The following is a 288,358-nucleotide window of genomic DNA, read 5'->3' as shown; positions in this document are numbered from 1 at the left end:
ATTGCAGTTCTGATCCACATATTAAATGCATATTTTGTCTCCATTTTCTATAAAGTTAATGATGAGGACATTAGTGGAAAAAGGAGCAAAAATGAAGGTAGTGCATAAGAAATTATGACACCTGAGGGAGAAATAAATGTTAACATACTTAATACCTCATAAAGCAAAAATAAGGCAGGCTGGATAGTTCAGGGTGGAATATAGAAATATGAAACTGTCACATGAAATTGACACTCTAATTGCTAGAATTTTTGGGGGTAGTATCTTATGACTGGAAAACTGTAAAGGCAGAACTAAATTCAAAAGAACATGAACAAAGACAACTTCTGGAACCACTAGACTTAATAAACTGATTTACAAAAAAAAAAAAATAAAACAGAACACCATTTGAAGGAAGAGTTAAAGGCAGAGAGAAATTTTTAACAAGTATAAATTATAATGTGACTTTATCAAGGGTATATCATCTCAAACCAATCCAATATCTCTTTTCAAAAGTTATCTGCTTTATTTGATAGGAGAATATTATTTATCAGATATTTAAATAAGGCATTTGATTCATTCTCCCTGCAGAGAAAGTTAGCTAAAGGTGGAGAAGGCAGGTGCTAATACTCAATTTCTAAAGCTGCTAAGGATGATTGTTTCTAAAGCAGCTAGAGGGATCAACAACAACTTATACTGACTACGTAGACAAGGAATGAGGATAGTTTACTAGGTGTCTTATCAGTCCTTTGTAATAAGTTACTACAAGATCTTCAGGAAAAGAACTGATGAAATCAGCAGACAATATAAAGGTGTACTGAATTATCATTATTACAAAGACCAGAACATCTTATAAAAGCATTAAAATACTTATGATTTAACTGATAGTATGAAATATAAATTAATAGTAGGAAAAGCAAGTTCATGCCACTGGAAGATGACTATGAATAGTAATTACTGTAGTTACGAATAAACTAATGAGCTCACAAATGTATGGGGAAAGACATTTGTTGTGAAAGGAAGCAAAAGGCTTAATCAGAAATATTGTGTATAGTTCTGGACAACTAGTTTCAGTGAAGTTTAATTGGAATAGCTGCTAAAATGACTAAAATTATTGGAGAGCTAAATGGGGCAATGTCAGCACAAGATTAAATGACAGTAAGTTAGCTATAAATGCATCTTTACAACAAATTCAGGAAAAGGCTTCCAAATAGAGTAATGACAGCAACAAGAAAATTATATTATTTCAAGACAAAGATTTATGAATTTATATAGAATATTGCATGAGTAGATTGAAGAGTTCCTTATGATAAGAACTCTTGATCTTCTTACAAGCTTTCCTAGACAGCTACAGATGTCTGAGTTACATACACACATGGAATTTATCCAAATCAAGTATCCAGGAGGTCTGGTAATCATCACCAGAGTATATAGAAGGGAACTCTCTCCTTATGATGGGTCTGCAGCATTCAGTGTTTGACTTTTGGTTTGTTTTTTCATGTTTGCCACCATGCATCCAGCATACACTAAACTCAGATGGGGGGTTTATTTCTCTAATAGAATGTTAGTGCAGTGGACAGGACATAAATGAGCATTCACACTGAGACTTGTTACATTTCTGCCTTTGCCCTTGTACTACAAACCTTAATTTTATATGTCAACGGGAAACATTTCAATACAAGTCGAACACAGTAGCATATTAGCAGACATTTTCATATCTCACTGAACTGGCTGTCTGCATCACTGCATACAGCTGTTCCAGATTGGACAAATCACTAAATGTGGCCTTCCTGTGTAATGGTGGAGTGTGAGATAGAGCACCATCCAACTTACCAACATCAGACAGATGATCAAAAGGAATGAGTACTCAGATCATATTGAATTTCAAACTTGGATACACAACTGAAGTAGCCCATATATATATAAACACATATACATATATATGTGTGTGTATATGTGTAAATGTGTATAGATATATTCCACATCAAATTTCAGCAAAACAGGGGAAGTGGCAAAAGAAAAAAATTGTCAGGAAATTGAAAAGAAAATTGGAATTAAACATTGAATTAACTGAAAATTCACCATTCCCATTACTGTCTTTGTGAATGACAACTGAGAAAAAAATACTGAATCATACAAATTAATTTTTTTGCCATTTTAAGTTGCCATTTACTGTTATTTCTGATGCCCTTCCCATACATTTCTCACTGTATTTTAAAAAAATATAGTGCATGAAGAAACAGTCCTCATTTCATTTGTTTGTCTGACATGTAAACAAACACAGGCTCCACTGTGACTGACAAATTTTCAAGGGGGATAGAGAAGAATCCTTGGTGAAAGAAACTAAATACTTGCAACAAGTATGTCTAAGTGATGATGATAGAATCATGTTGAGACTAAATGGCTCCTTGGACCCAGGAGTTTTCTTAAATTTAGGACCCAAGGCAATAAACTCTCCCATCCTATCACCAGACAAGTAGCTTGTTGGGCTGGAGGGTTGGATGCTATGGAGCAAGGTGAACCCTCCATAATCCCCATTGTCCCTAAGTGAACTCTCTAGAGCTGTCACAAAAGTTGTGTGCACACAATCATGCACAAATGAGGACCCCATGATGTCCTACTACCTGCTACAGTAGATTTCACAATGTTAAAACCACTGATTAGAGGATCCATGACAATGTTTAAATCTTAGCTAGCTGCAAAATAGGATGAGATAGAAAGAGACAGCAAACATAATAAATCAACTCCCTAAATGTGTGGAATTAATGTGAGACATTGCTAAATCCAGCTATGAAATGGGCTGGGACAATGCACCAGCTAAATAACAAAGCCTCAAAGGGAAGAGATTACACAGAGACCAATGAAAAAGGGAAGAAAAACTAGACAAAAAAAAAAAGGTAAGAACCCTTGAACAGAATCTCAAGAACCAAGAAATTAATTATGGTTAGATTACCAGAGCATTCCTGAGCATTCCTATAGCCTCAACTCAAGGTCAGCCTACTATCATTACATTGAGTCTAAATGAAGCATTCCAGAAAAAACATAATAGTGAAAGGAAGATGTACATTTCAACTTCCTAAAAGAGGAGGCAACCCCTTCCTCCCACTTAGGGAATAACCACAGGCCATTAAGTGAGAAAATGAGTAATTGGGCCTGATTGTCCAGGATGCGGAGGCTGATCAGTGGATAAGGCGATGATGGCCCATGCATTTTAACTCCAGTTAGTTAGGGGGAAATTGGTGATATTTTTAATAAATACAGGACCATAAATTTTAATGGTAATGCAAGATGCCAAGAAGCAGAGCATGAGATCCATATGGCAAACAGCTGAGGCAAGAAGTGTGAACTGCACAAATATTGTGTGTTAAATTACCAAGGGCAGTTTATGGCTCCCTAATGAAAGGCACAGGACAATTTCTCACTTCACAATTAAAGGCCATTGTGAAAATATTTTAGGTTTTGATGTTTTAAATGGACACACCTGGCACATAGTGACAGGCAGTGCATGTTCCTTTGGCTCAGACAGAAAGAAGGAATCTGCTCTATGGCTACTGTGTACAGCCCTTGCACCACCTGACACAAAAATTACTGAGATATTGCAGAATCCAATCTCTGTTGTGGCATGAAATAGAATTTCTGAAATCACAGCTGGTGTGGAGAAAAGACAATCATCTTCAGAACCACTTCCAATTATCTCACCTGTCTGGTCATTTTGGTCATCAAGGTGACTGAGCAATTGACAATACAGCCCCACTAACAGCTGCTGTACCAAACATTGAAAACCTAACATCTATCTTGCAAGCAGCTGCACACACCCGGATAGGAAGGGCTCACTACAAAAATTATATTCTTTATGGATCCATTGCATAGGTAGGATAAAGAAAAGTTTGCTTGGCAAGGAATACAATATGCCTTAACAGATTCTCATAAAACCCACCGCCACTCACACTGCACTTGCTGAACTTCTAGAGACAGCCTCATTTCCCCCAAGATAGGAAACTCTACCAATTATCAGGGATAGCTGGATTGGTGAAACTTCCCTGGAGAAGGTGGGGAAAGAAGAAGGAGTAGCATGGCAAGTACTCAATACAGCAGAAATTGATATTCCACCCAGAAAATGTCACAGATCAAATAAAGTAATATTTTTAGGTACCTGGTGGATAGCAGGCAGTGCAGTGACTCCTTCAGATACCTTATGAAAAATCAGAGCTATAAGTGCCCCAATCAAGAAAGGAGTTACAATAATTAATGGGAATTTTAGAATATTGGAGGGTGTTTTATCATTTCCCATCCATTATACTCGTTCTTTGGTTCCTCCAACACGTTCACATTTTGTCTGTAATAGTTTATGTGATCTTGAAAGATTTTCAGTTTCAAACATAAGTGGGAGCAGTAGAGCTCCTTTGAATATGACATGAAGGTTACTTGGTAATCGCACACCAGTCTTCCAAAGCTCTAATCAGAAAGTGATGCACAAAAGGCCAACATTTGATGTTTTTTATTGACCTGATGAAACATTTTTAAAAAGGGTGTACTCCTTGTGATGTTAAGAGGGCATCAGCTCAAAATAACTCAGTGCTTAAGGACTCTGATTCATCAGACCTTCCAGTATTTCATTTGCAAACCAAATTGCAGAGTGTACCTCTGCTCTACTGTTAGTCTACTTGCATTAGAAAAATTGCTATGGAAATCTTGAAGTGATTAAATGTCAGTGTAATGAATTTCATCTACTGAAAGGTAAAAACGCCGAAGTGTCTAAGTTTTAATAAGTGCTCCATAACAGAAGTGAAGAAATCTGAAAACAAAATTTATGCTGCAACCAATTAATTAAAAAGAAAATTCTACTAGAACAGCTTGGATAGGCAAACACTTTTGATTCTATGATAACAGGAAACATAAAGCAAACCAAGATTGACATATTTCTTGTGGTAATGGGCATTTGAATCCCATGGGCAGCTGGAAGGGAAAAGGGTACAAAGTCTCTGCATGTGTCTTGCTCAAGTATATTCCCTATCTACAGCATGAATTGCTTCATCCAGACTTTGAGTTAACTTACTTTTCCATAGGAATGAACAGTGGCTTGCAGGGCTATATTGAATGCCTAGAATAAATACAAATTTTTGCTGCTTGTTCACTTCATTATGAAACAGGGTTTTAGCTACAGTCAATGACATAAAAAAAACATGAGTCACCAGCACTTTTCAACAGTGTCTGCTGTCTGAGCCATTACCCAAATATAGTTACTACCTCCGTAGTTTTGCTATTCTAGGTGATGGAGAGCTAACAACAAAAGAACAAATGTGTCTTAACGGGAGCTTTTCTTTCCTTTGCTGTCATAGACATGCAAGTCATGATCAGAAAAATGATAGAGTGCTGTTCTTGATCAGCTATATTATTTTTCTATTATTTTATACTTTCTCAATTATAAAAACATTGTATATATATGAGAATTTCACAGCTCATTCAAAATCAGGGATAAATTTTACCACCAACTTTATCAGTGTGAGATCATCCCAACCACAAATGAATCATTTAACAGAAGTTTTACATCAATATAATTTAACTGAGCACATACTGCAATTACTCCTCCTTATATTTTGAGAGAATTAAAGAGAGAATCAGCCTTTGCTCATAACCAAATATGAATAAATCCAAACTAGAGCAAAACCCAGCATATCAGTAAATAAAATCACTATGGCCCATGACCCCTTCTCTGCTTAAAGATAAATGTAGAATCTCTCAAATAACTTGCCTCTTTCTTTCTTTGTTTTTTTTTTCTTTTAATCTCTGTTATATTTAAGTTCTTTTACAAAGTCACTAGAAGGGTTGTCTTTACAAGTCTTCTTCTTTGTTTTCACTGACAAAGCTGTAGAGATAACAGAATAGACTGGGTGCAATGAAAGTCCCAAGTTCTCTAAGTGTTTATTTGCTGTATGACTGAATCTGCTCAATATTTCATTAAACTAAAAAAGGGAATGATGAATAACACTATCAGCTGTTCAGTGTATTAAGGATATAACACAATAATGGCTGCTTTTAACTATTCTGTTTTCCCCTTCTTTATTCAATCAGGGCTATGATTATCTGACAGCTGGTTAATACCTTCCACAAAATAGGCACCTCTGTGACTGAAGGCAGGCAAAGGAACAAGGCACTGAGCAATGTGCAGAAATACTAGAGTGCAAGCTCTATACTCCTGCTATCTGTTTGCATGCCTTAAGCAGAGTTTCTCATGATTATAGGAGACATTGAAATTGTTATACTGCAAAGCATGCCTAACATCACAACCATTTTTATTGCTGTAAATTCTCTGTTGATCTCTATGTAGCTGCATTTTTTATTATTTTTTTTTTTAATGCAGGCCTTTTTGGAGAAATTTGGACATTCGTCAATAAAAGTCATATATAGTGACCATGCCCATGATGGCAGAAAACACATATATCTGAATCTGATCAGAGTATCACTGTCAACATTCCAACAAATCAAGTCTTCCCAAAGACATCCTTGGTCTGTTTTTTCACAAAATCCATCTGGTAAATATCCTAGCAACCTAGTTGATATTTTCAACTATTGTAAATTTGCTGTAGTAATATGTATTACAAATTATTAACATCATACCGATAGTTACAGCATTTAAGAATAGAGAACCTAGTTTTTCATTTTGAAAAATAAGCAATATTCAACCTTAAAGCACCTGAAATACAGCAGTTACAACCAAAATAAGCAGACTGAAATCAAAGCTCCTATCAGCATCTTCATGCATTTGGATTTTCCATATTTCATCTGTGAGTATGCAGCCACATTAGAATCCTCTTCTACAGGTCTTATATTAAGAAAATATCTCAATAATATAGATTGCAAATGCCTTTCCTTACATTTCCGTCCCTATTTTTTTTAATCAACAAACAAGGAAGTAAAAGACCCATTACAATTCACTGGATTGACTTAATCTATGTTGAAAGACTAGGAGGAACAGGACTGGGAAACCACTAATAACTGAGATGCATGCTTTTTACTTCAAGGACTTCAGTACTTGGTTCAAACTTAATATTTTCTGTGAGCATTCTGGAAAAAGATCTAAAAAAGCAAAAATGAGAGTCACATCATGAACCTGAGAGTGTTGTCCAAATGCTTCTTGAACTCAGGCTTGGTGCTGTGACCAGTTCCCTGTAGAAGTTTAATATTAGTTTATTATCAATTCTAAGATTAAATAATTTATTTATAATAAATACAACCCACAACTTGTAAAGAGTTCTTGAAACAGAAACATAGTGTTCTTTTTTTGGTTCTGTTTCTTGATTTTTGTTAACTCCTGTGTTAGGGCACTGCCAAGTAGAAAAAGTCAATAACTTTGTAGTCAGTGACCAAAGTAAAAAGCTGAAGTGAGGAAGTTTATCAGACAGCCTTTGTTAATCATCATTTGGTACCAAAAAGAGAGTAACTCTTTTTCATAGCCAGACTGACATGTTTAAGAGAAAAAGGACAGTTTTCACACGCACAGTCATTAGACAAGGAGATTATTAAGGAGTTTTGATGTCTGAGAGCGCTTTGCTATGTAGGAAAGTGTAAAATGGCAAAGATCTCATTCAGAAATAGGCACTGTGCAAGAGTAAAACACTGCAGGATGGAAAAATAAATCATGGAAAAAAACCAGCCTGATGCAACCCATTATTATATAGGAGATAAACTTGAATAAACTGATGTTTAAATACACTGTCAAAAGCATCTGTTTTAATATCAGTGTGTCCTTGATCTGGAGTGTGAGCATGCTCAGTATGACCCCAGATTTAAGATCTTAACAGTTTAAATACTATCTGAATATGAATTTAATGTGACATAGATATAACATATATTACAAATAGAAAGTTGGGCCTTAAAACTCCATCTACCAAAATTTGTCTTATCAGTTTCAACGTTCCTGTCTCTTGTTATAACAATCATCCTCCATTCAGCTCCAAAGGTACCCTAGAGATTTATCTTTCATAAGAGCTAGGATGAGTAATCTTTGTTGACCATAGAGCACATTCTTGAACTAAAAGGGCAAAGGATGTTGCACAGTCGACATGCCCTAGTAAACATACCCACCTCTCTAGCCCAAAGTATAAAGCACTTCTTCTCTTTTATTGTGTTTAGGGGAGTGTGGTTCTCCCCACATTATGGTTTTCTTTACATCAAGTTATCTCTGTGCCTTTTTTTACTATTTGTTGGCCTTCCTTCTGCATCAGACTTTAGCTGCCAGTGTTAAAAGTTATGATCTGCTGCTGTACTTCTCACATCTCTTCCATCAGATGACACTGACAGCTCTCAGAATTTTTAATTAAATTTTCCTTCTTACCATCTAAGGCCACAGCCACAACCTGACACAAGTTATCAAACATCAACTATTTAAAAGATGTATACAAGCACAGCTCATTTTAGTTGAAACAAGTACCATACTAACCATTCAACCAGAAGCACAGAAAAATCTCTGAAAGACCATCCCATTCATCAAAGTATTGTCTATAACAAAAAGCAAAAAAAAACTCTTGCAGCACTGTTAGAATAGTAAAGTTAAAAAGCAGACCTTTATTTGGAAGCTTCCAGGTGTCCTGGTAGTGATGGGGAACACCCAGCAGCTGATTTCCACAATTTTGTAAGATTAACTAATTAGGGTATGTAACAGGTGCATCCAATAGGAGATTGCTTTGCCCCACTTTTTGTTATGAATTCTCAGATTCCAGTTGGGAAACAAAATGTTGTTCTTGTAGGTCCTCTTCCTGACAATAAGACTTTTCAATACTTCAGGAATATGGTTAGGAAGTCAGTTATTGTTCTGAAATCTAAGAGAAAGGGTAGGAAAAGTACTAGAGTTAATTAAGAAGATATGTAACTATATAATGGCAGCTAGGACTATAAGAAAAATCTATAAAATCAGAAGTCTTTTGGGCCTCAAAAGTAATTCCTTTTCTTAGCACAACTGACATAGTTACTCATTTGTCCCAGAAAGCAAGGTAATTCCTCTAGTAGATCACAATACAAAACCGAGCAGATAATGAGAGATACACACATTTCTAATAAACATGTAATCATTATTTATTTCTTCTGAAGTAGTATGATTTTCTGCATTCTGACCAGCCACATCCCAAGGTCAACAATTCAGGACTCGTGCAGCAGCCCTGAGAAAGGAATCCATCTATTTAGTCTCTGTTCCACAATTCTTACCCACTGTTAACATTTTTTCATTTTTGCAAGGTCTGTTTACAGAGAGAGAGGTTATAAATGCTCAGTGAAAGGTAGAAACTAGCCTTCCTGTTAGTTTTACAGAATACTGTATTCAATATTGTCAGTTCAGCTGGAAAACCAAACAAATACAAGACATTACTGAATAAATTATCGTGTATTTATATATGATTGAGACAGACATGATTGCTTACATATGAAAAGAAGGAAGGGAGAAGACCAGGTGAAGCCTGAGATAGGTTTGAAATAGTCAAATCTTGGACCCGCTCCTTTCAAGTTTGCCAGTATTGAAAAATGCCCTGGGACTTTCAGCAGAACAAAAAGGAGGTTCTTTGCAACAGCTACATACCAGCAATGTTTGGTTCCAGACAAGGAAGTAAATGTTAAATTCATAAAGGCACCTTGAGACTCCAGTCATCATTTCCTGCACAGAAGGGGAAGAGGAAAGGTGTAAGGATTGTGTGGCTAAGGCAAAATCTTTCAGCTGGCTGAGAGGGGACTGGCCACACAGCAATAAAGCCCAGGCGAGCTGCCCTTCTGATGTCAGTTGTGTGTGATACAACCACAACCTGACATGATCATCAGTCTCCTAGAGGCATTGGAATGGGTTATCAGAGACCAACCATACAGAAATCTGTTAAGGGCTGTGGAGTGCTGTTTACTGCTGTTGCAGTTTCAGGCAAATGGATTCAGTGCTTGCATACATAACTGTGCTGATCAAAGGGTTTAAACATTCATGTGTTGAACTTAACTGGTCTTACCTGCTCCTGTATTTTCACTAACTGTACATTCCATGATGGATCAGTAGGAGTTCCCTGACCACTGTTTTTTCCAGAAAGCATATTTTCTGTGTCTGAAATTCCAAGAAAAACCCATTCCCGCTGAAGAAATCAAGTGCCTAAAAACCAATAAAACTGCCTTTTCCTTCATTGTCACATCTAAGCCACTTAGAAGGTGTTGTCACCAGCACAGTTAAATGTTAAAGCAGCTTGGTGACACTTGCATACTTTTTGACATGCTTCTCCATCCCACATGGTCCTTGAAGACTGCATTCTTTAGGATGTTAACATTAGCAAAAGATGTTTCATGTCAAAGAATTTCCCGCAGGACAAGTTATAGCTTGTTAACTCCTCCAACTTGTTCCTACTATATTGACATTGACAAATATAAATCCCTAGCAGACTATCAGATTAATTAATTTTCTTCCTGAATGTCTTTTATAATTACAGACAAATAATTTTCAAGGCTAAATCAATGCGTAAACTAGATGCATTTTCCTCCAGAGAACTGGAATAAATAGTTATTTACACTTCAGCTCTCAAATGGTCTTTTTAAAGAATGAGTACTTACTTTAATGTTGAGTTGAAAAAAAGAACAAAACAGCTTTGTGGTTTAGACAGCAGGTTTTTTCCAAGCCAACTTGGATCACTAATTTCTTCTGGAATTGGAAAAAATCAACATACTGTAAAAAATTCTGCTGGAGTATCACTTATTTCAATTCAGTTTAATTAAGCAAAACCAAATTATCACTTTATTCTAAGACTGCATATCATATTTCAGTTTTAAGGAAGCAAATAAGTGAACATGAACTGATTTAACAACCTTTTTTGTTAATATATAGTCTGCTAGCTTACCTCACTCTAACAGTGCACTCATACACATCAATAACAAATTCATTCATCCCAGTTGTTGAGTATTTTTATCACTAATATTTAATCTTATCCCTTTCCTTACCAAAAAAAAAATAAAAAGGGATTATAAAAAAATAGAAAGCAAATTTTAAGGCTCCAAGTAAGAACAATTCCCAGACATTTGAATTGCCTGAAAATTGAGGTTTCTTGTAGTGCTTGGAGGGTTAATTCACTTGCTCGCCCTTCTGCTATGGCTAAATTGAAAACTATAATCATTCTTATTCTAAACTTGTGTTTTATGCCATCACTTCTGCTTTAATCGTATGCTGCAAATAAGCATTGACCAAATCTGGCTCCACTTAACTTCACTGTTTTCATCACAGCCAAACATCCATGCATACAATCATCTGCCTTCTGGATTGGGTATATAACCAAACATGCAAGGAGTTACTATGTTTGAAAAGCTAATGTTGGATAACACTTAAATTTCCTCAGTTGTTCCTTATTGCTCATATAAAAAATAATGCAAAATTCTCAAATACCTCTGTAAAATATCATCTGACAGTTACCTGAAGGAAATTTGCTGAACACTCAGGGAAAAAAAAAAAAGCTTGCTGCAAAATTTTAGCTATATGAAACTCCATCAGAGAGCCATAACATTAAGTGAGATGAAAAGGGACATGAAAGGGACAGATAATTCCCATTTCCAGTGAAAGCTATAGCTGCTGCAACCAAAAGAAGGTATCACACTTCCACAATAAGAGCTGAAATTCATATGTGGCTGATAGAAAAAGCCTGATGGAGCGTGGGTAAGGAAGTTTTCTGTGGTCAAAAGGAGGAAACAGTATGAGAGAAAGATGTATAGTTCACAGAAATATATTGCTATTCCTCTGTATTGTAATAGATACCATGCAATCATTTAAAAAATCCTTTAAATCCCCTACAGATTCCATTGACCTAGCAAAGCTATATCCTTACTCTAAGCTCCAAGAAAAACCAAAGATTTTTATGGAGTTTTCAGACCCACTTTCACATCCAAGATTTTTCTTATTGTATGGATCATCCACAGTGGAGGTAACAGGTGTTTCTAAAATTGGATTGCTTACCAGAAGAGCATTCAAACAGACTTCACATAATTTTAGAATGAATTTATTCACTTGCAGTCCTGGTAAGTATGTATGAGCTTGAAAATGCTACTTTTGTTTGGCCAAGCTGACTCAGGCTGCATGCACACGGTTACATAGAAATGATGCTTTATACTACTCTTCCCATTTCCAGAGACAGATTTCACTTATTTTGCTCCCACTGGAAAGATTCCAAAGTAAATACCCATTCTTTCTGCAATTCTTATTGAAAATGTGATGACTGTTGCTTTGCAAACTATCCCACTGGAACCCTGTAGGACATCTGGCATTCAGGTGATTTTGTGTGGATACTCATTATTGCAATCTAAATTTAAAATCATCTGGCATTACCACTTTGCTACAAATTTCCCACTTCAGCTGTATCATATAGTTAAGAAATAATTTCAGCTGTTAGGGATCTTTGGAGGTCATGTAATCCAACCTACAAATATACACACACAATCAAGAAGAGAGACATTGTTTCAGGACAACCTGTTTCACGGCTTTACAAAAGGGTTGAGCTTCACAAAAAGCTAAGTTGTGGGTGTTACACCAACTAGTATTACACATTTGGAGATAGGTAATACATAAGAAGTCTGATAATAAGAAGTCATAATACTTAAACTTAGCTTCTTTTTTTTTTTTTAATAACCTATTGAATTTCTTCATGTCTGAACCAGTCTGTAATTCACCATGAAAGGAAAAAATGTATAGTGTTGGTAAATATTGATACCCCTCAAAAAGGATACAGTGAATTTTCACCTGTGTACATATATACAGAATCATGAAATACATTGAATTGGAAAAAATCCATCAAGATCATAAAGTTCAGCTCCTGGTCCTGCACAGGATACCCCAAGATTTAGTCCATGTGTCTGAGAGCATTATCCAAACACTTCTTGAACTCAGAAAGGCTTGATGTTATGACCACTTCCCTGGAGAGCCTGTTTCAGTGCCCAACACCCTCTGTGTGAAAAACTTTTTCCTGGTATCCAACTTAAATGTCCCCCAACTCAGCTTCATGCCATTTCCTGAAGACCTGTCTCTGGTCACAAGAGTGATAAGATTGGTACTTGCCCCTCTGTATCCCCTCATGAGAATGTTGACAAAAATGAGGTTCTCCAGATTGAACAGACCAAGTGACCTCAGCCATTCATATGGCATCTCCTCCAGACCCTTCACTATCTGTTGCCCTCCTCTGAACACCCCCTAATAATTTAATATTTTTCTTATATTGTGTCATCCAAAACTGCTCCCAGCACTCAAGATGAGGCTGCCTCAGGGCAAAGCAGAGTGGAACAATCCCCTCCCTTGCCCAGCTGGCCATGCTGTGCCTGATGCCCCCCAGGACACACTTTGCCCTCCTGGCTGCCAGGGCACAATGACTCACATTCAACTTGCCACTGACCAGGACCCCCAGGTCCCTTTCCACAGCACTGCTCTCCAGCCTCTCATTCCTCAGTCTATACTCACAGCCAGAGCTACTCTGACTTTAATTGTCAAGCATATGAGTTTGAAATTCACTTTTTGCAAACTATCATGCCAATAAATCTGAATTACATTAATGTAGATTGAAAGTGAACAAAAAGGAAAAACACAAAAATTTCTGTAATTTAAAAATATGAATGACCATTCAAGTCTATTGCTATGAGAAAAAAATCAGCCATCTGTATCCTCTTCAAAGTCATGACCTTAAGGGGAAACAGAAATTTCCAGTCAGCTATTCATTGCTCCCAAAAATGGTGCTGTATCATATGCATTTTAAAATATATACATTAATGCATTATAACTCCATCAGGTGCAAGGCTCTTAACATCATTCTTCTAATGCATAAGGCACAGTATACTTCTTCTTCCTTACAATTTTCATTGGTAGTTTATATTCCTCAAGCACTTTTTAAACTTGATATCACACTACACCTCTGAAAATCCGTAATAAACTTTACTGTGTCATTGAAATTGATATGCAGGCATACTGCATATAGCCAGCAGTAAATTTTTGCATCTAAGAATTTTCTCAGGCAATCTGTATATTTGTCAACAGACATATTTAGAACCCAATTTTTTCATATTCAAGGGTATAGGCTCTAGAGTATAGTATACACAATTTTATACCTATTTGGTAGTAGAAACATGAAATGCAGATTTATGGATATAGACAGAGTGTTTCACTCTAGCTATTCATGAATGTAATGCACACACATCCAGAAATTAATATGCAAATCCTGGCTCCTCTAATGCTGTTGGCAGAATTCTTACTGATGCCCACAAGGCCTAGTTTTCACCTGTGATTACTGACCAGTAGACAATATTTCTGTTAGTTCAAATTACAAAAAGACTGAGGAGACACCTAATTCTTTAATAGCTTAGTATTTTGAGGAGTCTGTGTTTTCTTTCTGACTGCAAATTTGAAAAGTTCCCTTTTTATAGCTCAGTTGAAAGTCTCTGGAGCCTAGGTGTATTTGCAACTCAGCATTCCTTTGGTTCCTAGTAAATAAAAATGTACCCATTTAGATGCTCATCAATATTCAGAATAACTCAAAAAGGTAGCCAACTTCTAATATGGCCCAAAGAGCAAGTAGTTCCCCAGACAGTCATTTCTGAGTCCTAATGTTACACATGTGTTATTCCACTGGTAGTAGAGTAAGTAATGTATGCATAAACCATACCACATTTGCACCAGATTATTCCTGTAGAGATGTACTCTGCTTCTTTGATCACTAAGCATGCAGCCACACACATACAAAAAAACATCCTCAGAAAACTTTAAAGCCTGGGTTGAATATATATTATAGTTCTGACTTTTTGTTCTTTCATTTTCATAGAATAATGTGAGTTTAAACCAGTGATATCAGCTCCATGTTACAAACTTCTTACACTTTGGGGTTATTCAAGAGACACGGACTTCTTTCTAACAATGAATAATATTGCTCTTGGAGCACTATATGTTTTCCTGTCCCTGAAATATTAGTTCTTGTGTCCTACATTACTTCCAGCTGGGATGCCCCTGGTTTAGTACTCTTTATAGCACCAATCTTGATATAAAATTGACAGTTGACTGAAGTCAAATTTAAATTACAACATACCTTGTTCACATTCAGAGAGAATTTTTTTGCTGGATGTTCCACTTGTATTAGAGTATTACTTCAGTTCTTCATTTTCTATAACTCTTCACTGATCCTTGACCCAAAGAACTCTTACAGAGATGATAATTTTCACTTCCCACTTTTGCAAATACTCCTGAGACTGTGCAAACATTTAAACATTTTAACTGAATCTTTATCTAATCTAATTACATTTTCAGACAGGTGAGGGTTAAGCTGATTCTGTGCTGGATTTTTTGTTTGGTTGGTTTTGCTTTTGAAAGAATGTGCAACTCATTCCTCCACAAATGCTCTACTAAAACTATAAGCTACAAATAAGCCAAGAGACCATGTAACAGACAGAACTATATCTCCACTTAGTATTATAGACATCTGCAAATAATGTCATGGAGCCTGCAAACATCCAGGTAAATGTTAGGCCTCACTTTCTGTCTCTCTATTATTTGAATTAACATCAAACATAAAGATGATATTATCTATGTTAATATGAAGAAGGAGCTGCATAAACACAAAACAAACAACAAACACACCAAACATGGAAGCAAACAAACAAACCCTGACTTAGCAGTCATATTTTCAATTCTCATGTCATTGAATATGACAATCAAATAGCAACACTATTCAGTCATCAAGTAAAACTTGCCTCCCTTACTTTCATTCCTCTGCATATCAGTGTGATAATGCAAAACCCAATGTTGAATCAAATTAGACCCTGGCTTTAATGGTCCACTGATCCTAAAAGTATTTGTTGCTTTTTGCACAGATGAAGATATTACTTTAGCTTCAGCTGAAGTGACATTCCACAGAGTTTGGTCAATATCTTCTTTCCTTTACTGTTCCAGTTCTCCTTCCTTTTTCATTACCAGACTTCATCAAGATGTAAGCCTGTGCCTCAAAATCCCTTTGGAATTATGCACATTTATGTTAGAAAATGTTAGTAAAAGCAGCAGATTTAGCAATTCCCCTGTGCCAGCAAATCCAGCAGATTCCCAAAGACCCAGGATCCACTGTTTCATTCTAGTCCTGTACACATTAAAGAATTGCTTTGTTACTTTTTCTCCCTCTTTGTGAAGAGCCTGCAAGTTGCATACAACATTTAATCAGAAGGAAATGTTTCTGAGAATTGGTTGTTATAGTGAATCTTTTACTTTGTTGGGGTTTTTTTGATCTTCATGCAGTTCTTGTAAATAGTCAGTAAATCCTCTTTTAGAGCATTTCTCTGGGAGAGATACCACGACTCCACCTTGCTTTCACTTCCATCTATTTCTGCTAAATGAATTTTCCACTTTGAGATATTTCCATGTTCCTTGTGTCATTACAAGACAATTGTACATATGATGACAGATGCAATTTCTCTAATTTTGACAAAGGAGTTTTGATCAGAATTCCAAATACATATAACTGTTGGATATACAGAACTCCAAATTTTATTTAACAGCATAGAACAATAATCTCACACAGGGCCAATCTATTAAAAATCTGCTTTCCTTGAACCTACATTGGCATTTCATTAAGCACTGGAAAAGAGCCTTTTCTGCTATTTCCTTTGTGCATTTAATATTAACATAAAAGAAACTGCTGAGCAGAGAGGTGTACTTAAGGAGTACTCGACATTTATTTTTATTCTTTTGAGGGTTTTAATTCTGCCTCTGTCATGGATTTTTACCAAGGGATCATGAAAGATGACTTAACCAGGAAAAGAATCTAGTTGAAAAGATTTCTTATCAGCATGTCTAAATTTAAGAGGCTAAACATAAATTCTAATTAACATATCTAAAGTCATTGTGGCCATTTTTGAATGTTCAGATTAATTTCCCAGTGGGGTAAATGTCCAGTACTACAGACATTCAGGAAAGTTTTCCAAGCTCAGGGAGACATTCTGGCCACTTCAGTGAAGATGTACTGTCTTAAAAGAATAGAAACAAATGAATTAAATTTTCAATTTCAGAGCTATATCCAGTTATAAATGTAAAAAAATTTGAGATTTTGAACAAAGCAGCTACATCCTGGGCCTTAATGACCTTCAAATGACTTTGGCAACACTCAAACTCTTGAATTAGGCCAGGCTGCAAAGAGGAGCACTTGCCCCTGCTAAACACAAAAGGAGAAGTACTTCAGCCTGTACATGTGTTAAATAACTTCCCCATTCGCATATCCACCTTAGCAAAGTAAAAAGAATGGGACCCTTTTTTGCTAGCTGTTTAAATTTAGGTTTTTATTATTTAGTCATCTAATTACACCCCCTTTTCCAGCCTTGTCTGTGAACTTACAATCTTTCTCCATTTCTCTGTCCACATATGGTGCATTCCCCCTGCCTTACTGGGGTACTGTACTGGGGTACTGTACTGGGGTTCCCTTGAGAGCAAGGCCTCCAGGCACTGGTACAATGCAAAAAACCCAGCAGAATACCGGTAGGCTGTCTTCATTAACCTTTGCTGATCAAACTGTGCTCTTGTATTTGCTCTATTTTACTCTGAATATTTGTGATGTCTCATAAAGATTCGTAACAGGAATCTTAATGGCAAAAGAGCCTGTATACTAAATTGCTTATGCACCAAAAAAGTAGAGTGGCTGCAAGATTTTTTTTTATTTTTCTCTCGTCAAAGCAGTGGCAGCACTTGAAAGAGCAAACTGAATATAGGAAGGGATCAATAGAGGAATGGCACAGATGATAATTAATGCTGGGAAATGGCTATTTAGGCACAGTAACAAAAGCTGCATTCACCAGGTATACAAAATAAAAAACAACTTGTTCAAAGACAGAGTCATCAGATGGCGTCAGGATTAGCTTGTGAGGTACAGAGTCCAGAGTGATATATGCCTTTCTCAAAACATTGTTGTCATCCCGCATAATACACCATGCAAGCAAGTGAGAAGATTGAGTTGCTACCAACAAAGGTAACTTTTGAGGTTAAATACCTTGCCTTTAAGATACTTGTGTATTAAACTCCATATCAGATTTTTCAACTTATAAAACTTACGCACTCATAAAAGTTGACTTGATGAAATTCAAAGTAATTTTTAAGCCATAAAGAAGGATGATCAAGGCAACTTAGAATTTTATATATTTCATGTATAAAAACAATAAAATCTCCTGACTTTCTTAAGCAAATATCCCATACAAATTAGTCTCTTAGTTTCTCACCTTCTCAGTGTGATAATGAAAAGCCTGTAGGTTACAATGTAAATTAATTAATAGTATTTGATTAGTGTGATACAAAGGGAAGAAAAACAAGAGCTTTAATACAGTTCAAAGATGTGGTAAGACAGTTACAGCTGAATGAACATAAAAGCAAATTTAAGATATGTCAATAAAAACAAGGAAGACATTTTCAGAGCCATCTAAGATATGTTCTGTAGGTCAAACCTGATGAGTTATTAGCATTAGCTTATATTAAAAAAAAAAAAAAGAAAGAACAAATTTTGATATTTTATTAGACATTGGGTAACTTTCTAGCTCACATTTCAAGAAATTCAACAGCTACTCTTAGCTGGAAGCAGCACTCTTGCCTTAGACCATGATGAAAATTAAACCACAGCTCTCTTTTAGTTTAATCAAGGTCTGCAGAAGCCTAATTGCAATGTGTAACCCGGAGAGAAAAAGTATAAGCACATCAAGTCTGCAAAACCTAGGAGATGGTGACAGAATTCAAGCTTCAATAAGTATTTACTATCTCTGCTTTGTTGAAACAAAGCAATCCAAAACATTAGCAATTCACATCATGTTCCTGCACTGATAGCCACACTTTCTGAAAGGTACTTAGTATACTACTACTTTTAAGTACTCTTCTTCTAAGCAAGGGAAAAGATTCATAGCTCATCAATGAACATGAAAGAGCAGCTTTACAGAAATTCAGCCACAGCATGTTCAATAATTACAGTGAAAACAAGCAAATCTTCACATTACCCTTTAAGAATTAACTGAAATAAGAGAAAAACCTCTCAAAGGGTCAAACGTTTTAAAGGCTTTTCTTTACACCATGGTGTGGAACATAAAAATATTTTAAAATTGTGGTCTTTTCATGGCTGTTTCTATAATTTTTGTACATTATACAAATAGTTAGTAGATATTATTTTCATTAAAACTGTACTATTGAGGAGGAAAGACCATACTTTCTGCTAATCGCAGTTTTTCATAGATGAAAAAGATTACAATCATTTGTAACCAGTGATCTGGAATGTTGTTTCTCTTTCATTTCAGAACTCAGACAGGAATATTTAAGATCTAAATTACCTCTTGGGTGATACTTTGGGCTTATTAACACCACCTCACACCCTCCCACACCTCCCTCAATGCTGTTAAAATTGATTCATTAATTTTTAATCTAAAAACAATTAATGTAGGATGTGAAAGGTTAAGCTTGAGATAAGGTGTGATACAAAGGGGATGGCAGGCACCCTGATGAGAAGCAGACTGGTTCTGATCTTTTGCAAGCCAAGTGGAGATGTTGTTGTTCTGCTATGGATGAAGGGGCTCATTATCCCAAAGATAATTGCCCAGATGCCACATCAGTGAGGTCACATGAAACATGGCTGTGATTGCTGAACCAGTATTGGAACTAATTAACAGTTAAGGCTGCAGACAGACATTTTGTACAGACCTCCACTTAGATGCATAGCCTTCCCATCCCAGCATTGTTAAGCATTAGGTCACACTCTTTTTGCTGCTGAGTGAAAACACCATCCCACCCATCAGAAGAATAAACACTTTGGTGTTACTTTTACAGCATTGAAATTCACCCTTTCAGTCATCTTGTACATACTGAAGGACATCAATCATTTTTATCCCCATATCAATTAATGAACTGGCATCTCTTTTGTTTGACACAGAAAAAATCTGTATCACAACTTCAGGATTCATTCAGGCTCTGCTATAGCTTCAGTCTTGAGATCCCCTGTCTCACTAAAATTATTCTGTATGTTTGAGCTTTAGTGGTTCTGGACATTTTAACTTGGAATAGATAAAAGACAGGAGAGCAAACTCAAGGACTGACATAGGGAACACTATACTGACTTCAGATTTTTAAATGCTGATTCAGTGCTTGCCAGTCCAATTTACAAAATAATTTCTAGCAAGAATCTAATCTATTCATATACTGCTCCAGAGTGCACAATGTCTGGTTCATAAAGGTGCAAATCTGTTGAAAAGTCTGCTTTTTAAAAAGTTACTTGATTTTTTTTATGACAGGACCCAAATGTTTTAATCATTGAAGCAGACTTCTGAAAAGAAATCAAGTTTGGGTTTAAAGATACAAGCATATTGGCTATGCAAAGCTCTAGGTTTTACCTGTTGTCATGTTATTATGTATAACATTATACCACTATAATCTAATATTCTGTTATGGTGTCACAAAACAGCAAAAAAGAGCAAACTGATTACAGATCAGCAGGAACACAGGAGCTGAAAACACTTTACAGCATATATGCATACATAATGCAGATTGAAAAACCGAAAATACTGGAGTCCTGGATTTGCTTGAAAATGAGAGCAAACATTTTATAGATCTATCAGTTCAATGTATAAAGAACTTCCAAAGCAAACCAGAATAGGAAGGAAAAGGAGAGATTTCCAAGTTTTAATGTCAATGCAGCTCTAGTGACAGCTAGTTAAGGTGGACCTCCAGAGCAACAGGATAGAACACAACGTAAAGACTTTTAAGGGGAAATTTGGAGTGATTCACCTTTTTATCAGTAACAGGAATGAAAGTCACAGTGCTGTGATGCTGGGAGATTAAACACTAGCATCTTACTTGATCAAGCATGTGCACACCTTGGTAGAACCACTGGAGAGTAACAAAGATGGGGAACAGAAGCTCTATTAAAAGAAAAAAGACAACATTGCCCTGGAGCAACTGAGCGTGAGCTTGACATTCTCTGCTTCCAGTCACAGTTTTGCCTACAGTGAAGAGAGATGCTCATATTCTTGACAATTTGCCTTTTAGCACTGTGATGACAGAGGTTTGCCACTTCTGCAGATGGCAAAGTTGGCATCTTTGAAATCATTTAACTTATAATCATTAATAATTTAATGAATAATAAAAATTAATATATATTCATTAAATTAAATAAACGTTAAAATTTAATATTTGTAATAAAAATTAATACCTACTAGGTCTCATAAACCAAGTCCACAAATATAAAACACACAACTGTAATCTGTCCCATCAGAAGGTGAATGAGGCTATATAAATTACATCTTTCATTCTCCTCACACTGCAAAGAGATGCCTGTTTTGAAGACCTATTGTAAAGCTGGCTCAGTAATAAGTAAGTGAGGAAGTGTTCTGCTGCTTCCCAGCATTATGATTATTCATGTGGTGTTTCTGTCCACTATACGTATTTTACATTTATTCTCTGTAGGGCCAAAATGTGATCCAATATATGGTTCCCTGGCTGAAGTACCTTAATGATACTTTAAGTGAATGCTAAAGACAATATTGAAACACATGCTCATCTGTCTGCAGCACAAGAGTCTGTCCTGCCACAGTGCTTGGATTACAATTTACATAAGCATCAGTGGAGACAGTATTACAGTTGGCAGAACATTCGCTGCACAAAAAGAGCACTTTGAATCAGAATACTCAAGAAATTATACTGAATTATATTGAAAACAAACTCCAAGGGACTATCAGTATAGCAGAGCCACAGAAATGAAAGTCCATTTGTATTCCTGCTTGGCTAGTTTTGGACAACCTGAACAACTGTATGTTTATACTTATAGACAAAATATACTGTTCAACAGCAGTGGTTCATGGTAGCACATAGAATCCACTAATGAGGATATATACATTACAGCATTCATTTTACTACTTCATTGCATGCTGCTTTAAATTTTGCTTCTGTTTACTAAAGATGTACAAAATCACAAGATGTTAGGAATCTATTTTGAACCTAGTAAAACAGGCTGTACAGATGATAAAGCAAATTATCATGGGAATGTTGCAGTTAATTTTTTTTTAAAAGAAAGGAAAAAAAATTTAAAGTTCCACAACTTATAATAACAGGCATTCTGGGTCCAACGCCTAAGGCAGCAATAAGTGCATACCACAAGCTATCCCTAAATTGTAGAATTGAGTCGTGTGGATGCTCTATGATGGCAAGCAAGCATATCTGGACTATGGCTCTGATTTATTAATTTTTTCCTGTTTTCTTTCTAGGCTGAATATACCATATAGTCTCTCTGATATTCACCATCCCTCTTTGTCCTCTCCAATTCATGCAGCAAGCAACCAACTATCAACCTTCTACCCCACCTTTGTCATATGTTGGGGCCTGCCTCTCCCACTCTGCTCACAGAGTGAGCAAGATTTGCTGACTACTTTATAGACTCAATTTACACTATTTATTCTTTAAAAATAGCAATATCTTTGACTCAAGACAGCAGTGTCTCTGAATGTAACAGAACATCATGCCTTTGAAGGCTTCTTATGCAGTACAGAGAATAGACCAAACTGTAACTACTACAGAGGCGCGCTTTTTGGCAACATCACTAAATTGAGCCATTTTCTAAGCTTTCTTTGACATTGTTAATGTTGGTGGCATGGAGGGAAAGGGGAAGCCAGAAATTGCTCCTCTGTCTCAAATCTAATTCTATGACATCCTGAAATAACTGTGCCTATTTCATTCCTAGGATACTTGCTTCCCAGTGAAAAATTGATATGTTTCTATCCCAACCTGTTTAACAGATATATGCACTTGAATAGGTTAAAAGTGTTGGAGGGAGAAGGGAAGGGGAAGGGGAAGGAATGGGAGATGGGAAAGAAAAAAAAAAGCCCTCTCAGTTTTCCTGGACAGTGATAAAAGCAATGAGATCAACAGTGGGGTTTCTGAGAAACAATCTGGCATTTCAGAGTATTCCCTCCCTTGTTCTCCACAGGACATTGTCTTTCTTGCAACAGCAGAATTAGAAGGATATACCTTTTTTGGGGATGAGAAGCTTCCAGGTTTTTCCAGAACCACAGCCTGCTACATTTCTATATAGAAGTCATTGTGGCAACTGAACCCCAACTAGTTTCTTTAACAGTGCTTCAAGGAAAAGAAATGAACATAACACCAGTCCCTGTATTATCACTGATATAACTCAAATCACATTCCCTTCACTGGTGCTCGGTTCTCCCATTACCCATAACACTCACTATAATCTTTCAACCACGCTGTGCAAATCCAGGCTCCATGCTTAGCTCACCAGTGATAATGCAATCTGCTCCAAAGCAGTCCAGCCTCAGACAGCCCTCCTTTGCTCTTCTCTGAACCCTTTCCTCTTTTCTGCCCATGCTCAGTTCAGGAAGCATGGCACACCTCCAGTCTCACTGGCCACTACAGGAGGAGGTTTGGAATGGCTGTACATGACACATCCATTAACTGGTATATGCACAGCCTGGCTGGAAAGAGGAAGAGAAAAGCAGTGCTCAAGAAAATTAACTCAGTCTGCCCAGCTATGCAAGTGCCTGTTGCCCAGGCTATGGTCCTCTACATGAATCACTTACATTCTTTTTTCTGCTAGCACTGATTAAAATTCCTTTCCAACTCTTTTTCACCCTTCTTTTGAATCAAAGTCATCTCATAATAACCCCAGCAAATGCTACCACCACACTGCAGCTATTTTTTCTTCAGACAAAGCTATTTGCCCATTTCATTCCAAGTAGCTTCACAGTAATGGAAACGCCATTCAGAGATGAATAACTTAATCCTTCCTCTTAACAGCCTTCCCTATCTCTTCCATTTGATTTGGTGTCTTTGCCAGCCTCGTATATGCTTAACAGATATTTCTTGGTGTAAAGACCTTATTTTCTAAAATATTTGTATAATGGTAAGGCAGAATTATGCTTTTTTAACTGCTTTCATTTCAAGGATAGTGCTAGGGACAAGAGGATAATTTAAGTCATTAAAGCCTTTCAACCAAGATCTGTTCACTTTGACTTTTCAGGTAATTACACTTTTCTAATATTTATAATGTAAATTATATAGAGAAACAAATGGGATTAACAGCATAGAGCAATTGCTGATTTTCTAAGCTCTAAAACAATGAGTATAGAGAACAAGATCGTTTATTTGAAGAAAGACTATCCAATATAATTGTTTCAAATATAAATATATTGCCATTTACTGGACAGTCTCATCTAATTCACATTAGGCTTTTATACAAAGGCATTACTATTTTGGAATTTAGTCTTCCTGATAAAGGACAGACTGGTATGATACCTCCATCAGACACACATGTGCCTGTCTTGTGCACACTGTAGAATTTAGAAATCTAAGTCAAGGAGAGATCTGCTCCATTTCTAAAACAGCTCTGTTCAGCACAAGCGCAAGCACAACAATCAGCAGCTTGCTCCAGAAACTCCTAGGGGAACAGTTGGCTTTGTCTTACCTTCCCATGCAAATGTAACAAGGAATAACTACCAGAATATGCCAAGTATTTATCTGAATGCCAGAAATATACATATATATGTATGTTAGCTTAAAAGGAATGTTAAAGTGTCTTTATGGAAAATTTCATTCTTGTGATCTCCCTGTCATAAGGGCATCACAGTTGGCATAATGGCATCATAAGGGCATGCCAAGGTAACTAATTCCACAAATTAACACTGCTCTGTCTGTTGCCTATTCCTTGGTCAGGTCAGCTAATTCATATCCCCTGTCTGTTTGTCCTTCTGGAACCAACAGAAACTGTTACTTTTGAACATGGGACTGTCTGGAATGACAACCTCACTCCATCCAATGGCCACATCTTGAAACACTCCTGTGGTTCATAGCCTTTCTGTTCATAGCTTTTCTATTGCAGGTACTTCTAGCCTCTTTTTAATAGATCAAGTGTAGTGACCAGGATTCCAAAAAATACCAAGGTTTGGTTTGATTTGCCTTCATTGCCTCAATCTATATCTGCAATTCCCTGCTCACTCAGACATTTGTTGTTTGTTTTGCTTTTTTTAATTATGGAGCCATTTTTTGTTTACAATTTCTATTTGAACAAATGTCACAGATAATAAATCACACTTCACTGTCCCCATCCTGTAATTTAGCGGAGTTAAGAAGCGATCACAGTTTGAACCTACATACTCCTTAAGTAGGAAGTCAAGTATTTTTATGTCCCTTTCCACCAAATTATTATGTATAAACTCATACACTTTACATGCTACACCAATGTTTCGCTGCAACCTCATAGGCTCCTGACTGATGCACTCTCTGATACTACTACAGCTCTTTCCCATGAGTGGCCCAATTATTTGGAAACAACTTGGCAAATTTTAAAAGCTCCCATAATGTCATTCTTTAGTTGTAGAAAGAACATAGCATCTAAGATAATTTGGTCATATTGTTTTCAGTCTTAGGGGTCCTTCCTGCATTCTTTTTAACCTCAACATCATCAGATTTAGCAGTCATAAATCCGTTTTCATATAAACACACTTTTTGCTTTTTTCCTCACTTCTTTTAAATATTTTTGTAATGTGTTTCTTTTTATCATAGAGAAGCAGCTTCCACTAACACACTTGTACAGGTAGCAGTGCCAAAGTACATGAAGTGCTCCAAAACTAGTCACATACAAGACTAATACCAAACAATCTTGTTGTAATACAATGCTTGCAGATATGATAGAAAACAAAACACTACTTAAACTGTGTCCTGACTATTTTCCAGAGAGCTTCAACTCTGAATGTATCTCTTCTTGCTCTCATTCTTCTTCTCAGATTATTTTTTTACTTTTTTTAATCCCTTTATGGTGTACAGGCCAATAACCACTTAGTCACAGATTGGCAGGAGTCCTTTACATCTAGTGTCTGTGTTTTAACCTCTCAGCTTTTCACCATCAGAGCCTCTATGTGTCAAAAGTTTATCCAGGTGGCTTACAGCAGGATGGCTATGAGGCAACTCCTTAATCACCTTAAGATGCTTCTCTAGCACCTGTCCCCTGACATCACAGGTATTAGTGCACTGCTGCACCCAGTAGAAGCAGAGAATTAGCACTACTTCTGGTTACTTTTGGATCAATTTAATCAGACTAACTGTATGGGTCATTTCAGCTCTCTTCTCAAACCTGCAATAATTACTGCTTTTGAATCAGACATTTCCAGCCAGCTGCACAGGAGTTCTCTGACAGACTCCTAATTAATTCTCTTTAAAATAATTGTCATTTCTGAGCAAATAACAATCAGGATCAGATAGATGAAAAGAATTTTCCCTTCCACCCCCAATTACCAGCATAAAAAAATATGCTGGATGTATCCTTGGCATGTCTTCCTCAGAACAAAAAGTTGGAACACATGTTACCATCTGTAACAAATGCCACTTGTTTATACAGAGAAAAGCTTTCTCAACCCAGAACTCTCTTTCTTGAAGAAAAGCTACCTCCAGCACATCAATTAGTACAGGGTAATTTAAGTTCAGCCAAGTTAACATAAGGTTTTCTTACAAAGAGGAGGAGAGCCAGACTGAAAGGCACTTTGAAGGTAACACACTTGTTAACATGCAAAGGTTGCATATCTACAAGCAGATACGGAGACATCTTTGGTTTACATCTTGCAGAATTTTCAATATTAAATGAAATTATTTCATAAAATTTTTAAAAAAATACTATACACAAAATCCAGGAATACTCACCAGCCTCTAATGTAGTAGGTTCAAGTACTTGCTGTAAGTTTTATATTAAATAACACACAATACACAATAATACATAATACACAATATTATTTATATTTGTCCACAAGCCTCTACCTGCTGGTTCCCAACGCCCTGATGTGTGGCACAGGGAGGCTGGGGCTGGGTGGGGTGGCTTGGCAGCACCCTGGCTCCAGAGACACCCACACCCATAACGTGACTTGTGTGTTAACTTAAGGCAGAGCGGGGATTTGGGTTCTGCTCCACTCACCACATCAGTTAGGTATATAAGAAAACAGGGTTTCACAGAATCATAGGAAGGTTTGGGTTGGAAAGGACCTTAGAGATCATCCACTTCCAATCCCCCTGCCATGGGCAGGGACACCCTTTACTAGAGCAGGCAGTTCAGAGCCCCAGCCTGAACACCTCCGGGGATGGGGCATGCACAGCTTCCCTGGGCAACCTCTTCCAGTGCCTCACCAGCCTCACAGCAGAGAACTTCCTCCTAATAATCTGTTCTAAACCTCCTGTCATTTAATGCGAGCAGTTAAAAAAATTATATAACAGTACGTGTTTTTATACGAATAGAAAGTATAAGTATACGAAAAGAAAGCTTTTCGTATGGTTTGAGGCAGAAGCGGCCCAGCAGCACCTCAGGACCAGCGGGGCCGTCACGCCGGAGGGCGGCGGGGGAGGCTGTGCTGAGGCGCCGTTCCTGGGCGCACATCGCCACCTGGCAGCGGCCCCGCAGCCTGCAGCGCCCAGCGGAGCCGCCAAGCGGGCTGCAATCAGCGCTCCGAACTCAGCCCTGCTGCCGTGCTGCGGGCGGCAGCGCAGGCGGAGGCGGGAGGAAGGGCGGCTGGCAGCGGGCCCTGCCCCGTGCCCGGCCGGGGCCTGCCGGGGTCCCCGCAGCGGGCGGGTCCTGGCGGCGCCCTTGGCCCTCGGGTGTTTGCGCAGCACTTGGCACACCCAGCTCCTCGCTGCCCCTCCGCCCTCCTCGGGGACCGATGTGTGCCCGGGTGAATTTGTTCCTACACGTCAGTGCCCTGGACCTATCTCACGTGGGTGAGATGGTGGCATCAGCCTCCCTTTTTCACCACAACCCAGTGAACAGGCCCGGCTGTAAGTCGATTTGTGGGCAGCCACTCTCCTGGAAAAATTCCAGTAATTAAAAGTTCCTTGGGTTACTTTCTTGGTTTGTTCATTTTGCAGCTCAGTGTTACATCCCGCATCGGGTCTGGCTGTCACCGCCTCTCCCAACACCAGCCAGTCACTCCCTACAGCAAGACGGAGTCAGGATGCGGCTGTGGAGCAACACCCATCTCACTCCCATCTGCAGGGTGGAAGAAGGGTTTTGGTGTTTGCACCCTGAGTGTCTCCAATAGATAGACACAGCTAGGGTGGTGTAAAACCACACACCCGTTGAGAAAGAGGGCTGAAGAAATGAGTAGGAACTCAGCAGGTGGAGAATAATTTAAAATATTATGTCAAGACTAAATAATTATTAAACTCTTTTAACCATCCTTTGTGATCATCTTTGCATATGAGCGTATAAGCAAGACAGAAACACATTCAAGGATATTTTTAAAAATACCTTTGAGGTGGGATTAGGAATAATTTCTTCATGTATTTCCCAGGCAAAAAGAATGGATTGAATTTGCTATTCAAGTTTCTTCTCTTTTCCTTATATCTTGCAAGGTTTAGGGTTTTTCCCCACATTTCACACTACCACTTTTTAAGAAGTGAGGAATTTTGGGGACATCAGTACCAAATTTGGTATGCCCAAGGTAACTTGAGTTTAACTTTGTACTGTTAAAAAGTGCTAGAAGTTTTCAGTACCAAACAATTATTTTCATCAGCAATAGTGTGATTTTTCCATTAAAATTCCACAAAATATTAGATAAAGGAACAAGATGTACTATGTGGAACCAACTGTATTTCTTCATAAACCAGACTGAAATTATTTGAGGGTTTTTGGTGAGGACACCAGCTCAGTCATTTATTTACCCCTACAATGCTTGACAGGAAGAAAGAAAAAAAAAAAAAAAAAAGCATGCAGCTATTTTAATAACATTCCCTATTAGCAAGTCTCCTACAGGTCCTAGAATAAAGAAATGAGAATGCATTCACCAGGAGGCTAACATGTCTCACAGCCGACTGCTGAGACTGAAGTGAACAAAGCCTTTTGTGAACCTGAGCAAACTTGAAGTCAAAGGCACCCCTCATTGATTTAGTGTGCAGTACTGTACGTTGACACTAGCTATTGTTTGCTCTATAAACCACCTTCAATAGCACACAAGCATGTTCTGTTACAGAACCCTTACACAACTGAATATTTTGTTGAGCAGCACAGTGGTGTTTGGAATTACCAAGCTGCATTGCAAGTATTTATTTCAGTGTCTTCTCCAAAAATGCACTGTAAAAAGAACATCTCTTTGAAATTGTACAGTGGCTCCATTGAACTTTCTCCAATACATTTCTGAAAAGTGTGACACTCAGCTAAGAATAAAATATCTTCAAATTACACATTACCTATGCCTCTGCCCCAAAACTGTACGTACAGAAAGTCATCTCTTCCAACTGCAGAGAAAGTTATTTCATACCAGACACAGATCTATTGCAGGCAACATTTGGGGGTTTCTCTTCATGCTCTCACATTTCAGTACCACTACACATTCCTTTAAAAATATGCCCTGGAAAGGTAGAGTCAAATATATGAATAAGGTTGAGATAACTGCATGTCCACATACAGAAGAATTGACAAATGGATGGATATATGCAGCTATTCCAAGACAGCATTAGAAGAACAATAAATGATTGTAAGGCTAAATACATCTGGAAATCTACAAGGTAGCAGTGCTGACAGATGTCACTGGTCCAAAATTATATCATAGCTATAGTATTGTTTGAGGCCGCAGAAATGATCCTTCATTCCACAATCCTTACACATGAGTTCTAGAATTATCTAAGAGAGATGAGTGCTTTTTACATATCCCTTCAAAAAACAAATGTACAGTAGGCTTGGCTGTCACAGCAGGGAGAGCTCCCTGAGACCTTGGCTGCAGCATTCTGTGGTTCAGTAATGGAACTGGCTCTAATCTGTCTCTGTCAATACTGCCCAGACAAAGGTGGTGCCCTTTTGGGCAAAATGCCCAAGTCTGATCCACTTTGTTCCCAGCTATCTCAAGTTCAATAAGCTTTGCTTATTTCTACAAAACATGTAGCTATTTTGGATGTCAAAGTCATAGGACCTAGAAGGTTATTTGTTGTGGCAGCTCTGGCCTTTCATTCCCAGCAGTTATACATGGGACGTGTCTATGCTGCACAAAAGCTAGCAGTGCATGCATCCCTGAACTACACTCGGCACCAAAAGCAATGCAGTTACATCCTCACAGCACTCTGCCAGACTAAGTAATGCAGGTAATGTGGGAATAATGCTTCCAGAAATCAAACAAATATCTTTGTGGTGTCAGGTAGACATCAGTTTACTTAGAGTAGGTATAAGTCATTCCACATCCAGTCTGGCTGTAGAGAAGGCAAGGGTGTAGAGAGCCTCTGCAGTAACTGCTCCTTTCTCAGATAAATAGAAGACTCATAACCTTTTATTCTTAATCTCTTTCTGTGAGGGTCAGTAAATGCACTGCATGTTTCTAGCAGATGAAAACTTTCATCATTATAGGAAGTTGTTTCTCTACAACTGTCCTGGTAATTGCACAGTGCTTCATTGCACAGTATAGATTCATTCCTATCATTATTTTCATGAAATAGGGAGAACTCCCTGAACACTAAATCAAGACAAGCTTTGTTAGGTAGGGGTGTTTGGGGATGATTTCCTTATCTAAGCCTTCATATGCCTCCATGTCCCAACAGACATCTTTCTAAGTAGCAACCAAATTATTAGCACATAATTTATGCTTCATTAACATTACTCTGCAATTTACCAATATTAAATGTGGATCAGAGTGATTTTCTTGGTTTTTCTAGCTAGCATGACCTTAATTATTCTGATATCGTTTCCCAATAGCCTGTGTCATGGTTTTAATCCCAGCTGGAGGTGAAACGCCACACAGCCACTCACTCAACCCCTCCTCCCTTCCCCCCTGCTTATCCCAGTGGAATCAGGAGAATAGAAGTAAAACTTTTTATGTGGAGATAAAACCAGACTAATAATTGAAAATAAGGAAAAATAAAATAATAATGCTAAGAAAAAATAACAATGATAATACAAAGAGTAAAAAAACACCAACTGATGCACAATACAGTTGTCCAGCACTTGTTGACCAATGCCAGACCTCCCTTCCTGAACACAAATCCTGGTCTCCCCTTTCAGGTAACTCCCTCCTGTTTATAAACCAGGCATGACATTCTGTGATGTGGAATATTCCTTTGGTCAGTTCAAGTTCCAGATATGCTCCCTCCCAGTTTTTTTTTGCATTCAGAGCATGAGACGAGGATAAAAAGTCCTTGACTTACAATAAACTTGACTTAGCCAAAAAACAAAACACCAGTGTGTTATCAAAACCATTCTCATTCCAAATCCAAAACACAGCACTCTAACAGCTACTGAGAAGAAATAAGCTCTACCCTAGCTGGAACCAGGACACCCTGTTATACTGGAGATGATTGCCTACTGCAACTTCATGTCTAAGCCTTCACTTTTCCACCAATTTACTGCATTCATTTTCAGTAAACTCTGTCCTATTGTCAAAGATTGCAGCATCTGAAAAATAGGTAATATATAGCAAAAAAAATTTACTAAGCATGATCACTAATTTAGTTCTAAGAGTATCTGGTGAGTTTATCACAAGGAAATGAACAGAATATCAAAACAAGTAAGTTATTTGTGGTCTTTTTTTTTTTCTTCAGTGCAAAAAAAAATTCTCTGTATACCTTACTGATGGTAACATTTTTATTTTTTCCTTTAACAGCAAACATGAGGTATTTTGTTCAATTTAACCTGCATTTTTGGCTTGAGTGAAAGTCTTTAGAGTTTTTGCAATGTTATAATTGTCTAGACTCTAATATAACACTGTTCTCTCAATTAGATTTTCCACTGCCAAGTTTTCTTGTCAGATTTGTAGGTACCTAATGTAGCTCTGAACTTTCCAGTGGCCTTTTGTTAACTTGCAATCACCTATTTTCTCTAGGGCATATGTTCCCCTTAAAAGTCATGTCCTGTAACAGGAAAAAAAACTGCCAGCAACTATTTAGAGCTCATCCTTCGGGTCCCCCACCAGATTTTAATGAATTTCAACAACAGCACAAGTTCTTGTTGACACATTTTCCCATCGTTAGAGTTTGCTTGTTTATTCCCTTCATGTTCCAGTGTCACTTAGTGCTCAGTCAGTGAGATCAGCTTTCTCTGGTGAGGCTAGAGAAACAACCTTTCCATGGAGGGGAGGGAGCTGCTGGAAATAAAGAGGAAAAAGAAAATATCTACATGAAAATACAAAAGTAGTTAGTAGGTATCTGAAATAAATAACTTGAATGCAGCATTGTCAGCACAGAAAGTTGTCCATGTTACCTAAATGAAACACTTAATTTAGCTAATCTACAGACTTTCTAGAGTCAAGAGAAAGAAGGTCTTTCCTTGTGCAATTCAGGAGACACCATAATCACCCACAAAAACAGCCTTTTTCTGCTCAGTGAAGGCAGAGACCAATGTTGATAGCTGGTGAATTTAGATCTCAACAACTGGTAGTGGGGAAACTCCCTTCACTTCAGCTCTAAGGGTACTGAAGAGGAGGGGAATCGTGGAACTTACTGGTGGAACAAGAATCACAGATGAAGGAGGCTTGAGGTGATGCTAGTGGATACTTAAAATAATTCCTTCTGGACCTGTCTGTAAAGCACAGACTGCTCCACGCTCCAGCCTTATTGGTGACACACAGTCCTGTCCCTGTGATTACTGTATTTTCATATGCAGTGGGAGAACCCAAATGTGCATGGCTGCTCTCCCCTGATTTAGCAAGCACTGAAAGTCTGAGAATGACTCTGTGTGTGTTCCAGGTAGGTCCAGAGACCACAGAGTAGCAGCAACATTAGGGTACAGTGAAGAATCATTCACTTGCCTACCCACATACCAACAAAGTATTGCTGCTCCATCATCTCTAAGGTCTGACAGCTAGATTTCATAGCAAATACAGATATCTAAAACCTGATCTCATTTTCACTATTATAACAGAATCCAGCAGCAACCACTCTTCTAAATTTTAATTTCTGCTTTTCTAGAATTGCAGAATGTTGATTGTCCATTTTAGGCATCTGTAGAAATATGATGCACTACACTGAAACAGTGTTGAAAACTTTATCACACTGTAGAGATAAGTGCCTTTAATATTGTTATTTTAAGTCATTAAAGACCATTAACCAAGAAGAAACAAAAAAGAAGTCATCTTCCTCTCAGGAAGTGTCTCACGAGCAAAAAATATACAATGCAAGATGATGAAGGCTCCTGTAATATTAGTTATTTTTTATAAAAGAGTAAACTTTAATGAGTGTAACATCTCTCAGATGTTCATTTTTTCATGTGATAACTAAACTCTGGTAGATGTATGCCTTCAGTCCTAACTACAATATCTTATTACACTAACAACATCATTGCTATTAACACAGAAGATGCTATTAGTACATTGTTATTGTGTCACAGATCATCATCATTCATGTGCAAATCAATTTGCTTGAATCAAGTAAAAAAATATTTAGGATTTAAACATCATTAATTTAATGAGGAACATATACACAAGATCTTTCCCCCAAAAATCAATGTCTAGTTTGTGGAAAGAGCAGAGGGTGATTAACTGCAGACATATTCTTGGAAATAAATTGCTCTAGTTCAGGATAAAGACTTTTTTTTTTTTTCTTGTAGGCTCTATTTTAATTATTTTTAAGTTTCTTTTATCTGACATGAGTTCCCAAGGGAAAAGTTCTGTCCACTTGTATACACTACTTTGAATCCATGCCAGTGCTTTCATTTGGGACAGGGAGGCTTAGGTGAATTAGAAAAGAGTATTTGAAAGGCATCCCCTGCCCCACTCACTATATCTCCCTGTTTCTTCACTCCAAGTTTCAGACTACTTACCCCAAACTAGTTTCAGGTAAGTTCACATGTTGCCAAGCACTGCTATAATTCTCTATCAGCCAGGACAACCTGTTTTGAAGTCACAGCTTACCAATGGAGCATGACAGCATTTGTGGAAAAATAGGAGGAAACCTACTTGATCCTGTGGACCTGCCATCCATACCAGACATGGTTAGGGTTTGTCTGTTTATTCATTTTGGGCTTTTCCTCAAGAACAGAACACCCATCTGTGTCTGGAGAACATTAAACCGTTCCTGGAGCACTTCTGCCAGTGTTTCACGCAAGAGGAATCCATTTCACTCTGAGACTGCTCCAGGGTGCAAAGCAAAATACAGTAAGTGGGAATAGTCAGAAGATTAATCTAAAAAGAACTCACCAATATGCAGTGGCACACTGACACCAGCTCAGCCCTTCAACACCAAACTCCCTCCTACTCAGATGCAATCATGCTTCTGACCAGTATCTTTTGTTTAAATCCAGACCTTAATATAAGATTATTTTTCAGCCAGGCATTGTCTTTTTATGTGTATATTTTTATAACCATTTAAGTTACAAAGGAATCCATTCTGAGTTGGATCTTCTGAGTTCTGCCACACAATAAATACTAGGTAAAAAACATGTAGCTGTTTCCCACCAGAGACTCTTTTTCAAAAGGGAAATTTAAGTTAAACCACTTGCACTCAATGCTGATTCATGGCAGTGTAAGGATACTTACATCATTTTCATTGTAAATACATTTTCTAACAGAATGTTATGTTTGTATAACTCAGGGTAATATATCCCTATACTGATATTCTACATATGCAATCAACTCAGTCTCTGTCTGCAGAAACACAGGATCCTTGCAGTCATTCCTTCCAACACAGCAAAGCCTGGGCTGTTCTGATCAGTTATGCAGCTCAGTTATCAGAAGTCTCTAGGTCACTTTGGACACATTTAAGCAGTAAAGCTTGTGGGAACAATGGAACTTGTAGTGTGGCAAAATCATAGCAACAAAGCTCAGCTACTGTAGCATTCAGTATTTTGGTATTCTAAAATCAAAACTTGATTTAGAATATCAGACATAACAAAGAATCAGTCAGCAAATGTTTCTTGGCTGGTATGAAGGCTTTAAGAAATGACTAGAAAAAGAAAGAAACAGATTCATGTTGCAGAACAGTTGGTATTTGCACTAGCTATTTTGGGTGGAAAAAATTTTAGGCCTCAATTTAGTTGCCCCTAACTCATGTCCAAGGATAGTATACACATGCTTACTGCAATGCCAGAAACATTTTATAGATCCACAGCCTTTCAGAGACCAGATGGGATTCCCTGTGGCACCTCCAATAAATACTGATGCAGGCACAATTGAAATTAGCTCCAAGAGTGAGAGCCCTTCCAGAGATCCTGAAAGTAGGTATCTATAAATCACCTAACCTTACATCAAAGAAAAGAGGGATTTGAATCAACAGTCTGAATGGAGAGCAGACACAGATAATTACTTGATAAACAATAATGTTAACCCTAACCTATTCAGCTAATCTCTCTGGCTCTCTAGTTGGAGTTGAGCTGTATCAGTATTTTGCACTAAAACTGCACAGGACATAGAAAGCATCTCTGTGTAGGAGGCAAGCGTGTGAGCCTGCAATACTTTATCACCCAATTAGATAATAGAGACGACAAATAGTTCAAAATTATATGAGGTTTGGTTTGGTTTGGGGATTTGGGAGTTTTTTGTTTGTTTTGGTTTGTTATGGTTTGGTTTTGTTTGTGGGGTTTTTTTTATTATTTATTAGGGAAGGTACTAACCAATGTACCATATGCTCTGTGTTATGTGGAGCAGTTGATGGCTGTAAGCCTTTTAATACGTAACTTACCTACAGATTGGACATTTGAAGGCTTACAGAAAGCGGCGGTGTTTAGATTGCGGAAGCGGTTATCTGCAGAACAGCTTCAACAATATCCTTGAACTCTCCTTGGACTGCAGCAGCCTCCGCAGGTGGATTTCCCTCGTGTGCCCCGACCCTCTGCAGTTCCCGCGAGTCACCGCTGCGAGGCGCTCGCTCCCCGCGGCACGGGAACGAACCGCAGGAGCGGCCACAGGGAGGAAAACTCCCAAAGTCTTGGAGAAACCGAAACAAAAGTAAACCGGCTCTCTGAATCGGCATCATATTCCTACAACCTGTGCTTCAAATCTGAAGTCATCCTCTCCCCCTCTCTCCCCCGCCTTGCGATAATCAAAACAAATAGAAAACAATGGGCCAGGACTGTTTCCAAATAAAATTAATTTCAGACTTGAATTCTAGCTCTATGTTTATTCTACAAACACTAATAAGCTTCATTTTCCAAGAGGAATTGTTAACATAATTAACTGGTCTTAAAGGTTACCTTGTGTGTTGCGGTTCATCTGTGTTGCAGTAAAAAATCTAAAAGGGTTCGTTCTGCCTAGAATATATATTCTATACATAAGAGTGAAATCCCAAGCATCTTCGGGCTGAATGGAATTACCTGCAGCATTAGAAGAGATGTGTTAATTAAGATCAAACCCAGAACTCATACACCCATATGTACATACATACACATGTACATACACAGAGACCAAAAAAAATTGTTACTTGACTTCTGAAAGCTGAAAGGTCCTAGAGAAGGACAATAAATTTCAACTGTACACAAGCCCAGCTCGAAAGTGTTAAATGCTTCTTCATCTCTCCTAGTTCAGCTACTATGCTAAGTCTCATCATCATCTACCTCTCTCTAGCATGACTGCAACAATATCGTTCAGCTGAATATTTTTAGGTCCAGCAAAAGAAAATACAGATCCTCAGCCTGGGACTTGCAAGTGCACAGGTGGCTGCTGTTGCTGGAGTTCTCTGTAGGAGGTTAGATGGGCACCAAGAACTATTTCAGTGGTATTCAACCTGCTGACACAGTCAATAATACCTTCTACAACACACATAAACACAAAAAGGCATCATTCAGGAGGAGCGCACTGCTTTTTAAATTATCCCAAGAAATATTCCCTTTCAGCCAGGCACTACAAGGACCCTGTCAACCCAGTTGCCAGGTACCAGCACAACATTACTCGTTAACTCTGCCCCAGAACACACCTTCTAAGTTATGGTCAAAATCAAGTGTCACAGCTGCAGACCCCAGGTGGACCCTCTCCATAAACTATTCTGTAAGATAAATAGCACTGACATATTAGGTTAATGTGCCCAGTTTGGCAATAAATGTAATTTCACCTGAGTTAACTTCTTGCAGTATCAAGAAGTTTACAAAGTCTGTCCTAGAGTGGTGAATGAGTTTGAATGGCAGTGTCCTCTTTCACATTTGAGGGTTTTCTCAAAGATAGTCTCCATTCCATTTCCTTGGAATATATATCCTTGTGTTTCTTCATAACACTTTACTGACAAAGCCTTGGGGTTTTGATGTGATATTAAATATTATGATTGCCTGCATTCCTCTATCTCCTTGGATACCAGAGTTTAGCTCTTCTGAGAAAGTAAACCAAAGTTAACCAATTTGAAACCAGCTACCTGAAGCTGAGAAATGAATTTTTTGTTTGTGTTTTGTTTGTTTGTTTGGTATTTTAACTGGGGGCTTTTTTCGTGGTGGTGGGTTTGGCTATTTTCTTGGGAGTGGGTTAAGGGAGTTTAATAAATTTAGTATTCTGTTCATTACATAGTTTTTGTTGGAATTGTATCTTATTTTAATGACTTGAGAGTCACTTTTCTGAATCATTTGCTCACCCCCTTCGGGTTCTTATGTAAGCATAATCAGTCGCTCCTCTGCTGAAAGCAAGATGAGCCTTTTGCCTTTGCATTAACAACATAACTTCAGTTTATGCCTAGAAAACACACCATAGATGGAATCAAAAATTCATACAGAGAGTACAAATACGTTGTCATATGTAGACACAGGCAGCTTAAGTAAAACACAAGAAAGAGCACAGATGAAATACAAGGAAAGTTGTTAGACAATATTAGCATATATCACCTGCATTTGCATCTAATGTATAAATGGAGAAAGTAAATGTGTTTAATCCAGCACCAGTTTATTCTCTCCCTCCTCACTCTTTGAAGATCTACTTGCAGTGTCACATCATGTCCAGAAAAAGCTATTGTACCAAGCAGCTTGGCTGCAGAGTGAGTATGGCATCATCTAAGCCAGCATTCTATAAGACTGGGAAGGAAGCAGACTCTGCAACACAGGCAGAGCCCTACACTCCTCTGCACACCTGGCTGTATTGCCTGCCTGGGCCTGGGGACAGAGCAGAAAGCCACACAAGGTGGCAGGACCAGTCAAGTGCTGTGCCAGGTATTTCCAGAGATCACTGAGTCAGCCAGTCACCATTCAAAGATAACAGAGCCTGGAGAGATAAGGAATTATAGGATGAGTGAAGGCTGCAATTGTCAAAATGGGATCATTTTGTTCTGCACCACGCCCTCCCTGGCCACATCCTGCTTTTTCTTCTGCTGTGTTACCCCTCACTCTGGGAAACTGATCCAGGTACACTTCTTTTCCCCCTGATGTTGCTTCTAGTCTTATCAGTTTCTGTGTCTGGCATATCAAATGTCTGTGCTAACTAAAAGTGAGAACAGCTTGCCCAAGACAGGGCTTGGATTGGTTTAAGTAACCCTGGGAAGCTGCACATTGAGGGGTTGGAAGGGACACACAGAAAGGAAAAGCACAAAAAAGCTAATTTTGCTAATAAAAAGAAATTCAAACTCAAATATTTTTCATTAAAATGTCTAATAATTCTGCAGAAAGGATGCACTGCTTTATGTCCTAATTTGGATGTGTGAAACTTGTCATCTGAGAAGTCATTTCTTCTTAAAATAGACCAATTTCTATTCATTTATACTGTCATATTTTAGGATAGAGAATTTATTATTAGACTATCCAAGATTAGGATGATGACTGTAAGAAGTACATTGTTTGAAGGCAGAAGCTTTTTGTCAGGCTTGTGAATGAATCTGCTAAGAAATATTACTTTGAAACATAACTACAGCATTTTTAAAGTTACATGTGGCAGTTTTGCAGCTGCAAACATTCTCAGCTTCCATGTATACATCTCAAGCTGTGCACACACAGACATATAATGCACTGAAGGCACTTGAAATTTGGCTGATGTTATTTATCAAAGGGGAAAAAAAAAAAAAATAATAAAATTCCTGAATAACTCCTAGAAATACCAATGAGGAAAAAAAAAAAAAAAACCAAAAACTAAATAACTCACCTAATTTTCTCAGAACATCTTTTTTTTTTTCTTTTTAATCTTTCCACTAAAATAGACTGTATTTTTTCTATACCTAAAATAGGCTATAGTCAACTGATACAAGTACATGGAGTTGCCTATTACAAAATGAATCTGTTGAGATAATAAGTACCAGCTGGATCTATCCCCAACAGCAATAACAGTATCTAGAGCATGATTATAATGTAACAGATTGTGAAAGAGAAGAGATGGTTTCACTTAGTAAAAGGCCGTTAATACAGCAACAGAAGGGAGTTCTGCTAGTATGCAATGCTTCTAGCAAGGCCTTTATAGTAATATAGTAAATTATTTCAAAGGTGAATGAAATTATTTCAAAGGTGAATTCTCAAAAAATATTGCCCATGAACATTTTTAGGAGCTTTATTACACATGCACTTATGTGCAAATATGGGCCCACTGCTGAATGAAGCAGAATCCCTGGTGACAGAGGACATTGGAAAAGGCTGACCTACCAAACACTGTCTTCACCTCTGCCTGTTCTAACAAGCCTGCCCTTCAGGAGCCCCAGTTGCCAGAGATCACAGGGAAAAGAAAGTAAGGAAGTTGTATCCTTGGTAGGAGATGATGAAGTCAAGAAATACTTGGACAGCCTGGATTTACACAAGTCTTTGGGCCCTGATGTCCTACAAATCCATGATGACCTACAAGTGCTGAGAGAGCTCGGTCATTACAAGGCCAATTTTGATAATCTTTGATCATGACAATTGGGAGAAGTACTCAAAGACTGAAGAAAAGAAAATATCCCTCCTGTGTCCAAGAATGAGGACTCCAGGAATTGCAGTCCAGTCAGCCTCACCTCAGACCCAAGCAATGTGATGGAGTAACAATTCTCAGAAACCATTTCCAGGCATATCAAAGACAAGAGTGTTAAAGGGGTCGTCAACATCACTCAGGGGAAATCATGCTTGGCACCAAAACTAAACGAAAAAGATAAACTTCTACAATAAAATGACTGGTCTGATAGATGGAAGAAGAGCAGAAGTGAATATTATTTACCTGGACAACAGTAAGGTTTTTGACATTGTCTCACATAAAAACCTCATAGAGAAGCTGAAAAAGAAATGAGATGGACTGAAAACTGGCTGAACATCCTGGGCCTGGGGATGGAAACTGATGGAAATCTAGCTGAAGAGCAGTAATAAACAGTGTATCCTTCGGGTCAACACTCCTGTATAACATTTTCACTAATGTTTGGGATGAGGGGGCGGAGTGTACCCTCAGCAGGTTTGCTGGTGACACTGAACTGGGAGGAGTGGATGATATGGTGGAGGGTAGCGCTGCCATCCAGAGGGACTGTCACAGGCTGGAGAATGAAGAACCTCATGAAGTTCAATAAGGGCAAATGCAAAATCCTGTGTCTGGGGAGGAACAGCTCTATGCACTCTATGTATGTTGATGGCTACTCAGGGGGAAAGCGGCTTTGAGGAAAAGGAGCTGGGGGGTCCCTGTGGACATCAAGTTGAACATAAACCAGCAACATGCACTTGCAGTAAAGAAGGATAGTGGATTTCTGAACTTCATTAGGAGTGTTGACAGCAGGTGGAGGGAGTTGGTTCTTCTCTTCTCAGCACTTGTGAGGTAATGCCTGGAGTTCTGGCATCCCCAGTGCAAGAGAGACATGGACATATTAGAGGAATTTCAGGGATGGATCTTTAAGATAATTAAGAGAATGAGATGCTTACCCTATCAGGAAGGGCTGAGAGTGTCTGTTTTTGCTATGATTCTGTTTGGCCTGGAGAAGTTTCAAGGTGGATCACACATATGTGTACATATATCTGGAGGGAGAGTGTAAAGGTGACAGAGCCAGGCTCTTTTCAGTGAAGCCCAGTGAGAGGACCAGAGACATGGGGCACAAACTAGAACAAAAGAGAGTCTCTGAGCACAGGGAAATGCTTTTTTACTGTGAGAGTGACTGAGCACCAGCAGAGGTTGCCCAGAGAGGCAAAGTCTTCCTCCTTGGAGACATTCAAAAGCCATCTGGGCATGGCCCTGGGCAACTGGCTGTAGGTGATCATGCTTCAGCAGGTGAGTTTAACCAGATGACCTCCAGAAGTCCCTTCCAACCTCAGCCATTCTGTGATTCTGTGAAAACTTGCACATGCTGTGCCTTGCCAATGTTACATGCTTTTAGCAGGCAAGAACATGTACACAGGGAAATCTAAACATCATGCATGAGGAGTTGGCAAGCAGAGACACAGAAAACTATTCCAAATGTCAAGTAGCTTAAAGGCAGATCTGTGTTCAGCAATGAGTAAAAATGCAAACAGTTTAAATTACTTGACAAGGAAAATTTTTGTTTAAATCTCTCATGAACTGAGTTTGTTTCTTCTTTAGGCTTTCCAAAAACCATTCTGCTGAGCAGCATTTACCCTTGATTTTGAGATCTTTAGAGCTATTCTATTTTTTTGACAGATTATGTGTTTAGCCATAGCTCTTGTTACCTTCCAGAGCAAAGATTTTTTTTTTTTGTCTTGCTATTGGCAACTCCTATTACATCACTGTTTCTATGTATCTCCCACTACTAAAATACATTTGCAAATTTAGTTTTTTCATCTAAAGGCAATGACCAAGTAGTCAAGTGGAATATCAGCTTGGAAGCAAAGCTAGTGGAAATAACTAGCCTGTTTGCCAAGTGTCTGCATACCAGTTCCCATCCAAGATGGCCTGCTAGCCACCAAGAAAATTCAGTCACACACTTGTTGCTGATAGTTCAAGCTGAAAAGAGTCACCTGCTGTCAGCTTGCACGACATTTTTCTAAACAAGGCTCGCAGCATTTGGTGCATGTTTTTCCAAAAAACTCCAGTGCCAGATTTTTCTTCCCAGTACTGGTGTTACAATAAAGCAGCTTGAAACAGGCTTCTTAATAGCATGTTTTGCAGAAGGTAACTGCTCCCTCCCAAGGATTTAATAATTTCTGAAGAAAATCCATAAATTTTGATAATTTTAATGATGTGTTTAAGATATGAATGCCTGTGCTGGTTTTGCCCTAAACCAGAACAATGTCCATTCCTGAATAAACAAAATTTTCTATACTATATTGTACTCATATAAAACTCTCATCTCTTTGAAATATGACAGTACACCTGGGATGTATAGTCAGTATTCTGTTGATGTATAGAAGGTTTCACAGAAAAGCTCATTGGGCTTGAAATATCAGAAAATCCCTACAGAAAACAAGAATTTAAAAAACATTTTTAAATCAAGTATTTTCTTTCTCACTCTGCAGTTGCTGTCTTTTGGTACTGGTGCAGTAACACCTGACATAGACACCTACTGTAAACAAAAAGTTCTAACATTCAAACAATCCGAAGTGGCACATCCATGAACTTATAATGGAAAGTTAATATAATTGAAAGAAGTTTGCAGAGACAAGTATTTAATTCCAGAAAAGAGACCTCAGTTCTAGACATTGCTTATTGGCTAGTGACAATGTTTTCCTGTGATAAAAGTCCATTTTTGATGCAGTAAAGTTTGGACACATACACAGAGGTTCCTGTAAGTCCTGAAAAGAATAATTTCATTAACTCACCTCACATTACAGGTTTCATCTTTGAAGTTACAACCTCCAAACCTAAACAGGATACACGCGCTCCCAGTACTTGGGCTTGAAGGCAGACTACTCAAAATGGAATAATAAAGACATTGAAGTTATATTATTTGTAATAATTTAAGTAGGATTAGACAGGTTAGAACATCACATTCTAAACTCTTCCATTCTCCTTGGACGTGCTAACCATGGCCAGGAACTCAGGGCTGCCTCACGATCAAAGAGGCCAAAAAACGAGAAGAGAGACAAAAACCTCTCTTGCAATTTCAGCATATCTGAAATTTACTCTCTAGTAAACATATCTCTTTAATACACAAGTAGTTACCGTGTGTGAATACCATGCCATTTTTTAAAATTCAGCTACTTTTTTTAGTCTTGTTCCTACCTTGAGGAGAAGATTCTCTTTTTAATTTTCTTCACAAAACTATTACCTCAAAATTGAAGGGTTTTGCAGCAGTATCTTCAGGCAAAATACCTCCTCCACAACTAAGTAATCATCTCAGAATTTGTAGGCAGAGACATGCAGCACTGTAGCTAAAGGAGAAACCCAAACAAGCTTTTCAGGCCTTCCCAGAAGCAGCGCAGTTCTGCAGAGCCAGCACAGGAGGTCTCCAGCACACGCTGACACTCATCCCTCAGCCTTTCCTCATACATAAGGAGGAATAATATGTAATGCATATATTCAGAATGCTCATAAAGCATTTCTAGCTTACCTCTCCCTGAAACAGCCTGGCCCACATATGCAAGGTGTCAAGCACTCAAGTTGCAAATCTTGCAGAAAAGACAAAACAGACGTGGGAAGCATTGCTGCCCCTCCAGCTGCAGGCACACAAGCACATCCTCAGAGCAGTCCAGTTCTCATTGCTGGAGTTCCAGCAATTACAGTCCTTCAGCTGCCTTCCTCTTCATCCTGCCTTTCCCTTCCCTAATTTGTACTCTGACTATATGCAATTATACGATCTATCTGTAATATTCACATGCTCCTGTTGGAAGAAATTGCAATACTTGGGCACTAACTGTATCAGGAATATTATGTATACAGCCTTGATTTCCCCATTTCTCTCTGTCACTTTTTAAAACACAATATCCCAATGCCTTGTTATCCCATCCATATTATTCTCCAGACATTTTCTAGGTGTCTTAAAAAGGTAGCAGATATTTTATGTACAGGTAAGAACCTGATATTTTGTCAGCATGTAGATTAGCATAGGTCAGTTTGCATTCAAAGGGACCTCTAAAGGTTTTCTAGTCCAACACCCCTGCAGTGAGCAGGGATATCTTCAGCCAGATCAGCTCAGAGCTTTGTTCAACCTGACCTTCAACATTTCCACAGATGGGCCATCTACCATCTCTCTGGGCAGGTCTTAGATGTTCCAGTGTTCCACCACCCTCACTGTAAGACATTTGCTCCTTTCTAGTTCCATTCTAGTCTGAATCTATAATGTTTTAGTTTAAAATCATTACTCCTTCATTCCTGTCACTACAAGTCCTGTTAAAAATTTCAGCGCTGAAATGCCACAGTTAGGTCCCCCTAGAACCTTCTCCAGGTTGAACAACCCCAACTCCCTCAGTCTTCCATCACAGCAGAGGTGTTCCATCCTTATTATTATCTTTGTGGCCCTTTTCTGGACCTGCTCCAATATGTCTATGTATTTCCTGTGCTGAGGGCTCCAAAACTGGAACCAGGACTGCACTAGAGTGGAGTAGAGGAACAGAACCATTTGACTTGGCCATTAGGAGGGCCAGGCAGGAGTTGTCCTTGGTGAAGCCATGGTGGCTGTCCCAAATTGCCTCCCTGTCCTCTATGTGCCTCAGCATAGCTTGTAGGAGCATCTGTTCCATGATCCTGAGTAAATCACCCTTGTTACTAATTTTCCAGCTTTGCTCATCGTGGGGAGGACACTTTCTTTGCTCTTCCTTTTCTGGCTGACTGCCTGTATATGGCTCATCTCTGTAAAGCCTCAAGTGCTCCAGTGCAGCCAGCAGATCTCAGAGCAACAGGCTGAGGGCTCTCAGTAGCACCCTGTCCCTCTAACCTCGGCATGTCATCCTACAGCTTGTCACATGCCGTCCCGCTATTATCCCCCTCCCCCTTCAAGTCTAGCTTAAAGCTCTGTCACTGAGCCCCACTGGCTCATGAGGAAAGAACTCTCTTCCCCCTTTGAGAAATGTGGATCCCATCTGACACCAGGATGTCTGGTGCTGTGTAGGCCATCCCATTATGGAAAAATCCAAAACTATTAGTAGCACCAGTCATGGAGCTGTTTTAATGGAATGGTCTTGTTTCATCCCATGTAGCTGCCTGAAATTGGAGAGGAAAGAATCACCTGTACTCCAGATTCCATTACCAACCATGACAAGGCCCTGAAGTCTCTTTTGATTGCGCTTGGACTATACATTGCATCTCCATCACTACCCACATGGAACAGCAGTAATAGGTAGCAGTCCAAGGTTGGGAAGTTTCCTGGTGATGTCCTTAACCTGTATCCCGGGGAACAGGCCTTGGCAACACCTGCACTGTACATTAAAGTCAAAGGAGACCACAAACATGCCAAACATATTGTGCTTGCCCCAAGCCTTGTTTGCCCCAGCCCCCTACTTGTCTGTAAGCATGTGTAGATGGCTTATTACTTACCACATCTTAGATGAAAGGGAGACCCAAAATCAGCTCAAAGTAGTGATCAACAGGCAGAATCAGCCTGTCAATTTAAAAATGGAAGTTATCTTTATGAATATAGGTAATCTGATTTTAAAGAACAAGATTCCAGAACTGTTTTCTTCAGGTATTAATTCTTATGACTTAATTTTAAGAAGTAATTTTCTCATATTATTTTTATGTCTTATTTTCAGAATTGTATTTTGTTCTTTGTATTGGTTTGAATTAAATTTATCACTCATTTATGACAAGAAATGAGACATGTAAACTAAAATAATTATCTTACCTGACTGATGTTTCTAGCACTAATGGTTAGGGAAAGAATTGCTGTCACCCTGTCTTGCAAAACCAAGTGCTTTCAAAACTTTATTTGTGTGTATTATACATGTTCTGCATGCTTGTTGTTTGGGCAGAATGTGAGTATACCCAAAGATTACTGAGTGAAGGTCAGATTAGCATGATGCCTGTTCCGTAGTTTTGACCAATGCTCTTCTTTGTACACTCTTCTCCTTGGAATGAAATATGCCATTTCGTAACAAAAAGCTGCTAGTGCTAAGGTAATTTTTTTTTTTGTGGGGGGAAAAAGCTGAGGATTGAATTAAGCATTTAATTTGTTCAGATTCTCCAGACCATTATACCAATATCAGTCTTAGTCAATTTATCACTATTTTTCTTTCTTAAGTATGTATGAAGTGGTCAATAACTTTAGCTGAACTCTCATCTTTGAAAAATCCAATTTATTCTAATAAGAATAAATGCTATGTCATCAACATGGAGTATTCTGTAAGTACATATTTTTAGCAGTTTTGTGAAAGGTATTGATTGGGTACATCTGGCCAATTCCATGTTTGTAAAATCCCAGCACATTTCATTTATAAAATAATATTTCAGAAAAAGGTGACCTTCACAGAGCAAGCAGTGTTTTTTAAACTATTTAAGTGTGCATCTATAATTTAAGAAATCTGCAGAGAATTGGACCTTTTTCTTTTCTATTTTTTTTTGTAACATTGGCAATGCAGAGCATGCTTTAAGAAAGAAAAAAGCCAAGAGTTATCCATTGATATTATTACATAAATGCATACTGCCTTTCTCGCAGGGTCTCCAGTCTAAATTAAGCATACAAATTGGATGTAGTAAATGAAGGTAAACACTGAGGAGGGACTGAAATGAAGGACAGATTTTTGTGCTGGCACAGTGCAGTTAAAGATTATATGTGAAACAAATATTGGTATAGGCTAAATTGACAAAGACTGCAAGATATATAACTAAAGACAGAAGAAAAGCAGTAAACTAATGCATAAAACATTAACCTACAACCCTGAAACTCCAAACAGCAGCAACAGCAATTTACTTGACTATCCTAGGTGAATAATCAAAACACCACCACTGATCAGTAGCTAAGTCAGCTTTATGCCCTTGTCCCCACAAGGACACAAGGCAGGCAGGGATCCAACAAGGCACTGGAAGTGGGACAGCCCACAGGAGAGCCTTCAGCCCATCATTCCACAGGAGCTTGAACTACTGTCAAGCAGCTCATTTGGATGAAGGGGAGACATGACCACTTTCAGCAGGTCAGCAATTTGCATTCTTCCAATTTATGTATGTCTGCCCTTTACTTATGCACACTTTCAGAGCATCATAAATATGAAGAAGCTCCTGCTTTAACCACAATGCCTTTTTGGAGAGACCCACACCAAACAGCACCTTTCATAAATGCCCATCTGATCTGAGGGCAGGATCCTCTCAGCTCAGAGCGCCAGGCACACCCAAATGAACTGAACTGTGAGTTCTGCTGCAATGAAATTATGTAGCAAATCATGAAACCATTGGGATGGCTCTCTAGGTCTACATCATAATCAAACAGTGTTAGAACTAAAACACTGGATAATATAGTTCCAATATCAGCAAGCAGACACAGGGAAGTAAAGGTAGATTATCCTAATAAAAATGAGTATAACTTTTGCTTTTAGAAATCTTGCTTAAAAAACACAGCATTATTGGTTTTCTGCTGTTTAGAAATAAGCAAGTTTATTCACTTCACAATATTCAGCCTCACAATGTTGAGAATGCCAACTACATACCTAGATAATTACACACTTCTTACCTTGTCTTTGCAAATTGGACTAAGGAAGGCCTCTAATGTATCTGCAGCAGAAACTGCTGCAAATCTGGGCTACTCCAAATCCCAACCACAAAAATTACTCCTTTAGGAACATCTTATCAGGACAACCAGAACACAGAACAGTGTGAAAGATTGTTTTAAGAAAATAATCAGCAAGTTAACACTGCAGTACGGGTTGCCATGAGAAAGCTCCTCAGGCACCTGTGAATTGCCTGAGGATTAAGAATTCTACCAGTACAAGCTAGGGCAGGATCAACATTTTCTTTCACAGCCATCTGTCTGATACTGAGATGCATTCTCAAGAGGAAATGTCTCCTTGTTGTCCAAAGACACCAACTGCTGCAAATGAAACTATGCCCAAGAAAAGTCCATCTTAAGTGTCAAGGGCAGCTTGTGCACTTCAACACAAGGAAAGAAATTGTTTGTGACACTCAGACTAGCAGGAGATGTTAAGAAGAATAGCATCAGCACATCAGGAGGCAGCAAATACATTCAGCTGCAAAGATTTCTTTAGCAGTATAGAGAAGTTGAAATCGAAATTTCAGCCAAAGCTATTAAAATTATGAGGACACAATCATCAGGACAAGCTTTCAAGTATGAAAGGAATAAAGGCTGACACTGCCAATGCTACATAAACATCACTGAATTCCTGATTTCAGTTAAAACGCAAATCCAGAAACCTCAATGACCCTAAACCTGAAATGGAAAATTCAAACAATACTTAGGTGAATAAAAACAAACCTAAAAAGTACTAAGAGCAAACGATGCAGTGTGACATCCCAGCAGCTTAGCAGTGAGCAAAGATTTTTTAAAAAAAGTAGAGTGTGCCACATCTACTTCAGGGAGAACTCATTGCACTCAAATTAAAAACAAATCCTGCAGAACAAAGGCTGAAATGAGAAAAATCAAAGACTAGTAGTTGCAAAGACACCAGAAGAATGTCTGCATCAGATCCAGGTGATTTAAACACGTAGTCACCTCATACTCTTAGTGATAGTTACAGACAGTATCATTTGACTGAATAGAGTAACTTGCTCTCTGCAAGTGGACAGACATTTTGAAATTAATACTTGCGCACAGTGACTCCACCAGATATTCAAACAGGCCCTTAAGGGAGCTTTGCCCACAAGCAACAACATTTTATGTCCCTAGTGCAAAAGATAACATGAAGGAAGGTCCAACCTCAAATACCTGCCAGAAATATATGGGAAAGTGTAATTTACCTACAGGACACATTCTGACCTCTGCAAGCCTTAGTCCAATCCCTTACTGGAAAAGTGTGATACTCACTGCCTAAAGACATTACTCCAGCTACTCAGAACCTGTAAGAATTTGCAAACTGCTACATTCTAGCTGAAATGGCAATGTGACATCCCACTTACATGCCACATGAAAAGAAACAGGATGTATCCAACTGACTCCTTAACCAAGACAGCTTTACAGTATCAGCAACCAAGAACTGGACAGCATCTTCAGTGAATTACAGAAGACCCACAAGATTTCAAAGACATTAAATGTGTGACATGCCTGTTTTCATAAGAGTATTAGAGGAGCAAAACACAAAGGTACACCAAAAAAGAATGCCTATGCACACCACTCTGGAAAGCCAACTGCTTGAAGAGCAAGTGCCAGAATGGAGACATCCCAAACAAACAAATATTGTAATCGTGGAATATTCTGAGCTGGAATGGAACCACTATGGTTATCAAAGTACCTTGACCCTGCACAGGACAGCCCTCAGAGTCACACCACGTGCCTGGGAGCATTACCCAAACACTTCTTGAAGTCTGGTGGGCTTGGTGCTGTGCCCACTTCCCTGGGGAGCCTGCAATACACAACATAGAGGTAGTTTGGTCCTGTACAGGTCTTCAACAGTATTTTGTAAAGAAGCATGTTTTTATAGAGAATGATACTGGTTAAACATGAAAAGCAGCAAAAATGTGATTTACAAAAAAATAATAGACTAAACAGACTCATTCAATTACACAACAGACCTCTCTGCTGAGTAAGATTACTGTTTGCATTTGAGAAGTCCTGCATTTGAGCCACAGCTGCTCCCTCAGTTCCTCTCCTCCCCAACTCCCTTCATTGTTCCTCAGCCACACTCCATTTCTATCTGACAAAGACTTCAGCACATAAAAAACCAAAAACTTTGCATTAATCAGATCATAACAAAGTAAGAGTTAAGCTATGAATATATTATGGGCACTACACAGAAACATGAACAATCCAGCTTTCAGGCAGCAATTGAGAAAAGGGCTATATACATGCAGACAAAGAACTGGAATCTGAATTTGTCCTGTCTGGGGACACTCCTTTCAAGCTTTCTGAGCACTGAAGTGCTGCCTCCTTCCATTGTTTCTGAGGAATACACACAAAACATAGTTTGGGAGGAAGGAAATGGGTGGTGCTGTGCTCTACAAAAGAGCAAAGAGAAGCTGTGTGAGAAAGCTACTAATATAAGCAACAGGAAGAGGTTAACAGGGAGGGAGAATTATGCATCTAAAGAACAACAAGGGAGGCATGAGAAAGAGGAAAAGCATGTAAGTGCTGGGAAGAGGAGAAGCAGCAAAGTGCACCCCTCTGTAGTCAACAAAGCACTTAGAACATGAATGAGTTGTTGAATCATATTCAAAAGCAGTACATACACAAACCATATGAACATGAATTTTGGTAAAGGCTCTGTTACGAGCTTTTCATAAATACAATGACTGACTTGCCAAATGAACTCCACATGGACCAAGGCACAGCAAGCAAAATCTCAGGAAGCTCAGTGATTTTGCCAACATTAGTTGAACATAGAACAAAATTCAACATTCTTTAGAAATTTTTATGTTCAGCCTTAATGACAGAAAGACTTCTATCAGTTTCAGGGCTGTTCAGCTACTACCTCCTCTCAGGGAGCTACAAGAAACAGGACCCCAGGTTTCCTTGGAAGCTGCATTTCACAGGTTTCCTTTTTCTCCTCTACTACTAAGAAGACACAGACTTTGTCAAAGCACAGTACCAGAATCTGAATAAAATTCTTCAGTCAAGTTCTCCGCTAATGTCACCTAGAGTGAAATATTCACTTACTCCAAAGGTTACCCAAGACACAAACACGGTCCAGAATGTGTCATCAGCAAGGGTAAAAAGTAAAACAAAACAAGACAAAATTTTTTGAGTAACCAGGAAAATCTGGACTCTATCCTTTAACCCAAACCAAAATAAGCAAAGGAAACAAAGATTGATGAATAAGTATATTGGAGGATAGAGAAGAAAAATCAAAATGGACAGACATCAATCTGAATTAGACTTTTTCATCGACACAAAAAGCCAAAGATTCTTCAACTGAATAAATACCTCAAAACCAAAATGAGTCTGCAGTGCCACTATATGGCCAAGAAAGAACAGAGCTCAGGAATAATCCATCTCTAGTTATGTACTATAGCTCTTAGTTTTGAAAGAGCTAGTATTTGATACCACAGACTGAATAACAAGACCTGGTGAAGCTGTCACATGAGGAGCTACACCAGGGGACTGAAGCATTACAAACATAGGTGAAATGTGGTGGGGACAAACAAGTCATCAGTCCGATCTAATAAAACCTTGAGAACACATCTCAAAATAGAAAACTGTTTATAGATCCTGAATACAGAAAAGAATAAAATGCAAGGTAGAGGCAATATCGAGTAAAATACACCACCTACCTATATGGGAGGGAATAAACTATGTCCTGTAAGACATGGAATTATCAGTTTGGAGAGGGACTACTACTGGATTTCTTGATGATCAGACTGTAACAATGAACAATAATCATCTAGCATAAATGGTTGAGAGTACAGTGTTGGAAGAGACTGACAACAGATCAGAATATTCTAAGAGGAGAATGTGATGATGTGATTGATAATCAGAGTGACAAAAGTAGAATAAAAATCAGATCAAGATGCAGATCATGCTTCATTTTAAGCAGCGTTTTTAGACATCTACATTAAAAGAAAAATCCCAAAAAACAGAAACAGTCAAACACAACAAAAACCTCCAAACAAACTGCACAAGATGCAGAGTGCATACAGAGGTTTCCATTCTAACTGTCCCACTTAAGTTTGACTTATTCTGACAGGCCAGACAGGAAGAACATATGGCCACTGTAAGGTATAAGTACAAGAAAGGAGAAGGGAAGAGCCAGCCCAAATAAGGCAAAAATCACACACACATATAAACCAGCATATGGAGGCTCATTATCTTTTGAAACCAGAGGAATTCATCGGTCTCCCAAGTAAGAAATGCAGCAACAGCACTATCTCTTCTTAAGAGCAAAATGTGTCTCAAGGCCATATGAGGGTTCCCTGGATGTCAAACCAGAACAAATCAAGTTCTATGCTGATGTTGGGAGTCGGGCCTCAGTGTGGAAGGCTGGTTTTTATCAGTGTCATTTCCTGTGTTTTACTTGGACTCTGACCAAAGACACCAAGGCAGAAAAGCCATCCTGGGCCTCAAGCCTACCTTCTCTTACGAAAGGCACAGTTCAGAGCATCTTGCTTGTTACAGAAAACTTCATAAAACTAGTTTAAAGCTACTCATATTGCTCTAGTTATGAGAAAAGCTTCAAAACATATTGAACGCAGCACCTAGGCAATTTATCTCTGCCACACCTACTGACCCTGGTGCAAGCGGCAAAATTTTCATGGAACCCTATCAGAAGATACCAACTGCATGGCAAAACAGTTGTGTGGTTACTGAGAAAGCATTTTAAACATGACTACTCCAGTGTAAGTTTCAGTGAAATAAAATTACTTTAATGCTGCACTGGCTTCTTTTCCAGTGCAGACATCCTAGCTAAAAAAGTGGATGCTGCACTAGTATGCAATGGGGTTTTTCCTACACATACACACATACAAAATGGGTTTTTATATGTGTAATATTTTTATATACATACACAAAGGATTTCATTGCCAGCAAGGGCAACAGTGCTGCAAAGAAAACAATTTTCATCTCAAACATTAAACTACTTAGGCCAAAACTACGCCTTTAAGGATCAACTGAATAAAGAAAGAAAATCCAAAATAATTCTCCAAACTAAAAGAGAAAACCGAGCATGCCAAGCCATCGAGTAAAAAGCTGAGGGAGGTACGAGTCTACACTCAAGGAGAAGCCAGCACTTCTACTTAACACAAACTTGAGTTTTGACACAGAAAACCAAGACTCATTTCACTACAGAGAATGCTGTCTGTGTGTAGGTGTGTAGAGTATCACTGTAAAAATTTAATCCCAAGAAAATCAAATGACAATTGTTTAAGATTATGCTGTTGATGGTTGCTACTAATTCCTACATACCACATATAAACAAAAGAGAAGTTTAAAGGTTTTCATATTCTAGTAAAAACTCTAAATTTTCATTTATCACAATTTCAGTTGAAAACAGAAAGTAATGGATTCCACCTTATGTCACCAAAAAACGTACTTTCACTCCAAGCCTTCTCTCAAAGCATGACATTTTTAGAGACAGGACTGTAAATCTTACTTAAAACACAATCTAGAGATAGGAGACCAAAATTATATTAACTATGTCACATGCTGCTGTCTCCTGAGGGGGTCAATTTTCAGTGTAATTTTACCAATGTTCCTATTTTCTACAATGTATCTGTACATTTTATGTTAGAGAGGTTGTTGCAGCTACATAGGCTTTATTCACAGAAGTATTTTTAATGTTTCATTCTATGTCAAGGAATACATAAATATTAATACTTGCAATTAAATCATTACTTGAATTCTCTAGAGTTGATTTGGTTTTAAGTATGCAACAATCTATATGAGACAGCCTGGAAATTTATTGCATTTCCTACCAGTCTTTAAGAAAATAGAAAGCTTTTGGTTTTGTTTTTTATTTTAAAACAAAACCTGTTCCTCACCTTAGGTTGACCAAGTATTTGAGTCTCAGATTTACAGATGTAAAACATGCTTCTCCAAATGACTAAGATGAATCCATTAAAGCAGTACCCTCAATACTTCATCTTTTACAGACTTGTGCTGACTCCAGTGTGCAATATAATGCATAAAGGAGTAGCCTCTGCCTCAGTAAGTTTGAGTAAAAAAACCAAAAACATAGAAGCAAACTGATAATTGAATGACATTTCCTCAAACACACACACAAAAAATCCTTAGATGTCAGTGTTTCTTTCCATTTTGGTGAATGCAACACTAAATCCCAGCAATTGGTATTTACTTGTCTGCATCTTGCTGCATCCACTCACTGAGTACAAAATTCATATTACACATACTACAACTACCAAACCTCTTTCAGATGTCACACCAAGGCCTTCAGTTCTATTGAATCAATTGCTGTTTGATGTGTTATTTATCACCCAGTCTATAATGAATTAAGCTATCTGTACTAGATGCTATGTCGAGGATGTCTCTACATAATGTGTTCTCAAAATACTAATTACAGTAAGGAGGCATAAACAGGATAGGGAGTGCTGCCTAATTCAATAATGTATCAAGCGTAGAGGAAAAATTGACAAGTGTGCAAACACCTACAAGTTGGTAAGATGAATTATTTCCCTATCACTGCACCTTTAGAACAACTGGAGGACAATCTTGCAGGTAAAACATGTAAAAATGTGTGTTTATTCTACTAATGCAAAACCAAATTTTAATCTTTAGCTTGTTGAAATGTACCCAACAAGTATTAGCCACAGATTCACAGAGAGCAGTTCCACTCACACCACACAAATCTAAATCTCCACAATTTCTTTCCTTATAGTGCTAGAGATTACAGCAATAAAAACACAATGTTTACAAGTCCTATATTTTCAGTGATTTTTAGCTTTCTTAATAATTCTAAGTGTGGATCATTTCTAGAGCTGTGTTAGGAAGACTTAAATCCAGACAGCATTTTGTTGCTTCTCTTTGCATTGAACTAATTTTGGATTTGGAAATGCCACCTGTCAGGCATTTCAAAGCTAAATAGGATACGCTGTTTATGGGTTTAGCAGTACCATTTTAAACCAGCCTTCTGCATACCACTGGAAATAAAGAATCTAGCCTCTAGGGAAAAAATAAAATCTACAGATTTAACATTGAATTAAAATCAGCTTTTATTACTGGGTATGCTATTGGATGATATTTATTATTTTAAATACTTTGTTCAGAAATAACTCAAATGGATCACCTTCCATACTTCTCCCTACCCAAATGTTAAAACTTATATTCCTTACTTTTACACTATTCAGAATATAAAATCAACACAATCTTACCTTTAAAACTGTTTGCATTCTACATACACCTAAGCCCACACCATTTTTGGCACCTCAAATGTTTCTGCTAAGGATGCTCACAGTATCAGTCATTCTCATTCAGCAGGACACGCACCAAAATTTTCAAAAATTATCAGCAGCACAACTGTATATTAAGAAAAACTCCACACCAGTGGTTTGCCCACATCACTTGGCAATGTCCCTTTAATATTAATACACAGAGAAGTAAAATTTTTTCATAAATTTGTTCAAGTATGTGGAACATGTAAAATGCATAAGAATCAATATGGACTTCATTAATGTTATATTTATTTATTTTCCAGCTTCGTACAAACTGGATGTAGAAGCATAAACATAGTACATTTCTACCATTTTCAACAAAAATATAACCAATATGTACAATTATTGTATTAAAAATACAAAAGGATACAGACTCCACCAATGTCTTTCTAAAAGACATACAGGTACAAGTAGTATCAAAAGTATGAGGAAATCACCAGTTAATTGTACATTCTGCACTTGACATCACAGAGCGAACTGAGATTAGCAGTCCTATGGTCTACAATTACTTAATGCTTATATAACATTTGTGCAACTTGTGATAGAGCTAGGATTTTGTATTTCTATATGCACATGAGGTCTATAGCCTTGAGAATAAAACTGGCAAATAATGCATATTACATGTAAAATTACAAATGCATAATTGACAATGTGATATATAAGCAAATAGACAAAAGCCATGATTACTGGAGAGAGAATTAAATAAAGCACTGACATTTGTTTGATACAGTGAAAAAACACTGCAATTTGATCTTTAAAAGTTGAAGCTATTTACGTTTATCTACTGATCAATATGATCAGCTGAATTTAATGGAAAAAAAAAAAAAATCCAAGACCAGCAGTTCCTCACATTTGAGTACTACTCGGATTGGCAGCCTTCACTTCTCTGGAGTCTGTGCAAAAACAACACAAAAATAGAGGGGAGGGTCATTTTAGTCATTATAGGGTTAATAGCAGCTGTGAGCAGGTGGTTGCTACACACTGGCCTTCTCTACACATGCAGTGTTCCATGAAGCCATTAACAGTTGTGACTATTTCTGCATTGCAAAGGCTGGCAAATCTGTGTTATTTATTTATTTTTATGTTTTTTTACTTAAAGGCTCAATTATCCCCTAATGTCAAAGTCAATAGATGGAGATTATTAGATCAGTGTTAACAGCTGACATGACCTGTGACATCCCAACTTGCCTTCACTGCAGTGTTATCCAGTTAATTTTTATTTTAATATAACTACTATATAGTTTATTTTTAAAAAAGTATATAACTTAATGGTGGGGTTGCCATCTGTCTTTTTACGATGCGACACTTTTTTTAGCATGCCATCCTGTGTTCCACAAGGCACAGGTATGAGACACACTGTGTCCTTTTCCATCACTGACCAGCTGCGAGCACTGTGTTTCTGCATTTACACCAGACCCGGATAAGGATGCCATTAACACTAACATTTACAAACTTGTGAAGATTCCAGGGTGGGGCACATTAAGAGCAAAGCCAGGTAGTCAAGGAAAGGCTGAATCCTGCAACCTCTGCCTTCCCTTCTGCCCTGCTCAGCCATGTGATATTATTCCAGGAGCTCAGGCTGGCAACCCTACTTACAGGTGTGAAATAATACTGTAATTACTATTCAGATGCACTATTTGATCTCCCAAACCCAAACATACAAAATTGTAACAAAGGCATTGTAAACAAGCAAATAAGCACTGCCTCCTCAAAGGATCTCAGAGCAATTTTCTCTTTGTAGGTTAAAGGCCAAATGTAATTTGACAACTAACTTATCTCATTATCCCAATGAGACCAAGTGCTAGGATTGTGATTAAAATCTAAAAGGAAGATTTAAAAAAACCCTTCCAGGCATTGGGAAGTGCAGCCAGAGTTAATCATCCTGATGTGATGATCTTGGAATTTGGAATGATACTGTGTGATGTGGCAGACAGCGACAGTGGTAGCTTGGAGATTGCTGCACTGTGCATTTCAAGCAACACAGTTTGAAAAGTGCCAGGGCGATTTCTTCACAGTATTTCACATGCAAGGGGAGAGGGGACAGAAAGGGGAGGGGCAGAGGAAGAAGCCCCATGCTGCTTTAAGGCAGGGAAGGAGGCAAATAGGTCCACCATCCATTAATCATAGTTCCAAGGCTCCTGTTCTAGGGACGTCTTCTTGTGCTCTCCTTTAAGGTGGCTCACTCTGGATCCAGAAAAGCCCAAGTCTTAGACAGCAGAGACTTGTTCATCTTCTGCAAACGTAATAGGATAAGGGAAAATAGAATTTAGCTCATAAAGAACAAGACTGCTATTGAATGAAACAAGCTGTGCATACAATAACAACTGTGTATAGTGCTCATGTGTTCTCCATTTCATTGTGTAAGTATATGTACTTTAAAACAATCTAAATTTCAGAACATTTCAGGTCTCATTAGACATATTCCTTTGGAATTTTGATCTTGAAGAAAGTAAGACAATCACTTTAACTAAACTAGATGCACTTATTTACCCCAAGGAGAACAACAAATACTCCTAGATATCTAATAGATTCAAAAAGGCAACTGATATTTTCCCCTAAATATATATTCAATTTAGTCATCATTAGTAGAAACAATTAAAATTCTCTGTCATGGTAATTCTCAAAGTTTGAGGCAATTCAGTTAAGGTAGGCTTCATTTTTTCCCATCATGTTCAACTGCAAGTTCATCCTGCACCTAAAACCTTAGTAACTAAGCAGTTAGAGGGAGAAGGAGAATGTTAATCTATCGTTAAGCAAAACAAAGCATTCAAGTGAGTGATTTTAGCACCACCCTGCCTAAATTTTGAGGACTTAATGCTGCAATCCAGCTACACTTGGTCTCCATGTAAAAACATCACAGTTAAGCTAAAGCATAAAGTTGTAGACACATTTAGACCAGCAAGGTAGAGAGACAGCAGTGGGCTCATCACGTTCAACAGCTGGAGTAGAAGACTCAGTGTCCCACAGTGTAAAGAGTTTCAGGTAGAATGTGGGCGACTATCCAAATAAACCTGAGCAATGGTGCTCTACAGGGTGGATGGGAAAGCATCCTGTAGACCAGGATACTTTTTTGATCATTAAATACATGGTTAATGGGGAAAACCATGGCAGGCAGGGCTGTACAACGTGAACATAGGAAACTTCAGGGAAGCTGCCTAAGCCCAACTGCTTGGCAGTTCAAGATTCAGGTGGACCTATGTTCCAAGTTTTAAATTATATTTAGAAGGAACTAAATGCTTTGCATTCCAAAAAATTAACAAATAGCAAGTTTTGAAATGGAATAGAGTTCAAATTACGGCAAGATTTGTGCAATTTGCTCTGTGTATGTGAAAGCACTGACCCGCTTTGCATGCAGCCCACTCAAAATCTAACAACTAGAAATTTACCATCCTCCTCTGTGGAAAAACCTTGAGATGGATAGTGAGCAAGTCGTGGATCTGACTCATTTGGTTTATGCCACTGAGGTTTGTTCACGGGCCTGCCAGTTGAGTGGCCGTGCGACTGCTGCTGTGGAGTTGCTGTCCCATGAGTCTCACATGTCCGTGCCACCATTCTGGACCTCTGAAGTGCTATGTTGTAGTCTGGAGGCTTCCTGGTTGGATGGGAGCCACCTTCTGCAAACTCAGCAATAGGTATTCCTACATAACCAGGAGGGGTTGGAGGTGGTTCTCGATATCGACCCTCTTTTCTTGCTGCAGGGAAAACAAAAGATGATTGTTAGAGGATGAGGAACACTGCTCAAAGGAAAATAGAAAATAGTTAAAAGCTACATAATTATCAACCGACTCAAAAGCCTAGGAAGATAAAATTGGAATGACAAAGATTAACTATCATATGCTAGACAAAGAGCTTGTGAAAAATAAATTGATCATGAAAGTACAGAATGTACAACATACACACGATGTAGCCATTCTCCCAGCAGTGAAGCATTAGTCTAACAAAGTCCACCAAATTTCATGGGGAATTTGTTCAAACTTCATAACTGAAGTTGCTCCATCAATTGCACAAAGTAAAATGTACAGCGATCAAAGTAACATGGAAGACTCAAAAGTCCACAGAAGTAGTAAATGGTGGCATCTCCTCAAATGCATGATTGTCTTAATTCTGAAGATGGGCTTTGCATCCAAAAGCTCATCTCTTTGTTTTTAGCATCTTTGCGGGGAAAAAAATAAATGCATCTGATACACTATTTTCATCCTACAAATCTTACTACTTAATGAGGCATAAGCTACAACTCCAAGAGGTCAGGAAGAGAAGTGGGCTTCATCATTATAATATTTGCATGCACTACTGCCTGCAGCCCCTACGGTCATATTCTCTGCAAAATCGAAATTGAAAGCCTTCCTGCAAGAAAAATGACTGAATATGATTTTATATAGGAGATGGAAAGACCACCACCTGGCTTGTGGATTTCACTGAGATGTAACTGTTTACCAGAACAAGGCTTAACCCAGGGCATACTGAGAAGGTCTCTCGGAGAGAACTTCAAGGGACAAAAAAAAACCAGTTAAGAATCCTAAGCATTTGCATGGACACAACAGAGAGGCAAGAGTCTCTGTTTCAGGGTTAAGTACTTAAAGAAGTCAGCTGGGACTTTGATACTGAACACATATTCTGGACCCAGCCCTTTACCACATGACCACTTTAATGACACACCTTACACAAATACAGCAGGAAAAAACCACCAACACAGACAATTTACTTTTCATAGCTTGTCATACACTGTATATTCTTGCATAAGTGGTGATGACAACACCACCCTGCATTAGGCAGCATGATTTGACTGAAAGGTAGTACAAGCTTAAAATGGATTGGTGCTTATTTGGATGCAAGCATTTATAGACTAAAAATAAATCCTTGGTATTACAACAAAACCATATTTTCCAAGAGAGTCTAAGTACTTTTCTGGGACAAACTGTTTTAACTGATCAAAGCAGCATGAAGAAGTTTCTGAGAAACTTTATTCAAGGATTTCTGAAAATCAGATTGAGTTCTATAGAAAAATTCTATTGTAGAAAAATTCTACTGAAGTACTGCAAGAAATCAATGTCTATTAAGCTCAAAAGAACTATGTAAACCAGAAGGTTCTGTTGGATAGTGACACACGGAGTTACATTTGCAGGACAGTTAGTTAATAGTAATGAAGGGCATGGAATTGTGTTGGTTTGACTTTTCAGGTCTCTTTCATGTTCTTTCAAGTCTCTAAAAATGTAGCGGCAAGCACTGCCTTGAGAGACAAGTTTGGAAGCACACCTGTTACACATTCTGGAGGAAACCAAGGGTATCAAAGAGTAAAATTAGAGATTGGCATGAATCTGTACACCTTCATCCTCTTAATAGTCCAGGGATTTAGACCCACAACCAAGCTTTGAGGCAAAATGCCACTGCTAAGCAATATACTCGGGCAGAAAATGGAAAAGCAGTTTATCACAGTGGTCTCAGCATGACCTCAATCTGGCAGACATTCAGCTGTGTCAGCAAAAAATGGCTTTTAGATAGCTCTTCATGTTGACCTGACAAAAGGCAAAGTAGGGGGAATGAAAGGAAGAAAAGAGACAAAAATGCAGAGGCATTGGATGGCCCATGGATTGGGATGCATAGAAGGAACAATATGATACAAATGTTAAGCTCTGACAAAGACACCTTCATACTAATTTATATCTGATCTTTCCATTACTGAATGCATAGAAATGTATTTCAACTCTAACTTCTTTGAAACCTCTTCAGTTTCAGCAGTCCAAAGAAACATTTCAGTTGGTATTTAAGCACAAAGGGATCCCATTTTCAGAAGTAAGGAACATTCACAGTTATCAGACAACTCATACAAAGGTATAAAGTAAAACACTTCTATGAAAACCAGGCCACATTTACTAAGATTTCTAAATATAGCCTATGGAGCCTTACTGTGATGAGAAATTCAAATTTCAGAACAGACATCTAAATACATCAACCTCTCAAAATACTGTCCAGCAGCTGAGCTAGTTTTTTGATGTATGGCAGGCTCTCTTGAAACACAAAGGCACTGCCAGAACTGAGAATCAACAATAAATTACAGTATAAATTATACTTTATACAGTATAAATTATATATATATATTATATATATATTATTTATATACAGTATAAATTATACTAAAGTATAAATTATACTTTCCCTATCAATAAAAGCACAGTTACAGGGAAAAATTTAAGAGCGACTACAAAATGCTCAGTTTTGCTTTAAAAATTAAAAAATAAAAAAATTAAAAAGTCAAACCAGACAAAAGAAATGCAGAACAGTATGAGAAAACTTAAGCAAATTAATTAATTTACTTCATGGTAAACAGAAGTTAACTTACCAACAAGCCCCTTTGTAGTACTTGATGCTGCTGCTGCTGCTGTGTGAGCGGGGACAGGAGCTGGCTTTGTCTCCTCTGCTGGTACAGATGTTACGTTACTGGTTTCAGCTTCAACCGAAACATCCTTCCCACCCCTCCGCTTTATGGTACCTGTATCACCCTCGGAGTCCTCTCCCCAGTATCCTGTGGAAGATGCCCAGCTTGCTCTGGACTGTGCTTGATCAAGGCCCTCCCTACCTTGACTTTGCCTGCCATACTTTGTGCCGTGGTCAGGGAACATCAGCTGGTCCATATGGCCGCCTGAGGCCCACAGTCCTGCCCCATCGCCTGAACTATCAAAATGAGCATGTCCAAAAGGCAGAGTCTCCCAGCTCCTCTGGTGCTGTATTGTCTGGATGTTATCATGAGAACCACTCGAACAAGAAGTCCAGCTACCACGGCCACTGTCAGCTGCGTCGAGCGAAGCTCTGTCCCCCTGGTCCTGTGACAGCTCTTCTGTACTAGGAGAAGAAAGTACAGTTGCTCCAGCATACAGGCCTCTGGTCTCTGACAGCGGTGCATATGAGCTGGATACACATTGATGAGGGGGACAAAAAATCCAGCGTTGGAATCGGAAATCATGAACAAGACGCACAAAGAAACAACCGAAGAAAAACAAAACACACAATGGGTTGGACTAGGTAACCTTGATGACATTTTAAAGGTCCCTTTCCACCCAAACCATTCTATGCCTGAAGATTTTGATGCACTCTATAGTACTAATTGTTCGCATGAATGGCTAATTTAGTTTTGAGAATATAACTCTTTTCTTTCAAGTATATCCTCAATAAAACAAAAACAAACACAACTGGATACATAACTTGCTGAAGCCTTACACTTCAGCAGTGTAATTCTAAAAGGTAAAATCTTAGCTTTACAACAGCCCTTTAAGAGAGGCAAACCACAGAGACACACATAGAGGGAAACAGACAGGGTTATTCTACTGCTTTTCCAGCCCTGATGAGCAAATGGTACAAAAGCTAGAAACAGAATTTAGCAGGAGCTGGCTGATACTCAGGTTTAGATTTCAGATTTCTTTTTCTGCTTAGGAAACCATGAAAGCTACCTTTTCAACATTTCCTTCAAATAGAAATGTATTTTAATCTTATTTTTAGAAGCACCCGCTACTTTGTAGAGCAAGTATGTTTTCTGTAGCCTTGCAATGATTAAGTGAGCCAGACACGATCCCTTACACAGCAGCAGAGGAAACTGACAAAATGTCGCTTTTACTTAGTAGATATCCAGGCTCCTGGGACTTGTTATTCCAGGGCACCTTCCTATACAGACTGGAAACCTCTTCTTCCAAATATTTAAGACACCTGATTAAAAAGTTTGCATAGCCCGAGATTCCCAAAGCTGAATTACAGCAGTTTTGGAACAGGTCTGCCATTCACAGACCCTGCAGGATTAAAACCCCAGAAACCATTCAGAGGACTGAAGCATCCAAATAACAGCTAAAAAAATAATAAAATAAAAAAAGTAAGTGGAGACTAAACAGGAGCCAAAGCTCCAATTATTTGCACACCAAGGCTCACTGCTGGAGATTTAGGGAACTCCTCACAGCACTAGCTTCCCCACCATTACAGAAGTTAATTACCTAGAAAATTACGAGACAACCAGCAGCGTAATGTGAATTTTAGCTTGCAATTATTGTTGACTAGAAGAGATATTTGGAGTAAAATATTTTGGATTTAGACAAATATGCACTTTTCCATGAAGCAGACTGGAAAATTGCTAGCTATTTCTGTTCTCAGTTTGATCACTGAATAATTGTATGAATATCTCATCTACTTCAGTTTATTTCCCATGGAGAAAGCAGGCTAGGGTACTAGTCTGCCACAAAGTGGATAATCTATGGCACCACTGAAATGCTCAGATGGTAACTTCTACTGAGGTAAAGTCTTGCTGCTGTAGACCTCATCATTCACTCAAGAGTGCAAAACCTTTTCTTGGCAGGAATGGGGCATTATCACAAAATGCAGCAGGGAAGCAGAAGAGCAGAGGAGAAAAAATACTTGAGACATACAGGGGAAGTTACATGGACAAATACACATGCCACATACACACTATATGAAAGTATAATACAAGTAAGCACAAATAAAATTCTTACCCTAAACTGTACTGATCTGGTTCAATCATGATTCTTCTATCAATCCTTCCCACACCAAGATTTGTCTCCACGATGCTGACAGAATGCCTCTGTCTCCTCTCATCATGCAGGGAGACTGGCATAGAGTCAAAAGAGGAATTGCTGACAATACTAGATCTAGAAGAAATTTCACTGTGACCAGAATCGGAGAAGTTATCCACAGTGCTGCTTGGAGCCAAAGTGTAGCCTGCAAGGGAATATCGCGTTAATCAGACGCTCCAAGACATCTCCAAGATGCCTGCTCAGTTCTTGTCAGGCCACTGGCAATACTGCAATAAAACTGGCAATAAAACAAAGCTACCATTACATTTACACAGCCCTGCAAAAGTGTGTGACACTGTCTTTGGGATCTTAATCAGAGACTGAGGACTGTGGGAACATGTACTATTCATTTACAAACCAACTGCTCTCCTTCTCTCTTCTCTGCTCTCCTCTCCTAAATCCTCTGCAAATTCATCATCATACTTGTATCCTCACATTATGAAATATTACTTCTCAAAATCTGCCTGTCCATAAACACTGTCTTCAAGACTGGAAGGAAAGAGATGCTCTGGTTGAGATTACTGCTTAAAGTAAGCCCAGAGACTCTCTTATACAGTCTTTTAATTCTGCGACGCTACACCTCAGAGATGAACAGATATATGAAGCCCAGATGTCTGGGCTGACTGCTTATTACATATCTTACCTGAGAGACAAGCAGGTTTTCAAGTTTCTTTGTGATACATGGCTGACTAATTAATTCCAAATTTTGTATTACTGGAATTATGGTGAAATTTGGATCTAGGTAGCACTGACACAGTCCAAGATAAAATCTGCAAACCATGTCATAGGAGCAAATTCAGCAAATTCAGCTTTTCTTTCAGTATTAAATAAATTGTGCTGAATGTTCTTGCCAGCTAAGTTAAAGATCGTTAAATACATCCACAAGACACTGTAGTTTTCATTTTTTGCTTTCACTCTACTCCTAAGTCCCAAAATACTTCAATGGATCTATCCCAGTTCACTTGCTGAGAACTAATGCTGGGAATTAATGCTGTCATTTTTTATCTGAAAGAACATGTAATTAACTTCACGTAACCATCAAACCAAGGAAGTTTTTTTAATCATGTTTATGATTTGCTCTTTGCAAAAATAAAGTCCTATTCACACTGTGAGTCAAATACAGAATTCCAATTCCTTTTTCAAAAAATGCACAGGCCTGACCATATTTATATAAGTTCACTCTTTGTTAATGTTGTATAGAGAAATAATGATGACAGCTTAGAAGGACTTAAGATGATGTATCCTCTACATATTATCCTGTTCCATCTGACCTTAGTAAATAACACTTCAATACAAGTCACTCCAGCCCCAATGTATATTTTACCATAATGCTCTATTATGTAACTGTTAAAACTGAACTTTTATGCTATTCTGAAAAAAGAGTAACTTAGAAGTCACATGCAATACATCTAGGCTATCACATTTCCAAAGTTGGTTTTTTTTTGTTTAAACTACAGGACAATGACTCCATACTCTGTCTTGTCAATTCATAGCCAGAACTACAATGAAAGCAAACAAACAGGTTTGAAAAAAAATCCCTTTAAAAAATAACTGTGAAATTACTTAAAAATATCTTTTTTTTAAAAAAAAAATATGTTTTAAAAATTTTTTATAAAAAGCTACAATGTATAATACCATTCCTCAAAAACTCATACACACAGTTTAAAAATTCAGACTTATATTAAAATATTCTGTAGTATAAAATATAAATTACAATATTAAATATTCTGAATTCCAAATACATTAAGACTTTCTGTCATACATAGGTTACATCCCATTCAGATGTGTGACACAGCAAATAATTTCTCTAATAGACCAGCATGGTCAAAGCTGCACAAAGATTTTAAGTTTCAACCCTCACATCCTTTCACTGAAAGCAGGAAACAGTGATCATAGGAATATTTTTGTCAGAAGCAGCTGCAGCCAGAGTGACCTACTGCATCAAATCCTATATCACACCAGGCTATCTTTTCTGGCTTTTGATCAGCAGAGGGCTTTCAAGGACCCTTGAAATCAGGTTCACAGCTACCTTTCATGTATCCCACTCTGCACTACATTTTCTGCCCTCTTGCTGACCATATGTGACAGAAATAGGAGCAGCAGTATTGAGTGCCCAAACTCTCTCTCAGAAGCTTCCAAAGTCCATGAGCTTCAAGAAACAGGGTAAGAAATATTGAACACATCTACTACCTTTCCTTGGAGAGCTCTGTGGTGAAGTAGGAGGAGAAGACAACTGTGAAGATGCACTTGAGACAGCGTCTTCAGATTGCTTCTTGTGACGATCCAAACTTCCTTCTTCTGATAATGAAAGGATTTTCTTTAAAGCTTGTGGGGAGTTAATGCCTTTAGGTAAGAATTAAAGTAGGCAGATGTAAAGAACAGTATAAATACATCCTTATGTTGAACAATGCATTTGTAGAGCAGACACCCTATCCTACAGGAAGAAAAAGCTACATTTTTTCCCTGTATTTTTCTGAGTTCTTGACACCAGCTTAAATGAAGCAAAATGTTAAAACTTATTCCCATTTAAAAATATATTCTTTATTTCTGCATATTAGTGCAGATGGTCTTTCATTCTGACCACTTAAGATAAATACTTTGCCATGGAAAATATGAAGATTTGATGTTGCAAAATACTGCCTATACAACATATAATTGAGCATATGCATAGGAATGGTTACTGGGAAGCTTGAACTAAAATTAGCTTAAATACAGACACACCCATCTCACTGGTTAGTGGAGATTTATATAGTAAGAATTCAAACTACTCTCCTGTTTCTTTTCTATTCAGAGTAGCCTAGAAGGTCAAAGGAAGCCAGAAAGAAAACTAATAAGGATTAGGCTTACGAAACAAGGCCATCCTGCAGCTGCCTTTCTCTCATTTTTAAGAACTATCTCTGCACCAGCTTATTTTGGGAAACTACAGAGTAAAAACATCCTGAAGATGATATATGATGTAAAGATCTAGGGCATCAGGAATTGCTTTTCCCAGACTACATTTATCCATCTCTCTTCTCCTCCCCTCAAAAATCCACCCTGGGACAGCCTTACAAGTGAAGACAGAGTTTATCTTACATTTTTGCCAATGTTTGTGGTAGAGGTTAGTCCAAGCATTTTATCTTTGATCTGTTGATCACAATCCTGCTATCAATAATTCATAGCTGCCTGATCAGCATAACCTAGTCAGTTTTCAGAAACTTTGCCACTATGAGCAAAAAACTGCAGTCTATGGAGCTTCAAAGTCTTTTTAAGATTAAAATTTAATGGTAAAATCAACAAGAACTGGATGAACATTGAATTGTTTCTTGCTCATTTTGCTGCTTCTAATGCCTTATTGCAGCCCAAACAGTGCATGAAGAAAACCAATAAAGTGAAATCAGAATTAAGTTCTTGTGCAATAACTATCATGAAAAAGGAAGGGCCAGCTATACAGAGTTAGTAGGGATATTACCATGCTTGTGATTAAAGGAGTTTGTTAATGGAGCATACATGTTTTTTGTACACATGTACAGATTTGGAAATCAGGGTAGAATTTGTTCCTATAGTCTGGTACCTTTCTGTAGAATATGGAGGAAGCAACAACTGCATAACAACAGTAAAAAAGCAGAAGTGAGTAGAAACCAAAGGGACAACTGTCAATGTGAAAGTTTAGACCCACATTTCTGAGATTGACAGTTTGAGCAGGCCTGAATTTCACCTTAAAAATTTAACTTGTGAAGAGACACCAAAAGTTCTGAGGCATCTCAAAACCTCCAGGTCCCTAATTCCTCTAGAAAAGTTAATGCAAGATCCCAGGGCAAACAGTGAGAAACACTTATTCTTTCCAGCAGCTAGTAACAGGTAAATACTTACACTGATTAAATTGACAGGATGCTTTCCCTAAATTTGTTTCTTTCCATTTCTAGAGAAGAGAACTATGCCTAGACACTGCATGAACAGGTATAACCTGCATATCATACTACCAGAAATGGAAGTCTGAACTGTACTTGATTAAAAATGTCTTCCCAACATAGGCAAACAAACTTCAGAAAATTAAACCAAATTCTTCCTTGTTCCACCTACCAAATGGTGGGAGGTCTTTGACTGGCACTTTCTTGCGAGAGGGATAAAGAGACACGGCTGGGACCTGCAGTGCTTGGTTTACTTTATGCTGCTGCTGCTGCTGCTGCTGCACTTTCTGCTGGATGCCTGCCCGGGGAGCCACTGGTGACGTTTCAGATTTCCCAGATCGCTTGTCTCCTGTGTTCTTTGGCACTTGGCAAGAAAGGGGACAAAACACTGAATGACTACTAGCTAAGAACACAGTGGTGTTTTAGTCTGAGGACTGCAAAGCCCTCTGATTAACAATTACAAGGCGCTCAAATACTGGTACAATTAATGCAGCGTGGTATCTTGAGGCAGGAAATATGAAGAGGAAAAGAGGGGGAGATGTAACTCCATTTAAAAGCTGTACATTATCAATGAAAGTTTTCTTTCTCAAAATAAAGTGCTGATAAATGACCACTGTTACAAAAAACATGATCAGAAGTTATACTGGGCAATCATAATGACTACAACTGATTCAGAACAGACATATAATTACTAGTTTTTGCTACCCTGCAGAAAGGGAAGGGCACAAAATGTAGTATTTCCTAAAATCGAAACAAAATTGATATCCAGGATAAGGTTCCCCCCTGCTGACCCAGGTACAGCTTTCCAGGTATCTCTGAAACACCTGGATGTAAGAAAATTCCCTACTCCCTCAAAATAACCATATCACTGTTCACACTAATAACCTCAGTATATCAGAAATATAAAAGAACTTTTGACTCCTCCATACCCTTTGCAAAGAAAAATCTAAAAAGCCATTGTACACTTCATTGTGACATCATTTTAAAGCCTCATCACCTGTGTCCCTATCCTATTAATCCACGAGATTATTTCCTTAGGATTCATAGACGTTCAGTACTTAAAATTGACTAGACAAATCATTTTCTACTTCACTGTCTAGTTACTGTTCCCAGTTGATTCATTGGACTAGAAACAGTTACATTGACCAGTTTTCTTGAAATCCACAACAAATGACAATGCTCACGTGTGTTTGTGGCTGGCTCACACTGCAGAGAGAGAGTCTGGAGGCTCTCTTCATCCATTTCCAGATCCAAGTTTGAGAGATACTGCTTTACTTTCCGTGCCATCTGAGCATCCTCGTAGAGCTTTTTAGCATTAAGAAAGGAGCTGCGACGGACCCGCTTTTTATGCCCCCCAGCTTGTGCAACATCCAGCACTGCTGCATTGGCACTGCCCTGGCTGAGAGACCTGGAGTGAGGGGGAAGAAAGAGAGCAAAGGTATGACTTAGTCCAACATGGTATTGCCCTATAAACGTGAAACGTGCAAGAGAGTGCATGAATGTCAGTCTATGGTCAAAGCTTACATGCCTCATTCCAGTAAGTCAAACAGCTATAACAGATAGAAAGATGAGGGCCAGGAAATCTTTTTTTCTTGGTTACAGGCGCTATTTTAATGGCACAGATATTTTAACCTATTTTGCTCACACTAGGCAGTAACACTTCACACATCTAGAAAAGCATTCAAGGTAGTTCTCTCAAGCCATCTACTGAGAGGATTGGAGCATTAGGAAAAGCTCATGCAGTAAGGCAGTGCTGACACAAGACTATATTCAAGGTTCAAATTCAAATGCATATAAAGTAGGCATTTTGAAAGCCCTCTGTGTTTTAAATCAGATTGTATACAAAATGTACAGCTTAGTTTTACAGAATAGAACTTCTTCATAACTTGCAAGACTGAAAATAATTTTGTTAAATAAAATTATCAGCTAGTTATGTCATACACATTTCAGTGTATGCATACCTATATGAAAGCTAAGCATTGACCCTTAATTGTTAAGGTAAAAATGATGGCTAATTGAAATATGAAAGTAAGTTAGTCAAGCAGATACTCTAAGTTTTAACTTTTGAATTTGATTGTGTTAATTCTTTAATAGGTATAAGGAAATTAACACCTTTGAAATTTTAACACTGAAATTTTCAGCTGTTGCAAATTTGTCATTTTGTAATTTCTCTTTGACCGAAAGTCACTTCTTTCAGCAATTTAAACTGAAGGTGGGAAAGAACATTTGACTTCTACCTATGACCACTTAAAAATAATTTACAACTTCTCTTTTAATCTCAAATCAAAAGCACTCCTAGATTAAAATGTATTGTCAGTAAAAAAGGGTTAACAAAAGGAAAAAAATGTCAAAGCACCAGAAAATTAAAGACAGAAAGCAGGAAAAAATGCAAATGGTAAAGGAAGAATGAATGTCTGTGTGTGTTGTCTCCAACCACTTACCCCAAACTCCTCCATTTCTTCTTCCTGCAAGTGAGAGCCACGAAGAATAAAGCATGGGTTTAAGAAGAGACAGAGAAAGATCACAAGCTCAGAAAGAAAAAGACCAGACCTCAGGACAAGCAGTTCTGGAAGCCCACAAACACTAAAAAGAGCCTTGACTTGGGCATACAGTCAGATATTACAAACTCTTATAGCTCAAATTAAGAAAAAAGAGTATGCAATAAGCTTGTCAAAGGTGAAGTCAAAGAGCATTCACTCCACATTTTCTAACACGAGTAGCTGACACTGACTCAGATACTACTTCTACTAAATCAAAGTTATAAGGCTGACACCCATAAATGTTTTAAATAGGCTAATAGATCTATTTTCAAGACAGTTTCTCTCCCTCCCACTGATAGAATCTCATTTCTATGAAGTAACTGTCAACTATGGAATAGTAAGACACATTTTAGACTGTATCAGTTACCACAAAATGCAATAGTTTCTCCAGTTTTAGACCACCACATCATGCTGGTCAATTGCTAACACAAAAACTTCACACTGCTCCAATAGAAGGGGCACATAAAAGTGCCTCTTGCTGACACCTAGCCTTGTCCCAGCTGGGGAAAGCTCTGCCTGGTACAACACACTTACCTTGTTCTAAACATGAGAGCAGGATCCATGTTGACGGACGCCATGCGACCGACATGGCGTATCTCCTTCGCAATCATCCGCAGCTTCTCAAAATTCACCAGGCCCTCCACTTTAGAATCATTTCCTACAATCAACAACATCAGTGATTAGGCAGGAAAGTTACTTTTCCTTAGCTAGTGAAATATATTCTACTTCTGCCTTTACCTTCATGAAGGAATGTAAGGTCCTTTTTGATGACAGGAAAGAGGGGGATAATAGGGGGCTGGAGGTTTTGGCTGTTAAGGACATTACGATATTTTGCCATATTCCTGGATGGATCAAACAAGTCCTGCAGATCTTGAAACAGTTTTTCATACTTGCTTGGAAGCTTTTCCCAAGTAGTTCGGAGCCTTGCAACTGGTGCCAAATTCAGGCCACTTGAAACAAAAGAAGTGCAAAAAAGTTGAAGAACAAGAGGAAGAAACAAAAAAATTCCTAGAAATGACCATATTGAATTTTGTATGGTAAAAATACCGTATAGCCAAAATACCTGAGCACAAAAGTGTCAATAAAGTAACAGAAATTTAGAAACTTCTTTTTGCCAGCATGTATTAAAGAATAATGAAGATCATTTTTATGAAAGCCATAAAAACTGGATGTATCTGCATGATGTAACCATAAACAGATAAAAGTTACACTTGGATGAGTAATTAAACCTTACAGAGAGTATGTATTTGTTGATTTAGAACAGTGTCTGAGTTTGATAAGACTATCATAATCTAAGTACCTCAGGATCACCACTTCCAGATTAACAAATTGGCTGAAAGACCATCTTTCACCTCCATGATAATGTTCAAGTGGTGACAGCACACTGACCCACCTTATTTCTGTAATAATCTGACTTTGTTCTTTCTAGATGAAATTTCGTAACACTCTCCATATCTAAGGTTATTCTCAAGCTGTAGCTGGTACAAAGCCCCTTCTTCCCCTGCAATGACACTGACTGTCTTGCTGTTAATTTCTACCTGTTGCAAAGTCTGATACCTAGAATCTTTCCTTCACTCAAATTTTTCCTACCAGACAGGCTCCTTTTATTTCTCATTGAGATTGGCTGAAATAGCTGAACAAAATCTCAATATTTTGACGTCTCAGAGATGCTGACTGATCATCAGCATGGATCCTTGACTTTGGAACTTGCCCCATTTGCTGAAAAGTATTCAAACCTACTCATCTTCAGGGAAAGTATCACATTCAATCTGCTGACTGAATGTCAAGACAATGATGACAAGAGCTTGTGTTGAAGACAGCGATTGCACTTTCAGTTTGAGGCAACTTACTTGAGCTTTTTCATGAGAGACCATATAGGGGGATTGTTTTTGTTTGTGTTTTAAAAAATGTGTATAAACATAGACACTAGAATTTTCTCTCTTCCTTCTCATTCCAAAATAAAGAAGGGTTTTCTGAGATTTTCAGTGCATTTTAAAACTCTTATTAAAAGATCTTTATTTACAGACTGTTATGGTATCACAGTGTGTTAGTGATTATTATCAGAGTTCTATGGAAGGAACTGCTCATAGAAAGAAAACCAAAGGCAACATATCATGGCTGAATGAATTTAAGATACTGAGGAGTATGGATAAAAATCAGCTGCTTTGTGGAAATTAACCCATTCATTTGAAACAATTATGTAGTTTTCATGTATATACCCGTTTTTTCATTTGGTCTTTGTCTTTAAATAAATGCACTAGTTTCTCTAGTGCCATGTTCACCTTGCCACACTATCTTGAGCAATAACTACATAACAGTAGCATTTCAAATAATATTTCAGCAAACATTTCAGATTACAGAAAACACTGTCCTTAGTAGACTGCCAGGTAGTTGATGTTAGCAATATAAACTGGTTTACTCTATTAAGTACATTTTATTTTTGAGACTCATGTAAGTTGCTTTTTACTTAGAAGTAAAATTATTAGTGGGCAATACCTAATGATGGCAAACATCGAGTTGAAGTTCTTGCACTCTCTGCAGTGTAGCGCTATCTTAATAAAATGCTTAATGATCTTCATCCTTTTCAGCTGGTTGGTTTCTCTTAGAATCTCAGAAGCCACCCAGAATGTCTCTTGATTTATCACCTCTTCAAACCTTTTTAGATTAGTGCAACCTGTTTTTGATTTGAGTTTAAACAAGTCATCTATGTATTCCGTGGGTTCGATATTACGGAACAGCTCGAAGTTTCTCATGGAGAGTTGGGTAGCCACCTCAACAGTACTGAGCTGTAGTAGGGAAATCTGGCTTTCCCTTAGTAACTCTTGAGCATCTTCATCTGAACAAAGAGTTTCTGTTTCCATGTTGTTCTTCAGGTAATACCTGCAAAAACAAAATTCAGAAAAATATACTAGATACAATATACCTGATTAGTGCTAAGAGTTACAGTAATGATTCTGTTAGAATCTGAGAATAAAATGAACTTCACCAGCCTAGGTATTAATGAGAAGTTGCATAAAAGCAGTGATGTGTTGCAAAGAAATAGAACATTAAATAATTAACACTCCTTTAACAAGATTTTTGACTTAATAAATTGGCATCATCAGTTTCAGCTCAGTCTCCATCTTACCTGCCACTCAGCTGTATCCTGTCAGCAAGCTTGGACAGCTGATCAGGAAGCCTCCTTTGCTTGATGACACCCTCAGGTGTGACAGAGACTTCACACAGTGAATAGGCATCAGGGGTTGCAGTGAGAGCAAATTCCCTGATGGCCTGGATGACCACTTCCTTGGCTGTTGTGTCCTTGCTGATCATTATGTAGCGACTTTGCTGGTCTGCCTTGAAAACCCGCAGGACTTGGTCTGGTAATTCTGGGGAAAAAATTACAAGCAAGTTATGCAATTTAGTAAAAAAAAGAAAAATAAAAACTTAATGGTACAAGAATGAGCAAGTCACATTGAATTTAATTATTAACGTTATCAGTTTTTACTTCTGTAAAAGTCTAATGAAAAGCTAGGTTCTTACTGACAAATATCTTCAGCAAAAGCTAGTTCTACTACCATCCAGAAAAAGAAGCTAGTTAGGCTATAAACGAAGCAAGCCACAAAAATGTTAATATTTTCAAAGTTGGGACAAACTAATGAGCATGAATCTATTGAAATCCAGACCCACTGATCAAATGAATACTGCTAGTTATCACTGTATTATTAGGAAAAAAAAAAAAAAAAGATAAATTAAATTATATAGGTATCCATAACTGGGGTTTGTAACCTCAGGTATTTTTAACTGACAAGTATTTCAATTAATTTAATTTCTTCCCTTTCTTTGAAATAAACTTTTCTAGTTTTGTGAGGCATGACATCTACTCATTTTTCTTTAATATGTTTCTTCTTAAAAATAATTAATTTTTTAAATCAATGAGGTCATACAGCAACAAAATATATAATAATAGAAAGCCTTCTAAATGAAGGCTTCTGAAATGACTACCATAAAAAAACACTGAAAAAACAGCTGTCAAATGAAAATAATAACTTTGGTACAACTAGAGGGGCTTGTTTTGTGAGACCTGAATGTGCATAACATGTACAAGTTACTACAGAAAGATCTGTTCAACAGCAGAAATCTTGTGACAAAAGAACAAAACTTAACACCTCCCCACTGATCTTGCATGTTTCCAAAATAATAATTTCGAAAGCATTAAGATAAATCTCTCTGATAAGAGTTCATTTACATGCCACAAAGGCTTTTTAGGCTTAAATATATTATTTTACAAATTTCATACAACTAAGTCTGTAACTTTAAAGCTCACGGTAGTTTTTCGTAGCTTGAGAAGTACTAATACCAGAACACAGCAGAACTGATTACATCATAAGTCACACATAAAGGATGTCAGTTTTTAGCCCTTCCTAAGCATTTGAGTTAAATATACAAATACTTCATAACAAGCAAGCCAATTTTACCTTTTATCACCAACTCTACACTGACCCATCTTCCTTCAGTAATTAGTTGAAGAGGGATACAGAGCAGAATATTTTCTGAAATACTTTCTACATTTCTTGACACCTGGAGGAAGGCAGATGCCGAAGACACAGCCTTTTGGAGATGTCATTAAAAACCAGACCCTTCTCTAGATCTTGCTGCCTTTTGCTGTTACAGAAATATTTGCCAAAGAAATGCTGTAAAGTTGAGAAGCTACTGTAAACAGGATCAAGGTGAGAAACTGTTTAAGGGTCCCTAAAAGAAAAATGTTTTGTGCAACAAGGAAATAACCTGCTCTGCTGGGTAACTGAAGTCAATAAGAAGAAATGCAGGGGACAGCAAATAGAGGAGTCCCATCTTTGCACTGCATTTTACCACCCAATTTCTCAGGCTGCCTACCTATCAGAGCTGGGAGCAAAAGCTCTACACAGAATACATAGATGTATTCAGCAAGTGAAATGACTGCAGCCATAGCAATGGTAACAAGTAATTCAGCCCAATAATTTTTAAATAAAACACTTGAAGAGAATCGTAATCACCCCCCTTCACTGGTTTTCAAAAAGGGAAACTGGAGTGGCAGGCTGAAGAATGCAATGCTGTATGATAGGAATCTATTCCCTTAGAAAGATTGTGAGGGGAAAGAAAAAATACCAGTGACTGGCAGTTCATCATTACTCTATTATTTTGACTTCCAATCAAATAGCAAAGGCAGCACAAGAAAAGAGAAATCAAAGTGCTATTGAACATTTAAAAATAAACCTTTAAAAGTATATTTGAGACAGGCCGAGCCAATCAGAAGAAAAACTAAAATGACTCCTTGCAGATTTCAAGCTGTTCACACTTTCTCCTCAAAGACTACTCTTCTAAAAGGAGAAAGTTGTTTTATTTTCTATCCTGAGGGATATTTCTCAAAGCCTCAAAGGACAGCTGCTCTACCAATTTCTCTTTCTCCTCCAGTGCATTCAATTTCTTGCAAGCTGCCTCCATTTCCATCTTTAATTTAGACCAAGGTAGTAAAAGGAATTAAAACTGCAGGCTTTAATTTTTTCAAGTCTTGAAATACATAGAAATATAATTCAACTCTTCTATATACAATGCAATCATCTCTAAAGCCCTTAAGGTATATGTTTGTCATTTCAAGTCCCCTTTTCCTACTTTCCACAAAGGAAAAAAAATTTGCCTGAGAATTACTTTAAAAATATTCCATGTGTGGACATTCAAGAAAATTTAAAAATACAAAAACAAAACAAACTTTTTTTTTTTTTTAATGAAGAAGAAATATATTTCCTACAAAGACATGGAAAAACTGTTAAAACATGGGAGCAATGGCATCACATCATATTGATATCCCTTCCTCAATGCAAAATGCAAACAGTTGAACCTTGTTCATTTATTAAGCTTCTCTAATTTCCATCTGTAATTTAAAGGGCTCTAGGCTTGAAATGGCTTTCCTTCTCATGGAAGTTTGTCCAAGCTCATGAGACAGGAATGCCCACAGCTTTGGGAGTTGGCCACTTGCTGCACTGGGCATTAGAGGCACTCTAATTACCTAAAACTGTCTGGTCTAGGTAAGTGGTAAGCTAGAGAATGGAATTTTCACCCATTTATAGAAAAAGTCCTGATGAAAAGCTAGGTTCTTACTGATAAAGAATAACTTCAGGGTGCTGGAACTAGCCATTAGGTAAAATACAAAAAAATATACACCTTCCCAGTCCCTCAGAATCAATCTTAGGCACTGGGGCAAAAATCACAAGCGACCTCTTCGCAATCTCTTCTAGCCCTAAAACACCTGAGAAGAAGTAATGCTCAATACCCCAGGTTCAAGCACAATGACTGCACCAACTCAGCCAGTGTGTAGGCTGATAGTTAAGCACCATCCCTTCAGCTAATCCTTTAGGTAATGTTTGAAATCCCTCAGCCTTAGGAGGGCACAGTATTTTCAGTTTTACTTTTGAATAATTCTCTAAAGATTAGGCTAAAATAACCAAGTGTCTGGAGAGCTACCATCACCATATCCTGCTCCAGAAGCTGTATTTTAATAGCAAAGATTTGGATACTTAACTCAGGAAAGGTTTCCCACTAAGAACCTTCCTGCAGCCAGATAAGAGCACAAATCCCAGCCCTACCAGGAGCTCCAGCTAAACCGTTCTTATAAGATAAGGCTCTCAAGTTTCTCATATTCTCCCCCTATTTCTCCCTCACCCCTGTGCTTTGATCCTCTCTAAATGTGTTCATTTTTTATCTATTTCAGAAAGGGATTTTATATTCAAAGAATTTGGCATACAGCTGTAGGGCAGGGTGACTAACAAGAAACTTTGAAACTCTGTCCCTTACAAATGTTGTAGAAATTATGTAAGTCTGTTCAGAAAAAGACTGAAATACATGCCTGGTGTCCCAGTCCAATGTCCTTTCCCTTTACTATAAGCTAATGATCTGCTATGCTATTTGAAAATATTGCAGTCTTGTAAACTACGATCCATAAAGGCAAATTATAAAATACCGAGCAAAACAGGTTTTTACTAGCCAAGAATACTCAATCAGTAAGAAGCACTCTATATACAGCATACATGAAAAACAGACATCTATTGTATGTGGGTAAAGTATATTGTAGCAGATGTAATAAATCCTAACACATGAATATGTGACTAATTTGTGTGTGACAGCAAACAGTTAATAAAAACTCACATGTCTCTTCAGACTCTGCAAATCCAAACAAGAAACCTGAACTATGAAAGGAAATTAAAAGGTCAAGAACAGGAATAAAAAAAGGATTCTTACCTGGAGTAGTATTAAAGTCTAAGATGCGGTGATGAGACTGCAGCAGGTCGGGATTACTGGATGACAAGGTTCCACTGACAGGTAAAGCCGGAGGAATGTGCTTTGTTTGCCTCAGTCCCACAATGCTGTCATCCTGAGACTGGCCAATTCCAATGTCACTGCAACCAGAAAGAAACAAAATCAGGACTGACAGGCATTCAGAGCTTGGCTGCACTAGAGGGATTCAGTGATGTCTCTATTGCTACATTTTCATACTTTCAATTGTTACTACAGCAATTGCTATTTAGAAGTAAAGGTTCTTCAGACAACGGGACTTGCTTTGGCAAGTCCACTCACAGTGGACAGACTCAATTTGCCTGCTCATGCTGCCATAAGATCCTCATCATTAAGCTCTGAGCTGCTAGGCTCATTTTTTAATTATTTTGGCCAATTTGTTAGTTCAAAAGGTGGTACACACCTCATCATCCTTGCACCACCCCATCACCCAAACTTTGAGTGGTACTGCTGTCACATCAGTGCTGTTTTCAAGCCTGAACTTCATAGATTATTTTACCCCATCACAGGTAGGGTTTGCAACTATATTTGTGATATATTGTAGCCACATTATGCAAGATCTTTCACCAGACAGGTGAGAAAGGATCATTTGAGATCATTTGGTTTTCCCACCCTGTATCACATCTCCAAGTTTCTCTTCACTCAGTGTGACTGAAGTGATGCCAGGTAAGGCTAAGCTAAACAGCCACACTCGGGTGCTACCAGTAACCTCTCCAAAGTACCTGACAGCTGTAAATAAAATATTCTGTGACAAAGGTGAAGGCTTTTGTCCATTAAATTTTGTAAGGAAGGGTCCCACAGGAGGTCAGTAGTGCTAGATGGATCAGAGACAGAGCTATCATCATATTATAGTAGGCACTGATTTGCTTATTGTTTTTGAGTTCATAATTAAGTGAAGCCGAACATCCAGCACAGGATGTAGAGCTGGAGACAGCCACTGAACTTTTCTCTAAATATATAGATCAAAATCCTTAATAAAATACTCAGAGGGTATAAAATGTTGAATAGCAGTAAGTATAGTAAGTGGAAAGCATAAAAAATATAGCAAGTATAGGCAAGGCCTTACTAAAAGCCAAGCACGTCGAAATCTGTATCTACACATTTAAGTAAAGCATAAACTAGAATTTAGACTTCATTGCAAACATTACAACTAAGTCAGCCAAGTAAATTAAATGATGCAACACAAATGACCACTTGTACTCTAATGTTGGGCACTTAAGCCTTTGTCTTAGTGCTCTATCCATCCTCAGAAAACCTAAACAGAAGTAATAAAAGGCTAGATGATTACCCTGATAGCTGTTACAGCACCAATATCCTTTTGTGCTTACCAATGAATAACTCTAAACAGCACAATCTTGTACCACCTCTTTAAGTGCTATGAATTGAACAGTAGTCTGGAACAGTGTCTGAGTACTAAAGACACATTTTTAATGATATGGACACAACTGCTTTTGAGAAGGTGATGCATGGTACCTCTCTTTATTGTGTTTGTGTTTTCTCATTGTTTTGCTTTTAAAAAACAAGGTAACTCTGTATTACCAGAACACTTTTATGAAATGCAAACCTCAAGCTGTGAGAGTGACGGAAACACTCAAGGCCACTGAAAAAAGTTACAGGATTCTCTCGTAATCAGAAGTTAAGGTGAATCTGAACACCTGTATTTTTGTACTTCCACATCAAGCACAAAACACTGTTACAAGCAGCGATGACTACTCAGCACACCGCACCTTCATGCTAAGCCACAAGCAAGTAAGTCTTTCACAACAACCAAAAGAATTGCCACAATCAATAAAATGTCTTTCAAGTAGGAACCACTCCACATTATAAAAAAAAAAAGTAAACAAAAAAACCCTACAGCCCTTGTACCTCAAAATACTTTCTGGTGGTTCTAAACTAATATATACCAGATTTCGTAAGACTGCCAACAACAGTATTTTACCTAAATAGTTTCACTTGCATTATGCATTCCTTTTGCAGTTTGCCAGCTTTATACAATATTATACCTATCCTGTGCATCATGACTGAAGCAGCCTCGATAAAGTGGATCAACTCTGAAAATGTTGGGTTAAAAAGCAAAAAAAGTGTCTAAAATTGGGCTCTACTTTAAGTATTCATATAAGAAATTGGAAATAATTTACTTTGCACTCAGTCTATCCTATTTTTAGAACTTAAATTAGAATCTGAGTGAGTTCTAACTTATGCAAACAAGTCATGAACCCTAGACATACCAGATAAAAAGAGCAACACTAAAAAAAATCCAGGTCCCATGAAGATCTATTGTTAGGTGAAATATTTTATTACACAAATGAAAGGAGACTGTGGTTTTAAGAAAACAGCATTTCTTTTGCTTTCTGTATGCATCTGTCTGTCATGCAGGGAGATAGCACATGAACTAAGAAATAACTTTCCTGCTGAATGACAAAAAGGGTAGTGGGATAATGAAATGACAGAAGTATCTGAATGCTTCTTCCCTCAAAACACAAAATCCTCTGTATCCCACTGCAGGGCTGCAGAGGGGAGACACAGGGACTGCTGCTTTGTCTGGGATGCTGCACTATGGACCAGGCAGAACTTTATTACAGACAGAGGTGGAGGTTGTATTTAATCCTTTTTTGGAACAATTGAGCCTACAGACCACAAAACCACCCTACATCAGAAAAGTAAAGAAAGAGTTCCAGTGGAGGTTGTACCCAGAACCCCTCAAGACACATCTTACAGACAGTAAAGAGAGATTTCCCCATAGGTGCAGAGGAAATGGTGCTGTTTGCTCAGTTTGAGAAGCTATTTAACCTTATTGGACTAAACAGCAAAACTGAAGGAAGGCATTATCTCCTGCTCAAACTGATTCATCTTTGATACTGATTTAATGTCTCATGAAGCAGACAAGCTCCCTCTAAGAGTGACCTCATTCTAGTTTAAAGATTGGTTTTGTCTGGCTACATCCTCGAGGCACTGGAGCCTTCTGCAGTCTTCACACTCAAAAAACAGTGTACAGTTTTAAGCCAGCTGAGTCATGAAGTTTTTGAATGTCTACTTTAACTAAAGATTAAATCAGTTTTTTCACCCCTCTTGATTTTCTTATATGCAAAAACATGAGATTAGGTGAAGACCCTTAATATATGCAACACCAGTAATTAAAAGGAAGAATAAGATTGATGCTTCTACACAATAGGGGAAAGAAAAGCACAAACACTAAAGTCTATAGCTACAGATCTCTATGCAGAAACTGTGCAGACAAAAACAACTGAATGTCAACAGGCTTTGCAGACGAACTGCTATATATAACACATGAAGTAGAGCTAGCAAAAAGAAAATAAATAGGTCAAATTTTTCTGAATCTTACCCAAAGAGGTCCCTACACAGAAAAAGTTTCAAAATGAAAGAAAGAAAAAAAATGAAAAAAAAAATGAAAATTTAATGCAAATGCTATGAACTGTAGTGACCAATACAGAAAAACAGACCTAACTATGCACAGCTCAAACACAGAAACAAACATGCTAGACCAGTTATATAAAGGAAAACATGTTAAAGACAAACAACATAAAAAAAAGGATTTACAGATTCTCCTCTATTGAAAGGTACTGCCATCAATTTAAGAAACATCCATTACTTGCATATAATAAATTTATATTAATTTAATCATTATATTATTAACCTTCTATATATGTTCCTAATGTTTCAGAATAGTTTTCATTTAGCAGGTGATAGCTAGCAAACTTTAGTTAAGCAAACTATTTTTAAGTAATGGCAGGAAAAAAATCCTGCATTTTTGTGTCTATTATTTACATTGAATTTATTTATATTTACATGGAATAGTTTCTTCCTTAGTGGGACACAGGAAGGAAAAATGCAAGAGAAAACACTGATCACACAACTACCCTCTACAATTAGTTTTCCCATGAATACCATTTGCCTTGGACAAGAACCAGGTTCCCATAATATCATATAAAATTCACTCTTCTATTGTTACCAGAAATTTTTAGAACTCTATTTCTAAAATGTGATCATAGAATAAAAGCTATCAGATAGCATATTTAGCTTTCATTAAAAAAATTAAAACAAACCCACAATTCTATCAAAGGAGCCAAGTTAAAATTTTAACCTCAGTCTCCCTTACAGCAGTACACAGAAACTCTTATAGACCACTGGAATGTGGATATATTGAAATAACAGCTCATACCAACCCTTTGCAAGTAACCTGCTTACAGAATTATTCCAAAATAATTTCAGTTAACAGTCCTCTTAAAAGAAAACAGGAAATCACATAAAGAAGTATTTGTGTCATTACTTTATCTATAAGAAACAAAACAAGTCCAAACTGATGTCAGGAGCTGCACTGTTAGCAGTTTATAGTTGTTCAATTATTCAGAATTTTTTTTTCTGATTTTTTTCAGACATAAACGTGATTCATATTAATAAATAGAAAAGTATAATCACAAGCTGTAATTTCATTAGAAATTCTTATCATTTAATGCAGAGGAAATATTTAGGAGGAAATAAACTCACTTGTATGGTTTCTGAGGCAGAATACTGATTCGAGTCTTGTCAAGTATCTTCTTTAACTTATTTCTTCCCCCAACTGTGTTGGCTTTACTTTTCTTATTTACTTTTTCTAATCCTATTACCTGCTCCACATCAACAGCAAGGTCAGGGATGGAATAACGACTCGCCTTTTTGATATCACCGATTTTAGGCAGGTGGGGAGCACCATTTCTTTTTTCCTCTGACAGCCGTGTTAAGAGTTCTTTAAAAACTGCACAAGATGGGAAAAGGGAGGGAAGAAAAAGGACAAGAATGTAAAAGAAAGCTCTGTGCACCAGACCAGTTTAATATTATCATTAAAAAAAAAAATAAATAGGATATTCTGTCAATTCCAGCATTAGATTAATTTAGGTATAAGAGTTTAAAACCATTTTTGCTTTTAAAAATGACATTCATTTTCTGTAGTATGAATCAGAAAAACAGTTAATTGGCCCAGCCTAGAAGAGAAATACAAAGGTGCCCACATGGTTACATGGATGGTATCAACAGAAGAAATGTGACTTCTCAGCCTAAGGACACAGACTTCTGCAGAATAGCAGCACATATAAAAAGAGCACATGAGACAAAAGTGAGATAGAAAAATACAAATGAGAAGGGAGGTTTAAACAGAGAGGCAGCTACAAAAGCTTTCAGATGGACAAGAAATTATTAGCAACAGGATCCAAAAAATCAGAAGGGAAACAGCAACAAAGTCATAAGAAACAAAGCAAGAGACTAGTGAGACACCTTGGTATATTCAACAGGACTGTTGCATCCATCTGCCAGAAATACCAAAAAATCACTCATTTTCCCTCAGCTCCCTAGCCAAGAGTCATCTCTGAGGCAGAAATATCTGATAAATTCGTAAATTAGTTCTTCTACTGCAACTTTGAGCCTCAAAAAAAAAAAAAGCTGACATATTTAAATAAATCAAACAAAACTGAACTGGAGAGCAAGTCATGCATTCTGAGTGTTAGAGGAACTCTTCATACAAAAATGGAAAAATCCTCTGATGAGCTGATTTTTAATAATAAATGAAAAGTGATAATTAAAACTAAGGAATTGCAGGAAAACACAGGAACAAGGACAACTAAGGATGAGTATTGGCGCTATGTTTTACTGTTACTTATTAATTTTATCCTTAATATTTTCTAATATCCAGAGGTATAACAAATTACCAAGAGATTTCAAAAACTTGAAGTAAGACACACTCAAGTGGAAGAGAGTAAACCCAGCCAATAACTGGGTTTAATAACTAATATACTGTTGAATAGGACTTAGAGGCTGGAGAGAGAAATTAGGTACAGATAACAAGATGCTGTTGAAAAATATAAACTCTCCTTTTGGGATTTGTGGAAAAGGAATTCTGCATAAATACTGCTAAGACTGCATGTAACTGTTCTGGGACTGTACTGAAATCTGATTTCAGTATTTGCATTGAAGCCACAAGACAGAAGAAATTTGAAAAACACTTCTGAAGAAAGGAAGAAATCAGATTTAATCTTTAACATAGTAAAGCAACACATAAGACTCAAACACCCAGTGTGAGAAGGATAGTTACAGAACTTACACACAGAGAAAAAAAGAACATCCAGCTCAAAAAGCATATCCAGATATATAAGGAAATGTCTTCATTATTTAACAAAAAAAAAAAAAAGTTCCCAGGATTTGACCAATGACTTTTGGAGATAACCTAGGCAAACTAAATCTTCAGTTAGCACATGCTAACTTGTTAGTACATGCTGTGGTAATATTCTTCCCTACTTACTTCTGATGAAGCACCTGATCCTGAAAGAGATGCTCAAGGAACACATCACTAAATTGTCTAAGTAATCCAAGTATCCAGTGGTAAAAAGTCAAACCAAACCCTCAGTATATGAATTACTTATGATGGTATTACTTATGAGGTCCTGAGCTGCTTGAAGACTCTTCCATGTGTACTTTAGAGGGAAAAATGTAGAGAACAAATACAGAGGGTAGCAATAATCTTTTCACCTAGCTGACAGGAAAGGTTGTAATAGCCTTGAGCTTGTTACACTCAAGAGTGGGCTGAAAAAATATGAGTAAATTCAGCAGACAGAATAAGACCACTGATCAGCTGAAATGCCTGAAGAGGCTTCCTTCTTGAGAGAGAACTAAACATTATATATATAAACATGTTTTTTAAGTTTGAGCTTCTTGGTCACAACACTTCCTCTTAATCCAGAAACATACCCTTGTGAGAGGGAAGTCACTTCATGTAAATCTCTACTCAAATTTTTCTTTACAATTATGAACCAAGATATTTTAGGACCTTCATGTTTCCTTTTTCTATTCTCTCCAGTACGAAAGAGTTTCAAACAAAACTATTTCAAACTATTATAAATATAATTTAGGTCTCTATCAAAACTAGAATGAACAATGCAGACAAACTTACCAAATAAATTGGTTTTCACAGTGATAGACAGATGAGTGTTGTTTCTAAGGATTTCCATGGCTTTTGTCAGCTGAATATTTTCAAAATTTTGACCATTTACTTCCAATATCTAAAATTCAAACACATTTGAAAGATTTTCACGTAGTGAAGAGAAAGGAAACAAAAAAAATAGGGGAGGGGTAATGGAGGGACACATTTTAAAATTACATACCTGGTCTCCACGTTTCAAGCCTGCTTCTGTAGCTTTGCTACCAAAATCTACACTGTCAACAAAGATTCCAAATCCCTTTTCTGACCCTCCCAGCAAGATAAAAGGCAAAGGGGCTTCTCGAGATGGCTTTGTTAAGGTTATCAATCTTCGTTTAGCTTTAGCAGCGCAAGCAATATTTAACAGCCTCAAATGTCCACCCATTTTCTACAAGAGAAAAGCATAGTAAGTTATATGTAACAACAGCCTGGCTATTCCCTGTTATCCCAAGTTGTCAGAAAAAACCACGACTCTTACCTCCCTCTCCAAATTGTTCTCAAATTCTTCCAGAAATCGAGTCATAGCAGGATCTCCTTCAAAATCATTGAAGTGATTGTTCACCCACAACAATACTACCCGTGTAACCTGAAAATTCATCAACATTATGAATATTTTGCTGGAATACTCAGAAAACACTACTGCCAAGTCCTTTAAAAATACTGGTCATTAAAGGCCCTGTAAATTTCCATTGGAATCTTACATAATATATATGCATATATACATACATCCAAATCAAACTTCACTAATATGCAATTATTTATCAGGAGAATAGGAAAAAATAAGTACTAAAGTTGTTTTCACTTGTATGAATGCAATTATATGCTGTATTTCATAATGAATACTATGAGTCAGAAAACACTGACTGTATCAAATTTGATTAAGTAGGGAATAGTGCACACAGGTAGAAGGCAACAAGGTAGATCCATTTCTGCCTTATAACAATTTCCTGTTCATGTACATTTCCAAATCTGCTTAGTTCTCCAAGCACATGATCACAAAGCTTATGATACGGCTTAATCTCTTGAATCTCTTCAGTCTTTAGATGTGCCCACCATTAACTTCATCTGGCATTTACCTCCATGAAAGAGCTACTGTATGTTTAGAGAGGTAGGAAAAACAAGATATTGCAAGCAGGAAAGATGTTTTAACAGCAAAAACAGCAATTCCTCTCCTTAGAGTCAATCTTTCCATTAACTCCTCCCTTTTTCCCTCTACCAGCTACTCCCTCCAAGCAATTACGATGATCAAGCTGAGAAGAATCTTAGCTGGTGTTTTACAGGTTCTTAGGAAAAAATCTAAAGGAATACAATTAATTAATACTAATGAAGGTTAAACCACAAAATAAGACCTGCAGTTTTTAAAACTACATGCTTTTAGTATAATATTCTCTTTTTCAGTATGTGATTTGACCTGGAACATCAGCAGCACTTGTTCTGACAAAACAGAAGTGTTTTGGTGTCTTGAATTAATATTGATTCATGCTATTTTTAAAAAGTTGCTGAATCCAAGAGCTCTACCACTCAATGCTACCGCTAAAAATACAGCTGCACTTCTTCTTTTATGCTGGGAAAGTAAATCAGTAGAGATAAATCTCTATATATTGCAACACATAGAGCTTAAGAACAAATCTGATACAAATTTTAATCAGCTAGTGCTAACCCCTGTTTATTCCTTGTGTCTATAGAAAGTCCAAACCTCTGCAGCCTCACGTGCTAAAGGTCTGACACCAGGCATGCAAAACCAATCCACCTTCAAAGTTTCTAAGTAGTTTTCCTTTTGCCCTGGAAAGGAAATTAATTCAGAAGAACTGCTGAAATTAATGACCAAACTAATCAAGCACTTCAGAACTCCAAGTTCAGATTCTAACTGAAGGCAGCTACCCAGCTCTACGTGCTGCAGCTCCCAGCCACAGGAAAATATTTGATATTTCTGCGCCTTTGAAATTGAAGATGAACTTCATTCCTCTTAAACAGCTTTGATACTTTTCATTACTGTGGATGACATTGGAAGATCCAGACAATGTCTGGTTAAATTTAGGGTAATTGCAGATTATTAAAATTGTCTGGGAAGTTGCAAGCTGTACCACGCAATGTATTTTAAACTACTGCAGTGACAGCTTCACTGTCAATGCTGCTTTTAAATTTGGGACTTACTCATCTACACCCAAAGGACACTGAGCTGGGGGGAGTTGAATGCTGACTTCCAGGGGAATGCCATTACTTGTGTCACAAATCAGGAACACCATTAAAAGAGGATTAATGCTGTAAAATCAAATAACCTGCTGCAGGGCAAAATCATCACTAAGGCTGGACATCCACTGTCCCACTGTGAATAATTCTGAGTACTGATCATCCCCAGCAAGTTTTACTCACTCCCTTTGCTCTCCTTATTGCCTATCAGCACCCAGTACAAACAGCCAAAATCTTCCAGATTCCTTATTCCCTACTTGCTTATCTCCACTTCTCCCAAGCTGTTATCTGCCTCTTGCCTTTCTGCCAGTGCTACTGGAGGTCAGAAAAGGTTGGTTATTGAGGCAGCAGACCAAAGAGCTGTTCTGTGTTCAGATACAAGAAACTGTGCTAGCTCATGCTTTTAGAGGCTGAGGGGACTGTCCATTGGAGGACAAGCAACATAACTTAAGAGATTAACTCAAATATTACAGCTCTGAACAGTATTGGCTGCAAAGCCTACCTTCTGTAAAATATAAGATCCTTCCTTCAAGGCACAGCTGTACTAACATTTCTGGAAGAAATACCCAGATTTAAATAAAAGCTGAAAACCAGATTTCTCTTTCATGTACTAATATCATTCCCATGGTTTAAAACTTATAAAAAGAAAATGGCATCTGGAAATTTTTAGAGTATTTTTACATGAAGAAAAAGTTTCATACAAGAGAAAATAAAGTGATACAGTTTGAAGCATGATAAAGCCTCAATGGCCAGTGCACCAAAACTGGATGTGCATTATTCTTCCATCACGGAAATTTTCTTTAGGGAAGAAGATATTTGCTTGCTTCCTTGTGTTTGAGTTGGGCTTGGTGGCATTTTCTAATGTTACATGAAGTGCAACAAATTCCTAACACTGCATGAATTTTCTATTTTCTTTTTAAAAAATCACATATGCCATGTTGAACTAACTAGCACTATTTACAGAAAACACAGAACTCAGTTATATGCTCAAACTTGGAGGCACAATAAAATTCTACTGAATTACATTAAATAAAAATACACACTTTTGGAAAAAAGCTTCCTCTATACCTGCAAGCAACTAAGTTGTAAAAACACAGCAAGGTAAAACACGGGCAATTTACCTTGCATGAACACTGTCATATTTAAATAAAATAAGGAAAAACATGTTCTTAGTTTTAGCCATATATTCTGCCATTAAAATATGTCACCAGTTATTTGTGTCTTATTCAATTTGGTCATTTTCTCTAAAGCATATTTTATTCTTATTAGATTATATTTCAATGCAAATGGTAACAATACATAATTCAGGAGATTTTCACCTTATCCCTGAGGCTGGGGTCATTGAACCACTCCAACAACTTCTTGCCCACTTCCATTGGGCTGGAAAGAAAGGTCCTATACGTCAACAAGAAGTCTTCTATAAATGTTGGGTCTACCACAGAGTGCTCTTCCACCAAATGCATTGTTAACCTTTCAGCTGTTCCCTATCGAAAACAAAAAATTGAAAAAAAATCACAGTCATTAACACATCTTCAACACATGCAAATTGGTTTTCTTGTAGCATACTGAAGACTTATCACACTAGAAAGAATGCTGCCATCCACTAACTGATGAGCTAAGTAAACATAACAGCTTGACCACTGAGATAAGAAATGTAAAAAAATTATGTAATTAATCTCTATAGAAATCACCTAGTCATCAACATGCATAATTTAAAAAAAAGTCTAGAAACAGTCCATTTTCAAATATTTACTTCTACAATATATGTCTCAACTAATCCTGGCCCTAACTCACCAAAAGTTAAGAGGTTTACAGAACACAGACTTTTGCAAGAGACTCTCTTTTCCTTTTACCTTGATGACAATGTGACCTTTTCTTGTTCCAGTGCGGTCAAGCTCCCTGTGCTCCTTCACCATCACAATCTCCCCTTCCTCTTCTACCTTCTGCATGTTCTTTTCCACTTGATTGAGGATGCGGCAGTAATCTTGCTGGGCTATACAAACAAACTGGAAAGAATCATCGCGCACCAGTATTAAAAGGTAAAATCTTCAGAAAAGCACTTAGACTTAAGGTGAAAGTACTCTATCAACAGACAAGATAAAGTAGCTCCCCAACCTGCAGTGAGCCAAATTTGCCTTTCCAACAGTTCAGCTGTAGCAAGCAGACAAACAGACAGGCACAGTACTGCCACTACAACCCTGCAGTTGGAGACGACCAAGATCCATCAGAGCAATATGATTTAGTATCCTCAGCCACTCTCATTCAGCTGCTTTGACCTCCCCATTGCTGGAGATGAAGCCCAGTACCATAGCCAGCCTGTTTTTTCTTACATGAAAGCTCTTTTGTGGTGTTTATAAGGGTTAAGTGAAAACCTAGCTTTTATTTTTGTGCCTATTGTTTTGGTAAATAATCTTCATTTGTTTATAGTTATTTTATTGAAGTCAATTAAGAAAAACAACATCCATTCAATTAACGAGTGCAGGCACAAAGAAACAAATTACTTCTAGCTTAAAGCATACAGCAGGAAAATTATTTTCTACAAACACCAGTTCAGCCAAGAATAAGTGCAAGAATAAATATTTTAGGAATATTCCTAATACCTATGCTATGCAAATATAATTCAGACCAACCATAACAAATTAGAAAAAGACTACATTGTACACAAATTGTTATACACTTGTGGTTTTTTGGGGGGCAAGATTTAACTGCCTTATTATATGAATTAGAGTATTTAACTGAGAGGAACAGTGTTTCTTCTGACATAAAACTTGTTAAACCCTCATGTACATAACTTAGGACTAGGGCCTAAGAATCAGAGATGGCATTTTCTCTTTAAATTAATTTACAAACCACTTCTTTTTTTTCAGCAGCTGGTAGTAGCCTGAACAGAAGTCCCACAGTTTGGATTTGCTGAAAACATTACCCTAACAAGAAACCATTTATGCACATTTTGGGAGTTAGATGGGCAAGCTAAACTAGGTGACTTTATTAATACAAATTTACACCACTTCCAAATGTCATCTACTTGAAGCTAATTAGCCATCAGGATCAAGCAAAATGCTTAATTCACCCATGGCTCTGCTATTATTTTCTGGATGGGAATAAGCAAATAGCAACCACATAACCAGATTCAGCCAGTAGTTTTATGCTATGAAAAGCATTATTTACATCTGACTGCTTGTATTACAGCAAACATCAAGGCTTTTTCCTTGAAAGGTCAGATTAGCCAAAATTAGATCTTTCACTCAAATCACGGGAGATAAAGTTTGTATTACCCTGATATTCAGTAACTGAGTTAAGAAGAATGGCTATTAGCTGCAGAAGTAAAAGAGCCTGTAATGGCTAATGGACTTTGAGATACTACTAAGGGACATTGGAATCAATGGATGTATGGAAGAGATTCTGGAAAAAGCATGTAGACAAACAGATCCCTTACCCAGATAAAGGGATCTCCATTTCCCAGACTGTGGGTATGCAGGAGCCACATTGCCCAGCTACTGTGCAGGGCTACCCACTGGATATTTTACATATCTTCAGTTTAAAATAAAACTGTGTTGCATTATTGAGTTGCACTACAGCTATGTAGGTGTGAATTTGCATCTACCACAGACACTCTACCTGGCAGTCATCCACTTTGGTTCTCATCACTCCCTTCATATATTCCTTTTCCATTGTAGGGGAAACACCAAAACTGTTCCCCATGCACAATATCTCTGTTCTTCCATCAGGGTATGTCACCTCCACAGAGCCATTCAAAATGACTGACCAGGAATCCAGCTACAAATGAAACATTGCAAGATACATGAAGACCAAATCACTTAACTTTTTAAAATCATACTATATAAAATACAACTCTCACAATTGTTCTAAAGCAAACATTTTTTAGTGCCTATATAAAATTTTACAACCACCTTTTCCTTAAATGTACAGTTATTTCCAGCTCATGAAAACTGGGATCTTAAGTTTATTTTTTATATTAAGAAGTAATGTAAGACTATGAAAAAAAAGTAAAGGAAGTTTAAAAACAGCACTTGAAAACTAAAATAAAGTTTCCAAATGAGCTCTAATAGGCAGGAAGCATTTGGTACAGTACAGAGAATGTTTTCTTTTGTTTTTATTGCTTAAGAAATTTATAAGTGCTTAAACAAAAGCTTTCAGAAAATCCGGAACAAAAAGAGGCCAGATTTACCTGAATGTTGCCTTTTTTTTTTTTTTTTTAAGTAACAAAAGAGGACCTTAACCATGTGGAATCTGGGATGTTTGGTATAATAGGAGAGTCAAAATCAACTTCTACTGACCTCTTCCCCATCGTTTAGTACAATAGTTCCTGCTCTCTCCACAACTGCAAACACCATTACAGCACAGAGTTCTCTCCTCACTGACATTGTCATGTTGGCAAAAGCAGGCAATTGATGCATGAATTCCAGTAGTTGTTCTGAAGGAGAAAAAGCCCACTGAGTCGTGCATGTCAAAACAACAAAGCACAGTAAAGACAGTTCTTCAGCAAGATGCCTGAGGCTGCTTAAGCTAAAATGCTGCACAATCGTTTCTGTATACTAATAAATCATGTACAGTGGCCTGTTTTAATTACTGGCTATTTTGTAGACACAGACTGGCTGGTCATACCATCAATAAAATGCTGCAAAGTAAAAGTCAGCATAATGGAAGAATTGTAATGTAACCAAGAGCTCTGAATACAACCAATGATATTTTTAATACTCCAGTCAGGGCACTAATTTCATTGCAACTGGAAGAGGAGTATATGAAACACAGCAAGACAAATTTCACAAAACTGAGCAAGTTGTTTGGTAAAGCCATCCCCCTCCTAGGCTAGGCTTAACAGTAAATTGATCAATGTCTGGTGGTTCCTCTCAGATGGACCAGACAGGATTACTGTCTGAAAGGTGACTGCTGCTGCTCTGTCTTCTACATGCACTTGAGCTGCACTTGTACTCAACTGTGAGCTTCCTGTACTTTCATTTTTTATACTGTTCATAACTACAGAACTCAATTTTAGCAGTTCTGCCAAGTGATTATACGCCCTAAAAACATTTTTGCATCCAGTTCAATCTAAAATGTCTAACGAAAGAGCTCAAAAGGACTCCATCTTTTCCCTAATTTTTTATTTACTCTGAATCACAGAAAGGTTGTGGTTAAACGGGTCTTCTAGAAGTCATCTGGTCAATCCTGCCTGCTCAAGCAGAGCCACTTACAGCCAGCTGCCCAGGAACACGTCCAAATGTCTTCTGAGTATCTTTAAGGAGGAATACTAAAACCTCTCTGGACGACCTCTCCCAGTGCTCAGTCACAGTGAAAAAAAACCCAGCATTTCCTAGTGCTCTGATGGAGCCTCCTGAGCTTTAATTTGTGCCCTTTGTCCTCTCACTGGGCAGCACTGAGAAGACTGGCTCCATCATCTTTAGACCCTCACCTCAGGGTATTTGTACACATTAATGAGATCCCCTGAGTCTTCTCCAGGCTGAACAGTGCCAAGCGCTCTACCACCTTCCTTGCATTAGCGATGCTCTAGCCCCTTAATCATCTGATGATCAACCTTAATCATCATTTAGTCATACCTCAATAAAAGAAAAATATCTCATCCAGTGAAACAGATTAGATTAAAATTTGGATTCTAGTTCTGCTCTGCTTTCAATGTATTTACTTGTATGTTAAACACAGCAAATTAGTTTGATTAGATGCACGTTTATGTTAAGACTTTAATGGCGCCAATGTTTGCAACAAATGTCAAGTCACAATGTCACAACTGACAATTAAAAATATACTGTGAGACATACTGTCTCACATACTGACATTCATGTCGTCTTTGCCAAGGTTCTGTCTGTTTTCCAGTTTTCAATGATGTTTCCTTCATAAACCTGTTCTGATATCAATTAAAAGCTGAAGCTTGAGATCAAAAGGGTCAAATAGTAATAGGTTTCACCCATATTATATGTGTTTTACTCTTCTTTGTCTGTACTTGTTCACATTACATATATACTTACATAAAAACAATAATAATAAACACTAAACTTACCAACTACAAAGGCCAATGATTAAAATAAAACCACAAGCTCAAAATGCAAATTTTTGGAGGTGAAGAAGAACATGTTAGACAATATTTTACTACATTGCAATACTTACCAATGTCATCATCTGTCCTGTCTATTGGGTCTTTCTCCAAACAATCTCTAACAATATCCCTACTCATCAAAGGATCTGATGCCCTTTCAATGTCTTCTTCATCATCATCGTCCTCAGAATCCACTGCTGTCTCTGGCAATCCACTGAGATCCATATCACCAGCCTCACTTTCTGTAGCCTAATTAATGCATAAACAATTAAAAAACATTAAAATGTATTCTTTATTGCTGCAGTTTTCTGGTTAAATATACAGAGGTTAGTTCTATCATCTAGCAGATCACTCAAATTTATTCAATGTTTTTATATTGCTTTTTTCTTTATATATCTTTTTTAAACAACTAACAATTGATCAATCCAAACCCACTGTGTTTAAATAGGACTTTTAATATTTGTTTCAATCAGTCACACATACAAAGAATTCAACAAACATTATTTAATCTGTGGGTCTTGGGGAGATTGAAGGCTGTTAGATTTCAAGCAGCAATGTCTTGGACTGTTAGCTGAACATAATTTTTTCTCAATAAACAGTTCATTTGACAATTTCTGTGCTCACCCCAAATTTACATTTTTCAGACACTTAGGAAAGCAATGTAATTTTAAACAGACAGTTTGGAGAAGTAAGAATCATAATGCTACAGGAATTTTGCTATCTCTCAGTCATCTAGGACTGTATTTTTCTTTTACAATTCCAGTTGAACATAGTTAAATATGGCTTTCATTTGTTGATAAACTGCCTAAAAATTTACAGATGCAGAAAAAAAGCAAAGCCATTGCTTAAACACCACAGATGGACTAACCAGAATATCTGTCAAACTTAACCTCCTTTAAATTGTATTAAAATGAATGAAAACATAGTCCAGGCATAGCTTGAGGTCATTAGTATAGCACCTAAAGGTAAATATAGTTTAATGATTCAGTTTGAAGACCGAACACTTTAATAAATCCCACAAACATTTGTCTGTCATGGCTGATACAGCTGCTTTTCCTCAGAACCTGATTTAATACCACGGCAGCTGCCAAGGCTCAGCTATGACAATTTTTAAGGAAATGCAAGCCTCTAATTTTTAAGCAAGTTTTAAGCCATGGCTTGAGAAATCCAGTTTCACAGGCCTTAAAAGGGATGGTTTCTGAGTCTCTGGAAGCACACAATGCACTCACGTCTGCTTTAAAAATAATACATGGGACAAACACACCTACTGCTAAAGCTTGTTTCATCGATCTGTCTCAGACTGGTAAAAAAGACAACCTGCAAAACTAGGTCACTCTCTGAACACAGAGAAGGTAAGAGAAACTGCACTGGTAATTTTGTAGAATCATCTCCCCTATTCCTGCCTCCCTATCTGTGGCTAACATCTGTTACTTTAATGCCACTATACACAGCCACCTCATGAACAGCAGCATATGGCTGGAGATGGATCAGGGGGCAGCTAGTGAGAGCCTTAAATGCCTCTGGTCCTACAGCACAACACAAGCTTTGTAACTGGGCCTTGTTAATACAAAAAGCATGATAACAGCATCTACGCAATACTCGAATTATTCTCACTTTGTGGTTTGGGGTTGGGGTTTTTTAGTTGCTGTTGTTCATTTTTGGGGTGTAGTGGCTTTTTTTGTTCTGCTTCTGTCAACGAAAAATACTGCTCATTTTTTAACCAGGATAAGGGAAGATGTTACTGGCATAGAAACAAATCCCAAAACATAGCATGGATAGCCGTATTTTTATTAGCAGTCTTACTGTGTTTAACATGCACATTCACTGTGATACATTTGAAACAGCTGCTGTAACTACTCTTTCAAAATAGCCTTCATCAAAAGTGACTGGTGGAAAAATTACTGGTGATGAGTCAGGAGACACACAGCTTATGACACCAATCTGTCAGAATCTGAAGTCTCCAACAGTGACAATTCCAGTGACAGTGGGGCTGATTCACAGTCAATTTTGCAAACCTTCCCATCAGTAACAAGTGCCCCTCCTACCTGCCCAGATTAGGCTCTCTCAAAAGCACATTAGCAAAATGAATGCAGAACTCAATTTAGTCACACAATGCTAATGAGACGAGAAACTTGCACCTATTGTACAATATCTGATTATTAAAAGACGAGTTATATTAGTGTCTTAAAGCAATAAAACAAAACTGGAAAACTCTTGAAGCTCTATTATCAAGAAGAGTTGATGCTATTTAATACAAATTCTCACACCGAGTTAAATGTAACTTTGGACTCAGAAAACACTTGATAAATACCACTAAAGGCTACAAGATTTTCCAGAGATGATCACTATTTATACTTGATGGGTTTTTTTTGACAACTTAAGTTATTGGTGGATGGAAAGCAACTATTTCTAACTTTCTGTCAAAAAAAACAAACCATTTCAACGAAGAAGCTCAGCACTGAATGCAACAATCCACAAAGTAGTAAGAAAGCTTGTTAATTTAGGACACCTTTAAAAACACCTTTTGAGGAAAAAAATATACATGTTTTCAAACAACTTTCTGAAACTGATCATGCAAAAGATGGCAAAGAAAGACAAATGTATCCTTTCTGCATGACAAAACAAAAAGCAAACCAAACAACCCCCCAAAAAACCCTCCAAAAACCACAAACAAACAAAAAACCAACCAAAGAAACCAAACCAGGAAACCAAGAAAACCTTGAGGGCTCCTTGTGCTTACACATCGCTAATAGCTTTTTTAGGTTTAGTAACAGCACGTATGGTATCAAGTATTCAAAATTCTCTTGCTGAGACACTAAACTTCATGACCCAACTACTCTGAGTGCTTTTTGTACCCCCTTCTGTGTGAGAAAAAACAAACATGTCTGCACAGGACCCCTTGGTTACCAAGTAATAGCCTGCCATCTGTCCAAGATTAAAGGGGAAGCCACCATGTGCTCCTTCGGGCATAGGGGATTCCTTAAGAACTTCAGCCACTGAAAACCCAAACACAAGATGAATATCCAACAGAATCTGTACTACAGTCAACCATGAGCCTTAGATCTTCTCAGGGCATGTCATCAAGGATGAAGTACACCTCAAAATTGCCATTCCTGGGTGCATATTGTACTTTGCTTCTTGGGCAATAAGAGAAATTAGTTTCTCTTAAATAAACGTAGAAAGATTGCATGCAAGAGAATGTTGGTTAGTCTGAATACCAACTGCAATAGCAAATTTCTCACATCATCTTTCCAACTGTGGAGAAAATCCTTGAAGCCTCAAAGGAATCTCATAATAGTGACAGCCTAATATTTTATTTGTCACATCACCAACACGAGAGTTAAGAGACTAAGACAGATGTTTTCAAGCCTGAGTTGAAGGAATATTTCATATTTGACACCTAAGGAGAATCTGACCAATTTTAAGCAGTGGCTAGGTTAATACTACACCAATAAAAAACTAATTGTTTCAATTGCTGAGGATTTTGAAGTTCAAACACACATCTAGATTTGAGTAATAACAGCTAATTAAACAAATACCATGAAATAACCAGGGAAAATATGTAAACTAGAAGTTTACATATTTTGTCTAGAACATTGTCTAAGTTCTTGGATAGCCTTTGGTTCCTTGACTGACATGGGGAAGAAGGGGAGGATTAAGAAAAGAAGGATAGCATTCATCCTCCCTAGGTCAGATTGGGCAGACTGAGGAAATGGTGGACCCCTTTGGTCATTTTAGATTGGCAGGAGAGGAAACAGGTTAATCCCAACTCTACTGGTCTTTCATTTTTTAGAGGCACCATGAAGATGAAAATAAAGAGAGGAGTGATGGGCTACATGAGCAGCTAAAGAAGATGACTTCATTTACTGCCTCCCTTCCTCCTCCTCCTCCAAGGAATTTTTGAGTTTCTTGAGAAAAGAGATTAGAAGAGGTCAAGGGCGATCTCTACCTTTACACAATCAAGTAACTCTCACTGCTTCATCACACACAACCCACCCTTACTAAGGGAAAGAAAGTGGGAAGACTTGGTGAGCTGCTTGCAAGATGACTGGCCCTGTTTTAAGAGGTCTTCATGGTTTTCTTTCTATACTGGTTTGCTAAAAACTTTCAACTGATGATAAAATCAAGAGGAAAAAACTAGAAAACCTGTAAAAGTAACCACACTAAATACTGATTTCTTAGTATTTTAAACTATTTTCATCTTTATTTTTAAAAAAATAAATTACTTTCTTTATGAAATATTGTATCATTTTGAAGACTAAACTTGTAACTATGGTTACCACCTAAATCAATGGTCCAAATTCTCCAAACATGCAAGAGAAAATACCAGGGACCAAAAAAAGAAAAAAGGGCAAAAATAAAAGAAACTCCTTGCACAAACCAGAAATATGTTCATTGCCTGGTGCAGTCCTTCACTTCCATTAAGCTAACAAAGAAAGAAGCCATGCTCAGCTCAAAAACACCATTTCCACATTAGTTCTCAATCACCGTCATTTGACTAAAAAATAAACTAAAAAAATGAAAATAAGAATGTCTATTATTACAGATACTCACTTTTTACTTCTTAATTTTTAAACTGATACTGATACAAAACACCAAGAACACTGGGTCTACCTGTCTCATAAAATGAATTGCAAAAGTCACATTAGCTTGAAATATTCCCTCGTGTCATACAGACACATTGAATTCAGTGTCTCCACAATGAGAAACCATGTCTGGGCTTTTGTTTTAAATTAGCTTTCAGATGACTGAGCAAAAGTTTACAATATCAATAAATTAAGATGAAATTCAATCCATACAACTATAATATTTATTTGTTTATTAAATAGTTATCATATGTACTACAATCAACTATAATTATTACATGTATAGAAATCATACACAACCTAAGGCAGTAACATTATTTTTTCACATTTTACATTGACACAACTGCAAATGTCCATGAAATACTTTAAAACTCCTTCAGTCCAAGATTTTCACAGTGCTCTCCATATTTGTTCTTTCCTTCTCTACCCCAAGATTTACAACACAGCAGCCCATATCTATCACAGAAGTCAGTCTGAGCAGTTTCCTCACTGAAGGTGGAAAGGTGTAACAATCCAGACAACACACTCCAGGAATAGCATCCTTCCTTATGGCAAATAATTGCCTCTTTCTCCGAATGGAGCAACATCTGCCAAGACCACAGGCACACAGAACATGGACTCTGGAAGTCACAGGGTAAATTAAGAGGCCCTGAATTTACAGGAGTGATAAGGACATGTATAGGGCTTCGACGAAAATGCAGTGGAGGCAGTTCACAGGACAATTTACTGAGCTGTTCCAGCCATTCTGGCATTATCCTGCACTTCAGCAGCTGATACAGCCAAAAGGACTGGCTTTATCTTAAGGTAAAAACTCTTTATTTTGCATGCAGTGACTAAAGGGCAGGCTGCATGGACCCTCTGGCTTGAGAGACAAAAGACTGGTCTCCCTCAGGAAGAGCTGCTGAAGGGTGGGCCCTTCTTCTAGGAGCTACCATATCAGAATCATGAGAAAACAAAGCTGACATCTTGAAAACTTCCAAGCAATGCACACATCCTGGGAGGGTCTCAGAAAGGATGTTCCTGGTTTCCTGTACCGACAGTGCTATCTGGGCAGGCACCAGAGGGCATGTAAGTGAGGCAGGAAGCCACCAGTCTGAGGACAGGATAAGGCAAAGAAAGGCTGGCAAAGAGCTGAGCCAACACAACAATGCTTCCCGAAACAGGGAGGGGGAATAATACACGTCCATGAGCTTAGATCTCCTCACTCTCCAATCTGGTAATATATTTAGGTATAGGAAGAACTTAGGAGCATATAGGAACAGGTATATGTATTCATTTAAGAATCATTAAGCCTAGGAATTAAGAGCAAGCAGCCATACACGAGAAGCAGCAGCGAATTATTTGCTCTGCCAAGTCAAAAAAAGACAAAAGCAAAGGACTGTCCTTGGCAAATACAAGCCAACGCAAGATCTACTGACATTCAGCATCCCTTTCCTCTCAAGTCACCCTACAGAGTTCGTCACTTGAACTTATTTCCTAAAATAAAAACAACAGTATTTAAGGATGTTACTAATTGGCACCTGATATGTTTTTGAAACTTGGGTGGGGTAAACACAAAGGTTGATTTTATTTTGGTAAGTACTTCTTATCCTAAAAGAAGTTCTTTCATGTGCAACGTTTGGCAAACAGATTTAGATACCGCATTAATATTTAAAAGGAAGTATTCTCAGTTCAATGCTGAAAGCATCTGAAGATTCAGCTTCATGATTTATTAAAAAAAAATCTTAAAAGGCCATGAACACATTTTCACTGAAAGCAGCTGCTCTTAAGGCTACAGAACCAAAACTTACAGGGTGCAAAACATGACCTATTACCTCAGATTCCAACAGTAATGATCTAAATAACAGTAGAATTTTTAAAACAATTTTTTTTTCTATTAACTGCAAGACAAGATGATGATCTTTCTAAATCATTGCTTTCTACTTAGCCACAACGAACAGAAGTCTACCGTACTGAACAGAATAATGCCATTATATATAGAAAATAAGAATCAAATTAACAATGATCATAAGCATTAACTAAGACTTGTCAAATTTGAAGTAAAAAAAATGACATGTTGATGACTTGCTTATGGTTTATTGTCTTTGAATAAACACTTGGGAGAGAATTACAAGGCAAACAACTGAGAGAGAATGACCAATCCACTTTCTTGGTTAAAAAAAATATTTCTCTTTAATCCTAAACTTGCCCTTAGAGGATTCAAATTACAGCCATTTTCTTTTGTTTTGGTTTGTGGAGTTTTTTTGGCAGTACTTTAGGCTAGCCTAACACTGCCCCATTACATTCCTTTAGAACTGAAACTGAGGCCAGAAATTAATGATTTACCACAATATGAGAAATCAAGGCAAACAATACTTAGCACCATTAAGACATACTCAAGAATCTAAGAATCTTATCAGTTTCCACACCTGAATTTATAATTCCATTAACAAACATTCCTTCAAGTATATGTATTAAGACAAAAACATGAGGTTGCATTCTACAATACACGGTCATATTTCTGGATGTAGATATGGACACTTATTGGATACTAATAATATGGATACTATTCATGTTTTGACATTGTGCAGTTACACAGTTCTAGATACCTTTGTGCCAAGTCACCTTTAAATGTGGTGTTTATTGCAGATTAATTGAAGAAACTAGATCATATTTTTAAGAGTGGATTATGCATTACTTTTGCAAATTCCGTTTAAAAGAATACTTAGGGAAGTAAATTTTCTCTGTACAAATACTTCAGTAAACCATTAACTCTCTCCAAACACCAACCATTAGTTGATTCCAATACTGCAAATCAAACTAGTAGGAGTCATAGACCAGGGTGGCAGCTACATAGAGAAGTATTTTTCTGAGGTTTCTTTAGGGGTTTTTTTTATGTTGTTTGGTTGGTTTTTAGAATTGCAGAGACATTCAATTATCTTTTTCAGAGTTATGAACATTTTGCTGAAAGTCTTTGCAAAAATTTTATTTCCAAGTTATCTCAAGAGTAATTGTAGACTGTAAGTATATGCCACCTACAGCTGTGTCTCTAGAGGTACTTATTTTTCTGTTAGAGTGGAAGTCTTTGTAATGAAAGGAATGAAAATCTATAGAAGACTAGAAGGACAACTGATTTTACATCTTCACTCTCACACTATAAAGGTAAATCCTGTCTCAAAGTAGTCCTGTCTTAGGAAGAAATTCTGACAAACTTACTCGACTGACATATGCTATACCTGAAGTGTTCAGCTAATTTGATAGTTTTGCAAAAATAAACCTTTGCATTATTGTAATTACTAATTAACTTGAACTGTAACCTTTTTATAGCCTATCTTCTTTCACAAAAAGAAGCCTATAAGCTTATTCACCTTAAAGAGACTATATTCTACAACTATGACCACAGCTGAATTTTTATGTATTTGTAGATATGCTTTTCCTGTTGTTTAAATGTTAAAAATTACTACATTTGCAATTTCAGAAGCAACTCAAAAAAAAAAAATTCCTCTTCTAGTTAACAGTACTTCATGCTGAAGTGGTCTCGCTACTTTATAATTATTTTGATATAAATATATTTTAATGGGATTTGATTCCTTCCTCTCCAGAGTAACAAATTGGTACACTTCCCTATCAGGACAGCTCCTCCTCCAACATTGTAAGAACCATAAACATCAAGTGAAAAATGCATAATTCCTCATTTTATATCACTTCAGACTTTTTTCCTATTTATATTTAAACTCTGGATCAGTTTCAGAGTCTCTCTAAACTCCAGCTGTTCCAAATGACTAGCACAGAGCTGTGCAAGAAGCCACCTCAGAAGTATAACTCTAAAAAGCATCACCAGTTGAACTTCCCCACCTTTCTGAGTATGACCAGGAGAGGAAGCACTGCTAAGAGGTTAGCATCACGTTTCTGCAGGGTGGGGAAATAGAAATATGCCCTCAAGCCAGGCCAGCACAGACTGCTCACTCCATATTAGTTTCTTCCCACCACTGGATAGGTTCTACATTATGAACCCAACACATCTAAAGCCTGAAATCATTACAGTTCAAACAAAAAGTAGATTTTTGAAGTCTATTGAGTATTTCTTCAGATAAAAACTGACAAGAGGCAATAGCAAGGGCATTCAGCTATTAAATGCAAAACTGCTGGCAATTGTACCTCCCATCAGCATCCCTTCCAGTCTTACCTGGTAGATATCAGAAAGGCTGCTGCTTCCTGAATCACTAGTGATGCTACATCCTGAGTGACTAGATGAAACGTGGGTCACCTGTGGGTGGAGACTGTCAGTAAGGTGCAGCTTTGTGAAATCTGCAGGAAGCTATAGGTGGAGCAGAAAAAGCATCATTACAATTTGAGGGAGAGATACACAGAAAAATTAATTCAAATCATATTTGTCACACTTTACTCTCTGCCAGTACCAACTATTTAAGAAAACCACCAGGGCTTGAGAATGCAGCATAAAAATTTGGAGTTATGCAGCTTTTTTAAGGCATGCAGAGGTCAGCAAAACACCACCAAATTGTTGCAAATGTAAGAGATTTAAGAAAAACATGTATCTGAGGACAAACATTAGTGAAGCAATATGCCAAAACTCTTCAGTAGCTTGCTATGGAGTTTGGATAGAACTAAAATGCATATGATTATTTTGCTACTTCCAAAATCAATGGTTTCCTGCAGGATGGGAATTAACAAGGGAGTAAAGTCATGTACTTTAAAAAAAATCAACAAGCACTGCTTGGATTTAGTAAACTCTTGTTTCTCAAGTTGACAAAGTACATTAGAGACAAGGAAAATCTAAGTCACTGAGCTATCCATTATACTTCGAGCCAAATAATATGATGGCAAATAGGAAATGTGGGAAGACTGATACAATTACAAAGAGCTATAATCCTGAAATTAGTTTGCTCACATGCTGTCCTGAAGAATGAATTGAGACAGTATACATGATCATTTAACAATCATTCACTAAGATTTGTGATGTATATATCCACTATTGCTTTATGCCCACAGCTCCCATGAAAATCTCGAAGAACTGTAAACATTTTCAGACTGCAGAAAGCAAACTTCAACAGAGTAAAATATTTGCCGTCTGAAGAAATATTTAAATGCTATTTCAGGGCCAAATTACTCTCTTCCCCAAGAAGCCTGCATCACACAGCTAGTTAATAAAAGTATGTTAATTTATCAATTTTGGCGTGCAAAAAATTAATCAATAATTAAAACCAAAAATCTTTGTTCATTAATTTTGTTTCAATTCAGACAAGGAAGATACTCTCATCTCTAAGGAGTTGTGTTTGTATGAAAAATGTCATATGCAGCATGTCCCTCCATGCCAATTATGAATGCTACCTTGGCACTCGTTCTCTCCCTGGATGGAAATAGAAATAAGACCTCATTCAGCATTAAGAGAGAATAAGCCAATCAGTATAAAAGGTTAGGGAAAAAAGTCAAGTCACGAGAGAGCGTGCTTGAAAAAAATAATTAGCTTTATGCAGCTAAAGATACTGAATGATTTTACTGCTGTTTGCCTTGGTTAGTTCTGTTTATGGAACATGCCCTGAAAGAAGCTTGGCTTTAGGATTTGCAGTGAAATTACAGGCAACTGCAAACCTCAGTCTTATTTCGACTGACTGGAATTTCCTATTCTAATACATCTGAAAAGGATGTCTTCATTATCACAGAATGACTACATCAGGAATAGCAAAAATGGCTGCATTTTAAATGATTATTTCCTAGTATTTTACCAGAAAGAGGGGCTAAAACCAGCAACCAAATACTAATAATCCTAAAAAGCTACAGTAAGCCCAGAGCTAGATTTGATCTTCATCAACAAAGAAAAGGCAATTAAGAAAAGCAATACTCTAATACACACAGCCATGAATGCTGCCTCCAGAAAAATCTAGTTATGCTCACTACTGTTAATGATGTATCAGCGGGAGAAAATACAGCATTAGGGACTGCATTGTTGTCTTTGCTATTTTGCTTTTCAATCTATAAATATGAATTATCACATGATGGAACCATATGTACTGATATTCAGGCCACTATACAATCTTTCTAATAATTTTTTAGCCATTCTGCAAGTACATATTCCATAAGTAGAATGCAAGGGAAACGAACTGCCACAGCTTTTGCAACGTGTTGCTGACTACTTTTCAAAGTACAGTCTCTCATAATTGAAGCAGCATTTATTTCTAAGTAGAAATCCTACAAATTATTTTAAGATACAAGCACAAATTGTTCAAGATTCACACATTTAATAATAATTTACACAGGTACACATTGAGAGTGTTACCTTTGATAAAGCACTAACTATTGCAATCCCAAATAAATATTAACTCCATAGGGAACTGTATAGGAACACAGCATGGCACCCAGCCAAACGTGTTCAATTTTATAGTGCTCTGCAAGTATCTCCATGTCATTAACAACAGCATTTATTCTTTATCAATGCATTAAAATTTTTAAAGAAACTTTCATCAAAGAAAATCCAGTTAGTATGTTAAAAAGTGAAATCAAGCTATGTTTAATATAATGATTGCACTCAGTGTTTTTAAATAAACAGCAAGGATTTATGATTCTCTACTTCACAGGCAAAAGGAAGAGGCAGGGGATTCCACAATAATGATGGAATACACTGCAAATAAAAGCAAGCCTTCTGAATCTTTTTGGCTGTACACAATCAGCTGAATGCTTGGTGATTACTGGTTTCAGAGTAACTCCTCAAGTCAAAGCCATGCTGCATGAGCTGGACTTGCCAAGTGGTGACAGAAGATCAGAAGCAGGCATTTTCCTCTAGGCAACCTAACTAGTCACTTTGATCCTAATCAAATAGGACTATTTACAAGCAGAAAGCACATGCTCACATCTTCGCAGAACACTACGTCTCTGTGCTACATGCCCGAAAGCAGCATTCACTTCAACTGCCCTACCCCCCCAAAGTTAAGGTGAGAGATTGCATGAAGAAAAAAATAAAATATAAAATTTAAGTAAGCTGAAACATTTGAACTGTAAACTCAATGTCAAATGTATGTGAGAAATACATGCATTTCTGTTTTAGTCATGTATTGCTTCTTGAAATACATAATATTTGCATTGTACGCAATGGAGAAAAAAGTAAAGTACTGATGACAATGAAAACCCACATCTGCTTAAGTCTTATATGAAAGTGTGGTGGGCTTGATACCAGATGCCCACCAAAGCCACTCTGTCACTTTACTCAGCTGGACAGGGGAGAGCAAATACAATGAAAGGCTCATGGGTAAGGACAAAGAGAGACCATTCACCAGCTACCATCATTGGAAAAACAGACTCCATTTGGGGACAAATTCATTTGCTTTATTATCAATAGGATAATGAGAAATAAATCTAAATCCTAATGCCTTCCTCCCACTCTTCCCTTCTTCCTAGGCTCAACTTCACTCACAAATTCTCTACCTCCTCCCTTGCAGAGGTATGGAGGGGCACGGAATGGGGGCTGTGGTCAGCTCATCATACATTGCTTCTACTGCTCCTTCCTCCTCGGGAGGAGGACTCTCACACTGTTCTCATTCCAAAGGAGGCAGCTTTCCATTATCATCTCCAAAGTGAGCCCTTCCCATGGGCTGCAGTTCTTCACAAATTGCTCTGGTGTGAGTCCCCTCTGGGGTCACAAGTCCTGCAGTAAACCTGTTCCAGTGCGGGCTCTTCTCTCCACGGGGTCACAAATCCCACCTGCGTGCTCCTGTGTGGGCTTTCCACAGGCATCCACCTGCTCTGGTGTGGGAGTTCTCCAAAGGCTGCAGGTGGATCTCTACTTCCCTGTGGATCAACATAGGCTGCAGGGGCACAGCTGCCTCACCATGATCTGTACCACAGGCTGGGTAAATCCACACCCACAGCACCTCCTACCCCTCCTTCTGCTCTGACCTTGGTGTCTGCAGGGCTGTTGTCACATTTTCACTCCTCTCTTCTGTGGCTGCAATTGCAGAGTTTTTGTTTCCCCCTCTCCCCACCTTTCTGAACTGTTACCTCAGAGGTAATGCCATCCGTCACTGACGAGCTCAGCCTTGTAATGAGCTATCATGCCATTCTACAGTTTAGTACTGACTTTAGTATAACAGGAAAAATAAAAGTTTTCTTGCTATGTTTTGAAGCACATACTGGCTAGATCTAGCACATGCTTTATTCACCAGGCCATAAGTGGAATGAGAAAGCCTAAGGAACTATCCTCTGCCTCAGAAACATCCCCTATCACAGACTGACACCACCACAAATGGCATCAGAACTGAATTCTCACTTTTATCTTGTTTTCCATTTTCATTAAATGATGGCCAGTTTTAAGAAGTCATTCAAAATAATAAGGATCAAAAGCAACTTGCATATTTTACGTAACAAGCACCACACTTAAGTACAGCTTTGCTGAAGCCAACACCTACAGAATTTCTGAACTTCACTACTGAACACTTTTAGTCAAACCATCAGAAGGAACTGGCACACAGAATAAGAACATAGCAGGGTAATTTAGAATGATTTCTTCTGAAGTTAATATAGTTTCAAAACACAGTATATGTACACTAGTTTAAATAATTAATAATCATGAAAAGGGTCAGAAACAGTCCTCATAACCTAGTCTCAAGCAAACCTTTGCAAGTGACAAACATTATGGTGATATATGCATAGCTCCAATCACGTGTAACCGGGACAAAAGTTTCTAGTATGAAACATGACCCAATAAAATAGTTATGATCTAAGCCCTAGTCTTAATTTGACAGAGGTAAAAACTGTATTTTATATTTATAATGTAGCTCTTAATACACAAGTATACCTACACATGTACACGCATTTATACAGATTTCACACGTGGATAGAAACCAATAAAACAATACATCTGGGAACTCCCAACTTTTACTTCTTGAAAACCCTAAACCAAAAGAAAACTTAAACAATTATGTGAAACTATCTTAATGGCAAAGACATGAATCCATTTAGAACTGTACAATACCATAAACCCTATCACATCTTCCTATCTTAAAAGCATCATTTTATTACTTCCACCCTCAAAGTGAGTCACTGTGTTATGCATGCAAAACTAACAATTACTTTGCTCTGAATATGTTCCTCCTATTTTAAGAACATCATTATTTTCTCCCCACAGCATGCCTTTCATTATAACAAAAGGCAACTTCTACTCAAGGAATCACTGGACTTATCTATGAATACAGTATTTTAAAAAAAATACTAAAGAAATTTTGAAAATATTCACTGGATAAGAAATTAAAATCCTTGGATACAGCTAAAAATGTATGAGAACAGAAAAAGAAATAATAGAAACTACACCAAAACATTTTCTCTCTTTAAACGGTATTCCTTTTTTTGAGGTTTTGCTTTTCTTTTTTTATTTGGAGTTTTTCTTTTTTTAAATGCAGTTATATGTGAAAACACATATAAATGCAACAACATAAAAGAAAAACAGAAGAATATAATTTTAAATTACCAGATGAATTCTGGTTGGAAAGCTTCAATATACCACTCATTTTAAGGTAAACATATCAGCAAGCCTTTTATAAACAAGGTCTTCTACTGAAGGCTGCTCAGCACTTTATGAAAGATTTATAAAGCCTGCAAAGTGACTGAAGTACATCTGCAAAAAGATGGGATTAAAGACAGCAAAGGTGTAACATTCTGTTATGCAATTCCCAGTGAATGATTTTATATGTAATTAAGCACAACTGAGACAGGCCAAGCAAGCAGACAAAACAACACAAACTATCACCTTTATAGCCTCTCTTTCCACTTTCTGAAATTAAAGAAATTGAAGAAACACAAGCAAGCACTGATTCTTCAACCTCCAAACAAATGCATCTGCACACTTATTCTGTAGCAGTTCTTTACTAATAAAATAATAAAAGCTGCTATGCAATAAAAGCCACCATGATAAATAATTTTTTTTTAAAAAGTTTTTTATTCATTTTATAGATGACACACTTAGTCCCACAAATCTAAGTAAGTAAACTACAATGAACTTATTTTGGGATTCTGTTGTTTCGTTTTATTTCATGAAGAGAGAATAGCAGGCAAATAAAAGCAATACTATGCTTTAATCTTTCTTGTTATTTTTTTTCCCCAGCAAGATAGAAACCCTATAATTTTTACTGCACTACAAATGTATAGATCACAAAGGCAGTGTTCTTCAGTATTCTATAAAATTATTAACACTTAATTTCAATATTGCACAGAAACATTTTATTATTAAATGTTGCACATTTTAAATTTTAAAGCTATGCCCACATTTATGGTATTTATTAAGATAAGGAAGAAATATTTGTAATAATGCTGGGCATTCATCAACATGCTATTTCAACGTAATTCTTTCACTAACCAAGAGAGACATCAAGGAAAACGTTTTTATGGTTGAGTGATTTTAAACACAGCAGTGAATGTAAGTAATTACAGAATAATAAAGTAATTTCTGTCGATTCTGTCTACAGACCTGATGCAGGCTGACAAGTCCATGCAGAGTTAAATTTAAACTAAAAGTGTAAACTAGATACAATTAAAACTAGGATGCAATTCCCAGGGAAACAGGATTTCCTTGCACCTAGGGGTGGAAAAGATTGAGAAGCTTCTATGTATCTTCTACAGTATCTTCTGCAAGACATAAATAAAAATCCCCTGACTTATGTCTTCTGTATAATATTTCACTTACACAACAATAATACCATGAGGTACAACAATACCTCATGCATTTTCAATCTCCAGAGTTTCCTCGAATAGACATCCTTCTGTGAAACTTCACAGAGACCTGTTCTTAATCTTGAATCAGCACAGGTCACAACCTGTTCTGAAAATATTGCACGTAGATACTATTGCTGTTTAGCAATTGTTTGCATATAAAGCTCACAGCAGAACACTTCTAACAAAAAAAACCCAAACCAAACCAGAAACAAAAAGAAGGAAATAAAAGTATTATAAGGATGTTTCATGTCAAGCTCTTAATTCTTTCCTCCACTGATATTTTGCTATAGCTACCTCCCAAAAAAACTATTCAGAGGTTCAAGCTAATGCAATGTGAGCTGCTGGTCTCAGGGAGAGAGTGAGAGAGAGTGAGTGCACAGGAACTTCATTTTGCTTCCATTACAAAACACACACTGACTGCCACTTACTGCACATCTCATAGCTCTCAGCAGCTAATCCTATGAGCACTTCATGCACTGAATCCTTTGCTTGAAGGATTATTGACTTCTGCAGAGAGACAGGGGTGGTAAAATTTAAATGGGTGTCTGGGGAATAAAGGAATAACTCTCAGAAGCTACTCTTTTTAAAGGAAAAGTAAGAAATCACTGAAACACATCCATTCTTATTTAATTGAACTACCTTCTCTGTTGTATGCCTGAACTTGCACTTCCTTTTGGAAGTATTTGAATTAAAGATTCAGTGCAGCATTTTATATTCCAAAGTGTCTTCTCCAGAAACCTGGCATAAACACCATTCCTTCAGGAAACACAAATGTCAATTTATTGGCAACAGCTCAAATTCAGGGGGAAGAAAAACTGTTTTATACAGATGTTTACAGTGCCACTGAACCCAAATACAAAAGAAAAAACAGCAGGAAGGATTTGAACAGATTCATGCTAAACTAAACTAAATAATGTGAAACTGTTTTCTGAAAATCCAAACTCAAACATTTATAACATACAATAAACAGAATAAATTTGCAAGATCAAAATACTTTTACTCAGCATTTACTCAGAAGCCCGTCTCAGAAAATATCTGGTAAAAGTGTAGCTTCTTCATTGTTTAACAAAGGATAATTCATTATTTTTAAAATATAGACTCTGGTTTTAAAGTTAGAGCAGTTCTGCTGTGGGGATCAAGCTAAAAAGACTGTCCTACAACTGTTTTGACTGCACATACATTTAATTACTGACAATTTTTTGACATTCTTAACTACTTGTAGAAACTTGGTCTGATAATTTTTGTTCCAAACAGTGCAGTGGAAGTTAAACCTTCCAGAAGAGAGGTAAGTAGGACTTTCAAATTGCAAAATCTCCTTTCTTCTTTTTTTTTTTTGTTTGCTTGTTTTTTGTTGTTGGTTTGTTTTGGGGTTTTCTTTGGGTTTGTTGTTTTTTTCAGGGGGGGGGTCGGGTATTTTATATTTTGATTGCTTTATTTCATAAGATGATCAGATTTAGGTCAAATCCTATTCTCAGTCACTTTGAACTACTGTGAGTAGCAGAATCTCTGTTCTGGTGTATTATGTCTGCTTATGTCCCTATACGATAGGAGTCCCTATTCCATAGGGACACTGCCTATCACTCCTGGTAGCACCCTGTTGTCCCACCAAACACTCACATTTAATAATCCTGACAGAGACTGCACAGCCCACATCCTCCCACAAATTAAAAACTTCTCAATAACACTAAATAAAATTGGGGAGGGAATTCATCTTGTGGAAATCTACATGATGAAAACCAACAAGTAGGGACAGGCACTCACTGATGATTGCTTTTTAAGGTTAAAGGAAAGACTGTTCTTGAGGCACTTTAAATGACTCCTGAAATATCTCTAGGGAAAGAGAGTAGAAAACTGAGCTCAATCACTGAACTTCTGTAAAGGCTCCCCATTATTTAATATACATGAACGAGAAAATAATAAAGCTTGGCTTTGTGGAGATCTCTCTCTTGGGAACAACTGATTTTCATACTAAGAAAATGCATGTTCCCGTTGATGTTTTTCCCACAGTAAGTATTTCTAAATACTTCCTTTTGTGGCTGTTTGGGTGCTTACTATGCTGAGAACTACTGCTGGGTTGGAAACTAAATGGCCCACTTTCAGGGCTTTTGGAGGCTTGTAAGGTTAAATTTTGAACTCTTTGGCCTATTACAAGTAACTGTGGGAGAGGAAGGAACAGAGAACCTGGTCACAAACTTTGTTTCCACAGGAAATCAGACAAAAGATTCATGCCTAGGGAAATAAAAGCAAAAAAAAGTTCAAGAACACTTTATGTGGGCACATATGTTTACAGGAAATGTTAATTCAAACATTTTCAAGGAAGATGTTTTAAATCCTGCAGAACATTTTAAATAAATAGTAGAATGCTTGTGTGTATCTCATATACAGACTCATTTTGGATTAGTTACACAGCAGTCTCACAAGAGGAAGCGGGGGATGCTAAAAAGCAGGGGTAAAAATGATGGCATTCAAACCTAGATTTTATTTTCAGCTTTAAAGCACCACTCAGGATTGAAAATCACAACAGAAAAGTAAAGAGTCTAGTCCAGAGTTGAAAACATACATCCTGGGCACATCTCAAATGGTTAAAGCAAAGACCTGTGAAATGCCCACAGTTCCAAGTGCTGAAGCCTCCCCATCAGTAGGCTGCTCCTACACCAGACCCTGTGTTGGTGGTGGGGTTTTGGATACCTGATCACAGTACACTTCATAATTACAGTGTTCTAGCCACTCTAACAAAGCTTAGTGAAGGTTTTCAAACATTCATGGAGTGATAGTTCAGTTTTGAACCGAAGTCTGAACTACTGCACTTCTCTACTGAAGTGCATCACTGATTTTTACTGCACTGACCTAACTTAAAATAGTAAAAGAAAAGTTAATTGATTCTATAATAAAATAAATAAATAAAGGGCTACTCAGGTAATTTTTTATTTTTTTAAAGATGAGATATGAAAGATGGGATCTCAGAACTCCCCACTTTCCAATTGCAGGAAAAAAAAACAGTTGGCATCACTGTGTAAAAAGACATGGTCGATACAAGAGATGAGCACTAGGAAGAGATGTGAAATCACACACTTGAAAACAAAAACTAACAACCTGGGAAATTCCCTGTCAGAAATGACTGTGAAAAAGTTTCCATGTATCAGCTGATTGGAAGGTGACTGAATTGCTCAGGTGATGCAGCAGAAGGAGAACCCAGTATGATCACGGCATGCATCTTCCAGAAATACAGTTCTGGGCTCTCCTCCACGACCCCAGCAGAGACCTTATTTGGAAATGCTGCACACATTCCCACCTGTGTGTTTTAAATAAAGATGGCTTAAAGCCATACACATACAGAGAGTCAGAAAAAAACTACCAGGATTATGAGAAGACGAAAAACTAATACTTGACAAAGTGCAGGAAGAGCAAAGCTTTTTCAGCCCACGTTGAGAGAACGATCTCTGCAGAAATAGAAAAGAGGAAAAAGAAATATTTCCAGTAAAAGGCAATGCAGGTGTAAAGCCTAATGAGCAGGAAGCTGAAAGAAGGCTGCTATCTAATGAACCACAGAGATTCTCCAAACCAGACTCCACAGGAGCTGTGGTAGAGAAGGCTTTCAAACTGAAGCGAGGCAAAGTTTTGAGTGTGCAGCACAAGTATGTAATGGCAGTGACCCAGAAAATCCTTTCCAGATCCATGTCACTCATCCAAGCAGAAAAATCTGAAGTGAGACTGCTGTTTTATATACTTATTGTTCAGAAGCAGACTAGGAAGGAGGAAAAAAAATGGAGGAAGAAAAAAGACAAAACTCAACATGACTAATAAAAAAAAAAAATTTAGATTTTCTTATTGGTAGCTTCTTAGTAGACACCTAAGTAGTCTGTACACTTCCAAAGAAAAAAAAAATTAAGATAAAAGTATTTAAGGAGCTTCTGTGCACAGATGCAAAAACTGAGCCTGGTGTCTATGAAATACCATATTAATTGAAAGAAATTTGATGAAAATTTGAAGAGAGATGTAACTATTCACAAGCAATTAAATGGAAATTTTGTTTGAAGTCTGACAGCTGCAGCCATGTCAATGCCACCCTTGGAGTTTCAAGTAAAGGATTATCTTTGCTTTAGAGTATCAAGGAACAGTTCAGGAGAAAAGTGGGTGGAAGCTTCCACTATTTTTCCTTGTTTAACAATGAAAGTTGCACACTTCAGCTTCACCTCAAACAAAGAAAAGAACACAAAGAATTGCAATATTACAAATAACACACGAGGGGACATCAAAGCCCTTGCTAAGGCTTGTTTTTTCCAAATATTCTGAATGTAGCATTTTCTAATATAAAGCAAATACGTATATTGCCATAATCACTAGTCTTAGCTTGCTAATTGCACAATATTGAGCATTTTAAAACAATGTTATAAATTGTTTTTATAAGTTGGACAGCTACAAGGCAATTAATTTTGATTGAAAATGGGGATGATGCTATTTTCAAAGGTGAATTTCAAAAGAAAGATTGCTTAAAACTTAAAAGTCTGTAGATAATACTTCTGAGACCAATGCAAAGAGTAAAAAGGTTTCATATTTGCAGATAGTAGAGGTAGTCTTGCCATTTTTCTGGCTAATGAAGAAATAGTACAATAACAACATAAAATATTTTTTAATGGCAAGCATTTCCCTTTAGACATGACTAATGTTGCAAAATCTTCAAATAGTATGTTTTTACCATATCTGTAATTTTTTAATGCTATACTAACATGACTGCTAGTCAAACAGCTTTATTGCTTACTCTATGAGTTTTGCAAATGCAAAGGTATTCATGCCATGGCAGTACAACGGCGGTGAATGTTGCTGTAACACCCCAGGTTTTGCTTGCTACTTTATATTTTGCACTTTTCCTCAGATGGTAGTCAAAGAAAATTAATGAAAATATTTTAGAGCAAGAGTCCAATTTCTATGAACTACTACAACGATTTACTACTTTGGGAAAAAGACTTGCTAGTGTGTGCTCACTGTGATCATAGGAAGGGAAAAAGTAAAGAATTATTTTTCTTCCTTTCATCAAGGAGCCTTCAGGAAGTGCTAAGATGTTCTCTCAGTTCTGGAGCACAATGCAGCAATAACCGTGCAAAGCCATTTAAAATTATTTACACACAGCAACACAGGAACATCTTTTATAGTAATGTCTCCAGCAAAATTTGAAACAACCTGCAGAGCTTTTCTTTGTAGTCCAAGTCACATTTACTCAAAACTGTAGTATCTAACACTAAATTTCATTAGCTTCCCATCTTGTTGTTTGTTTTTTTTAAATTGCCTGATTTTCACAAATGTCCACAACTACATTATAAGATAAGCAAAACAACAAGGCCCCATATGGAGCCTTTTATAAGCAAGGTTGCTTTAGAGTAAGCAGACATTGTCAATTGAAGCAGCAAGTTATTCTGCTAAAATGCTGACATTCATACGTGGCTTTCAGAAATTCCTCTATTTGTGTCTGTGCAGGTGTGCACACAGAGTTTAAATCATCCCCTATGGTCCTGCCTTGCATCAACAGCATGCTAAAAACACAACCTGTGTAACAACTTACATATTCTACTGACATCATCAAGTATTTCAGTGCTGTTTATTTAGGAAGAGATTTTTACATCACAGATTGCCAAGCTGCAGAAAAATAAGCAGTACAGAACTCAGGTTGAAATACCAAGACCAGTAAGTGCAGCCCATTCTACAAACCCAATCAGTTGACATTTATCTTTCTTCTCCCATCTATCAGAAGTTAAACTTTGGAGTAGTGTGAGCATTTACAGGGCCAAGGTGTGTGCATTTACATTAACTACTGCATTAGCTCACCCTGCAACAACCAGCTAATTTGAGAGCCAAACCAAAAGCTCATTTACAACAGCAGTAACATGGTAGCAGTTGTTTGCTGTAACACATGGTGCAAGAGATTTAGAAAGTTACTTTCATAAAAGTGGTAGACATTTTAATCATTACTAGATTAAGCATGTTATCTCTGGATGTCTAACTGAATAAAACCCCAGTGTTCCCAGTTGGAACACTGAAATTGCACTTAAAAAAAAAACAAAAAAAAACCAAAAAACAACCCTCTAAAAATAATCATGCTACTCTAACCCAGGAATTCCTAAATTTAGTTTTCCCTGGGTACCATCATCACAGAAGGAATACTAATGTACAATACTAATGGAAGTTGCAGGTGTAGGAGTGACATTTAACTGCCTAAACAACCTCTTCCTTCAACAGGAAATAAGTAGATAACTAGATTTTCTTTATCCTACTGCTAACATGCACACCACAGTTTGGGAAACTCCACTTTAGTAACCATTCATTTAGAAAAAGCAGCTGTATTCAGGGACCTTAGAAAATATCTGCTAAATGGAAATTTCTAAAAATCCTTTGTTCTGAAATGCAAGAAGTCTCTAATCTTCTCACAAGACACAAAAAACACCACCCCAAAACCAAAATAAAATAAAAAAACCAACCAAAATCAACAAAAAAACAAAACAACAGCAACAAAACACCAAAAACAAGCAAACAAACAATAAAAAAACCTCCAACAACAGCAGTATTATAAACTGTTAAGAACCTACTGAAAATGAGCAAGACTGAATAGGACAGAAATTTCCAGAGTCAGACCACAGAAGATATTTGCAGACGTCATACACCAACAGGCAAGAAGTACACCTAGCATACAATCTTCTACAGTGATTAAAAAAAAAAAAAATAAATCTAACACTGTGCTCATTTTAGTTTGGTTTTCAGTCTGCTCTTAAAGCTGTGAACAACTTCAGTTTTAAAATAAAATATGAGTCTTCTCTGTTGCTTAAAAAAAAAAAAATATCCAGTGAACCATTTCCAGACACAGAGTTAAATAATTAAGTAGTACATTTTACTAAGGCACCAAAATCCATAAATTCATCCATTTTCCTTTTCCTCCTGGTTCCTTAAGAGTGAGGACAACAGGAAAAAGAATATTCTACATTATTTATGTATATTTAAAAAAAATAAAATCCCTCTATATTCAGCTACTTATTCGAAGGTCAAAAAACCTAGCTGAAAATCCACCAGTGATGTAGGTCAAGACTGAAAAGGAGAGTGAGACACACTAAGTCTAAGATCTGACTCTTTCCTAGGAACCTAGCAGAGAAAAGAGCTTTTGCCTGCCAAGAATTTGGAAAATACAGGTTCCTCTTTTCCCCAGTTTGTTATCAGAAATACATTAAGATTAGAGGTTAAGCTGTACCTTGATTGGTGAAACAGCACAAGCAAAGAGTGCTTGTTTTGAAGAGTCTTTAATTAGTTCCTTACAAGTAAGGAAAAAACACAAAACAATCCCCCCCGAAAAAGAAACCCAAACCTAACCGAACAAAAGAAACCCAAAACCTAACCAAACAAAAAATCCAAAACCAGACAAACCAAAAACACAAACCAACAAATAAACAAAAAAATCAAACCAACAAACAAACAAATAACCCACCCAAAAACGCCTCAACAAATGAAGAGGACAAAGAACTTGGGCTAAAATGAGAACAGGGAAGATGGTTCAGCAAAACTAGGATATAGCTAGTTCAGAAATAATTCCCAAAATTCGGTTTAAATTTCACAAAATCTAGAATGATTTTTCTTTTTTTCTTTCTTTTTTTTTTTTTTTTTTTTAAACCATGACTAAATACATTCATGTACAATGTCCTTCATCACCCCATTTTCAAGCCATCAATCCCAGTACCAATAGCAAATGCACGGCCCAGTTCTGCACCCATGTTCTGTTTTTCAGGCTTTCCCATGCTCTTTCAAATCATCCTGCATTAGACCTTCCTGACATTCATGCAACTCCTACAGCATTTGGCAGGCTGGCAGGCACGCAGCAGCAGATAGGCATTTAGGAAACAATGCTATGGATGAAGGCCTAAGAGCACAGCCCAGCTCCCATTCTTCTGGCTCTGCAGGAAGAACAGCAGCACAGAACAGTACGAGCCTATTTTTAACAATAAAACAAGCCAACATAACTACACACACAAAGGGAGACCCACAAAACAGAACAACGTCATTTTTATGAAATCATTCTTCAGAGGGGGAATAAAAGAAGAAAGCTTTAAACCAATCCTTCTTACTTGCAAGGTCACTGTTTGGAGTCAAGCTATAAACTAATAAACCCTTCCTAGTCTGTTTGTCCAAATGACCCAGCACACAGCACCTCTGCTTGCAAGCAAGTGACAGGCTGCAGTCAGCTCAAGTGAGGCAATACTTACAGACTGAGTGAAAGAAATCCCAGGCTGAGGTATTTGACCACCAGGTTATTGTCTGGGTTTGCAGCACAGATCCTGGCTGTCCCTATGCCTCTGGAGATCAGGTAACTGCAGCTACCAAGAGGATGCACTACTGTCACCAAATGTTGGCATATGGTCACCAGCCAAGCCTGGGACAGTTGAAGTAAGTCATCTACAGGTAGAAAGCTACAAGGGAGAGACATGGAGCTACATTTTATGCCTGCCATGGCATTTGTTAGCTTATGAACAGATCCTAAATGCACATATAATGTAATACTTTGCTCTTCTCCACATTCTAACTCACAAGCCTGCTTTTCCTCTGTTTTGAATAGCAACTGGCTCTTGATCCATATTGGGAAGTTGGAACTGAAAGGGAAGGCTGGTGTTAAACCAGTTTGCATATAGCCAGTCTGAAGGAGAATTGTCCTCTCCATCTCCATGCAGGAGCTGGAAACGCCATTGAGGTATACATATATTTGAGTGTAGAGTCACAACTGTTTTCACATTCAAAGCAAAATCTTTTTGACATTTTGTCAAATGGTTCAGAGCTTTCTGCTGTTTACACAAGCCACTAAACTGGAATTTAGAAGAAGACATGTAAGGAAAATCAGAAATGCCATTTGAATTAAATGAAGGGCAGTCACACTCCATACACCACAAAGGATAGGAACTATTGAAATTGTAGCAGATCAAATTATTTGATGCTTTTTAAGGCATTCCAGACATGCTCTGGAAGGAACATCATGTTACTGGAGACATCAACTTGACTGCCTACAACTCAGGACTTGGGAAAGGCTAGAAAACTACTCATTCCAAGTTGTCAGGTTTAGCAAGCTACGTCCCATTTAGGAAAATCCTTTTTCACTTTTCATGAAAATGGAACTAAATATGCCAGGATTTTCTGTTCCAACACCTGCAACGGAGACCAATGATCACAAAAGGACTGATGGCCTAATTTTCAGCTTTTTTGAGCAGCTTGAGGTTGAGGCCATGTATAGAATGCCAGTTTAGCTGAACACCATGAAGCTGGTTCATGGCAGCAAGCTTCATATTTGCAGTGAAAGCAACCCAAAAATACAAATATAGCCTTTTGTCCAAAGGGCCGACATTCTTGCTAACAGAATTAATAGAATCTTGCAGTCTAGTAACCAAGTCCAGCACCACAAGAGTAAAACACAAACAACAAACACAAAACGTTTCCTGTCTTCCAGTTATTACACCAAGTGTTGCGAACCTTCATCCTTCCCGAGCAACAATTAAATCAAATAAATTAAGGCAATAGCTCATCTCCATCCCTACACCTCAGACTTACTAGGGACCAAGCAGCAGTACTGCTTGTGTCAGGTAGTATTATAATGTAAAGCTGTTTTCCTTCAACATCACCCACACAACAGCAATGCAATCTGTTGTCCTTCATCTGTCCTTCTAGAATCCTCATACAAAACAGGGGGTTTGGAAGGAATGATAAACACTCCAATAAATTTTAGCTTCTGGGCACAGGATCTGCTTTCACAAGTAACCCACTGAGCAGAGACCCCTTCAGCACAGTTTATTCTTCTCCTGGTTCTCAGCTGAATCATCACCATCTCAAAATGAGCAGCAAAAAGACTACTGGCAAGCTGACAAAATCGGAATAACCACCAACCATCCAATTCTGGGATACCATACGAGTGCCAGTGACATTTCTGTAACAGATTGATGGGTTAAGCATGCAGAGGTTAGAAGCCTAAAAACACTGCAGAACTGCCACACTCCTCTTGCACTACAGCTACCACATTCTTAAATACTATGCTGAGAATGAAGTGTGGTGGGTACAAGGTTCTTTGGTCAAGGGTAAATCTCAATACATTAATATTTCATGTTTCTCAAATCCTTAACATTAACTATATTTCTCAAAAACTGGAAACCCTGGTTCAGTATTACACTCGCAGAAGTCCTGAAATACCCTATCAAGTGGCGTTTTTTTCCTCTTTCTAGTAGTATTACTTCTATTAATTTCAAATTTTAGAAAAAGCTACCAAGAATGCACCAGTAATAGTAAATTAAAAGAATTAGTAGTCTGGGAATATATGTGCTGTTGCAATTAATGTATCAAAAATAGAAATCAGAATTTAATAAAATAACCCTAAGATCCTGAAAATATTGTCTCTATTTCAGTCAAGCAAAAATCACACCACTGTGTATTCATTGAGGGAGTAGTAAAATTAGCTCAGTTTTTCAAACATCAAGGATTCTGTTAAGGGCTAATTTGTAGCGATTTAAAGCCTAGAATACAACAAGGAAAAAAAATATTCAAGACAATTAAAGAAAAACAAGCTTCAAATAAGTTTAAAAAATTATACTTTAGTTTCTAGCACCAACATCATGATCTCAGAGTTCTTATGGTCTGAACACTGCCCCTAAATATTTATGCAATTCTAGTTTAGAATTTAGAAATCATAGCTCCTAATGTTCATATCTTTAAATCATTCCTGTTATCTCTTGATATTTCATTAATTTTGCAGACAGCCTGTAAACTTATCAAGTACAAAAGTATTTTACAGATAGCTTCAGTTCATGTTAGCAGCAGAATACAGAACACGAGACACCTCCCCTCACTTTTGCTGCTGGAGTAGTACCATCAGCAATCACGACTGCAGGAAAAAGCAGCACATCTCACAGCATTTTCTAATCCTCTTATAAGCTACATGTTTCTTTACATATCACTGAGATCCCCTGCCTTTGATAACTAAAAATGAAATTTCCCAAAAAACTAACTTACTTCCTCTCACTGGAACATTTTTACTGTTTTGTTCGCTAAACTGTTGAGTTTACGTCACTTGGAAATGAAGTACCAGCATTAAGCATCACTGATTAAAACCCTTGAGCCAGTATTCAGCAAGGGACTGCAATTACTTTGCAGGTGGAATAATGAACTTGAGATACTGAGGCACAGGATTTCCTTCGTTTCCTCAGTGCTTGGTTTCTAGTCACAATGAATCTCATGCTGCTCATTGTGCATTCTGTGAATTCCATATTTAACTTACTTTTAACTTAGGCTACTTAACACAACACATTATCTCTGCTTTTTAGAGTTTCTCTTCTTCCTATGCCTTTATTAACTCATAGAATCAAGAGCAAGTCAACACTATGTTAAGGAATTTAGAATTTTTTTATTTCTTTTGATATGGGGGATTTTTGGTTGCTCAGATAGTTTGTGGTTTTTTAGCATTGTTGGGTATCAGCAGCTCTCAATTTCCGCTAGATTTTCAGCACGTCTGATGATCAGGCAGGAGTGTCAACAACTCAGTAATAACAGATAGCTTTAGTCTCTCAGTCTCAAAATAGCATTTTGGAAGAAGCTGACTTTCCTTTTCAGGTTCACATCTGCATTGTGGCTATAAATGCCACATTCCAGTATGCACCATCAAAAACCACTTTGCAAACACTCCAACAGCACCACTACCTTTGGCCACTTTAGAATATAAACCAGAGCCATAATACTGAATATATTGTGAGGCCTGAAACTCTATTACTTCATAAACTTGCAAAAAAATGCCCTACTGTGCAATCTTCTACATCAACTATCCATGCTGACATGAAAGAATTTTAGCTACTTCATCACATATAGATGGTAGCCTTTCTGGTTTTGTGGGGTTTTTTTGGTTTTGGGTTTTTTTTTTTATCTCTCTTCTCCACTCACTTTGAAATATGCTGTGCAATCCCCAGGCTTTGAAACCATAACAAAAAGATAGCAGGATATCTTCTATGTGCCAAGGATGCTCTCACTGCCATCTCTACAGGTCACTAAATGCATTCATGGCCATTCCTATGAAATGACCCAAATTCTGCCATTTATAAGCTTTTGGGGAAATCTCCAGCTAAATGCTGTCCCGCAGAACAGGAATTTAGCCAGAGTCTACCACAGATCCCTGGCAGGATGCCAGGCAAGTCACTTAAAATCAACCTTGCATATGATCATCAGGTTGTGAGTGCCTGAACTGGGCCAATACAGAGAACTCAAGTAACAAAATCCATCTTTTGAATGCATATTTTGACCTTCCCATGCTGTGGAATGACCATCTTAAGCTCTCAAAATTCTGCCCTTATGTTTTGCTGAAGATTTGCTTCAGCAGATCTACCTGAAAAATTAAGATAATGCCGCCCCCGCAATACCTTAATTAATTGCCTGAACACTGTCGTTACATGCATCTTGAAAAGCCACCGAAGAGAATAATATTTATGCTTTTCTCTTCTGAGTAAGACTCGAATAGTACACCATAAACACAACCTGGCCTCTTGAGCAATGAAGCTAGCCCAAACATCAAACAGCTGCTCATTACAAAGCTATCCATCTTGAGATACATCTTGCAGAAGATATACGGTCATGCAATTAAGGACTCTGTCATAATGCACTTATAAAAGAGGTGAAACACTATTTCTAATCACGTGAAAAATCCACAATCCCTTTATTGGTTTCCATAGAGGAAAATTTTTTTCCAAATATGCAAATTAAAAGGAAAGGAATAATCAGATAGGGCGAAACCAGAAATCTGGTTTCAATAAGTGCTAAAAATAAAGGTGCCCAACAACAAAAGAAGGTGATATGTATCAGTCCAGAGCAATGTAATTCATCAAGATGAACAAAATCATTACCATCAGCAGCTGCAGCAGCCAACAGGTCACTCCTACTTAGACAGAGCTTTTTCATACATCTATTTTATCCCCAGGTGTGTATATACAAATGAGCAAAAGCTTAGCAGCTGTAGCCATCTGATAGCAACACCGCATCTCTTCTCCACGACTTATTAGTGCTGTGTGATGCTCACTCAAAGTACAAATAACTGTATCCTGTTACATTTACTATATGAGTTAAGAAAAAACACTGATGATCTCTTCCAGTAACAGAATTTTTTTTTTTAGTATAGTTCTAGATTTCTTAGGAAAGCATGCCAACAGGCACCCTTACTACACATCAAACTAAAATAACCATATTTGAACAACCCCCGTTCAAGACTTTTCCTCAAAATATCACTCATTTCCTTCTCTTTCCTGGCATGGAGGGGACCCCTAGCACATGGCTACAAATCTTTGTGAATTAAAATATGGTAAGAACAACCCAAAAATTTAACTTACTGCTTCCAATATTTTTTAGTAACTCAAGACAGGTTGAGCACATCAAAGACTGCAGCACCCATGATCATTAAAGAAGTGCCAGCAGTGAAACTTGGTTTTTTTTAGCAGACTTTATTTCAATTACACCTGAAGTAGAAATACACTTTCTTACAGGTTGTACGTAAGTCACTCCAATGTATTGTGCAACTCAAAAGATGTTAATGATGACACAGTCATATAAGAACTATGCATCTCAAGTCCCCTTTTTGCAAGTCATTATACCTGTCAATTTTTTAATTTTGTTTTTACAGAGTAAAGTTCCTGCAAACAGCAAATACAAAGGAAAAAGAGAAATGAGATCGAAAGCTAACATCTTACAAGGCCCAAGCTTACAATGGGAACCTTCTAGACCTTCATGCGATTTTTTCCACATAATAAACCAGGTATAAGATGCAATGTGTGAAGCTTTCCAAGAGACTGTTTAAACATCCATAAAGCAATGTTTTTTGAAACACTATTCATCCTCCTAAAATTTAAGATTAGGAAAATTATAATGAAAGCCCTACAAAGCTGATTGAGAGGACTCTTACAACCAGCAAGGACATAGCCAAATAGAATGAGCCTACTGAAGATGGCCCATCCCTGGAAGTGTTCAAGGCCAGGCTGGATGGGGCTCTGATCAACCCAGTCTAGGAGAAGGTGTCCCTGTCCATGCCAGAGGGGCTGGGAGAAGATGGACTTTAAGGACTCTTCCAACCCAAACCATTCTAAGATCCCTTTAATTACACAAAATCTGGTAAAGTACATCAAATACAAGAACTAAGCTGAAGTATTTTTGCAACAATCCTGCTTTCATTTTTCTGCCATCTTTCACCCAGAGCATAATTTTACTCCCTGTTAAACAGATGACAGTAGTTGTGTATCAAGGAACATCACCTTCAAATATGTGCTTGTACCTTCAATCTGCTTCAACTTCTTCTTCAACTGCTTCAATCAGTTCCAATTTATGAAATATGAGGCATGTAAGGCCAATACACTTGATTGATTCTGCTGACCTTATTTTCTATACTAAAAAAATCTAGGAAATACAAGATTTACTCTTCCACTCTCCATTTTCACCATGATTAAGACAATGACCAGTTTGCATACCACTTTCACAGAACAGTAGATTTAAACCATATCCCTCATTCCCTAACTAAACTAGTGGGAAATTAAGATTTAACAGCATTAAGCAATTAATTCACAGAAATTTGTGAAACTTTGCACAGGAGATTTTTGTATTCAGTTCCAGATTGGAACTGAATTTTGCATTCTGCTCCAGCAAATCAAGCTGTGAGATTCTGGGTGGGGATTCACAGAAGTAATTAAGTCTCTCTCCTTGAAATAAGTTCAAGTCAGATATCAATAAAATATTTAGAATTCTGGGAACATACTAACATAAAAATAACTCATTACCAGAAATGATTAATTCAAGAAGTTTTTCTCTTAGGCTAAGTAACATAAAGTCTTATGCCTTGGAACTCCAAGCTTCCCCTCCCTCTATGAAAAATTTAAATCTTTCAGTCTTACTTTCCAAGGAAAATAATGTCTACCTGGTGAACAGGCATGAAAGTTTGATTGTCAAAGCTGTGGTTTTTGCTGAGCTAGTCTGTGTCGTAACAGTTTAGTTTTAAAGTTCTATATAGTCTTTAAACTAAGTCTTTTTTCAAGCAAAATCTACAATTGCATGTCAGACAATATGATTTCTTTCTCTTGCATATATGTGGACATTTGTAAAGTCCTTTTTGACCTTTTCCCTTTTACTATTACTACATTTTAGCCCAGTCTCCATTTTGGAGAGTGAAATTGATTGTTGTGATTTAAAATAACTCAAAGTTATACAACTAGCATGTGACAGAGTTTATAAGGTAGAGTTTCAAAAAAGCTAATTTATTTTTCACCCTTTATCTATAAGCACTTCTTTAATGTCAGTTAAACTTGTTGTGCCACCAGAGTAAATCTAGAACTTTTCATTGACATTCTCTGGAGAGTAGAAAGAGCAGGAAAACCCAATACATAGGCAGCTTCTTCATTTTATTCCTATTTGCAAATTCAAAGGATCCTATCCTATTTCAGCTTCTTCAGTGCTTGAGTTTCAGGAGGAAAGAAGGTGGGTTTTGTTTGGGTTTTTTTTTTAGATTAAGTTCTAAATATTTCACGAACGCCAAGCGGTTTGGTTACATCAACGCCCTTATACTTAGAATGTAATTAACAAGGGAAAGGAACAAAACAGTCTACAATAAGAAACTGTGATATGTTGCTCCATGTGTAAGAAAAAAAATCATTGGACACATTTTAAAACATTTCTAGATTACTTGCTGTAATTCTACACAATCAACATTTAATTCCTGCAAAAAAAGGAAAAAATTTTCTTCCTTCAAAAAGTTCCTGCTATCACCTCTTCCCAGTATTTACAGTTCTTTAACTGTATGTGCTGAACTGCTCACATTCCCATGCACATTCTAAGACACAGTAGTCAAAGAACACATATTCATAAATATTCATATCTTCTGAAGAAACAAATTTTAAGATTGAAAACAATATTGAACCATTTAAAATCTAGCATGAAGATTTAAACATTTTAACTGAGCAATAAGGTTTTATACATTTTTATAGAACTTACAGAACCTTTTTGTCATGCAAAACCTAAATTTCTAATTCTTGACACCTGAGGCCTTGTTAAATAATGTTTGCTCTTCTGCTTATGAATGCATTTTTCCCAAACAATAAACACAGGCAGCCTATGGGATTAAAGCATGACAAAGGTGTAGCTGACTCATGGGATCAATTAGAAAGCATCAGTACTTATGCCTTTTGTTCGTTCCATGTTTTACTAACAGTTTCTGCATTTCAGCATGAGTGTATCACAGATGTTAAACGCCATCCTACAAGGCAACAGTACACGAGTACCACACACTAGGCAGAATAAATCTATTCTTATCGTCACCTACAATTATATCACTTGTTATACAGCTTACAACATATTGCTTTAAACTTTTAACAAATGCATAATGATTTTAACTGAATGCTCATAGCTTCCTGCCCAACAAAAGTATGTCAGCATTTTTTCAGTAAATTTTTAACATTAAAAAGCACCTAGAGAGTTGCCTTTTCTAAGCTAAACACAATTTCAAAGACAGCCACCGACATTAACGCCACCTCAGGTACAGCTTTCCCTCCAAACCCGCTGTTAAATCCACAAGCAGGAAAGCCAGTGAGCAGGACGACAAGCAGTTTCAATCTCCATGCAGTTTGCCCATGACAGGTTATTGATAGAACAAACAGAATTTGCAATACTTACTGAGTGTTTCTCCTGCTGGCCCATAACTCCATGGTTAGCTGGGATTGCAAGTGGTTTCATAATGAAGAAACATAAGCTGAACTGAATTTACACATCATGTACCAATTTCTTATGGATGGCAAGTCACCCTCTACAGCATTAAATTAAAAAGAGGCGGAGGGGGTGAAACCAAGCTGGAGCTAAAAGTGTCACTACTGGTAAGCTCAAAACCCCCCTCGCACTTGTAGTGCAGAGCAGCAATCCGAATGACAGCGTTAGTCTCCATTTTTGCAACACTGAAAGTCTAAGCATGTCAGGACGTAGAGAGCCTGATGAAACCCTACATATCCAGCATCCATTCAAGGGAACAAAACCATTCCCTGAGCCTGAGGAATGGGAAAGGGAAAAAAAAAAAAATAAAAAGGACGAAAAAAAAGCTAAAATGGCTGACTGCACAGAGACTCCCTGAAAAAGGCTTAATACAGTATTATATTGGTCAGGGTGCAGGAACCAGCCTCCAGCACTCAGCCAAGCATTGTTAATACTCCTGTTTCATTTGCAATCACACACTCACAAATGCAGCCTCCCCCCTCCTGCCACCACTACCCTCCACTCCCCCAAAATCAGGGCAGCGCACTCGAATAGGGACCTCCTCCCCTGGCTGCTAATGATGCTGACAGAGTAGTGACCAGTGATCTCTGTTCCACTCAGCTAACCAAGTTTGCACAATTAATCTCAGCAGCGTGACATTGATGGACATTTAATTTTATGATGCCTGCTCCTCACAATCAAGACAAGCACTTCTACCGCCCAAAGAGCCAGCAACAAAAATACAACACAGTTACACACACAAAAACCCAGAGAATCATGAGTCTGAATGCAATACGCCAATATAATTACGTTATTGTGCTTACTTTGGAAGACCATGGCTGCAGGCAGTTGGCATAGCAACGCACAAGGAAAGCCATTTCCTGGGTAGAAAGAATGCTTCCTTTTCTAAATAAAAAATTCCTCTTAGGATACAAACGGCATTGCTGCTTCCTGCAGAAAGCAAAGACACTGAAGTCTGTCTCTTAACCTGCACACAGGCACACTCAATGCAGTTCGAGTGATGTAAGTGGATTTCTCTCTCTCCCTCTCTCTCTTCTCCCTCCCTCTCTCCCTTTATCCACCGAAATATTCGAGTCAAATGGAAGACACATTCCTAGAGGCTCGCCCCCTCTGATACTTAACTGTTTCACTCATTAAGGTAGAGATGGACAATGCAGATAAAACAGCAAGCTCCTGCCTGTGGCTGGTATCAGCCTCGGAAGATCAAGGCATCCCCAGAGGGGAGGGATCCGTTTGCTGCTGGCTCCTAAGAATATCACTGAAGTCAGGGTGGGAATGAGGACCCACGTTTACCTCGACAAATCCTGAGCTGAACATGACTTTTCAAGAAAATAATGCTAGAGAAGAGACATCACCTCCCTTCCCCCCCACACTGCCCCCACCCAAAAGAGAGCTGCTGCAGAGCTGTAAACATTTTTATCACGTATTTACAAACAGTGCACTTGATGAGCTCTCTCAGATTTTCAGCAGCTTCGTCCTTTCACAGGCCAGAGACATCCATCCACAGGGTGTGGGAGGTACACGTCCAGACACCTTTAAAATACCATTTCAAGCCTCTCTGAATGGAGCTCCTGCTTCTCCTTATACATTGAATACACAAATTCTACTAAAAACACATGGGTATACAGACTGTGGAAGAGATTGACATAAATATGGCATTTATAATTCTCCCCTCAGAATGTACTTGTACCTTAAACTCAGAAATATCCCCCGTCACTCCCATTTATGCTACACCCCTTCTCAAGCTGTATTAATAAAATCACACTGCAGAGGAGCTGAAATGCAACAGGGATGTGCCCAAGAAATAAATCTTCAGCCCCATATAATGCACCTCCTTAAGTGCCACAGGTTTGTACCACTTGACACAGGAGCAGCCAAGCAAGGCACATGACACACTTCCATAGAGCTTCAACTTTAGTACAGTTCTCTGTACCATCTTTACAACACATTCTTCAAAATCAGAAACCATCTGGCCTTTCAATAACTTCAAAGCTTTTTTTTTTTTTTTTCCCAGCAAGGACAATAGAAGAAAATACTTAGCAGTTGTTACACAGGCAAAATACACAGGAAAAAACTGCATACTACAGAATACTATGTCATACAATCTGCAGCTGCCTTCCCCCAAATTAACATGTACACTGATAATGAGTTTAGTTTGTTACTCATTGATTTCCTTCACTCCTGGCAATGATTGCTAGCAAATGAGGCTTTAAAATTAGTGGAAATGAATTCTAGTAATGGCAGAGAAAATCCTGAAATAATCCAGTCTATTTTTTTGCAGAATTCCTTAATGGACACAGCTTCATATACAACACCTTTTAAATTCAATGTATTTACATTTATGTGAATTTAATGACACTAACACCCTTGGTCTTCAGTATATTCTATAATGTAAGTTATTCTTTAAATTATTCAATTACAACAATTACTTTAGAATTTTGAAAGTCTTTGCTATGTGCCAATGCAACTAACAGATGATTTTACAACATTAAGTTATGCTTAAGCCTTGTAAAACAGTTTAATGCTCAGCACAATCAATTTTCTGATGAAGTGCTGATTAGAAGTTATGAACTCTAGGAAACTTAGGCAAATCCCCTCTAGTACAAAATTTAAAGACACTACTTGTTAACAATGCAATTAAAACCCTCTTCAGTTTGATTGGGTGGCCTTGTGGTTAACACCATGAGCAGAATTTGAGTACTTAATGCTTGTGTCAGGGAAAAAATGAAGTTTTGCCAAAACAGAAATATCTCCCCAGTGCAGGAAAGCAGCACATGACTTTCTGAAGTCTATCACACACACAACTATCAACATGCATCCTTTCCTGCATCACTTAATATTTCCAGCTAAAATCCAGCATAGGTTTCTGTACTGTAAGCCTTCACAAGTAACATGAAATCATGATTAAACCCATCAAAATGGTGAAACACAAAACTTTCACATGACATTGCCATGAAACACTTCCTTACTACTTGTGCTGGTCACCACTACACACCCTCTACTCATCTGTTAGTAAATTAAGCCAATACTTCGTACATGAATGCAAAACTTTTTATTAACCTAACAAAGTTTAATTGATGTTCACATGCATCAGACCGACAAAAACTTTGTGGTTTCCAAAATAGAAAAATGAGCCTCTTTACATTCAAAATGTGAAAAGTGACATTTATGAAATTAGGTGAAGAAAACACCACTCAAAGATAAATTTGTGAGTCAAAACGGGCTTTTTTCCTCCTCAACTCCCACCACACCATTTCCAGGTATGGTGTGATTGTACATAGTGTCCATTTTCAGTTCAGAAAATACTTACATATAATTTATTTTCATAAAAAAGAATTAAAGCAGAAGTCCAGTGAATTGTTACAGGTTATAGTGAAAAATTATTGGAATTTAAATCAGTGTAAGACATGAGAACAATATATTGTGGAAAGTTTCTTTCATAAACAAGTACAAATGCATCACAGAAAACAAACCTGCAACTTTCTGTTCACAGGTTTTTCAAAATCCATGTAAGGACTCCTTGCTTAGACTTAAAAGTTTGGGGGGGAAAAAAAAAAGGCAAGAGAGTTTTACAAATGTCTTTGGGCTATTAAAGTGAAATGTTAATAAACCTGACATGCAATAATTGCACATGATGAGCCATTCCTGGCTGCTTTCAAAATACTGTATTTATAAAATAAAAAAATAAAAAAAAAAATCTAGTGTCCCTTTATGAGTCACAGAAAAGAACATTAAAAAGCCCTTTCAAAAGTTACTACAAATGCATGGACATCCTAGGACTACCCCATAGGATTAGGGATTCTGAGCAAACATTGGTAGAGATCTCAGCAGCATGTATCATCTGACTGTAGTCTCTCAACTATTTTACATTCTAGAACACCATCTCACATGGATATCATTCTCCTAAGCAATGCCAACAATGCCTGGAGTATTAAACCTTTTTAGGTTAATGACAAATGCTGCAACAACAGATTACCTCAATTTCTAGCAGCTACCTTAACTCACAAGTATTTACAGAAATACTTAAATTTTTATACTGATTACATACACAGAGACCATTCTTTTCCTGAAGTGCCTCAAAATCAGAAATTATCAGCACATTTTCCCCCTCCCTTTAAACACAATGTAAAGTATCATTTCCTTCATGTTCAAATACTTAGTCAAAACCAACAGAACACTCTAAGGTCACCGAATTTACTGCCACTGCACGACTCCAGTAGCTAGAAAAAACACTCACAGTGAAGGGACAATTACACAGATATTACACAGCTGTGTAGGTGGAATAACAGACAGCTAAATTGAAGAGTGCAAGAATGCAGTACATAATTTTAAGGAAGATAAGGCAGAGCTATCGTCTCTTTCCCCCATCCTCCTCACTTGGAAAGAAGTGGAAGTTTAAAACTTAAATTTGAGCTCAGGGCTATTGGACACAATACTGCTAAGCTCCCAGGAGCATGCTTCTGAATTTTATAATGCTGGTGTTCTCTGCCTCCTACTAACCTTACCAGAGAGATTACTATGCGACAATCTGTTGCTCCCATCAGATGGGACCAACTGAAACCACCAAAAACCCACTACAGTAATTCACTCAAAATGCTATGATACACTTAAATGTCCCATACAATACATAAGTCTTATTCTAAAGTATTCAGACAAATTTACTGCCAACAATTTAAATCTCTGGGTCCGTATGACCTGATTTCACATGAGTTCCTATTTATCAGCATAAAGCAGATGTGGGACAGTCTAGGCATCCCTATCCCTATTAGTATTTTCTCAAGAACTTTGAGAACTTTAAATAAATAGAAGTAAATTAGCAAACATACTCCAAGGTACTAAAATATCACTTTGGCCAAAACACATAAAGTAGTAGTATTCACCCCATTATTTTTTGTTAATTCACAAGGCTGTGGCAGTGCCATCACTATAATGATGCTCACTGCAAAACTGATGACACCAAAGCAAGACTTACAATGGAGTGGTGTGTGCTGTTTTGATAACACATTTACTAATGTGACAGACCATTTGAACAAATGCCCTTCTGTTGAACTGCTCCTGCAGATGAATCTATAACCCAGATCTTTAAAATAATGACAAGCCCAGAGCAGTCAGGCTGGTGCCTCAGCTGGGTGGATGTGCTGTAGCCTGCCCATCTTCCCTCTGACAGCAGACTCATTTGTCACCTTGCGTGCACAGCTCTGCTTTCAGTACAGCAAACTTTTTATTTGCATGCCATCCATCTTAAAATGGCAGCAGGTCATAGTATTCATCTAAAATACTTGTCATCCAATTCTCTTACGTTCAACTGCTATGTTAGAACAGATATGGAGAAAACCTAGGGTTGGTCACTCATCCAAAATGTGACAAGATATCCTATTTCCAGAATATCTAAATTAGCTTGTAGAACTGACTTCAGCAAAGGCTCACCACAGCACCAGAGCACAGAAACTTTTCTCTGGGCTCCATAATTATTTATTCTCTTTATCTAGTAATGCTTTCAGGAAAAATAAATAAATAAATATATCTTTTGTGTTCCTGCTAGGTCAAAATCATATAAAATAGGTATATTTGTGAAGCCACTTTATGTGATGTTTAACTGATTTACCTGTGATTTTCACACAAAACAAAGCACTCATTCTTACACAAGCCTAAAGTTGAACAAATATCACCATGGCTTTAAAACTATACATTATCAAGTGTTAAACATTAGGGATAAAATTTGCAATATTAATGACTTCAGCTGGCAGATTAGTTTCATTTCCTTAACAGTTTCAGTACTTCAGAAGTGGAAAAAATGCATTATGTCAGGATAGATGGAAGTTTTTTCCCCAACATTTACAAAATTTTCTCATGTCAGTGTAATGACCAGATTTAATAATAGCATATTCATTACATCGGAGAAGATAAGAATATGCTTTCTGGTTTTTTTTGCTTTAGGAAAAAAAGCATGAAAGCAAAACAGCAAAAACACTTTTAAGGTCAAGAGCCATGATGTCAAGCATACAGGAGTAGCAAGCTTTCTTTACCACATCTGAACAGCACTTTGATATCCAGAACTGCTGGGGACAAGGTTCACTACTGAGATACAAATTGGCCCACTGTCTTGGAGGAAAAACAAACTAACAAAATATCCACAAAAACTCCCACATATCATCCTGTCCCTACCAATTTCACAGCAGGAATCCAGGAACACAAGTCCTTCACTTACATGAGGCAACCCTAAAATTTCACATTCTTTGCTGTAGAACAACATAGGAAAACTTTAAAGAAGGTGGATGACTGCAAACCTCTTCCATGTGTATCCTACTGCTTCACTGTTAAAAGGTAAAAACAAAACTCAGCAATTTTTCTGAGGTCAATTAATTGTCCAAATTCTATATTGTTATGGTCAGTAGCAGCCCCATTGAAACGTGTTACCTGAAATATGCTGCCATATTTGCATTACAAGGATGATTGTTGCGGCACAGAAGTGAACGTATCCAAGATCAACCAAGGCAGGGGAACAATTATTTAATATCTCAATATGAAATATTAATTGATTAAAAACAAACAAACCCCAGATTTTTCAGTCTCCTATAAATGCTAGCTGGTTTTCTATTGCTATTTGCTGTTTATTTCTTCATTGGGTGACTTCAGCACTAGTGGAGGGGCAGAATTTTCGTTCCAAGCTAATACAATATGCTTTCTAACAGTATCTTATTTAGAAGCTTTAAGGGAGAATCTGAAATCCTGTTCAAGGTGTAGTCATAGATAGGGCCAGCAGAAAACCACCAGAATATCTGTTCATCTTTTTTGATGTGTACTTGGACATCTCCCAGAGTAACTTACTACTTATCTCTGGTGTTTTGAGGAAGTTTAACTTGGAAAGAGCTGGTTGCTGTTACAGAGAAATTTCACTTCAGTTGTCTGTTGGAAGGAAATAACTCTTGTTTTTGTCCCCAGTCGTAGTCTTATGCCAAGACTCTCTGAAGAGCCTTCTCCAGGGGTTCCCAATTAAAACCAACACTGAAGAGTTTACCAGTATAAGATCTTTTTCTTTTGGGAGAACTCTCTTTCTTGTGCCCCTGCATATCCTCTCTTGTGTAATGCACCATGCACTAACATATCCTGAGAGCTTTGTGCCCTGCCTCTAGCAACTGTACAGAAATAATTTATACAGACCTTTTATCAGCAATAAACCCCATGAAATTTCACATGTCCTTTACTTTTAACATAATTATCAAGCAAAATGAGCAAAATTGGTTTTATATAGGAAAAAAGTCAAACCACGAGATTATATCCCTCAAATAAAGAGAACTTAATATAAAATTCTAAGAAATGCCCTTTCCCTTTTCTCTTCCCCAATCAAATAAATCAGGAAGCCAACTACCATCACTTTATGGACGTTCCATTTCGCAAACATAACACTACATTTGTTCCTTGTAATTACAAGATCAGCTACCTAGATATAAAATTGTTAAAGAAAAATAGGGAGAAGTGCACCTACCAGACTGAATCTTTCTTGTAATTTGGTTCTATGCTGTTTTGCATTCCAAGACTGGTGTCAGAATTCTTACTTTTAAGTGAGGTCTTTTGTGCACCACAGATCATTTGAAGACTTTAAAACCAGTTAGCTGCAGGCCTTTATAATTGCCAAATTACAGTGTTCAAGAGTAATACATAATTTAGATGTAAAAGGAGGAAAAGTAAAATATTTTACATTTTAGCACATCCACACACACATGAATATAAAATAATGCAAAACAGAGTGAGAACACAATCTGTATAGGTTTTCTCCCAGCCACACCTGCCAGCTGTTCCAGCTGCATGTCAAAACTTATACTGTCAGAAAATTCAAATATAATTTGAATATACTCGAACCTAAAGCCCAGCTCCCAATACGCATTACACATATAACAGAATACTAACACTTTAACTAGACCATAACATTAAAAAGAAAGGTTTTTTAATGAGAAAAGCACTAAAAAAAATCTTTCCATTAAAAAAGTATAAATACAAGGAATCTAAAATTGCTTTAAAAGTATGTCTACACAACAGGGTGTAAAAAGACAGGGAAAGGGTTCACACACAAACCTTTTGGCAAATTCAAGCTAACTATCTTAGGACTTGTTAGCTCTCCTGTACTGAACTGTCAACCAATGAAGGATGCAAGTAAATGTAAATGCCACTGATAATGCACATCTACCCAATAAAGTTGCAAAGGGTTTACCCATCACACATTTGACACACTCCAGCACCTCAGTGTCCATTTCATGGTGAGAGACCCAAAACTTGGCAGGGGATTCCAGGGGTGGCCTCACCAGTTCTTAGTACTAGGTGACAATCACTGATGATCCAGCCCAGCATGCCATTTGTTGTCATGGAACTTGGAACATTACGTTTTCCCCATGTTTCAATTGTATACTTTCTTAGTTGCTTAGGATATTTTAACTTACTAAATTTGTTATATTTTTTTAGAGCCTTGAAATTCACTCAGCAAAATGATAATTTGAAATTAGTCAAGGCAAATACAAGCCTTTATTAAAAGTACTCAGAAACACCTAATATAACTAATAATGTCATCTTTTAGTCACCATGTCAAGTTCAGGTTACATAACAGTGGCTCAGATGCTTGGGAAAAAAATGAACTGACAGCTTCTTTCCCTCGCTTAGTGGGCAAATAATTGCATCACTACTATCACTCATGATACTCGTCTGTACCGAAATGCCAGCATTAAAAGGATCTGTATTGGCATTCCACAAATATAATATGGCAGATTTTATTTCCCCATATGTACTTTACATACAAACAGCATTTCTAACTGTACAACCCCATGTTAACGAGGATATCCTTTCACATATGTATACATTTGCTTTTTTAATTTTCCTCAGCTCTAATCACAGAGTCTGCTGAGTTGGAAGGGACCCACAAGGATCATCAAGTCCAAATGGTGGAAATTCAATATTTTTATTTAGTTACATTGTGCAACGATCAATTTAGAAAAGAGATACGAAAAAAAATTCTTCTGCTGCATTAACAACTTTCTGCTTTGATGACATACCTCGCATTTAGTTTTATACCCTACATCTCAGAAAAACAATCCTTTATATAAGATAAAAGAGCACATCACAAATCAGTAGCAGCAATAAAATCATGTCACTCTGGAAAATCTATGCTATTATTAAACAAAGTTTACACATGTGTGGTCATAAAGTATTGGCAACTCTACAAGCTATAAACAGGACTTGGTGTCATTAACATGTAAAAAAAAAATAACCAAAAACCTCAGAAATATTACTGACACTTCAGTTGCAGAAAATACTGAATAGCTTCAATGTTTCTCTTTGAGTTTCCAAATCTAATCAAAATTACAAATCCAGTTATGACATCAATGTGAGCCCTTCCAAAGGGAATGGAAGAATAGTAAATCCCAATGGATATAAGAGTTCTGCAGTAAGGATGATGTAATTTACAAAAATAGACAACCTCTGACAGAAGCTGCAAGTTGAGTAAATAACACACTGCATGTCATTAATTTTGCATTAGCTTGCCAGTAGTCATTACTAAAAGGATGAAGAAGTAACAATTTTGCTTCACTTTGGGTGCTACACAAAATAAAATTATAGCATTGCTCATATATTAATAATAATACAAAACTTTATACATAACTTGAAACAATAACAGTCCCTTAAAACATGGATGAAGGAAGGAAGCAGTGAGGCTAAAAAGGTGGTGTTTTGCCAGAACACACAGAACACAGCGATGGGAATTACTTATTGCCATTATAACATTACCAGGGGATGTTCCCATAAAGAAACATCCAACTTCCATTAAAAAATGGTTACTGTGAGCTGCCCAAATCATCTCAAGCATTAAATTTCGCATTTAAGGTAAAATTATCCCACAGTTTTTGTAGTGTCTCACTTCAAAATGCACCTAACACATATAACACAGTCACACTCCTCAGGAATTAATGTTACTGGACGTGTTCAAATATAAAGACTATGTATGTCTATTAAGCATTTTGTATTACTTCCCCTTATGATGTAAACACCAAGCTCATTTGAAATCATGATCATCGCCATCATGGAATAATAAAAGCAGCTGCTTTTGAAATTACACACTGGATTTTGTAGATGAAGAAAAGCAACTTAACAAATATCCTTCCTGGTAAAAGTACACTTGCACATGGCAGCGCTAAGAACTAGCCCTTTTCCTTTATTAATGGCACAACCAATGTATTTTATTTTTCAACATGAACACTAGAAATGTTAAATTATTTTATACTGTTTTGTTATTAACAAATTTGTTTGGGCAAACAAGCATGCATTATTTATGCTAATGTGTTTAAAACTTTGCATACCACGCTCCTTCTCATCAGCAATATTCTGCAAATTTAGGTGCATACACCATTATGTTTTTCTGCTGACATTACTTAAATTAATTTGTGTCATAACCAGGAACAGACTGAGTTCAGTTCAACTTTTATTTATGTGAGGCAACCTTCTTGCTTTCATTTTGCATAAACCACAGAGCAGCTTCCTTCCTCTTCACATTTTTCTTGTATCTGGGGAAAAATCTGTTACCAAAGTTGTATCTATTTAAATAGGTCCAGGTACCATAACTCATACAAGCCTCTAAAGCCAAAACCCTCAAACATCCTGTGCTCCAAACATTTCTGACAACCGCAGTGTATTTGTCCCCACTTGTTTCCCTGGCCACTTTTTTCCTTCGTAAATGCACTTGCAACACTTCTAAGGTCAAAGATGCTTAAAAGATTGTTTTTTCCTCCAACCTCTCCACATCCTTTACAGCTTTTCACAAAGTCAAGCTTCCACTGTGTCCACCATACCTTCTTGCCCTCTATCAAATAATCCTATCTTGTCCTATCAAATAGTTTTCTTAGATGTGGCTCTTTCTTGTCTTCCTGAAGGCAAGCTTTTTTATTGTTAATGTGAATACTCATGATTGAGTCTGTTGTTTGTTTCTTGTTTTGTTAAGTGATCTTGTATTAGAAGTTCTTGATATTTCTAAAAATCATCAGGAACATTAAAAGCTGCAGCTTGAAAGATTGACAGTGTTCTTTTAAACAGATTTCTTGTAGATGGGTATCTGGCAACTGTTTCTTTCTGATTCAAAGTAATTTAAGACAACTGAAATGCCACAAGACAAGTACTTTATGATACTGGCATCAATTTACTGTGTAAAATATAATGCACTAACATGAATACAGTTTATCAAGCTACATCACAGTACTGCAAAGTCCACAATATTGAAAAGCAAGTACATGTGAGTACTTCATGATCATGATCATATGTAGCGTGGTCCATGGAAGGATGTGCAGCAACATGTATTTTACAACATATGACATAAGCAAACATGCAGAGAAGCAATGGTATTTGGCTGGTTTTTACCGTTAAACCTCATCCCATATTATACTGGACTTCTGTAACAAAGTGCTAAAAATTGAATCAATTTCTTGGAATTTGCATCTACTCTGCTAACAACCAGAAAATACTGCTTGTCATCTTATAAACTTCCACATCACTTCAGTAGCCACACACTGAATAAAGGAAAATGACCAGGGTTTTGCATCAAATTTGGGCAGAAAGAAATAATGTGGCTTTTTTTAAAAATCCTTCCTAAATGTAGCAATATGATATACAAAGGTTTTATAGTGTCCTTTTGCAGACAAAAGGAAGGTGAAGGCAAATTTGTTTCATAAAACAGAACAATCTGAACCTAAATTTTCAATCCAGGTATTTTAGATTCTTAGCAGACAATGGGAATCCAAACCTTATCAGGAAAAAAGAAGGCTGCTGTGCCAGTGCTTTGCACTATTAATTTTAAGAGAAGTTAGAGGCAGGAAGAAAGTTTTCTACAATTTGCTAGTAAATGAGTAGGCTCTTACCCTTTTCTAAAAATAGTGCACACCACACATACAAGCTAGAAAAAACTCTATGCTTATTTTTTCAGGGAGTCATGTCTGCAGATCAGATTTGACTCAGCAACATTAGACATGGTATAATTTCCAGCCCTCCTCTCATTCACATTTTCAGTCAGCTCCTTCAGATAAAATCCATAAGGAATACTTGTCTGCACTAAACACATCTCACAAAGCTCTACAGCCTTGTGTGAGGATAAAATTGTTACATGCCTGTAGCTGGGGTAGAAGCCGGGGTTATTGATGGCTCCATGCCCACCGCTCTTTTCTTTCCAACACCGGATAAACGGATTGTCACCCCACGTGAATCTCAAGCTGAATGGGATAAGGAAGGCTCCTAAAGGCAGAGAGCCCTTTTGCAGTGATTTCAGCAGCTGGCTATAGAAAGACTGGCTGAGAATGCACTGGCAGCAAATTTTGTAAGCCTGTTAACTAATTCAAATCTAGAGAGATTCACACAGAGTAAAACACCACACACCATCATTCTGTTCAGGGCTATCTGCAGGTGCTTCAGCACTATTCTTACAGGCCTACCTGCATCTCTTTAAATATACCCCAGTAAGATTTGATACTCTGCCTTTAGAATGTAAAGCCTACAGTATAGACTAGTAAAAGCCCACATCTCAGTTTACATAGAGACACAGACTATCACAAACCAGGGAGGTACAAATCACTACTTGTAATCTCTATGCCACTGAAAAACAGCACCTAATTTTGTACAAAGTGATTTTTCCTTTATGAGCTTGTGCCAGTTTATGCCAAATATTCCATACGTTATACACAGAATAACCAGCTCAGCAACACTCAGATCAAGCATGACTAATTCTTCACAGATGCACTGAAGCAGCCACAAATTTACTGGCAGTAAGATATTACAAGACAGTCTACTCTTTTTTAAAATCATTCCACAGATGACTATTCACTTTTAAGGTATTTAAACAAAGAAACAAAACAAACAGACAAACCAAACAAAAACAAAAAACCCCAACCCAAAACAACAGTCTAAAGCAGAAGTAAAACCATGTAGGCTCTCAGGAGAATGGCTTCACACTTGTTTCAGTCAAATCATTCTGAACAAAGGCTTTGTACTGAAAATATGATGTAGCCTTAAGTATAGGTAGACACAGAATGAAAATCCACATTTAGAAGAGTTAAAATCCTATTTATGCTATTAAGTAAGGAGGCATTAACACTAATCTAGTTAAAGATGTTTCTGACACATGAGAAGCACAAGCAAACATTTTCTAGATTCAAGTGACAGAAGCTCAAACTTACTGGCTTTTTCTTTTTCTGAAAAATAAATTATCAATTTTGCCCAACTATAAAAGGTAGTAAGAAAGGATGGAATTTTATCTGTGTGATAAACCACATTTATTTTATTTCCATATACTACAAAGTTTCCATTTTCCTTACCCTAGAAATCACCAACACTTGTTCCAAAAGTAACATGTCTGATACTCAACATTAAATTTCGCTTCAAATGATCTTTTGAACATTAGGATAAGTTATAGAATACTACAAAGTATTTCAAATTCCTACCATAATTTGAGAAGTAAATTATCACTCAAACACAGTATTTTAGTAACCATAGGTTACTTAGGATCATACCACTGAAAAAACTGGGGAGAACTGATCTGAAGGTAAGGAACTGAGTTCCTAGAAGAAGTGTACTATACATTTTGAAAAATGAGAATATTTCAGTCCAGAAATCACTTGGCTATCATACTGGAAACATATTGAAATTTGAACCCTCTAAGTGTCTTAAATAGATGAATTTAACAATGTGACACAGGAGGAACTTGTAAAATGCATTTCCTGACAAAAAAATATCCCAGGAATTGACAAAAGCAATGTTTGAAGAGAAAACTTCTAACCTAAAAAAAGAAATAGTCTCAATTTGTCTTAATTTCTTTTCAGCACTAAAACAAGAGATTTCTCAAGCATAGAAGTGGGGACATTTAACAATTTGGTAACACACATTCTTATCAAACACTGTATCTGATGGATGCTCAGTATTTATTTATTTTGGCAAGAACAAGTGCAACTGCAAATGCCACTTAAGTTTAAAAGATGCCGCTCACATCTTCAGATCATTTTGAGTGCATCTGAGGTCTGATATCAGGAAAAACTTTCAGAACTTATTTTGTTTGGTTTGGTACCATTCCAAGATACTTATTTGGGTACCTTCTTCTCCCCAGCTTGGCAAAGCTGTGTTTCAGATAATGGCCATTTAAATATACTCTGCCTACAAAATATGTAGCCTCTTATACTTAGTTATACTGAGTCAGTAGAAAACATCAGAGTGGAAGACAAGCAAGAAACACCAGGGCAAAGCCTTTTTTAGTCTCTATATTGCTCATCCTGTCACACTCCATTTCCCCACACCCCATTTTACTGACATACAGGTACGAAATGGTGATGGGGGTCATATTTTTTAAGTTAAAATCAAAGATTAAGTCCTCTGTTTCATGAAGGAGATACTTGAGTAAAGTGTCTGCCAAACACTGAATAGGTGATGTGCACCCTTTGCTTATGGTTCTCATTTCCTACACATCACAGGATGTGCAAACAAGGAAGGTCAATCAAGCTGGGCAAGAGCCATTGTGCTGTTGGTAAATTTCACCCTTATGTAAGTATTTTTGTATCACACTGAGATTGCTGAACTGTCAAAGCAAAGTCAATTTTAGTCATCATGTCGCATCAGTATTTATGATATCACACCGCAAACCCACAAATAAATTGTTAGTGGACCATACACAGTAAGTTACAATACCTGAGGTTTAGTGCATTCCTGTGAGCCAAAATGAAATGAATGCCATATAGGAGGAAAGGAAAAGATGAACATTATCAGACATGCCATAGTACATTCCACCACTATGAAGATAATGTTAAAATCATGTTAATGAGGGTCCACCAACCCATACAAGTTGGCTCTACTGCAGAAAGCCATGCTGCAACTGAGAGCACTGCATTTAATTTTTAATTCTTGGAAAGCACACCATGCACCTACATTTCATCTCTACATCTCACTCTATGGTTTTATGATACAGAAAAGTTTCTTCAGAAAATACTGTTTGAACCTTCTGAAGAAAAGCATTCAGAGGCTACTGCTAATAAAGCATAATTATTTATCCTTATACACATCTAGATGTGTATGTTTCTTCAGAAAATACTGTTTGAACCTTCTGAAGAAAAGCATTCAGAGGCTACTGCTAATAAAGCATAATTATTTATCGACAACCTAAATAATTTTACATGCTAATTCTACGGATTTAGGGTAAAACAGAAGAAAATTACACATTATGAAGATTTCGAGGCTACTATCAAAGCAGCTTTATTACTTTAAGCCTCATATACATAACACCTAAACTAGAACACATGCACATGAAAGAGCAAACTTGAAAAAAATTATATCATATTAAATCTTTTTCAATTTAACTTAATGCTTCCATCTTTTTTATCAAAAATTAAAGAATAGAAACAAAGACAACACCCTGACAGATGCTGACCAAAGAATGGATGGGCAACAAGTCCACAAGATATGTGCTATGATATGTTTTGAATTCCTATATGAATACAAAAAAATCCTGCTTTTTTTCAGTCAATTTTTCAAGATATTAAGACCAATAAAATGAGGTCAAAGGACATAAAATAGGAAGGGTGAAAAGACAACGCAGCCCATAACATGTATGGTTAAAGCAACTGAAGTAACATTGCTAGAAGAAGTGAATGAGAGAATAATGTCCACAAGATCACCAAATACTGTAAAAATAGGGGGAAATGGACCAGCATGAAGTCTTAACTACATTTTAAAACCCGTTTGAGCTTATTTGACTCTATTTGCCTTGAAAAAAATAATAAAGCCAGTTAGATGCATTATATTACACTTTGAAAAGCAACAGTTGACTGTAACTATTGTAAATTTTACAGTTTATTTGGCAATCTCTTCCATCTTAATATGAAATCTCGCTTGCAATGGATTTCCCAGCACATACACAAAACCATTATGAACTTGCACAACAGAATAGCACAGGATGGACTTTTGCTTTTAGTACCAGTTAAGCTTCCAAAAACTCATCAGGTACACCTAAAGTGAAATTTATACAACAGGCAAGGACTTATGGATGCAAATGGCACTGTGTAACCTAAATATTGTCCTTCTAGAGTTAGGCACAAATCACACTACCACTGTTTGCTAAGCACAACACACACACCTAAATAAAATGAACAAAAGTGAATCTTTCTGTAATTCCTACAAAGTACAATAGCACTTTTATTTTATTTTGTTTTTTGCAAGAAAGGCCAGTAAAATATTTTATCTTCAAACCAAGTGAACTGGCTCAATTCGCCTTAAATTTAGAGCCAATTAAAACTGCACTGAAAATTAAACTATTGAAAGCTGTTGTATAAACAAAACCAAACTGTTGGCATAAAATGTAATTATTCAAGTCATGAGGAAAAGCCTGTATAATTAACAGATGTAATCAAACATCTACACACTTATAGACACACACATTGAATATACAGTGAACTGGCAAACAAGTCAAGGAATAAGGGTAAGGAAGGAAAAATTGAAAAAGCTAACAACTGCACTGTACCAAAGACAGCATTTAAAAAACACTAAAGCTCTCATCCTGCAAATTTTTATGTATATGGCTTACACCATACAAAATTCAGCCTATGGAACTCAATGAGATTAAATATACACAAAGTGATTTATGCCCATGCCTTTATGGTTCTACCAGATTTAGGGCTTAAACAAATAAATGAGAGCCAAAGACAAACAGCTTTTCCAGTATTTTGCTCACAGCTGGAATCAATACAAAACAAACATATTAATCTAGTGGAGCTTTTCTCAGTTTAAAAGCCATATAAAATATTTTGTAGAATAAGTTTTAATTATTAGTTTATTTTCATCTCAAGAGAAAGTCTGGAAACATACATAGATTCCCTCATCCCCAAAAGCAATCAAGTAAAATGACCAAATGATTTCCTCTATGATGGGCCAACTACATAGCTCACTAAAATCCAAGTATAAAGTGCAAATACCAGAAGAAGTTAATTTAAATTTTACATTTAAGTTCTCAATTCCAAAAAGAAATGACATATTTAACCCAATTTGGTGTACTACTATGCAGCACAGTCCTCTCCAGGCAACACCTGTTACCACATATGTGAACGAGTGCTTCACTAACTGACCTTCTAACACAGTACACAAAACTAATTCTACTGCAACTAAATAGCAAAAGGAAATGAAAACAGAATTTCCTTAACAATTTCTCATAATGATCAGGACATTAAAAATTTATACATGACATTCACAGTCATAAAAAACGTACTTTCGACTCTGAACTAAGATGCAAGCTGCACACATCCACATACTGATGGAGCCACATTCACAGTTATTTTGAAGGGAAACCTCCCCACAGAAGCACACATGAAAGATACCAGCAAGTTTAGCCATTTTGACTGTTATTTTCACTATTTTGACTGTTATTTTCACTATGAACCATAAATCCAGACAGCTTACCGTATGGTAGCCTCTAGGTAGAGGTGGCTTCCCCACAGGATAAGGGTCAACAGTATCAATAATTGTTTGTCGCTCCCCTTTCTGGTTGATTTTCCTGAACCTTCTTCGAGATTGCCTGTGAGATGCTTGACGCTGGAAATACTCCTCATTTTCTTCCATGTAATCAACCTACAACAGATGCAAGACAGTACGTCTTTCCCCATGTGTCTTTCCCCACAAGAGAGAAAAATGCTTCTTGTTTGAAACAGAAGAAATCCTATTTTCAAAAAACAGCAGCCAGCTTTGAATTTCCTGTATTTTCAGCACTAAGTGAAAAAACTTCAGCACTATTAAAAAAAAATAAAAATAGAACTTTAATATGAAAAGGATCACTGAATGCAATCACTTTTCAAAAATGACAAAAGAAAAATTCTCCCTTCTACACCCCTTTCTCACGTTTGCAGAAATACAAACATTTCACTATCAATAAATTACAGAAAGAAAATGGGTAGAAGAGAATACTTGCCTGTTTCCCTATTGACATTTATTCAGCATCTTCCCTAACCAATCTATAGTAAAAGCTTCACTCTTCAGGCAGGACTGGCTTTATTATTTCAAATATTTTGAAGGCATAAAAGGATTTCCAGTAGACTGGATTTATGTGTAAAAAAACACTTCAAAACAACAAAAGGGAGAATAAAAAATACCTATTAGGAATATCCTAGTATCAAATTTGTCTTCTCAGTTTCACTGTCTACAGAATTTGAAGACCACTTTACTACACAACAGTATGCTGCCATGAAAGTATCTGAACTACTAATTCTGCTTTGCCTGAAAGACAATGATCTTTTTGCAGTAATTTGGCTGAAAATCAACATCTGTGTTCACCCTACTAATAGAAACCTTACTTGAGTTATTTGAGACTAACAAGGAAATGAAGAAAAAAAATCACATATATCCCTCTACAGCATTGGCTATACATTGGCTATGAGGGAGACTCAACCAATTCCTGTTACTCAATTCCATCCCTCAGAATGAGAGATGAGGCACCTCACAAGGTTCCTGCATATTTTCCAACGAGGAAAAGAAATGTTAGACAAAATACTCATATGAATTTGCAGCTTCTCCGTGTCAGAAGTGTCACACATCAGTCAGCCCATGTGACTAAGTACAGCTTTCAGTGCACTGACTCAAACAGATGTGCACAGTCCCTGGCTCACCGCAAGAGCAGGCAGCGTTCATCCCCTCTGCAGGGTGTACCTACTTCAGGTCTGACACCTTCACACTGACACTCTGCCACGCCTCTTGTGTGCCCAAACAACTCTGGGGATCATTCTTTCTAGTCCAAGTACATTCCATTTCTATTCCACTGAAAGCCTGAGTGAAGCATTCAATTTCATCTTTCCAAAACTGTAGAGTTTACATTTTTTGGCAAACATATGCCTCTGACCCAACATTATCCATCAGTCCACAACAATGTCTTGTTTAGTCATCTCCTTTCCCAATCTTTCTACCTATCTTTATACCACTCCTCCTTATAACTTAACAAGGAATGCATGTGAAAAAGACAGACATTCACACAGGTACAACCAGTGAAATTGTATACTTCTTGAGAACAAAACTGGGACAACAAACTTGTTTCCCAAATGGTCAGATCCGAGTTACACAAACTGGTAACAAACAAGTACAATCCTAAAGTAACACCCCATTTTTCTGAGCTTCCATAAGTTTTACAGAAACTGTTACTTTTAAGGAAATAAATGGTTAGTGTCACAGTCTATATTTAAGCTATCTATATGGCTTAGCTAATTGTCTTGCCTATATTATGAACTGATCTGTATCTCTGTGACAGAGAGGAAAAAAATTAATTAGCCCATCGATTTTGCATTTGTTCAGATGATGCGCCCTGAGGTGACAACTGAAACTTTTAAGCCTGTGAACCCTCAGAGACAATGTTATGCCACTGGACTACAGCAGATGCTGCTAACAAAATACCCTCACCTTCACCCAGGAAGATGGGCAGAATTAAAAAACCTTCAAATTTATTCTTAAAAACCTGAGATGGTTGAGATTAAAATTAATTCAAACATTAATTACTTAAACTAACCTGACACTAATACTTTAAAGCATCTATGTTTACCAATAATAATAAAGCTGCTAAAAAAAAAAAAACAAAAAAAACAAACCACAAACCATTCTAGCAGAAGAAAACTTTACTTTTACAAGAAATCTGAAAAAGTAAATGTAACAACAATATAAATTATAGGTATGACATTTTCTATTTATTAAAAGATCACGTTGAAACCAGAAAATCTTAAGTCTTACTGGTAGTTGAAGTGTGAAAAGCTGGTCTGTAAAATTTGAAAGCAACTGACTGAAAATATTCTTACCACAATCATTTCAGATGGCTCTAAAACAATGCATTCACATCCACGTCTGAAGCTGCCGGCAGAACGCTTGCCAAAACTGAAAAACAAAAATATTTCAGTTAAAAAAGGAATCAGAGCTGTTATAGAATTCATAAACATATTTACACCTTATCCAGATATTGTAAAGCAGAGAAGAAAATGTACATACCTATGCACAATGCAAGTTTCGTGCATATGTCCTTTGACAATTAACTGAGACCCAAGGACACGGAGAGCTGTCTATTTTTTATTTACATGCTTTCCTAAGAGTATTTGCTAAATAAGTCTATTAACACCAAAACAAGTGTCAATCAAGAGCTGTCTACTGAAGAGGCACAGTTGATTCTGAAATGCATTAGAGAGTTTGATCTAGTATCTCCTGGCATTACAGTATTAAGTTACCTAAGCTATCTGCATTTCTTTACCAAAAGCTAACTGGCATACCAAAGAAAGAATTAAAAGGCTGATCAACCTCAATTAGCTCTTTTCTACTTACAATGAATTAATAAAATAAGGAAGATGAGTGAATTCCCAAATTAAATAGATGAGGACAAAAGGTTGTTCTGCCCTTTCATGAGATATTCTCATCACAGTGCAATAATTAAACATGATACTATTTTGTTCCCTGTAAGAAAGAACTGAAGAGTTTTTTATTTCGGCTTCTGGAGTGCTCTGCCTGTATTAGATGAACTGTGCACCTGCAGGGTTCACTGCAAAGAATCCTCAAAGTGCACATAAAAAGGTGGAGAGCAGAGAACCAGTACATGATTCAGTGAAATCCAGGACCTTTACAGTTAGATCCCTAATCACAGACCATCAGAGTGGAAGAAAAGCAGCCAGCTACAGTTTGCTTCAGGGGTGTGCAATTCTTCGTCCAGGTAAGAATGCCAGGTCAATGCCAGACCTTTCCCACTGCAGACTGGAGAGCAGGACAGACACCAAAATTACTGCAACTGCATGACCCCTCTTTACATCTGCTGCAACCAATCCACCCTAAAATAGCTGAGAGACCATATAACTCTTTGGCTTTTCCCTTTCTACCACTTGGCACTGTGCAACAGACAGGGGAAGCCTTCCTGTCTGAAGCCCCCAGGGCAAGACCTTGAAAAACAACCCGAACTCAACAAAACCGTAGCATCTGAATTTTAACCAGTGCTGGCATGTGGTAACACACTGAAGCTACAGTGTTTGTGAAAGATAACTGTTTTAAGCTGTATTTCCTAACTCACAAACTGCAGTTCACACATCATTCAGAACAGTCTATCTAGCCAGTTCATATCTATGCTCCTGTCCTGCCTGGCGATTAGTAGAAATGAACAATTTAACTGCTACCCCAAAGGCTAATCTCTTGACAACAGCACATTTATAGACTGAAAAAGAAGGCAGTCAGATATTGAAAAGAAATGCCAGCTGTGCTTATTCATCAAAATAATAATCGCATTTAATGGTACATGGGACTTTTACAATAGAAAAAATTTTCCAGAATACTAGGCCTCTTGAAAAGAAATATTCAATAAAGAAGTCTCTGGACAAAATGCTTATTTTCCTGGAGGCAACCACATGCTTCATCCTACAGTCCAGCAACAAAACACAGTGCTCTTTACTCTACAATACCATCTCGAATTTTATACAATTTCATCTACTCTTAAAGACACCAGAAAATTAAACCATTGTACTGATTCATTAAACTGTTGTACAAGTCTCAAAACTTATTTTCTTGGCCAATAGCCTGACTCATACCACAGTTCTTCCTTAGAAACAGAAAGGGGGAATAAAGAAATAGAAAGCAAATCAACTCATTGATTGAAAAACAAAAATGCAAAAAATGGTGGTTAATAAGTCAACTTATTTGATATTCTAGTTGGAAACACACAGAAATATTCTCTTCCCACTTAGAAGACACATACTGCAGTATTTTTGAACAAGCACTCATTTCAACAGAAAATGCATATACACTTTTCAGCTCCACCTTTCTTCCTCCTCTATTGCTGTCTGTAAGTATCAACTTAAAAATTCTGTCTGTTGCTAATCACTGCTGACATGCAAAGGTTTCAAGCTTTAGCAAACACAGTAAAAACAAAAAGCTGTGTTTTGGATGTGCTTTTCCATTCTAGAATGACTTGTTTAGATTTCTTTCACCTTTTAGCACCAGAGAGCAGGCAGTCAACATATTAAGATAGAAGGCATGGATTCAGTTACTATAAAGAAAATTCCCGATTTCTGCCCTGAAGTAACACACTGGTTCTCACGGCAAACAACGACGCCATTCCTGGGCTATTCAGACTCCTATGACAGCATGAAATTTATCAGAGCAGACAGTGCATCACATGTATATATATTATCTTTGACCAAAGATCACAAGGCACTTCAGGCTGCAAACAAGTTCTCTAAACTTTGTGAAGTGCTGTAAGAAAGAAGACACGTAAATCAAGGCACAAGAAAGTTAAATGACCTTTCAAGCATTGCAGTTCTCAGATGGCCACACCAGCTAAACCTCCTGACTTCCAATCACTGGTGAAAATTCACCACCAGTGAGGAATTCACATAATCAGTAAAAATTAGAGAACTCTCTTATTCATGTCTTGTTACTGCATCTGGGCACTTCAGAATTGCCCATCTCTGACTGTGGTAGAAAAGCCATCAGAGTAGTGCAGACCATCTCTTGCAGAACCACACTCATTCTTGTTTGACATGCAGCTCTGAGAAACAACTGGCATCTTAGGGCACTGCTAGTCCTGCTGTTTCAATTCATAAGACTGACATCAAAGTCAGTAAGTTGTATCTGAATTAATTTATTAGAGTTTCCCACAAGAGCAAAACTAAAAGACAAAAAAAAAATTACTCCAGTGACACTCTTCTCCAAAATGCCTAGCTGCAGGTACTATCCACTCAGTAGAAGAAGCCATCAAACAAACTCAATTTAATTGAAAATGTTATTTGAAACACTAGCATGCAATAAGAAGCAGCAAATACCTAACACATGATACAGTCTGTTTACTGAGCTGATAAAAAGTCCAAAATGCAAAACCTTTTATAAAATTCTTCTTTATAATAATGTGAGGCACTGGAACAAGTAGCCCAGAGAAGCTCTCAATGCCTCATCCCGGGAATTGCTCAAGGCCAGGTTGGATGGGGCTCTTGAGCAACCTGGTCCAGTGAAAGGTGTCCCTGCCCACAGCAGGGGATTTAGAATTATCTTTCAGGTCCCTTCCCATTCTGTGATTCTCTGAAATACCAGCAGAAGAACCTCATACAAGGAACCACAAAGCAGCCATGTAATCTGCCTTGTGGGAGGTATCACTCAGCAACAGTGCCAAGCAAATGAAGTTTCAATGGAAGAGATAATAGATTATCTTCTTAATATCAGCTCTATTTCAATAACTTTGACTAAACAATATTCTTTACAAAATTTTGATGCCAGACTTTCCACAGCAAGTAAATTTGACTACCCAGATTTCTCACAAAATAGTCAGCGTGAGTACTGGCTAGCTAAGTTACAATGTAGCCTTCATTACCAGGTTTCAACAGATTAAGGATTTAACAAATTTACTTCTTCTCTTATTGTAGGGTGAGATAAGCCTGTGCATATACAGAGTTTATGCTTAAATCCCATTTTGTTTTTAAAATGCAGAAGACAATTTTACATGATATATACTTCACATTTGGTTGGATTATACTGTTCCTTAATAATTTAAACCAAAATTGTCTTATTAAGCCTTATTAATTTCAACTCCTAAATATAGCTTGTTTGCAGCTACTAAGTCAATGTTACACCTGAAAGAATCACAGATTTGCACCTATTTTCTCTAAATTGGTGTGCATAAGAGAATTTCACCAAAGGAAGATAAGGCACTTTAAATCTTTGCAATTGTAGCTGTCAATATGGGATGCATATATTATAACAGTAATTTAGATAGCCAGAAGGGCTGCCTGGGCAGGATATTGCTGCCTCACCTAAATTCCCCAGAGAACCTTGTTTTGCAGCAGCTGTTCCAACACTTTTCTTCCCTGCTACCACATAAGCTCTGAGTTGAAGTTCCCCAAGTATTAAGCTTCACAGATGCTCTCCTCAGTACCTGTCCTAGAGATAATTTCACTTCTGGAGCCCTTTTCTATCACAGTACTTGCATTCCCATAGGGATACCGAATGCATGATGTGAATATAAACCTACTTTAATTTAAATACAACAACAACCACCCCCCAAAAAAAACCAAAACAAAAAAAACCCCAAACACAAACCAAACCAAAAGAAAAACAATCCAAACATAAACAACAGCCTAAAGATATAAAAACAGTACTATTTACAACAATCCACTTTACAGTGGACAGCCAGGTATTTTCCCCAAGCAATTTCTTCCTAACTATACTTGTTCTTTTAAACAATTGACAGAAGTTTAATTTCCTACTCAACTATTCAAAAGTATTATTTCCAAATAAAGTCATTAGTATTAAAAAATCTGGTTTTTCTCACTATGTATTAAAAGCAGGTTATTTAACCCATGTAAGTAGTTTACAATTTCATTCACTTTTTAATGCATTCTTAAATTGAATTTACACTGATCAGAGATGACAGTTCCCTTATCCATAAGTGTATCTTACTACATACATTTCTCAGCTTACAACTTGTTATACTGAAAACATACATAGCTGGCTAAAGAACAGAGGTATCAGTTCTCAGGTTTCATGCTTATTAACAGAAGACAAGTTTTAAATGAAAATTAAGGGCTTCATGTTCCCCAAGTTTACACTCTCAGTTTTCATTAAAGAAACTCTTCTCTATTATGAAACTACAGTAGTTTAAATATGCCTGCAGCTAACAAACAACAACAGATTAATTTAGGACCAACTGTCTGCATTTATTCCCCTTCAAATTTAATAGATTTACTAATAAAACAAAACATCAAAGTACTTCAATTAAATGAAACATCTAAAAGCCACAAGCAACATACGGATTTTTATAAGCACTTACAAATAGAGACAGCCAAAAACTTGCAGGTATTGAGGTGACTTGTTCTATTCTTTCCCTTATCATCATGACATTGGAGGCCAAGGCAGTTTTCTCCAGACACGAGCCATCCATTTCCCCAGCTCCCCAGACATCCTCACACACGCACACACAGATGCTCTTTTCAAAGCTCGCAGGAGAGGCAGCGGCTACTGAAGAGGGAATGTTTCTCTATCAGCATTCAGCCCTGTCCCCTCACCCTGGGCCTCCACATTCCTGTTTTCACGTCAACCCAGCTCCCAAATGGAAAGTTATTTCTCAGCACTGGAATGTAAATGCATTCATCAAAAGTGATGCAGAATCTGAAGGAAACCTCACAACACCAAGAAAAGGCTTTTCAGTATTAAGTCCTTTTCTTTTGCCCTCTTAAAAACTCTAAGATCACTCACATGGAAAATTCAATTTCACTAATGACAATTATTTGGCAAAAAGCACAGACAAAAATTTAGGGCTTTCTCTACAATGTAATCTTAACTTTTTTTTTTTTTTTTTATATTCCCTACATTACATTAGCTTAATGTTTTGGTAAAACTATTTCTAAGTCTCCCAAAGAAAGCTCCACAAAGTATGGTCATCTCTATGGTGCACATTCTTCAGGCAGATAATACTATTACAGTTTTATGTATATGTAATTGCAATTTTTTTAACAAAGTTGCTGGTTGAGAATAAAATCTATTTAATCGACACTTCCTCTGAATCAAAAAGAATATTCTATTTAGACAAGTTGTAATGAAAGGAAGAATACAAGTAGCAAATTTTCTTTTTTCTCCTTACTATCTTACAGGGTATATGTATGCAAGAAAATAAGTTCCATATAGATTTTGCTTCTTTTTTTAAGAAAAAAATTTACAATATCATTAAAGTAGAAATGTAATGCATGAATATTGAAATATTTTATGCCAAAACTTGAGAAATAGAGATATTCAAAAACTTTCTTTGTTCTGAAGTTTTCAAATGGTACAATGGGTTTAAGTTCACTGTATTTGCCAATGCAGAACATCTAAATAAACATGGAGATTAAAGTAAACATTATCCTTCTCCCACCTTCACTGCAACCAATCCTTATCTCTTCAAGACTGTATATGAATAAATCTGTAAGCACAAGGCTATGCACAGTTCAGTTTAATTTCTCAAGCTTTTAACATATTCATGATAAAAATGGATCTTAAGTTACATAAACCCAATACTTCAAAGCACTTTTTGTGAAAATTACATTGCTTCAATTGACACCTACATTTAGGAGAATCAGAGAAAACTATCAAAATGAAATACAAAGGTATTGCATGAAGCATATTTAGAATTTGAAGTTACGTAAAGTGTCTTCATTTGCTCTTAGGTAGCCCTCACCCTGAAAATGCTATTATTACCATCACCATTTAGATTCAAGTGCTATCCACTGCATTTCCAATCTTCCCTCTATCCTCCAGTTCTCAACATGAGAGCAGAGAAGAGTCCCCATCCCACTGGATGGATCATGTGCTGCATGTCCCACCTGCACACGCCACTTCCTCACGGCAGTGCCACGACTGAGGTGGTCATGGCAGGCACCTGCTTTCAAATACTGCATCAATTATTATCTGATGACACAGAAACATACATGAGCAGAATGCCTGGTCTCCAAAAAACCCCAAATTCAAATCTTGATGTAATAATCAACATTCAGCTAGCAACAACATCAGAATGTCAGTTAGTTAGATTTAGTTGTAAAGCAGTCACACTGAATTCCTTGATGAAATACAGAGAAGGAGGAAGTAGATGTCTAGATGGGAAACAAAATGGGGACTATTTTCTATCTGCCATTTAGAGAGATAATAAGGGATTCAGTCAAATTTCTCCTCATGCATCTTTTCCATTAAGAACCACCATATTTCATTTTGGTATGTCCAGATCAGAATGAAAAGCATCAGCTCCTCTACATGGTTTATTCTAGCCAAGCTAGGTTTAGCAGGGTTTCACATCAGTGTGCTCCGAAACCCAGACCTCCACCCAACCCATCCTTGCCAAGGAAAATAAGAAAGTTACAATTAAGAAGCTCGTATACATGCACAAACCATTCCCAGGGGAACGCTTAAGTGCTCTGATGAAAACTAAATTTGGCGTGGCCATTTTCTGACCCCTCAGAAAAAAAGACAGAGCCCGTCATGCATGCAGAGCCACTCCAACGTGAGCAGCGCTCCACTGGGGATGGGGCAAGCTGGGAAGGCAGCAGTGGATTTCCCCACGCTTAGAGCTGCACACTGGAAACTATAAAAGCAAGAGTTTGTCTACTAAAACACAATGCATCATTATACAGAACATCAAATTATCTGATAATATAGGCCAACTTCTTTGATTCTCATTTGAATCAGTGCCTGTCTTTTAGGAAAAGTAAAGATGCAAGGGAAGCCCAAGCTGCTTTTGACTTGTAATAATTATTCTTTTTAATTAAATGTAGTGGTTACCTGCACATCAAAATAATAACTAGATTAGCTTTTTTTTTTTTCTTTTAACACATTTAATTTTTACAATGTAACTCTATTTATAGTTTTTTTGTGGGGTTTTTTCAGCAAGAGGAAGCAGCTGCTTTACAGAAATGCTTTTCAGTTGAAAGGAAAATTGAGATTCTGGCAAGTTGAAGAGGCATTTGCAGAGCTGTCACTACTTGCAAATCCTGGAGACATGAGCTCACTGCATACCACGGATAAGGATGATTAGGCTTATCCAATGTCATATGATAGCTTAGATGTTTACAGTCTCAGATACAACAGCTCATGTGTCAGGGAAGGGACTCACTTGCGATATCACAGCTAAGTACACGCCACTCAATAATACCTGGGAGGAGTGTTTCAGAAGAGAAAAAAAAAAGCCTCAGACATCACTGCAGCTCCTTGCTTGACTTGGGACCCAAACCACCCGCTGCCTGTGTGGGAAGAGGAATCATGGTGCCAAGGATAATAACCCTGCTGCTGCAGCAGGAGGGTGCAAAGAACCCAGCAAGCCAGACAGGGAGAATGCCTGATGACTAACCAGATCATATTAAAACTACAGAATAAGCACATTTGTAGTAAATTAATGCTTTAAATAGTTCCTGCTAAAAATGTGTAAAAGTTAAACTCCAGCTGAAAAATTTAGTGAACGTCTTCAGTATTTTGAATGATTTTTGTTAGCATCCTTACAGATGACAGATATAGTGCTTTATCTACGTAATACTCATAGGGATTTAATTCTTATGCAAATGCAACCCAGATCAGAGGTTGCATTAATCTGCTAATTTATAGCTGACTACTGAAAGCACTTCAAAAGAAGTTCCTGAAAACCCACTGTGAATAATTTGAAATTAGCTAGATTCTGGAGGTTTGCTTCCATACAAAGTCCCCTCAGTCAGCCCTGAAACATATGCTTTGTGATCTTCACAGAGTTTTTCTGTTAGAACAGACTACTCTTTTGAAAAGTGAGGTTAATTTTAAAATATTACCTGGTACAAGAGTGAATATGGTAGCAAGTTTGACTAGTTTAGATAGAAAACTTAATTGTGTAAAGTTCCACATTTGTCACTTTTCATTTCATCTTTTCATAGTGTAACATTAAAACTAAAACATTAAGATGCAAAATGGTTAAAAACACCATCTGAAAAAGCGCTTTTAAGAATAACAAACTGTTTTGCAGATTTACTGTACAAAGGGTAAATGCTCAGGGTCTTGATAGCAGCAGGTGATCCTGAATACTTTTCAGAAAACAATACCACTTATATATATACTACACAAAAGGAACATTTTGATGGCATTATTCTGTTAAATTCAAGATCTATATTTATAGACTAATTATATGATTATATAAAGAAACAAAACTGGAACCTAGTAGAGGCAACAACAAATTTAGCTTGTTGCAGCAGTTCAGCTTTGTGACATTTCTAGTACAGAAAGCTAGAAGGCAGGTACCTCATCAGAACACCTAGGAATAGATCCTTCTTTGGGAAAAATTATCCTTATTTCATCTTTAAACTAGAAGTTCCCGTATTATTTTATCTTGGAAAACATTCAAAGATTAAAGTTTTTTTTTCCTAACCTACTTTTTTTTCTTATTATTTCAAACAAATAAATAAATAAATGGTTGAATAAAGACAGCTTTGCTTACGCTTCATGATAATGATGCCTGTGTTGCCATGGAGATTACTGTGACATCACAAGATCTACATAATGGTCTCAAAGAATGAGAAGTTGTTGGAAAACATTACTTAAGAGGCAAGACCTTGTCTAAACACAGCTTGGCTTATTAAGATTCATGAAATTCATTAAAACAGAGGAGTATTTTTCCAATGTCATACAAAGACTTTAGATGCTAGTTGCTAAATGAAGACATTTTATGTTGAAAAATACATAATAAGTATTTTTAAGTCCCCCTAGAGACTTTCATAATTAAGGTATTACAAATTTCCAGGTCTTTTTTAATTATTTAAATAACTTGACATGTCATCTAGGTTTTCAGAAGTAAAACAAGACCATATATATTGACACTTTCCACACACACTCACACACCTAACTCAATACAACTAATTCATTCACATGGAGAGCTAAACACATTACCTCGAGTAATAACAAGTTTCCATAAATCTATTAGTGCACAAAGCAGATGTATTCAAGATAAATTTGTATATTTGTGAATGAATAAACAAAGTAAGTCAGTGGAATAGTACTGACATTCTGTTTTAGCTATTTATATTGTAATTTGAAATATAAATTATTCCTCACTTAAAATGTTATACCGTGTCTTATATCCAGATTTGTTTTTCAGAAACATTTGAAAATTTTAGTATCAACTGAAAGAAAACTCTCAGACATTTTAAAATCCTCTACAATATGGAGCAACACTTTGTTAAAAAGACCATTTGTGGAAGAATTACAATAGTGGAATCATTCTAAGAAACAAGACAGTAATTCTAATTCCTCTCAGTTATTCTACAGTCCTCCAAATACATAAGTAAACATCATTACTTCAGCTTATCAAGATTGTCCTTCAGCAAAATTAAGTTTATGAAAGTTTAGATCCTGAGAGGTTCACATGAGGCAAAGAAGAGGCAGTGTCCTCTGTCCCCTCTCTCCACATGGGTATAACTTCTCCTTTCAGTATTCTTTGTGCTATTTTTGTTCCTTTTGTTGTTATTTTGAGGTAAGCAATGATCAGGTTACTTCAGTTTATTGTACTTATAAAACTTGCCCAGAGATTCTGAGAGCACATAAAACAAACACGGTCCTCCTTTTGACCTCAGCAAGAATCCTATAATGCAGTTTTTTCCCATGTAACTGAAGGGGACTTTGATGTTTTGCAGGTTTATACTAAAACTCAAAACTTTAAGTACTATTAATTTGAATCAGAGGAAATCTTAAATCAGAAAGAAGAGATTACATAATAGGACACCTCACCAGCTGCAATATCAACTGTGGAAAAGAAACAACTTTCTTCAGACAGATAGCTATAATTAACACTGTAAGCATTAGTGGATACTCCAGTGTAACAGGTCTCACATTTAACTTTTAAATAACCATTTATTTTATTATACAGATAATTTTCTCCTCAGTTTCTCAGAAGGAGTTCTCAATTTTTTTCCACATCTCCATTTGTATGCAAGCAATTTATTATGATTTCAGAAAACAGCTTTTTAATATTAAAATCAAAATACAAATTTTAGAAAGAAAATACAAGTGTGAGTACCATTGAAATAAAATGTATCACATAATTATAATGGACAGAAGAGCAGTAAAAGCAAAAGCAAAGATGAACAATGTTTCCAAGATTGCTTAGATATTGTTCTCAATGACTTTAAATTTTGACATGCTCCATTAGAGACCCTAATGCTGGGATTAGAAAGGTGCCTCTAGCCAATGAGACACAAAATAAGCTAAAAAGAAGGGTCAGTAATGAAAGCATACTGTTTCAAGGCCAGCTTTCACTGAGCATATTTTAGAAACCAGGCAATCAACTAACCTGCACCAAAATTTTTCAGCAATGAGAATACAATGTCCTCAGGAAAAGAGTGTTTTCAGTGGAATCAATCTTTTTCACACCCAGACAGGGGGTGGGGCAGAGGAGAAGCATGGGGGAAGATAATAACAAGAAAAGCCCAAAAAAACACCACCATCATCCCAGCATGTTTCCCCCAAAAATTAGTCAAAATTTTAATCCAAACTTCATAAGATTTATAGAAATGGGATCTGAGAGGTGGTATCAGTCAGAGTCATCAAAAATTACATCTCCTTTATCAGCTACCTTAAAGCATTCTTCTCTCTTTTCCTCTCCGGTCCTACTCAAAAATTATGCCCCATGAATCTAGTTTGTTAAACTCTTCTGCATAATTTTATTTTCTCCTATGGTCTGTTTCAGTTACTCTGAGCTATTAAGATACAGTCATGCTTACACAGAAAATCTACTGCTCGTGTTACCTCAGATTTTGTTTTGCATTGGCATTGGCAATATCCCACTGAAAAAAAGTCATTATATTTAATCTGTATAATAAATGAAAAAAAAACTTTAATTGGTTTACAGCAAAAATCTCCATAAAAGCACTGGTCTGGATTTGGAATGTTACATACTTTGTTCCTATGCTCTAAATCACAAGTGACATTTTTTCATTACAGCAGATACCGTTAACTTTTAAGTATTTTCACAAAGCCACAAAAGTTTCAGTGGGGAAGATAACCACCACTGAAATGAATAAAGCACAATGTAAGAAAAGCCTAACTTCTTTACTTATTTTAAATGTACCAACAGTGTCAAGAAGTTTCATCTTGACCCAGCTTACAGTTACCATGCATGAAACAATGAAAAACCAAACCCAAGGATCTGATGAATCTGAAAGCTCTGCACCACCAATTAACGGTGTCTCCCCTACAGAAAGCATATGAAATTGTTTTGAACATTCCACAAATGCCCCTGAGCACCACCAGGTGACCCAGACCTTCTCAAACCCATCATCAGGTCTTTTGCATTCAAAGAGACAGAAGTCTGTAGCTCAAAGTATATACATCTAGAAACTGGTGTAAGGTTTGCATTTGTGAGAGCTCCTGAAGTTTGCTTTTCTCCTACCATGAGCATTTCCACCCCTGAAAGCTTCTGTCTCCTTAAGAGGGAACAAAACAACTCGGGCTCACTGAAAAGACGTTCAGGTCGTTTGACACTTTCAGCTTCATTGTTATCTTGTCATTACAAACTTGGAAGAAAGCCTGGTAGCACCAGACACACAACACTGAATTTCTATTTTTGTTTTCAAAAGATGCCAGTGTAATAGATTAAGTCCCCTAACATTTCATCAGCTCCACAAAAACAAAATTCCAGTAGCACTGAAATATGACAGGAACAACAGCAGACACCAGCCAATCTCATCATTTAGGAACTGTCTCCTCTTCTGTTTCCCAACACCTCAGATACTGTCATGATTGGTTTCAGACCTCAAAGAACTCTTCAATTACTCAGCAGAGCAGAAGACGGACGCGATAAAGGATAAATTAGCTGCAAAAATAATTTTAAGTATTCATATTCAAAAAAACCTGTACACCATTTTTTTCAAACTCTAAGGACACTTTTGGATGACATTGAGCCTGTGCTCCGAATCACAAATTTTGCTGAAATAGCAGGTGACATCAAAAGGCCCATCATTTTATGGCTCAGCTAATTCAGCTACAGCCAGAGCTGACTGTGTCTGAAGTGATGAAGTCAGACTCTCCTGAAACCCTCTCTGCATGCCCTGCCTGCCAGCCAGTCCTCGGGGAGCTGGGTTCAGGCACGGCCCCATGGCAGCTCCAGCTCCTCCAGCACCTCCTAAGGAAGCCTGCAATGACACACATGAGTGCTGGATTGCACCGGTACCACCGACCACGATACCAACAGCAGATTACCAAATTCAAGGTACATGGCCAGAGCAGGCACTCCCAGTAAAATGCTACCTCTTGTAAGCAAGATTTTATTTTCTCTAGGAGTCTGAGTCTCAATAAGTAATCACAGTCACACGTGCTGTGGCAAGTCTGATTTTCTGCTTGTGGGTAACAGCAAGCATCTCCATCCAAAAGGACAAATGCAGTCTTTTGGGTAAATGCAGACAGTACAAAGCAATTAGTGTTTATTTCTCAGTGTCTATTTAAAATTCATTGTGAGTAATTCATGATAGCCACACAGTCATAAATGGACTGATATCACCACTACTTCCAACTTCCTCCTTCAGCTTATGATCTCAGTCTTTCCTAGATTAAATCCTAGGATCACACTCCTTCATGCTTCAGTTTCAATTGATGGGACTGAAATGCTGAACCAAGGCATTCAAACCAGACAGAGGACAAGGCAGCAGGGGGGTCAGCCCACAACAATACCACATACTATGCCTTCCCATCAGCTCTTAGAGATACATAATCATGAGCATGGCTTCAAAACACCACCAGCTTGACACAGACCTACCAATACAACAAACAGGTCACAGGAAAATCCAGCATACCAAAGTTTGCCATTCAAGACAGAGTTCCAAGCGCAAAACTAAATCCAAAGCACACACTTCCAAGTAACTTCTTAAACAGACTTGCAACTATAACCTGAATTACTTTTCTCTATGAACATCCAGCATATGGTCTTGATGTTTCCATCACAACACCACAAATCCTTAGCCATTATCAACTCAGAAACTGGTAAAAGCTAAGTAAGCTCCACACAGCTCTTGATCAACTCCCTCTGCAGCTTGAATAACTAGCAGTTCCCAAAAGTACAACTCTGAGCCTCCCACAAGTCCATTGTTCTAAAACTCTGTTTCCTGCTCAGGGGGAAAAGAAAATTCCCTTCTAGGGGATTTTATCACGGTTTAAATATTTGTGTACACTGATCACTCTCAGTTAAAATCCAAGTTTCATTCTGTTATCTCATAGGTTTCAGCCAGCAATAGCCATTATTAATAAACACTAATTACAAATATATGAGTCATACTGCGAGAAGGATTTTATCATTGTGATTAAAGCTATCAGCATAATTTTACTGACTCAAAAGATCAATCAAAGGCAATTCTATATTCAGAATATAAACACACCATCAGTTAGATATACATAAACCCCACAAAACTGCATGATTCAGACATCACAAAAATTAGGAAGTACATTTCAGTATACACAAAGCTGTATAAATGCATGTAGATAGCCAAAGGCTCTGCTCCAGCACCGTTACACCATTCATTACCTGTCAAAATAAAAAAGTCTGCCAAAATCCCTAACAAATTTTATCCTGAAAGGTTAGTTTCATAAGTTAATGAGGATACACTTGGATGAAGACAAAACATTTCCGTATAAACTGAGTCTTGCTATTGCTTTACACACATTCAAAAGAAGTCCATAATTTATTCAAAGACTCTCCAATATGACTAGATATTCCATTCCATTTTTGAAATTGTTTTAGTATGGGAAAGACCAGAGGGCTAAACCATCAATATTTAAACATATACATCCCTTCTAAATTTGAAAATAGTGAAAAACAGATGTTCTCTCCCCTTCAAAACTTAAATCTTTTAATTAGAGGAAAAAAGCTTAAATAATTGCTCCTGTATGTAAAATCTGTGAACTTGCCAAAGGGAAAGCAGCTCTCCACCGCCACATGAGGCAGTGAGGGGAGAACTGGCTGGATGATGTAGCAGCACTGAAGGAAAAGAGGCTGCAGCAAGGAGACAGCAGATGAGCCAGCAGTGAATACCAAGTGTAAAGGCATGTTTGTGGGTGGCAAGTCGGCACAGTGGGATGCCTGAGCAGCACAGCACATACCACCCAAGCACAGCACATACCACCCAGAAAGGCTCGGAAGCATTCTAGGAGAAAAGCAGAAAACCCCAAGTACCAGAGCCAACAGGCTGAGAAAAACTGCCCAGCAATTCTGTATTTTGTTGCTGCTAAGGGACAGCTGCATCCTCTGGTCATGGAGACCAAGAGCAAGCACGAGGTGAGCTGTGGGAGATGTAGGAGACTTTTTGGTACTCCAGCTCCCATTTCAGTAATACAAAAGAACCCAGTGGAGTCTAAACTAGCAGCAAGGTTCTGGTACAAAAACCACACAGGAAGTCCTAGCAAATGCCCAAAGGTGGTGAGAGCAGGGAGCAGGCCAAGGCAAGCTAGAGGTCATTCTGAAAGACATTTGTCACACAGTTGCTGGCAGTGGCCATATGAAAACACAGGAGAGCCAGGACAGCCCTCAGGGAATTGCATTTTCTGCTCGTTAATTTTCTGGAGTTCATACATAAACCTCATTCTACCATGTGAACTGCTTCAGGGTACAGATGCTCAGGAGAAATTATGAGGGGACTGAGTGTTAATTTGTGCTAGTTTGATGGCCATGATGGGATGAAAGAATTAAGGACTGTTTAGTTTAACATAATATATGCCTGATACATTAAAGGAAGAAGTTTGTAAATATTAATAGGAAGGTTGGGGAGAAAGAGGTAGAAGGGAAGAGGGATAATCTTCCTCATATTAAACTGCCAAAATAAATTTCACCATTGTAAACCACAGAAATTAAACAGGAGAACAAGATAAAGCTTTACCTTACATCACCAAATAAATGGCAGCTTTAATTGTTCAGAGCACAATTATTTAAAACTGTGGATTGTATGTTTTCCCAAAATAATAAATTAAAGACAATATAATCTAGCCTTATCTTATGCACACTATTTGCTAGGTGAAGGCTTGGAATTTGAACAAATACAAGCTAAACTGTATTACAACAGGGAAACAATATTAAACTCATGCTATTTTCAAAAAATAACAGGCATAGTTTAGATGTTAACATATCCAAAGCTAAATACTCGATATAGGACTTCATGTATTCCATCCAATATTCCATCTTGAACAACTATTTTTTTAAATTTGGAATTAGACTTGCTCAGTAGCTAGTTACAAGTAATCTTACAAGTGATCCGGTACATTATAAAACTTTGTCAAAAATTGGCAGCCTTGACACTCATTTCCAACTATTTCAAGAAGTAGCTATTTGCCCGTATCTTATACACTAGTAAGCTGGTTAATTTTGGACTGCTGTACTATTTTTTATTTTTATGGGTTTTAGTAGCATTGCTGCTGTTACTGTTCATCTTTCTTACCTCATTGCTGCTTGCAGTAAATTGCTCTCATCCCAACTCATGGTCTCTCTCACCAGAGAGGGGAGGGGAGTGAGAGGTGTCTGGCTTGGGGAAGTCTCCCTGAGGTGGGGGACAGTAAATTAGGGTGTGCTGCTCCTAATCCTCAGCAGGGCAAAAGCAGGGGTGTGGTCATTTCTTATGCTTTTAAACAGCTTTATAGCGAGTAAAGGAGATATTTTTAAAAATATTCTTCTTCCCAACTATATTTTAACTATCTGCCAAACCGAGTGTCTCTAGTGAAACAATTTTAAATGGTATCTTAACACTAGAAATGAAAGCCATGGGCACAATGACTTGGAAGAAAGAAATACAGGAAGTTTCCCTGACATAACATATACAACAAAAGAGCATTTCCAGTGTTACTCACCAACCAGTCTGAGGATGCTACATCTAAAACGAATGCAAGCAAACCAGCTAACAGAGGACCCAAATCTAAATAATATGCTGAGCATATGCAGTCAAATTCACTAAGGTACTTGTAAGAGTCAGCTTAAGTCTAGTGGCAGCCCTCTATCCTGCTCTGTACAGACTCACATGCCAACTGCCACAAAGTTAAGAGTAAGATCAAATTCTGCACAGGACTGAGAACAAACCTGAAAGCTTGTAGGCAAGTTTGTCCACTAGGTCAAGCAAACACTTATCCAGTAATCATCTTTTGTCCACTTTTGACACTACTCTTTAGATTCTGGAATGCCACCTTATCAGCTCTTTCTGGACAGCAGCCTTCTCAGTAGGTTTCACTCCCTTTTTTCTGAGCACCGTAAAATTTTGTTTTAGCATTTCTACTAATCAGTCTCTTTTTGCCCAGTATATATATCTGAGCAGTTTGCTAGTTCTCTCCCAGCAATTCACTGGCAGCATAAGTAAAGATGAAAAACTGAATTTTATTAATTTTCTTACTAAATAAATAAATAAATCACCTCTTAGCCACCAGTATTCCAAATCAAAAATTTAACTGAGTGCTCTCTCACTTTTTTCAAGGTTCTGATTCATGGATGAGCCCAAAGCCCAAGTACAACTTAATAATTTACAAAGAAAAAATCCTGATTAACCTTGTCCTAAATTTTAATAAGGCCCTCACCTACCCTTCAATGACTACAGCTTCTAAGCACAAAGCCTCTCACTAGAATGACTCTGGTTTTACTCTCCCAAAATACTTTCTATCTTATATAATTAAAGTTTCTTAATTTTACTTATTTTAACTTATCTTTGTTAATTAACAAATTGTCTCTCTTGCATTTGTTTCCCAAGACACCAGCTTTGACATCTACTTGACTTCATCTACAACTATAAAACCTATTCTTATGCCAGCTTCCATGCTTGTACTTCACTAAGGTATCAGACATTGTCCCAGATGTCATTTTACACATTTCTGCATATGAACAGCACTTGAATGTTCTGCTTATTGTCACAGGATCTGTAATTTTCTGTTCATTCTCCCAGGAAGAGTCTCAAGCTCATTGTTTATCTTACTCAGTATCATCTCTCTTCAAGTGTCCAAGTGAGTGAGACACAAGCATTGCTGTGTTTCAGAGGAACAGAAGACTCCTGCCATGGACTATACACAACCCCCCAACATTAATGCAGATATTATATATCTTGTTTCCTGTTATCTAAAGGTAGCACTTTCTTCCAGCTTTCTTCCTGGCAATGCCTGCTCATGGACGACATATGGGACAATTTTCACTCTTCCAGAAGTAGGGGGTCCTATAATCTGTTGTTGTGCTACTTTTTCCAATAATCAGCTTTGCACCTTTAGCATAAACTATTAAATGGCACATGTAATAAACCTTTTTATCAGCAGTGCCTGACAGACACAAGATGTTTCACTGCGCCAAGAACATGCCACCATCATCAAATGGAAGTCCCGAGATTTTTGCACTGCTCTCCCTCCCACTGGAAGGCAGATTTGAAGATCTAATGTTTCATACACCACCCAACACTAGCCATGAAGTGGTTTCCCACTGTTTAAAACTGTAAAAAAACTTCCAGTGCTTTCATGATACTATGCAGAGACAGGTCATTCTTTCATTCTGCTTTTCACAAATTTTATTACATGCCATATACTTCAAAGGAGCCTTTTACAGTAGGCTGAATGAATATGCATAGAACCAGCATTTTAAAATAATTCTGCTCTGCTTCCATTAAAATTATCAAACTCAGTGACTTTAGTCTAAAATCATTGCAATGACTTGCAATTTTTTCCATAGCTCCAATTTTTTTTATTTTTTTTCTTTTTACTGGAGCAATATAAATTTTGAGTGCCTCACACTCAAACTTTTCCATGTAAGAAACCACTCTTCATTGAAAATGCATTTGCATGAAGCACAGCCTTATACAGAAGCAGCAAAACATGCAGTAATGTGATCTAAACGTATGCTAAAACATGCACCAAAGACTTGTGCACGGCAAGGAAAGACATCCACATCCAAATTCTAGTGCACCTATAATTTCAAGTTTGATTACTCACAAGAAGAGACTACTCAGTACTTCACTCCAGATTTTTAGTGGTTTTATTTTTTAAATCAACAGCATCTGCATGACACTTTGGACAGTTGTACACTGTCCACAAAGATGGACTTTCAATTCTAGCTATGGGCATGAAACACCACAGCTAGTAAAGGCAGGAGACATGTGCTTAGATTTGTTCTTCTTTGTTTCATTAAATATAAAATGCTATTTTTTAATGCTAAAAAATCTCTATATCTCACGATTTATGTTTAAAATATAGAATGCAATACATTCATAGCTGACATACCTGCTCCTTGGAAGAAACATGGATTCTTTAATGAAGACTGAACCAGACAGCAGGATATACCAACAGGTACCAATATCATCAGGGCTGGAATAATAAAAATAAAAAAAATTACACAGTTTAAAACATTTGATTTAAATTACTCACAGCAGTACCAAATCTGCACTATAAGGAACATCAAAGAGGCAAAAAATGCTCCAAACTATGCAAGGAAGATACAATTCAATTATTGAAAAAATAATTCCATGAAACTATTCTAATTTCCACCTGCAAATATATGCATTATTAGAATGCTAATTTCATTTCCTTGACTTTATTAAATGCATCTATCTATCTATCTATCCATCCACCCATTTGGTAACAGCCCAATTCAAATTAAATATAACTGTAAGTGATTAAGGGAAGCCAAGCTACAGTAAACATACTGTACTGTATTCTATCAAATGCACTGAAGAAGAATGACAGTTCTTCAGTTCTTGCTGAAGAGAGCTGTAGCATCTTTCCCTCTATAAATAAAGGCATCCTTCCTCAATACTAGACATCATCTTCTCAGCCCTTTCTTGAAGACAGAATTTTTTTTTTTGGCATCAGTATGCCTTCCTACAAGGTGAGAGACCATTGGAAGCATTTGATGTTAATGATGTTAAGATAGTAAACCTACATCAGATTTGCCAGTCATCATTATCTGCTGCTGCTAAGCACTGCCCCTTTCATGTCTCTTCCTGGCACCAAAATAAATTCCCAACAAAAGGGGCAAAAAGTTTCTTTTCCTCTCTCTTCAACCTTGGAGAAACTGGATGAGGAAGACTTTGTCATCCAGGCCCAATTTATTCTACTGTAGATTCAGCTGTTGCTCCTTGAGTAATACAAAATCCTTTTCATATGCTTAGACTCTCTTTGGATAAGTAAGTTTACAATTAACAATGTTTGGACAGGACAATAAAACAGATTAAGGTTACTAGAAATAGCTGCAGCCTCATTCCATGTTGACAGTCAGTGCTGAGAATCTCTCTACTGTACTTCAGTTTCTACCACTCCTTCTTCTTCCAGAGAATCTGACTAATTGAATTCAAGACAAATGGAGTTATGAACTGCATGAGCATTCTTATCGAAAACCACGTCCCTGGTGACACTAAGAGATGCAGATTACTTAATTAATTTGTAGCACCTTCATTTTTAAAATTATATGTCTCAAGTCTTTAGCAACAACTAGGTCTACTTCAAACAAGAACAGCCCACATCTTTTAACACCGATGACAGCATAGTATTAAAATCTAATCTTAATTCTTAGTAGGCAATGTGCATATTAGCAGTGTACTTTTCATCTGAAGAACTGCAATTTAAGAAGTACATACACAGTGGTCCTTAAAACAAGTGTGTTAGCCTAAAAGAGCTGAGAGCAAACTGTCCAATCTAAAATCATGCTCCATTTTCATTTCTCACTGTATAATATAAGCATGAGAGAAAGGACAGAAACATAGAAAATTAGCAGAGGTAACTGAGGGGACACAACCTATGGCCAAGAACTGAGGAGCTGAATAAGAAAATGGAGCTTGTATTCCTTTTCTAGCAGCCAGTGCCCTGACCAGTGAAGTGATGCACACACCTAACAAGTGATAACATCTTCAAAATCAGGATTTCAGGAATACTTCTTTATACTGATAGATCACAGAAAACAAAGCACAAAACACAGTCCTACAGCTAAAACACCATCATTTTGATTCACATAGCTGAAGCATTCTGAGCTGCCCATTCTGAAATGTGCCTCACTTGCTGGCTTTTGACATGGGCCTGTATCACCCTCAAACTTGTTGGTCTAGAAAAATCAACACTGTGCAAAAGTGCAGAGAACAAAGTTAAAGCAGATAAACTAAAGAAAACCATCACTTCCCACAAAAGTATCATTCCTAAAAACATAAACACGCACCTGAGTTAAGTTACACATCTTTAAACATTCCTTCTTTCCCCAGGAGTCCTATGCTGGGCAGGCATACAACAGCATTGCTGCTGAACTGTAGGTTTGGTAGGTTTTGGGGTTTTTTTATGTTCTTTAATAGCTATCGTTCTACATACAAATAATCTGGACTAATTACCACAGTTAAAAATTTCTGAAATAGAAATTTTCAGCAATGGACATAAACAAAATGATCTCCCAAATACCTGGGAAGTAACTGTACTAGGATGTGAATAATAATTTTTCCATGTGGATTACAGCACATTATATTATCACATAAGTTTTGTGGTCTTGGGGGTGGTATATTTTTTTTTCCCCCTTTTCCTAAAAACTGGCAGTTTGGCCAAATATTAAAGTGTAGTCTGACAGTACAGAACCTGGGGGGACAGATTTCATTATTCTAAAGCAAAAGTAATCTAGATGATCTTATCATGCTTCCAGAAAGGCATTTCCAATGGTAAAATAATTGAAGCAGAAAAAAGTTACGCTAATAGAAAGTATTTTAACTTCTGTAAATCTACTAACATGCAAGTTTTATTCTCCTCCTTGTAAGAGCTGATTACCTTTTTGAAATCCTCTCTTAAACCACCTATTTGTAAGGAGCTTCAGTTATCTTTTCTCACTGGAGATCTTTTAACTTCAAAGGGAATAGCAGCTACTCGCTTTCACAAGCACTAGTCAATACGTTCAATGTGCAAATTCTTAAGGCTACTTTAGAATCTACCTTTGAATCATTTAACAAATATCTAGAATTATTATGCATTCAGCTGCAGTGGTTTGATTCTTTTCTTATTTGATCACACACAGCATGACTTTTCACTCAGTTAATCATCCAACTCGGTTTTATCTCTGTTTTTTGCCAATTCACAGGTTTATTCTCTTTCTCTGCAAGCTGGCTCTTCAAAAGTTGTTGCTCCTTCTCACTTATCTGTCATGAACATCATACTTTATCCATCTTGTATATAAGCAAATGAAGCATCTGCTCATTTGACAGCTGAAAGAACTGATTAAAAAAAAATCAAACTTGAGGAATACCATCTAATTTGATTTGTTTTCCTTTTGATTTATGTGCACTTAATAACTGGTTTCATTTTTACAGTTATATTTGAGTAAGCTCTAAGCTATTTGCATCATGCATAGCTTCTGAACTTAACATTTCAATTATCTAAAAAAAAAAAACCAAAACTTCAATATTGCTGTGTCACAGTAGTGGAATATTACTACAGAATGCATCTGCATTCAAGGTATCTTCCCTGAATTACACTCTGTATTCTTCTAAAACTGTCAGCCAATACATCATATATATTTCCAAGACAGTCTTCAAGAGCAAAGAACACAGATAGGATATTAATTCTCTTCATTTTTACAACCAGTAGTTTTAACATAGTCTTGAGCAAGACGTCTGAAAAAATCCCACATGTACAGCAAACACATTACTTTCTCCAGAACCCACATGCCTCTCTCAGAAAAAAAAAAAAAATGCAAATGAAAGACTGATCTATTCCTTTCATATGAAAATATATTTAACTCCTTCACTTTTAACACTTGCTATACTCTCAGTTGATTAGAATAAGCCTAACAAGAACAAAGCCATTTGGCAGCCAGCTTTTGCTAGACAGTACTGTCACAAGAAACATGTGCAATTCTTTCATTTTAAGGATTCTGGACTTTCCACAGTCCTATTCAAACATCCTGTGGCTTTCAATCAAGCTTCCATGTTTTCTGTACAATGCTTGACATTTGTTCATCAACAATGCATTTGCATTCTTCAGGACTTTTGTGCCTGTAATGAAAGGCAGAAGGAACTATAGAAGAAACTGATGCTGAACTACAAAAGCACTTCTTCAGGCCACCTGAGGACTCATGCAAATACCATTTCAGCCAACAGAGAACACTCACATTCAGAAGGTTTTCTTTGCAATTGCATTTCACATTTTATTTTAAACATTAAAACTGAATTCTAGAGAATATGCCTAATTATAAAGTCTTCTTTCACTGCTAGAATAGTGCCTACCCCTGACAGCCCACAGAGGAATCTAGAAAATTTATTTGTCCTAAAGATATTTCTTCTGCCAAAGAGACATAAGCAAATTGTTCTTAAAAAGCTTTATTGTGGACAGGACACTTCCCTGACTGGGTTTTCAGGAGGGCGTTAAGTCCACATAAGCGCTTCATCAGGAATTAGCTGAAGCAGGATTGATGCTGATGACCTTTTCACAAAGGCATCCTTCAAGAGACACACGGGGTTTTTTCAGCTTAGGAAAGTTAAGGGGAAGGTTCATAGCACCTGTCAGTCAAGCTGATGTAAAAAGGAAAGACATCTGCTGAGGTAAGATCTTTCCTATTACTAGTTTAGTAAGGCTGCCACTGCTGTCCAGCATCACCACAACCACTGAAGCAGCAGCTGTCACACATGAGGAGACTGGAAGTGCAGTGAAAGCTCCACAAAGCAAAGGAGTGGTGAAAGGTCTGGAGCACAAGTCCTGCAAGGAGTGGCTGAGGGAGCTGGGGGTGTTCAGCTTGGAGAAAAGAAGGCTCAAGGGAGACCTTATCACTCTACAACTGCTTAAAGGGAGGCTGTAGCCAGATGGGGCTCTTCTCCCAGACAGCAAACAATAGGAAAATAGCCTCAAGTTGCCCAAGGGGAGGTTTAGACTGGATATTGAAAGGGTGGTCAAGCACTGGAACAGGCTGCCCAGGAAAATGCTAGAGTCACCATCCCCGAAGTATTTGAAAAAAGGGGAAGATGTGCTTGGGGAGAGGGTTTAGTGGCAGACCTCACAGTGCTGGGCTAACGGCTGGGCTCAATGATCTTGGAGGTGTTCCCCAGCCTTAATGATTCCATGATCTACATCAGGCTGAAAGCAAAGCTCACCTAACCCAGGCAAACAGCACTCCCATTCTAGTTTTGAATTCCTCTCTGCACGCTCCCTCCACTCTTGCAGGGCTGTATGCACAGTGGGAGTGGAAATAATTGAAATCAGGAATTACCGACACATGTACATTTCCAAGCAGGCATACAAAAAACTTTGCAGGCAAGACTTTATTCTATTAGCCTTAAGTGACAGAACACATTGCTTCAAATAGCTGAGACTGAGGGAAAGTTGTTTGTTTTGGGATCTTTCTTCATCTCAGCTACTGTTCTGGGTATTTATCTGGATGAAACGTAGGACTGTTAAAAGTTATACAGCCTACCAAAAGCAGCAAAGCTATCCGCTTTCCCTAGTTACAGAAAACAAGATTTATTGCCAAGAAAGTTAGATGACACAAGCAATTTATCCTGCAGAGAATCAGAACGAAGTCAACCCCAAAGTCACTCATTAGGGGCAGTAAGAACAACAAAATCAATACACACTCATTCTGTCCTGAAAATAAGATTTGTGTTCTGCAGAAACAACAACAAAAGGACTCCAGTACCAAGATTTAATATTCTTCTCTTGTAACTACTACGATAGAGCTACCTACTGATAGAGTTTTCATAATATTCAGGTTCCAGCAGCAACCTTATAGTGGTGCAAAACTGAAAGCCAATACCAAAATAGCCACCAATGTGCAGGTTTTATTCATAATCTGAGCTTTAGTTGAACAAAATTTGAATAAATCTGCTTGAAATCTTCACTCTTGTATTACAGCACTTTAGAGAGCAGAGGATTTCTTGGAGAATCCATGTATAATTTCCCAGAATGTCAGAGAACCCGATTTACAGGAATTCAGGAGCTAGAAACAGAAAGCCATAAATTGGATTGCAATGCCTTCCCACTGTGTTTCCCTATCCAGCTTCCTTGACATAGTCCTTTAACAAAACTACAACCTGCAGCCAGGCAGGACACCTTTCTGCTTGGAAAATTACACAAAAAACTGAAGACAGAACTGTGGAAAGAAACTTCATAGCTGTCACTAACTGTTCTGTCTGGAAACTTCAATTGAGTAATTATGCAATGGCCTATGACATCATTAGGTTGTCAGCACTGATGAGCTTAGACAGTATTTTCAGACTGAGGCTTTCACATTTTCTAGCATATGACTGTTTTCTCTGAGACCTCAGAGGCACTTAAAGTTCAAGAATCAAAAAGTGCTTATAAATCTCCAGACTGACAAAATCCAAGAAGTTTGCAGGCTTCCTCACAGTCTCCAGCGCTTGTATCAAACTCTTCATGCTGTGATCTATTTATGCCCTGAGAAGGGGCAGCTTCTTATTCCCAGATCAGCAAGTAGCTACATATATGCTACTTAAAACTATAGCTTTATTTTCAAATCATATATATTTTATTTCTATATAAAGCAATCAGCAGCACTTGCATGTTTGCAACTACACAATTATATATCTGAATTATATTAATGGCATATCAAAGAAATTCTTCACAAGAAAACATGTCCACCACACATATCAATTCTGTAAGGCATTTGTCTACAGTAGCACAGGTGTTCCAATTTTAGCTTTCAGGTTTCCTGATTACTTAAGGTGCTGGAAAACTCCAAAATATTCAGCTACAACCAAGATTTAAATCAACCTGTTGAAAGGCCAAATAAGTCTCAAATATCTTTACCATCTGTTACCTAATAAGTCCTGATACAGCACTTTTCTTTAAGATTTCTTTAGAAATAGCTAGGTTTTAAAAATAGCAAGCCATTTAATTCTCATTCTCCATCAAAATGAGACACAGCAGTACTAGAACTTCTGGAATAACAAGTAACATTCATTACATGCTTACTCGGGTTCAACTGAGATAATGAACATCACAAATATGCATAGTGGCAAGAATTTGCAAGTCTTTGTGACCACTGCTGTCAAACATGCTTTGATTCTGTCAAATAAGACATCACTTCAGTGCAAAATTCAATACCTGGACTTTGAAAGCATGTGCTAAACAAAAGTCTTTGCTCTTCTGCCCACCTTCTGGTCATTGGCTTCTCAGCCAACTCCTTTAAAACAGCATTAAGAAAATAGCTAAGCAGCATGCAGGTCTCAGTGGAAAAAGCACAGAAATTACTTCCATATAATTACTGCTTAATATTCCTTTCACACTTGTGTCTATGCTGAGACCTAAGCAACAGAGGTGTCATTTCTCCCTCCAACACTGGACTTCCAGCAACGCCAGATGCTGGAAGGACCCCTAACTTCAGTCACTCTCAACATCCAGAATTGCTTTCCATTCAGAGCCATTTTCAAGCTACATCATAAAAGGGTCATGAATTTGGCAAGAACAATTTCTTGGTTGTGAAAAAGCTAGTTTGATTTATGGAGACAATAATTCTTTAAAATGCCAACCACTACAGGATTCATTCAAGACTTACATTTAAATTGGATATAATACGGTCATCCTACAATCTATAACATTTATAACTGTTTTGATAAAAGAATTTACAAACTAAGGTGTACCTATTACATTTTCATGTAATCATAATCAATGTTCAAAGTTAAATAAACTCCAGAAAGTAAGCAGAGTAATTCCAAAGACACTGCTCATGTTCCCAGGTCTCCACTTGAGAGAAGCAGAAACAATGGAAATTTTATGTGTCAGAACTAGGAACTCTTTCAGACATTTAAGCACTACACAAGAAGAAATCCCAAAGAACATTGCTCTGCAAGCTTATGCTCCATAGGATATTGTTCCAGCAGATTAATCTGTCTGTTTCTCTTTGCTCATTTTGGTTATCCTCTCTATGCTGAGAGCTATAGGTAGTTTATTGTTTTAGCTGAATAATCATTGCCAGAATTAGCCATTAGCCTTGAAGTGCCTTGGGATGTCAAACATGTCTAAGTTGAACAATTCTCCCAGGTAGACATCTCACTGCCTGAAGATCCTGCACGCTACCACTGTAGTGCTCAAACACAGAATACCCAGGAAACTGCTTATTAACATTGTCAGCACTGCCTCTAATCCTCCTTATTAAGCCAGTTAAGCAGTTACCTGACATCTGCCAGAGCATTTCAGATGCTCTTGATCACATTAAGAGTTATATCCCAAACACAGAAGTAAAAAGAGATTGGTACTTGATGCATCAGCCACACACAATTTTCAAATACTTTTCTTCTTATACCAACACATTGAAGTTATCTTTAGAGTGAAGATTAAAAATAAGAATAAATTTAAGACAGAGATAAAATATTTTCAGTAACAAAACTGGTAATTCTGAATTTTGAAGCTCAGATTTTCACTAAACAGTGTGCAAATTTCAAGTCATGTCCATGATTATATTTTGCAAATGGACAAAAGATGAAAAATGGTGTCTTGACTCCTGGCAGCAACAATGGGAAATGCAGAAGAATGAACCATAGGAAACAATTCCACAGTATGCAAGAAAACAAATAATCAGAAGTATATTTTCCATTAGATTATTTACATTATTTGTATTTTTTTTCACTTCTGAAATACAAACAGTGAAATAAAACAAGAATTTTGGTCAAATTAGAGATTATTGCAGAGTGTCAGTACTGCCTGTCAGCCTAAGGCAATGGATTAAACAGGCAATCAATAAATACATTATACAAATATATGCACACAAGCTAACTGACCTATTGTCATTGAAGTCTTGGTATTAACCTTGTAAAGTGAAATAGCCCTTTGTATCAGAAGAAAAATTCAGAACAAAAATTAAGTCTCCTAAATCATCAGAAACAATTACAGAAGCAGCAAAATAAAATGATCGTGCATCCAAAACACTCTAAGGTAAAGACAGACAAATCTGTTCCTGTATCTTACAGCTTCCTATTGCATCCCCAAAACCAAAGCTTTGAGTGCCTCAAAGTTCTAAGAATTACAAAAATATGATCACTTTCAGTGAAACATTTACAGTAAAGTAGATGCCAAAACATTACTTCAGTCATCATTCAAGGAAGTCTCAAAATCAGGTCAAACAATAACATAAATTTGGAACTGGCTGTGCAAAGCCAACAGACTGTAACACTGATCGCTGACACTATTAAGAAGCCTTGATTCAATGTCTGTTTATACAGAGACAACTGCCAAGTCCTTGACTGTTTATTTTAATGATAGACATTGCCTAAAAAATTCCCCACAGAAAATGTATCCACAACACAACATATGAATCAGGTTCCTGATTTACTGCAGTGCAGAACTGGCAATATCCCAATGACATTTTGGCAACTGCCCAACTTTTAGAAGGCACAGTACACCTTTAGGAATATTTTCAGGACAAAATGGAAGAGGCCAGCCCTGCTGCAGCACTTGTTTGCATTATTAAATACATTGCTGCAGAACTTCCACAGAAACCTATGGATGTAGAAAAAGCATGAATGAATATATATATATATATATATATGTGTGTGTGTGTGTGTGTGTGTGTGTGTATACACACTGTCTGAAGAGATCTACCTGAAAATTCTGATAATGACCCAGAGATTATAGAAACATTTAGGTTGAAAAAGATCTTTACAGTCATGAAGTCCAACCATTAACCCACCACTGCTGTGTTCACCACTAAAACCATGTCCCCAAACACCACCTCTACATCTTTTAAATACCCCCGAGCATGGTAACTCAACCACCTCCCTTAGTAGGCTGTGCCAGTGATTGAAAACAATTTCTGTAAGGAATTGTTATTGCTTTCTACTCTAAACCTCCCCCAGCACAGCTTGAGGCCAGTTCCTCTGGTCTTATCACTTCTTACTTGGGAGATTCTCTAGCAATTCTTTTCTACAGTCTTTTAGGAATTAAGATTTGTACCTGTAAGATAGAAATATATACAACTACAGACCACATACATTGCATCTATAAAAGCACTCCATCTTAACACAATTTCAATAAGGTGGTCTCAGCAGTGCTGTTCTGTTTAAAAATCATGAAACCCTGAGATTAGTTCAGCTGGCTAAAGCAGAGTGCTAATGATGCCAAGGTTGTGGTTTTGATCCCTGAATGGGCCATTCGCTAAAGAGATGGACATCAATCCCTGTGAGTCCCCTCCAACTCAGAATTTTCTCTGAGTGTGTGTGTGTGTGAATAGCTAAAGATAGTTTTAGCTCATTTTTGTCACATTTCAAGTCAGGCTATGCAGATGCATACAGCAACTTTGGCATAAATTTTTGTTGGTTTACATGCACTGCTTTCTGTGCTCCTATTCTATTGTCTTCAGGGCAATATGGTGCCATGAAAGAACCATGAATTCAATAAATGTCGCTTTTATTTATTTTATTAGGACTTAAAAGCATGACTCTTGGATTCCCACTCTTAAAGACTACTCACAGATCTATTTCTCACCTGTCCTTGCACAGAACTACTGCCCTGCAGCATTTTTGAGACATTCTGTTCTGCCTCATGAAAGACACCAACATTTTCATCTAAGAAAACAATCAATGTTTGAGTATCTACCAAGAAGTTGTGCTCCTTTATTCTCTTTCCAGATTTCCTTTGTTTCAGGATTTGATGCCTGGGCCAATCCAGCCCTCAGAAGGGCTGCATGACTAGCCCAACATCAATGTGTTTGGGTCTTCTGATTTGACATGGTGGTGTAATTCAGAATACTTGGGTAAGGCAGGATGCTGATATTACTGCTAATAAACCTGAGAACTTAGTTCTAATCATGGAAATTTCAAAAATAATCTGCTGAAATTATATAGCTTTATCTTTTTTCAACACTTCTCATCCCCTTTTCCCTCCCCATTCCACCACCATTCAAGCACTACAGTCTTAATGCAAGTTTTTCATTCCAGACTGCATGACAAATTAGGAATGAGGAAAAAAATCAAGACACAACATAATTGTACAACTTCTTGTCTCTCATCTGCCTACCCTGGTCAGTAACTTAGAAACTAAGTCTTTAGTTTGCTATTTCTCATTTCAGCCATGAACATTCTCTGTAGTAATAATTGTGTTTTACAAGCAATATTTTTTCTCTCCAATCTCCGGTTCGTAAATACTTCTACTTTTCTTTCTCCATGCTGAATTTTATTCAAGGTTACAAACTGAATCACGTAAAAGCACACAAACATTTTAACATTAGACAAGAGCACGGCTGAAAAATACATACAACCCTCATATGACTAATGAGGAAAAAGAGGTGCTTGTTTTATTAGACACATACTTGTTTGCTTACATCCAAAGCACTTATTGCCAAAGATTTCTCTGCCATCATAGCACAAAATTAAAGTTTGATCTGAAAAATTTTGTTCAACCCATCCAGAGGTATAAGCACCCTCTACAAATCTGCTAGAACTCTGTTTCCCAAAGAAAATGCTAATTGGAAGCTCAATGTAGGAGACATCAAGAATTACTAACAGGCAGATATGAAAAAAGAACATTTTTTTTTTCCTTTGGATTACTGATAAAATATTTATTAAGTGACCAAAACAAGTATTTTTTAAATGAGATCTCTAAGTAGATTTGAATAAAGGTAGCAAGTTAAAAAGAAAGGAAAACAAATATGCATGTCAAGCAAGCCTCAATTGTGAAGTTTTCCTTTGCAAGTTTTAAGCCCTTTTATCATTAACTTCCCATCAAATGAAAGGAGTAGAATGACTGGCAAATGAAGAATAACTGAAGCTGAACTGCCACTTCTAATAACCCAGTTTCCATTTAAACAGTGAGATGGCCGTAGGGTTTGAGAATTTGTCACTACCATGTACACCCGCTGATAGTAAAGTAAATGCAGATGAGATGAGCCAATTTTAAGCAACGTGGTCCATTTTATCCCTTTGGTCATAAAAAAAAAATATTCTAGAGAGCTACTCTGAAAATCAACAAATTTTTGTGTTGTTTTTTAATGTAGGATAAAATAATTGCTGTGCTTGTAAGGAATGCACATAATTACTTTCAGCATTGCATACACGCAATAGAAACTTACTTTTTTATACATACCACATGCTATCTGACAAAGTTTTCACAGTGAAAAATTTTTGATCAAATAAACAGTGCAACTGCATTAGTCTGCACATTAGCATTTAGGGATAAAGATTTGGCTTTTCTGCACTGAGACATTAAGTTTTGCCTCAGGGAGGTCAAACACACAGGTCAATTAGCAGCTCCAACAGTTGCAGCTATTTTAATAGATTTTAATAGATAATAGCATCTGATTTCAGATTTCAATGCAAATATACCATCATGGGGCAGGGGAAAAAAGTTCTAACTTCAAGAAAAATGTAAAATGTTAAAACCTAATGCTCTTTTGATACCTTAGCCTTTACAATGAAAATAAGAGCGTCAAGTGATAACTCCGGTAAGTTCATTAAAAAGTAACCAGGTTGCATGTTCCAAGCTGGTTTTCTGTAGCTCATAACTGAGTAGATCAATCCTAGCCTGGCTATCACTTTGCTTCTCTCCTGTAGTACTCAAAGAATTTTTCCAAATGTGTACATAGCAAAACTGAAATTCCATTTTTTAGAAGAGTGCATCTTCAACACATAGGCTTATTTTGTGAAACAAAATAAAGGATCCCTCCAAGCTCATTATCCTAAAAATAGAACACTGAAACTAGACTGCAGGTTTCATGGGATTTTCTTACTAAGTAGATCTAAAATTATTCAATTAAAAAAAACTTAAAGCTTACAATAACAGAAAATATATTTTTAGTTTCAGAATACGGAACTTTTTATTTTTTAAAGTAATAACTATTAATTGTTAACTTTCAGGTTTAGCCCATTAAACATTAAATCAGAGATGTGAAATGCTAAAACAAGCAAATTTTGCATTAGCATACATATCCAGAAACTGCCAAACTACCCATTAAATCTTTTGAATAAATCATGGGGAAAAAAATGTCAAGAAGCAACTAAATAGGAATGGCAGGCAAACAACCAAAGTGAAGATGAAGTCACATGAAAGGAGTGACAAAGGAAATCAGTGCAAAAGAACTGCAAAATGCGCTTCCAGTTAACCCAGATTTCACAATCTCCTGTTTGTGAATTGTATTTTCTCAGGCACACATTTCCTGTATTTTTTGCCTGCATTGAATAGTTATGGTTAGCTAGGAGTACGGATTCATTCAGCATATAATTGAAATTTAAGTCAATGCTTAGAATGACCAGAACACTGGATCTAAACTAAAACCCTGTTACATAAGAGACATAAACCCAGAAGAGGACAAATCACCAGCATAATGGTCCCTAGCAAACTAGTCTGTAAAATGAATAAAGATTATATTGGTCTAATTAAAATTATCTATCCACCTATAGATTTTATCTATCCACCTATAGGTTTTGACCTTGTCTATTTCCCATACATAACATTTGTGGGTTTCGTTAGACCTTAATTTAACTTCGCTGAGTGGCCAAGGCCCAGCATTTCAGTTTACTCAATCACATCTTCCTCCTCATGCTCCATACAGGAAAAAATTACACATGTACAAAAGAAGGCACAGAAGTGTATTCTTTGTATGCTTACTGTTCAAATAATGCCAGACAACTTAAAAAATATGAATTTAGAGTCTGGGTTAGGAGCAGCAAGTAAGAATCTGATAAATGTTTTAATAAATTGCTTCCAGAGATGAAGCTATTACAATTCTCAGATCTCTAGTATAAGTCTGAGTTGACACTAGAGCACATCCCTGCTAATTATAAACCATGTTAGATTTGTCAATTTGGCACCACTGGCACGAGAAGCTGATCACTACTACTTTCACAAAACTGAAGTAAGACTAAATGACAACTAATGAGAAGACATCCCACAGCCATTTATTAGTTTTATATAAATTTAATCCAACATGCACTACCAAGCAGGAGCCACTGTTAGCTCTCTCCGTGGCACTAGTGAATTTCTGTGGTGTTTGATGATGAAAACAATGTGGATCATCTATATTTACAGACTGTGCATGCTAAGCAAGGAATTTTGGCATTTAAAAAGTCCTCAACTCACTTTAATATGAATTAATTCTTTGAACATCATACAAGAGAAGCAGAAATACTTACTAGTACAGTACTTCATTTGCTTCATGCCTTTCGTATCTAACAGTTTCACACATCAGTCTGAAAGAAAAGAAGTCAATTTTAGTTATGATTCCTATCAGTGTCACAAAGACTTCACTTTCTAAAGTTACTCAGCATTTCCACAAGTAACTCCAGCACATACAGAAACCAACCACTAATTTAAATCCAAGATGATTCATAATTCAAGAGAACAAACTGTAAAATCTAAGCATGTAAGTTATTTGTTCATCATTAGATCAGATTTGATTTAGGACACCAAATGTAGCTGTTCCAATAAAAAAAAATCTATAAATGAATAAGAATTATATTGATCTGATTTTCCATAGTGATGTGATAAAACCAAGTAGCTTTTTATGTTTTTTTTAGAAAAACAATTCTGAATTTTAGAAATGGTTGGAAATGTACTATGTGCAACACTAATCTGAGATACAATATAAAAACTGCTCTCTTCTTCACGTCAGGCCCAATAGATAAAACACAAAATTATGTTGCATGGTAAATCAATGTTTCTCATTTTTGTTAAAATTCAGCAACTTGCAAATTACCATGAGATTTTGATGTTGAAACCCCAAAGGGCTCAAAGTGGAGAGAATTTCCTGCAGGAAAATCCTCTGTCTGGAGGGAAGGATTAAAGTGCCTTCGTATTCACTGTCTGCCTGACAAATGTGGCATAATACAGAGCAACTATAATAGAACTTACCACATACTAGGAAATGCAATGTTAACTTGATGTAGAAAAATCACAATGCCATTTCTGTCTACTGCCTCAAGGAAACAGCCTTGAATTTCTGGGGGGGGTGGCAACAAAAGAAATCCCACTGCCTCCCTTGGCCTTTCTGTAGCTCTGAAACAGACTGCAAACCCCAAGGCTATTTGACAGTCAGACAGAGATTTACCTAAGAGGCTCATGAGAACAGTCAAATAAGGAACTATATTTAAATTCTGGAAATAAATTCTCTTTCCTCACATAATCCATCATCAGAATCTCGGTGTATCAATGACCAGCTGCCAGCAATCGTAAGTAGACAAAAGCACTCAAGAATTGCTGCTCAGGCAAAAAGTCTCCAAAAACTTGATTTGAGACCTGTAAGAGTTGGTCTGGGTTTAACATCACAATCAATTGCCATTTACTAGATCATTCATTTCAGCAGTCAACAGACTGCTACAAAAGTCACCTTAGCACTCATCTGCCACAGGATTTTACGTATTACTTCAGTGATACTGAGAAAAAATGCTTATTCTGTTCAGAAGTGGCAGGCTTATAGTGGTATCATGACTATTCAGAAATTGTTAATAGAATATGGACACCTTAATTCTGTTTGCAAAGAGATAGATAAAAAAATTAAGAATCAAGTTTTACTACCACAGCCTTTCCCACACCCTAGTATTTTATATCTACACTTTGGACCATCTTTGAGAACTTTTCTCACAGAAAAAATGTCTCTGTTTAATGAAATTAATCATCATGTATCGCATATAAATTTCAGCCAATGAAAAATCTGTTTCTATCCTGGCACAACAAAGAAACTTTGAACCACAGAACCACCTTTTTTTCAGACACTTCTCTCCACCATAAAATTTGGTCTCATCACAATCTTTTACAAACACTGAAAAGCTACTGTCTCTGCTTCTACCTCCTGGGTTTCTTCATCTTCCCTCTCTGATCCTGTTTTGAGAGGGAAGGGAAGCACAGACACAAAGTCACTGGTGAGAACATACCAGAGGAGAAGTCATTGCTAGGAGTCAGTTTTAAAAATTTAAATACTGCTTAAGGATAGTCTGTGCCCTGCTGGTCTGGACCGATGCTGGGCAATGTGCCACCTAAGAGCAGGAGTCACAGGCAACAGAATCACTTTAACAAGCAAGTTTTGTTCCCCTCTGAATTGGGACAGAAGGAAGCACATTCTTGATAAAGTCATGCAAGTTCACCACTGGCACTGAGTTTTACAGCATTTTGGTCCCATTATTAGGACAGCAATAGGGGAGAAAAGGCCTCTTACAGAAGGTAGCCAAGCATTTCAATTTTTGTGTTAAAGTGGAACAGTCAGAAATTACAGTGACCAAGTAGTACAAACTAGATCACTTCATCAAATGTTTGAAAAATTTAGTTAGTTCTGATCAATACTGGTGTCCAGTTTTTGCTCGCTCAAACATGATCTTTATCCAGTTCCTCAACAAATGCAATAAATTACAGATGAGATCACCAGCAAGCCATATGGTAAGTTATTCACTGCTAGAGGTTACATTTAATACTTTGGGTTTTAATGAATCTGAGAGGCTTCTGTGGCATTCCACTGCCACAAGAAGAGTTGTATCCTACAGGATACTATAAAAGCTTTCAGTCCAACATCTGCAGGCAGCCCAGCCTTTTCCATGTATGGTACTGTAAACAGAAGCTCTCTTTGAGGAATTCGCTCTGCTGGGAGAGTGAGTTCCACACATTCCTCAGCAAGAAGCTCATGCTGCACAGGAAGCCAAAAAGCTCACATTAACATACCACACCACCATATGTGCACACTTTGATCTTTGTAAACAAGTTTGCATCAGTTCGACTCCAGCTATACCAAACTTCACATGCTTAAAGTATTGTATGTAACATAACACAAAATACTTCAACTGAATGCAACCATGACCTCCTTCCAAAGCAAAAGTAATTACAGAGACTTCTTTGAAATTAACATTCACATTGCAAAATGTGTCTCAAGCACTTTGGAATAAAGAAAGCCCCACCTTTTATTTTCTCTGAATTACAGAATATTGGCTTGGGAATGTGGACTCCCACAGAATGACGAAGCAAGAAGCCAGAAATTAGAACCTAAACTGGCATAAATCAAGTCAAAGTTGCTTCAGCATCTTCAGATGTGGCAAATGTTGGCAAAGCTTGAGATATAAACCAGCAGTAATTCACCCCTCTCTACCCACAGGGCACACAGGAGATGTGCTAGCCTCCTTCTGTAGCTGCCAGCCTCACTCTGATGCCCAAACAGCCTTAGAAACCTCTGCTGTAAGATGCTTATGGGAGGACAGCTGAAACAACTACTTAAAAATCAAACAAACACAGGTCTTCACAAAAAGATGGGGTGCTCTCAAAAAAGTTTTGACTTGAATTCATTTCCTTCATGAAACATTTTAGTAAAAAGTGTGGATGACATCTATCAAACATCTTCACTAGTATTATTTGCATATGTTGTACATAACAAATCTAAAATTTGCACACAAAAGCAAGCACAAACTGAAACAGAAGCTGAAAAACAGACCCTGCTCTCATGATTTCTATATTACATAGTAATTGATTTAATCAATTAATGTGCTTGTTCTCTGTAAGTATTTATTTCTAGTTCAAAAGATTGAAAAGAAAATAAATGCATCCATAATAGAGAGAAATAGGAAGAAACAAATAGAGATACACTATGCAGACATACAAGGAGGAAGCGTTAGAAAAATAAAGGGAAGAAAAGAATGCAGTGATGGGCAGTTTGAGCTAGGGTACACAGGAGTAGTATATGGTTACCACAATTACTGTTCCTTTGCCTTGTTAGTGCATTAACATATATGGTTTTTAATGATAAAGTATCATACCTTAGCTGATGCTCTCTCAGATTAGACAATGCTTCCATTCCATGTAAATATGAATACACAATCTCCAAGTCCTACAAAAATAAGGAAAACATTTTTAGTATTCTCAGTTTGGCACAGGCTGTTAAAATACTGGTTTTAAAAGCATCCAAGGTTCTCATAACGGGGGTAGTAGGGACACTTTCAGGAGGTCACAGGCAACCTGCAGGAAAACCTTTGATTATAATCTGGAACCTCACACGAGGAAGAATGATAGCATGTCGGCATCAAATAGAGAAACCTTTCTGATTTTGCTGTCATTGCTCCATGTCTAGGAAACAAACCTAGTCCAGAATTACAGTGAACTATTTTGCAACTATCACAGTCCCGCTTTCCAAAGCCAACATCCCAAAGCTTTCATTTACTTTGTAAAGCAAGGTCATAAGAAATTGGTCTTTTCATGTTCAGGGGAAAAGAAAAGAAGTACAACATAGTCTAACGAAATACCCCATTGTAGAGAGATATTTCTAAAATTGTATCCTCTTCAAACAGAGATAATCCACAATCTTAAATAAGAATAAAAAATCTGGCATGAACAGAAAATTATTGGCATGAAATCATAAGAAAAACCAATTATGATCCTAGTTGTAACGTGGTAAAATTTTACATTCAGCCATTGTGGACCTCCAATATCCAGCTGACAAAACATTAATAAAGATATGAAAACAACATCCAAGACTGAAACATCCTGAAATGCAACTGTGGAAACACTAATGCCAGGCTAGAGGCTTTGCTCAAGTTATACTTAAAATAACTACAGCATTTAAGAGAAAGCTTCAGTCAAGCCAACAACCTCTATTTAGAGTGACTTAACTTTGGCTCATGGATTTCATGCTGTTTCATCATCCTTTTTCTTATTTTAAAACTTGCTAGTTGAGAGACAAAGTATGATCCATAACTCATCAAAAATCAGAGCAACAGTCCACCAACCACTAGCAGAGGCTGACAAAGCTGCGAATAAACTAACACCAACACAACTCTCATAACTTACTGTAAGAAGATGTTTTTCAAGTAATGGAATATATCAAAGCTAGAAATTTGTGAATTTAAAATTGCCTAAAAAGTACAGAAATACTTGTTTTCAGACACAATGAAAGAATGTTCTCTGGGCAAAGACAAAGAATTGACATTGCAGAGAGAACTTCAATTTAAGAAAGAAAAAGACAATGCCATTAAATATATTAAGTATAGAAATATGCTGTACTTGTTAAAACCATGGTACAGATCAGAAAAGATACCAGGAATGACACTCAGTGGCTAAGGCTAAATAGATGTTACTCATTCTTTAGCAAAAAGAATGTCACAGTAGAAAAGGCAAATGCTCAGTTTGAAAAAAGCAGAAGAAACATGCAAGGCAAAGGGCTGCAATTTCACTTCAATTTTGGCCCTTCTGCTCCCCTGCCCTCTAGAGGCTTTGGTCCTGTGAAGAGCAGAGGGCACATCAAAGACAAAAGTAAGTATGCACATATTGGGATGGAGGGACTCTGCACATACAACAAGAGAAGATACAGTAGTGGCTCGCCTTTTTACTCTTTTTTTCATACAAGTAAAAGTGTGTGAAAAGACATGTCTGCTGTAGCCAGTGACCTGCTCATTCTCCAGACAGGCTGGAGGTGAGCACAGGCTCCTGGGAGCCCTGTGCTGGCAGCAGTGTAAGATGCAAGCCAGACAGTCCCCGTGGCACCGCTGCTGCTCATCCAGACGTGCCGGACTCCACGGCACAAACCAACAGCTGCCATGGGAAGCTGGGAGGGGACCACTGAGGATTGGATGTTTGTAGCAGCATCTTACATGGAAAAGAGCCTGGCCAGAAAGTGCTGCCCTAACGCATTTCCAGCAAGTCTCGCTAACAACAAGCAGAGAAAAAAGGAGAGTAACCTTCTGTGACCATCTTGCACAGAGGTCTCTCTGGAGTGGCAGAGGCTCTCTGCTGTGAAGTATTCACAGAAGAATAGAGAACCATTAAGGATGCTAGCTTACAGACTCAGGAGTGGACCCAGGTGCATGTGGTTTCGCAAACTGATAGGTGACACAAACCAAGTGATCAACCCTACAGGTGTACAAAGGAGTGATGAACGCAGGTTGTGTTCCAAGAGAAATGCAGCTGAAGTGACTCAGTGCAGGGGGGAATGCATTAAATCGGGGAAGGAAGTCGGTCTGAGTTAAAAGGGATGCTAAAGATCATAATTCCAACACCCTTGCCATGGGCAGGATCTCCTTTCACTATATGAGGTGCTTAAAAGACTCATCCAGCCTAGCCTAAAGCCATTCTGACCAATTTCACAAGCAACAAGGTATGTTTAGTGAACTCCTTTTTTAAAGTAAATAATTCCCTTTCTAAATACAAGCATACTTGTCAAATATTTGCAAATACAACATCCCACAGGTCCCCAGATGAGGAACTACAGATGGTGGAGGTCCTTGACTAAAATTAAAAAAAAAAGGGATAAAAAGAGATTTAATAAAAAACAAAATCTTAAGAACTCTGATAAAAGGGGGAAGTGAGGAAAAAAACACAATTCATGAAGTCTACTTGTGCTTCCATCATAGTTGCTGGATAGTGATACCTCATCAATGATCTCTCATCTGAGAGAACCAAGGTGAAGGCCTTTTTTTTTTCGATTTGGGGGAAAAAACAACAACAACAACAAAAAAAAAAGGGCAGCAAGAAAACATTCTAACATCTCAGCTGCCATGCACTGGATGTTTCCGACAAGTGCCAAAGTGAGTTGCTGCCCATTCCTTAACCGGGATCTTTCCAGAGGCATCTGGCAGGGAACAGCTCCCTCTAGCACCAAAAGTTTGGCATTGAAATTGAAGTAACAAAAACTCAGCAACATCCCTTTCAATCAATTTCTCCATAATGCTGCAAAGTACAAAAATCTACAGCAGAGTCAAAAGAGCAAATATATATTCGTATGTGGTCAGTAGGCTCTGCACACTTCCAGTCAGCCTGCAGCATGGAAGACGAGGAAGGCAATTAAAAAAAATAAAATCAGAATGTCAAGTTATTGTTCTTAGGTCACATCAGTTTTCCATTGTCTCAAGAAAAATTACACTGTGCTTACTTGGCAAAAATACCCATTATCCAATACAAATAGCTGTTTCAACTTAATTCAAAATGAATTGACAGAATGCAAGAGTCCTTCAGAAACATCTGTGCCAAGTATTGCAATATTCTAAGCAGATTCCAAGTGCATGAAATGAAACCATTTCACAAAAATAACACACGCACACAAACTTAGGCATGTAAGCTATGAAAGTTTTTGATTTTGATATTGAAGAGGCTTGACAAAAGCTAAACTTCTAAATTTCCCAGGAAAATAACTCTGTCTTTAAAGGACATGGCATGACTACATGATTTATGCCGACTAGTTAAGCAAAACCCTTAAAGCAGCAGCTAAATTTAAGCTCGCTGTGACTTACACAAACATTTCTGCCAGTTCCCAGTGTCCCTGAAAGCTGCCTCTAGCTAATGCACAGGATATGTAGAAGTAGGCAAGTGACAAGAGCACAGATGCTTGCTTGGATGCTGTTTTTACAAGGCGAGCACCCAAATAACCACCGGAGGGCAGACCGAGCCACGGAAACTTCAGAGAACGCCATTCTCTCCAGTTTCTCCCTTCATTGTTTCGAATATAACTCGGTGAGAGTTTGGACACGCCAAGAGGAGCAGCGCTTATCATCACAACTGGTCAAATATTCTGCTATAGGAAGGACTACTTAGCCAGAAGTGTAGAGGAACTACCAGCTTTCTGCTTTCTAGTTTTATCCAGCTGGCAGAATTAAAAGAAAAAGAAAGGGGGGGAAAAAAGAAAAAGCCAAAGGCTCAGTTGATCTTGCTACACAAAGGTTGTGGCAACAGCTTGAAAAAACATCTCAATGGAAACTCCAAACCCAAAACTTAAATGCAAAGCACAAATCAGCACAACTTTTAAAGCTTGTTTTTATTTAAATGAAAGCTAAAAGACTGAAATCTAATCTACACTTAAATCTGTACTGCAGCCAAAGTCATATGCCTGGGTTGCTGTGTGGGAAGCAGCACAAAATTTGTTTAATTCAGTGTTACTTCTTAATTTACTTGTTTCCTTGGTGTCAAATGGATCACTTTAAAGTTCTGAGTGTACTTTGAAACAAAACAGAGACACTTAAATTTTAACCCAGCTTAACTTCAATAAGATCTGCGGAAACATATTGATCTACAACCTTACCTCTGCTCTCCATTCTAATAAAAATCTGTCTATGTTTATGCCCAGACTCTCTATCCATTTGATTTGTGCCTCAAACATATTTGCCAGTTACACAAATCAGAGAAGCCCAAACCACAATGCTAGCCCCAAATTCATACTTGCTTAATGAAGACATTTTTACTTTATTAAGATAATAGAAGTGTGAAAATTTGCTATTTTGGACTGAAAAACTTAAACCCCTCTAAAAATTGCAAGCTTACACTGGTTTCACTCCTGGTTTGCATTAAGGTGTGAAACCAAAGGCCAAACTCAACTATTCATCCTTGCCACAGTTAAGCAAAATCCTGAGAAAATCATGGCTCTCCAAGTAAGAAATTCACTTATTTCTGTGATGTGGCAAACAAGCAGAGAGCAGCTTTCATCTTATAATAGTCTGGTTTCTTTCAAATCAAAAGGCAAAAATAAAAAACAAGCTAACTCCTTGATTCACAGTCTTGAAAGGAAAAAAAAGTAACTTTTCAGAGCACCTAATATCCACCTGAGGCTCAAAAATATCTGCCTGTTGAGAGTACAATGTATTTTGAAAGGCTGATCTCTTAAAAATAACCTATCTTTAGCTCACACTCAGCCAATCACCAGGAGAACCAGGCTCCAAAGGGAGGGGATATACTTGCTCCCCACCATATGTTGCCACTCCAGACCACACCTCAAGCCCAAGTTTCACTGCTGTCAAGACAGGAGGTCCCTCCCGGTCCCTCCATGCTGATTCCTGCCACCTCCCCGGCCCCAGGGTGAGCACCTGCTCGAAGAGACCCAACTTCAGGCTGCTGTCTTGGCAGCATGAGATCCATGAGTTCCAGTGCCGAGGACATGGAGGAAACCCTCTCCTGCAGCCCGGAGGAGGTGGGACCTCAATGTCTTTGATGGGTTTCAACAGACCATGAAACTGCTGGCAGGAAGAGAGGCATTTCTATATGGCTGACTGAACAGTTATTTTAGTTCAGACGGGAACCTCCCCAAATTGTGATGTACTAACAAGAGCAGCAGTGCCAAGTTTTTTCTTCTTACTGAGCAACAACGTGACAATCCAAACCCAGGTTGTGGAAGTCCTGCCTCTCTTTCATTGTAGCTGTAGGCTCCTGTCTTTTTCCCTTTTCTTCACACACCCAGAACCTGAAATCATGAGACTATAGGCCACTAGGGTAGCTTATACCAAGCACTCACATTCCTTTTTTTTTTTTGTTCCACTCTACTATTGATTTAGCACTGGCCTGTCTGGCTGCCTATACTGGCTCACCCAGGCCAAAGCAGTGCCAACATCACCAAAAGAAAGAGACTGGACTACAGCAACACCATTCCCATCTGGCTTACACAAAAACCTCCAAGTGCACAGAAGAGCTGTAGCCCACATAGATTTGTTCACATCTGGTTCACACTAAAATGCCAGGCTCTCACCCAGAGCAGCTCAGGAGATGACACAAGTCACTGCCTTCAGAGACAACAAGGTGTGCAGGCAGGCAGGGAAGGGCAGGAGGTGGGGGCACATCAGCTGTCTCAGCCAAACCTCCCTCTGCAGGAAAGACCTGAGGGGTACTAAATACTAAGGGTGAGCTCACATCTTGCAAATTCTGACCTGCAAAATACAGGAGCAAACCACAAAAACTGATTTCCACGGTGACAGAAAAATCCGGTATTGCTGATACCAAAATCACTGCCATGCCAAGATGAACATTTCATCTTCACCTCCAGCGTGCCAGCAGTGGAAAAAAACTTGAACACACTCAGAGCTGCTGTGCAGGAGCATGCCCAGGTATGTACATGCTTATCACTGAGCCATAAAGAGATTAAAAAGAAGTATTTGCCTGCAAATTTTTAACATTCTTTTTCTTACACCAGGACCTTCGAATTCAGGTGAGGGCACTGCCACGTGGGAAGCCTGCCAGTATCCAACCTATTATACCACCAACTTAAGACAAATTTTTCTTTTTAACTTTACTGTAAGCTACAACAACATTTCTCTGCAAGCCATTCTTACTATTGTACATAAAGATCTGTGGCTTAAAATAAACCAAACCCTACATTATTGGAAATAATTTATTGATGCTGAATTGGCAGCTATGCAATAAGAAATTAAATATTCAAGTGAAATTACATATGTTTAATGGCCTCCATTGGTACGTACATGAATGAAATTCCATGAGCTGTGTTTTCAAGAAGAACTGAAGTTTTGTAAATTTACCTGAAAGTTCTGAAAAATCTTACCATCTTAACCTGTATGCATTTATCTCAACTAACATGCATTATATTCTGGGAAATTCATCACTCCACAGCAACCAGGCATGACCAAGCCTGGGACTCAGCCTTCACCAGAAGGGAGCTTACAGGCCACCCAGCCAACCCAAGCCTTCACTTCCTCTAGGCAGAGGAAAAGAGATATTGTATTGATCTTGTTGAGAGTTGTTGACACACAAAAATTGTTATTTTTAACTCCACCATGGGGAGGGTGGGGATATTTGTTCTGGGTTACAGATGGAATTTTTCAACAGGAGGAACAGGTGATTTTAATCTGGAACTGAAGCACCCATGCATGAAGGGAGCATCTCCATGCATCAGGAGCAACTCCAAAACCCCATAAAGAAAAAGGAGAAATCCCATTTTCCTGGGAGTAGTCCCAGTACAGAATAGAAATATGCTTTTCCAAAGTCTTAAGTGAATTATCTTTGGTGTCAGATGCTGGAGAAACACCATAGGAGCACAGTACAATAACTGAGATAATAAATAGAGAAATATGATGTTTCAGCAAGGTACTGAAATCAGCTTTCCTGTCTTTCCAAGATACTTTCTTTCTTTTGTGAATTATTTTCTTTCTAAAGAGCTTCCCTCAAAAGACAATTTCATCACATGCTCATATCTGCATTTTAGAATTGACCCACCCACACTAACAGACTTTTAACACTGTCTCAAGAGTAATCCAATTGATTCAACATATCCTGCTAGTCATAAAGATTACAGCAGAATAAAGAAGAAAAAAAGAATTAAAGACATTCATTATTATAATCATCCCATAAGATGGGGGGACGAACATGGAAAGGTTAGATGGGAAATTAAAGCCTGCCATGCCATAGAAGTCCATGAGCAAACTAATGAGCATAGGAAATTACAGGGTAGTGCAGTGCATCTCTTTTCTGCTTTCCGGACTTGCAGAAGTCAGACAATTAAATGCTTAACATAAAAGCCCAAGTTCTGTAGTCAGAAATCCAAAGGTTGATCGCATGTCCAAATGCAAGAAAACCAGTTCCAGCACAAAAGATCATTCCTACTGACAGCATAGTGCATAATTATAAAAGGCACTTCAGTTATTCACCATTAAAAATATATGTACTTGGCTTTTTGCATCTTTTCAATATTTATTGCCAGTAGTGGAGGTTTGTATTAAGGCTGTTAAATACATTTTCACATTCATTGCACAAATATTCAGATCTTTTGGTGCAGAGGGGTTTTTTTTAATGCTAAGGAAAGTTTCAAATTGTTTTGAGAATGGGTCATTTATCCCACATTTTTCATTAGCTATATGAAATAACACCCAGTATCCTGTTAAACAAAAAACAATCTTACACTAATAAATAGATCAGCTATTAATATGGTGGTACTTATTTTTAAACAACTACTTGTAGCAGAGACCAATTTTATCTAAGTTTATTCAAATATACAGTAGTATAATGAATGGCAGCTTTCAATTAAAAAAAAATAAAAAATCAGGAACTGAAAAGGGAAAAATTAAACATAAATGTCCTGGAGTTAAGTCAAAAAGCAATTTCTAGTAGTCACCAAGCTGTGATGGCAAAAGTACTTTAAAGGATATCAGCCTAGATAAACATCACAAAGAACAACTAAAGTGGCCAGGAAAAGAAGACCACAGTGAATCATCTAAGATTGCCTTCCAAAAATAGGGTCAATAGTTAGCTGTGCTTAGAGGATTCCCCAAGAGGTGTGAGAGCAAGATTAAGATATGACAGACACTTTTAGTGGTGGGTTTGGGGGGCTTTTTGAGTGTGCATAATTAGTCTACAGGTTTCAAAGCAGGCAGGTTCATATCCATGATAGAGTTTGCTCACAAGGACTATAGTTCACACAATCTAGGAATAACTAAGCCAGTAAAACAACTTGCCACAAAGGAAGCACACCACTACAAACTTGACCTAGATGAAACCATCATACAAATTCCTTACAGTGAGCAAGGGCAAACTATTTTGTGAAAAAAATTAAGTCTCTGTAAAGCCTAGGTCCTGGTACTTCAGCATCTACTCCGCAGCTACACAGTATTCCTTCTTCAAATGCATCATTAAAAGAGTTGCAGTCATAACAAAAATCCCCATAATATACACTTTGTAACATTCTGGTATTGTGGTGGATGAACACACAGTGGACCAGAGGTGCTAAATGAGGCAGGTATTCCAAATCATGAGCAAAAACGTCACAGTGACATAGAAGAGGTGCCTTTCATCAACTAATACGTGGTAATTGCTCCCGTGAATACTTGAAGCTTTTCATTGTGAAGAAATCCTAAATTCAGTACCAGGATAAGGCAGAAATGTGCCTGACCTGATGAAGGGGTAACCCACTAAGCCACCTCTGCTCTGTCACCTGCCATCATCTGTCTGTATCTGAAGCTGTAGCAGTCCCAACTGCTCATATTTATGCAACTTCTCAGACATAACTGCATTATACCTTGCTTCTAAAACAAGACCTTGGAACAAACCTCCTTGTGCTCTGGGGAAGGAGCAGCCCAGCAATGAAATGGGGGTATCAGCACTGTCCCGAGTGCTGAATGTCATCACAACTCCACCCTTTGGTTTGTCCATCTTCTCCCTTGCCAACCAAAACCAAACAAACCCCAAAACTACCCCAAAACACAAGTTCCACCCTCGACCAGAAAAATCAGTTCCCAGGCACAATTCAATCCCAACCCAGCCAGCAACACACTCCTTTCTAGCCAGAGCATCAGGGCCACCTCACCTCCACTTTGTAAACTGGGATTTTTGGGAAACCCGTGACGCCAGGGGAGACCCTGAGCACTCCTCCAGTGGTTACTTGTCAAAAAGCATCACCACTGAGCTGGGCTTAAGCAATGAGGAACTCCAGGCTGCAGCTCCTGGCTTATTACCATGACAACTCACATGCAGAAACAAAAGGAACCCACACGCGCTGAGAACTGTGCTCTGCCAGAACTTACTACAAAAATATCTCAGTAGTACTATAATCAACAGAAAATACAGTGACTTGTTTTCTGTGGCTGGCTTACAATCATTTTATATTGCTGGCTTACAACCAACCAAAGCAAAAACACAAAACAAGCAAAACAAAAATAAAGTTCCCCTTTCCAACCACAAAGGCAACAGCGTGTATTTTTTGAAGTAAAATTGCACTATTTCATTTTGTTTTTGAGAGCTTGTTTTTTTTTTTTAATGGGAAATAATGTTGCTCAGTTTCCTCATATTTATGAATTAAAAAAAAAGGCAGATACAATAAAATCATAAGGAAGAGGGAGAAAAAACCACAACTAATTTCAAAAGTTTTTATCCCAATAAACATCCTTTATATTCATGTTTTTAAAGAAAGCATTAAAATTCATTTAGACAGACAGAATTTTCCCTGAAGTTAAACACACAAGATAGCCAAGAGTCATGATCCTTCTTTTTGTTAGCAGATACATTTCAAGCATATTTCCAAGCATTGCTTCCAAGAGATATAAATCTTACTTGAAGCATCAACAGTAGGTCACATGAAGATTATTCCCAGGCTATCAGGCAGATGATCATACTGAAGTACATATTTGCAAGTCAAATCATTCTTCACCCAAAAATTAATCTCAAAAGCTACTGGTGGTCACATCCTTCCAGAGCTGGCATTACCCCTTTGTGTAAAGGAGGCAAACAGACAACTAAAGTCTTAAAGTAAAGAACTAACTAATGTCTTTCCACAGAATAATCATCAAGCCTGAATTAATTTTTTAGCTCATGTATTTTCTGAAACAGAGACTTCATAATTCCAAATTATTATCTTTTGGGATTTTTTGACTTTTTTTTTTCCTATAAGCAATGGTAGAATTCTGAGAGGGACGTAAGTTTTGGGTTTTTTTTTTTAAATATTACTCGGGGTTGAATCAATTTCCGTATTTCAGATGGGCATACTGGGGTCAGTGCTCTGACTTCAGCACACATTTTCATTCTTGGAGCAGAATCACCTAAGAAATCTACACTTCAAATGGGCAAACATCCACAGGGGTCAAGCTTCTGTAGGATCATGGTGGTGGTGAAGCAGGGCCCCTCTCAGGCCACCACACTGCAATGGAAATGTAGCTCCAAGTACCATAAAACCAGATGGAAAACACAAGCTAGTGCCCTTCCACTGCTGAATGACTTCCATAAATTCAGACTTGATGATTTTTCTGTGAAAAGTACTTTAGAACTTTAGTTGTTTCTTTGCCTCCTTTACACGGAAGAGTAATGCCAGCTCTGGAAGGATGTGACCACCACTTTTGAGATTAAGGTGCTCTCTTGGGCACTGGGAGAGCATCTGTCTGCTCAGGGAGCAAACCCTGCTTGGCACAGCTGCCTCCTCTCTGTCTCGGGCTTATGCTGTGACCCTTTAATGGTCCAAGTGCAACAAGCAGAAGTCATGCAGGCACCCACAGACAGCCCACACAACACTGCACCAGAGCCAGGGGACGTGGGTGCACACTGGCTGGGTGGCAAATCAGGTGGATGAGCTGGGTTCAGCCTGTCTGCTCTGACTCTGCCTCTTAAGGAGAAATGGAACACATCACTGCCCTTAGAGGGAAGGACTTGGGTGTCTTGGTTCAGGTCTTACCTGGCACACACAAGGGAAAATTGTCAGGAGCTGCATGGAAGTTTAAAGAATACAGGAGAAGTCAAATGCAACTTCACACTGCTGGCCCCTTAAAAAAATCCCTTCTGGAGGAAACAAGCCAACCATTCAGCTGGTTTGGCTATACTGTTAAACCATAGGAGAGAATCTGGAACCACCCTTCTCAAGTATCCCCCATTAGCAGCTCTAGATAGCTCTTTCTCAGCTCTTTGAAATCCTTTTCATCTCATCACACCTGAAGGCATCCATCAGACCCAAATCCACTTCCATGCATCAGACAGCTCAACACCAAGACCTAACACCTATACCTTAAATACTGCATTTGTACCACAGATTACAGAGCTGGTCACACAGACATAATTTTCACTCACTATCACAAACAGAGGAGATTCTGAGAAGGCTGGAAGCTGTGAATTAAGCTGATCTGCCACATACTCTATTCCCAGACTTGGTTGCATGTGTTTTTCTAAAAGGGTACCAACAACCATAAAGAGACAGAGATATTGCCAGTTATTTTTTTGTGACCAGGGACTTCCAAGTAAAGAACACAAGGCATCACAATAGCAGTGACTGCTCTAGGCTGGCCTACAAACCATCTACCAACTGCTAGTGAGATATGTGGCTGTTATGCCACAGCTGATTTTTATTTATTTTACTGAAGTTCAAAAACATGCCTCCATATGTTATAGTCGTTTCTCTCCCCAGAAGCCCAAACAAAGACGGACATTTACAAGTCAGCAGGCGGTGCAGCCTCCAAAGGACCAACAGCAAGTGTTGTGGGACTGAGAAACCAAACACACCTACACATGAAAAACCCTGTCCACAGGACAACAGCAGGCAGCCTCTCAGAATCCTAATCCAAGCCATATTAAAGGAAAAGAGGTTTTTCCATAGTCTTTCCAGAGCAGGACCATATGTCACATGCTTTGCTCAGTGCAAGTTAAACACGTGTTACAGATATAACACTGAATTCCTCTTGTATAATAAAATACACACCCCTGGTTTCATAACAGAGTGTTTTGGCCTAGCTCTTAAGCATCATTTTTTATAAACTTTTAAACCAGTTCTTGATATGTAAAAACTTGCCGGTTGATTTGCAAACTAATTTAGACTGAGCATATGACAGCCATCCATCTACCAAATCCTAACAAGATACTGCTTATCAACTCCTGAGCAAAGGACATTTGTTCTTAAACCAAGTGCATACCTTCACAGCAGCTTAAAATCATGTGTTGTCTCCAAAATCAGACATTAAAGGTATGCACATTCCTCCTCAGAGATTACTGCTTATCTCCTGAGTGTGAGGACTCACTCTTAACATTAAAAACAACTCCAAACAGAGCTCAGGTAAGGCATGGCAGTGAAACATCACACCCCTCCCAAAAGCACTCAGATGGACAATAGGTGCAATCTCTGCCATCGGAACACCACATTCGGTGGCAAGAAGCCCTTGCAATTAGGAACCCAACTCCAAGCAGGTTTGAGCACCACATCACTATCTAAACATTCCTAAGACTGTACTAATACATATGACCAAAGTTAACTTGCGCAGCCCTCCACTGTCCTAAAACATTGAAAAAACAAACATTTTTCCACGTTTTTTCCCCGAGTCTGCCACGAGAACACAGGGGTGACAAACGCGATTTCAAACAACAGTGAACCTTTCCTAAAGATACAGTGGCCTATGGTGATGCTGGATGACAAAAAGCAATGTGAGAACCACGCAGAAACACTGCCATCTCCTCCAGGAGCCTTACTCCAGGAACATCTGCTGGGACATGTGGATGCACCACGCTCACCAGGGATTCTGAGCTTTAGGCAAAGACCGATGATTAGTGACACTGACTAACAGCAGAGGACTCCAAAAAGGCTGGCCACCGTGACTGAGGGAAATGGCTGCAGAGGGATGGGAGGGCAAGGCACAAGGACATCACACCTGCGGTGTTCAGCACGAGCAACTGAGATCCAGGCAGGTTTATTACTAGCTCTGGCCTCCGTGGCTGGCTGTTGGTACCGAGAGCTAATTACTGTTTTTGCTTTCTGCTCTCCAACCCCACTTGGAAGGGCTCATTAAGTCAAGAGTCAGGCAATACCCACAACAGCCTCCACTACATTTAGACAGCACTTCTCTGCTGGAGAAACAAGCCACAGAAACTCTGGAGAGGGAGATGTAGAAGGCAGATCCACAGGGAGTCAGCAGAACTGGATCAAAACTAGCTCTGTGGAAATCCAAGATGCTTTCTGCATCCTGTTCACTACCCCCAAGTCCAAAAATAAAGCCCAGTAGTTACACCATCCCTGCAACATCACAAGCTTTCCTCAGTGTGCCTGCTGCCTCTCAACTAAAGCATCCTGCAGGACCTGACCTCTCTTTGAAAAATCATCACAGCACGTGCAAACTGACAGGGAAGCCTGTAAGTGTTCAGACTTCTTCCTTTGAAGACAACATTCTCAGTTACATTTAACACAGATCACAAGTATTGTTTCTAGTGTCACACATCAAGGAGTGGCTTGTCTGTCAGAATTTATCTATTTAATCTGCAACTGGTCAGCAGTCTCAGACAAATTATCTAGTTCAAGAAAAAGTGGTCAGACTGCAAACTTTTCATCCACAACACAATACAAACAAGTGTTTCCAGATTATAAAGTCATTGTTTCTACGTACAAGAGCCATGCACTACAGCTGAGAGCTTCTTTAAAACCTAAGATAAGGTTTTCTCTCGTCACATTAGCCCCTCTACCTTACCTCTCTCACCAGCATTCCTAATCCATTTCAAAAGTTTGATTCTTTTCAGAACAACTTCTAGTTTTTGGCTCTTTTTTGAAACTATCAATTGCTGTAGACTGGCAAATACATCTACCATTTCCTTTTTTCTCATCCTTAATTCAAATAAATGAATTCCTTATATTTCTAGTGCATTCCCTTCTGTAGTTTCAATAATACTAGTAGCATTTAATCCTAACAGGCAGAAGCAGAGTTGATGGTCAGCACAGAAATGAATTAGAGGTCTCAAAGCAGCTGCTAGAGGGAAAACAGCCCTGAAGAAACTACCGGGGGGGAAAAGAACCTGTCACCTCTCTTGGCAGTCTCAGATACTAAAAAAAGTCTGAATGAATCCAGCAGCAGCTCCAAGACCCCACACATTTAATGGCGAGTCAAATCCTGCAAAATCTGGTAAAAGTTCCACAGAGTTTCCAGCTGTACTTTTAACTAAAGCTTTTTGGCACTTGTGAAGGTACAAAGGGCAGCCAGAAGCTCTAGAACAAGCAAATAAGCTGGATGTGTCCATGAAAACAACGAGCAATGCAATCATTTTCTTGTAAATTTTGTAAATACTTTATGTCTGTTCTCAAATAGGGGACCCTGCAGCTTCAGTTCGCTCAGCTGGTTACAGCATGGTGCTAATAATGCCAAGGTTATGAATCTGAATCCCATATGGGCCATCCACTTAAGAGTTGGACTCCATGATCCTTGTGAGTCCCTTCCAACTCTAAATATTCTGTGATTCCTTCCCCTCTGTACTTCGAGTGCACCGAGACTGCACTGCTTCTATGCTTTATATTTATCTTCCCACAGCTGAATGGACTGGAAAAAAGGCAAGATTTGGCTGTAGATCTCTGCCACAAGTAACAAATTTAAGCTACCTGCAGTTTGACTCCACTATGGCCAAATACTATTTGCTCACTCACATTTAGTGCACACGGTGGCACAAAACCTGCCTTGCATGCAGTTTGGGGGAACAGGCACTCACGAGTGCCCTGCTAAATTAAACTTCTGCCCTGGAGGATTGGGAAGACCTTTTTGCAGCCTCCCAGAGACTGCATGACGATTGCAAGCTATGTACTGATGCAGCACATGTACTATGTGCTGTGTTCTGCCAGCTCTGCTCGGGTGGGTACTGTACAGATGAAAGACCACGCTGACAGACAGAGACAGTTGTTCCTCCAGTTTCAACAGCAAGTTTTGCCAGAGGAGATTCTCCAGAGTTACAGTCATGATTTAGCTGGCTCTGCACAGTTGTCTAACCCAGGGGTCAAGGTCTGCACTTTTTTTACCATTGACTTACGCTTCCCTTTTTGCTTCTTTTTATATTGTTTTGTTCTTTTAAGACCTAAGAGTAACTTAGTTAACAAGAACAGCAAATGCCTTGTTTTGTGTTTTGGGTTTTTTTTGGGGAGGGGGTTAATTATTGAAATACTACATTTTCATTTTAGTATATGAAGAAGTCATAGATTTCTAACCTTAAATTACAGAGCAGCTTCCTTCCACGGATATTTTGATTTTCTTTCCCATGGCACATGACAAGACTCTAAGCTCAAGCTTTAATGCAAGAACACATACTCTCTGAAATGATTAACTTGCACTGTGAGCTTACAGAAGGTACCAGCTGAGTGAGAAGTAAGAGGGCAGCTATTTGAGGTTAGCTATTTACTAGGTTAAAGTTACAGTCACACAGAAGGCACATATGGAGCACAGTTAGCCACAGCAGCATATGGAAAGACCATTTGCCCTTTAGGGAACCAGCTGATAATTCCAGGCAGTTCAGGGTCAACATGATATCCTTCACTGTACCATGGGGCTGGTGGAGGTGTCTGGCAGGGCGCTCCTTTGGCATCTGGGGGAATGGTCACAATTGGGAGGTGACAGGACAATGCGAGGCTCAGGCTACTGTAAGAAAGCCGACAGCTTTCTTCATTCTGTGCTTTCTAGAATTCGTTTTCTGGAGTTACTTCAAAGATATTAAGTGTTTGGGGAATTAACTGCATCATTTTTATGTTTTAAACAGTGGACTTTCTGAGAAGCAGGGTTGTACAACAGATCCTTAGATTTCTTCTTTTGAAGCTTTGGCAATAGCTGATCACCTTGTGCCATTGGTACGGTCTCACTTGGTAACCAGCAATTTATCTAAGGCCAACTGGTCTTTAGTTTTGCTGCAAGTGATTTAGAATTCCCAAGGGAGAAGGGAAGAGATACAAATACTGCATTCAATACTGATCCAGAGATCAAAGAAATAAGCACAACTCACGGTAATAAACTAATGGAGTTGCAGCACATCTGATTTCAGAAACTTTTCAGAAGTTTCTTATAATTCTCTTCTTCCTATACCTATAAAGTCTTGGAAAAAAAAAAAAAACAAAACAAACCTTTTGCACAAGAAATTTGACTGGAATGATAAAGATTTATCAGCAAAGAAAACCTGAGTTTAAGCTTAATTTTTGATGCTGTCAAGAAAAAATAATTGAGTACTATGCTAGCAGCCTTACAGGAACTGATGAAACTTGCAAACCTGATCCAAAAAAGTCAGAATATAATTCAGATAAATGAGATAGTAAAGAGCTGAAGTTTCTAACAAACGAGTCTTTCAAATGTACATATCAAAAAAGTGAATCAAGGACCCCATCTTTTATTGCAACATATTTATTCTTTTGATTGAAGAAAGAAGGCTTTTGTACACATCCTGTATATATCTCAATTTTTGTCACTTATGAGTCCACTAGCTAGTTGCAAACTTTTTTGACAGCATGAAAGATTTACAACAGAGAGAAATAGAGAAGAAATTCAAATAAACTGGAAGCAACAACCTTAAAGGCTGAGAATCATAAGGAAGGCACAAGCTGAGAACATCAAACACTTGAAAACACAAATAATTACACAGATTCTAAAACTCACAAAATAATTCTTTAAATATTATTAAAACTCAAACCTGTAAAGTACTTCATACCAACACAAATTACCTGAAATAAAAGATCAGCTTTTAAAGGCTTTCTAAATTAAAGTTAATAATTAATACAGAGTTTTCCTTAGTCCAGTAACTAAAAGTGTTAACAAATATGTTAACAAATTTGTTAACAATATGTTAACAAATCAGAGCATCCTACTTGCTTTCAAGTTATGAATGCAATTTTGCATGTTACAAATAAAACGTGACCTCAAGAAAAACGGAGCTTTGCTTGTTTTTAAATAAACACAGCTTATCCAAATTTTCAGATCTTATACAAAAAGCAATGCTTACATCTCCGACAGGTACCATTTTGTCCAACAAACAAGGAAAGGACTAGCCCAAGTTATGAGAGCCCATGTTGGCTCTCATGATGAGCTGGCAGAGGGCTCAGGAAGGGAGGAGCTGGAGAAGCTGGAGCATTTGGCAATGGAAGACCAGGAAGTCAGTATCTGGCTGTTTGACAAGACAATTTTCTGGCTGTAATCTCATTCTCTTAAGCAAATTAAAATAACAAAAAATGCTCTCATTGCCCTTCTGGTTAACAGCTTTTCATTCACTTGAACAGCCTGCTGTTTAAATTGTTAATATGACTATCACCAAGAATAAGTTTTATTTCTGACCTCAAGCCAGCAGAAGAAAGTCCCAGAATTCCCTCACTACACTGAGATGGCCCACATAAATCCAACTTAACTCCCAGAAAGTGCTTTGTTGGTGAGTGCATGCTTTATTGAAAGCAACAACACGCATCACATATGGAAAAAGGGTTATGGGTGGACCATTGTGTTCATTTACACAATGAACACAATAATCCTGACCAAACAGCATCACACAAAACTTTTCTTCTATTCTCTATGCAGTTGATACTAAAAAGCACCCTAAAGCAGTCTGTAGCAATGGTAAAATGTTGAAAATTCAATAATTGGAAGCAATATTCTTGCAACAAAATATACACCAGATTGAAGTATACAAGAAGTATTCCACTGCCCCTGGTGTCAACACTTTTCTCCAGAACACGATATTAATAAAAGGCATGAAGAGGTAAATGAAAAAAGCCCTTTTGATAAGTATAAACTCTCAGCAAGAAGAGACCATGTGACTGTCTGAAATCCTAGGCACCATTCAACAAGAATCACATTACTGTAGAAATACATTTTGACATTATTAAAGTTCTTGATTTAGCCTCACTGTAGCTCACAGTTTACAAGCAAACACAGTGAAGTGTCAGAAGATGCAATGAAGTGCCTGCACTTTTTAAAAGAAGTCTGTATTTTTTTCTTTTAACATCTTCAACACTGAATCCCACAATTATTACCATTTCAGAAGGTTCTGCCTCAGGTCAGTATCTTGAAAAACCACTCAGATATTCATAAGCTTTTTATGCAACATGAGAAGCAAAAGTAACCAAATAATACATTTGGTTGTTTCCTACTTCACCATTACAACACCAGAAAGAAAAAAAAACAGTAACTGTTTTGAGACCAAGCACAAAGATGTCCTAATTACTGGAAATCCCTCAACAAACCTAAGCAGCAAAGCAAGATTAATAGTCACAAGACCCAGAGATTAATCTATTTACCAAAGAATCTGTGCAACAAAGCAGTCTAATACTAAGATTACTGAAGCTAAATTTTCAACAAGATAAGGGTCAAGAGACCTAAACATTGCAAAACATCTCCCTAATAATGACTTCTTATAAAACTAAAAATACATTCCAGAAGAAAAAAGATATTACCTTGATGACTTCCATTTAAAACATCTAATTCAACAAACAAAACTCTCTAGACGAATTAAATAAAGAGCAAAAATTACTATAAACACATTACAATGTAAGCCAAGTAACAAGCTGACCAGTGAATTAAGTCCTTTGTTTTTAATTACCTTAAAAGTACAAGAATGGATGCCAAAGGCAAAAAAAAAAAAAAAAAATTTAAAATGGTCTTACCCACCCTTCTCCCCATAAAAAAAAAAAATCCTCTGTGTTGGAACAGCACAACCACCAGTACTAAATAGCATAACCAATCATAAAATAAAGCCAAACTTTAATTTGCTAATAGGGAAAAAAGATCCAAAACTCTAATTGTAAGAAATTATCCATTCAATGTATTCTACAATTCAGACATGGGTTTCTCTTCCAAAAACATTTATTACTGTTTTATAAGGAAAGAAAAACAACCAGTGTCAGATCTAGAACACAAATTCACTAAGCTTAATACATGTGTGCATATATATGTGTGTGTGTGTATATATATATATATATGAAATTAAAATAAAATTAAATTTTAAAAAAAGGCTGATCAAGTTAGCTGAACCAAGAGAAGGTTCTGAGGTACCCAGAGTAGATGACTGCCTGCTAGCAAGCATCATGTATCAATCTTCCAAATTCCAGTTCAGTGAAAGGTGGTACATTGAAATTCAATAACCCAGAACATGGAACAAGACAATTCAAACTAGAAATTTCAAGGGTTGTTGGAGTCTTTGTTTCATAGATTGTTTAAAAACATTCAGTCATCTTACCAAAGAATTCAGCAAATTTTATCCCTTACACCAGGGACAGATGGCTCTCAAAAGACAAACTGGCTGCAAGCTACATGTATGCTACAGAAGAAACCAGAATTCCCGTATGTTGGTTGATCTTTCCACGCTTAATTATTTAGTCAGAGACTTCCACTTGAACAGATTTCAAAGGTATGTGCTTAAAAAAAAAGAATATTTCACAAAAAAAACCTTAATCCAACTTAGCACTGTTGTCACTTGAGTTTGCACTAAAGAAATAAATGTTCACTCCTAATGCTCCTATCATCCTATAGTTACATTTACTAATTCGTATTTTTTTTAATTGGCACAGCATGAACTACATGAGGAACACCTTACAGCTCCTAAGAGCATGTGCTACACGAGGGGGAACACACTGTACTGAGCTGCATTCTGTGCTTCACAGGCTGTGCTGACACCACTGAACACCTGACTGAAATGGACAGAAAAAAGATCTCCTGGATGCTCAGCCACAGACTTTCAGGGACCTAAAATGAAGCTCACACACTTTCCTCAGCCTGGGAGAGCTCTGCCATGAAGACAGAAATCATTCCTTCCATCTAGGGCATCCAACAGAGGATGGGAAATGAGGATGACAACAGAAGGATTAACAATCTATTACAGCTCCCAAATTCCATGGTACAGATTCAGAGGTCAGCCAGCTGGCCCCAGAGGAGCATTTCCTAGCTGAACACTACCACCAGACAGTGCCACCCACTCCCCACAACTGCCTGCCCCAATGACCCCGTGAGGATTGGACAGAGGCACCTGCTGACAGCACATAACCCACCTGGGGGGGTGTGGAAGAATGGGTTCAGTGGTGGCAAAGGAATGTAACATGGCAGGGATTTTTCCCTACAAAGTGAATTTATTTAATGTTCAGGCCTCAGCCATCAGAAATTGCAGGCCTGTGAAAACTGATATTTTTAATGAGCTAAATGCTAAATACGATGTTAAGAATCCACAGGTAAACTCAAGGCTATCCTATAACTGGCAGCACTGATAACTTCTTCATTTACACCTAGCTCAAGAGCTAGTTGCACCATACACATCTTTCATTTCTTTCTGTGTTAAATAATTATCTTTAATAATGCCTTTATAGCAGGCCTTCATTTTCCCACCATCTCATTAACCAGGAGACTTGAAAACAATGGGTCTTCATGCATGCAAAGACAGAGGATGCAGCTGCTTCCATCTATGAGTAAGATGTTGTTGTATCAGATGTGACTGCTATTGTTTCAGCAGTCCACCAGTTACATGAAAAGATTACAAGTAAGGGTCAAGGTGTATTTTTTCCTTTCTTTGAATTGACAGGACCACTATCTTTTTTAAAAAAAAGCCCAAAAAAGTGAGCTGAAGAGAAATACAATAGTTTATACAAGTCTCATATTTTCCAGGTTCTTGACATAAGAGAAACCTGAACTGTAACGACAGAAACCACTGAACAGTGGAACTAGCTTTGTGTTTTCATAATAATTTATGAGATTACTGAGCTGTCCCATCCTGCATATCCAGTGATACTTTAAAAAACCTGTGGGAAAATGTAAATCTGAGCTTTCATTAAGATTTTTGTAGTTAATGGCCTATCTGTGCATATTGACTTGTATTTAAATCACACCTCAGATTTTCAAGGAGGACACAGAAGAAGCACAGAATAACAGCCTGTATTGCTCATCAACTGAGATGACAGTTTAGGAACATTTTATTAGGAACATGAGTTTAGGATGGTTTAACATGTATCACACTCCAGTCAATCCGCAGGTACCCAGTACTTTAAGCTCACTCCTGAGTGATAAAAAGAACAAGGGAGACAAGAGTGGGGAAGCACAAGAAAATCCAAGTGTTTTCAGTACTGGTTTATGAAACTGCATTTCAAGAAGACAAGAATGGATCCTCTGGTCATGAGTAGAGGATTCACAAAGGAAATAGGGGAAAAACAAAAACAAAAAACAAACCACTTTGTACCCTTATCAGATAATAAAACTTCACTGATCCATTGTCAAAGATTTCCTCTCTGATGTACCTTTTTCTTGCGGTGATACCAATTATATTAAGCCATACCACCCCCTAATCCAAATTAGCATTGTTGTAAATTAAATTACATTAGAAATACTCAGACATTTTATCACAGCACGTACCTTTAATTTAGGAAAGTATCATTTAAGTTTTTCTTTAGAAAAGTGTACTAAGGTAACAGCAGGGCACTGGCTACAGTACACTCACCATTGGGAGGGACGTGGCTGCTCTGTGTGTTATCCTGAAGCTGTTGGAGACAGAAGACATTTCTGCTTTGGAAGAGTAGAAACACTCCTTAAAAAGCTCCTACACCTCGCCAAGATGTCTTCTAGCTCCCTCTTCCCAGCAGCTCCTATTAGCCAGGCTACCACAGTTAGGGGTGTACCCCAAACATACGAGAAACCTCACCCCTCAGACAAAAAATGTTTCCTTCTTTCACAATGCATCTGGAACACACACTCACAGGCAATTAAATTCCAATCCAGCTCCACATGCAGGGACACCTGAGCTGAAAGATACTGTACCTTCCCACACAACCTCAATTTAAGATACATATGATGTATCTTCCTATATGTATATAAGGAAGTCAGATATATATGTCAGACATATTCCCAACAAACCATTTTTGGTGTTTTTTCTGTACTAAGCTTCATGCTACTGTAACAAATTTGTATTAAGTTTTGGGTTTTCTCCATAGATTTGAAAGTCAGGCAAGCCCTCAGAAATGTGGTGGGGGCAGCAAGAAAAAAAGAATTAACTAAAAATAGGGTTAGGGAGAAGAATTTTCAGAAGCACTTGAGGTGGAAACAAGCGATGCAGTCAGAATGAAAACTCTAAGCAATTCTGACTGAGGGAAAAGCACAACCCAACAGATCCAGAATGTGCTCGTAATTTAGTGACTTCATTACAAATATAGAAAAAGCAGCCCTGTTTTGCTTTTTTAACTCAAAAATTTACATGCATTATGCTGGAGGAAACTTTCTCTTTTGTACTTGCTAGCAGGAAACCCCTATTTTTACACTCAATAGTGCCAGAAGCCTTCAGCATCAATTAATGACTGTGTTTAGCAGAAAAATGTGACTTCCATCAACAGTAACAAAGTGACATGGGTATTCACCAAGTGCTTTACACTCTTCTTCAGACAACTGACTTGGGTTTTTTTTATTAAAGAAAAGCATTAAAGGCTGCTAGCAGCAAGTTGTGCTGCCTGCACACACATTCATGCCTCTGACAAAAGTTCACACAGAGGAAGACAACTAGACTCAAAACTGAAGTCCACACCAATTCACACAGCCACAGATTACTGATGATCTACTGCCCTTTTAGTCACGGCTAAAACCCTTTGAAAAATCCTTTTAATACTGAATCACACAATCTACAACCATCTGGAACTATCATTAAAAAAATCCAATTCAAAAACAAGCTAAGTCGCTCACTGGCTTTTAAGGACAAACTATATTAATAAATTATATATATATGCAACTATAATCTATATTTAGAAAAATTACACAATTCAGAATTATTTAAGTTCTCATATCGTTTTTTCAGAAAGGAGTATATTTTTCCAATTCTTCTTGAGAAAAATAACATTGGAGTTTCAATTAAAGGATTTCAATGACTTTCATAGCTCACAGATAAATCAATAGCATACAGTAGCTATACAAGCTCATCAGCTAGACAGCTTGTCATCAAACATTAAGTTTTACAATAAGGTATTAAGTCTTTACATCAGAAAATTATCTTAACATAATACTTACTTGCCACTAATATGTTTCCTGAAAAATTGTATTTTTATTTTTGGACAAAGCCCTGGAAAAGGTCTCAAAAGTGCATTTTTTTAATAATGTTGTTTGCTTGTTTTCCCAATTGCCCATCACACACATTTCACCATTTATAAAAAAAAAGATGCTACGGTAAACAGAGAACACTACAACTCTCATGAAAAATTGCCCACCATAAAATAACAAAGAGGTATTTTCTAATTCAGATCAAGTTGACAGAAGCTGTATTAGACGAAAGGAAAAAAAAATCATTGCTTTAGCATATGCTCAAAGCACAGCAATAGTATGGTGGGTGTACTTTAGCTGAATACCAGAGAAAGTATTGCAGCACCAAATTCATAATCTGAATTAGGTACCATACAAAATATGACTGAACTGAGTATCTAGAAGTCCTTCTGTAAGACTGCTCCCTGTAACAAGGCTGTGCAACATTCTCATTAGAAAGAAATATTTCAGGCTGTTCAAATCTATAGCTGCCAGGTGACTTCTGGGCAGATTTTTATGTCAATATTTCTTGTCTTCCAGTACAAAGCAACTCCTCCTCCTCCTCCAGGCTTTTTTTTTTTTTTTTTCCTACTCCAACCACTATAAGCATAAAATAGGCAAAGCCATATATCGTGTACACTGAGGTTGCTTTGTTATGTATGAGCTACTGTCAAAAGAAAGCAGCGCTGTAACAGCCACTTAAAATAGAGAGTATAATTGGACCAAGTCAGCTGCAGCACAAACACAAAGGCACAGGGGGTGGGGGGGTAAAAGGAAGCACCTTCCTTACTGCATAAGGAAATATCACCTTCTTCCCAGCAAAACAAACTCTGTGGAAGAACAGCTATTGCAGTACAACCCCTCTGAGCACTTCCGCCACAGCAAAGACAGGATTGATGAAAGATCATGAACTGTACTGTTCTCCCTACTTCTTTATTTCCCAGAGGTATCACAGCACCAGCAAATTAAAGAAGCATTCCTTCCTCCTCTCCTCTGCATGGCTCCCAACCCCCATGGACTTGCTACACAAATGTTTATGTAGCCTTTTCCATTTATATATTTATATTGATTCCGCTTTAGAAAAAATCCTATACTACTTCATTGTCTCACAAATAGCACAAACATTTAAATTTGCTTTGTACTTGTATCTGAGATTTGAATGGTGAAACAGTGCAGAGAATATACAGATGAATACTAGTCCTACAACCTTTCACTGGATTTGTGGTCAATGAATAAGCATTTGCAATTTTCTGTACAGTTATCAAGCTGCACACTGAATAGTTATTGTTGCTTAAGATGAAAAGGAAAACTTGCTTGTCCAGAATGAGAACAAAAAAAAACAAAACAAAAAAAAAAGCATCTTTCTTTCCTTGTCTATGGGGTTTTTTTGTTGTTGTTTTTTGGGGGTTTTTTTTGTTTGTTTGGGGTTTTTTTAAGGCATTAGCTCCTAAATGGACTTTTGTAGCTCTTCAAATTTAAATTTACCCACTCATCTTCTGAAACACAGGATTGCAAGTGCAAAATGTTGGGATTTAAGACTTGCTGTCATTTTGCAGCACACTCTGAGAAATGGTTTGACAGATGTGTTTAGTATCTTCCATAAAAAGGAAATCTTCTTGCTCAACTAATTCAAGGTTTTGCACTCAACCTAGAATCCCAAGAATTACAGAGACACTACATTCATTTCATTAAATTAAATTAGGTTCATTATCTCCAATATTAGGTGCTTGAACATTCTTCAATTTCTTTAATAATAACCACAATTTTAACAAGCAACTCTTATATTGTTGTTCTTTTTACAATTAACAGATGAACTGGGAAAAAAGTTAGTAAGTCATTTTACACAAAATTAAATATTTGTGTGAACAAGTCTACACCTCTCTCTTTACCTGGCATCAGCAATACTTAGCCTATAGCATTTGCTATATGACAGCTTGCCTATATGTTCCAGATAACAATAGTTTTGAAAAAAATACTGATAGAATCAAAATAGGCTGCTCAAAAATTTGTTCTGCAAACACCCAAGACATAGACAGATGAAATTTGATCATTTATTTATCCCTCAGAAGAAAGAAGGACTATACTGGAGACCAAGAATAAAATGAGACATGTGGCTTTCACATCCTTACTTTGGCAAAATCTCTTTACTTTCAGCCAGCACGTGTTCATATCCGTTTGCAGATGTTTCCGTGCTCAGACATTACCAATGCAGTTTTAGAACTCATTCTACTATACCAGTGTCTTAAAAGAGATGGCAAATCTTGACAGGTATTTTTGAAAAATGTATCTTTACTACCTTCCCACACTCCCAAGAACTCATCTCCTCTCTTTCTTTGCATAAGCAGCTCCATAACAGCAGCCACAGTTTGTCAGCTGGCTGTAACAGAACGTATTATCATCATAAATCAAATAGAGCTGAAAACTGCAAAGCAAACTGAACATCCAAAGCTTCTTCAAGCACCTTAGTAGACAGTAAAGAAAGAACCATAGAATGGTTTGCAGATGAAAGGGACCTTAACATTTAGTTCCAACACTTCCAGGTATGGGGCACCCATAACTTCTCTGTCAACCTGTTTCAGTGTCCCACCACCCTCACAGTAAAGTATTTTTCCTAATATCTAATCTAAACCTACTCTTAGTTTCAAGTCGTTCCCCCTTGTCTTGTCACCACATGCTCTTGCAAGTACTCTCTCCATCTTTTTTGGTAGGCTCCCTGCAAGTACTGGAAGGCAGCAATTAGGTCACCCTGGAGTCCTCCTTTTCAAGCTGAACAGCCTCAATTTTCTTACTCTTCCTCATAGAAGAGGTGCACCATCCCTCTAATCAGCTTGGTGGCCTCTTCTGGGCTCACTCCAACAGCACCACGTCCTTCCTGTGCTGGGCCCCCAGAGCTGGATGCAGGGTTCCAGCTGGGATCTCAGCAGAGCAGAGGGACAGAATCCCCTCCCTCCCCTGCTGCCCACACTGCATGCACTGCATGCCACACTGGATGCAGCCCAGGACACGTTTGGCTCTCTGGGCTGGGAGTGCCCATGGCTGGGTCATGTCCAGCCTCTCACCCACCTGCACCCCCATAACCTTCTGGGCAGGGCTGCTCCTGCCCTGTCCATCCCCAGCCTGTTTTGATATTGGGGATTTCTCCAAAACAGCTGCAGCACCTTGGTCCTGTTAAATCTCACAGTGTTCCCATGGGCCCACTTCTCCAGCTGGTCCAGGTCCCTCTGTACAGCATCCCATCCTTCAGGTGTGTCAACTGCACCACTCAGCTTGGTGTCACCTGCAAACTTGCTGAGGGTGCAACAGGGCTGGTCCAAAATGCTTAATGGGAGATTAGATACCATCTTATTTATATCTTTACTAGTCGCCATGAACAAAACAACACTGTATGATATGAGGGGTAAAACAGTCACTCAGAGAAAAAATAAAAAAATGGATACAGAAGTGTAAACTACCAGATGCAAAACATCAGCAAAAGACACAAAGGACAAAGGCTGATGTTCTAAATCTGAGGGGCTGATCAAGCCCAAGTTCACCCATGCTTGGGCTTCCAGTGGGTCTGTCAAGTGATGGGCAAATACACAGAGGGCACAGAGCCCCTGCAGTAGCTTCACTGGAATATGGCACATAAGAAAACAGTCTTGTCAACTATTATTATCGTATACAAGAATATAGGAGTTTTGACCAAATGTAGAGGTCACAGGGAAAAATAAAATTCATTACAACATATAGGCAACAATATACCCAAATCCATATTTTTAGTTACATTTGGTTATGTTTTTTTGTTGCTTTCTTAGACGGGATCCAGAAAGACAGGTGGTTCTAACAAACACCATGTAGAACACAGCTACCACTGTAGTGCCACATAGAACACTTGTAAATATGGAGAACATAACAAGTTACAAAGAAACACAAAATCCAAATATTTAGTTAAAAGGGAATCCAGCAAAGTAGCACAGAAAGGTATCACTGTAATCTTTTCACTATTAAACTGTTTTCCAAATTATGCCTATGACAAATGAAAGCACTTAAAAAAAGTCATACATAATGAAAAAATATTTATGAACTAATAAAAAAAAATACTTGCTTACTATTTGATAATATGACAGTTTTGAGAGCCCATAATGTAGCCATGAGAGAAGTAAATACTATGATAACAGCAAAACAACTCAAGCCTTTCTGCAAATCACTCTCAAGATCCAATCTAGTAATTTCCTTCAGATTAATTCAAAACCAGGCGAGCTGCAGAAAAGTCTGTTCTGCAAGAGAGTATTTCCAAAACAGTGATATGGTAAAACACAGAAGAGGTCACAGGCAATTGCAGCTCTCTAGAAATAAAGTTAACTAGAATATACACAAGGCTATTAAAAGACAAAGCTGACCTAGTAACACAGGCACCACTGCAATGGGAATTTTAAAGGAATACAAACAGTTTAGGGAATACTCTGCTGCATAGCAGTCTGACATGGCAAAGGATGGATTCAGTCACCCAGTGGCTTCTATTTCAGTCCTAAAAAAAGGCTCAAGTGTATCATGTAGAAAAACAAAATAAACACTCTTTTCATTTTATTAATAAACCAGATTATTAGATGAAGCCTACCACATGATTTTTGATAGCTTAGATTTGGTAATACTTATACTACAAATTCTATATACAAACCATTATAATTTATACATGCTCACCCACATAAACAAAAGGCTTGTAACTTAAACAGCAAGATCAAAATTCTGTATTTTTTCTTCATTGTGCTTTTAATAAAGGTTACATAAACCTTTCTGTCAAGGACAGAAGCAAGGAGAAACCTTTAAAAGAATGAAATTACATGAAATTAAATGAAATTTGTTTTCTAGAAGTAGTAAATATATCTACCTTCTCCTAATTTGCTGTCCCTGAGGAGTCAGTAACATATCAGCCATCTGCCCTTTATGAGAAAACACCTGTAGGAGATGGTACAATGGCTTGCATCATTGGGCTACAGATACTTTAACTATTTATTACCTCCATAATTAGAATGGCTGGCTTTTAAGATTATGGTTATGCTTGCCATAAAATAAAAAGGAACAAAGAGAGCATGTGACCAAGCACAAGCATTCTACCAAGTCAAGGAGTAGTAAGCACAGTGTATTCAACTATTTGTAGTATTGGGAAGACCTGTTTAAAAGTTTAAAAAACAAAAAGGGAAAAGGAAAAAAAAAAAAAGAAAATCACAAAAACCACCATGACTGAAATACTAGCGAGGGTTTTTTTCATTCCAACTCAATGTCCCAGCCCACTTTAGAAGAGCAATTTGTCAGCAAAAGAGAGGGAAATTAAGTCATTCATTTCCTGCTATTAGTACTATTAGCAGGCAGAATAGTGCCCTGCCTTGCTCAAGGGAGTTTAATAGGTAAAGGTTTATACTGTTTACTTTGCTGTTTGGAGTAGTAACATAGTTTAATAGAGTAGGTAGGAAGTTTGTATAACTCACGGAGGGTAATGCTGCCTGCTGCTCAGCGGTATCACTCGCTCCTCTCCAGCCCCTGCCCGTGTCTGTCCCAAGCTAAGCTGCTTGTTTTCAGCTTAAGAAACAGGGCATGTAGATGAGCAAGTGACAGACACTTGGGATTATACTCAGGTGTCAATTTGACAATTATGAAGTTAATACTACTAAGGAGAGAGGTATCCCCAGTTCCTCATTCTTTAGTACCAGCCCAGGCATGGTAATTGGTTTCAGGATGCTCAAACCTGTAAGTTGAGTTCCCTTGGACCTATCTTGCCATCTCAGCTCTGGCACACATCCTTCCCTATTACACTTCCCACTTTTTGGCACCATAATGAGGAGGATGAAGGCAACATGATTAACCATAGATCATTTTCTTCCATGAGGTGAAACAGAGAAACTGTAGTTCTTGCACACCTCTGAGACGCAATCCTTTTTCAGCCTTCACCTACACCCTGAATGCCATGAGTTACAAATAGGTGAATGAACTCTTCTTGCCATTAAAGCTTTCAAAACACCCCACCATAATAAACATGCCTACCTGATGCTGTCAGAAAGAACAGAGCTGCACAGACTGCAGCGACTACTGAATTAAAACAGTTGAAAGACAAGCAAAAACTCCACTGCATGCAGTAGAACAATCAACACTGAACCAAATCTAAGTGGGTTTCTCCCACTTAATTTCTATTACAAGATTCTTCTAATGAGCATATTTTAAGTTTAAAATGTCCTTTTTTTCCCCACTATTCATCAGCTGCCTGCATCAGGATTCACTGTGTGCCAAGCATATTATTCTCCTTCTGCAACTCTGAGTTGACACCAATTCTGTAAGACATTTAATATAAAAGTCCACTCACATTTGTGGAAGGAGTTCAAAAATTGTAATAAAACTGGACAGAAAGCCTTGACCAGAATTTTGAAAAAAATAAATAAAGGCAAGCAACATTTCAGAGGGTGTAATTAAAGCTTCATCTTCTGGAGACCAACAATTTCAGATTTCTCAGAAACCCCATGCAGCGGTAACTTATTGCTCAATTTGGGGGTACTAAGTATTGTTTCTCCCACTTTCCCTCCTCCTCTCAACAGCTCTGGGCTTTTCAAAATGAATCAGAAGAATTTAGAATGGTCACACTTGTGTTAAGCTCATGTTTCCTAGCTGAGCATCTTCAGTGTATTAAGCATTAAGCTATGTAAAAAAGATAGGAGAGGAATGGATTAGGTGAGCCATCTAAGCAGGCCTCCACTACTGAGAAAAAAATAAGCTGCCCACATAACTTTCTGAAAAAGTCACAGAAATACCAATTTGCTCATAAACCTGAGTTAAAATATTACTTAGAAACATTTGTTCAACCACAACAAAACCAAAACCAACTTAACATACTTTTATCCCTTTTCGTAAACACAGAGAAGCAGGGTTGCCTCAAGTAACTTCAGCACCATTCAGCATTCAATAAGCCCATCACAATCAACAAGACAGGAAAATCCTCAGCATTTTCATTGAAGAAAAAATTACTTCCCCAATTCATCCTTTAAAATTTTTTTCTACTGAATATATCTGCTGTCAATTAAGCTTTCAATTTTGTTCTCTAATTCATAAGAAATGAGTGAAGGAGAAAATCAATTACAGTTAGGAAAAGAGCAACTTTATTTCCTCAGCTCTCTAGTTCTCATGATCCACAGCAGTTACATCGTTTGAAAAACATTGCTAAGATGTTTGCTCTGTTGAGCTATAAATAGGTTCCTTTGAAAGAAGGAAGGAGAGATAGATCTGTAAAACCAAAGTTCAGTGCTCACAATTGAGACTAGGCACACAATAACAAACTTAGAAAAGCTAGTATAAGTAAAGTTATATTTAAAATACTAAGCTGCTAATAAATTAGCAGATTTGTTATAAGCAGAGTCTTCAGATCCAAAGTGAGAAATGTAGAAGGAATATAATTCAGACTCATTCACTGAGTCCAGACAGCAGCCAATCCTGACAAATATAGAGATATTACTACTTTGAGATTTTTCTTTGAAATTAGAGGACCAAAAAACCAAAACCAAAGCCTGACACTCAGAGCTATCCATATCTGTCAAATGAGGCTCAAAAACAGCTGTTTGTTCTGCTGAAGAAGTTTGTTTCTGATATGCATTCTTTTGCCATCCTCCCAGCAGCACCCAAACAGGATTTCCTGTATTAAACTCATTTTTCAGCATTAAATAGCATGCACAATGAACCCAGCTCTAAAAATATTGACAGTAAGAGCACAGTGCTTATCCTTTGCATAGCTACTGAGTGATGAGTCCCATTACCTGGAATGAGTACTTCTAAAAGAAAAATATTGCCCCTCTTTTGCCCCAGTTTTCACTGTGATCGGAAAAATCCTAAATGTTTTTGTTCATTTAAAAATAACTCCTGCTACAGGCAAAAGCTCCAAGAGGCTCAGAAATGGAGAAACCTGCACTGTTGCACTTTCTGGAAGGTTGCTGTTCGGTGGTATCACAACTCCCCAGCTCCACCAGCTGCTGCTTTAGACATAAAGACAAAATCCATTTAGGGAACTGAATGAGATCATACTTGAACATATTGACTCGGTGCTGGGATAATTTCTATACACCATTTTTTCTGTTGTGTAAAAGTTGTTTGCTGTAGTAAACAAAAGACTACAATTGTTTATAAGAAAAGCACAGCTTAAGCTGATTTAGGAAGTGGCACCCCTCTAATTACCAAACTATTACCATTTTATTATCTATAACCTTTCTTGCCACAGTCAAAGATGAATCCTGTGCATTTGTACTTCATAAATATAGCAACAGTTGCACCCAGGAGCTGGTCCCACACAGCAGCTGTGCTGTAAAACTGAATCAGAGAAATTAAGCGCCAAAAAAGATTGCCCACAGCATCAGCTGGCACATCCTCCACAAGCACATGCACACCGGCTGCCTCTACAGCACAGCCCTGGCCCCCTCGTGCCACCAGGCAGCTGGTGAGTCACCTGCTTTATCGTGTCCTCTGCAGCAAACTCTCTCTGTGCAGGATCTCACTACAAATACGGTCTCTGAACGTTCTCATTCGTCTTCCTTCCCCTTCTTCATTAATTCTCTAAGCACTTCTTTGTCTACCACTCCACTCTCTAGGGTCTTCCAAACTCCAGGCCAGAAAACTCACAAGTCATCATAACCATCTTTCTCTTCTTTGCTTCCCTCCATTAAATTATGCAAATACAACAGATAAGCATCCAGTAATGTCAATCCTTACTCTACCTCCTTTAATTTCAAACCCAGAATGAGGAGGTTTAGGGACACCTTACCAAGAGCATCAGCTAGGTTACAACAAGCACTAAAAGTCAGAGGGTGAAAGCACATAAAGGGTTAGGACAAGAAGGTGAGAAGCAAAACAGTTCTAAGTGAGACTGAGTAGGAGCTAGACAAGCCCTTGAAAGCTGCCTTCAGGAAGAGCTACAGCCCAGCAGAACTATCTCTGGCAGAAACTCGTTCAAGTGAGACAGGAATTAGTGGTAATTTTTGGTTTACTCTGTAGAAATTAATTTTCCTTCATCCATGCTGTTCCAACAGCCCTGCCAGTAACTCGCACAGCGTAAAAGATACATTTGATACACTGAAATGTATTGGTACAAGTGCTTGCTTCACCTTCCTTACTACACTGCAACACATACCAACAATTCTACAACACTCTGAGATTCCAAGGTAACGCTAATACCTCATAAAAACCTGTGCTGACTGGAAAGTCAGCTTTCCAGTTTCAGGTTTACATCATTTATCAGCACTCATAACACCCCAGTCTTCCTCAATCACAACAGATATTTGGTAATCCATTCTTGACTATGACATTATTTGGACTGTATGTTTTTGGGGGAAAAGCAAAGTTTTATTGTTTGAAAACATGACACAATTTGAGCAAAGATGAAGCCATAAGACTGAACATAAACATACACTAAAGTAAGTTATAGCTTCTAGAATATTGAGCTGTATTTTGTCTGAGCACACTGAGGTCCTTGACTCTTTGATTTCTCCCCCAGATAGGACAAGCATGCATAACCTTTGTTTTCAGAGAGAAAACACTATAAGAAAATGTTTTCCATTAAATTACTCTCCATTTGGCATTTAGACTGAATAGCATTCTGAGGATTAAAGAACTAAACCAAAAGAACAGAATAAAAGAACTCATTCTTCTTGAAAGATAGGTCTTTACCACTGAAAAACTAAAGAGTTCCCATCTGCAAACTTCTCTCTATCTGCTTGGTGAATCTCCCCGAAATCTTCAAGGAAACAAAACTGATTTTTTTTAAAGCAGATACCCACTGGATATTTTTTTATATGACCTACAGGATGCATTTTTATTTGGAGCTGCACAAAAATACGGGGATGTAGTCACTATTTTTAGCTATGCCACAGCAACATGGAAATATTTTCATGATAACAAAGCCAAGCAGTTAAGATATCTGACTAATGACCTTTAATGAACTCTTAAGTTCCCCTGGACAGTGTGAAGTACATACATTATTTTATTTGGGGTAAAATGTCTCACTTTCAGTGAAAATCAAATATTTATTTTTACAACATTTTGTATAAAACAAGGCCATGAAATCAAGCTACAGACTTGACACACCTTATTATAAACCTTTGCAGGTCAATGCCCACAAAATCCACAACGGACTACAGAAGAAGGGAAAAAAACAACCTTAAAGGACAGGTTTTGGGAAAAGAGGAGCTCAGAGGTTAAGGTGATAGATGGCAGATGCCGACAAACACATATAAAATTTATATATTCAAGAACCACCATACTGTTGGAAAGCATCTGAGAAAGGTGTATAGCTCCTATCACCAAGTTCAAGCATTACAACATCTCAACTAAAATAACAGAACTGCAAGCAAAACGAATTCACAAGGTCAGGACCAAAGAGGGCTATCTTTTTATGCCTCATTTAATTATCCAATAAAAACTGTATAAACATTCTTTTTCCTAAGACTATTGTGTTTAATGCAGTGGCATAATCACACCACATGGTTCAAGAAGCCTTACTACAAGTACTTAGTAAAAATTATTGTCTATTTTTTCAAATTAGTTAGCCAGTAAAGGTTTTTAGTCAACCTGAAGCTTGTCTACAGAGAAATTGCAGGGGAGATTATGCACTTCAATGTATTTAAAACATTTCTGAACATGCATATAAGGAGCACCAGGGTTGTAACATCAAAAATGCACTTGTAGGATGCAGCATAGCCTTTCCAGTGGAGAAAGACACTGGCACTTCAAGAGCTCCATTTATGAAGGTGGTTCTGCTTAGAAGGTCCTGCACCTGGGAAAATGTCAGAAGTAAGAAATACATACAACAAAATATTTCAGTACTATAAAAATTTCAGCCAAGGCTCCTGAACTACCAAGTATAGAGAAGATGCCATAAGAAAGGCCTTTTTCATCAGGTCAGTACCAACAAGGACAGAGTTCAGTCTTTCACTTTTGCAGGTTAAGAGTTCTTTGTCTTCCAGTGAGACTTCTTGTTATTTAATTATACTCTAATATTAAACTTTTACTAATTTTTCTCCCACAATATTACTCTCTAGCTTCTTTAAGAGTTGAGACAATGGAAGTATCACAAAAAAATCCATCTCAAAGAGATTTCTAGGATTGATAACTTGCCATTACTAGGCAGTACCATAAAGATATTATAGCAAGTTAATAAGCCCAGAGCACAAGAATATATTTGCATACTTATTTTACAGTGTTTACTTCCTTCCTATTTGCTACACAAGTGAGCTGGCATTACTTCTTGCAATTAAATCCTGCATTTTAAATAACAGCATAAAATTGCATATATTCCACCCAACACGAACCAGGCCTCTCCCGCAGCCACAAAGACCGCTTTTCTTCTGTCATTCACTTGTCCAATATGCAAAGCATAGCTGTCAATCACTTACCATCCCTGACAGCATAATTGCTGAAGAGAACGTGAAAAACATGAGGAGGGTTGGGACCAAAAGAGATACCAGCAACATTCCTCCTTGCACACTTTAGTACTCATTTAGGATTCTGCTTCATTAAGATTCCTTCCCAGTCACTATTAGAGCAAAACAAGGAATCAAAAACAAGTAGAGGAAGGTTGAGAAGGCCTTTAAAGCCAGCACTGCCAAGTAAGTTTGGGTTGCACCACTCCTACTCATTTCCAAAGCAAGCAGTAGCATCATTCACCAACACATGCCTCATCTTTGAGGAGCTGGTTTGTCTTCACCAAAAGCTTCAAAATTCCTCTTTCTAACTTCTTACCTGGTCCACGCTCCCCTCTCTCAGCCTGAGCAAGGTTTCTTCTGTGAATGCCTAACAGAACTACATCTCACTGAATGAATGGCATCTTTCTTCTCATTTCCCTGCTGCCAATTTAGTATTCTATCTGCAAAATTTGTTAGAAAGATTTTCAGGTGTCTGTCTCGTGAAGTAATACCGCCCCTCATAGCACTGGAGTAAATATTTAAGTTCATGGAAGTTAACCGCTATGCAGAACAGAGGAGCAGGAGTTTTTCTAGAATCATGATCTGCACAGATATTTCTGCAAATCATGATGCAACAGAAGTGCAATTTTTGACTACTGCAAGGCAGCCATTCCTTACAGGACCCAAAAAAGTACCTTTTCTTTTCAGTCTATGCTGACAGAAAGCCCAGCTTTTACCAATGCAAACATAAATAAGAAATACTGGTGCATACTAAGCCATTTATTATGTTTTTTTAATTATGCAAACCTCTGTTCCAAATCCCTAATTCAAAATTTTAAAGAAGGAAATAAAAAAGACTCTCTATAGCCATATCCCGCTCCAGGCTTTGGAACAATTTTAGTATATGTCATCTAGAAAAACACTTAACGTGTTAAAAAAATTTGAAAATTTTATAAATATCATTGACTTGCATTTGACTAATTCTCGGCCTTGAAAATATCAGCCATTTATTACCTACTGTTAAATTTTTTTTTATACTATCTAAAGAATTTCTGGTCTTCTTACAGAAGGTTATTTATACTCCACTTCCTGAAATGGAAATTCAAAGTTTCCTGAGATAAAAATGTTTGTGACTCACTGCAGGGGTTTTGTAAGACACATCCCTTTAAATCTTAGCAAGTCAGGCGGTCTGGGCAGCTTACATAAATCTGAAGAAAAACATTTTCTTCAGGTTCCACCAACACGCCCATTTCTAGAGTTCTATTTTCAATCCAGCACAACTCATGCTTTGATAGCGATAGCACACAAGTAAAGGATGTTTTCTGAGTAATTTTAAGTGTTAAAGAAGTTTATAGCTTAGAAATACAATAGAGTTATCTTCTAGATATAAGGAAGAATTTTTTTTTTTTTTTTTATGATGAGGCCAGTGAATGACTGGTACAAGTTGTCCAGAAGAGTGGTAGATGTCCCTTCCCTGGACACATTCCAGGCCAGACTGACCAGCCTGAGCTAGCTGAAGATGGCCTTGCTCTTTGCCCAGCTGGACTAGATGACCATTAAAGGTTCCCTCCAACCCGAACCATTACATGATTTTTGGGGGGGGATTCAGGAAAAAAAAGAAAAAATTCAGGTGGCAACAGAGAGAAAGAAAGTGAACTTGCAACACCTGAAAGAAGCAACAGAAGCAATTTTGGTTCCTGTCCTCCCTTTCTCTTCTGTGGAAACACAGAAAGAGAATTTAATAGATGAAATTTTTGCAGCTTTGTTTAAATTAATGAAATTAATTAAAATGAATTAAATTAAAATGAATTAATTCTGATGGCCTCAGCTGCATTTTCAGAAAAACCTTTTGCTAGTATATTTGCCACTAATGAAACTTATAAAACTGAAACATCTCATAAGCAAACTCCACTAGTTCAGACAACTTAAGAAGCTGCTGTATGACTAAATAAAGTACATTTCTCTGCTTAGCAGCGGGAAGGAATTTCCCCTCCCAACGCCCTAAAGGCTTTTGATGCATTTTTTTCCTTTTCACAGAAGAAATGATTAATAGCTATGGCTAAAATCCAATGTACAGTTTTGGCAGCTGCTGATGGACCTCTCCATCTACTTGCTGCTCCCTCTTTGCTACGCTCAACACGTGCTGTTAAACGCATGCTGTCAAAAGTGCTAAAATGATTCACTTTTAAGCATGGTAAATCTAGATAGTGACTCCTTGAAGAAGTTGCTTCTTAACTGCTGGTGTAAAAAACAAACAAACATTTTTCCTGTTAAATATGGCATGTCAGCTTTCAAAGTATATAAAAAGAACCATCAGGTAAGAAAATGTTGTAACTTTTTCCACTGTCTACAGAGCAAGCTGTAATTAAACAAATTGAAAACCTTCCTATGAGCAACAACACAGCCATGAAAAACAAGCTCTTATGACTACTGGAAGTCTATTTTTTGCCTCCACAGTTTACACAAGTAACATTGTGTCTAAAATTACTGTTTAGCCATGATGGAAAAAGATCTGTTTTCAGATTACCAAAATAAAACTTCTCTCTCGAGTACAGTCTGGAACCAAGAATTAGGAAAAACGTTACTTAAGAGATTTATGTATTTAAGACCATTTTGCCATGATTTTTCTTTCAATCCCTTACATGCAATACAGCCTTTCAGAGAACAAGAGCATCCCAAATACAAATACAGATGCTAACTCCTAACACATCAAGATTATTTAAAGTCAAATAAATGCTTGGCTGTCTTAAGACACCAAAGAGCAAATACATTTAATTTCCAATAGTAACCAAAGGCTGAGTCTTTGTCAGGTTTTAGAATATGTTCCTGTGTAGAAATACGAGAGCCTATAAGCTTTACTGTAAAAGAACAAATTTGAGATAATGGGCATCTTGAAGTGTTATTTATTTTCTTCATACTTTCAAGTTTTATTTGATGTATTAATTTTTAATGTTGCTCATGTTTTGAAGCAGTGCTAGCAGTGTATCCAATGCCAGCATCAATAATTTCCTTCTGTTTTCTTCTGGCTTGTCTGGTTTTAAATAAAGAATTAAAAATGTAATTATTCCATGTAAGGACATTTCAGTGAAATTGGAAGCTCTTGCTTGTTTTAATTGACATTAGCAGTGTTAATTTCAATTCCAAATTGGCATAACCAGTTTTTAAGCAACAAAAAAATTTAAATATTTAAATACTTTAAGCCTGTATTTACAGGTACTATATTGTCAATGAAAGTGGGACAAAAATGTTAACTACCTCTCAATTTACTTTCTACAAGCAACATTTGGTAGCCAAGCATAAACATATAGAAAGGTTGCTTTTCTTATTAATTCACTAGAAGTCTGTCTGGTCTCCCCATAGGAAAATTTTATCCTTCTCCTCAAACCATACAATCAAGGATCTATGGATTTCCCTCTCTCCCCTTACAACAGCAGCACTTCTTTTTGAAAGACGTGCTAGACTAGTAAATTCAGAAATCATACTACAAAAGGCCCAGTCAATCCATGCTCCTGCTCATCCTCCTGAAACACAGTCATTATTCCAAGCTTTACTTTTAAGTCAGCCATTTACCACCTTAGCATTTTTCCCTCATCCTTTTTGCTCTCCAAACCTGGTTTGTAGTGAGTTGCACCATGTTTTTGTCATGTATCGGAAAGCTGTAAGACTGTTTCCTTTACGAATAGCAGCAGTGAGATGAGACATACCTATTGACACTGTAGATGTCCCAAAATTAGCTTAATTAGCTAACAGTCATTTAATTAGTCATTAATTAGCTTAAGAGCCACTTAATTCTTTGGTGAAGTAATACCTGTACAGAAAGAGAGCAAGGAGACTACAAACACTTCACTTCGCATTTTATTAAAATGAAAGCTGTTATTATCACACCTACACTCACTCACTCTCTCTCTCTCTCTCTCTCCAGGCAGGTCTATAAAAGTAACAGCCTGCAAAGCAGTCAAACCTAACTGACACAAGTGGAGACATTTGTAAAAGCTGCTTTGCCAGCACAGTTATGTCTCTTCTCAGAACAAAATGAGTATTTGGTGATATGACATGATCAGAAGAATTTTTGCTCGTGTGAAAGCTGATCAGAGCATAAGCTAGACTGGTGCCATTGTACAGGAGAGCATCACTTACATTTCTCTTCCTTCTGAGCATCTCAGTCCAGACATGAGAAACTCCCACAACCTACTGCATACAATTTATATATGACATTAGAGCCTATTACATCAGTGCATGAACACCTTTGCCAATACAGTTAATATAAATCATGAAGATGCTCAAATCCAGTTAAAGCACATTTCTACCTGAATCTGAATGAAAACAACACATCGTGGAGAGAAGAAAAGAAGTAGAAATAAGCTAAAAACCTGGTCATACTGGAAAAGCTCTTTGCACAATTTTTTTGGAATAAAAGATATCCACATACTTCTTTCTGTAAATAAAAATCAATAATTAATTATCTTAAAACTTATCTCACTTGTATTTATACAAAAACATGGGATGAATAACTATAAACTGGAGTCTACTTCTTTCTCCTTATATAACCTCCCTCTGAAAGTTAGTTTCTTCTGCCACTACAGTAAATGAAACAATATGTCTTTCTAAAGAACCACAGACCAAGTGCCAAGTGCTGGAGGGGACAGGTAAAAGAAGCAGAAAAAGAAGCTACCAGGAAATATGCACCCCGTACTCTGACCTCCTATCCTCCTCTACTTCATTCCTTTTCCTGTACTTCTCATCTGGGGCTTAGCCTTTAAAAACCACCAGCCTCTTAAAAAGACATTGTTCTGGTAAAGTGGTTAATATTCATCTACTACATGTGAAAATGTCACATACAGCAGTACCTCCTCTGCTGGCTGTTAGGCTGCTTCTGGCAAACATCACTGCACTTCATTATTTAACAACTGCCTCAGCATTCACAAACTGTCTGGACTAGTGGACTGAAGGTTATTAACATTTTAAAATGCCTGCAGCTAGTATTTCCAGGTTGTCCAAGACAGTAATTATTGCCCACATTATTGTTAATATTAGCACTTGGTCATATGATACAATCCAACATTTATTTTCAAGCTGGAGTTTACACTTATTTTGTATACAAATGCTTTTTCCCCCCAAACAAACCACGCTAAATTCCTCTTAAGAGAAAGAGGACAAAACATTGATACCAAATTACCTTTCTTGGGTTTGGATAATGGAGACTATTCCTTTAGGAAGAAAAGGTCACATTAAAATGGAAAAACACTAATTGTATACAGAATGCATTCTACAGATTTACAGGATGCTCTCTTCATTCTGAAAGGGGGGAAAACAATTACAGATGGTTATTTCAATAGAAGCCTTCCACAGACAGCAGCACAGTGATGCTCAGGTCGATTCACAGCACCTCATCTAGGCAAGAACAGAACATCCACTTCCACTGGCAACAACCACATCTATATGCACATCTCAACTCACCCAGCGTAACTACGATAAAACACTCCCCTCCCTCCAGTCAGATAAAACGGTCAGAGTTACCTGAAACCATAGTAGAAGTCTGCTCAAGTTTCCCTGATTGCAAAGACAGTTTCACTAATAATAATTTTTTGTCACTATCAGGATTGACTGGTGAAAGTTTTTATATCATTCTACCAATTTTGTTTATTTTTACAAACTAACCACGGAGAACTGACACAAACATAGGATGTAACTGAATTAGCTACCCAAGACTGTGATTCTCACAGCTTCACCTACCAAGTCAAATTGCAGGACCTGGAAGATACACAATTTTCTCCTGGGTGTGTTTCTCCTGAAAATAAGTGTGCATGGGTGGCAGACAGACAGGGTTAGATAAAGCTATTGTGGTATTTTAAAATTAATTTTCAAATGACTGTAAGGTCCCTCCAAACAGCAGCCTACCACCAAAAAGCCTTAAGATCTGCCTTCTGAAACAGGCAACATCTTTCAGCTGTCCACAGGGTAGCAATTACAGAACAAGTCAGAGCACAGCAACACCAGGAGATGTTTTTCTCTACATTACTATCACTGGAACTGTTGTAACTTCCAGAGATGCTCAAAGGAGCAGGACACAAAAATCCATACTGGAGTTTATTTATAAGAAGTCAAATCATCTGGAAAAGAGAGCACTCAAGTCCTTGGCTTGATGTCCCAGCTCTAATGGCAGTAGACAGCAAAGCAACCTGGCATAAAAATATTTCTTTACACATGCAAAAAATATATCTTCAACTCTAAGTTTACACTGATTATTAAAGAATTTCTTAGTATCCAAACCCACAATTTTTCCCACTTCTACTTTGTCAAACAAGTTCACAGAGAACCCAAGAGATGAAGCTTTATTTCTCAAAACTATTTGGAAATTCAACTAAATACCTCCAGAGTTCCAGTAAAAATTAGTAATACTTGATTTTGGATGCCACCTGTACTTTTAAAGCTGGAATATGGCATTTGAATAATTTACATGCCAGCTGATTTTCCAGATTACATCTTTACCAGACATGGGGAAAGACTGACAAATTGCAACCCACAATTCCAAATACCGATTTGGAAAGTACATCCTCATTCTTACAGTCATTTAAGGTACTTTACAGTCCTCCTACATGAAGCGGAGAAGTTTTGTTTCCTTTGTTAAAGACATTTTATTAGTTCAAACTGAGCATGATTATGAAATATTAGGCCTGTATTAATAGTTAATGTAACTCACACTAACTGAAGACAGCATTGTGAGAACAGAATAACAAAAAACCCCCCACAACTGAACATACAGAGCGTATTCCTGCTGTTTCAAACATTCCATGCTGCCAAGCAATGCCACTTCAGTGTCACTGTGTTAGTTCCAGTTACCCTAACACATTTATTCACAATGCAAAATAAAACAAAACCAAAGAAACCGCACACACCCCACAGGACAGAAAGGTCATTTTCTTGATTTTATCCAAGTGCAAACAGATGTTTGAATAGAGTTGGTTTTTTTAATATAAACACAATCAGAAACCATTTCTAAAGTATGTCATTTCAGAATTGTGTTGTTGTTGTTGTTACTGGGAACTTTATTTTTTAACGAAAAGCAAATGTAAACTACAAACTATTGATTAAATAGAAATAAGGAACAAGCTAAGAAAAAAATAAAAAGTTTTTTTTTGTTTCTTGGTTGTTTGGTTTTTTTCTTAATTTCAGCATACTAAGAGATGTCAGGGCAATTGCTAAACCACCCTTCAGATTTTGACACTACACGGGATTTATAAATCCCATATAGCTTTTAGGCTGAAGGAGGAATCTGTCCATAAGCAGCAAGTACGTTTTAGTGCTTATGACAGGCTGAATTCCTTTTACCCCTTAAAGCATTTTTCTTGCATTGTTCATTACCAAACTGAATAATGTTGCAATTTTAGAAAGCTGAGTCCTAGCAGCACAAACCAGCCAGAATTAAAGTTACACACACAGAAAGCCTGCAACAATGAAGAGAATAAGAAGAACAGAGAGAATAAAACAGTAAATTCTTCAAAAATGAGAAGTGTAACCAAGGGGGAAAAAAATTAAAATTACAGTTGATAATAACTGGGAGATTCTCAGCTGGAGAAAGGAAATAAGTCTTGTCCTCAAAAAAGAATTGGGTGATTGTGGTATAATATGCAAGCTGAAATACACAAAAGATGACCCACTCTGTGAGGGATGTTATGTTAACTAGTGCAACGTTTTTACTGTATCTAGATTCTTATCAGGTCACTATCTCACACCTACCTGGAAGATTCTCACTATTTTCTTTATCTGTCTCAGATCAAAAAGCAATTTTCTGGTTAGCAGGTGGTCTCACAGATCACCTATTTACACACATCTTTTGTGGTTTTTCTTCTTTTCCCTTTTTTGTTTGTTGGTTGGTTAGTTTGGAGTTTTTTAATTACAGGAAAAACCTTTAGCAAGATCTTCACAGAAGATCTTCTCTTGAGATGATTAATTAAAATGGTAAATTAATCCCCCAGGAATAGTTTCCTTTTAATACTGTCAAAGTAAAGAATTTATAAATGAATTAAGTTGGAATCTATTGGAAAAGCTACTGCATGTGAGTGTTTTTCCCTGAACAGCAGGCTCCTAACTAAAATTTTCTAAATGACTCATGATTGCAGCATCTCCAAGTTTTGTAAGTGTACTCTGAGCAGGTTATCCTTTCAGAGCAGCTGCAATGCAGGCATTGCAGGGCCATGCTATCCTTAGAGCTGGAATTTGCTGAAATGACTCAACACCAAGGAGCTACTGCTGAGCACCATGGTGCTGCCTGCAGACCACCACGTCTGATGCTCTGTCACTGGAGGTGGTCATAGATCATCTACAGACACTACTTTGTCATTCTTCACTCCTTACAGACACTATTTTGTCATTTTCTTCTGGGGGAAAAAAAAAAACAACACAAAAAAACACATATCCATCTTGAAAGACAAATGTCCATTCTGATGTTTTAGACAGTCGATACTAAACTAAGAAACTGAGTAGCAGATTCAAAAGGGATCACCTTTAGCACACAACACATGTGCTACACATATAAGAAAAACATGTAAACAGCCTAATTATTATGGTGACTAATTGAAAGCAAAAGAAAAGTTGTAAAAACAAGAAGTTATTCTCTGTCAGCAGAGTCTACAGAATATTTTGGACAAAAAAAACAAGGAACAGGTCCACTAGTTCACAAAACCTCTGATTACTGGAACTCATACGACACTGGGGGTTTTATCCCTTCTGTTAGTTAAATACAGAATTAAAAACTGATATGTCAGTTATCAGGGCACCAGAAAGGTTAAGAACAGTATCAACACAGAAAAATACTTTCTTTGTGGCTGTTTCCTAAGAAATGACACACTACTTTTTAGAATAAATTTAGAACATTCTGTTCAGTACTTTGAATTTCAACAGCTACAAAAACTTTAAGACATACAGAGCTGGCTTCATAAGCCTCTTTCAAGTGGGCACAGCACACCAAGGATGAGACTGTTTAACAGTAACAATCAAACTCACTGTTTGTTTTCCTGAGACCTGCTCAAGGCAACACATTGCAAAGTCTCCTAAAGCAAGTGCAAAGTACTGAATTAATCAGGTCCATTATAAAAAGTTACAAAAAAAAACAGATACACAAATATTAAGTTAAACAAAATATGCAGCTAGTGCTGACAGTCTTAATTCTAAATGTAGTATACTGGATACAGAAGTACAGAACAATATAAAAACAGTGTCAGATAACAAAATAGTCATTACAGACTATATAACATACTGTCAAACCCATATTCCAAAAAGGAGTTATCTACCATCAGAGGTTTCAATAAGTTACACAGATTTAAATAAATTTCAAAAGGTGACATCACAAGAAGACTTGGGTGCGTGACCCTTGTTTAGTTAAAGACTTTAATTATGTCTTCAAATATAACTTCATTTTAAATTTCTTATTTATTCCTCAGATACATTGCATGCTTGCTAAGTGGTCATACCACAAGCATACAAGTTCAGTTGTACTGCTGCATAAACAATAGTGCAAACTTGAATGACTAAATAGGGCTGTTTGTGAGAAATCAATCCTGAATTTAAGACCTTGCACTGAACCCTGACTATGAAAAAAACAGTTTAGTCAAAAGCCCTCATTGCACTCCCACATCTTTGCTGCCCCCAGGATTGCTGTACTCTCAGAGGACTAGTTTAAGTGGTTAAGCCTTTTGTTTGTAAACTGGGGAGAACCACTTTCATACACCAGAACTCACAAAAAAGTACATGTTTAATGATCTTAAAGCTTGTTTTTTTCATGACCTTCAAGGTGGGAGAGACCTTTCCTATTTAAGATCCTCCAAGACCTTACATGGATTGTAGAAGCATGGAACAGATGAGCATCTCCCCCAAACATAAATGTATCCCTATGTGAAACAAAGTCATTAAGGTCATCTGAAAGTCTAAATGGGAAATGAGTCCTACCAAATAGGATACAGCCTATGTTCCTCTGCCTCCACATCCCATGGCACATGTAGACTCTATTAAAATGAGAAATAACTGAAATTGGTTACTGTCTTTTGTGTTTTAATCAGTCACGTGTCGTGTACACAAAGAAATGCTTTTTAAAAGTTTCAAGGTGAACCAGTGTATGCCAGAGTCACAGCATGATACTGCAGAGCTGAGGATCTGTGTTTCATTGTGGAAAAATACTTTCTGTACAGTTCCTTTTGGGAAGGAGAGGGGACAGGACATGCCAGAAAACCACAACAAGTAGCATTTCTGGAGGAAGGCACTTCCTGACCTTAGCTTTCAGATAAATCCCAAACTGAAGACATCTATAAATAGAAGAAACAGGAAAAGAAATCAAGTAAGATATCAAATGTCACTTGTTTAAAGCAGAACTTTCCTTTCTCCTTAAAAGAAACTGTGACACAGTTTTCCTAAAGCAATACACAGTGTGCAAGCAGCCATGACTTACCAGCCTAGAGACTGGGCCCAGCTATTTCTTCATTATCTCCTGGCTCATTTTACAACCAATTTAGAAATATTCTTCACTAGCGTTCATAAGTAACATTCAAACTTTTCAACACACTCAGGCAACTTACCACAGACACTCAAAACCATTAAGTCACACTAAGTTTAACACATTATGATATGGTTGCTATACTTAATATACACGTCTCCTACTATTTTACGTGTTCTGCAGAGTTGGCAAGTTTTAGATTATTTCCTTTTGAAACTAAGATTACCCTGGAACAACCAGAGTAAGTGAAGTTATCTTGAGAATGGCATTTCAGCAGCTATCTAATAGCAGAGAGGACAGGCCAATATTTGGCTGACAAATTGTGATAAGTGTGCTCTAAAAATAAACAGCGAGTTATGAGGCACCAAATACCACGAAGCTGTGGCCATGGGGTTTTTTTTTAATATAAAATGGAAACCTCATGCAGTAAACCAAGGTGCCTTGTGAAGTTACTCATGGTTAACAGAAGTAATACTTCACCTAAAAGCTATTTATGAAGGCCGGGGTAACCATTAGAGCACCTGTTTCAGACAGACCTCCTTTGTTCAAAAGAAATGTAAGGTAACTCACATGCTGGAACGAGGGCCAACATCAACAGCAAATCCAACTGGATTTATGTAGGCTGTGTCACTATAAACTGTGTTACTTTCGTCATGGCTATATGTTCGTTTACTATCAAGCCAAGATGGATTGTAAGAAAGTGCCATTATTTTCTCTTCACTTTTAAATTCACATAAAATATTCATTCACATAAGAACATTAGACCTTAAACAGCAGTGTTTGCTTATCAAACCTGGTAAAGGTAGAAATCTGATATATAACAATTACAATGATGACAGACTCAAAATATTTGTACATTTTGTTTCAGAAGTGAAAAATAACATGTATAAGACACACTGTATTGCAATTTATAAATAAAGGTGAGTTTCTTTCCCACTCAGAAATAAATAAATGTGAAAGAAATTATTAGCCAAATCACCCTGCTCTAAGTGCTCACCTAGTAAGAAAAATACCTGATGAAATGACTAAGGCACGAAATTCAAAAAGCGCTCCAACAGGAGTTTAGAAAGGGAAAAATTACAGGATATCAAATTAACAATGCAGAGGTTAAACCGTAGCCCAAGGCTAGATACAATGAATGACTATGAGAAGGGAGAAGGATTCAGTTTGCCTGAGAATTCTGAAACATACTCCAGGAAGAAGTATCCTACCACAAAACTCAATTTTCCTTGTTTTGGGTTCTTAGAACCATTTTACAAAGCTAACAGAGTGTTTCGTCCCCTTTGTGTCAAGCATTGCGTCGATCACATTTTCCAGCAATATCCTATAGTCTAGAAGTTTTTCAATTACTGAAGTGATATTCCTCTAGAAGTCATCTTTAATTAAAGAGTTTAATAAGACTCTTAAAGAGGATTTAGGACTAGTGGAGACCAGCTATCTATCAATACTCAGTCTAGTAAAATACAAGCTAATAGCACTAAAATAAATGGCAGTCTAAAATACAGCAGAGATGGAACATACTCCTCTCTTCCACCTTGGCAAACACCTACAATAGCACTAAAACAACTATCACCCTTCCCTTGGCACTGTTACCTCGAGCCATTTCTAGCAGCTGAGCTGGAATTGTGCTGCCATCTGATAGTTGTTCAGTGGCCTACGACCAAGGAGTTGGCATCTTCCAACAAAGTCATCTTGAATTAAAACAAGTCATTGGCGCTAATTAGCAGCTTTCAGCAGTAAGGGAGAAGCCGTGACAAGGACTGAAGCTCAATTACTCTCGTTCCAGCAAGCGCCTGTTCCTGGTCAGCATGTAGCTGGCGGAGCCACTTCTGTTTCCATATCCATGGCACACGTGAAATACTTCAGTCTTCAGAGCAGACCACTGCAGGCAACTCACACAGACATCTGACCTTTTGTGCTTTGTGCATCTCTGTAACAAATCCACTGAAGACCCCCAACAAATCCAATGCACTATGCAGCTACGTGTAGCATAGGATCAATGGAGAACACAAAATGCAACTCAGACTGAGACCCCCACAACTACTTTCCTGTAACTCAGAGTGAAAACTGCCTCACTGTGTTTACCATCTGCTCACCAGCACTTTAGCAGTGAATATATTCAAGCTACTTAGTTACTGCACTAATTGAGTTTAAAGGGAGACAGCACCTGAACACCACTCATCATTAACCAGTGCAAAATCTTATTTCTTGTTTCATACTCAGAGCATGTCTATGAACTACACTCCCATTTATTTGTTCTTCTTAAGATAATATAATTTCACTCAATGATACAATTTCAAGCTGCCTTCACTGGTGAAACTGCCAGGTATTAGCCACCCTCAACAGGAAATCATCAAATCCATCATGATCAACTACATCACTTCAGCTTTCAGCATTTTGTTATGAATTTAGCAACTGGGATAAAAGCCCAACCACGTTATACACCTTTGCAGACATTCTGCTTCAGCAGCATCCAGCACCTGCTTTTTTTTCTTCCAGTTTTTGACTCTTCTTGGAAACTGCAGTTCCTCCAGAGTTGAAGAAGAATTCCACAGGGAGAACTCGCGTTGTGGTTTAGGAACAGTATTACCCAATTTAGCGTTCTTACGGAAACATTCCATAACACATGGCGCTTACTCACTCTCCCCTTCCCTTCCCCTGCAGCACGATGGAAAGGGGAATCGGAGGGACAAAAGGTAAAGACCACGAGTTGAGATCAAGAGATAAGAACAACTACATTTTAATTTTGCAAGTGATAGCATATAAAGCTCAAAGCTACTTCTACATAAAGCACCATCATACATGAAACACAATAAAATGCCACGACTTTGGAATACTGACATAGGTATTGATGGACTAAACAAAGTCCATCTTTTTTTATTACTATAGGTATGGCACCTTTAAAAGCTGCCTGAGCTACTGCACCCAAGTAGAAGTCAGCAGTAGGGTGCTGTGTTCTGGCAGCGCCTGCCTGTCCTACAGCACTGGCGAGGGAATTCACTTTGAACACCCACAGCACCACTGGCAAGGGACAAAAGAAGTCTGTAATGCTGCACAGACAAGCCTCTCTCTCTCAGTTCAAAATGTATCTAAATATTTACTGCCATGTATGCTGTGTATTCTGACATGCCTTCTGACAAATAACAAAACTCTGCAGAGCCATTCAAATCAGTGCTGGCCACTCACACAAGGCAATGTCTAACTGATTTCAGCAAGGTCATGTATTTTGAGGAAATGTTCTGTTCGGGCGGGGGAATGGTTTCCTGACAAGATTAAGCACTTACCTCAAAGTCAAAACAAAAACAATAGAGGGTACATAATTTAGGTATGTCCCAATAGACTTCACATACCAAATGGAAAAAAGGTGTACGTCTTTTAAGTTGCATGCCAATAAAATTAGGTGTCACTTCTTTGTTTTGCCCCCAGGAAAAAAGCCCACCAGCATCCTATTTTCAACTACTATACAACAAGCCAATCTAAATACAGATAAGATTCAGTATAACAACACAAAAAAACCCCAAAGCCCAGGCCTTAGCATCTTCCCTACCCAATTCAGTGAATGCAAAGGTAGCATTAAAACCCAGGCTTCTTACATTGCTATATTCCACTGGGGAAAAAAAACTTACAGCAAGAAACTTCCTACAAAGGTTTCTTTTGATGCTAATCTTCAGAACTAACAAAAATAGAAGATCTCTGTCAAGAAGCATCTCACACCCATGCCCCTTAAGTTAAAAACAAGTCTTATTTTAGGAAATTCATCAAGACTAAATAATGTCATAACATTACATCCAGTTTACTTTTTTTTATACTTCTAGACAGTGATTGGAAATGGAGTACCATATACTCTCTGGGAGAGGTTAAGCTATTTCAAAGGTTCCTACACACAACCATAAAAACTTATTTTCAATCTCTTGTATCACAGGTCTTCACACCTTCAGCTGCACCAACACAAACATTTGAAGCCACAATCTAAACTAGACTGAGTCTAGTTTTGCTTTTTTTAGAAAGCAAAAACCCTACTACACAATCTCTCAAAAGTAAGATCCTTTTCTTCTGTTCAGCTACAAGATCATACCATTATCCTGTGTTTACAGTAGCCTCACAAACAGCTGGACGGGCAGGAATGAGGCAGCAGAGAACATCAGCATGGGAAAAGAAGTGAGTGAGCAGCTTCGGTGGGTGCCTGGCATCCAGCCAGCATCAATCCACTACAACTAGCTTTGCTGCTAAAGCAATACGATGTACCACAAAAGATTGAGCCTTTGATTTCAGCAAGTCAAACCTCAAGCAGATATTGGTGGAAAACAGTCTTGTTTTCCCATCAACTGCTTACAAACCACATCTGTGTAACATTCTTTCTCACCCTTCCAAGTTTTGAGTTATTTTTTGTGTAACAGGGCAAAAAAGTGTTAATGACTAATTTCACATGGAAAAGGCTGCATCAATATTTTTTCCCCAACTATAGTAACAGTAAAATAAAGATGAGAAGACACCAGTATCCCTAACAATACAGAACTAAGATAATCTAAAAATATAAGAACAAAGATAATCTAAAAAACAAAACAACAAACTACTAAGCAAACAATCCACGGGTAATGGGAACCACCTTCCCTTTTAGAAGCCCAAAACGACTACATAATAAATGATCTCATTAAGCAAAGTTTATTTTAACTTTAAAACATACAAAAAGCAAGCAAACTGAAACAAACAGCTCAGTAAAGACAGTCAATAACAGGCATGCTCCACGAATGTGTCTTTCATGAAACTTAATACCCATTCTCAGGTAATCTACACTGACACAAGATGCTGTTTCATTGCTTTGTTCGTGTTTATCAGAATACACACAAATAAGAGAAAAACCAGAAAATCGTGCTCTCCACATAAATATTATTATCAGAATATTTCCTCAATTTTTATCAGTTTTGAAAAGCAAACTCATGCCCTTTTTTCTCCCCTCTAAAAACATTCAAATATTTTAATTTTTTCTTATTCCTTCGGTGTTTTGCTCAGGTAATGATATACATGCTGCTCTTTATTGTTGAGTAGAATTCCTTAGAACTGCTCTAAATCAAATATTTAATCACTCTTACTCAGGTCAGACAAGACAGACACACACAAAGAAACACATCTACAGCTCTATGGGTGTAACAGAGATACCCAGAGAGAACAAACAGCTAATTTTAACTGCAAACAAAGCTGTAAGAACAGCACTGCAGTAGGGCTCCTCTCTCTCCCTTGTCAAGAAAAGTGGTCAACTTCACCAACTTCAGAAAAAGGGAAGCAGAGCACCACTTCCATTTTGAGACTTATTCAAATACACCCCTTCATGCAAAATATACCCAGCAAATTAAATCTGCAACACTGGCTGCAGCAAGCAAGGCACGCAGGCTCAGCTGCCCTTCACAAAGCATCTTTGTAGAGCTATCTTTCTGCCAGTGCTCCTTTTGAATTCCCAAACAATACCTCGCAAAAATTAGATCTCCTACTGTGGGAAAGTTCCCAAAACACAAGCCAAAATATATTTTCTCATGAGGATACAAAAAACCCTCAATGAGGAAGTCAAAGTTCTTACAATGACTGTTCAGTGTACATATAGTTATTCTTGAAACATGCTAACAGATTAAGTAGCAACATTCTGATTTAGAGAAAAAAAATATTAAAATCAGTAAGATCAGTAGTTGAATAGAATGAATTGCTACTGCTAGTAGTTACTACTCAGTAATTTGCATAAGTATAGACTTTTAAAAACTTTTACGCATGGAGGCTTCTTAAAACAATGGAAAAACAAGAAACAATAACTTACCAAAAAAACCTTAGCTAAAGGATATTGTAATAAGCGTAAAATAAATGAATCATCTTTAGAGGTTACACTTAGATTATCTTTTTTTTTTCCCCCCTCAGGTACCAAGGATTCTCTGTGAATAAACATTCCAACTTCTCACTAAGGAAAAACATGATCCTGGAAAGATGCTTGCGTGTCACTTACTTTTGCTGACCTACACTTTAACACCCAAGAGCAATCAGTCCTTTTGGTCTCAGAAGCCCAAGAGATGATTTTGCTTGTTACTAGTTTTGGCAGAAGAGCAAGCCTATCCACGGCAAGTCTTGCTTTACCATAATCCTCCTCCACCAAATCCTCCCCTGCAGCACCACGCGCTACACCCCACACACCAGTGGGGTGGGTGAGGATGGGTAGGAGGGTCCCAGCCCTTCGGCATCACGGAGGGTAAAGACACATGCCCTGATGTCTGAACAGAACCTCAGGAAGAAAGTGGACAAAACAAGCTTGGACTGAGCAGAAGATCCCTGGGCTTTGGACCCAGCACTGCTCACTTCAGTACATGTCCTAGGCAAGAATGCCATGGAAAGGCTCCCAATTTTAAGTGCAGGAAAGAGACTGTGTCCACAAAGGCTGACAAAATCCTGCTCACAGGAACACACTCAGCCCAAACCCAGGGCAGACAAACACTTCTGCAGCTATTGCAGGGCAGAAATCAAAAGCAAACTCTACCAAACAGATAATTAATCAAGTAGGAAATTGCTCAGAGCTTATCGGCGCTAGAGTTAAACCCTCACTCACTTTCCCAGTTTCAAACCGGCTCGGATACGTACAGCTAACCGAGCTGCAATCTTCTGATGCAATGAGAAAGCACACAAGTGTTTAGGATAAGGCTTCTACTCAGCTATTTCTATGCTATAGGTGAAGGTTTCCTGATCATACAGAGGCATGTGTCGGCAAAATGCCTATCATTAAAAGACACAGAAACCTACTAATGCAGAAAGTACTAGCCCTATGACAGGGGAGAACTACTGCAAAATAAATTAAAAAGTCAATACTCCTGCCATTCTCAAAGCTCTTGGCCATGAAGATGTGAATGGCTATGGGAAAATACAGACACGAACACGCCCATTAGAAAGACTGGGAAATAAGCACAGTCTCTTTCAAAACAAACAGGATACTAAGCAGCCCATTGCTGTACATACCCTTAGCTTTGAAAATGACATGAAAATTGACACTGCAAGTTCAGAATCAAACATTCCAGGGCTGTTTCAACAGACTGAGATTAGAGAGTTCACAAGAAAATCTGAGCTATGCAAGGATTTTCAGCTTTACTTATCAGCCACAAAAAGATATATTCATACAAATAAGTTTGTTGGGCATGAAATAATGCTGCATAGTAACACTGGTTTAAGAAAAACATTAAGAGAAAAAAAAAGTACACTTACTTCCAAAATACATTCTCTGGTGTTATTTCTGCACTAAACAAATAGTCAAATAGTTGCTTTGTCAGGTAAAGGTATCACTTTTTCCCAATAGTTTGATTGGTTTTTATGCTCTCAGTTAAGTGCCGAAACACAGCAGGAAAAATCCCTATGGTTAAAGGTCTCTAGATACATTAGTCTATTTTAACTCATTTCATCTGTATCCACCCCCCTACTTACAGCCCAAGAGCCACAAAGCACCACTTAACCTACAGTTTTTCAGACACGTTCAGGGCATATTAACTATTTTGAACAAGTTTCCAAAACCCTACAGCATCTAGAGGTTTGTTGGGGTTTTTTTTTTTGGTTCAGACCAACTACGTTTACAGCTGACTTTATGATGGCAGTGAAGTCCACTGCTGAGCAAGAGAGAAGCCCAGATCAAGAGCCAGCAACAACCTTTTTTCATTAAGCTGTGTTACTAACGATGGTCCCAATGTTAACACAAAACATAGCAGGCTCATGACCCCACTTCAGAATTAGTCACTGCAGTCAGCAGAAAGCCTGAATACCACCATGGGAAGCACAGTTAGGACCCTAATTTTATTGGCCAAATGGGCTCCCCAGAAAGAGACAGAACATCCAGCCTTGCCAAAGTAAGGCTGCTCATGAATAACCACGTAACAAAGTCCTGAGATGCATTATGGAAAGACCACTATATCAATGCAAAACAACCAAATACCAGGCACAGTCCTTTGCTCCTCAGGACTACCAAAAACCAGCAGAAGAATTTAGCAACAGAATCAGTTCTCAGCATTATATTGCTGTTAGCAGCCTGATAACAGGGGTTATCCTCCTCTGTAAATGCTCACCTCAAAAAGATGGCAACAGAGTAGCATGCTGACAGTGAAGAAAATCTGAAAGCAAAACTCAAGCTCCAAAATATTTTTATTTCTCAAAGGAAAGAAATCTCAGATAAGCTCTTCTGAAAAAGATCATTTTAGTCTTCTCATGCATTTGATATACAGACACACGATCAGCTCAAATTTAAAGACTAAATATTCTTTTGCTAGACTCACATATAAAATGCTTAGTTTCTCTGATCCCATTAAACTACACAGCCTTGTATTTATTTATTAACAGATCACTGTGGCAAGAAGATGATGTTCATTTCTGGCTTATCTGAAGATTGCACACAATCATGCTATCACTGGTTACAAGTATAAAAATAACACAACTGAGGAACAAGCTGAAAGTTTATTTGGAAAAAGCATAGGTACATCCTATGATTAAAGCACTTTTCCTCTCAAGTGTTCAAGAAGGGAGTATCTACTTAACAACAGCATCCTGTTTAGATGTCTTCTGACATTAAATGACGCATTAGTATCAAACTAAGGGCTACTGTACAGCTCTCTCCTCCGCTCTGGTCCGATGCTGTTGTATCTCTGCTCTTCATTACTGCCGTGTTGAACTGCCATCATGTACCGCACCAGCAGTTTCCAGAAACAAACCTTAGGCATCTAACATATATAAGGCATACATTCAAAAAATTTCTTCCTGCAGACATCACCACATGGCATAAAAACAGCGAACAGTATGCAGAGTTTCTGAAGCAACTAACTATTCACATACCATGCCATGCAAATGAGTTGTTAGGATAAAGAAAGATCAGGGCTCAGTTTCTCTTGTTTGAAAACAAAAACAGTCCTATTTTTTCAGACCACGCTACACCAGTATAAAACTGCACGCTTTCTAAAATGGCCTATGATGCCAAAAAGAATTTGTTTTGTAAAGACTTAAAGCTGTAACAGTCCACGCAAGAGGACGTTAGGAGAGAAAAAAACTAGATTGCTATTACTCACAGCTTAAGGGCATAAAACCATTTGTAATTTATGAACATTTAAAAGCTAGATTCCCCAAAGCAGTTAAATTAACTTCCTAGTTCAAGTCTTCAAAGAGAAAATGAATCGTTTAATACATCAATTAAAGAGAAGAGTTACACAACAGGCATGTTAGAGTGCAGGCCACATATATATCCTTTCCTTTTTCATTTTCTTTGGCCAACAGAATATTGAGTTGTGAGTTACAAAATTCAGGAACACTCTGTAAAGGAGGATATACCAAAGAGATATAAAGTTATGAATTTATGGAAGCAACTGCAGAATACACTGTTTACACTGAAGAAAAAAAAATTCATCCCAGTCCAAAATTACCAAGAGATTTCTGCATTACAAAAGTTCATGCCAAGTTAAGTTTGCCATCTCCAACAATGTTTATCAGACCTACTTCTCGAAGTTGTACATGCTGGCTATCATTCTGTCACTCCTCTCCTCTGAGCCTGCAGTGAAGGCATGGTGCCAAATTTGCACCCTGACAGTCCAGGGTGAATAGTAATGTCAAACAGATATTTACCTCATCATGATTTGGGAGAAGCTGAGCCCCAAAGAGTTTGTTAACGTAAATAAGAAGCAAATATGCTACCAACATACTTCTCTTGCTATTTCCTGTACTGACATGAATATGATAAATGTATTTTCTCCTTCCAACCCTCTCTTGACTTTAAAGAAGCCTCGTGACTTTCCAAAGGCCGAAATTAAGTATCTATCTTTTGGAGATAGCATAGCAAGGACAGGAAAATACAAGTAAAGAGACAATAAGTTACTTTAAGGGAAGAAGGAAAAACAAGGTCTTTGTACCTTTCTATATATTTTTTCCTTTACACATAATAATGAAAGATGATATGCATAAGCATATTTCTTTCAAATTCCAATACTGTTGTAAAATAAAATCAAGCTTCCTGAACAGAGAACCAGAAAACTAACACAGACAACTCAACATAATCAATTTACAAAAACAGCTACCAAGTTTTCTGCTGCAAGCCCAGTCTCCCTAGCAGCAACAGGAGGGCACCACCAGTTTCAAGTATTTCCACTGCTAACATTAGCACATTAGCTTTCCCACATATTTGGTCTGATCTGTGGATTATTTTGGGCCAGTGTCAGTTTCATGGATTTAAGGGTGGGCTTCTTTTCCTGTGGTGATTGCCACAGCAGGCTGCCAGTGTGCTGATTCGGGAAGTTTCACAGCACTAACGCAGTCCTGGTGTTCCCAATTTAGCTCTCTGCTCAGTGCCCTTCACTGGGCTTTATCCCTGCATTTGGGCTGGATTCTTCACTGCGTCATTTCTCACTTTCTGCCTTTTCGTGTTTCCTTGTTAGCCCTCCTGGACAACAAGGCCAACTGGCAAGGATATGAGAAAGTTTAACAGTTCACATGGCACAGACCATGCCACAGCGGAAGCATCATCCCCCAAACCCAGCCTGGTGGCCCCACAGCCTGACCTAGTGGTTTCTGAGCATCTGGCAGCACCTCTCCTCCCAAACACCCCACCATGTTTCGATAACCATGTCCTGAGGCTGGACACTACTGGTAGGCTCTCCCAGCTGGAATCTATGCCTCTGCCAGTCCAAGTGACCTCGCTACGAGTTTGCGGAGAGTGTCTTCCCCAGGAGAGAGAACTCAGCCTCCTTCAGCTTTCACAACACTCTAAAGGGCTGGGTCCAGCACTGAAGGCAAACAGACATTTGGGAAAAGGTCAAACAAGGACAGAGAAACAAGTTTAGCACCACAAAAACATGTTCCAGAAGCAGCTTCCTTTTTTTTTCATAAAAGAAAAAAAAAATTTAAAAAATAGAGCTGCCAAAAAGGCACGCCACATACGATGCCTGTGCAATCAGTATGTTTTTCCATGCAAAGTTTCATTTTCTCACACATATTCCATGAGCACGGGGATAAAAATAACATTACCACAATGACGTATCTATAGTAGGAGGAATGACTTATGGGTGCTGACCGAAAGTCAAGGTTTCCTCTTTGCCCCAATTTGAAATCATCACCAGCCAGTCGGACGCCTGCCAAAACAATCAGTAACAGCATCTCTTCCCCAAAACCCGAGCACAGGGACTGCTCAGAGAGCAGGACAAGCCTTTAGAAAATAGGACAGATGGCATTACAACTCCAAGCAAAGTAACTCCTTGTATCATTAGCTATTGAACCGCGGCTTGATGTGGGGATCAGTGTAAAGCTTATTAGTCTTTAGACAGTTGGCAGCAACAGCCACTGCAGCAACCGTTCGGGAGCAGAAGGAACTCATTCACTTTAGTTGTTTTTCAGGTCATGTTAAGTCAAAATGTTTCTGTACGCACTCCAGTCCCCAGCTTAACCTTTCTCAGCCTCTCTAAGCGCAACTACGCTTACGAACAGCTTCAACTCACACACTCCTCTGACAAAGAGGGCTCCAGGAGCCCGGCGCAGGTATCTAAAAAATTCCTGCCTGGTGCCATTGTGTAAGGATTTCACCCTACTTTGGAGAGCAAGGACTTGCCAAGAATACCACTGACCTCAGCCCCTACATTATGAAACAGCGCTGCCAGCTCCAGCCAGCTCTGTAAAAAGTAGGGATTGAATTCAAATCCTGAGCCACCCGTACTCCGGGGCAATAACAAAACACACACACTCACACACGGTGGGGAAAAAAAAAAAAAAAGGGAAAAAAGAAAAAATACACCACCAAAAAAATTATACTCTAAGTTCATTTTCTTTTTACCGGAAGCAACCCTCAAAAAACAAACCCAGCTGGCGTTTCTCCCTCTCCTTCCCCCAGAATTAGGGAGTATGAGGAAAGTTGTCGCGTTAATGCGCGCCTTCCCTTCCCGGGAGCTGCCGACCGGGAATTCGGCGCTGGGGAGCTCGGCGGGAGCAGGGAGGGGGACAGCCCCGGCCGCGCCGCCCCGGAGCGGGGCCGTAGGGCTCCGGGCTGCCCCGGCCGGGGCTGCGCGGGGCGGGCGGGGGCAGCGGGGCGGCCCCTCCGCCGTGCGAGGGAGCCGCGGGGTCCGCGGGCAAGGGGCGCTTACCTGGGGGCTCCGCTCCGCCGGGTTCTTCATCACCGCCTGGCGGAAGCTGTTATCCACGTAGGACGCCATCGCGCCCCTGCTGCCTCCCGCCGCCGCCCGGGAGGCGCTGGGGGAGGGCGGCCGCGGCCTGGCGCTGCGCGGCCGGGGCGCTGGGCGAGGAGCGGGAGGCGGCGGCGCGCAGGCACCGCGGGCTCAGCAGCGCCGCCGCCCGGAGCTGCAGGCGGCGGCCGAGCCCCGCCGGTGGCAGCGGCGGCGACAAGGGCTCGGCGCTCCCTCTCGAGCCGGCTCTACGCCTCCCGCCGGCCCGCTCCGCCGCATCCCCCCGGGCACCGTCGTCGTCGCCTCCTCCCTCCTCTTCCTCCTCCTCCCATCCGGGCTGATGGGGGGCTCCGCGCCCGCCTCGGCGACGGGGAAGTTGCCGGCTCGGGGAGGCGGAGCGGCGGGGGGCGGGCCGGGGCGGGCCGGAGGAGGGAAGGGGGGGGCGGGTCGCCGGGGGTCGCGACCGCCGGGGTCCCCTCCGGCTGCCTCGGTAACCTCCCCCGGGGAACGCATCTTTGCCGGGTTTCACCACAAAAAAAGAGAGGTCTGAGCGGCTGCCGCCATGGTCCCGAGGGACGCGCATCAGCGCAGCTTCGGCAGTGCACCCTGTGCGTGGATACCGCTGGTGGGCAAGCCGGACGCCAAAAAAAAATATAAATAAAGACTTGATCTGCCGGATCTAGTGACTTCGGGGAGGCCACCTGTTGTCACGCTCCTCAAAAGTAATCCCTATCAGCCGGCTGTCCCCTCTGTCATTGCTATACGGGGTAAAAAACGAGGAAGGGAAGGGTGTGAAATCGTTAATTTATCACTGTTCTGGGGGTTATCTAGCGGCGCATTCTTCTCACGTGAACTTAAGTTTTTAAAGAATAAAGGGTCTCGCAACATGGCTGATTTTCTTTGTTTACCACGACTCTGAGCACGTCTCAGCAGCAGCCTGACAAACGCGAATCATGGAAGTATTATTAACGTGCCATTAGCGGCGGGGTAATACTATTAATGTATTTGCTTTCACAAGTGATGTGTACCCTTGGCTGATACGGATCACGCAATGTAAATAATGTCAACACTAATAAATCTGTTTAATTCCCAGATACTAGCAGTCACATTTCAATTCCAAGTAAGGTACTGTCATCTTTATTTGATTTTTTTTTTATTTGTGGAAATTCCCAGGGATAACCATCATTTCCTTACTGAACGTACACTGCTAGTCCCAGGAGAAAAAAATGTTACACTTTTAGACATAAGTGGCTCTCAAAAATGCTGTGTCTTCAGATAGTAATCTACTAAACCTACTGAATTTCTAGATATGGCTCATTAACAAAGATAGCTCTTTGGGCTAATCCCACTCATATGTGTCAGCAAAATATTTTTGCAGTTATACCAATTATTCTGGGCAGATCTTGGGAAAATACTAGGGAGTGCTCCACATTCTCTACATCTTGCTTATTGGTGCTTCCTAGAAGTCCTGATGGGAGATTCTTTTTTTCTTTTTTTCTTTTTTTCTTTTTTTCTTTTTTTTTTTTTTTTGTAACAGATTGGAAATGTCATGTCCTTTGCCCTAAAAAATAACAGTTTAAATATGCCTCGTGTTCATCTTCCAGAGATGATAATAATTCCTTCAAATTAATCAAGCCTGCAGCTATAGAAAAGTGCCAGCTTTTCTGAAGCTCAGCTCACCAATCCGGAGTGCTGGAATTCCCTTTTTTTGTGGGGCATATGTATAGGAGGAGTGCCACAGGAATGTGAGGAATGCTCTCTTGGGCTTCATTCCTCAATCACTTCAGGGCACCCATTGCCTGCTGCTGCAGCCTAGCTTGCCTGACATCTTTATATCTCTATATCAAAACAGAGCTACCCACTCTATTTTAATATGCAATTATCTTTCATTTCAGTCCTATTAGCTGTAACAGAATCAAGTCGAGTGTTTTGCTCTGGTTAATTTTTTTGCTGTGCTGTCTGGTAACACAATACCTGTGATTCACAGAGATATTTTGCTTCAGAGGATGGGATCTGGAGGGCTCTCATTGTACTCTGCTCAGTGTCACAAATCTCGATGGTTATAGATCTGTGTCAAAGGCCTATCACACACTACATGAACTGCTATAAATGGGAATGAATGAATGACAAGAGAATTGTACATAGAACTATCTATGTACAAATATATTCAATAATTTCTCAATAGTATTTCAGGATGTGTTGTGTTAACACCTTTTTTAGTGTCTGTAAGCAACATATTTGTATAATGCAAATACTTCTGATTATTCATATCCTCCATGATGATTACTAGCCTATCCTTTATGTTAGGCTTTTTCTCTTGCTGCAAATAGTCTAGTTGTTTCTGAATAGAAAAAAAATAAACAATAAATTGGTAAATAATCATCAAAATTTAGAGTAAGGACAGTTATTATTAGAGAAAGCATCCAATTATCTCCAGAAACCCCTATTTTACACTACAAGTATTCAACAAAATATAGTTTACAGTGTCAAATGTTTATGCAACTTACATTTTCTCTTAGTCTCATTGTCTTTCTGTTTTCCAGCTTCAACCAAAAAAATGAGTATAATTTAAAATACACATATATTTCCAGACATGCCATTCATTTGGCTTATTGGTTACTCTTCAGGCTGTATTATCTATCCTTACCCTTATTTATTATGGATTTTATTTTTTTTTTTTTGGGGGGGGGGATGTTTTTATGGTCATGTTAATACATTATACAGGTTTCCTACCCATCTTATACCAGGAAACCAAGAGTTAACTATACACATGCAGTACATATAGTGTTGATATTTCAACAGTATGAAAAGGCTGCAACACAAAATATGACAGCTCAGCACAATATCTTTTTGGATAGCTATAAGCAATCACTGTGTTATTTTATAGAAGTGTTTTGCCTTAGAAATACAGGGTATCTGCCCTCCTGAATGTGTCCATTTCTTTTGAGTGGTTATTTGAAATGGTCAGGTCAAACAGTTACTAAAATGCTAAGAAAACAAATTCAGCAGTTCTGGGAGCATTTTGTTCATTTGCTAAACCTCATTTTTAAGAAGATGCTCACACTTTGAAAAGCTTGCACTTGGCATAGCCACATGTCTTTTAATTCATTACACCTGTAGTTAGTCACCCACAGTTAAACACTTGGTTTGCTTGGGCTGCACCAGTCTGGCATGGTAAGAAATAAAACATTGCCAGTTTGAGGGAGTGTAGTAAATTATATACACTCTGTTTGGTTATAAGCCCAGGGATGCTCTTTTTTCCCATTTCTTTGGGTAGGTACTTATTTTCATCTCTCTCCTGGAGATGGCATGGCAGCTGAAGCAGACTCATGCAGCCAAACTCCAGCCCCCAGAATTGCCCCTCTACCTCTCTCCGGGCACCTTCTTGGAACCATAAAAAGATCATTCCATAACCTTTCATGGAGGTAGACAGTTATAGGGGAACAGAGGTACTGGCCTGGTGAACCCCTCCAGAGCTGACCTTGAGAACAGCAGTTGTCCCCTTTGGACTGGGCAGAAGCCAATTTTGTCAGATTTTAAGTCAAAGATAAATTATTTTAGGTACAAGTAAGGCCACTACCAAGGGGAGATGATCTTATCCTTCAAATAAGATTAGCCTCTCTGCTCTCTCTTTAGTGGTGGCACCATTTCCAAGAATGTCTCTTCCTTTTTGGGATTTATACATGGCTGGGATTGCTACCATTTGCAATTCCAGCTTTTAGGACCTTTTACACTGTGGTGAAGAGCATGTGTGTTTGTTTGTTCATGTGTTTGGGTGGTTTTGTCTATTAATTTTTTACATAATATCCTCTGTTATTGTGGCTATTTGCCAACCAGTAATCACTTATGTATGGGCAAAATATGGAGCAACCACTCTGTGCCCCCGATCCTGAGGGTAGGATAGAAGGGTATCCAGTAGCTTAATACAGACCATAGTAAAATAGTCCTCGAATGTTTACCATAGGTTTTATGATCCCTTTATAAGATGTATGAAATTCTAAAGGTTACAAAAGAGAACCTGGCCTGTGCAATAAAGGAAAAATCATCCTTTGTTTTTTTCTTGACGGAAAAACAGAAGATTTTTTTACTTACTAAATGCATTTCATGCATTTATTCAGAATTTGCCACTATTTGCATGGCTACATTTGGGGATATTTATCATTAAACTTCTGCTGTAGCTGCAGATGTATGCAAACCAGCTTTAGCTAGTTAGATTAATACTAAGAGCAACAGCATGTACCGTCCAAGAATTTACATGATCTTGGAGAGGAATTCACAGTCCACACAGTGTTCCCTTCAGCTGTACTGATAAAGGTGCCCAAACAAAAGGAAAGGTGGCTGTACTGCAGCAGCACTCACGAGGCATAGCAGGAGGCCTGTGCTGCACACTGTGTGAACACTGAACAAAATAGCAGCAACTCTTGAAGGTCGAGCGTGTATTTCTGAAGCTCAGGAACATCTACACAAACTTCCTCTGCACTTGTGACCACGGTACAGGTCTGCCCCTCGTCCCTCAGGAGTAAAAGTGATGATGGGAGGTCTTCTATCCTGGTACCCCCCCTGAGAAGGTGTGCTCCAGATCTCAAGTCAACATCTGCCCCAGCTTCTCCTTCTGTGAAAAGAGACACAAAAGTAGCACTAAATTTCTTAGGTAAAGTATTCTGAGACAGGGGGAAGCACAGCAAAATGCTGTTTCTAGTAACAGTAGCAGCAGCATTTTGAGGGGTTTTTTAAACAGAAAATGGACCACAGAGAGAAACAGTGAAATAGCATCTTTTGTCATTATCAGGACGTGTGGTGAAAGAGGTTGGTTCAGTGGGACAGTACAAAGCACCCAGCAATAAGTCAGTGCTTCAGTCCTGCTGTGCTCTGGGACAGGCTGCCAGCACGGAGAGGTGCTCTGTGTGGGTCTCAAATTGCACCTGCTACACGTGGCAAAGGTATCAGAGATACTAAAGCCAGTGTTGTTTTAGATAGATGACACTTTCTGAATAATGTATAAGTTAAAAAATGCACTCCACTCCTTTACAAATAGTCATCCACAAACTAATAGAGGCAGGACATACATAGGAACAATTTCAATGATTTCAACTGTACATCATAACAGTTCCATGATCTGTATATTTGGTGTAACATGTATTTCTAATAATACAATTTCTAATAATAAAATTTCAGTAAAAGACACCCCAAATAAGAAAAAAAAACATTTCATTCTCACTCATTGCCTTTGAACTTTAAATTACTGAACAAATTAAAGTCAAAGCTTACATTTCAGTGTTTTTATTTTAAACCAAGAAATTTCCTAAAAGAAATTACAAGCCTGCTCTTTTTGAAATAACTGTAATTTCTTTCTTTAAAATAATCTTTTGAAGTTTATACAACCCAAATATTACATGATTGTGCCAAAGCATCAAAAGTATAAATTGTCTAAATATAGACAGGATTACTATTTATTCAAATCTGGCCAAGTCTTTAAAATAATTTGATTCATACATATTAATGATAGATAGCCGGATGATTATTAATATCCAACAATACTGCTTCTCATAAAATACTAGATGATAAAGTTATCTAATAGATCATGCAGAATGATAAATAAAATATGTAAAGCTCTGCTAGGAAAATGAAACACATAGGAGATAGGAACTTTATTCCTGCACCAAGATATAAAATATTTATGTGAGAAAAAAAATGTTGTTAACATTGTTATTAAGACCTTTCACTCTAAATGTGCTATTTTCAGTACTGGGATTCTACACTAATTGCCTAATTTTCACTGACTGCCATCAGAAACATTTTCTTTTTTTTTTTTAAATCAACTTTATTATATATTATATATGATTGAAGCATTTGGCTTCAGCTTGTACTAGCTGTTTCAAAAAATATGAATATATTTATAACTTTTGGCATTACTGGAGGGCATTATTCTACAAATTAAGTTTACAGCTGGTAGCATTTTTCCATAATGAATTATTGATTAATTATTCCAGCTATTGCCCATCCTCACTCCAGCACCAAGCACTGCTTACTGCACTGCTAAGTCAGCCCTTGCTGGAGCTCTTCCTTGGACTGCTTCCCCGAACGCCACATTCCTGTCAGTTTTCACCTCTTTACTCTTGTCACCATCTTCCACAGGAATCATACACGCTCTTCCCTGCTTAACACACGATGGTGAATCACAAACATGTTCCAACATAATACTCCTGGCACTTATTAGAAGAGCATTTGCATTTACATTGCTTCCTAACAACCTTTATAAATTATTGCCTTGCCTTGAAATTAATAGTCATTGTGGATAATGTTTATGTGGCTCAGCCTTCTTCATCCTTCAGTCACCATTTAGATCTGTTCAAAGCATATGGGGATGTGTGGGTGTGTACTTAAGTGAATGTTTCTCTGCTGTGCATACATATCCTGGCAGAGCACATTCACACCTATATCATAATGTGACAAGTACTAGGTACCAATTTAAATGGATAGAATCAGCTTTAAGTTCAGTGAATTCTATAAAAGTCGATATTTTTGTTACTCACAAATCAGTGATACCAGACTCCATCGATTTGTGTTCCATCTATTCTTCCAGGAAGAGATCATCCAGTAACTGGAATAAAAGAGTCTTAAAATCTAATTTTACTCTATCCAGAGAAAGCATATCCCAGGTAGATGGACACTGAGTTAAGCTACCAAGGTGGTCTAAGCTTATAGTGAAATTGTTTTGACCATTCTGGACAATTTAATGACATTATGCCTGACCTTGTGAGTGCAGAGCTCCTCACTGTATTCAAAGATTACCCTTAACAGATCATAAAAAAATTACACGCCTCAGGTTCAAAACACTATTATGGCCAAATTTGTTTTGCAGACTCTACAATCTCTTTCAATGTCAGCAGTGAAAATTAAGGCTCTCTATTCCTTTCCTTTTGTAATGAACTTAATACAAAGAGATCCCTTTTTCCACTGTAACCTTCAGCTTCTGTACAAATGCATAATGATAAATTCAATTATTAAATTCAGATGGAGCTAGAAATCCTCCAGTAACACAAGAACAGAGACATGAAGGACCAGACAAAAATAAGCGGTACTGCACTCAAGCAGTCACTAGCTCTGAGGTAGAAGTTTACACAATGTATTCCTTGTGTTTCTTGGATCTTAGACAGCAATAACTTATCACTTTCCCTCAGGGTTTTTATGTTAATTTTGTTATTTGTTTCATTTATGTAACAGATACTCATAATACTCTTTAAACATTCAGCAGCTATCTGTGATAAACACCATCTTCCTACTCCTGCAACAACTGATTTGTGCTGAGAACATTCACCATTGCCTTCTTGTGCCACTGGTGGAAAAACATGGGAACACTCTGCCTGTTTCACTTTTTCTTTCTAGAAAAAAAAATTAAAATAAGAAGAAAAAGCCTCTGTCTTTGTTGCTGTGCTTAGCAGAGCAAGTAGCAGAGGGAAGCTGCAGATGAAGATCTGTGGCCAACCAAGTATATCTTGTAAATAATTTTCTAGGTCAGGAAGAGAAACTGAGAAGTGGGAAGTAATTGGACAGAAAGAGGTAGTTGAGGACAGAAAGAGGTAGTTGAGACTAACGCTTTGTGGCAAATAAATGACCCTCTGGAAGATGTAACTTTTGAAAAATACAGGAACTCACCAAGATTTCGTTGGAGGAAACTATTTTTTAAAATTTTTTATTTTATTAATTTTTTTATTAGCCACTTACAAGACTGCTGACATATGCTGACACCTGACTGGCATGAGAGCTCTGTGCACTGCCTCAGTAACCACAGTTCTGCTATCCATATTTAATCTCTCCTCCTTCAGCTCAAGCTAGCTGGAATGGAGACAGTCCTGTGTATTTAGCCTTTGGGATAAGGAAGTCTTGAAATTCTTCACAAGTACCCTCCTGCAAATAAACTGGAGGGTGGAGATTGGCATCCACATGCTCTTGTTTGTGCTCAAGCCACATTCGCATGAGGAAGCAGATTCTTCAGTGGGAGAAGAGCTGGGCTAGATCATTCTCCTGCTTCACTGTATCTTTGTTTTACAGCCCAGGTCCTCAGCTGATTAAAGGTCCTCAGCTGTCTTTCAATGAGACCAACAAAATTCTGATAGTTTTAAAAAGCTAAGGACCCTCTCCCTGTCTCTAACTCCCTAGGGAGTTCTCACAGTGCTGCCACAGAGGATGGTCTCTAGCTAAAAAAAAGAATGCACTGTTTGAAACCCTCAGAGAGAGACACCTCTCTGACTTGCACTCAGCTGTGCCCCAGGAAGAGCTGCCTGACAAAAAACAAAACGATCTTGGCCCTGTTTGCCCAATGGCGACATCTGTGTCTTGTTAGCAACGCAGGAACTGTTAAAAGAGTTCTTCTCTCAGGTGGAAGTGAGCTGTATAACTTCATTCCGTTGATGTGAGTAGCTAACAATGTTGCCTCGAGCCTTTGCATTACTACTGCATTCAGGTATGAACTTAGGTTCCTCTTGCTGTGGAGCAGAGGAGTTGAAGTACAGGAGAAAAATTCAGCTTTAATCAATCTGCCTTGGTCCTTTGTGTTACAAAAATACTATCAATGCCCCAGAAGTCAAGTATTTGCAGGGATATTTTGTTAATTTTCAAACAGACTTTCTGAAGTTTAATTTAAGTACCTGCAATCCTTAACCCACACTCATCACTAATATACTCTCAGTGAGGGTCCCTGTCACCTTACGTGTGAATCTCTGACCCAGATAGTGGGTTGATACTCCTGGTCAATGTAAATACAATCAATTGAAAACACATATCAGCAGGTCTTTAAAGTGCAAAGAGAGGCCTTTCAAGCAAAAAATTCTTACCTTTTTTTTTTCTCAAGCCATCAATAATGCTACAGCTATTCAGTTCATTTGAATTTGGAGACCAATATTGAAGTTAGGGGAAGTATTTTACTATTGTGGTTAGATCTTAAAAGATCTGTGCATGTGGGAATTGAGTTGCATTTCACTTTGTGGGAGCCTCAAGCCTGAAGGTTCCAAGGCTGATTTTGTGGAAAATAAGAAAGGAATTTGTAGGTGAATGAAGATGTGATAGCATTTGAGAAAAATTGGACTATGGTGGACTGGACCCATTCTGCAGTGCTTGCAGACCTTTGTTTTAGTAAAATTAAAGATAAATAAAAGTACTGAAGACATCCAAAGCAATATAGAGCTTTGAGCTATTCACTAAAATACCTCATGTTATGAGCACATGTATGTCTTTTCTTCAAAACCTTACAGGTAAGTCATGGCCCTGAAAAAGCATCTCTTAACCCTAAACTTAAATTATTAAGGTTAAATTATATGGTATCTCCATCTTCTAGTGGACATTTGCAACTCTTTTTAAGGCAACTGAAAATACTTAATTGGCCCAGATGCACTTACCTGCACAATTATAAAGTGAAATGGGGTAGCTGGCATTAAAGGATAAGGATGTAGGAACCATAAAAATGTGATAACTTGTTCCACTTGCAATTTCCCTTAAGAAAAATTTCATTCATTTATGTGCCCATCATTTCCCTGAATTTACCTGAAACTCTGTACAGTAGTCATCAAACCATCAAACTTTTCCCTTTTCTCCAGAGTAGTTTTTGGGCCTGATACCTTTCCCAGGGAAACAAGAGGGAGATAAGATGGAATGTCAAAGCATTCTGGAAAAAAAATAAGAAACTTTTTTGGGGTTAAAAAAGGATGAGTAGTTTATACCATTCCAATCTTTCACCCTACTGTACACAGCACCAAGCATGCAGTCCTACCTGACACACCAGAGTTCAGTTACAACATCTTTCCTGAGATGCTGCAGTCCTTCATTCAATCAACAAAACTATGCAAGTATTCACTTACTGGGGAAAAAAACATAATCTGAAAGAAAACAAAGCTGTGTCAAAAAATAGGGAAGATGAACAGAATTAAAATATACACTTGCTTTAGCCTGTCAAGCTTTACCCTCCTCAGGACTTGGGATAACAGGATATTTGCAACCTATTTAGCCAGAAAGCATAAAGTAGGTGTGTGTCTGTGGAGCAAACCCTCCTGCCTGTAGACTCCCCCAGTTCGGCCCTGCTGATTTATTCTGAAGTGCCTCACCATCTCACAGCTTTATCAACTATTCCTTATGGGGCCAAGTTGGCTACTGTTTTCTGAGACAATTTTTCCAGCTACCTATGCAGGCCCTAAGGCCCACTGAGTTACAAAGACCTTAAATGATGATTAGCAGACAGCCTTCGAGGTCTTGCCAACCTAGTTTAGAAACTACATGCCAGAGTGGCCCTGGCCAGGTCATGTGTGCTGGTCAACACTGGACACTTCCACTTGGCTTGTCTGTGCAAGGTCAAGCATGCCAGTGTAGTCATGCCAGTAGAAGCTCAGTGCAAATACATCATTATAAAGACATCTTTTATGGCTACAGCTTATTTCAGCCTCCTCACAAGGATTTTCAGTGGAAGAGAGCTCATACTGTGACTGTTCAGGTTACTGGAGTGTTTTAATTATAATCATGCAGTTAAAGCAGAGGAAAAAAATAATCCTGTACTGTCCTTTCAACTGAGAAGGCATTTTTCATCATTCTTCCTATAATCATTTCCCTCTGTTTTGAAGTATGGTTTGAGGCAAGTGCTCCAAATCTTCTATCGAATTTGAGTCTCTTTGACGATCCCTGTAGGCTCCAGTTCTGCCTGTTCTATTAATTGAAGCTTAGTGCAGTAGCATATTTGGCCTCATAAATTTTAGAAGTGTTGCATTTTTATCTAGTAGTACTATAACCTGAGATACATTTTAATTTTTGATGTCACTAATCACTTCTTTCATGGGAGAAGACATGTTGCCATGGTGAAGTCTTTTAATTTGTTTTTTTCATAGCACACTTCACAGAAGAACATTAGGAAAGTGTAAATAATTCCTTTCTTTATAATGCTTGCTGTTCTATACATCTTTGAACAAGTTACTAACATGTGTCCCTCCTTGTTGTAAAGCATATAACAAAACTCATGCACCTACCTTGTGGGGGTGTTTTGGGGGCTGGAGCTTGTAAAAAGCCCTTTTGAGGATGAAAAGCATTATATGAGTATTGAGCACTAATCTCAGCCATGTGGACAAGCCGCGCACTTCGAAGTAAAAACCTTTCTAATAACATCCATCTGCATCTTGAATACAAGAAAGAAATTGTAAGACAGCCTGTCAATGATCAAGGCTTTTTCATGCAGCTCACCCTACTGTTTGGCAGCTGGCCAGCTCAGAGAGCCTACAGAGGAAAATGGCTCCGAAGGAAAAAATGTGCATGTTAAGCAGAGGACAGCTTTTGTGAAGGGTGAGAAAAAAACAAGACAAATACCCTTGAATGCCAAAGTGCTCTCTGGTACACGAAGGAATGAAGTCAGATGAACTGTAAGGAAGAAACTACAGTAGGCAGGAGCCTCCTCTTCTCACTAAAGATAACTCAAGCCTGTTTGCACTAAAGTGGTAAAATAAAACACATTTCTACTTCAGGACCAAGACTGCTTTACATTAAGGATGTTTCTTTGTAGAAAGGCTAGGAGAAGACAGGGAAGGATTTATTTGGAACTGCAGCACCTAAACCAACCAAGAATGCATGTCAGACTTCAAAACTATTAATAACATCATAAAGCCTTTCAAAATAGTTTGTGAGGCAATGCAGTAGGATCCAAGCATGCTGATGGGGATCCGTGCAGCCCTTCTTCAGGGGGAGTGATGCCAACCTTTTTCTTCAGTGGGACTTACCTCACTGGCAAAGGCACTTCAGCTCAGGGCACTGGCTCCCTTCTGTTACAAGCCCCTGTGCAGAGTCATCAGCAAATTATTTTGCCTGATACATATATACACACACACACATGTATGTATCCAATGTCAGAATTAGCCCCCTTACTTCCTCTCACCACTCATCTACGGATTCATTTCACTCAAGCTGTGCTCCAGCTGTACAGCATTGCAGTGCTGCAACAAACATATGGAGTTTCAGCTAATAGTCCTCCTCACTTCCTACAGGCATTTAGTCTCTCTTTTTCCCTACAATGCTTTGTGCACTACCTCAGATGCAGCAGAATTTAATTAAAGTAAAATATGGAGGAATTAAATTAATAACAAGAAAATCTTAATCTATCATCCCACCTTTAGAGAATTTTGTGGGGAAGGATTTCCAGTCCTCCATTAAAATGTTTACCTGCAAGAGATTCCTCCTCTAATAAATCATTATTTACATTTAGATAGTACCTTTTCTTCTGACGGCTTGTCTTTACTGAAAAGTTGATTCCAGCCATGACTCCTGTGTAGCTTTTCATTCAAATTCCTGCCATATAGAAAGAGACCAAAACTAAATATTTAAGCAGCTTTTAATTCACATTATCTTGCCACAGATCAATTTAGCATAACTCATCAACTGCTAACATGATCAATAATTAATGTGGCTGCAGGTCATCTACTTCAGAGTTCTGTTAGTCCTTGTTACATCGTCCTGCAGTTCTCCCACGGAGAGCAGGCCAGCTCTTCCACAGCTCCCTGGAGTAAAATCCATAGAGGAGCTCAGTCCACTGTAAAAAGAAATAAAAAAAACCCAAGGAACCAAACCAATTTTAAAAAGCCTCAAACCCCACACCAAAGCAAAAGACTGAATGTGCTCTCAGAAGTGTTCAGCATCCAACCAATGAGCCCTGGTGAATTTTCCTACTGTGGTGTATTGTGTTACTAACCCCAACATTTGATTTCCTGACCTCCCCCCTTCCTCAGCAGGGATGGCAGAAGAGCACATGCCCGCATCTCAGCTGTTCTAGTCCAGGGCCTGGCATCTTGAGCCAAAATCTTTGCAACTGAAATTGAGATACCACACTCTGGACTGAAACAAAACTATTCACCTAGGTGGGAGATATATGTTGCTCATTTTGAAGCTATTTTAAAATAAAATGAGAAACCAAGCCTACATAGATAGAAAATGCATAGCATGTGCTGCCTCATATCTCCCTCCATCTCTGAAACAGACCTCCCCAACAAGACATCTTATTTGTTAGGCTTGGGGAAGCCTTTTTGTCTACCATGTGGCTGCCTCGAAACTGCATGTACTTCTGCAATGTTTTTTACTGACTTTGCTGTTCTTGTTGCTGCTGAAAATCATAAATGTGATTTAATCTGCAGTACAATGACACAGCAGCTGTATTTTCCCATCTTCTATCTTTCTGTGATTTATTAGGCTTTTTCTACACAGAGTACAAGCATGCCAACTAGAAGGGTGGTCTTTTACTTTGAGAACTGTGGACCACCATCAATTGTGGAAGGAGTTTGCATAGCATAAATGAAGACAACAAAAATAAAGGCTACCCCCCACTTCTTGTATGAAAATCAGTAGCAACATAAGCACACCAAACAAGCATGGCATCGCTTGTGTAAATATGACATCTCTTCAACTGCACTGCTATTTTCAATGGCTACACTTTTTCATGAAGCCAAGAGCTGGAGGATGAAGCCAGCCTTCGAGCCTACCTGTGTGCACTGTCTCACAGTTGCAAGGTAGCCCAGCACAGCATTGCAGATGACAACAGGAGGCTGTGACCAAGCCCTGGACATGCCTGGCAGAGGCTGGGTGCACTCCCAGCCCTGCATGACAGAGCATGAAAAAATCTGGCTTGTGGGAAAGGGAGGAGGAATGAAAATGGGAAACCAGACTGGGAAGAGGAAGAGAGGCTGAGGCAAGTCACACTGGGAGGAGCAGCTGTAGGGTCAAGAGAAGACAACAGTGAAATGTTGATGAACAAGTAACCCTTGGTGATTCAAAGTCATTGTCCACCAGCTCATTTCTTACTCAGAAGATCAGCATGTATCAGTGGGCATGCACAGACAGGCACTGCCAATCAAATGCTCTGAAACTGCCCTGTAGGGATGTTTGGGAAAAAGAAAACTAGTAAGGTAACAATAAAGACACTTCAGTACAAAAACCAGAGCTGCCACATATGTTTAACTAGAGTGTAAGGAACACTTGATTATTCATTGATTTGAAGTGTCTTTGAGATGTGGCTGGAAATCTCTTTCTGAGCATTTTTAATATTATATGTAGTGTTGCTGAAGCATTGAGGATTTGTATTGTGTCATACCAGTCCCTTTAGATTCGCACACACAGAAGTGGCTTGTGCCCTAAGGTGGTTGCAAGTGATAAAAAAATCAGGAGACAACAGATGGAACCAGCAGCTGGAGGATTGGCAGAAATCAAGGCATCTCTGACAGTCATGCCAGACAGATTTTTGTTTGGGGCTCCTTTGTTCCATATCTTTTGCCAGCACTGAAAAAACCCAAATCTCAATAGAATTACTCTATGAATCATAGAAAAAGTAACTCTAGAAAAAGACCTGCATGTTCTCACTCAGATCAATTTCCTGGAGTGGAAGACCCTGAAGAGCCACAGGTGCTGCCCAGGATCCACCTTTTTGGACAAAGACCCCCTGAAGCATCAAATAGCATCTGAAACCTAAGGAGTCAGGGTCTCTACAGCTCCAGTTTCCTGAAGACAAACCATTTAATTGTCAGTGGGCAGCCTCCAGCAGACTTATGAAATGCAGGGAAACAGACGTGGGCTTCTCTTGGAGCCAGCTCTCCAAGGGCACCTGCAGGGGCAGCTTGCCCAGGGCTGCCACCCTGGCACAGTGTGGGGGCCAGGCCAGGCCAGCACCAGGGGCTCCCACAGGCAAGGGACTGCTGTGTCACAGCACACCAGGGGAGGAGCAGGCAGCCACTGTGGTGATGGGCACACAGCCTTCTGCCCCACTGCAGCACGGGCTGCACCCTCCCAGCACAGAGCATCACGGGGAGGCACTCGGGGAGTAGGGCATGGTGCTGGGGCCTGGGAACCCTCGGCACAGCTGGGATGCTGCTTCAGCCTGGAGCAGGACTGCAGGTGCCAGGGACACAGGGAAAGGGCAGGGACATAGAGAAAGGGCAGGGACACAGAGAAAGGGCAGGGACACTTTGCTGTGCACCTGCACTGCCGGCATGTGTCTTGTGGGCCCCGGTTAAACACGACAGATTGGTGATTAAAGTACAGGCAGCACAGTAAAGGGAGATTAAGGAGTGACACAAAATGTATATTACATTGTGCTATAGTCTTCGTTTCATGACAGTCTGACACCTAAAAAGAAAAAACATAATTTTGATTACATTTTTTGTATCAAGTAGCTGGGTATTTTTCAGCCACGAGGGATTATTTATTGTCTACTAGGCACATAAAGGCATGCACACCTAGGGACAGTAACATGAACTGGATGTTTTTTCAGTGTGGAAGCTTTTATGCCTTGCCCAGCAGTTCTCATTCATTACTTAAAAGCGAGCCCTGCGCCTCCATATTGAAGAAAAAGCCCTGGCAGTGTTCAAGGGGAAAATGAGGTTCTGCTCCAGCGGCTGAATGAAAACCTCCTGCTGGGCATCAGCGAGAATTTCTCAGGGCTTCTAGTTAAAAGCAGCTTCAGAGGTGTTATCCTACTACAGTTCCATTTGAATTTCAAATGTACAAGTGTAAATGAGCAGGACCCAGAATATAATTGATGGGCTAGCAAAAATATGTACCTTTATTAAAACAATTTGTATGTGTTTTGGAATCTGCTTTTATATTATAGTGATGGTCTGTGTATAGACTCATGCTAATAACAATTTTATTTAGCCATTAATACATCTCAGTGTACTTATATCTTGTAATAATTAAAAAACAATTGTACAAATTGTACTTCAATAGTCTATTTCTTTCTTAAATACCAAAATACTAAAACCAATATCTGGATAGCATAAATTGAGTTGTAATACAGTATATGTGCTCCAGTAGCACTGAATGTATGAGTATGTGCTCTTCAAGTTATACACAGCAGTAGCTTCTACTACTGAGGTACAAGTCACAGGAATATAAAATCAGCAGTTTGGGGTCAGATTGAGAATTCATATCATCTAATACCCTTGCTAGAATTGCTCTTAAGTCTCATTCACAGCTTTTTACCTTGCAACTCCTTTGTGCCAAAAGGTGACTCAATTTAGCAAGAGACTGTGTGAAAAAAATAATTCCCTTTGATATTTCAATATGTTTCTAGGAATTTAATTCTAGGTTTTGGCTTATGAAATGTTGCAAATGCTCCTTATTCATCTTCAGAAAGGTCATTATTTAACAGCTCTCTGCCACACCCTTTTCAGTCATTTCTGAGAGACAACAGAACATTTCTGTCAATTTTCTGAAAAAAAAGGAAGTCAAATACGTTGACTTTGATTCTAGATTACCATTGGTTTTCAGTTGTTAAGATTAACAGAATGGCACAGGTAGATAAGTACATCCATCAACCCCTTTCTGTATCTTTTCTCCTCTTAACAGATCATTTCATGAGATTGAGAAGAGGGGGGAATCTGAACCACACAGGATATTCAAGACATAGGTGTAGCACGAACATATTCAGTAGCACAGTATCTGGAGGTTATGCTGAATTTTCTGTTCACTAAAAGCCAACATGACACTGTCCCCACTGCTTGTCAGAAGGAGCACACAGTGGTAGAATTGCATGGTGTAAATTGTATAAAATGCACCCAGAGATGAAAGCAGCCTGTCAGTTTACCTACTCAACTCTTCTCCAGCATTGTTATACCATTAAAAAAATTGAACAAGTTTCAGAAAAAATGTCAAGTTGGATAGCCTTATTTCTATCCAACTACTGTGCTACATGCTGTCCTAAGAGGTTTTTCTGCCAAAGAGCTTTTCTACCCTGCTTTCTATCTAATATCATGGTAAGGCTGCTGTTATTCTCAGTAGATGGTGGATTACTCTCTCCTAAGAGCATAGGTTTTCTGTAGAAAGCACTTTTCCTGAGAAACTTATCTTGGGAAGTGCTTTGGACTCTTCTTGCTGACTGTCTTTAATCCAATAATGTCACTACAGTATTGTGTGACACAGGCATCACTCCTGTGAAAGATTTGTGCCAGGCAATTCTGAGACAAGAGGAATAGTCAAGGCTATTTTTAATGCACCAGAAGTAACTTAATCTCGGCAACATAACCACTAATTAAGAATGCACAGCTTGCTATTAGTGACACTGATACCTTGTAAAAGGAAAAGTAAAATTCACCTGCTTATTTATAGAGTTCTGTTGCATGTAGTGAAGCAAGTGTGTTATTGCAGATTTACAAGTTAGCAAGTGGTTCATAATTAGCATATTATTCATATGCAGAGTAGGACTCTTTAGATAAAGAACCAAACATCTATGTTCAAAGTTCCTAATATTCCAGATAGGTTTATGCTTACTGTTCCATTTCCAGTGGTTTAAAGATAAGAAGATTATTTTTTTAAATCCCTTAAATAATTCCTTAAAAATAAAATGGGATTTATTTACTCAATACTATCTGTAAGCTTCTTGGTTCTGATTTCAACAAAATATATGACTGCCTTGTCATGATCTAATTTTTAAAATATAATGCGCTCACATACCTCTACAGCTGTGTCCTAGAATTTCTACTGATCTTATGATCCAACTGACGACCCTAAGGTCAGAAGGGGCTTGACCTTCTTATACAGCCTCAGAAACCATCTTCTCAAGGAAGCAAGGATGGTAAACTAAGTAATAAACCTGACCAAGCAGGACTTATTCACTATATCATTTCTCTTATTCTCAGAGAGCATTCTGATTAACTGCTTGAAAGACTGTTAGCAGCTGACAGGAAGGTAGAGCTTGTTTTTATTTCTTGTGCACTTTTCCAGCCTCAGGCTCTTAATGAAATTTAGGAAAATAATGATAAACTAATAAAAGCAGAGTTAAATAGTGCTCAAAGTACAGTGCAGGTGATACAGCTCAGTTACCTTTTGAAGATATCTAACTGGGGTATTAAAAGAACACTTCTTGTGTTTCAAGGGCCCCACTCTTTCTGTCTTCACAACATATAGGTAAAAAAGGAAAGTGCTAAAGAAGAGCCATGACTATACACAAGTCTGAGCTACCCTGTTCTATGCAAGTGCCACAACTGATGCGTTATTTGTGATGACACATATACATGTTATACGTGATGTCGGAGACTCCAGAAGACTCAAAGCATCCTCCTGCAGCAGCCTTCATCTGCTGGTGGCTGTAGCCCCTGGTTTGCACAGAGTGCCCCCAGGGATCCAAAGGCACTCAGGTCTCTGTGCCTGCCATGGGAGCGGTGTCCTGGCTGCAGTGCTCCTCGGGACAACGCCAGCTCAGCACTCCTGACCTTCAGCCACTTGTTCTCGTCTCACACTGTTTGTTTTGGCACAACTGTTTCTTCCCAAGGCACCCCCTGAGGCCACATGGAAAATGAGATCAGTGAACTGATCTGTGTTAAAAATAAACCCCAAAACATTTAACCAGGTGGTTGAGGAGCAGTTGTTCCAGTGCTCTTGGCACCCCAGGTAGGCAGGTGGAGGGGCTGGAACTGGCAGTGCTGTAAAGAAATGGCACATGGCATCCCATCCAGCACTGGTGCCTCTTGTTAGGTGATGGCCTCAGGGTAGCTCTCAGAAGGTGGATTCCTACACTAGGCAGCTGAACACTGTGACTATAGGGATATATTCAGAAAGCTGAATATATAAAATATATAAAATATACTTAGGTATATTTTTCCCTAAAGACAGGCAAAAAAACAAAGGGAAAAAACAGCAGAGATGCAGGAACTGTTGATGCTCTGTTGTCCCTGATGAGTGGAGAGATTATTTGTATTTGGAGCAATGAAATTATAGTCTGTAAGAGAAGAACAGCTTTTCATTATTTCTTTATTTTTTTGTTCAAAAACTAATATTTAGCACTTTGTCTGGCTTGGCTTAGGAATTTTGAAACATAATAGAAAACCTTCTTATCAGTGATTTAGAATCACAAGTCCTAGGGCTCTGTTTTCTGAGCAGCTCTCTCTTCCTGCAAAATCATAGAGTACCTTCAGCTTGTGTGGAAATTAATAGGTTCTGTTGTAAACACATGTCTAGGGCCCGCTTATGCTTTTCATTAAGCCATCATGAAATAGCTATTGCTAGATAACACCAGCTGTGGCCTTTTTATCCTGGAAAGCAATTGGGATGCTTTGGTTAAACTGGAACCAGGAACTCCAGAAAAATAAAAGTCCACACATGGAATTAATTTGAAAAGAGTTAATCAGAGAAATACCAAGTACAACTCATGGTATTTGCTATATATTTATGTGGTTTAAGTTAAGTTAAAGATCTCAGGGTGACAGGGCAAATTTTGGCCTTTATACTCTGAAACTTTACACAAAATATGCACAACTATATTCACCATGAGTAGCAATCCTTACCTCCAGTTTCAGCTGGTCACATTAATGCCATATGGAAGTTACTGTTTGGCCAGAAGAATGTACCATTTCTGTTGCTGTTGAGGGAGTAGGAGATTCCCTAAAGGGTGTTGTATGTTTAAGCAATGGCTCTGTATTTAGTAATGATTTGGTTCTGTGCTTTTAAACATGCCCTCCTACCATATGTGCTTACTGGGGAATAAGACTGCTCAGATTTATATGATTACTTATTTACATTAGTATAAATGCAATTTAATGTCCTAGCTTATAATTAATGTTTCAGGAGTAACAGTGAAACAAAAGGAAAACCAGTCTCGGTGTTACTGAAATAATTGTCATTCTTACTATCATCTCTTCCACTCATCATTCTGGGAATATACCCACAGCTTTCTCCAAAAGCTTGATCAAATAAATATGTCCTTCACTGTGCCTGGAGAATCAGTGCATCTGGACCCAGCTAGGGAGCACACTGCAGAGATTTCAAGCCTGCACAGTGTGTGAACTGCCAGCACTGCTTCTCTTTATCTGACCAAGAATAGCCTGCTCAAACGCCTTTGCTAAGCCAAAACTGTTGAGAGGCAGTCAGTCCCTTGGGAATTGAGCCAGGGCTTTTCCCAATGACAGATATAGTCTATCTTCATCCTTATTAATGCAACATTTATAATTGATTTCTTTTGTTTACCCTTTCCCTTCCTTCTGCAAGGAAGAACAAAAGTCTAAACCTTGCTTTCTGTATGACAAACATGAGGGAATTCCTTACAGAACATAAATCACACAGTGGGATGCACTGAGAGAGCGCTTGGCTTTCTATTAAATTACAATTCAATTTCTACCAATTATTGAAATACATTGTTTCTTCTGAAGCCCAGATAGAAAAACAACACATGTAATTAGTGTGGATTCTTCTCTGAAAAGGTGAATGTGCAGTTACAGGACAGTTCAGACTACAGAGGTGAAAAATAATAAACCCAATGGAAAAATCAGGACACAAATCCAAGCTGTGTTTTCTCCCACAGCAAAGTTGGTTTTAGAGGTTCCTGCTTTTTATTATTTTATTTATTATTTCATTTATTTATTATTGCACCTATGGCACAGTTCACTGCCTCTGCACTTGTGCTAATGTGACTGTTTTGAGGCTGTGCTGTAAACTGGATTAGTGAAACAATCTTAGGAAGATTTCTCCACAATTTCTAAATAACACTGGAAAAGGCTATATGTTAGCAAGACCCTTTAATGAAGAGGCCTTGGAAACACATTGTACATCAGCTATTAACCCAGAGAAGTGCACTCAGGTAGTACCTGCTCCTCAGAGCTCAGCTGCTGATTGCAGGATGCTGGAAATATGGATATGATGTTAAAGGAAGCATTGTATGGATATCTCATACTTTAATTTTAGCCCCATGCTGAATAGGACTGAATCCTAAGATGGCCTTCCCTGTTAATGCAACACCATCAAAGCAAAATTGTTGACCTTTACTGAGAGGCTGGTCTGACTCTGAACTGTATTGGAGCGGTCTTTGTCTTAATTGTCTCTGCACACAGTAATATATTTTCAGTTAATATGCATCATGAGAAAACAAATGGCTTGGAAATTAAGCCCTTACCTCGGAATAGGATACAAGTATTATCTATAGTTGAAAATAAAGTATGATTAACTGAGAAACTTGGAAACTATTCTGTTTCTAAAATGCTTCACCAAAAAAGTTCCTATCTGCTCCTGTTTTGCCTCACCCATATTCAAGAGCAGCTCTATGTGAAATCTCAGCCTCCTATTTTGCAATTTTGTTTTTATTTTGTGATAACTATGATAGTCTGGAGGATGATTTTATTTTTTTTTTCAGACTCTGGATCAATACAGCTCTACTACCTAAAGCAGTAGTATAAATATCAGTAAACCAGCAGGGAATTGATTTAAATCTGTAGCAGCAATGAAGTCATCTGGCATCATCAGCTGCTGCTCCAGTAGGAGACTTTCTCAGCACACTTATGTTTTTCCTTTTAACTAAAAAGGTGGCTTGTGGCTTTTATAAAGGCTTGAATCCACACTATGTTTTAAATTCTCTCTGTGTGAAAAAGCTTTAGGGCAGTGCAGAAGGAAATCCAGGTGCTGTCCAAAGAAAGACCTCTGCGCCACACTAATGATGCAATATTTCTAGAACTTTGCATTTTGTCACAAATATTTCCTCCTCAACTGGAAATATGTGTGGGGTTTGTCTGGCTAAATTATGTTCAAAGGCTGAATCATTATAATTATAATTAATCATTATAAATTCCCAGTTATAGAAGTGATGATGGGAATGGTAAATGGGAATAACAAGATTTTGCCTCTCAGAGAATGAAGGTCTCCACAACTCGGTCTTACTAAATTTGGGATATCTCTCTTGAAGATATTATCCAAGTGCTTTATAATAACCATTAAGGCAAAAATCTGCCTTTGTGTGCTGTCAAGCTCTAGCAACCCTCAGTTTTGGCAGTAAAAATATCAATACTCATCTTGGGCTGTAAATTGATGCTACAGAGACTTTGGTGATTTATGAGTTCCCATAACACCCTCGTCCTGTCAGCGCAGGGCAGAGACACAGCTCGCAATCACCAGCCTTCAGGTTAAGTTTCTTGCTCTCTGTGTTGCTGAAGAAAAGACCTGATTTCCTTATTTATATTTAGTCCATCCAGACCCTTAAGAGCACAGGGCTCCTCGCAAAGGCACCGTGGCCCACGTTTCACTGAGCAGGAAGCAGTGCTGCAGAGGCTGCTGCTGAACCTGAGCAGGAGGGAAACTCTGAGGTCAGCTCTGTGCCTTACCCTCCAGCCTCCTCTCTTGCTACCAAAGAAAACTCAGGTGCTCAGGCTGGGTGGGATTTGTGAGGTTTTCCAGCCAGGTGTGCCACCAGCAATGCAGAGTACAGCTTCATTTTGCTTTTGCTACACTGTGCCTTCTGGGTGTGCACCTGATCAGCCCAAACAGCATCTCATCCCATAAATCCAGACCTTGTCATAACTCTGCACTAAAATTCCTTGTAGATGCATCTGTGGGTGACATGGAAAGTCTTTTAAAATTGCTGGGCTTTATTATTCAAATTGACTTTGTATTCTATATTTTAAATTGACATCGAGATAAATTAAATTTAATTCAAGCGACTTTAATTGTGGATTAGAATAAAATAATGGAATCTAATTTAGTAAACCAAATCTACTTTAAATTCATATCTTTAGCCAATACATTTTCATTTCCTGAACATGTTTATATAAATAAAACTGAAAGCACCATTTCAACAGGTAGGCACCCAATGAAAAAGGACAAAAAGTTGCTTTTTACCAGGCAACTAATTTGTTTCATGGCACACCGCTTTTTCAATAGCCAGATTTTTAGAGGAGGAAAAAGGATTATGTGACCTCCCTCACTGCTGGAGATGCACTCTAACAAAAGGTACAACCAACTACAATGTTCTTGCAAAGTGGCACAGCTATATAAAATTTTTGTTCTATAAGATAAATGAAAATAAAGCATACTAAAACAGGTTAGTAGCAAAAATAATTTAACTAGTGAGTTTGTCTGACTTCTCTGTCTTTAGGCCCAGATACTATACATGATTACAGAACAAGGAAGCCTGCACATAGTCCCTCCACAAGAAAGACATCTCCAAGGACAGGCAGCACCAGCAATGCCAATTATTTGTGGTGCCCAGCCCCCATCCCTCATATGTGTCACCTCACAAACATCACTGCCCTGGCAAAACTGGGTGGTGTGTGAGGAAACTCAGGACTTCACCAGCAAACATTTCTAGAGTGGAGCACAGATTAAGGTGAGAATGACTTTGTCTGTGAAATTACCTGAGTTTCAGAAGGCAGAAAAAAGGTTTTGCTCTGCTTTGCATTTTCATTCTGAATCATTCTCATGGCCAAGGTTAATCATGGAATAAGGAAGGAAGAAGAGAGAATACAGAGGTTAGGTTAGAAACCAAAGCAAGCTACATGGCATCATACAGTGCCTGATTTCAAGGGGTCTGTGTGGCTTTGGGCTGCATTTTCCCACATGACTAGAGCAGACAGAGATGCAGCAGGAGCTGTTTGAGGAAGCGAGGTCTAATGTGATATGAGCCATGAAGTGATCCCGCCTGGATGATTCCCAAACACGGCGGAGACACACAAAGCATCAGGTTTGCAGCCTCTGTGTGACCAGAATCCCACAGGGTTTGTATGCTCACAGATGCTTACAGACCCTGGTAATTATGCAAACCTGTCATGTTAGTCAGCCTCATGCAGAACATGGGGTGCAGAAGTCGATAACAGGCTTCATACACCCTAAATTTTTTCGCATTCCACTTGTCCTAGTCTTTGTTTTGAACCTCCTACACATCTAGTTACAACTGAATTCATATTTGCAATAGGTTATAATAAAAAGTCCTACAGCTTGATTCCTGAAATAATTTAAATGTATATGTGTGAATATGACATACACCACATTTTTCCTTACAGATATGCATGCAAATTCACGTGCAGCAATTTGGCTGTATTTAACATTGTTATGTTTATGGCATAGTGGCTTTAGAAGCCCAGAATAGGCTAGGGTTTTGATTTATTTAGGGCTGTATGAAAAAATACTAGCATTTCTTTTTCTTAAACAAGCTTTTTCAACATTTAAGGTACTCTTACAAAATGTTGCAGGGTGTGTACATTGAACACCGTATATTCATCCAAGTATACCCTTCTTAAAACACCAAAAATAGAGCAAGTATGTAAGTTATTAATGGGTTTTTCCTGTTATACACCATGTTGAAAACAGACATAATTCATTAAGTGGACACAGTGAGGGGAAGGGAAATTTGCTCTCTTGGGAGCAAATGAGCCTGCTTGGCAGGGAGGAGGCTTCCCAAGGACAGAGCTGGAAGACTGCTAGGAAAAGAAAGCAGAAATAAGAAATCTAGGGAGCTGGAAAACTGTGGTATAATTTGGATTAGAAAAATGCATGGAACAGCAGATGCACAGGTTCCTGAAGTAAAGGAAAGAAAAATAATTTTGGGGAGCTAAAGGACATTGTATAACTTTTGCTGTAACCCAGGAAGTTGGTGAAAGAGCAGGAGTGAATTTGGAAGTGAGGACCCATGCCCCATGGACCGAGTAAGCAGGTTAAGTGTGTGTACAAACCTGTCAGAGTCTGGTTTCAGCCTCAGATTTCCGCAGTTATAAAATTTGCCTTGACTTATATCAGTTCATAGAAAACTCAGTTTTTGAGCTGAACTGGTCTTTCATGCTTCCTGAAGACCTTTGAAGGAAAGCTGTAGGGGTAAATTGACTTTGTAACTGACCAGGAGTCCCCTCAAGTAGAAAAGGCTTTTCACAGCCACGGGGTGATCAGCTCTAAACAGCTGCTCTTTTTGGTCCTCATGGGCATCTGGTGTTCTCTTCCCAAACACAGGAGATTATCTCCTCCCCCTACCTTTCCCAAGGGGAAGAAAAGCAAGACAGAGGGGTAGACTTCCTTATTTGATCCTTCCACTGCATGCAGAGAAGAGAAAGAGAAGAAACTCCCCCTGTTTGTTTTCCTCCTACTCACAACTACTCACAAGCAAAGGAATATATTTGGTAACAGGGTAAGAAAGAGCTGCAGGTAGAAGTGTAATAAGCTGATGGAGCTAATTGACTGAGCTAAGTACCATTGAAAATAAGAAACCTAACTGCACCAGACCTCTCTGAGAGGAACTGATATCTGGTCCAAAACTGATGAATATTTAATTTCTAGGGGCTGGTCCTTTGTGACTTAATGTTAATGCAGGAAGACAAAAGTCAGCAGCATTCAGAACCTCTGAAGCCTCCTTTGATCCCTCAGTATATCCATTTTGCATTCCTGCTGTATACCACCTTTGTAGGTGAAACTCTGAATCTTCATTGATAATTTCCCTGCAAAGTCTGGACAGGGAAGATGTACACTGTGCATCCTGTATTGACCAGCATCTCCTGCCATTACTCAAGAAACGTTACCTGCTGAAATTAATCCAGTGCGAGTCCAAGTTAGGAAAACACAGAGAAGGGTTCACATGAATGTCTTGCACCTGTGAATAACCTCCATGAGGAGGTGGGTGTGTGCTATACCTGTACACTGTATTCGTGATACTGCTTTTCTGAATGTAACAAAGTGCACCCAAATCCTTCTTGTTCTTACCAAAACAGCAGCAGTGCAGAGTACTAAGGGGAAATTTGTACCTTGTGCAGAGCTGTGTGTAGTTAGGAAGCAGCAGCCTTTTGGGAAAGAGTAGTCCAGTGTGAGCAGGTGCATCCTGGGGCACTGCCGTGTGCCAACACACAGTCTGGATTTCAGCAGCAGAGGAGGGAGATGTAAGGTGTCTCTCAATCAGAGGAAAAGCTGCTGCATAAAACATACTGCCACAGCCTGACATCCTGCAGCTCTGGCCATGAGAGAGGCCAGCAACAGCTGAGCTCTGCAGAGGCGACCAGAAGCCCTCCTGCCTTGCCCCCTGCCCCCTATGCGGCAAAGGAAAGTTAAATTTAGCATACTGGTACAGGGGTTTTTCCATTATCAGCTATCTATTCATAAATGAACCCTCAGTATTCAATGGGGTTTCTTTTTACAGTCTATAGATTTTATGGCCTACTTTATACTTCCAAGTGGGCTTTTTCTAGTAGTAAAATGGATCTGAACCATTTTCTTCATGTAAAATCAATAGCAAACATAGATTCCAGGTCTCTCTCTTAAATATCTGAGCATCAACAAATTTCACTACTCTCATTTTAGATCTGCAGCTATTGCTTTCACCAGAGATTAAAATAAAAACAATTTAAGCTGCTTAGTGAAGTTAAATAGCTTTTAGAACAATTTATTAGGAAAATAAAACTACTAGCTCATGATTTATCATATGATCTTTAACGAATTTTAAGATAAAACACAGTGCTTATATTTACTCTACAAAACAGATACACTGTTGAGATAGTCTAACCAAGTGTGTTTAAGACACCCAGACTTAGTAGAATAATGCTTTCAAACATATTGTACAAAGTGGTAATTCTTGGCTCACAGGGCTTCTGCCAGTGTTAACACCCCCAAATTTTTGAAAGTGAAAGCAGGCTGCATGCTGAACAAGGGCCTTAATGCTGTCACCATAGAGATGACACTTTGCAACCCTTATTTGTCTCCTTGATTGCACCAAACAAGTGCACTCTCTGTAGACAAATGCTTTTGGTTTCTTGAGTATCATTTCTCTAGATGATGCTTTAAATAATGTCTTTGTAGAGACATAAATATTATTTTGTAGTGCGGTGAAATTTACATAATAAAGAATACAGTGGCTCTTCTGATAGAAGACAGTCAAGAATCAGTTTGAATAAATGCAGAGAAAATTCATTTGTTAAAACAGAGCCAGGACAGTCTCTTTGTCTGCACAATCAAGGATGAAAGAACCTGCTATTTGTGTTTGGCCAGTCAATTTGAAAACACAGGAGAGAAAATATTTTTCATAAACTAAACCAAAAATATTTTTCTAGCATTGGAAAACCAAATCTGCTCATGTTTCCTTCAAAACAGAAAAAAAAAAAAATAGACACTTTAAAATTGTTTTTTACAACACCTTTCTTTTTTTCCATTTGAAAGTTCTGCAAAATTCAACTCAAATTCATAAATAGCAGGATCAATTTTCCTGTAAATTTAAAAAAATACAAAAAATAATCACCCAGCTCTATTCCAAAATAGCCAGAATGAAAATCAATGCAGTGCAAAAGGGCCATGCATACCCACCTCCAAGGCTTCCATTCTATGCCATCCCACCACAAGAAGCCCTTGCCCTCACTCTCCACCATCCCCACACTGAGCAATTGCTGCAGGGTAGCAATTTCCCTGGTCAGTGAAGTGCCATCCACATTTGTAGGTCTGCCCAAGTGCTTTGCTACTGAGAGCTGGTAGCAAAAGTCACTCTTCATTTTAATTTTAAAACAATAACAGGCATCAACACGAAGTTTGTGTGTCTGGGCTGAGCATATTTAGGCCTGAGCAGGTTGCATGGTGAGGTCTGCTCAGCAATGCCTGTGGAGCTCATCTGCTTTGTGCAACTGCAGCTGTCTTCCCCAGCCTTGCTCCTGACAAGCCCAACACTGGACCCAAGGAGCAGAGGTCCTTAAGCTACTGATTAAAAGGGGTATTTTGCCTCTTTTTCTGGCTTTTACTCTGGTTTCTTCTGTCTTGAGCTGGTTTCCATGACAGCCAGGGCCATAAAACCAAAACCCCTTAAAATGCCAACTTGATTAAGCTTTTATCAAATTATAACAATCTAAATGCATTCACAGAGATAAGCCCTGTCCTGAGACAGAAAGCTGTGCACTGTGACCCATGGTTCAAATCCAGCCCAGAGGACAGCCTGCCTGCCCTGCCACACCTAATGGCCACGGTGGGGCAGAGGAGCTGAAGGCAGATAATCTGCTCTTCCCAAATACTGCTTGCCTTTGGAGGAAGGAGCTGCTGGTTCAGCTAATAGACCCTCAGCCTCAACACTACTCCATGCCACTCACCACTCTGTCTGGGCTGCAGGTGTTTAATAGCCACTGATTTCAGAAGCTGATTATCTAATTGCTCTGTCATGTCAGCTTTGACCTCATGCTTGGCCCAAATCCCCCAGCCTTTGGTGTTGATGGCATTTTCTAGAAATAGTCGGGCTGCCTGTGCAGACAAGGAAAGGCAAGCATGAGGTAGGTGGTGTGAGGGACTTGAGCTTTTGACCCTGAAGGCAATATGGATTCAGCTGATTTGAAGCACTTGACTCTGTGAACTTGAGCCTGAACACACACAGCTGGTCCAGAGGGGGCAGATAAGATCACTGGAGCTGTATTTTGAGCTGCACAGGCAGAAGTGACCTGGGAGCTTAACACCCCACCCTGATCAGGAATCATCTCTCTTTACTGCAAATGGCACAGTGGAATCAAACCAAATCAAATTTTTGTCAGTATTTTGCTGTTGTTCCTTTTTTACTAGAGTTTGTGCAGTGAATTGCTTATGTCTGACAAACACAGAAAAGCTCTGGTTTATTTCCTCTGACATGTCTGAGAAACAGAGTTGCTATAAGCTCCCCTTATCTCTCAAAATGCTTTATAAAGATAAATAAAATATAAAAAAATCAGCCCACAAAAATCCACCCACCAAAAAACATAACCCCTACTGACTGCTGTGATGGACATCCCAGTGCAGGCTGCCTTGCTGTCCCCAGCTTTGTCAGCTGAGCCAGCTCAGGGGGCAGCTGTGGGGGAGCCAGTCTTCAGTGCTCAGCACAGGAAAAAGGGTCTGGGTCCCCTTCTGTGCTGTGGGTTGCTGTGACAGCCACAGAAGTTCTGGCAAGTCCTTCTCTATCTGAATGAGCATCTCCATCTGCGTTCCTGAATCCAAGCACCAATGTCAACCCAGCTGTCTCCTCATGATGTTTCTAATTGGGCTATGACACCTGCAGGAGAGAACTCCAATTTTCTCTTGCAGCAGAAGCATCCCTGATGCTCAGACTTGCTAGTCCTGTTCTGATCCCCAAATGGACCTTTTTCCGATTTTAACTGGGAACAGGGATGCTTAGTTTTGTAAGTGCATGTCTAAATTCTTCAGCAGTTGAAATAGGCCACCAGACACATACAATTGTTTTAGTACCATCCTAAGGAAAACCTAGAGAAAGAGAAGTAGCGGGGATGAAGGGAAGGACAGCTGTGAATGGGTTGACAAACTGTGGAGGGCATGGGTCAGCTTGAAGGGTGATACTGCTTTTCTGAATGTATAAAGCTACACTTTAAGTATAGCCTGGGCAAATCAGAAGTGACTTGAGTTCTGTGGGACAAGGAAAAAGAAATTGCCTGAACAATTGTCAGTGCTTAATCTATGTCTGATGTGCTGTTTGATTGCACAGGACCTGAACAATTACACTGAGCAAGTAAGATGAAAAGCAGAGAACTCAGGGAGAACAATCAAGCCACCCTGTTCTGTTGAGTCTCTGATTCAGCTATTTGTAGCAATTCTTTTACCAACATATGGTCCAAGTCCTGCCTGCAGATAAGCATGACAGGAATTCAAATAAAGACTACTCAAAGTGTTGCTGACAAACACATAAATTGCATTGCTGCTTCTCTCCCCAAGATAAATGTAATACATGTGGTTATCTCACTCAAGCAAGTTAAGTTTAAAATACAGTTTATTACTGAAAATTGAACCTTGACTTATTTACAGTGATATTTGCTATCCTGGCTGTATTTGTATCCCATGACCTCAGCGGTACAGTCTGTCATGAACTTTGGATTTTATCCTGCTTCTGTTTTCCATTTGTGACCTTTAGATGCATTTCAAATAATCCCTTACTTTTTCAGCTACTCTTCCTCTGCTTAAAAACTCTGTAGGGAGGCATTTCTCTAACTGACACTTTATTACCTCTTTATATTTTTTTTTTTTTTTTAATTTTAAAGGAGTAATCCACTGCCAAGCCTCTGCAACATTTGCACAATGTGGAAGCAGCTAGTGATTGTCATTTTTCACCTTCTCTAGTTTCATAGTCACAACTCTGTCTGAATCACCCAGATGGAAATGGGCCTAGTCTTCTTTCCCAGTACTATTGGAGGGTGTCACCTATTTGTTAAGGCTAACATTGTACCACATTTCTGTTTCTCTTTGGCAGAGCATGATGATCTGACAGGCTGCTGAAGATGAAGCAACACATGGGTACCAAAGTCCATGGAAACCACTCATTAATTTTGCAATATTTGCTCTGATTAGTGCCCTACAAGGAGCTACTCTGAAAATCCCTGAATAGGCAAATTATTGGCATACTTGACTTTGAAGTTCAACAGATCTAATGAAATCCTACCACTGGCACCCACTGCTGCAGAAAACCATTGAGAATAAAGGATTTAGCTGATATTTTGTCATAAATCCATAGAAGTATTCCAGAGTTAAACTACAATACATTTTAAGCAGCTAGAAGAGCTCTCTAGAGAATATTTAATCCCTTTTGAAAAGAGAGCACTCTTTTACAGAACCCCATTTCCTTTCTCAATGAGAATTAATTTTGCCAGTTATTTTGATTAATACATCTTGAAAGAAATCTCATGTTTATAAACTAATAGTCATCTGCAGCTAGGAATGTATTACAGAAATTGGAGAGGGGCAGTAGAAAAAGGCCTTATGAGAATGGCAGAGCTCTTCCACCAAACCATGCATGTGCAAAGAACTTACACCATGCCAGCAAAATATGAGTGTAAGAGTTTACCACAACCAGAAGCCTTTACTGCTGAGGCATTCATAATGTAGGTAAAACACAGAGCTGTGAAACGAACTAGGGGCATTTATAAAGAAGGACTGCACAAGGAGTTTCACTGTATCTTCTCACCTTCCCCCAAAAATAACCACTGGGAAATACAGTATGTTAATGTTTGCAGGGCAGTGGCAAATGAAAATGAGAAATGCCCACATTTCCTAGAACTTGCCTGGGAAGCAGCAGGTGATGACTGAAGTGCCTTCACAGTCACAGCAGGTCTCCAAACATGCCCAGCTGCTCCCAGGGCTGTGGAAAGGTGTCCAGCTCTTGCTCAGCAGATGTAACCACATCTCTGCATTGCCTCAGATGTGCTGCAGGAGAGGGCAAGGCCATGCAGACAGACACACAGACACAGCTCTGCTAACCTCTGTATGCTGCCAGCAGGAGCTGCTGCCCTCAGGACTGTGCTTCCCTTCACGGTGATCCACAACACAAGGAGCTCTCACAGAGTATTAAGCACTTTTGTTTTTCCCCCACTGCCTGTTTGCACACCCTGGAGCAGCAGAGGTGGTGCCAGAAACTCAACTGGGCACGAGAGACAGGCCCAAGAAAAAGCCTGAGCAGCTCCTCCAAGCTGAACTCCACCTTGCTGGTAGTAGCAGCAGCACCAGGAACAGATGGGCCAGCTGGTCTCCAAAAGCTCTAATTGCTCTCTAAGCTGTGGCACGGGTATGCTTCCTCGTGTGCTGGGAGTAGGGAGCCATTGTCAACTTACTGCTTATTTTGGTTATTATAGTAGTGTGTTGCTGAGACTCTTGCAGCCTGGTGACAAGCTACAGCATAAAAATCCCTTCCATAAAATCTGTGATCCCATTGTGTCTTCGGTCCATCGCTGGAAAGCAGCCAGCACCAACAGGCAGCATTGCAGCTCTGTCATTTTTATAAAGCATTCATAAGACATGCACCTTATTAAGTGCTTGGAAAGTAATCCTAGTTTAAATTGATGGATGAACAAAGGAACAGCAATCTTCTGTTGGGGAATATTATATTTGCTTTTCACCACAGGAAGGTGGATAGGAAAACAAAGTCACCCAAGTTGGAAACAAATAAATGAAATGCATTCAATTAGCTAATGGAGTGTCTCAAAAGGTTGCACTATTAGAAAATTAAATTAGGCCTTCCCAATATGCTGAGAGTCATTAACACTTTTTTTTTTTTTTTTTAGAAAGAAGAAAGAAACTGAAATATTCAGGGGATTATTTTTCACCAGTGGCTTCTTGCTTTCCCTGACATACCTTTCAGTCCTGATTCTCTTCAGATTCTCTTCAGTGTTGGAAAGAGTGTTAATTTGTGAAGAGCCTTTTTAAGTTAAATAACTTTGGTGTAATTCATGAGTACATGGAACATACTTCAGATTTTTCTGAAGGAACATGATGTCCTCAGAGATCAGCTTCACAAGCTATTATATGATTTAGTACCACTGGTTACAAAAGGACTCAGCTCAAGCATGTTTACTGGTGACTTCCTATGGCTTTTTACAGCAAAACAACTGAAAATAGAGGATAGAAGCATCTTAAATTTGCAGTCCTGCCCTTGCAATGTCATTACAAGTGAACTACATCCAGCTTATGTTTAATTAACCCCAGCATGGTGCTTCTGGGACAGCACCAGAGTGGCCAGACACACTTCCCTGGTGCGGCACACCAGTGCTCTGTGTGGTGTGGTGGCAGAGACTTCTCATTCCCTTCACGCCATTCCAGCTGGAATGCTGCAGGGTCTGTGGTTAGGAAATGCAGAGCATTGGTCACCTCTCTGTAACTCCACCTAGACCCTGCTGGAAAGAGGGGAAGAAGGGATGAGGACATTTCCTGGGAGTACCTACTTAACAAGTACAACCTATTTTCACAGTGTGCTCCTTCCTCTTCGTCAGTGTATCTGATCTCACCCAAAGCATGAGGTGGAGGGTCCTGAGCACTCCCAGCCAAGCTAGAGGGGAGTCTGCAGGAAGCAACAGTGCTCAGAGCTGCCTCTTGTTCTTGGAGAAATGGAGCTGATCTGTCCCATGGGAAAACCCAAAGTCTGCATTAAAGTTAACACAGCAGCAGAAAGAGCAGGCAAAGTTCCTGGGCAAGGGGGTCAAGGTTGAAAAAGAGACAGCTAGGGACATAAAGGCACTTTTCTTTTTCACACCAAGAGTGTTTCTTTACCAGGCAAATAAAAGACTCAGGTACTTATGGAGGTACATGTGCTTAAAATTGACCTCTGCATGAGATCTGGCATGCCCTTATGTAAGCAAATTATTTTTATCTGCTTCTAGCCTAATAGAGACTTGACTATTTTGAGAACTCATAGGTTTCATTGCTATGGCAACTAACTCTGTATCTTTAGGTCAGTCTTGCTATCTCTGATTTGCAGAGTCCACTTCTAAGCTTTTTTTTTTAATTAAAAAAAAGCATAATTGTATTTGTTGTTTCCGTTCCACTGCCCATTACTCTTTGTCTCACTCCTGGGTCCAACATCCTTTACAGGAAAGAGACATTGGGGTATCAGCAATGCAATGCCAGGTTACTGGTTTCCATGTTGATGAGAAGTGAGGGGGTTTACATTGATAGTACAATCAGCATAGGACCATCAGCAAACAAGTCAACCTCTTCCAGGGGTAAAAATCCCCGTAAAGAAAACCAGCCTCACACAGCTGTCCTCTCTTTGTTTCTCTCTTGCTTGAGTGAGTGAGCTAAAACATCCACTGATGATCTGAAATGCTAAACAACTCTTTTCCAATCCTTAAACCAATAGTGGGAGGATTTACCACTTGCATGGACCAGGAGAACTTCTGCCACAGGGACTGAGCTGCCAAAACCTCAGTAAAACTGGCTGGCCTCATCTTATGTTGGAACTTTCACCTTATTATGAAATTATGGAGTCTTTCTCACCCTCACAACTTTTCATCTTCTGGAAACTTCAGCGACTTTCATCTGACAGTATATCCAAACCTGGACCAGAGACATTGCTGGGATCATACAAGAGGTGTAAACATCCCTATAGGAAAACTGGGATTTGACACACCTCAGTTTCTTTCTAGAACTGACAGAGATATAAGGTGCATACTTTTCTTGGGTTTGCTCTTTCTTGGGAGTGAAAAATTTTACTTTTTCAGGGGTAGTACAAGGAACAATATGTGTTGGTATTTCTGCATAATTCAACTTCACAGAGAATTCACACCCAGAACTTTTTAAAACTACTGGAATTCTAGTACACTAGTAACAGCAGAGGTTTCTCTTTGCTTTTCTTGTTCTAAAAAACAGTTGTCTCTTCAATGACAGAAAGGAATTACTTCAGTTGTGATGAAGTATACCCACACTTCAGCTCAGAATTGTGACGCATTGTCAATTCTACTGTAAAAAAGTTAGTCTTTTGGCAAATCTACCAAGAAGGCAATGTCTGTCAGTAAATATGAAATATTTTCCTCCAAAATACCAACACATACACCTGCTTAATATATTACACCTTATTATAGCACATATAATCTATATATCCTAGTACAGGACAAACGTGCCTTGTCTCACTGGCCTCATCTATAGGGGGAGTTCTGTCCACATTCTTCTTTGCTGCTGTTTGTTCTCTTCAGTTTTAAGTCATTTATTGATTTTTTTTTTCCCTCCTTTGGAGTATGAGGCCAATATCTTCCACTGGCTCAAAGATGGGTGGTAGGGTTTTCTTGTTTGTTTGTATTTGGTTTTATTTGTATATCCCCAGAAAATTAAGGTTGTATTCCTGTTAAATTGACGCAGGTGTTTGGTTTCTTCCTGCATTGTCCCCGCCATAGTGAGTGCAATCATTATCTCACTGTGCTCCCTTTTTATCCAAGCCAAGTATTAAGTACATATGATCATAGGCAAGCACTGAAATTTTTGGACAATCAGGATTATGCAATGGCAGAAAATGAGAAGAAAGCATTTTCTAAAGGATGAAGGGCATTCAGCTTCAATAAGCAGGAAAATCCCACAAGTTTAATTCCTGTAATGGATGGCAGTGACATTCTCTCTGCTTTATGGGATATTATTCCATAAAGGAATGCAACATAAACCAGTAGTTAAACTAGGACAGATGTTGCTGGAAATATTTAGATGTTTACTTTATATGATTAGTGATCAAATATGCAGTGCTCTTGGGTATGTCATCCTCATGAGTTCCCACAAGACATAATATTTTCCTTGTTGGAAAAAGAAAATAACTAAGTTGTAGGCAGCTTTTAGGAAATGAGATATTTTGGACTGGTGATGTAGCTGCTTAAGCATCCATCAGCAAGACCACCCCCCAGCCCAACCATTTCCTTGGGCTTGCTCTACTTATTCCCTGCACACCTTAAGAATGCTTCCCCTGTCTCCCAGTCACCCTCACCCAGCCCAGCACTGGTACTTTTCTTGGTAGCTTTCCAATGAGGAACTTTCAATGTCAACTCCCTGGAGCAAGCTGTCTGTTCCTCCCCAGGACTAACCTGTATCTTACTGTAGTTTACTGGGCTTGACTTAAAAAGTGAAAAGGGATTTTTCTGATGAGGGTGTGAAATCGGCAGATGGAGGTTTCCTTCACAAAGCTCACAAAAGTTTCAGCTGTTGCAGTAAAACTGTTGCAACCTTCTCCAAGGACATGCTTGTAGTCATTTAAAGAAAAAAAGAATTAAAAAGCACTGCAGTTAATATGTTTCTGTAAAATTAAAGCTGATTTAAGACTTCCTACACTCAAAGTTGCATTAATATAATCCCCTTTAGCTAATCAGGTGAGTTGTATGTAGAATGCACCCAAATCCTCTATTGTAGATGAAAAAGGACCGAGCAGCTGCAAAGAGCTCTGCCTTTCTTTCTCTTTCAAGCCTCCCCCACCTTTAGACCCAAAGCAGATCCTATTGCTCTGAAGCAGGGACAGAACTGAAGAATCATAGAATTTTTTAAGGGAAAGACATTTAAGATCACCAAGTACAACTATAAACCTGGCACTGCCCAGTCCACCAGTAAAACATGTGCCACATCTACATGTCTTTTAAATACCTCAGTTTTGGTGACTCAATCATTTCCCTGGGCAACCTGTTCCAGTGCTCAAGAATCCTTACTGTGAAGAAATGTTTCCTAATATCCAATCTAAACCTCAAATGGTGCAGGTTGAGGCCACTGGTTACCTGGGAGTAGAGACCAGCCCCCACCTTGCATCTCCTTCCATTGTCCTTCTCTGGACATGCTCCAGTACCTCCATGCTCTTCCTGCAGTGAGGAGCCCAGAACAGGATTTGAGGTGTGGCCTCACCAGTGCTGAGTACAGAGGGACAATCACTGCCTGCTTCTGCTGGCCACACCATTGCTGATACTGGCTGTTGTTCTTCTTGGCCACCAGGGCACACTCCTGTGTCACGTTCAGCCACTGTCACTCAGCACCCCCAGGTCCATTTCTTGCTATGCAGCTTTCCAGCTGCTCTTCCCCCAGTCTGTAGCACTGTGCAGGGTTGTTGTGACCCAAGGGCAAGACCCAACCCTTCACCTTGCTGAGCCTCATACAACTAGCCTTGGCCCATCAATCCAGCCTGTCCAGACCCCTTTACAGAGCCTTCTCACCTTCCAGCAGATGAACACTCCGACCCAGCTTGGTGTCATCTGTGCACTGACTGAGGGTGCACTCAATCCCCTTGTCTGGGTCATCAATGAGGACCTTACACAGGGCTGGCCTCAGTACTGAGCCCTGGGGAACACCAGTGGTGATCACCTGCCAGCTGCATGGAACTCTGTTCACCACCACTCTCTGGGGCTTCCCTCCCAGATGGACACCCGGTTTTTTACCTAAGGAAGAGTCCACCCATCCAAGCTGTGAGCAGCCAGTTTCTCCAGTAAAATGCTGTGGAAACTGTGTCAAAGACCAGGTAGACTACATTCACAGCCTTCCCCTCACCCACCAGAGGGGTTACCTTGCCAAAGAAGATCAGGCTGGTCAATTAGGACCTGTTTTTCATGGATCCATGCTGTCTGGGCCTGATGCCCTAGTTTATCCTGCACCTGCCATGTACAGCTCCTCTCATGGATCCATGCTGTCTGGGCCTGATGCCCTGGTTTATCCTGCACCTGATATGTACAGCTCCTCATGATCTCCTTACTGGTCTCTGCTCCTCTGCCCTCCCTGTCCTTCACCACTTGCCCAACACCAGCATTGCCCTGGCTGCCCCTAAATTCCCTGAATAAAGGCCCTGACATTGTCCCAAGGCCAGATTAATTGCCTTTTTTCTTTTTTAAGGAGTAACAGTTGATATCACTTTCTTGAAGCCAAAAAGCAACACTCTTTCCCCCATTTCATTCTTAATATATACTCTTACATTGCTGAACTGCTCTTTGGCCTCTTACCTCCCATCTACCCTCCTTTTTGGGTTCCCACCCCCTGCTCAACAGCCTCCAGCCTCTGGGATGCCAGGGCCAGCATCAGAGGGAGGATGCACAGTGGGATGTCAGCACGCAGGACTGTAGCTGCAGGGAGGAGAATGTCACAGGTCATGGCTGGACCTCGTGCTTGGAGTTTGCCATACAAAGGTGTTACCCTCTGCTACAGCAACAGGTTGTGTCTCTTCCATTCCTCAGCCTCCTTCATCTTTCTCCTCTGTCTTTTGATCTGCTTTCCAACACTAAGCATGAAGCTGGAGCACCCAGAAAGACAACAGCTGCCCTTTTCCAAATAACTCTCCTATGTATCTTTTATGGGGATTGAACATTTTTGCTTTATTGTGAACCTTTTTGGCCAGTAGATGACAGCTGGTGAGGGAAGCTTGATTCTAGAAGAGCTGAAGCTCTGTGCTGGGGTGGAAAGGCAAAATATTGGGGAGACCTCTGTAGAACCAGCCAAACAGCAAGATTTCCTCAGGCTCTTACTTCTTAAATGCTCATCTGCTAAATACATTGCTTTTATTTCATTTACAGAATCTTACCCTGCTCTGTGGCCTTTTCTGTATGTATTTGCTATGGTATGGTCATAAACAATTTCTGTCATCAGCCTGAGGGCAGAGAAATTCATACAGCTCTTACACCACTGCAATCCCATTGACTTCAGGAGAATTACTTCCCATTACAGCAGGAGAAATCAGAATGAGTAAATATGCCATTTCTCTGCTGTTCACCATTAACACTGTAATGCTCACTGGAGTAGTCAGAGAAAGCTGGAGACTGACTCTTGTTTGACTTTGTGTGTCTTTCGTGATGTGTGGGGCATCCTCTTTCCACTGAGAACCAGAATTTCCCTGACAAAGTAGGGAAGAGCCAGTGGCAGAATAATTAGGGGATATCTATTTTTAGTATCAATTTGGAAATACTTTTTAAAATTTTGTCTATCTCTTTCTGTTGGGAATCAAATCATTCAGGTCATTCAGTAACCAAGAGAAGCCTTTCATCCTGATCTTATAGTTGGGAAAACTCTGAGACACAGACATCTTAAATAATTTGTCCTTGGCCATAGATGTGGTGGAGACAGAAAAAGTTCTGTGTTCTATATTGACACTTGAATACATTTAACCACCAAGCTACCCTTCCCCATCACTCCTTAAGTGTTTAATTTAGGCACGAACGTAAGAAGGCAACAAGTGGAGTGCAGTTTCAGATCCACCTTGGATCAGACACACAAAGCTGCCAAACTGCATCCAGCCATCACATGTCTGCTGTAGGAAAGCTTGGCAGTAATCTCCCTGTGCAGAGGGCATTTGCAATTGCATACCATGGAGATACTCCTGATGGGCTGTCAGTTATTCTGGAAGAGGAGGAGAAAAGATCTGTGGAAGCCAGACATGTTATGAAGGCACATCCTCATAAACAGACCCAGGAACCAGCAACCCAAGCATGTGCAAAGTGGATCTCAAGGTCACAAATGCCTTGGGGAGTACCTGCTGGTCCTATCTGGCTGCCTATTTACCTCCATGTGTAGTAAAGAATAGCCTGTCCCAAGTTTTTAATCCAGAAGTCACTAATGACAGTCTTTCCCTTTCCAATTTTAATGTTGGGTTTTTTTTCCTGGCATTTTCCTGTAAGACAAAAAGGAATAATGAATTTCTCAATAATTAATCTCACAGTTCTTTGTAATGAAGAGGTCATGTACTTTCTCAGCAGCTTTTCTCTCCACAGATGTAAGCAAGGCTAGTGATAAGGTCAAGGGGGGTATTCTTCTGGGCTCAGCTATATCTACTCAAGAGAGCAGCGGCAAAATAGCTCAGGACAAGGACACCTTCAGACATGAAGGTGGAAGCTCCAGCTCACAGCTGTCATGTCTCACTATACGCAGTGCTGTTGTCCAAATAAGTTAGTTTTCCTATCTCCACACTCTCAGCTGCACACTCACTCAAAGCCTCGAGGTTTGCTGTTCAGGACCTGGAATGCATTTGTATTTGAAGCAATGAACTACAAGAATGATTTTCTTGCCTGTGCCCTCTGCTGATACTTTCTCAGCAATGAACATACCTTCCATTTTTGTCTAAAGTATGCAGATGTCATCTACCCTTCTCAGTCCTCTCCTCCAAGTTAGAAATGTCAGGAATTACAATTGCTGACACTGTGCTTGCTGCAGGACTACCAAGAACTGGGGATTTGGTACAAGCAGAAGTTTGACCTGATGTTTTCTCTGCCTTCAGCTGAGGGAAAGAGGATGTTGTCTCTCTCATGAAGGAGTTTCACAAGGAACCCACATAACCTGTTCTCAGCCACTGCTGGTTTGTCATTTGAGTTAAAATTGCAGCTAAATGAGTAGGTATTTACTTGGCTTAACTAAATTCTTCTACTTAAAAAAAAAAAGAAATCATTAAAACATTGCAGCTCAAGTTTCTTGCATTTCTCCTGTCACTAGCTCATGACTTACAGGCTGCCCCGTAGCAAAACCACAGAAGTTGAGATTTAATATTTGCAGCAACTGATTTACACAGGCTACAACAAATGCATTTGCAGATTTGTAGAAGAGAATGAGGAGTCAAAACCAGGTCAGTCCCTTTGTTCCTACTGCAGTTTTCGCTGTTGCAAAAGGCAGTTCAATTTTGTATAATCACAACAGCAAGCAGCTATAACAGAATACATTAAAAACACATTTGTTCAATAAAAGAATGCCATTTCACAAAAGGTCATGCTTTCAGTTTTGAGGAGACTGCTAGTCATTTGCTTAAATGCCAATATATCATATCACAAACCTTTGACTTCTCTATTCCCTAGCTGCCTTGGCTACAAAATGAGTCAAACAGTATTTACCTATGTTCTCAGATGCTGAAATATTTTGCTATAAATAAAAAATACATAGTACTGAATATTTAAAATGAGGCACATGTGAAATAAGACATACAGTCCCATGAAGTGGATAACATATGGGAAATGCACTGTTAGGAGTCTCCTTGGGAAAAACAAAAAATCTTCGTAATTATGAGTTTTAGCAGTTTACCTAACTGTGCACAACATTCCATGGGATTTAGTTGCAAGCCAGATAGTTCATACTAAACTTCAAGTATTTAAAGACAGCCTGTCATTTTAGGGAGCTTCTCCTCTCCACCTGAATGACTGCAGCCCCTGCAGCCTGTTTCCAGTGACAGAGCGAAGAACATCACCACTTCTGCATGATATTACCCATATCTCTTAAGAGCTACTCCCCATCGTTTTATCCTGTGCCCTGTAAAGATTCCAACATATTCCAATGTAAAAGGTGACTTTTATGCTAGAAGAAAATTTGCTTCTAGCCCAGGGGTAAATTTATTGCATCATTTAATCTGCAACCTCCCCTTGAATACAGGAACCTACCTTTTTGTCCATTTGTCTCTTGGGCACTTAGTTAATGAAGGAGAAGGATTTTGCTGATTGTATTGGCTGAATTTTTTGTCTTTTTAAAATGTTGTCCAAGCAAAAAAATGAATTCTCATCAATCCAGGTAGATGGGAAGAAATATACTACTGCCTGTGATAATAATTCTTCTTGTTTTGTCCTGCATGGTATTTAAAAGAAGCCAGGTTTTTGTATGTCAATATTACTGCTAAGAAGCACCTGTAATTATGATTACTTTTTAAGGAACTATTCTTTAAAAATTTATATCTTTTCCAAAGAAATAATTAAATTTGATGGTGCATGGGTAGTCTTGTTTTTAAAAGATTCCCTCTAATGGGTCACTTTTATATCAGAAATTTGTAAAAGTACTTTTCCTTCCCTGTATTAACAAAAAAACAAGTAGAAGGAATGGGGTTTGCTAGCTGTCACACCTAGTAACTCCACAAAGGACACCTGAAATGCCTCAAGTGTGCTGTCATGAGGAGGCTTTTGGAGTTTCCACCCGACCAAGCCCTTCAGCTTGGGACATGTGGTTCATCATTCTCAGAAACAATCTGTAAGAATTTGTCACCTAAGTTCAGTGAATATGCCCAGGTCTGCATCTGCTCCTTTGAACAGGCAAAGGACAGAACAGGTCTAAGGATGAGAAGGTGTGAAAACGATACTAAAGTGAGAGAAGGTGACCTCATAGAAAAAAATGAGAGTAGAAGAGCCTAAAACCAAAAGCAGGAGCAGAGCATGGAGAAAAAGGCTGCAAGGCAGAAGTTGGAGAGGTTGAGGTGAGAACTGAAGAGGTTTTTAATCAGTCCTCTCTCACACTTGTTTCAGAATTTGGCAATGAAGAGACCTCTCTTGAGCCTCAACATGCCTCTGCTATCTAGTTAACAGCTACAAAGCCCAATAGGGAAAAACATTTTTTCTCATTCCCCTCATATTCTGCCTTTAAACACTGCTTTCTGAAACCTTAATTTGAATTTAATTTTGTTTTTCAATGTAATAAAAAAATCCCTATTGTAGCAGGATTAAAAGACAATCAAATTTGAGTGCTGAGCAAAGTACAGAGGAGGGCAAATAATCAACAGAGTTGACAACCTAGAAGTCCTGGTCCCCTTACAGAATAACTGCTGTGTGGATATAAAATTTTCATCCTATCAGTTACACACAGGCTTTTATTTTGCTTTTTTTTTTTTTTATGAACATCTTAAACATCAATTATTCATGGAACGTGGGGGAAAAAAAATCATAATAGATGCTCTCTTTTTCAGGGCAAATTTTGAGAGAAAAGTAGTGCTCTAAGAGGCAAAATATTCAAACAAAAGCACTGATTTTATCTCTGTTATTGATATGAGCTTTTAAATGGCATATGATACAACCAGATTGGTTCAGTAAGAAAACAGGTTTAGAATTGGATGGTAGCTGAGATTTTTCTGTTGTTTTTTATGGCTAAGGATAGCCAGATGGATAAGGATTTTATTATAGGTATTGGCAACTTAATGCTGCTGAAAGCCTGACACATGACGCATTGACTCAAAGTTGGAACATTAGATTTTCATCAACATTAAATTCAAGCAAATTTTTCTGAAACTGCAGCCTGGATGTGCCACCATGGTTTGCATATTACCTACCTCAAATGAAGAAAACCCACAAACATTGGTAATTATTCCTTCTGAAGTGAAAAAGGCGAGCGAAGAGCATTCTCCCCAGGGGAAGAGCCAGAATTCTTGAAAACTCGTGCATGCAAGCACGCATGCTGAGCTCAGCTCCCCTGCACACCCTGTCGCAGCCAGGTCACAGAGCACACTGCTCTCTTCACCATCAAGCAGCCTGAAAAACAAGGTTTCACCATCAGCCTTCTGCTGCCTTCCAGTCCAGTCCCCAGACCAGGAAGAAGCACTCCAGTAATCCCCAAACCTTGCACTGCAGATGAACCTCTAACACACATGTAATTTGTTGACAGTACATGCATGTATTCATCAGTTAAACCCTTCATTTCCTAACTCAGGTATGAAAACATTGTTGGCTTGCAATGCATGAACCAAAGTGATAGTGCTGGACATGAAAAGTCTCCAAAGGAGCCTCCCATGGGTGACATTTATCTATGTATCTTCATTTGCAGCATAGACAAAGGAGTCATTTACATTCCTGAACGATCTTGTCTCAGCAGTTTCCCTTCTGAGATGGTAAATGGAAAGAGGTAGCTGATCTGTGGCCTTCCAAAAACTTCATAAGCATGGCCAGGTACCTGCCTGGGAAATCTGGCTGCATAATATCGGATATACCAAAATGAGCATGAGGAAAAAAATACCATAAACAGAGTAGGATTAGCAAAGAAAGAATTCTGGCCACTAAGAGAACAGAGTAACTTGATCAGCAAACTTTGCACACTATGACATGTCACTGTTAACACAAAGGATAAAAAACTTCACCATTCATATCACTCAAGCTGCAGTGATTAAACATCTCCCTGGGGTTTCTCCTCTCATCACAACAAGAATTCTTCCTAAATTTGGCCCCCATCTCTTAGCCAGAGTCACATCAGACCTTCTCCAGTAACACAGACTTCAACTGCACAATAGTGAGCACCGGCTATTATCTGAGTCCCTAAAGAAAGTCCACCTGAGCTGAGCCAACTGCAGCAGTCAGCTCAGAAAAATGACCAGGAGGCTGCTGTGCTTGAGGTACAGCAGACAAGGTCGACATTTTCCTGACTAATAATGGATTTGGGACAGGAGGCATTAGAAATGAGGTAGGTTTTGGACGCCGCTTCCACCAAACCCAGGACCTGCTTGGCTTGTGGTATTCCCAGCACTCAGCAGCCCAGCTGGAAGCCATAAGCACCACTGGCTCAGACTTGTGACATCACTGTGGCACCAAGCACATTTGTCACAGAGTAAGACAGCACAAATACAGCCTGTTAGCCAAGGGGGCTTATGGAACAGCCAAAGTGCTGGCTGCAGGTTCAGCTCTTCTGCAGGTTAAGCTTTTCTGCAGGTTAAGCTTTCTTGTTTTGTTGGAGTGGCCACATTTTTCAGCCACAAAGAGTTTATTTTAAAAGAAGAGTCACTGTCATTATCATTGGTTACACTTGCATGTCAGAACACCTAGAAATTAATTTTTGAAATGCATGTAATTCCTTACAGCTCTTCATTGGTTTTCTAAAGGGCCTGAGGTTTCTGGCTGTAAATTTTACTCACCAGTAACTCAACCCTCTTGTGAAACGTGCAGAAATTGCAGAAAGCAGTTTGGGAAAGGAAGGCACGTATTTAACCTCAGCAAGACCAGCCCCTGGGAATAACACTGTTCTGTACCACAGCACGGGCAGTCTTGTGAAAGAGAAATGAATCAGGCACGTACCCTGCCCCATAGCCTCATGGAAGCTGTACTGAACCAGTGGCTGAGGGGCCAGCTTTTCACCTTATTATACCTTTGGGGAAGAGAAATTACTATACTTGAGGCATTTTGCAGTGTGCTAAGAGGTTTCACAATCCCTGGGCAGACAGAGATGGTGAAAGAGCCTAGACCTGTCAAGTTAAAGGAGTAAATCATTCTCTGCTCACGTGTCCCTGGCAGCCACCACCCACTGGCCTGCCCTTGGGCTGCCTTTCCCTGTGCCAAGAGAGAGCAGTGCTGCCCATGCAAGAAAGGGGGATTTATCTGGGGGGAAGAGAAAAATGCTGTAGCCCAGGTATTAGATCTGAGGCAGAAAGGCCAAACCTAAGCCTAGAGTTCTGCTGCAGCCCTGCAGACACCAACGCAACCCATGGGAGAAAACCGTACCCTACCTGACACACAGGCTGTGGCTGGCTCTGCAGATGAGCTGGATTAGAAGACACCCATCTCTGGATTTCAGAGCCTGAGGGCTCACATTCTGCTCATGACCTCAAGTGAGAAATGCACAGAGAATTAGTCTTAAAGCTCTACTTAAGTCTACTTTATGTTGACCAGATAGAAGTCAGCTGCTCGGCAAAACAGACTTCCGCCAAGTTCTTTATGCCGTATCTGAGATGGCATAGTGTCAGACCTATGCTAAAAATTGCTTTTAATTCAAAGTCATAGTGTTTCAAAGTTCATCAGTGTAGCTGGTCTACAGGTAGTTTAAATTGAATTTTTACTGCACCAGAAAGCATTGGGTGCCAGCAGAAATGAAAGGCAGAAGGCAACTCCATTCCTTCTGCTGGTTAAAAGACTCAGTTTTAACAGATTCCAGTTCCCATGGGTGAGGGAAGCTAGCTGCAAAGTAAATCACATAAACTAAAGGTTTGCTACATATCATGTGTAACTGAAGTAACACACTGCTAAAAGTATAAACAGTCACAAGCCCCCAACTGCAGAAACATGTGACCAAAATAACCGAGAACAAGTCACACTGAAGTAGAAGTTTGAAAAACAAATTTGGGGTTGATATCATTACTGTAATTTTTTTCTAAATCAACGAGATGACCGAGTACCAGTGGCACTCCAATGTGCCAAACACAGCACAGCTCAAGTGGTTACTACTACTTTAGTGTTCCCTACTGACTTTTTTTTTACAGGATAACTAGTGTGAAATCTCAATCTCATGAGAGCAGAAAAAAAGCTTTGAAGGAGGAAGACAGCATTTTCTTGCTCTCTGTTGGTGGCACAGTCACATTTCCATGCACAAGACAGCAGTTTAAAAAGACATGTGGACTCTTGTCTTCTACCCAGTCATGATCATTAGGGTCTGATTTAAGACGTCTGAACTCCTGGGTGTACTCAGCTATTAAGGCACAATTTGACCTTGATTTCCAAGCAGTCGTTGCTCTAAGCCTCTGCATTCTTCTTTGAATTGTTCCACCTCTTTATAGATTTTTCCAACTGACCCTTTTGATCCTATTTGAGGAAGCTGTGTGGGGGCAGTTCATTGCATGAAGGAATACTAGGTCTGAAGAACAACAGCTGTAGCTGCAGCAGAAGTTAGAAAAACTTCTATATGGCAGTGTTTTCCTTTTAATTCCTATGGAATTGCCTTCTGAGTGCAAAATATGCTTAGCAGTTCATCTTAATTCTCTGATGACTTTGCCTTTCCCCAGCCAGCAGGACAGCGATTTTGCAGCTGCTGCTACTGCACCTCATTTATCAGCAGCTTCCCTCGCTGGTGCTGGGAGCACTGACAATTGTGCTCATAATTCACACAGAACAGGGACTCCACTCTGGAAGGAAACAAGAGCTACACAATGCCCTTCTGCAGCTTTCACAGCTGTGAGAGATACTTGGATGAAGTGGTTCCTGCTCCTGCTGGTGCCCACTGCCAGCCCCATATCCCTGACGATGCTCTGTAATGGCCAGGGAGCAGAGTGAAAATAATGGAAACAGAACGAATATATTCTGCAATTTTCCAGGACTTACTCCTCTTCTTAGCATGGTATTAAGGTCAGAAATAATGACAGCTACCCTCACAGGATGATTCTGTGGTGAGGAAGAGAGAAATTAGGATATATTTCCATAGGTTACCTTAGACAATCTGGCAGAATAACAATCAGATCTGATAAAAGCATCATGAACAGCAAATAGAGTTTGCAAAGCTGAGCTATTTGATGCCAATCTAGAGCTAGGCAAGCAATCTGAAACCAGCTTTTACACTAACTGCAGCTGGGGAAATGGAGCAGGATTGGCACCGGTCCCACAAAACACGTTTTGGTATTATAGCCAGCTGTAGCTCTGGTACTTCACCAGCCCTTCAGGGGGCAGTTTTCCTGTTACAGCTACTCTGGAGTAATGGGGAGCCCACGCTGGAAGGGACAGTCGTGCTTCTCATCCTGGCAATGGATCCTCAAGGCGTTACAGTAGCAACTCTCATCTGACCCCTACTGCAAGCAGGTGGGTAAGGGTGTATTTCCACCAGGAAACACAAGGGATCACCGGCAGACTGGCTTAGTTAAGGTGAATCTCACTGCCCCAGATTCTGGTTTCATCACTGCTTTTAGCAGACTTCAGTGAAAGGGGCACACCTGTTGTCCTCTTCCCTGCTGCAGCCCCTTCCCTTGTGCTGGCAGGAGCACCTGCACTGGGTGAGAGCCGAGTGATCCAACCTCATCCTCATCATGAGCACAAAGATCAAATACTGTTTATTGGCTGGGAGAGGCTCTGAGCAACCTGATCTAGCTGAAGATATCTCTGCCATTGCAGGCAGGGGTTGAACTACAGGACCTTTTATAGGCCCTTCCAACCCAAACTATTCTGGGATTCTATAAATACTATTCCTATAGCAGGCACTCAGCCTTCTCTTTCTCTTGCTGTCAAACATTGCATTTCTTCCCCTTGACATGGGGGAAAGATTCAGGCTCCAGCTGGGCTTGGCATTTACTATCCTTCAAAAACTGCTGGTGCTTCTCAGGCATTCACTTTTACAAATGACATTACTTAATCTCAAGCAGCAGGAAGAAATCATTTAATGGCCTTTGTTTTGAGACAGTTTGCACGCTTGTCTAATTATCCAAAAGGCACCTTATCCCCAGGGGGATTCACCATCTCCAGCTACCCAGCAGCTGGCCAAAGTCAGCCATCTCCCCAGCAGCAACAGCCAGGATTGCCATGGCAATTTATCCCCTTAGAGAATGACAGTCACATCTTGTCCGGTCATGGTTGCTTTTCATCTTTGGTTTCCCACCACATGGATTAAAACAAGCAGCACCAAGACTGAATCAGGAACTCAGACAGTGGTACAGAGTCAAATGGCATTTATGACCCATATTTTTACTTTTTTGCTCATTTTTATATTGCCTCCTATCCTTTCACATAGTTTAAAGCCATAACACTGGCTGCAGTATTTAAGCCCATATGCCTAATGCCAAGAAAAAAATGCATAATATCACTGTTCTCGTTATTAAAATGGAAAGATATCAACATGCTGCATTGCCACAGCACAGCATCATCACAGATACCTGCAGGCCCATGTGTAAAAACTAGCTGTTTCTGTGAAGCACTAAGTTAACATCTTGTACGATCCACATGCTCGCCTGTAACACCTTCCCACTGCCTCAAACAAGAAACTCACTCAGGGACTTTGATCTCTTGCTTCTGCCTTTATTTTTCTGAAAACTAGCACTTCCCTTTGGTGATTACTGACTCCTGTTATGTCTCCTTAAGTGTTGCTCAGCTGCTTGTCATGAGTTCCTTTTTCCCACATAAGTCATACATCTACAGCAAAAAATAAAGATGCATAACAGCAAAGAAGCAGGTGCTCACAAAAGCAAAATACATTTATTTGGCAGCATCCATGTGGCAGATACTTTAGCTAAACCAGCCTTATAGGCAGAATTGTAATTGTCCACAATATATAAGAATGAGCACATATTTCTCTCTTTTTAAATTTCACAAAATATATGTCTGCATGCCGGATACGATGTCTCTGACTCTTTAAAGCAATTCCCAGGAAGGGAAAAGGGAGGTGTATGCATCCCCCCCAGCCCAGCTTGGCCAGTAGGCCTGTTTGATGATGAAGTCATTATCTGAGGACTCAGAAGATGAGGCACTAACCTTTGACACAGTATCCCTGCAGTACCTTTGGCCAATCTCCCCATCTTTCTGTAATGAACAGGGGTAATTACCAGAATGCTGAGAAAACAAGCAGGAGCTGATTTTACGATGAGCCACAGACACAGGGTGAAAATTCCCAACTTGCCACCAGTCAAGCTTAGTCAAGAATTAGGAATGGTTAATCAGCGTGGTTAACCCAGCACGGCACCGAGACGAAGTTGTGTTACAGAGTGAGTAGAAACAGGTTTAGCAAATCCAGAGATGATCTCACTACTGCTGCAAAGCACTGTGCTACACTGACAAGCTGTGCTATCAGGATGCTCTGTGCTACACATCACCACAGAGTATGTAAAGCTGCGTTCAACTTGAGCAACTCCAGCACTCTGTAAAGTTCTCATTTCAACCTCGGCTACAATGCGACCCAGCTCTGTGTCACGGCTGGAAGAAGGGCAGCACTTTGTGTGCACTTTGGCAGCCAACCATCATCAAACTATTGGAACTGTCACACGGCAAAGGGCAGGCTGGTGCTGCAGTGACTTCACCCCAGACCATTAACATCTTTGTTCTTTTCAGCACAGTCCCCAATTGTTAAGGAAATAATGGCACTTAGCAGCACTCAGCAACACGCAGCGAGATGAACTGCAGGTGCAGGTTGCTGCCTGGGTTCAGTGGGACAACAATTCCGAGGGAGATCTTCAAGAGCTTTGCCTCCTGGGTGGGACCATTCAGCTCTTAGCCCTCCAACTAGACCAAGATCTAAAATCTCAGCCCTAATCGCAAAGCCCATACCAACTTTTTTTAGGGCTGGCAGAGCAGTTGCTGGCCACAAAAATAGACAAGCCAAAAAAGCTTTGTATATTTAGAAGAAAAGAGAGAATACTAATTTGAAGTGAAACAAGGCAGGGTGGAGGAAAGCCAGCTTCCCTTTAAAGTTTAGCATGATCTCAGGGATGAACTAGTTAGATTGGGTCCTTTGCAGCAATATACTCTAAACATCACAAGGCTCAGGACAGGAAGCCTTGTGAAGACAAGAACAGCATTCTTTAATTACCAGTCTGCCCATATATCAAGAGCATCAGCACTTGCACTTGGGAAGCAACCAGAGCTTATTTAATTCAAACCTATAATAACGTGCTGCTACTCCTGCAGCCACTCCCAGCAGCCAACAAATTACCTGCAAGACTCAGAATTTATTTAGCAACATTACAAATGGGCTTTGCATCTTTTGCTTGTGGTGTTTACCCACTCCTGAGCAACAGGAGAGACTGCTGCATTCTTGTGGGAAGAAAATAGCACACGGCAAACCAGAGGCAGCTGTCCATCTTTGGGGTGCAGCCATGGCTCGGTGTAACACAAATGGTTTAAATACCAGAGGCCTGACAAACTCACCTGGAATACTGGTGGCTATGTCCCAGCTGTACTGGCACTGCTCAGTCCATGGCTTTGGCAACAGCAGTAGGTCGGCATCCAGAGGACCCTGCTCAACAAGCCTTGGGGTTCAGCCACCCTTTCCACGTTAGGGACATCAGACTATGACAGGAGACTGCCAGAAGTGTAATTGCAGTAACAAAAGGGCAAAGGAAAAAAGTTAGGTTTCTCTCAGAGCTAATTCCATTTTTGTTTTATTTCCCCCCCAGCAACTGCACTATGGCTGCAGTGTCCTTATATGAGTCAGTCCCTTAAAGAGGGCAGGAGGTGGGATGGTTTGGAAATGTGATTTTTAATTTCACATTGCTTTCAGAGCAATTGTGTTTCAAGGTCAAAAAAGTTCCATTTGTACACAAGGACATAACTAGTTCAACAAACTACATTCCCCAATATTTATCAAAGCTAAAGCGAACAGTTTTAGATTTGACCATTTTGAGGTTTACAGGGCTTGTGCAGATTTTAAAAAGAAAAAAAAAAGTGATTTAATACTGTAGAAAATGAAAAATTAAAACATTTATCTGACACACAGAAAAGAAAACTTCTCAGGCTCATTTTGCCTAGGGAAAAAGAGATGAGGTAGCAAAAGAGATCTAAAATGGTAACATTACAAACATATTTGAAACAGTTTTGTTATATGCAGGGTTGGAATTCAATCCAAGAGCAGGCAAAACATTTTTGTGAGCAAAAATATCCCAGCCCTTGACACTATGGCACTTTTATCAGAACACACCAACCCACCCTGGGAAGATCTCAAGCAAACCTAAGTTTGATACTAGGTTTTTTGTTAACAAAAAAAAAGTTTGATACCTAGATACTTGCTAAGTATCACCTCATATTTCCACATCCACGACCATTTCTCTTTCCATGGGAGAGGGAGACTTATTCCTTGGTGAGAAACTCATTTCTCTGGGAAGTCTGCTCTCTCTCAAACACCATTTTGTCAGATCACAGTGGAATCTCTTTTGTAGCTCCAAATGGAATAAAATCCAGTTTATGAGATTATATTTGAGTACTTGACTGTCACTCCTAAGCTCTTCAGACATGTGTTGACCTTTAGGATTTCGAGACAAAGTGCTACTCGTACTGCTTAAACTGTTTTAGCTTTGGGATTGTGCCAGACAGACAACTGACTGCAACTATTATAAGAGTAATTTTCCAGCATGTGGATTACTAGCATGTGTCCACTTAAGCTAATTTTGTATGGGATCAGAAGCCTTACAGGTCACAGTCTCATGGTTTGTCACTTGGCTTTGTGTCCTTTATATTCAAAATCCTGTTTTGTACGTTCAGTCCTGGTTGATCTCTTCAAAGATATAAGTACAGAAAACCAAAGGCTATGGTGCACAGATGATCAGCAGAAAGCTTTGCTATATAACTTTTTCAAATACAGAGAAAAGTAGGAAATAAGACTGGCAGAATTTCAGTACAAGACTTAGTTACTTTGGAATATAGTTCATGTTTACTGTTGTAGCCTTGAAACCGATTTTTACATCTGAGAAGACCTCCCGCATCAGATCTGTGATCCTCCTAGCCACTTACATAAGCAGGAAAACAGTTCAGTTGCTTGTTCACTATTAACACTTG

At 38.4% G+C, this 288,358-nt stretch overlaps 1 protein-coding gene and 2 long non-coding RNA genes across 19 annotated transcripts; all 3 read right to left on the bottom strand.

Moving 5' to 3' along the window:
- Positions 1-54,728: 54,728 nt before the first annotated feature.
- RAPGEF2 (Rap guanine nucleotide exchange factor 2) lies at positions 54,729-237,640 on the bottom strand. Of its 10 annotated transcripts, XM_015624562.3 has the most exons (31): positions 237,498-237,639; positions 180,340-180,410; positions 176,743-176,799; positions 162,932-163,015; positions 144,025-144,100; positions 141,656-141,823; positions 138,899-138,916; positions 100,893-101,024; positions 92,213-92,390; positions 90,370-90,506; positions 89,690-89,848; positions 87,925-88,077; positions 87,391-87,555; positions 84,360-84,467; positions 84,066-84,269; positions 83,855-83,963; positions 81,424-81,670; positions 76,864-77,021; positions 72,737-72,977; positions 72,106-72,489; positions 70,348-70,559; positions 70,144-70,267; positions 69,511-69,534; positions 68,254-68,477; positions 67,242-67,433; positions 65,370-65,522; positions 63,099-63,324; positions 61,100-61,515; positions 60,950-61,024; positions 57,999-58,304; positions 54,729-56,845 (listed from the first exon to the last, which is right to left on the bottom strand). In XM_015624562.3, the coding sequence occupies exons 1-31, from the start codon at positions 237,564-237,566 to the stop codon at positions 56,820-56,822; spliced, it is 4,896 nt and encodes a 1,631-aa protein (XP_015480048.1). In that variant the 5' UTR covers positions 237,567-237,639; the 3' UTR covers positions 54,729-56,819. The 10 variants fall into 10 exon arrangements, with proteins under 10 accessions (XP_015480048.1, XP_015480047.1, XP_015480044.1 ...); XM_015624561.2 differs by having other exon boundaries at positions 60,950-61,449; positions 237,498-237,640; XM_015624558.2 differs by having other exon boundaries at positions 60,950-61,515.
- A 1,010-nt stretch (positions 237,641-238,650) lies between these two features.
- On the bottom strand, positions 238,651-257,722 carry LOC107203545. 8 transcript variants are annotated; one of them, XR_004497082.1, is made up of 8 exons: positions 251,033-257,707; positions 249,773-250,089; positions 249,284-249,338; positions 248,543-248,688; positions 247,303-247,408; positions 247,077-247,197; positions 244,070-244,137; positions 238,651-242,148 (listed from the first exon to the last, which is right to left on the bottom strand). It is a non-coding gene; the product is annotated as an uncharacterized LOC107203545 (long non-coding RNA). The 8 variants fall into 8 exon arrangements; XR_004497084.1 differs by having other exon boundaries at positions 248,543-249,848; positions 249,947-250,089; positions 251,033-257,721; XR_004497081.1 differs by having other exon boundaries at positions 249,284-250,089; positions 251,033-257,716.
- A 20,111-nt stretch (positions 257,723-277,833) lies between these two features.
- On the bottom strand, positions 277,834-287,011 carry LOC117244324. The gene is made up of 3 exons (XR_004497187.1): positions 286,736-287,011; positions 279,475-279,673; positions 277,834-278,009 (listed from the first exon to the last, which is right to left on the bottom strand). It is a non-coding gene; the product is annotated as an uncharacterized LOC117244324 (long non-coding RNA).
- Positions 287,012-288,358: the final 1,347 nt, after the last annotated feature.

This window comes from Parus major, chromosome 4 (genome assembly GCF_001522545.3).
Source record: "Parus major isolate Abel chromosome 4, Parus_major1.1, whole genome shotgun sequence".
Classification (NCBI taxonomy): Eukaryota; Metazoa; Chordata; class Aves; order Passeriformes; family Paridae; genus Parus; species Parus major.
The sequence above is the reverse complement of the archived record's forward strand: the minus strand, read 5'-3'. Positions and strand labels throughout refer to the sequence as shown.

What these genes read in the sequence shown, in the direction of transcription:
- RAPGEF2 (XM_015624558.2), bottom strand. Translation starts at nt 237,566, where the DNA reads ATGGCGTCCTACGTGGATAACAGCTTCCGCCAGGCGGTGATGAAGAAC. An exon ending in GCTCTCATGTTTAGAACAAG is followed by an intron (nt 69,535 to 70,143) that starts GTAAGTGTGTTG and finishes TCTCACTTGCAG; the next exon opens with GAAGAAGAAATGGAGGAGTT. An exon ending in CCAGATCAGTACAGTTTAGG is followed by an intron (nt 61,516 to 63,098) that starts GTAAGAATTTTA and finishes ATGTGTATCCAG; the next exon opens with CTCATATGCACCGCTGTCAG.